General features: G+C 43.4%; 1 protein-coding gene and 2 long non-coding RNA genes across 4 annotated transcripts; all 3 read left to right on the forward strand.

Annotated features, from left to right (window-relative positions):
- The first annotated feature begins 37,535 nt into the window (after positions 1–37,535).
- TMTC1 (transmembrane O-mannosyltransferase targeting cadherins 1) lies at positions 37,536–189,049 on the forward strand. Of its 2 annotated transcripts, none has more exons than XM_042889622.1 (20): positions 37,536–37,852; positions 51,312–51,489; positions 53,260–53,333; positions 54,944–55,120; positions 57,036–57,227; positions 97,401–97,482; positions 98,759–98,862; positions 110,555–110,744; positions 124,911–125,032; positions 138,894–139,058; positions 146,910–147,023; positions 163,710–163,853; positions 172,028–172,136; positions 177,504–177,606; positions 180,562–180,697; positions 181,343–181,487; positions 181,815–181,952; positions 182,303–182,425; positions 183,282–183,359; positions 184,091–189,049. In XM_042889622.1, the coding sequence occupies exons 1-20, from the start codon at positions 37,536–37,538 to the stop codon at positions 184,229–184,231; spliced, it is 2,832 nt and encodes a 943-aa protein (XP_042745556.1). In that variant the 3' UTR covers positions 184,232–189,049. The 2 variants fall into 2 exon arrangements, with proteins under 2 accessions (XP_042745556.1, XP_042745557.1); XM_042889623.1 differs by lacking the exon at positions 37,536–37,852 and adding an exon at positions 40,821–41,307.
- A 15,702-nt stretch (positions 189,050–204,751) lies between these two features.
- On the forward strand, positions 204,752–205,752 carry LOC122189941. Its single transcript, XR_006182031.1, has 3 exons — positions 204,752–204,847; positions 205,168–205,316; positions 205,705–205,752. It is a non-coding gene; the product is annotated as an uncharacterized LOC122189941 (long non-coding RNA).
- Positions 205,753–206,395: 643 nt separating this feature from the next.
- On the forward strand, positions 206,396–215,804 carry LOC122190258. The gene is made up of 3 exons (XR_006182099.1): positions 206,396–206,599; positions 214,961–215,076; positions 215,663–215,804. It is a non-coding gene; the product is annotated as an uncharacterized LOC122190258 (long non-coding RNA).
- The last annotated feature ends 26,968 nt before the right edge of the window (positions 215,805–242,772 follow it).

The following is a 242,772-nucleotide window of genomic DNA, read 5'->3' on the forward strand; positions in this document are numbered from 1 at the left end:
AAAGCTTAGACCAGTCTTCTGGCATGGAATTTGTGAAGAGGATATTATGTCCACACCTCCATAGAAGAAAAGATCAATCCTGCTGAAGCCCTGAGCCTGGTAATTTTTTCCGTGGAGTATTTCCCTCATGGTGAGTTGCTGAAGGAGCTATTTGCTAGATTGCTATGTTTGATAATGCCTTTTTCTATACAGGGCACTTTTGAGAATCCTTCACAGTATCTCTAAGAGCAGTGGCAAGTGGTACGTATTTATAACCAGGAGGCTGAGATAGTGTCGTTTGCCCAAAGCCATAGCAGTGTGTTGCAGCTGGCATGTGAGATTAAAATTCTGGTTCCATAAAAGTACCTGGGAGCTTTGCCATTGGCTCTCGTCAAATCAGGATTTCACCCAAGAAACTCACTAGGTTCTAGTGCTTGGTTCAGTGTTAATTCCTTCCAGAGAAGCTCTGCCAGAACATAGATAATTTATGAAATTGCTTATTAATAGCAAGCTCCTCTATGGAGCTGCAATTTTAATCTATCTAGCAGTGACATTGCTCAATTGTATCCTGTGTGGGTTGCTTGATGTGATGAGGAAAATGGTTCTCAGCTGTGGCATGAATGACATGCCAGCTGTCAGCTACTCCTGAGGCCTTGAAGTGAACCTAAACATATGGGAGCAGAACATCACCACGCATCAGGGTGCTGTGAAGCTCATGGCCTCTCTGCAGGTATTAATAAACATGTTGGATCCATTGCAAAGGTGTAAGTTGCTGCCGCTTTTAACAGGCTCTGAAGAGTGTATTTTTTTACTGAAGTAAATACGTAGTTCTCATGCCTCTTTCTGCCCCCTGACAGAGCGTTGATCTTTAGCCAAAGTTGTATTCGTAAGCTGAATTCTAACTCAGAATCCCTTAAGATAGTAATTTCTTTTAGTCAGTCCCCAGGAAGGGTGAAAGATGATCAGTGTTTGCTTTCTCTTGGTATCAGGTATGTTAAATGCTTAAATGAAATAATTTAATTACCTACTGGATGAAATCGCTGGGACTTCAGTCATTCCCATGCAGTTTCCTATGGAATTTGTTTTTTTCTGGCAGAGTTCAAGCTAAATGGAAATGTGTGTGTATGTACGTCAGAAAAAATCTCCATAGTCATACAAATGAAATTCAGAATTAAAAAATATATATATATATATGTTGTCTGAAAAGGCCATCTCAGAGTATGAATGTCTGTTTTCTCTGTTATTAAAGCTACTGGCCCTTTTATTTCTCAGCACCTTGTAGAACACAGTGTGCAACAGCAACAAATAGGGGTCTTGTGGCTCCATTCGATATAAATTACCCACACAGTCATTTCCAGCAGGACACTCCTTGCACCTGACTCTGCTTCAAGAGATTAGGCAAGGTGCAGTAGTGAAGACAAATGGCTGTACTGTTATGTAGGTATTTGACCACAGCTGTAGAGCTGACATCTGCACCTCAGTAGTGGTTGTGGCTACCTTCTGGAAGAGCTCTGTGAGTATCAAGAAGGCAAACCTTGCCTCATGTTTTCCTCCTGCCATGAGAGTCTTACTGGGTTAAATAAAACCGCACTATAATGTCTGAATGTGTTCAGAGCAGAACCAGCTATCATTTCTATGAATAGAAATCTCCAAAATCCATCAACTGGAAGCGAGATTATACAGCCGCATTGAATCTGGTTCTTCAGATCACGATTGCTGAGTTTTGCCAAAGAAAAATCAATTCAATTTGAGCAAATCATGCTGTTTACCCTATTTTTTTAATTGTTATTTTTTCAAGAAAGACTGACGGTCTTCATTATGGGGGAAAAAAGCAAGCTAGCCTAGGTAGAAACCATTCCCAAGAAGTCCCCAAGCATGGAAAGGCAAGCGTGAAAACTGCCCAAGGAGGAGTTGCTACTTGGGACATTCAGTTGCAGAGTATCCATCCCACAGATCACTGAGTGTCCAGGCAGCCCGAGGTAAGGAGGCTGCTGACTTTCTCCCACTGAGCTCTTCCTACCTGCAAGCACAGCTATGTTCAGAACCCCAGCCTTCTGAGCCAGAAGGAACAAAGGCCTTTCCTGGTTGCCGAAGGCCATTTTGCTGTCTCAGGCTGTCTCAGAGCTTGTGGTTGTTTCCTCCTCACTGTTACATGGGCATATTTGATTGTTTAATGGGATTTTCTATTACTGACTGATCGCATACTGAAAAAACACTGCCACTGCACGACTGAAGTGGCAGCTGTTTGTGGTTGCAAATCTTGTCTTTCTGCCCCTTACAGAGAGGTAGAGGTGACTGCTTGTCTGTCTCCTGTCTGCCCTCACTGGATTTTGTTATCATCTCACTTTTCTCTCTGTTGCAGTGATCTTCAGGGGCATGAAAATCTTGTTGTAGACTTCAGCTTCTGTTTTCTGTAAGCAGACTCATTTAGCTGTGGCTCTGGTTTCCTCCTCTCCCAGGCATTCACGTGCACAGCCTCCTCTCACACGTATGTCTTCCCCCTCTCCCACGCGCTGCCCTTGGGGGTGGCTGCTGTTTGCAGCCACAGAGCATAGATTAGTAACCGTGGGATTCTCTTATTCTGTTACTTGCTGTAGACGAACTATTGTGTTAGAATGTTTTAAAGCAGATCTTGAGCAATTTTTTTTCGGTATTTCAGTGCCTAATTACTGAATAGGGGCCCGACTGAATGAAATTCTGTAACTGTACAGCAGGATGGGGAAGATACAGGCAACATGAGGCAAACAAACCCTAGCTTAAAGACAACAGGAAAAAGAACTGCTTTTATTTATTATTGCTTGATATTCTTGCTCTGTTTCTGAAGAAGGCAGAAAAAAAGTGTTAAATTTTCCTTCACTTTTCATTGGGAAGGGAGTTGCAGTTGACTTTTAACTCCAGATTTTACTTTCTGCCAGTACTGCTGCAGAAAATAAAAGCTACTTAAACATAATGTCAAAGGACATATGCTAGTTTATTTTGCTGCCATCTCTGTGGCTTTCATCCAAGGTCACTCTTATTATGGGAAGCCTCAGCCCAAGATTTATTCTGCTGCAGGAGGTTGCCTAACAGGACACTAACAGAATTTCCGAAGCTGTATGAAAGCACTGGAAAGCATTTTGTCCTTTCCTGGATGGTTTCTATTTCACAAAGTGATTTTTTTTTTTTTTTTTATGTTACCATTTTCTTACTGTTTATTATAGTATCTCCTTTTTGGTTAAAGATAAATAGGGGAAAAAATAACCAGCTATAGGCATGATCTTTGAAGACACGAATTGGCAACTGCTGGTGTGTGTAGCCCAAATGGGGAGATAAAAACAAAAAAAAAGAAAGGGAAAAATAAAAAAAGACACACCACCTGATTTCGGGCACTGAATTTAGGAAGCTTATCTTGTTAGGCCTCTGTAGTAGAGGAGGCAAGAGCCAGAGATGTGCTTCTAAGCCATCGGCTGCTCTAAATCACTCTCTGGGAAAATCTACTTTCTTTTGTTATCAAGAAAGCTCCCGGGAATGAGCCATCCAGGTCAGGTGCGTAAGTGTGCTAATATGAATACAACTCAGGTGGTTTTGTTTGGAGGAGAAAGAGAAACAGGAGGATTATAACCATCTGATTAGAGAAAAGAAAGCCTCCGCTTTTTGTTTGCTGATCTGCAAGTGTGCAGTCAGTTTTGCTGACGTTCATACATGAGACATTCTGAAACATGGGAGTAATTTGATGCATATGCTTTGCTTGCTAAAGTAAATTACAGCCTTTCCTTGCCCAGGAGCTGAGCTATAGTTTTTCTTCTGTTTCACAGTGTGATATGTTGCCTTAATTGCACCATCTATTGTGACGTTTTTGATGCTTTTCATTTTTGTCTTTCATTGTGGGTGCTCCAACACAAGTAAATGGCACTACAGCGTTCAAAAGCTTGTCAGGCTGCATTCAGGTCAGCACTTTGTCAGTGACTGCTGTGAAAAATAGTCAATGAACATCAAAGTTGTAGGACCTTGAAAAGGCAGTCAGGAGGAGCAGCCTGGAAATCTGCAGAATAGAAGCACCTAAAGGAAGGTATGGTTCTGATTAGGGATGATGTGGCAAGCTTCTCTGCATGTGTTGTCCAGATCCTGGACTCTACATTGGCCATTTGCCTATCCTTTAGAATTAGAAGAAAGAAAGAAAATGTAACTCGTGGGGCAGAGTATGCTATGCAGTGGGAGTTTGTGTCAATTTATGTTACTATCCCTGCGTGAAAATTTAGAACCACGGAACACTTAAGGCTGGGAGGGAGTTTGGGAGGACGCTAATCAACCTTCAGCAGAGTCACCTCTGAGATCAGGTAAGATTGCTCAGGATTTCATCTAGCCAGTCTTGCTGCTCTTTCTGTAGGCTGGGCAGTGGGAATTCGGGAATAGCAGAGACAGAATAGCTTGGGTGGGCTGTGTGTGCAGAGATGATTAGGAGGGCAGGTATTCTTGTCTTGTTCAAAATGTCATAATGGCAATAATCTTGAATGAAGTGGCCCTGCTTCAGATAGTCAGAGGATAATTAGAATTTGCATTTGAAAGGAAATGAGCAGAAAAAGTGACAGGCATTAGGCATGAGTCCCACTGCCATGCAATTTCTAACCCTGGAAACTACAGCTTGCTTTGAAGTACCATTAGCTTCAATTGCAAGGGTATATCACTTCCTCTGAGTAGTCCAAGAGCTCGAGCATGAGCTAAAGAGGTCGTGTATGGAAGTGCTCTATTAGAAATGCTGATGTGTGGGAGGTAAGAGTCAGACTGTGAATGGGAGAATCAAATAGCATAATGTTGCAGCAGTGATCATTTTTAAGTCTCTCTATTCATGCACTCATCTGAGCAGGTGTACAGGGGTGGCTTCTCTGCAGACAAGTTTTTGACGGTATTGTATTATATCGACTTCTGACAAGTTACTGATGATGCTGAGGAAGTACAGGAGGAGAAGCTACTTGGGAAATCAGCAGTGAATCTTTGAATTGCAAAGTTTCAGCAGGTGTCTGGTGGACTCTGCTTGCTGAAAGAAGTAGGTTGCTCATTCACAACAGAACATGAGAAGGAGAAATAGCACACTGATGAAGGGTCTAAGCATGAGGGACTCGGAAGAATGAAGTGATTTCTCGAGTTTTCAGGAAAATGGGTTGTGACCTCTGTCTTAAGCTTTTCCAGGACAGCCGAGCCAACTGGTGAAGGCTACCTGGGGAAATACAGGCTTTCAAAGTTTGAGAAATGCACCTGCAATCATTTACTTTGCAGTACTGCAGTGAAAAGGAGAGTTGCACTCATGACCTGCAAAGCCCTAGTGTGGATGATAGATAGCTGCAATAACTGCACCTTCAAATCTAAAGCTCTGACATCGAGTTTTTATTTCTTTGTGATGGTACAGCAATTAAAAGGCACAGTTGCATTGTCTTCTTATAGCTGTAGTGGAAAACCAGGGAGAAGAGAGAAAGCTGCAGGAAGGTCTGAGACCAAAGTGTGGCAGTGAGGCCGAGGGGACACCCAGGTACACACATGTTTAGGGAGAAAATACAGGGCTGTTAATACAGGATCCATGTTTTTGCTTCTTGGCAATTTAGAGTACTGGAATTCTCTTTCAGATTCCTACTGTTACTTTTGAGTCACCAAAGCCAGGTGACTATCACAGAGCCAGAGCCTACCAAGTTGAGGTGCAGCTCTGCCAAAACACACCCAGGCCCAGCGCTTCCCCTGTGGCTCCTCTTCACCTGGGAGCGCGGCCGGCGGGGACACGCGTGGGCAGGGCGGGAGCGGGCGGGCGCTGTCCGCGGTGCTGAACGGCGGCAGGCCGCGTCCTCGTGCAAGGGGGGCAGCTCAGCAAGTGCTGGTGGAAGCGGCGGGGAGACCTGGCCTCCCCTCCTGCTGCTTCTGCTGGGCACTGATCACGGGCTTTCTGTAGGCTTCCTGTTTGATGTTGAGAGGGTTGGCTTTTCTGTAATTTTTTATCCACAGTCTCTGTCATTTCTCAAATAGCATGCCTTTGTATCCCACTGCAATCCACAGATTTTCACAGTCACAGGTAACTGAACATCTCCAGCCAGCCTCAGGACTACCTTTCCTATTTCCTTGCAGAAAGCTGCTGTTACTGAAATAACTATCCACTCAGCTGAGCACAGTGGGGAGTTCTGCAAAAGATCGTGCTTCTGAAAATGACCGTGCTACACCAGAATGGGGAGCAACTACACCTATCCCATCCTAGCACATTAACTAAGAGAGGTGTAAAACCTGAATCTTTAAAATCCTGACTGAACAAATATAGCTGAGCCATGCTCTTGATTACAATACTTGATTGCCTAGAACTGCTTACAGTAGCTAAAAATATCTGACATATTCAAACCACCAACGACACATCCAGAATATAATACTGGATGCCACCCACTGGCTTGAAACATTTTTTCACCATGTGCCTGCCTTGCTACAGGAGCCAGAAAGCAGGGAGAAGGATGGTGAGTGGTAACACTGAAGAAAAGTCTTCCTTATTACTTCTGGCATTTCCCAGGGAAGCTGATAGCAAAAGACATTTCTGTAGGTTTTGTTGATATTTCTGATGCTATAGTTTGGTCTATAGCAACATTTGGGTTCATAAGGTTATATTGGGCTCAACTGTAAACGACTATCATTTATGTACCTAACATTTAGTGAATAATAACAGATTTATTTTTCGCTTTGTTGAAGTGTTCATGAGTTGCTTCTGGCAGAGTATGTATGCCAAGAAGATTTAAGGAAGAAGAAATCTCAGCATCCAGTGTCAGCTTGATTCTCCAGGCCAATTGAGCATCCAAGGAAGCAGTATCTGAGAGAAGAAAATCCTAAGTCTCAGAACACATTTTTTTGATGCTGTAGCCTCCATTAAACATCCTTTTTGGCAATTTTCTGAAAAGCCCTTGTTAGCAATCTAGGTTACTTTTTTTTTTTTTTCCCCTCCTGCTTCTACCTTTATCCTGCATTTGGCCTGATAATTATGTAACTCAGGGAATGATGGAACGCCTTTATTCAATACTCTTGATGCTCAAGAGCTTTTCTTCAATATGTGTCATCACCTTCACTTGCAGAATGGGTATTCAGTTTCATTTACAACAAAATTGCTTTTAGCATAAAGGCCCGTCCTCATGATTATGAGCTTGGGACATTTTCTCAGTATATATTAGAATTCATATAACTCATATAGTGGCTGTAAAAAGAGACAACCTATCTTGCCTGTGCCAGACAGAACTCATTTCTGCAATTGATGTACCATCATCCACTCTTTGCCTGCAGGTCTATATTCTATGCTTGGGAAGTGCCAACCATAGAGAAAAAGCACGAGAAGCAGAGTACAACCATTTATATCCTTCTGCAGTAAAACACAAGAAGTATTTCCAGTTACATGCCAGAAATCATGCCACAGGATTTTTATCATGTATGATTTCAAACCCATGATCCTCAGGAATTATGTAGATTTTTTTTTTCTTAAATAATGAGCATTTCTAGGAAGATCAGGTAGAGCTCAGCTAACTATCAAGTCCCCATCCCTGGAGGTACTTTAGCAATGTGTGGACGTGGCACTAAGAGACATGGTTTAGTGATGGGACTCAGCTCAGGCTGATGGTTGAACTTGAAAGCCAAAAAGGGTCTTTTCCAACCTAGACCATTCTATTATTTTAATTTTGTATGTCACCAATTTTTCCATTTGTCATTCCCAAAAGGGCAGATTTTTTGTTATGTTGCATTGTACGAGCCAAAGCATGCAAAGAGATTTAGGTTTCCTCTCCTTTGCAGTACTCAAAGCTTAATTGATGATGCTTGCAGAGAAGTACCAGATTTAAATCCAGGTGAAAAAATTTGTCATGCCAGCATATTTCTTCCAAGTGGAAGAGATTTTCATTGAAGTAGAGTAATGTATGTTACCTATAATCAGGTCAGAAGACCAATCTTTTGTCTATATAGAGATCTTAGACATGGAGCACACCCAATTGCCCTGCAAACTATCTCAGTGTAACACTCCTTCTCCAGGAACATTCAACTCCTAGTCTCCCTGGTCTCTACTGCAACTAGACCTGAGGGAAACACAAAATGGGCTTTTTTTTTTTTTCTTGTAGAGCAGGAAATTGCTTGATTCTGTATTAGCTAGATTCTGTATTAGCTAGATTCTGTATTAGAAATGACAGATTGATGGAGCCCTCTCTATGCCCCGCTGTAATAAAGAGTTGTAAGGATTGCCAGTGAATTTATCAACGGCTTCTTCTGCCCAAGAGAATCCCAGCCTTAACACTAAGCCACAAATATTCTGGTTTTAGAAACACACATGTAGGTAATGTGTCTGTGTGACCAGAGAGGCAGCGGAGCAGCTGCGGCAGCCTGTGCCTCAGCCCGGTGAATGAGGACAAAGCCCCAAGCAGAAAGTTGGACTAGATGACCTGCAGAGATCTCTTTCAGCCTAAATTATTCCATGACCCCAATATAGCTGCTTGAGCACACAGCTGGACCTAAGGGGTGCTTGTACAGCCAGTGCTGAAGCCAAAGCTGCTGCACCTGCACTTGGGCAGAGACTCCAAGTGGTGATTCTGTTTCCCCTGATGAGGGTGGAAGCACTCAGAGAGGCTGTTCTGGGGGCTGCTTTGTGGTGCGGCAGTCTGAACGCTACATTCAGTGCCTGCCACCCTGACGCACCTCCGCCACCTCCTGTCACCATGGATGTGACTGGATTACTACCTTACAGCAGCACTCGCACCAGAGAAGTCAGACAGATCTCCTTTGGGCAGAGCTGGTGCTTTGAAAAAGGCTCAGGAAGCTCCAGATGTGAAAATTGCAGGTCCTGTGCCAGCCCACCTGGCAATCCCCAACCCTTCACTGCCAGCGATTCGCTGTGTTTCTGTGGGGTCTCTGTCTGCACAAGCCAGTGCCAATTTATTCTGTGGGCTGTCCTCTTTACTGGAATCCAGATTTCACATGCCCCTTTCTACAGCTTCCAAACAAGATAAATCACGCCAGGCTTTTGCCCTTGTCTTTTATTTCTACAAATCGATTTTTTTCAGCGCTGTGTGCCATGAAACCTCGTGTAAACAGGCAGTAACTGAAAGAACAGGAGTTCCTCTCAGTTGTACATAAACCAAGTCTGGACCCAGCCAGTGACAGTTATAGAGGCAGGTGGCTTGTTGAATAATATGCTCAACTGCAAACTGTGGTACTAAATGTCAGTCTAGGAATGCCATAAATCCTATGTAAAAAAGTGCTCAGATTGTTTTGTATTTCAACATGCTAGCCCAAAACTCCACACATAAGAAAAGAATAAACAGTGTGGGTGGCATAATTGTTACATTTTTATATCCCAAACATACGCTCTTAGCAATCAGGACCTCATAAATTTTATGTCTATGCTTGTCAGAGTTGCTTTGGTTTCCAGCAAAGGACTTTGAACTGTGCTGGCCCTTCTCCAGAGCTGTGATGATGCCTGCACGGATGCCTGCAGACTGGGGGGCTGGTAAAATGCTCCTTACAGAATGTTCAGCTTCTATCAGTGAAAGGCAGAACCTGACAGGTAGGAATTGGCTTGCTGCCCTTTCAGCTGAGACCTCCTTCGCTAATCACCGTCTCTTTGTACTTGATTCTTGCCTCAAGCTGTGGCTGTCCTACAGCTTAGTCCAGCCCAGGCAGCCCTTTGCAGCCCGTGCTGCTCCCATATTCATTTCATCTCTCAGTCCCTTGCCTGACTGGCATCTGGAAATCCCACTCCGTATATGAAGAGCCCTTTTGTAGTAGCACCTGTGTGAACAGTGTCACCAGACTTCTAAACTTTGCTTCAGGTTCCCTTCCTGATGTGCAAATAGGACTCTACAAAGCTTCTGACTGTTGTGGGGTGGGGAGGGCTTCTTGCAAGGGAAAGGGTTTCAATTTGTTTTGGTTTAATACAACTTGCTTGTTTGCTTTGCCACATGTCTTTGATTTTTTTAGCCTCCTTGGTACTGTCCAGCTGCCAAAGCCGCTGGACAATAGGCCCTCATCACTGCTCAAAAGATAACTCCATCACGGGCTGCACACTCACTGCTGGCTGGCTTCTCTCCTTCAGCTTAGCCTGGGGAAGTTCCTGTTTCCTTCACAGCAAGCCACTGCCTTGCCTTGGCTTTATGGGAGGTGATTTTCCCTTGCTGAAGCTTAACAAATACGGCACTTGTTTGGTGTATCTCTAATGATAGCGAAATGGGGGGAAATTGGGGGTTGTCGGGCAACCCTACTGGACTTGTTCTGAAATCTTATTTTCCTTCTTTTGCAGAAAGCAGATTTCATATTGATAAATCTCTCCCTTAACTATGGTGGACCCACCACAGGCATGAATGTCATCTTTACAGAGGAAGAGAAATAACAGGAAGAATTACATTGTGCGGCAGTTTTTCATTGCGGTGAATTTAAGGTACTCAATTTACACAATTATAACTCTTCAAAAATGACCGAAAAAAAAATCGCTTCCAAAGCCCAGACTTTTCTTATCTCTCAAGTACAAAGATCAACCTTTTGTGAAATGTTCACGTTAAACCTTGCTGCAATTTGGCAGGAGTTTAGGGAGGAGAGAAGGAAATGGTCTGGAAAGACAATCATGATTTAAGAAGCTGTTCTCAAACAAAGTGGCCTCATTCTTTTATTTGTGTTTATCTAGCCTGTCTTTCAGAGAGCATTTTTTGGCTATCAAAACATATTTATTTAGATCTTTCTTTCATGTACTGAAACCTTGTCAGCCAGTTCCTGAGTTGTAAGTGCTTGATTCTGCAACCATAATATTCTCTTTCCATAGTTTTGTATATAGTTTCCTATGCTTAGTTTTAGGAGCAAATTGAAAAAACAGGTTTCCCACCATATGGAGCCATATGTACTCTCACAGGGTCAGCAAAATGGTTGAGCTATTTAGACTGAGATTTAACAGGGACCTCCACTTGAGCAAAGCGTACAGCACAAGCAAAGAAGAGCTCTTCACGCTGGCAGGGTGGTCTGCAGCTCACAGATGTCAGTGGCCACCATGCGTGGTCAGCAGTGGGTCTGCAGATTTGCATTAAACATCAAAATAACTGTAAGTTAAAGGTGGGATGTTCTATAACAAGACCATTCACTGTGCTGTGGGCAACAAAACAGTGAAGGTTCTGGAGCACAGGTCTTATGAGGAGTGGCTGAAGGAGCTGGGATTATTCAGTCTGGAGAAGAGGAGGCTCAGGGGAGACCTTATCACCCTCTACAGTGACCTGAGAGGAGGTTGTGACAAGGTTGAGATCAGCCTCTTCTCCTGCATAGCTAACAATAACACTAGAGGGAATGGCTTTAAGCTGTGCCAGGGGAGGTTCAGGTTGGATATGAAAAAAACTTTATTCTCCAAAATAGTGAGGTGTTGGAACAGGCTGCCCAGGGACATGATGGAGTCACCGTCCCTGCTTGCGTTCAAGAAATGTGTGGATGTGACACTGAGGTTAGTGGGCACGGTGGGGATGGGTTAGTGGTTGGACTGGATGATCTTAGTGGTCTTTCCAACTTTAATGCTTTTATTTTACTGTGAACCACTGGAATATGGGGTTTGGGAACCTTTGGCCTGTTAGGCCAGCCTCTAGACAAAGGTGGGCCATATTCCCTGCTGGGGAGCTCTTCAAATGAGTGAAAAATTTGGGGTCTGCTTTGAGTCACAGTGGAAGAGTGCACACACAGAAAACCCTCCTGTCTCACCTCCTCTGTCAATCACCTTGTCTCTTGTGAAGGTGGTCTTTTCCTTCTACTCCACCATCTAGGTGTCATCACTGAGAGTGAGGTGACAGGATAGATACTGTCTTGTGCATGGTGCTGTGCTGTCTTACACCACGGAGAGATCCTCCATACCTGAGATAAGCAATTACAGAAAAGCCTTTCTTGGTCCTTGTCTCTCCTTAGAGTAGAAGTGGGGTGATGGCCCTTTTAACTCCAAAGGTGAAGTCCACCCTAAATGATCTACAGACTCTTCACACACTAAGAGAAGCACATCGCTGACTCATAGAATCACCAAAGCCATCTAGTCCAACTATCTGCCTACCACCAGTATTTCCCCACTAAACCATAGGACAGCATTTAAATGTTTCTTGAACACCTCCAGTGACAATGACTCCACCACCTCTCTGGGCAGCCCATTTCACTCAGAGAAAAAAATTTCCTAATATCCAACCTGAAGCTCCTACGGAGCAGCTTGAGGCCATTCCCTCTAGTTATCTTGATAGCTGTGTGGGAGAAGAGGCCAACACCCACCTCAGCACAACCTCCTTTCAGGCAGTTGTAGAGAGTAATAAGGTCTCTCCTGAGTCACCTCCAGACTGAACAATCCCAGTTTCTTTAGCCACTCCCCGTAAGATTTGTGCTCCAGTCCCTTCACATCTTTGTTGCCTTTCTCTGGATGTGCTCCACGGCCTCAGTGTCTTTCTTGCAGTGAGGGGCCCAGAACTGAACACAGCACTTGAGGTGCAGCCTCACCAGAACCAAGTACAGAGGAACAATCACCTCCCTGCTCCTGATGGCTGAGCTAGTTCTGACATAAGCCAGGATGCTATTGGCCTTCTTGGCTACATTGGCAAATCGTTTTGCAATATTTTCTGTACTTGGGTAAGTATCTGAAATGAGTGTAGCCCTGCCTAAGCAAAGGAAGTAGTGGGGATTCTTTTTTTCAGGGCATTGTCAGTAGCTGCTTTTAAATACAATGCAATACAATACAAAGTCAACCTAATTTAGGGCAGCTTTCTTGTCCCCCTTTTCTGCCCTTTTCTGAAGTTTGCCACTCACCCATATTGCTGCCTCTGAGGGCCTCTGAACCCAGCCAGCCTCAGCAGTTGTTGCAATCACAACATGTTGTGTGGCAGAACGCTTGTAGCACCATCAAGCAGTTCCTTACAAATAGATCTGTATGCATGCACAGGGCTTGCTGCATGCCTTGTCTGAGCGCAGAGATGGCCCACTGCAGCAGAACATGCCAGTGCTGGCACAGTTGGGTAACTCAGGGCCAGTGCAAAGCCAACAGCTCAATGTGAGCTGCTGATTTAGGACTGTGGATGGATTTCCAGGGCAGCAGCACATCCATTTCTGGAACACAACATAACACTTCCTTTCAGTGTTCTGAATTCTTGCTTCAAAGCTCTGAATTCTTACTTCAAAGCTTTGAGATACTCTATATAAGGCAGTTGGAGTCTTTGGTTTAAGGGAAACTGGTTTTCCCTAAATTCATCCTAAAAACTCCTGGATTACTTTTGTGGGAACTGTCTGAAAATACACAGCCTGAGGCAAGCACATTAGAGGGAAAATTTCTGCCTGAACATTGAATGTTTGGCAGTTGTGAACAACTGAAATCATAGTCTTATAAAAGGAAAGATGAGGCAAATTTAACTGTTACCATCTGTGCCAGGTGCGTGCCTACACAATGGTTCTGGGTGGGTAGACAAGTAGTATGTGTAAGTTCGTGATACATCCCTTCTCCCCAGGAACCAGCTTTAGTCTGGTAAAAACTCATTGAAGTCCATGGAATTACAAGACCATAAATCTAATTTAACATTGGAAATTGGGCTCTATAGATGTGCTCTGTGTGTGGTATCAGTCTATTTGCAGTGTATATATAAATAAGATTTGTGGTGAAATGAGAAAAACAAGCTGCTTGTACATCATCTAGGAATGAGCTCTGTGTTGTGCTTAATATTTTCCAGAGACAAATGCGGTGACAGACTTATCAGAAACACTGGCTGAAATGAAGCTGTTGATCCAAACATCCTCATCATACTTTATCTTAAAGCCAAAGCAAAAATGAGATGTCCCAGTGGGTGTAGGCCATAGAAACATTGCTTTTTATCATTATTATTATTATATTCAGATGTTGGTTGTGTTTACAATTATAGCGCTGGCAGACAGAACCTATTAGAACTGCCAAAGCTGATCATCTAGCCCCAGATCTGATCATATTACTGAGAGCATGGTCTGGGATTTTACAGTGGCTTGAGACAATTTGACTCTTTCTTCCTCACCAGCTCATCTCGCTGTATCTATTCCAGAGTGGGGCACAACATGTGTTTTAATGAGCCTCCACCTCTTGCTTGGATCCTTCTAGGGGGCTGTCAGGCAGACAGCCTGGTGACTTTCTGCTTGTGGAGGGAACAGCTTGCAGGTAGCCTTACAGATTCAGCAGGTAAATGAGTTCAAGCTCAGCATGTGTGAAAGATAAACAAGGGTATTCTTTCCCATTATAGCATCCTTTTTGTAGCAAAAGGAGTCGTGGAGGAGGGGAAATGGCTGATGAGCCAATATATGTCATTTCTCTGTGGTTAGGCTGATTATTTTTCTGTCCCATGGATAACAAGCCAACAGCAGTTGCATGGTGTATACTGCATCCAAGGGATAAAATAGGCCCACTACTGAACTAGACAAAAGATATCCTTCAGGCAGATGTAGCAGCCAGTACCTCAGTGAGTTTCTACTACACACTCTGTTCCCTGGATTTACCACTCACTGAATGAAAACGTAGAAATGAGCAGGTTAGCTTCCTCTCTGTAAAGAGAGGCACTTTGGAAAGCAAGGTTTCCAGATTATTTCAGATTATTTGCAAGCAGAGCCAAGGAATCAGGAATGCTAAGTAAGTGACCATGTGCAAAAGGATTATTCCAGTGCAATGTCCTAGGATAAAAGCAAAGCAAAGCTACTTGAGCTTAGATCAAGGCTCCCACAGAAAGGCTGTTTTCTACTGTACAAATTAGCCCCAGCAGCTGAACATCAAAGACCATTTAAAAGACAGCCGAAAGCGTCAAGTTCCTGCTTATCACGTGTCAGAACAGGAGCAAACTGGGCTTTGTAAGAGCATCATTCTCCTATCTCACAAAACAGGCAGATCACAAAATCTCCCCCTTTACTTTACAGGACATAGTGTTGGAGCCTGTGGGTCCAGCCTCAGTGCAGGGAAAGATGTTTCCTAGATCCCAGCTGACTCTGCCAAGCACTTGGTCACTAAAGTGATCTGTGAGAGCCTCTTCTTTCCTTGTTGCTGGCAAGAGCTATTGCAAGTAGAGTTCCTCTAAGGGAGTTTATTTTGATGAAGTTGGAATGTAAGTTTATGCTTTTCTTCAGCAGAATCTACTTGAAGACGTCCTGGGGTTTCAAGATAACTGAAATTGCCTTTTTAATGGCTAAACTGTTCACTCAATGTTTGCATTGTTGTTGTGGTTTCATCTGGGATAGAGTTAAATTTCTTCCTAGTAGCTGGTGTGGTGCTGTGTTTTGGATTCAGGATGAGAATAGTGTTGATCACACATCAATATTTCAGTTGTTGCTGAACAGTGTTTACACTAATTCAAGGACTTTTCTATTTTTCACACTGCTCTGTCAGCAAGAGGGCTGGGAGTGGGCACAAGAAGCTGGGAGGGGACAGAATGAGAACAGCTGTTCTAAACTGGCCAAAGGGATATTGCATACCAGATGGTGTCATGCTGAACAACAAAACGGGAAGGAGTTGGCTGGGGATTGGCCACTGCTCAGAGTTTGGGTTGGGCATCAGGCAGTGGGTGGTGGGCACTTGCGATACACATCACTTGCTTTGTTTATAGTTTTATTGTCATTATTATTTCCTCTTCTTTTTCTGTCCTATTAAACTGTCTTTATCTCAGATCACGAGTTATACTGGTACCTGCCATTTCTGGAAGCAAGGTTACCCAATATAGTTGATAGTTCTGCCAGTTCTCTCATAGCTGCAAGTTCATCTACCCAGCTTTGAACTCAGGAAATCTTGGTTTTGGAACATGCAACTCAGCACGAGAGAGAGAAAGCTGTGGAAGAGGAATAGAGGAGGGTGAGAAGAAACAGAGACTGTTCTTAGAATTTTCTGAGTCGAAAGGACACTCAAGGACCATTGAGTCCAACTCCTGTCTCCCTACAGGACCATTCAAAATCCAATCGTATGTCTGAGAGCGGTGACCCAATGCCCCTTGACCTCCAGCACTTGGGGCCGTGCCCGCTGCCCTGGGCAGCCCGTTCCATGCCTACCACCCTGTGCTGCAGACCCTGTCCCTGACCCCCAGCTGCCCTCCCCATGACAGCTCCATGCCGTTCCCTCAGCCCTGTCGCTGTCACACAGAGCAGAGCTCAGCGCTGCCCCTCCGCTCCCTGTGAGGAGCTGCAGCCGCCATCAGGCCTCCCCTCAGCTCCTCTGCTCTGCGCTGAGCAAAACCAGGGCCCTCAGCTGCTCCTCACAAACTTTGCCCCCCATCTTCATTGCCTTCCTTTGGACACTCTCTCACAGTTGTATGTCCTGCCTATATTGGGGCACCCCAAATGCACCCAGTGCCACACAGCACAGAGCAGAGTGGGACAAACCTCACCTAGTGGCAGCGCTGGCCCTGATGCAGCCCAAGGCTCTGTCAGCCTTTCTGGCTCCAGGGCGCTGCTGGCTCAGATTCAACTTGCAGCCAAGCAGAACCCTCAGGTCCCTCTCCTGGGGCTGCTCTCCAGCCTCTCATCCCTCCATCTGTACATTGATCCAAGGTTGTCCCACCCCTGGTGCAGATTCCAGCACTTGCTCTTCTTCATGCAGATGGCAACCAACTTTGAATTTGTCAAGGTTTTGGGGCAATGCCTCTCCACACTGAAGGGAGTCAACACTTCGCCCAGTTCGCATCATCCACAAATTTACTTAGCATGGCTTCCAGATCTTTACTGGAGTAATGGATAAAATCGTTAAAGAAAACCTGTTTCAAAATAAAGCCCTACAGAATCCCACTAGCAGCAAGGAGGGCAACTGTCAGGCCATCGCAACATGGTCCAGCACAGCCATGTTTCCAATGTCATGGGACATGCTGAGGATCACACCCACCGTGGTACTGTGTTATAATGTCACGAGCCAGCTCCCTGCCAACCCTCATCAATACAAGGACCCTGACAACAGAACCCCAGTCAGTAACTGACTTGTGGCCATCTTCTGGCATAAGAAGCAATTTACATTGAGCTCTTTCTGGCCTCTTCTGGCCTCCAGAGGAAGGTAGATCCTCCACCAAAGAAGTTTAGGCTTCAGGGGAGCAGCAATGAACCTGAGCCAAAGCATGCTGATCCTCCTGAAGGCAATGTCGAGCCCATGGAGGTGGATCTGCCTGCAGAGGAAGAACCAATGGAGGTGAATCCATCTCCATCCAGGCAAGGCAAGCACTATACCATCATGCTTGCTAAGAGACATTGCCACATCCGTTGGCAGCACACCAGGGGCTCTCGATTTCCATCCCGGTGTGGAAATGTCATCACCTGCCAGAGTGCCCCAGCACCAGTTGCTGCTCCTTCACCTTTCCTTCCCTGTCCCCAATCCTCATCCTTCCCCAAGCCCTCTCACCTCTTCTTCCCTTAGCTCTGAGGAAAAGGGAAGGACTTGAACTGGGACTGGTGTCCTCTGAGCTGCTATGCTGGGGATAACAGGAAGAGTCCAGCAGATGGCCCTGAGCTCCTTGCAGCTTCCGGACCCCTCGGTTTGTGTGAGCTGAAAGGGAGAGATCTCTGAGGTCCCATTCTCCTAGTTATTAATCCTTGATTATTTATGCTCCCCAGAATCAATTTTTGGCATCTCTTCTGGGGAGACTGTAGGTGAGTGGGAAAGATGTTCATCCTAACTCAGCTGGTGTTGTTCCACCAGTTTTTTTGCCATTGGCAGTTCAGGCACTCTTCTGTTGGCCCTTAATCCAGAAAATCACTGAAGTCATGGGAATGGGAATTGAGTCCCTTTGGCTTACAGAAACTCAAGTCATTCTGAAGGGAGTGCCAGTTGTTGACCATACAGTGACAGCAAGTGTCTCGATCCTCTGTCCAGGCTGCCCACCTACTCTTTCACATGGGAAAGTCCTCACAGTTGCTTTTCCCACCAACCATGTCTGAACATTGGGATGTGCCCCAAGTTCCTCTGTGAGTTGGTGAGCTCCTCCTAATTTTCTTTAAAAATAGCATACACTTGACTCTTTCTAGCAGATTTAGGAATTGATTTGCATCGATTTACTGCATGGTGTTTCAACATGCTGTGCTAGACGAGCAAAACGAGCCAACTGAAAGCTACTGCTGTGTGGGCAAGAGTGAAAACAGGAAGAGCAAGATATAGATATTGCTGTCAGCACAGTTCATGGAGAGGAACCATTTCCCCCTTCACTCTGAGCAATAGGCATTTAGGCTTTGCATGACTAAGAGCATGGCATTATCTTTAATTCTGCTTGTTGTTACCTAGCTGTTGTCTTTTTATTTGAATGACAAAGCAGCACTGATGAGGAAATACAGCTTGCTTTTTTTTTTTTTGTCCTGTGGACAAATGCCTGTGTAGAAGAGCAGTGAAGCTCAGCTTAGTTGTTATTTTAAGCATCTAATTTTTGCTGCTTGACCTGTGTGACTGAGTTAAGGTCACAGGAAAGTTTATCTTCTTTTTTTTCAGCTGAGAAGATGTGCTTTTCGCTGATGCTAATAATTTTGATTTCTGGGACTGGAAATAAAGATAAAAAGGCACCTTAATTCTATCCACTGTCTTCTCAGAGGAATTTTCTTAGCTCCTTCTGTTATAAGCATCATCCTTTGGTTTTCTCTTCAAAAATAAGGACATCAACTATCTCGTGAAGGACAGCAGCACAGGGTGTTTTCTAGTAGAAGGATGAGTACAGCATAGCTGTCAGTCCTGCTGCATTCTTAGTTTATACAATGCCATTAGGCTGACTGTCATCTCTTTTGTGTTGTTACTTGCAGTTATTTTACATACTGGGAGTAGTTGATATGGTACAGGGCAAGGCTGCCATCAACCCAGAAGGAATGAACAAGAATCTGGGTGACAGGAGCATCATGAAGTTCAAGAATTCAAACGTGAAGTCCTGCACCTTGTAAACAGTGACACCATGCAGCAGTACAAACTGGGGACAGGCTGGCTAGAAACTAGCTTTATATAAGAGGACCTAGAGGTCATGATGGACACTGAGCTAAATGTGAGTCAAGAATGTGCCACTGCATGAGTGAGAGCCAAGCACAGAAGACACTGGGCTGCATTAGCAACAGCAGAGGCAGCAGGTTGAGGTAAGTGATTGTTTTCTTCTATTCTATGCTTGTGAAGCCACATCTGGCATAATGTGACCAGTTCTGGCTCACCAGTAGGAAAACAAGTTGATAAACAGAGGCAGTGTTAGTGGGTGGCCACTGATGTGGCCAGGGAGCAGAGGTACAAAATGTACAAGGAAAAGCTGAGGGAGCTGGGTATATTCAGCCTTACAAAGAGAAGGCTGCACAGTAGGGGCTAACAGAGAAAGAGCTTGGAGACTTAATTGCCACTTGATTCTCAGAACTCCCTCAGTAGGCTCCCTCTTCCCATGCCTGGAAAAGCACACATGACTGTGATACAGCTGAGAGGATCAGAAATGGCAGAAAAGGAATAGGCCTGTGGGATTGCTCTGGAAGGTTCCCAGTGAGCCAGTGCACTCCCGCTGCATGCCCCTGAGCCCCTGCAAAATGTTTCCATCTCTTCACCTATGCCAGTGTGGGATAAACTGCTTGTGTGGCCCTGGTCCAACAGACAGGGCCAGCCCCTGTTGAGGGCCAACCATAGGCGGCAGGAGAAGTGGGAACACCTCCAAACTGTCGTAAGAGGGTAAACTGATGACTGCTGTCTGACACAGGAATCAGTGGGTAGGTTGCTGCTGCTTCACAGCTCTGCCTGTACCAGACAATCTGTCACTTACAGAGAGAATTAAAAAATGGTCTGCGTTGCTGACCGAGGGGAGGAGAGCAGGGCCTTTGCAGTGAGTGTGATCAGCAGGTGCTGGTGTGTGTTCCCCCAGTGATGTCATCTGCAGCAGAGTTGCCTGGAGAATATCAGGCTGCTTATCTCAGCCTCAGCTCATCCTTGCTGTAATGCAGGAAAGATCACGCTTGTTGCTACTGCACAAGGCTCCCTCAAAGCCTGCCCAGCAGCTGCAAATGAATATGGAAGGAAAAAGAACTGAAACTCGAAGCCAGTAATGCAAAGAAAAGCAATGCAGCTGCAACGTGTTATCACACTGAGAACATGTACACTTGCCAAATACATTCTGCCCCTTTTCCCTGAGCAGATAATCCACAGGGAAACCAAGGTATTGCTGCTGCTGTCAGCTAATAAGGCTGTTCCTTTAGTTCTCACTGACAGGTCTGGGGCTGGAGTTCCTGGAGTCTGTCCCTGCCTGTGTTCCCATGCAGGGGGATGATGCTCTGTCCCTAAGCTTCCCTTGTTCGTAAAAATAAGAAAGCTTGTCACAAGGAGACAAAAGATATAGTGGAAAAGATGACAACTTTGTCACTTTTGCTTCCCTCATAATGGTGTGTGAGTTTTCTCGGAGGGAGTCAGGCAGCTCTGGGATCCTGAGGGCAAAGCTTCAGGAAGTCCTTCACACTGATGTTGTTATACTCTGTTGCCCTTCTGCAGAGCAAGGACACTGATTTTCAGCTAATGGAGCACTCGAATACTTTGTATTAGCTTACCCAATTGCTTGGTATATTCATAATATACCTGCTCTAATAAACAGATAAAAGGGCTTTATTTTCTCTGTTCCTAGAATTCAGATACTTTCACCAGTGCCTCCTTCAACAAAGCAATTTTTACATAACAGAAAATGCCGCTGGGATTTTATTTCTATTTCTTCTGATAGGAAACGTTCTGACTTCATAATAGCATGGCATAGCCAGTTGCACTTTGAGTACCAGTATAAGCGGTACCTATATTGCATTACCAGTCATCATATGATACCTCTACACGTTTCTGCAAAGCTCATCTGCAATCTCAAGTATTTTCCAGCTCCCTTGTAAGGCCTGAGCAAAAGGACAGCCTGATGGAAACATGTTCTAGGGAAAAATTGTTCTGGATGTTTGCAGGATTCTTTGGTCTGCATTAGAGTACCAGCATACAGTTACACTGGCAGAAGGGTGGAGGCAGCCAACACATCCCAATGACTCTGAAAGGCTTGCAACCAAATTGCAGCACTGCTCCCTGTGTTTTAACTGGGTCACGGAGTGAAAGCCATTTGAATTCTTCATGCTCTGCATCTTTCAAGTAACTGCATTTTAAAGACTCGTTTTCCTGATCATTTTCCCACTTACATGTTTAAAACTTAGTTTGGAGTGATGCAAAAAGAGGCATATCTCAATCAAATCTGAATATGAAACCAAGTGTCAGTATAAAATTGACCCTACATTACAACTTCAGACATTACAGTTTTTTGCATTACGCTTTTAAGGAGGTGAAAAACAAAGGACTCCACCTTATAAACACATCTCTGCCAAAAATGAAAGTTTTCTGATGAAGGGCAGAACAAGATACTGCTTCATGCATCCATGTCTTTGAAACACTGTTTTTTAAACCAAGGCAAAGACTCAGTGCTTACACTGCTTTGTCTGACCCAGATCCCATCCAGCTTCTCTGTCACCCAGCTTTTTGCCATTTTGCCAAAACATGGCTCCTAAGATCAGTCCCGTTCTCTCCAACCACTGGGACTGACGTGACCTTCATTGAAATTAAGTGAGGCTTTGTACTGGAATAAGATTTAAAGCAGAGGGCAGGGGCTACCAAGTTCTTCTCCTGACTGTACCCACAGCCTTTGCTGCACGTGTTTACAGTCAGTCAGTGTTTGACATGTCTGTGCTTCAGTTGGCCTGCATGCCTCAAAGTCCTCTTCCTTAAACCCAATGGAGTGTGAGCATCCACGTGGGTTGGACTAGATGATCTCCAGAGGTCCTTTCCAACCTCTATCATTCTGCGATTCTGTGATCCACCTCAGGTCTTCCTCTCCATCTTCTGCAAGCAAAAATGGGAATTACAGCTAAGCAGAAATTGGGAAAGAGTTGTGTCAGATTCACTTGTTGGCATGGTGGTAGAAGTTGCTCTTGCAGCAATGGGACAGCCTTGCTAAGATGAACTACTGAGAGTGTTTTAATTGGCAGGGACAGTGGCTGTAAGAAAAATGGGGCTGTTGGGTTGGACAGAACAGAGAAGAGGCTCTGAAGATGAGGTCAAGGAAAAAGAAGCTGAACTAGACCAGTGATTCAAAGCAGATGGCACTCTTCAAATGACCAGACAGGAGAGGCAGCTTCAGAAATGAGACAGAAAGATACCTGGGCAGCAAAAAAAAAAAAAAGGCTAATAAATGAATGATATGGATTTTATTGCAGAAAAATGCAGCAAAAGAATTTAATTACAGTCATGATTTATTAAAATGAGCTGGGAAGCGTCCCAGTTCAGAGAGGCTTTTTATAGAGGAGGCAGCCAACATATTGCCTATCAAATTAGCAAGAGAGATTTGTGGACATAAGATGTGGAAAATGGCAGCCACAGGGTGAATGGAAGTGTGTCTGCAAATCACATTTTGACAAATGAGGAAGAAGACTGTCTTGGCTTGTCACAGCCACTCCCCTGTCTGTGTCTGTTTCTTTTTTCCCAACCCAGAGCAGAAGCATTTGTCCCTTCAAACAGCTGTCCTGCATTTGGTTCTTTCCATGCTGTGAAGTTCATCAATATTCATCAGCACTGGAGAGGCAGGGAGACTAATTTTCAGCTGAGGCAGCTGGGTGACTCACTGTCAGCACTGACACCAGCAACAAGGCCAGATTCTTTGCCTCTCAGCATATCCCACCATCCTACTGTGGGAAATCTGCACAGCCACTGCAGTAATGCTAGCAGAAAGGACCCGCAACGGTGGCTGCTCTTTTGTTAGCATGCTTTATGTTGATGCCTGCAGCAAATCCCTTTAGGTTTGAGGGCTGTGACCCAACATGGACTCCAATAGTGTCTGTGTGGGTGGTGGCAGGTCCAGGAGGATGTCCACTTAGTCATGTCTGGAGGGTGACAAATGACATCACCTTTGACAGGTTCGGCTGACTCATGCTGGCTCCGATAGATTAGAAATGATTCCAGTCTAACCACGTATTCTTCTTCATCAGATAGCCAGCAGAGGTGAATATTGCACCCCTCTGAGGAGAAGAAAATCCCACAGGCAAGCAGAGAGCAAGATTGACATTTCTCATTATTTCTGTACTGCAGGTAATATATATATATACATATATAAATATATATAAATATATATATATATATATATATATTTTTTTTTTTCCTGGGAGCCCTTCAAACCAAGTGAATGAAGACATATCTTCTGTACAGTCCGCAACACTCCAAAAGGTCTGATCTGTCCTGCAGAATTTCCACTGATTTTGCTGTAGCCCTCAGGCTGTAACTCGGGTGTGATCTCAGGCACACACTGTGGCTACCCCAAAATCTCAAATTTTGCTTTGACCAAGAATTTACCATACTGAATAGAAACTATTCCTGGAACAACAACATCTTTTCCCACTTGCAAATCTCCATCTAATCTGATCATCCTTATCCATAAGCAGAGAGAAAGAAGAGCAAAGAAATAAAACCCAAAGGTTAAGTATGTATTTTTTGCAACTGCTTAATGTTTAGCATTCTCATGTTGCGAAGAACATGCAAACTTTCTGCATTCTTTCTATTAGGTGCATTTGTCACCAAACCAGACTTGCTGTCAGTTTGGGATGTAAACTGACCCGGTGTCATTGCAATTTGCATGTTTTCATGTGTGAGTTTGGTTTGCTTTTGGCATACAAGCACTTACAGCTGATCCAAAGTAATTCAAAAGCTCAGCAGATGCTTCTGTGAATCTCTTCTATGTTTAGAAATGGAAATGAAGCACAAAACCAGGTGCTGTCCTGAATTATGGATTTTATTCTTCATATAAAAGTGTTTACGTGTCTTCTAGTTTATCATTTTTGAAGAAGAGGTAAAATACGAAGTTCTCCCCAACAAAGGGGGCTCCAGGAACTGCTATTACAGGTCCTTTCCAATTCAACAGCACCTTTTGAACTGACATCAGAAGGGGTGAGTGAGGGCTGTATGGAGTACAAGGAGCCAACACTGCTAATAAAACAGAAATTTCGCCACAGATTTTGAGAAATTCTCTGTATTGCATTATGCAGGAGATCAGAAAAGATTTTCAGGGTCTTTTCCACGAACTCTTGCAACTTACTTTGGGGAACCAGTATTATCAGGTGAGTCTGGACAAGATGATCTCCAGAGGTCTCTTCCAACCCCTACAATTCTGTGATTCTTATTCTAATCTCATGAAGAACGTGGGACTAACATTTCTGAGTTTAAGAATCAGAGGGTTTTTTTTCAAACCATTTTATGAGGAGGCAAGAAACACTTTGATGTAGCTTTCTGGTCTGAAAATACCAATAGTTCGTTGCATTTTTTTGAAAAGAGCCACAGGAATCATAGATCAAAGAACCATAGAATGTCTTGGGTTGGAAGGGACCACAAAGTTCCAACCCTCTGCGGTGAGCAGGGCTGCCCCCCACCACTTCTGACTGCCCAGTGCCCCATCCAGCCTGGCCTTGAAGGCTTCCAGGGCTGGGGCACCACAGCTTCTCTGAGTGCCTCGCCACCTGAGTAAAAAATTTCTGCCTAGCATCTAACCCAAATCTCCCCACTCTTAGTTTAAAGCCATTTTCCCTCATCCTGTCACTCTTAGACTGTGTAAAATGTTGATTCCCCTCCTGTTTATAAACTCCTCTCAAGTACTGGAAAGCCACAGTGAGATGTTCCTGGAGCCTCCTCTTCTCCAGGCTGAGCAAGCCCAGCTCCTTCAGCCTTTCTTCACAGGAGAGGTGCTCCAGCCCTCTGACCATTTCGTGGCCTTTATCTGGACGCTCTCCAACAGCCCCACATCTTTCTTGTGCTGGAGGGCCCAGGTCTGGATGAAGTACTGGGCCTCATGAGGGGAATAATCACCTCCTTCTCCCTGTTGGCCACCCAACTGCTGATGTTGCCTAGGATACTGTTGGCCTTCTGGGCTGCAAGTGCACACTGATGGCACATATCAAGCCTTTTATCTACCAGAGACCCTGGGTCCTCCTCCGCAGGGCTGCCCTCAATGAGTTCTTCTCCCAGCCTGTACACATATCAGGAATTACCCTGACCTGAATGCAACACCTTGGTCAAGCCATTGCTCTCATGGCTACGGGTTTGTTGTTTAGGCACAATAATGTACAGATGGGCTTTGCATTTATCAAGAGTAATTACCAGCTGAGATGCTGAGTGGAGGGAAACTGTTATTGTCACGACTGACCAGAGTCTGGCAGCATTCTTTGTTGTTTGTGGCTTATTCTTGAAACTAGTTTTCAGCAATTAAACTGACCTCTTTGTAAGCTGAGCTCAGAAGATGGATGCCAATAATGGGAAAAGGGACACAGCTCAAGGCAAAAGGTTTAACCCTCTGCCTCTTGGTAAACTGCAGGAAATCCACCATCATTTTATTTGCAGCAATTACAGGTGAACAATATAGCTCTGTGTAGGATTTCTTGCCTTTGAGGCACATTTAGTTAATTATTACCTCTTAATTTATTTTCTACTCTGGAATAGGTCTTGCTGTGGGAAGCAGGGTATAGGAAAAATGAGCTGGTATTTTTCAGTGACAAAGCTTCAAATATGGCATTGTTTTTCATACTTGCAATATTCAGCCACAGTATCCACAAGGGAGGTACCATAATTGCAAAATGCTATTTAAAATAATGGCGTGTTTTATAAGAGCTTCCAATGTCTCTCATAATATTTGCAGATAATCTCAGTTTGTCAATCTGTCAAGTAATTATTCTCCATCTGTGATATCCACTGATAACCAGTTAGACTTTTAAATTCATTTTTAGCAACACTGGTGAGCTCATCACTCGCCTGTTGAAAGAACAGAACACAAACATTAAAACAGTGCAAAGGCAATGTATTTATTATTGTAGCATGCAGCCAAACCTGCGTAATAGCTACTAATTAAAGTGTTAAGGCCTTAATTTTAGAAAGACAGAGAGGCTTTCTGCTTTTGTACAGTACTATACACACATCATTTTTATGCTTTGCTTTCTGTGATTAGTGACCAAGGTCTGGCATGAGACAATTTTACTTAATCAGCTGCATGCATTAAATACCAGCAGCTGCAATTAGACATTCTTTTGTGTCAGGTATTATGCCTCACGCTGCTATTTGCTCCTGACCTCAGATCCCTGAGCGGCAGGCACTTCTGCTGTCTTTGGAGATGAGCACAGTGAAATCTAAAGTTCTTTTTTTCCACAGCCTGGACATTGGCAGATGTGCATTCTCATTTTTGCCCCACAGCCCAAACAGAGCAACTTTAAAAGTGCAGCAGAAGTTCCTTTAAAAAACAGACTGGGAAGGAAAGGCGGGAATGAACAAAATCTCTGCTCCGTGCCTTAACACTTTCGAGTACAGTGTTGGTTTGCGATGCTTAAGTATCACTTTGCATGTTACACATTAGCACTGAGTACCTAAAACAAGAGATCTGAGCTTTCCATTTGCTTTGCGCGTCTATTTTATCGGGTCCTGTGCCCGTAGCATCATTTTTTCCTAACTGCAGTATCACAACCGGACGCTAGAGAGCTCCTTTTACCAAAGACATCTCACCAACGTCAGGGCAGAACCCTGTGAGGTGCGTATGGAGCATTCCTCCTTTTTTTATATCGCACAGTTTTACTCATTTTTCATTTTTATGTTAAAAATTAATATTCTCAAGGGAAAGCTATCTTTGCCAGGAAGAGCAATGGCTGCAGCTGTAGCTCCACGTCTCCTACCCCCAACAACAGAGATTCCATAGGAGTAGTAACTTGGGAACTAATTATACAATTTCAGAGATAAGAAAAAGTAAATCAAATGCTGCCAGCATGGAAATTATAATTAAGTTTTCCTCTGAATAACAAATACACTCCATATGTAATTTATTATGACTATTACTATATTAATAATAGTAATAGCCTATGCCATGCACCTATGGAGAGTACATGTTTTTGTCTAAATTGCTGGGTTATAGTTGTAGATGCAGTATGAATGCCAAACAGCTCTCTGCAGTCATTCTGCTGATAACCTTAAGCCTTACAACACCCAAGCTATTCCTAAACACTACTCTATTAGCAAGTGATATAACAAGATGATGACTGGATCTACTTTCTTTATTAGCTGTGTTTGACCCCGTTCCCCCAATCGCCTTTACCCTATCAATCATTTATTCAAAACCAAAACAAAATCTCCTATGCTGTCACTGTAAGGGCATATGAATTCCTGCTTCTCTGATTTTGGCATAAGCACAGTCTGCTGCAAGATGCTGCAGTGATGTGACATCTTATCATATTGCCCATTAGGGATTTTGCATTAGGGTTGATTTACAGATAGCTGTGTCCTGAGGTCAGCAATGCGAGGGCACAACATTTTGTCTCCAAAGCAAAGCCCTGTCCCTCTCCTACCTCAGAATCTTAGAGTGCAAAGATTGAAAAAGCCCATAGGAAAACTTCAGAAGGGCTGAGGAAAGCCTTGCTCCAGCTCTCCCTGTGCTCCATTGTGGTTCTTGGCAAGGGCAGAGAAGTACCTCCTTCTATGAAGAGCTGTAACAACAGCTTTCACTGCAGTGCTTCCCAGTAGCACCAGCATGCCATCACCTACATCCTTTACTCTTGCCTACTCATCCCAGTATGAACTGGGAACACAAGAACCAGGGAAGTCCAGAGTGTAGAGCCAACCCTCCTCAATCAGTTGTGTGCCTCAGAGGGAGGAGTGGGCCTTGCAGGCGTGCTGTCAGCTGCTGCCTGTGTTCCCTGCCCAAGATAGCTTTGGGCACACCCCCTAACTTTCCTGCACCTCCACTCCTTCAGATTTTTTAAATGGTGGAACTAAAAGTCTTATTTTCTTTCACCATTTCTTTGCCTTGTTCCTCTGCTCAATCTGGGATCTGATTGGTTTTACCTAGAAAGCCAGATAAATGATGTCCTGAATTTTGAGGGAGCCTTTCTTCCAGGACAGCCCAACTGTATTAATGCCAGTGAGCTGAAATGTTCCATTAACATCTCTTTATTTTCTTTCCAAAACCAGCAAGTGACAATAGTAGCTGAGCCAGACTTTAATGGTAGCTTTTCTTTGTTCTTTTCAACCCACAGTCCTTTGAAAATGTAACGGTAAAAAAATAGATGAGATTTTCAGTTTAGAGCAGCTCCAAACAAGCTGGCCAAGGAGGTCAGTGTGGGAGGGGGAGGCTGCCTTTCCATTCATCTGAAAGTCTTTTCTTTTACAAACTGCTCGGTGTGAGCCTTGACCACGACATTATGCAACTCATACAGCAACTGCATCCATGCAGAGCAGAGCTCCGGCATGGCACTCATCAGCTCTCTTCCTAAATGACCTTGCTGCACCTAGAAAATCCTCTCTACCTTTGAGAACAGAGTGCCTCTAATGATAGAAACTGTAACGAAGTCCAACCATAACCTAAACTTGCTAAACTTCAGCTAACAAAATCAAAGGGCGTGGTGAAGACAGGGCTAGCATGTCTCTTACAAAACCCCAATTCTCAGAAAATTTGATTGTTTCCAGCCCTGGGAGCTCATGTTACACACTGGACAAACCTAGCAGAGCCCTGTCATTCATCAGTCAGTTTTATGGCATGACAGCAGCCTGAAAAGTTGAAAACCAGTTTAACAAATTAAAAAATATAATGGGATTCCCATTAAGTTCATCTGAGAAGTTTCATCTTCATCTGGGAGAAGAAAGAAGGAAATACCTTGGGATATATTTTCTTCATGGGGAGGATACATGGTCCCCACAGGCAAGAACAGCAAGGTGCTCACTGGACAGAGAGAAGCTTGCAATATTTCAAGAAGGAAATTAAAATGTGATTCCTGTCAAGTCCCCCTTTATGAGTCCTCCTTTTCTCATTAACATTTTGTACAATCTGATACTCAACAAACAAAGATGCTAATTGTGGTTGTCAGTTACTTTTCTTCCTCAATTTTATTTTGCTTCAGCTGACCAGTGAGCAAAGTTTTTGTAAGGTATCCAAGATCTCAGCATTGGAAGAACTCTTCCTAGAAACTGAATTTAACAGCTCTGCCAACTCAGCTGACAGATGTGTTTATTTCAGTGGCAAATGCCCTGGGACCTTCTAGTCCCCTTTCTCTAAAAAAAAATCCCACTTTTGCTTTATTCATCTCTCCCCAAAATATTTTGGAAGGTGGACTTAGGAAAAACGACTCAACAGAATTTGTATAAATCATTACTTAATGATCATGATCCATAGGCTGTTCTTTTCATCAAGATGTAAGCCACTGTCAGGCCAGACTGATAGGAGTTTATAGACCAGCAGTGGGTGTAAGTGGTCTCGGTGACACGAATACAAACCCAGCAGCTCAGCTTACTGCAGCTTAGAGTGGATTAATGTCCCATGTCTGGCAGACGCCAGCCTCATGCCAAAAAGACTAACCCAGTCTTTATGAACTTCCTGTTCCTCACAATGGTTGAAGTATGTCAATACTGAGATAACTAGAAATAGACCCAAATCACAAGCTGTGGATCTCTGCAGCACTTCTTCAAAGTCGGACTATGCCTGAATTTTCCTTGAGGCTCCTCTACAGCCCTTGCCTATTCAGAGCAAGCTCAGTATGTTCTTTGACTAATTTCACCAACAGGTCCATTTAAGCAGTGGTAACCCTCAGGAAGTTAATTTGTCTTCTCTCCATCTTTTCTCAAGAAAGAATTAAGAGTGGAGAGGAGTACTGTGATTTGATAGAGTGGTTTGTTTGCTATTGTTTTTGTTTCTACTGGGGAGTGTTGGCCTTTTGTACTGAGATGATGATGGGGATCATGGAAATCCTTTTTTTTTTCTTTTTTTTTTCCCCAGGTATTGCAGAGAAACATTCATTATTCTTGAAGCAGAATCTGGGGAAGCTCTGTCTCAGCATACATGACCTCTGTACAAAGAAAAAGGTTGCGTTGTGCCTGAGGAACAAAGCTCTGGAATTAAGTCCGTAACAGCTAAGATATGCTGGGCCACGGAGCATCTCTGCAAGCCTCCAAATAGCCCACAGGAAAATCTCAGAAGGACCCTGTGAGTGGCAGTTATGTAAGACAAAACTTGATCCAAGCCATTGAGTGCCATATCCTAGAGATAGGAGAAAATGGCAAGTGTGATGAACTGGGGCTGGTTGTGTTCATGGAGTTTTTGTGCTGTCTGGAGTTTCCTCACTTGAAAGGCTACATATATTGCTATTTTGCATTGCTCTGGACATGATGAAAAGTAGGAAAGCACAAACAAGTGAACCCAAAGCATCATAAAGCAGCCTAGAATGAAATTCTTGGTGTAGTGGAGGCAACAGAAAACACCACTGAGAGGCACCAGTGAGCAGCTTTAGTGACAGTGAGCACACTGGAAATGCTTGCAGACTGGTTGGGTTTGATGCCTGCTTCTTTGAGGCTGCAAAAGCTGTCCAGAAATTATCTAGAGTTTCCCTGAAGGCACCCTAGGAGTGTTTCAGCTGATTTGCAGATGACTTCTAGCTTTGGTCTGAAGCCATGGGAAATGAGAATTTATGTTATATGTTCCTACCAGCTGAGAAAAAAGCTGGAGTGACATCAGGCTGGAGAATGGAGTGTAGGTGTGCATAAAGAGACATGGGAGAATTCACCTCCTTGGAGAGATGTGATCCCAGTGCCAGGAAGGAGTCCTGTGGCACCCACTAACAGGAGGAGCTGGAATCCTGAGCTTGTATATGCCTGGGGGAAAACAGGAAAAACACTTGCATGTCTCTATAGAGCATTTCAGGAAAGCCAGAAGTTTGCACTCAGGTGGATAAGTAGTCAAGTATCATTAACACATGTAGCTCTTATCCATAACCTTGCCAAACTCATTTTGTAACACAGCCGTAACCATGCAACAAAGCACTATGTGAACTAAAACAGGACAGAGATGATTTTACATGAAACAAAACAGGGTTCACACATTCACATACCCTCATGCTTTCAAACACCAAAACAAATGGGTCCAGTGCTCCAGCCCAGGTGACTTGTGGTGGAGAAGATGGAAAGTGACATCTGTAGGCATCTCAACACGTCTCCTAGGTTCTTCATGGACTGGAAGCCAAGTGCTGCTCTCGGATCTCCTAAGAGTTGACAGTGTGATCTTTTGTTTCTTCATCCTGTTGCACCCCTGGCTTAGTATTTGCTTTTCTGTCCTTATCTGGGTGTTTTATGGCTCCAAGCCTGCTCTTTTCTTCCTTTCATCACTTCTTGAGGGCTCTGGTTTATTAGCCTGTCCTTCATTTTTCTCACTGTGTAAACTGTCTTCAGGGTGAGAAGGTCCTGGTAAGCCTCACACAGATCTGTTGGCACCTTGGTGACCTCCTGGCTGAGGTGCCATCTGCACCTACCATTCCGCTCTTCTCTCCCGTGTTCCCACACTTAGGTAATCACTTTCATTCAGAAAGTTCTTAGTATTTTTATTAAAAATTCCTCACATCTTGCAACATATGTTAACCATCTACAGCAGATTCTCAAGAGTGCAAATGACTACTGAAGTAGCAAGGATCTCTAAGGAGGGTCCATTTTAGCCCACCTCCAGTCGGAGGGTCATTCAGACATATGGAACAACACAGAGAGAAAAGGGAGCACTAAAAAGCTGCTCCTAGCTGCCTCTTCCCCGCTCTATTTTCTCCTGATCCTGATCCTGCCCTTTTCAATTGGCCACTGAACTTGGATTTCAAATTATTTCACTTGAGAAATTGTACAGAGTTTTATTGCTTTGCTTTTAACTGATCTATTGGCTGCCTGTGCATTTCTCAGCCACTTTCTGAAAACAGCAGCTGGTATAGGTGATGTTTGCAGGTGAAAAGTGGAGCTGCTTAATAGCTTTCCAGCTGATATAGCACCAGCATTGGATTAGGTCATTGTAATGGCAGCTGAAAACTTTGCTTTAACACAGCTTTAGCAGCTCAGTACACCTTGGTTTAGTGAGAAGAAGCAGTGTCCAGTGTGGCTCGTTGATGTACTGCTGTATCTCAAGTGTTTGCTCAACATGAGCACCAGAAAGTTGAGCACAGTGAAATAAAACCAGATCTGCTTGCAAAAACAAAATTGAAAAAATTCACCTGAAAGAAAAATCCATGTTCCTTTCTCAGTAGCTTTTATGAAAACTTTTGCCTTCCTCAAATTACAGTGACTCCATGCGGCTTATTCTACAATACAGATTTTAATATTTTTACTAAAATTTATTCCAGCTGTTGCTAATCATAGAGATATGAATAATATTATTATACAGAGAAAAATCTTGACTAGACTTGGTGCAGATTTATTCATTTGTAATTTTTCCATCTTAAATCCAAATATTAAAAGCCAGATGAAAGGAAGGAAAGGTAATTGTAACCACTGGCTTCTACTTCACCATGATGAAATTGAGCTTGCTCAGTAATCAAAGAATAAGTGTAGAGATTTCTATCAGAGTATCTGATTTTATCAAACCATTTTCAGGGATTGCAATTCAATAGAAACCAGGGACGCCAGATCTTTCATATAAATCACTTCTGGGAGAGGACTGCTGCTGAGCTCCAGCTCAGACATGCCCAGAAAAAAATCCACCAACTGAGGCTGAATAGGGAACACGCTTGGGGTCTTCAAACTCTGCCATTATTGCAGCATGTAAACTTCTAGGAGGCAATTACATTGAGAAATGTGCTGCCAGCTCTGAAGGCTGAGTCCAGTCATAGAATCATAGAATGGTTTGTGTTGGAAGGGACCTTAGATCATCCAGTTCCATCCCCCTGCTATAGGCAAGGACACCTCCCTCTAGACCAGGTTGCTCAAAGCCCCATCCAGCCTGGCCTTCAATGTTTCCAGGGACATCCACACCACATCTGGGCAACCTCTGCCAGTGTCTCACCATTACAGGAAAGAACTGGTTCCTGATATCTAGTCTAAGTCTATTGATTCAATTCAGTCCTCGCCCAAAAATGCATCTTTCACCTCACCAAAGTCAGATTGTTCTTCACAATCCAGTGCCTCTGTGCAGTAGTGTTACGAATTCCAGCCACTAAGTATGGATCTGGGTTCTGTGTCCAAATCTATTTCTTATACTGCATTTATTTTCAGTGCCCAACCGTACAGAAATTTACCCACATCTTTGCACAGCAGGAAGCATATGGTGCCTGAGTTACTAATGTCCATTTCTCAGGAAATGCAGTCCTTTAAAAACAACTTCTCTCCATCAAGGTCCTCTCTTCAAACAGCCTCACACTCATGCTGATCTGCTTTTGGTGAGAATCAGTGTTCCAGCTACAGCAAAAATGCAGTTTGCACTGTAAGAGAAGGAAATAACTGTTGGGTCATCTAAGAGTCCTTCATTCATTCAGCCAAAAATGAGACTACCCTGAATTTAATTTTTTTGGTTCTGAGTCATTAGTTGATTTCTCTGGAAAAAAAAAAATAAATCTAAAACTGTCTTGTTAATATTATATAGATGGATACGCGACAGCTCTTATGACTCAGGCCCTTTGGGCTGCATTTATCCCTTGCTCTCATGCTATGAAACACACTCTTCCAAACAAAGGCAAGACTGAGAACTCTCTTTAGCTTTGGGAAAGTTCTGCAGTGCTTCCGGAGAAGGAAAACTGCAGATCCACACTGAATCAGAAAAGAAAAATGCTCTCTTCTCCACTCCCCATCCCACCACGTGGCTCCACACCCAAAGCAAGCACACAAGAATGTTGAGAAGTATTACTATCCTTTGTCAACAACAAGCCCCAGTCACTTTGCACACACTGTTTCACACCTCTCCCCTCTGTCAAACCATGGATGCTGCAGCCACCACGGGGGCTTAAAGAACTTCTGTAATCCTGCCATTAGGCTAAAGCTTAAACCGGGTCTCTCCAAAGGCAGAAAAGGCATTTGTTGTATGAGCTGAAAAAAAGATTCCCTCTAATCCAGTAACAACTATAGCAAGCTTTTTTTCAGCTTGAAATCTCTGGTTTTACACGAGCATATGAAGCAGGTGTCAAATGGATCTAAAAATGGGTCACGGAGGATTCTGTTGCTCACCATCTGTGTCAGTGATGGGGAATGCACATCCACAGGGATCCACCGAGTACCGTGCGGTATCTCCTTGCTGATACAGCTTTGTAGAATGAAGGGCTTGGTGTTTTCAGTAGTGATACGTAGTGTGCTCTGTGTCTGCCCAGGAGAGGTGGTTGATCACAGGGCTGTGGGCTGAACCTCAAGCAGCTACAAACCTACTGAAAATGAAAGGTCTCCCCTGGGGACATCAGGGCACAGACATAGCTTTGTCTCCAGAGGATCACAGGTCCAGAAAAAAGCTGTAGGGTACAGAGGGCAAGAAGTTTCCTCTCCTGTTTGTGATTCTTCTGGCTCATAGCCGCAGTTGAAAGTGAAAGCAAAAACTTGAGAACTTCCACTGGGCTTTAGGAAGACTCTGCCAAGACAAACTTCCTGCAGCCTATACTGACCTAGAGGCAAATCGGTATGGCAATGAGCAAAACAGATCATCAACAGGATTGCTCTAGATCAGCCCAGCAAAGCATTCTGTTTTGTGTTTGTTGCAGTGCTCCCGGTAACTCCAAAGCCCCAATCCTATTCGACTGCACAGAGTGAGGGGCTCTGGGTTGTGCAGATAGCTGCCTCACCACAGCTCCTCCAGCACAATGCCTTAATGCCAAACTCAGCTCCGGGTTTTGCAGCACTCACAGAATCACTGAGGTCAGAAAAGACCGCTAAGATCACCCAGTCCAACCATCAGCCCACCACCACCATGCCCGCTGACCACGTCCCTCAGTGCCACATCCACACAGTTCTTGAATGCAAGATGGCAATTTCCTTTCATAGCTGACAGAACATGGTGGCTGCCTCGGACTTTTTTCTTTTGGCTTTTTTTTTGCTTTTAACGGTATGAATGCAATCTGTACCAACCAAACATTGTATGCATGGCAGATAGAGTTTCATCCTGGGGCTATTGAAATCAATTGCGAAACCGTTCAGTAACTGACTACAAGCAGAAATCAATTGTACCAGTTACCAAATGGCTTAGTTGAAATGTAAAATTATTTGTTCAGAGAGCAAGAAACTATTTACTTGTGCTACTTCTGAAATCTACCTCTAGCTGGGACCAGATGGTAATTTAACTTTTAAATTGTATTTACTGCATTCTTATACTCTAATCAGTCAGTGCAAAGCTGAACTCTTCAGAAGTCCGCGCTTAAGCTTTAAACTTAAAACTTTTGCAGTTTCTCTCTGCCTTTGAGCTGTTGCCATCCTCAGACAGTAACAGATCAATCGGCGCTCGGCCCTTTGATGTGTAACAGTTCAGATGTGCCTGCTGCGTGCGTACCCTGCCGTATGTTCCACTGTGAGTGGAGGCTGAGCCTCCCTACTTCACAAGTAATGAGCTCCGCTCAATTAGCAGAGCGAGTTTTTTGAGCGTTGTGTGTAATTGGTTTCAAGGTCTTCAGTTTTAACGGCCATTTGTTAACAATCTTTTTATACCGCTGGCACAAAACTTGTGATTCAAATACAAGCAAACAGCCAAAAAGTGCTCAGTGAGTGGAGTGCTCAGCTACACACATGATCCTACAGCTCAGATATTCTCTTCTGAGAAGCAGTTTGGCTTTACATTTGAGGAGTGATGACACGGCTGCGTTAGGTAAAAGCCCAAGGCCCGTGGGAGCAGGAGATCTATGATCATAGAGCTATAGAACCATAGAGTGGTTGGGGTTGGAAGGCATGGGCTGCCCATAGAAGCTGTGGTGCCCCATCCCTGGAGGCACTCAGGGCCAGCTTGGATGGGGCCCTGGGCAGCCTGAGCTGCTGGGTGGCAGCCCTGCCCATGGCAGGAGTTGGGGCTGGATGGGCTTCAAGGTCCCTTCCAGCACAACCCGTTCCATGGTTCTGTGATTTCAGCAGACTGTATTCTCTTGGTGAAAGGAGCTCTTCCTTCATGGTTGACTTGAGCATTATTTGTCTATCTTACAAATATTTTCTTGAGAGAAGAAAGTGAATATTGGAAGGATCTTTTCATGCAGCGTGGAGAAATGGTAGCAGTGTTACCTCCCCACAAAGGAAGCTCAACAAATCCATGTTAACCACACTGTCTGTATGACATTTTGATGAGTGCATAGAACAAGTAAGAAAGTACATAGGAGGCTTTCTCCTGTGTAAACTCCAGGTTCCCATACAAACTCAAGGTGCTGGAGCCTGGCTTTGTGTGCCCACACTCACAGGAGTGCTGGGAAGTCAGCAGCAGAACAGCAGCCCAGCACAGTAAGTGGTATCCCGACAGGGACAAGCCCTGGGAAGAGCTCCACTAAGGTCACATCAGCCTCTTGAGGGGAAAGTTTGACTCACAGCCCCACTCCTGCCAGGGTTTCCTTCTGTCCTGGCTGTCCTGGTTGGAGCCAAGTGCTATCTGTAGCTATTACAGAAGCCCAGCTGAAAAGCCTGTTTTCTTTTTGTTGTACTTGGAAACCCCCCAAAGTGCTAAAATATCCTGAGGGTAAAAGCATTCGTGGAGCGGGCTGGCCCTGGACAGCTTGCAAGAACCCTCCACTACTTCTGCTGCACCCTTTTCCCACGCATACACGAGGCAGTGGTAAACTCTATGCAGTGTGACTTAATTCAGGGAGAAATTCGGGATGTGCCCAGGATGTCAGAATCATAGAATCATCAAATGGCCTGGGTTGAAAAGGACCACAACGATCATCCAGTTTCAACCCCCTGCTATGTGCAGGGTCGCCAACCACCAGACCAGGCTGCCCAGAGCCACATCCAGCCTGGCCTTGAATGCCTCCAGGGATGGGGCATCCAAAGCCTCCTTGGGCAACCTGTTCCAGTGTGTCACCACCCTCTGTGTGAAAAACTGCCTCCTAATATCTAACCTAAACCTCCTTTGTCTCAGTTTAAGACCATGCCCCCTTGTCCTATCACTATCCACCCATGTAAACAGCCATTCCCCCTCCTGTTTATATGCTTCCTTCACGTACTGGAAGGCCACAGTGAGGTGTCCCCGGAGCTTTTTCTTCTCCAAGCTAAACAAGCCCAGTTCCCTCAACCTTTCTTCATGTCCATTCACCCTACTTACTCCAAGCTCTTTGCCAAGCAGCGCTAGTTCTTTTTGTGAGTGAACGGGAGTTATCGATAGGCCACGAGTGGGTCGGGTTGGGCAGGACGGGCTCCTACAGCAAAGCCACCACGGTGACGCTTTGATGGAAATTTTGGAAGAGGGGCAGCTTGATCAGAATAGGGAAAACAACCCCCGTGGCACCGCAACGCCTCCCGTCCCGCAGAGGCTGCTCGGCACAGCATGGTTGCGGTGCCCAGGTGGGCTCTCCGGCTGAACGCGGCCCAGGGACCGATGCCACCGCCGCACCGCTCCGCCCGGAGCTCCGCGCCCCGCCCGGGCCGAGCCTCCCCCGCGGCGGGCGGAGGTGACAGCGCGGCAAGGAGCATGCGTGCAGGGGGGTAGGGAGGGGGAGGAGGAGGAGGAGGAGGAGAGGAGGAGGAGGAGGAGAGGAGGAGGGATGGCGCGGGGAGGCGGCCGCTGTTTATTTGCAGCCGGGCAGCCTGCGCCCCGGCAGAGCGCGAGTGGCCGCCGCCGGCGCCGCCGGTGCCGCTGCCCGCCCCGCAGCATGCGGGCGGCGGAGCCGGGGCTCGCAGCGCGGCTCCCCGCGCAAGGTCCCGCGCCATGGTGACGGGCTCGGCGCTGGGAAACCGCAGCCGGGACCGAGCCGCGCCGCCGCCGGCCCCGCGCCCCTCGGTGCCTTCGCCGGGGCGGTGCGGCGGGGCGGCGGCGGCGGTGCTGGCGGGGCTGTGCGCGCTGTGCTACGGCAACTCGCTGCGGGGAGAGTTCGTGCACGACGACGTCTGGGCCATCGTCAACAACCCCGACGTGCGGGCGGCCGCTCCCGTGGCCGCCGCTTTCTCCAACGACTTCTGGGGCAAGCGGATGGCGGAGAACACCAGCCACAAGTCCTACCGGCCCCTCTGCGTCCTCACCTTCAAGTAAGTGCCCGGGGCCGGGTGATGATGCCGCGGGTGCGCCCCGGCCCCGACGGTGCGCGAACAGGTGTCTGCGGGCGGCCGGGGGGGACGGGGCGCTCGGGGAAGCGCCTCCGAGTGAGAGGTGCGCAGAGCGACTTCCCCCGAAGTTCTTCCTGCCGCTCAGCCCTCTGCTTTATCCCCAGTACTTCGCTCCGCGGTTGGGTGAGCGTGCCGGGAAGTTGTGCCGTTCCGAAGCGGAGCCGTGGCAGTCCCCAGATTAGCCGCTCCCCGCGGCCGCCGCGCTCTTCGCGGTCCCCGACCGGAGTCCGGGCTCTACGGGGAGGGAAAGAGAGGTCGGGGAGCAGCACAGAGCTGACGGTTCTTTCGCTAATCCCACAAGGAAGAACGAGATCCTCTCCACCTCCTCCTCCTCTCAGAGGAGAACGTGTAGCAGCTCGGCGCGGTCACCAGTCAGTCGTTTCGTCAGCTTTGGCGTTAGCTTGTTCTCTGTTTGCCGTGTTCTGACGTAACACAAATGATGGTGAATGTTTACTCCGTTTTAGTATTTAAAAATGTTTGAGTGCTAGCGGGGAACTGCGCGGAAGGGCTGATGTAGCGGATGATGCCGAGCACGGGGCTCCCGGTGATCAGCAGTCCGACTCTGTGCATTGCGAACCTCAGGCGGTCCTAAGGAGCAAACTCTATAGGCAGCACGAAGTGTGCCGGGAGGAGGTGGTGGTTAGGACCTGCTGAGTAACTGTCCATTCAAATACCTGGTATTTATAAATAACATCTCACGAACTCTCAGAAAATAGAGCCTTTCTGTAAGGCAAGAACAGTTAGGGGAAATCCAGCATCCTTGTGCCGTAAGGACAAGCTTAGAGCTGAGAGCAGTCGGTACCAGCTATTTGGGAACCGTGGCTGGGTGGAACATCCCCCATGCACAAAACTGAATAGTGCAGATGCCCACGAGCTGAGTTGTTCAGGACAGACTGTATGTGTTCTTGAGGCAGTTCTAAGCAGGTTTCCGCAGAGAACGAAGGGGTAGGAGGCTGCCCTGGGCAGAGCCAGCTCAGTGCACATGGACTGCCTCCTCCGTTAGGTGCTCAGCCAAACTGTTGCACTGCTGGGGAGCCCTCCGGTGGATCCATTACTCCCACAGCACATCAGTGGGTAATTCAAGAGGTGAGCGAGCCTCCATACATCACCATGCGGCTACGCTGCTGGACTCGGCTGCTGGCCTTGGCTGTGTAGATCAGGTTGTGGAGTTGAGGTCAAATTACGCTAATTAACAGAGTCTTAAACTTTAATAATGGAATGGAAACTGAATGCATTAGATCACATTTATATATCTTGACGGAACTGGTTTACCCTTTGCTGTTTGAAGAAAGAAAGAGGAAAAGGGGAAAATAAGAACGAAACACTGTCCCATCTACTCCTTTTTGGAAACCAGTAAGATAGACTTTCTGAGCAAGACTTCATTTTCAAGTGCGTATAATAACCATACAGCCAAAGCCTAGGGTCAAAGGCACAGTCATTTGTTCACTGGTTGGCACTGCATTTAGAATAAGGAGGGGATCATTTATCTTCCCTGGCTGCAGAGGAAGGCTATTTACAGTGTCCCAAATACCCTTCCAGCCCTCTGCCTTTCCTCATTCTTCTCACTCCCTACCTCTCAGTAGGGTGCCAGAGGCAGATGTTAAGATCTGCGTTGGAATGGATCCTCCGTACCCAATGCTCCCAAGCAGGATTGCAGTGAGAGCGTTCTGCCAGATGATGCTGAACTGTGGCTGAGCTGCATGCTGCTTGCTCTGATGTCCTGCCTGGCACCACTTTGCTGGTTTTACTCTGTTCTCCTGCAGGAGGAGAAAGACGCTACCCCACTGGTTGTTAAATGCTCAACAGGAATGGTCTTTTAACAAAATTGAAATGAATGGCAGCATGATTCTTTGCACCTTCCTGTGGTCATTTTCACCTGGAAGACTTGCCTACCTACAGATCCTCAGTACACAGATACTTTGTCTCCATCTCTTTTCTGCGAAAGTGAAAGGACTCATGATGCCCGTGGACTTGTCACTTAATGGAGCACATCTTTCATGTATGCTACATATTCTTGAAACGATCTCAATTAAAAGAATTTATCACTGCTCTGTCAAAAAAAAAAAAAAAAAATCTTGACTAAACACTGCTGAAATCTTGTAACGGTGGCTCAGCATCCCTCACTTATTGGAAATCCTAAATGACAGTCCTAATTCCAGCAGATTAACGCTCTAGAGCCAAACAGTGAAAAGAGCTCAACTATTTGGCGCTATTCGCACTGGGTCTGTCAGAATGAATGATGAGAGGAAAATATGAGTGGCCTGTGCTACTAGAATCACTCAGCAAAACTTAACTTTTCACAGATCTGCTGCGTTTTCTTTTTGTCTGCGTGTGGGTTAACATCAGAGGGAGAAAAAGCCTGCATGTGAACTGTTGAATTAAATATTGTTTACTTTGTGTCTTTGAACTTCTCTCACCTTTTCTTCTGACTTCAGTAAAGGAAAGAAGCATTGAAACTGGTTGGTTCAGAGACATCCCTGCTGTGCTTGGATACCTGTTGGGTGACAGGACTAGCATCTGCAAAGGAGATGACATGATAGGCAGTGATTTTGTGTAGTCCTCAGGAAAACTTGATGCTTTCTTCTCCAAGATGTAATTCAATATACTTATTTTTAAAGAAGGTCACTTTTTGGAGATATTCAATTTCTTGGTGCCTTCCACATAAAATGTTAAGGTGAAGGGGAGGAACAGAAGAACTGCCAGCTCTATAATTCACTCAGGTCTTTATATTGAAACTGAGTGTTTTCTGTCTTGTACCTTGTCTCCGCTAACAGAAGTTTGGTGAGACATTTTTCCTTCTCTAGCACTGACATTATTTCTTGGCTCTAGTGATTTTGCAGAGTATTTCTCAACTGTTGGAGCAGAAGGTGAAATCCTCAGTACCACCTCTCCTCTCTCTTCTTGCTTTTCTAATCTCTGTTTAGATGGGTGTTTCTGCAATGAAAATCTAAGTGGTAGTTTGTTGTAGTCAGCAACACAGTAGACTTTGCCTCAAGGTGTGTGGTAGAAGGAGATGACAAGAACAAATATTTATTTTTTTCTTTTAAACCCAAATGCCAAAATTTAAAGACTCTCAATCACATCAGCCCCCTAGTTCTCCAGGTGTCTGAGCAAAGGCCCAGGAGAAGGAAGCCCACTTGGTCTCTTTGATGAGGAGCAGAAAACAGGTGTCAGTGAGGAAGGTGCCACAAGCCCATGAATAACAGCTCACAGGAGGCAAAAGACTGGCAGAGAAGATACTGGCTGGTTACAGTCATTTAGCTGTTGCAGAGACTCAGGAAGATGAAGCTGGCTGGAGGACTGTGGATGATATCTGGTCTTCCTTGAAGGAGATGGATGTCACAGTTCACTGGAAATGAACTTGGATCCATGAGTGGGTAAGAGTGCTTCCTACAGCTGCTTCTTGGGCTGTTTGGGTCTGGAAAGAGGAGCTGGGAGAGATAAGTCATTGAGAGATACTCAGTTGTCCCACTGGAAAAGACATAGGCACCACAGCTGGAAGGTTGAGCTATCTCACTAGTCCTCTGACAGTAAAAATAGGGAAAAAAAGAAGAACCATCGCATGCTCACTTGCTGACAGCAGAATGGATGGCTCTGCCTGCAGAGGCTGCTGGTCGGTGGTAGCTTGGGCAGCATGAATGCCTTGGGAAAAAATGGGATCCTTCAGCTACAGTTCACATGGTGCAGGCACTGCGAGCCTAGTATGAGACTACCAATGGCTCTAGATCAAACCCTGAAATGATTGTGAGCTTGAGTTAGACGTAAATACAGAGCCAAAAGGAGAATTAATTCAATAAGTCACTGCCAACCTTCTGATCTATCTAGCTGCATACAGCTGATCCTTCTGTTTTTTCAGCTGTATCCGTGGCGTGAATTTCAAGGACAGGCAGCTTAGAAAAAACAACCAGGGAAGAAAAAAAGAAATTTTATTTGTTCTTCCTTAATGGTTTATTACGTTTTGACATCACAGGGTAAGACAGCGAGTTATAATGTGTCAGGTTAAATATGCACCGCACAAGTATTTTCTTCCCTCTGTGTATCTGTATTAAGGCAATATCACAATGCTTAAGATTATGTCAGTATTTCTCCTATGAACCTTGGTCTAGCATTTCTACCCTCACAATGGCAGTCATTCTCCATATACTGATGCTGTGATGCGTGCCATGAAATCAGTACAGCACTGGTGTAGCCACAGTGGGCTAAAGCTGCAAGGGAGGTGAGGTTCCTGAGAAGTGGCAGTGCTTGTATTAGACCAGCTGTGTTGTAGTTGCAGTATATGGGTACATTTCTAGATGTGTGTGCCTTGATTCTGACCAAGGCGGGACCACGTGGCTGCCATTTTAGATTTGGGGGAGGGTGTGTGTGTGCTGCAAAGCTTGTCTTTTTTCCAGCTCTGGAGTTGCTCATATGAAGCTGATTTAGGGAAGACTTTTTCTTTCACCACATTTTTTCACCACATTGAGTGTAATTACTGTTTAGAAACAGAAGGAGTGATCTGGAACCAAACAGGGAATGTAGCAGCGTGTCCGATTTTATTTTTTTCTTTTAGTTGTAGGAGCAGGCTGTGCCCCCCTGGGGGAGTGGAGCTGGCAGGGTTGCTTGGACTTCGCAGGATGAGGCCAGGTGGTTGCTGATGAAGCCCAGTGCTTAGGGAGTGCCTTAAAGCCTGCAGGATGGTAGGAAGGCTGGGAGCTGTAGGGTGCTGCTGGAGCCTGTGGTCTGGCAGCCTTATGAGTGCCTGCATTCTGCTGAGCCAGTGGTCAGGGCGAAAGTGGGAATCTGCCCTCACGTGCATGGGGAGCTGTGGGAACTGTGCATGAGCTGTATTTGATTCCTGTCTGGTTGCAAAATCTTCTCTGTAGCTAAAACTTGTAACAAAGCTTGTTTCTCTCGAGTTGAAAAGGCTTTTATGTTAAGGGGAAGCATTCCCAAAAAAGGCCTGGGCAGGTTCTGCGCAAAGATGTGGCTGAGGTGAATGCAGCCACATCTGTGTTCGCTGCTTTTGTTATTGCTGTTTTGCCTGTATGACACCTACTGATTCCTATTCCTTTTTGCACCAATGTCACTCTTAATTTTCTTTTATCTCCTTTTACCTAAAAGGCTCAGCTCTGAACCTGCCTTCACCCTCACAGGAGCATGCTGTCAGTGCTGTTTAGAGTCTACAAAAATGAAGAGCTCTGGCTGCTGCTGGTTAGCTGAGGGCATTTCTCAGCGTTTGCTTGCTGTGTTTTTGACTTCTTTCCTGGGCTTTCTCATGTATTGTCTTTCAGAGTTAAAAGAAAAGAGTGCTGCTCTGTTTTTATATGTTAAACTTGGTTTTCTGTTCTGTTCAGCATAAATTTGAGTGGCATCTCCTATGGTCTGCAGTTTGAGCTGAAAGATTACCAAACTTGCTTCAAGTCTGATGGGAAAACTTTTGCATTGCATTTGAAATGTGCTCATAATTTCAGACTAGGTTTCCATTAGTGCCATTCTCTCTTCTTGATGTCCTAACTGTGTCCTAACTTTGTTCTGGCATACTTTGTCTTTTATCCTTATGGTACTTGGAAGGGGACTGCTGGTGTTAAAACATCCAAGTTATTCATCCCCACCACTATCAATCCCTGGAATGCATGTTACTGTCTTGCTATACTTTTGGAAAACAGCATGGATGTGCCAGCATTGCAAACTGCTGTGTGTACTGCACTGCTACCTGGTATGGGGTGGTGAAGAGTTTTGTGAGATGTTCATTTCTTTCTGTGTGTTGCCGTTGCAGATATTATGGTGAAGGACAGCTTTTAAGACAAGCACTCATTTGTTCAAAATCTTGATAAAACAACATCTTGTCAGTCTGTAAATTGCCAGATTGGTTTTTTCCTTGACTGTTTGTGGAAATAAATGTAAAGCTAGGTGAATGGTATATTCAGTATTAGCATAGGAATGACTGCCAAACCACACTTTCTAGTGTAGCACTAGGAATTTTTGCTTAGTGTATTTGCTGCTGCAAAGGTGCTGTTGCTTCTCAGTCTGATTGTGATTCCTGTTTTCTTTTGCTAACCCTGCTAGAAAGCAATAACCTGCTTTGAATGCCAGCATTTACCCAATCCTCTTGTAAGTGGTGGCTTTGCTCTAAGGAAACTGATCTCACTTGGGAATTGATATGTCTTTGTCTTTTCACCCATCCTTTTATAGAGGGAAAAAAAAAAAAAAAAAAGGAAAGACATGTAAGCCTTATTGCCTATTTAATTCCAAGGCATTGTACTGTGCTGTGAAAGTTTACCAGCACAAAGTACTGCTGTGCCAGGGAATTCTGCTGCACTTGTGCTGACTGTCCTATGAATGCTGCTGCAAATGGAACTGATGTTCTTTTTTCACTGCTGCAGGTATTTCTTAATCTTTGAGCTGTTTCCACACAGGACTTCAGCCACTGTTGCCACTGATGCAGCTGTGTTGTTTTTGGAGTACAGATGCTCACTTTCCTGGCATGCTGTAGATGCATCTCTGGTGATTATGATACTTCACTCTAAAATTGTGAATTAGTTTACATGAAGTTTGTTATATACATCACACAAATCTAAAAGGAAAGGAAGATCATGAGAAACTTCATCCATTCTTGTCTGCTAGATTAACTCACAAATCTGCATGTGAGCCTTCTTCTGTAAAAACTGTGAGGTTTTTATGAGGTGTGGGATGCTCTGAGGATTTCCATTAAGCGTTATTTGCTACAACAAATTACCATTATTATTCTGTGCATTTCTATTTCATAACATGTTGTGGTTTTTGTTAGTCTGTTGAAAATAATAAAACAGTTTAAACTAAACAAGAGCTGCTCGGGGATAATAACGGAGTCTATAAAAAGAGAAACTCTCCAATTATGGTTTACAGTATTATTAAATCATAAGCAGTCTTAAAAAGGTTGAATGAGTCTTTGTTTGTGCAAGAGGAAGTGCTATATTACAGCCCAAGGCAATTATCTACATAGGTTGCTCTGAAAGTAATGCCTCTTACTTATTTCCACAGAAACTCCCAACAGCTACACGGAACACAATTACGCTATTTGATAGAGCAAATTCTCAGCTACAAAGTACTATTTTTCAACATAGTTACCACCATTAGCTATGCATTTTCACCAGTGATGATCAAGTGTGAATTGCTTTCCCAAGGAGAAGCGTCCTTGCTGACTTCTGTAGGGTACAAATATGTGCCTTGGCTGGAGTGCAGCATGGCAGGCAGTGAACCTTTAATGAGCAGTGCCTGTGGAAGCCTCTTTCTGAGAACACAGCTCTGTAGATCCTTTTCCTGAAGCAGACAGAGGAGGGAAGAAAAAGCTGCCATTGATTGCAAGGCTGGCTGTGCTAGAACCAGCCCACATATGCTGGAACACTTGGATACACAAGATGTTGGGACTATGGTCTTTGCTCAAATACACGCCAGTGTGGTCTGGGTGAGGAGTAGCACTGGGAATTTTGTAGTGAATTTTTTCTCTTGGTGATGTCTTGGTTGATGCTATATTAGAAAATACCTGAGAATGTCATCTGGCTTCCTTGGCATGTGTGCTTCTTTTTCTTTCACTCCCCCTGGGCCTTTTGAGGGCCTTTGCGTTTGAACTGCCTTTCACCACTTCTCAGAAGGATTAGCACACTCTTTGCCCGCAGGAACTCTTCCAGCAGAGATGCTGAGGCAGTGCCAATTTCTTCTTCCATAAGTGTTTCATGGGGAGTTCCCTTTAGGAAAGACCTTGGATGAGACGGTGGTGTTTACGTTTTCAAGTGTGTTCACTTGCTTTACTCAGCCCTGTATCTTTGTAGTCCTATTTGCAAATACCTTTGTGGTCTGATAGATGCAGTCAGCTCACAAAGTTAGGCCAGCTCATCTGGTCTCCCAGCTATGTGCTCTATGAAGGCTGTAGCATGTATCTTAACAATTGTACTTCAGCTGAGGCAGATGTGGTCTTCATGCACATCTTTCAGCCTTTTCAATGCTGCAAGTTAGAAATGATAGTAATATTGGTGAGTTTGGGGCTGGCAAGTTTAAAAATTAAAAAAAATATATATATATAACTTTTTTGGTGTGTGCTGGCTTAAATATGGAAGCGTAAGGGCCATCCCCTCCCATTCCCATGCCCAGGCATTGCTCTGCAGTGGGAGAAACTTGGCTTTCTGCAGTAGGCTGCCTTTTTCCCTGCAACCTGGTGAGTATGCAGGGCAACTTTACAAAGTTTTTGTGGCTTGGATTAGAGCTGTGTGGAGCCCCAAATCTGCTCACTCATTTGATGTGCAATGAAGTCAGCTCCTGCTAACGTTTCAAAATCATTCTGCTGTGATTGTTTAGGGACAAAAGAATGTTTCCTTTATTGCCACGTGGCCTAATTTCTTATGACAAAGAGCTTTGTAACCAAAACACTGGTCTGAATATAGTACCTGCGCACAATTGCATTTGATGTTCATGGGCCACCTAAGATGGCATTCAAAACATACGAGGCATGCTTGCACCCAGATTTTGCTGCTTAATCACAGGCTTAACTGAATAGCATGGTGCCATTATGTTTGTGCTTTGTTCTGCTTCTATGTTTTTGTTTTGTTCTGTTTTTTAATTCTTTAGTAAAGAATATACAAGGGAATAACCAAGATGTGAGGCTGATGCTTTCACATAACTGCTTTCAAGAACTTAGATAGGTAATTTTCAGCTAACTTACTTTTCAGTTTTTATTCGTGCTGTGTGCCCTCAAAAGAGGTAGGTGTAAAGAGCATCCCTGATGTTGGGGTAGGGGATATGATAGGGAGGGAAGAATTGTCCATGGTGAGGTTTTACCTCTCTTGCCAATAGAATTGCTTTACAGGACAGGAGAAATGGTCAAGCAACTTCCATGCAGGCTAGTGAGAGATTTTCCAAGAGCGCTGTTGGATATTGTGTCTTTTCGTAACTGGTCCTTGCATGTTGGCCAAATAAATCATAGAAATTGTTTGAATAGGAAGGGACAATTAAAGGTCATCTAGTCCAACTCCCCTGCAACAGGGACAGTGACAGCTAGAGCTAAATAAGCAGGAATCTTTCATTTTTGGTATGGGGTTTGTCCATATTGCCAGATAACCAGATTCACTTGTCTTCACTGTCCTCACCTGCCCTCATCTACTTTGGCAATTGTATTTCTGGGGAAGGCACAATTTGACATTGTTTTTAAGGGGAGCTGTGGTCCACCTTGCTGATTTACAGCCAGCAATAATTTGAGGGTCTGAAGAACTGGTCCTGAAGGTGGTCCCTGCCATACACATCTGCAGGTGTATGGGTGGGAATGTTGCTTAGGTTGCTGCCTCCATTCTCTCTAGGCAGGCTGGTGGTGGGTTCACATGGCTGCAGTGTATTTGCAGCTAAAACTGCCTGGGTGTCTCTTGCTTCTGTTTGTTGCCATCTTTGTTCTGGCCAACCACTGCCCCCTGTACCAACTGCTGGGTGCCAGGAGCTGCTCCTTTCCCATTGCTTGGTGCCACGCTGCAGTGAGAGGAGGGGACACCCTCGCTGCCCTCCATTTCTCCTCTGTCTTCTGTGCCCAGCACTGAGTGAAAGCAGTGCCTGCAGCCTGCTCCAGGTTGCTGTGTGCCTGGGCCCCTCCCCAGCTTCTCTGCATTAGGGAGAACAGGAGGAGACACAGGAGTCCAGAGGCAGACTCTGAAGTACCAGAAATGAAGAGACACTTAATTGGCTTTACTTTTTCTATTATTATTATTGTTATTTGAAACTGTATTATCCTTTTGAACTGATTATTGTCCTGTCTTGAAAGAAGTCCAATTGGACAACTGGAATGAACCTTCATGCTGAATTTCAGCAATTCTTGCTGACCAAACCAAAGTACTCTGCATCTCCAAAGAAACAGCTGTGTCTGTAGCTTCCATGACACTGCCTGGAGACTGCAAGGAGCTTGGGGCTGTCCACAGAGCAGCTCAGTGGACACCAGTCTCAATCCTGCTCTCTTCCTTAGGGCTTGCCTGGAGGCTGCAGGGAGCTTGGGGCCATTGGCTGCACTCCTCCTGTTGTCCCAGCACAGCAGCTCAGTGGACGCCAGTCTCACTATGGCTCTCTTCCTCCGGGCTTCAGGAAGCTCAGGACTTCTGTAGTTCCCATGCAGCAGCTCAGAGGATACCATTTTCAATCCTGCCCTCTTCCTTAGGGCTTGCTTGGAGGCAACGGGGAGCTGTGAACCATCTGCTGGACTCCTTCTGTTGTCCCAGTGCAGCAGTTCAGTGGATGCCAGTACCAGTCCGGCCCTCTTCCTCCACCTGGAGGCCACAGGGGGCTTAGGGCCATCCTATGGGTTCCTCCTGTGGTGCTCAGCATAGCAGCTCAGAGGACACCAGTCCCAGTTCAAGTCCTTCCCTTTTCCTCAGAGCTAAGGGAAGAAGAGGTGAGAGGGCTTGGGGAAGGATGAGGATTGGGGACAGGGAAGGAAAGGTGAAGGAGCGGCAACTGGCCCTGGGGCACTCTGGCAGGTGATGACATTTCCACACCGGGATGGAAATCGAGAGCCCCTGGTGTGCTGCCAATGGATGTGGCAATGTCTCTTAGCAAGCATGATGGTATAGTGCTTGCCTTGCCTGGATGGAGATGGATTCACCTCCATTGGTTCTTCCTCTGCAGGCAGATCCACCTCCATGGGCTCAACATTGCCTTCAGGAGGATCAGCATGCTTTGGCTCAGGTTCATTGCTGCTCCCCTGAAGCCTGAACTTCTTTGGTGGAGGAAGCAGGAAAAGAATGTCTATGTAAGGTGTTTCTTGTCCCAGAAGATGGCCACAAGTCAGTTACTGACTGGGGTTCTGTTGTCAGGGTCCTTGTATTGATGAGGGTTGGCAGGGAGCTGGCTCGTGACATTATAACACGGTACCACGGTGGGTGTGACCCTCAGCATGTCCCATGACATTGGAAACATGGCTGTGCTGGACCATGTTGCGATGGCCTGACAGTTGCCCTCCTTGCCGCTAGTGGGATTCTGTAGGGCTTTATTTTGAAACAGGTTTTCTTTAACGATTTTATCCATTACTCCAGTAAAGATCTGGAAGCCATGTTAAGTAAATTTGTGGATGATGCGAACTGGGCGAAGTGTTGACTCCCTTCAGTGTGGAGAGGCATTGCCCCAAAACCTTGACAAATTCAAAGTTGGTTGCCATCTGCATGAAGAAGAGCAAGTGCTGGAATCTGCACCAGGGGTGGGACAACCTTGGATCAATGTACAGACAGAGGGATGAGAGGCTGGAGAGCAGCCCCAGGAGAGGGACCTGAGGGTTCTGCTTGGCTGCAAGTTGAATCTGAGCCAGCAGCGCCCTGGAGCCAGAAAGGCCGACAGAGCCTTGGGCTGCATCAGGGCCAGCGCTGCCACTAGGTGAGGTTTGTCCCACTCTGCTCTGTGCTGTGTGGCACTGGGTGCATTTGGGGTGCCCCAATATAGGCAGGACATACAACTGTGAGAGTGTCCAAAGGAAGGCAGTGAAGATGGGGGGCAAAGTTTGTGAGGAGCAGCTGAGGGCCCTGGTTTTGCTCAGCGCAGAGCAGAGGAGCTGAGGGGAGGCCTGATGGCGGCTGCAGCTCCTCACAGGGAGCGGAGGGGCAGCGCTGAGCTCTGCTCTGTGTGACAGCGACAGGGCCGAGGGAACGGCATGGAGCTGCGTCAGGGGAGGGCAGCTGGGGGTCAGGGACAGGGTCTGCAGCACAGGGTGGTGGGCATGGAACGGGCTGCCCAGGGCAGCGGGCACGGCCCCAAGTGCTGGAGGTCAAGGGGCATTTGGACTGTGTTCTTGGTGATAGGCTTTGGGTGATGCTATGTGCAGCCAGGAGTTGGACTTGATGGTCTTTGTGGGTCCCATTCCAACTCTGGATATTCTATGATTTTACAATATGAGGGAAAGGGATGTCTACTGCAGCTCTGTGGTAACAACAGGAGTGCTGGGGGGGAAAAAAAAAAAAAACAAAAAAAAAAACGGACGACCCTGCTCTTTATGTGTATCTGTACCATAGAATGGCAGGGATTGTAATGGAACTCAAGGATCATCAAGTACCAGCTCCCCCTGCTGCAGGTGGGGTTGCCAACCACTAGATCAAGTGCTAGATCATGTTGCTCAGGGCCCCATCCAACCTGGCCTTTAGCACCTCCTGGGATAGGGCATCATGCGGTCTCATGCCTTGTCATGGTGTAGTTGCATCAATCCGTACTTCAATGGGAAAGGTCTCATCCTAGTAAAATCCCACTTTACCCAAACTCTGTGGATTTCAGCTATTGCCTCCACAAATGCTCCAAGGAGAACAGAAGGGAAATGCACAAGTTAGTTGCCTGGTGCATTAAAGTAGAGTTGACCCCAAGAATGCAGCCCAGGACAGATAGCAGCACGCTGCTGCTTCTCAGCAAGGAATGTAGAGAGTATTTATAAAAGCCATGTGTTGTCCGTCCCTCACAGGCATACCACACCTCTGCTGACTTACAAAGAAGGAATGTGTCTGCATGGTAGCAACAGCTTGATAGTGTTGTTATTGGATCATGGATGTCATGAGATGCCCAATAGCTGCTAGTAACAACAGGAGTAGGGATCTGTAGCTAAACCTAAAACGCTTAGATTGATTCATGTTTTCACTGAGTGTTGTCTGTTTTTTTTTCTTTTCTATTTTAAATATTCTTAACATTAATATTTCCAAATTCCTTGTTTTTTATATAGAAACCTCACTGGATGCAGACATTTTGTATGTGTGTATTTGTTCAAATGAGATACAGATGCAGTTACTTGTAAGGAAAATCAAGTTATCTTTAATTGCATGTGAAGCAAATCCTGTCAGCAGCTGTTAAGCAAGTTGACTGTAAGAAAGAATGACCAGAAAAATGCATTAATACACTGTGTCAAACCAATGTCGTAACAGCTAGTTATATGCTTCTTTCATGAGAGACACAACAAACTCTCATTCTATATAAGATGATCTGAGCTAACTTGTCCCAAACATTAGTGTCCTCATAAAAATGATGCTGACTACTATAGCAGCTTCTCAGTGTAGTCCAGTTGTCAGTAAAGCACAGAAATAAGGCAAGTGCTGTATTTCTGATGTGGGACTGTGTAGTGGATTCTGGGAAGCACATCTATTGCTTCAGTGTAGCAAACCTATCTTAATGCAGGGGCATAGTCCTCTCCCATCTCCATATTATGAAGCTTGCCAAATTCAACTGCATATTTTAGGAGGAAAATTGGGGAAGTGGTTTTCTCTTTAATCAGATAAACCAGAAGTTCAGAGCAATTTTCACTAATTAGTTTAATAGCACTTACATTAGCAGACTGCAAATCAGGCAGAAAGCATAATTTAGAGCATTTGCAAGTTGCCCTGCTATCTCAAAGCTGCCCCAGCCTGGTTATGGCTCTTGTTTTTAATTTCAGGTTAAACATCTTGCTGGCTGGAATGAACCCCTTGTATTTCCACGCAGTGAATGTAATTCTACACTGTCTGGTGACTCTCGTGCTGATGTATACATGTGACAAAGCTGTGTTCAAGGACTGTCGACTTGCTTTTGTCACAGCGCTGTTCTTTGCTGTGCATCCCATTCACACCGAGGCTGTAAGTATGTGACACTAAAAAGAAAAAACCAAACCAAAACAAAAAAGCAAACAAAAAAGGTGGCAAAGAATCTAAAAATAGAAGTACACCCTATTTATTTATTTATTTATTTATTTAGTAAGAAACTTCTGAGTCATATGCCATGGGGGGTTGTGATCTTTGCTTTGGGGGATCAAAGATGAGAATACACCATAGTTAACAGAATTTGCAGTTCTTAAGGAAGACGTTCATTCAGACTTGCTGTCTTTCTGCTCTGGTGTTCAATTCTCAGTGAGGGTCCTCAGCACCAGTTCAGCAGTAAATGGGCAGTCAGTCACTCTGTGAAAATGTCAAGCCTTCCATAACCAAAGACCTCATTGAGGCCGCTGTTTCCTGCTGGGACATTGTTCCATGCCTTCACTTGCCTTCTGTAGTCATCAGTGTAAGGGAGAAGCACTGAAGGGAGCATCAGTATGTGTTTGGACCAAGATCACTTGGATAGAGGTCATATGGCCCGTGGATTAATTTGTATTGCTTTGAATTAAAAAATAAGAATACCCTCCTCGAAAAAAGCATTGGCGTAAATACTATGGTAAGTGCACAGAGCAGCAGCCTGTGCTGCACTTTTTTCTGCTTGTTCTATGAAAACAGTTAAAGACTTACTCATTCTGCAGCCACAGTCTAATAGTGTGGGGAGGTACTTCTCCTGTGGGTAAAGTAAGTCTTGCTGTCTTTGCAAAGGAAGTGCAATGTGTAGCTGTCCAGGCTTCAAAAAAAAAAAAAAAAAAAAAAAAAAAGCACTTGTTAGCAGAGATACCATTGACATCATAGACTTGTAAGGAGCCTTTGTAAATCAGTGAGCGAAGCGGCTGCTGCTGCTGAGAACTTTTGAGGAGAGATTACCTTAATAACAAAAAGCCGTGAGCCTTACAGTCACTGCCTGTGCTGCCTTGTGTGTACTAATCAGCCAGGCCCCTTTTGATAATGCAGCTCTGTACGACAGGGAAAGTTCTAAAGAAGCACTCTTTGAATTTATTTTTGTCTGGGTCAGAACTTAAAAAGGTTAAAATAAATGCCAGAGCACTGAATATAGATTAATTATGTAAGCTCAAAAGAGGCAAAATTTCAAAGGGCCTTTTATTTGCTTTATGTTCGACTTTAGATCTTTATGAAATGGAATATTGAAATATTTTGTAAAAAATAGTTGTACATCCTTCTTGAGTATTCCCTTTCTTACAAAAAGATTTTGTTATTTGATATGTGGGAAAACTCTCATAAACCCAGATTGTTCAAAGAGAATAAATTACATACGACTCCATTACTTTTTGGCGATAAAGTTTATTCAAATGTTAATTATTAACTCACTCCTATATAATAAGTCTTCTCCAGAGAGTTGTCCTTTCAATAGTCCTTTTCTTTAACAAATCTCAGTTCTGGGAGTTTGATGTGTTTCTCATTCAACTCTTAGTGTACAGAATTAAAGCAGATTCCTGAAACTGGTATTTTTTTCTGTGAAACTTCATTAATATTTTAAAAAGAACTTAATGACTTCCATACTGGATTACTTGTTTGTTTTGCCATTTGAGAAATGCAGTAGTCAAAACTGAGTATATCCTACACCAGCCAAGTAACATTTTGGTGTGGTGAGGGAGGATAACACTTAAGCTTTTTTTTTTTTAATATTTGAAGTAGTAGTGGTTAGCAGAGATTGTTGAGACAGTCACTGAATGTATGTTGTACATGCCTTTTTATATGCCTGCCATTACATCTGTGCGTTTCTTTTCCTTTTAGGTAACAGGTATAGTAGGCAGAGCGGATGTCCTCGCCTGTCTACTCTTTCTGTTGGCTTTTCTCTCCTATAATAGGTATGGCTCCTTGGTATCAGTTCTTATAATTGGATAAGGTGCTCTGTTTCAGGAAGAAATCTATTGGTTTCTGATCACTGCTGGCAGAGGTCCTTCCTCCAGCATAGTTCTTTGAGGCTGTGCTCTGGGCCATGCTGCAGTTGGAGTGCCCAATAGGTGACACTTCTGAGAAAGCATAAGTGTAAAAAGGGAAGTCAGCATTTCATAGACTTGTAGATTGGTTTGGCTTGGAACAGACCTTAAAGATCATCTAACTCCAACCTTCCATGGGCACAGCTGCCATCCAGGGCCCTATCCAGCCTGGCCTAGAATGTCTAAAGAGACGGAGACAGCTTCTCTGGGCAGCCTGTGCCAGGGCCTTACCACCCTCTGAGTAAAGAATTTCCTCCTAACATCTAACCTAAATTTTCTGTCTTTTAGTTTAAAGCAATTCTTCTTTGTCCTATCGTGATCACCCTGTGTAAAAAGTCACTCCCCCTCCTGTTTATAAGCTCCCCTGAAGTACTGGAAGGCTGCAGTGAGGTGTCCCTGGAGCCTTCTCCAGTGTGAATAAGCCCAGCTCTGTCAGCCTTTCTTCATAGCAGAGGTGCTCCAGCCCTCTGAGCATATTCATGGCCCTCCTCTGGACCCGCTCCAACAGCTCAGCTTCCTTCTTGTGCTTGGGGCTTCAGGCCTGGGCTCAGTACTGCAGCTGGGGCCTCACAAGGACAGAGTATTAAGATACCCTTTTCCATTGACGTTACCAACTACCATACACCAGTAGAGTGTTTGTAAAACTAGACATGAAATTAGAAATAAATGCTTTCTACTAAAGGCATATTATTAGTATGGAGAGTGAAGAATCCAGCCTGTGAGAATTCAGCATTATGGCCAGACCATTAGTTGTCTTTTTCAGATGAAAACTTGACACTATTTGCTGCGTGCTAAAACTGTAACTGAACAAGCACACATGAGAAATAGCTTTGCTTGAATGGAGTTTCTGCCCCTTCACATTGATGTTTCATTTAGGAAAAGCTGCTCGTGTTCTTCTAGGGATGTTTGCTACAAATCTAGATCTGTTTTCATCTAAGGTTTTGAAGGTGTAAATCTGGTAGTGACCCTGTAGGAATTTTTTTGTTTGATTTTGATTTTTTTGTTTGTTTTCTTCTTCTCTCTCATATAGACTTAGACTTAGGATTTTAAGGATTAGGGCATACACTGACCCAGAGGAGTGTGAGTGAGATGGGGGATATTTTGCATGTATGGTGCATTTTGTCACACCAGGAAAACTTAAGCGTATGTGTTCTAAGTGACAGAAAGCAGGTGTTTCTCTAACCTTTGTGTTTGTACTTACTCTGCCTTCCTCTGACTACTTGATGCCTACCTCATCTTTCTGCTCATCTTTTACTCTTCTGCTCAAGTTCCTGGTGCACCTCTCAGTAGTTGTACTTTCCCTTCCTGCCCCAGTGTCTAAGACTTTCTTCATTTGTCAGCAAACAGTGTAGATTGTTCACCTCACTTTTTATCAGGATTTCAAGAAACTAAGGAAAATTGCCTCAATATTTGTGTGAATGTAGTAAATATATTTTAAATTTTCCGCTATTTTCATGCATGTCAAATTTGTTTTTCAGGAGTGTGGACCAGCTTTATGTTGGGGAACATTTCCCTCCCACTGCCTCCCCATTCTTTTTGCTGCTTAGTTTATTCCTTGGGACGTGTGCAATGCTCGTGAAAGAAACTGGAGTCACTGTGTTTGGTGTGTGCTTGGTATATGACTTCTTTTCCCTCTCCTGCAATAGCCTCAAACTGTAAGTAATCTCTATGCTAACTGTGCTTTCCAGTGTTACTGCCTGTATATACAGAATATGTATCATTAGACAGCACTGTCAGAGATGTCTTGCCCTTCTGAATTCAATGGCACTCATTTGACAGATTTGGAAGGCACCAAGTTTTCATTCTGGTGTTGTTTGTTATTCTAGTTGCCTGTTAAATTTTGCTTGACAAATTGACCAAATGTGAAGAACTCGTCTCTGAAGTGCTCAGTTCGCTCTGGCAAGACCAATATTTATTTCTTACAGGGGAGCTCAGGCTGAATTATTAACGTTTTAACATTTCTCTGGTTTAACTCTTTCTGCTAGTGTTATTGCTGAAGTATGTTATGACACTCAGTAGTAAAATCAAGGTTAATCCTTCTTGTCCTTAAAAAAATCAGAAAAGAGGGGAAAATATCGAGCCTGTTCTGGAATGATTGGCATAATTAGCAACTTCTATTAGAGTTATTAGAAAAAAAATCAAATCCTTGAGGACTGTATCTCTCACCCATATTGTTTTCCAGTAACTATATAACTGCATCTCCATTAAAAGGCAGAATTCTTTCAGCTGATAAGAGCTGTCTTTCATTCATTTCTGTCCTATACTATGCTGGGACAGATCTGTCAACAAGTGAGCACGTGTGAGAGCTTGCTGCTGCTGCTGACAGGAGGTCCTGCTCCTGCCATCACCTCCCACGTTCCTACCTGCCTTGTACCCTGGGCCCTGCAGCCCATCACACCCCAGAAGGAATTGCCATGCTTGAGTTGTAGAGCAGGCTGCTGAATTCATGTTCCTGCAGTAGTGCTTTCAGTCACCTCCCAGCAGGATTTGGGGGCTCGTCTTAGGATTTCTCCTGCTTTCATCTGTTGACTAAGTTATAACAGTGTCACTGGTGGGCAAGTAGCCAGTGAGATTTCTGGAAGCTGACAGGCGTCACACTGCTCACTGCAGGCACGCAGTGCCTGTGTTTGCAGGCTGCTGCGTGGTGTTCCAGGAGCTGCCTGGCTAAAGATGACACAAATATAATTGCTGGGAAAACCTATGTCTTCTCTTCCCTCCCTCCCTCCCTTCAGTTTTCAAATTCCCTTAGCTTTGCATCCCAATGCTTAGGTTTTTTCCTGTGCTCCAGTGGCACTCAGTTGCCCAGATGTGGCAGCTGCTTAGCTTGCAGAAAGGAAGCTCTGTGGTTCAGATGTGCTGCATTTTAATATTTGCTCTAGTCGCGTGTCTTGTGTGCTTTGTGACACTCAGGATTTTGTGGTTTATTTTCTTTTCTAAGGGGCAGCAGAAAACCAGTAGCCTTCTTCATACTGCTGAAACTCATAGAAACACAGAATGGCTTAGATTGGAAGGAATCTTGAAACCCACTCAACTGCAGCCCCATGCTGTGGGCAGGGCTGCCACCCAGCAGCAGAGCTGCCCAGGGCCCCATCCAACCTGGTCCTGAACACTCCAGGGATGGGGCACCCACAGCTTCTCTGGGCAGCCTGTGCCAGGGCCTCACCGTCCTCCTCTCCTCCTCCTGTTCTTTCCACCATCCTGTACAAATTGGATCTCTGTTCAAACAAGGCAGAATACAGTTATTTTCTGCACCAAAAAATTGAGGATTGAGGCATATTATTTCTCACTGTGCTTCCCATCATGCTGGAGCTGCAGAGAGCAGTTCTGCATAGGCATGCTTGTCTTGTGCTGCTCTTGGGTGTCTTCCACTAGTTTTAGGTAGGAAGCAGTAAGTCCCGTCCTCCCAATGCACATCACCTTAATCTTAAGTAAATTGTCTGTTGCAGTGAGATGCCGTATTGTGCCACAATATTCGACCTTTTAATAAGCATGGAAAACTGAAACTGACGTCTTATCTTTCCAATTTCCCCTCTTTTCCCCCTTTTCTCTGCTTTTTCAATGCCTGCCTAGGAGGAATGGGGGCACCCATACAAGATCTGTCCGGCAGCCTGCAGCTTCACTCCCTGCCTCGCTGCCAGTCTCAACTCGGGAGAATGGGAAGCATCGCTTCGCTCACAGGACTGCCTGGAGCTCCTGCCACCCCGAGGAGCCACGCAGCGGTGGCCTTCCTGTGCCCAGCAAAGCTATCTGGGCTATTTGCAGGTACTGCATGTTGCCTGACTCTCCCCTTGTAGCTAATCCGACCATATCAGCTCCTCTGCTTTGGTTTAGGTGCTAAGAGCCTGAAATCTGTAATTTTTCTTCCCTTACTGGGGAAGGAGATGAGGAGAAGGGTAGGAAGAAGGGAAGAAACAGGGAAGAGTTAAAAAGTGCGCTTCTACCTGGGAAAGGAGAATATCTGAGGACTGTCCATGTCCTGAGGCCTCCAGTCCTAGGATGATGTTGGTATGCAGTGTGCTCCTTCCCAACATCTTCATGGGTAAAGTCAGAATTGTAATGCTAGCTTGAATGTGAAAAGTAGGAATGTGTGCATGTGTACAGCAGCACTTGCCTCGCTTTGGGTGCTGTGTATCTCTCAGTACACATTTGAGGATATAATTTCTACGTGTTTATAAATGTGTGCATATGAGAGTAATGGTGATGCCCACTCTTGCCTTACACCTGTGAGCTTGCACCTAATGATGAAAGCGGGGCTCAGGCGACAGCAGAGTGATTTTTATAGTCAGTGTGTCTAGCAGTTCTCAACATATTAATTGTGCATCTCACTTGGGAAGAAAGTACTCTCTGAACTCAGGGCCATTCTTTGCCTTGGAGCTGTGCTTGGTGCCCTTGCTCAATTTGAATAGCACTACAGCTACAGTGAGCAAACAGCAGGTTTTAGCTTCAGCATACTTAGCAGCAGCTTTACTGCTGATATTTGGCTTTAGCTACAAAATAGTCACAATATGATTTACTTTTTGGAGACTGTAGTAATGAATTGCCCCACGCTACCTACTTCTTGTAGAAAGTGTTTTATTCCTGGAATAGATGAGAAATTATCTGCTGCAGTTCTGTATTTGTTTAATCTTCTTGCTGCATCAGTATGGATGGTGTACAGGCTGTTACATGCAGTCCTTTCCTTCTCATTGCAGAATCTGTTTGCTCTATATTTAGGTTAAATGGTTCAGCCCACTTGAGAGCTGCTAAGACACAGACTGATCGTCCTGGTGTTTAGTCTGATGGGTCTGACTTATGTGTAGTTGTGTTCTTGGCTTTGTTTTTAACAAGGAGAGAAGTGGGTTTGGCTGTGTTGCCTCTCTGTGTGGGAACCCATGACAGAAGGATGATGAGGAAGTTGTCTTCTCAGGGTGGCTCACTGCCAGCTGCTCCGACACCCAGACTCCTCTGGTACTGGGAACAGCTTCTGAAATGTGTACTGAGTTTTTTTGTTTGTTTTCATTTCTTCTCCTGTATTCCCAAATGAGTAGAACTATTAAATAAACACAGATAACCCCTGTTCATTCTGATAGGCCGGGCCAGAACAGGCAGTCTGAATACCTCTTGGAACATCTTGCCTCCGAAGTTTAGTATGTGATGGGGAAGAGTAATCTGAGCACAGACACTGGGGCAGCTGCTATTCCTGACTTTTGTTCTTTCCCTATTTCTTTAAGTGCATTAATTCTCTTTGTATTTCTTTGTCATTTTCCCTGACAGATACTGTGCTGGAGACTGTCGCTGTAAGAAATACCTCCTGTCTTACTCCGTCATCTTGTTCTTTGTATCTTTTACCACTGTTTCTTTCTTTCCTAGTATTGTTCCTGTCTCCCCATCTTTGCTTTATACCTTTTCCAGACACCGTCCTTCTGCCCTTTTTGGGAGCATTCCTTTCTTGCTCCTGGGAAAAGTCTCTGGTGTTCTGGATTCAGGAGAGGGTTGCGGAAGTTGCACTGTGTGGACAGTGCGTATGGAATGGCTTCAGAGGGTGTTTGCCCATGATGCCAACTGTTGTTTCCTTTTCAGCAGCTGCTTCTTAAAGTGTTGGAAAGGATTTCTGCACGCGGCAAATTGAGCTGTGTGTGTACATAGCTGTTTTCTTTCTCAAAAGAGGCTCTCATGGTAGAAGCCTCTCGGCTCCTCTTTTCAAGTGACAGTGCACAGCACTCTTATGATGACCCATTGCATGACAGCTCGCTGAGGAATGCCTGGAGTGGAGCTGGCTTGGGCCCAGTGGCTGAGAGAGAAGCTGGATGTGGCATGTTTGTGTGATAGCTGCCTGAGAGCTCTGCTAGAAAGCCTGGGGATGCCGCTGTGATGCTGTGTCCCTGGGTTCTAGGTCAGATGTCAGGGGGAAGTTCTTTACCAAGAGAACGGTGAGGTGCCGGAACAGGCTGCCCATAGAAATGGTGGGTGCCTCATCACTGGTAGTGTCCAAGGCCAAGCTGGATGTGGACCTGGGCAGCCTGATCTAGCATTAAATGGGGCAGTTAGTAGCCCTGCATGTGGCAGGAGGATTGGTGCTTCATGATCCTTGAGGTCCCTTCCAACCCAGGCCATTCTGTGATTCTTCTAATATTTGTATGTGCAGAGTTCCAGTTGAGAACTTCTCTGCTCTCAGGCTTACAGGAATGAGGGACTGCTTTGCTCTTGGTTTGGCTGTTCCTGAGAGTTATTATGTTTTCAATTCTCTGAAAGCAGTACTGAGCCAGATAATATTTTCTTGTTGGAATTGCACTGTATGTGCAAAAGGACAGCCTGGACAATCTGACCAGTGCCTGTGTGTCTACTGTCAACGTTTACTAGTTACTCTTAAAAAATAAATGTGCTGCTACAGCATTTGTTCCTTAAATGGATCAAACAGATGCAGTGTTTTCAAGAGATCTTCTCAAGTACTAACCCCGTGGTGTGCACTTGCAGTTGTATGGAACTGCAAAGATTAAATATATTGCAGCTAAGCACCTCAAAATGTCATCCACATCACCTGGAGATCAGGGAACCACTACCTACTCATGCGGCTGTGGTCCTCCCCTTAATTCCATTTGCTGACTTCTGTCACAGGATGGATTAAACTAGTTTAAATACTTACTGTATGCAGTCTTTCTCTAGAGCTATTGGAATATTATATGTTGTGAAATAGGAAGCAGGCAAAGCAATTACTCTGCTAACAGGCAATCCATCTTTGGGGAGTGGAATAGTAAATCAGGAAATCCTTGCTATCACTAAAAAAAAGATAGGAAGGGAAAAAAATTGAAATTGCTGTCAAACATGCAGAATTAATTACACGATTTAGTCTCTGTCATTGATGTTTCCCTGATTTGTGTAGATCTCACAGCAACAGGGAAGGGAAAAGATTTTTAGAAACTCGAGAACTGGAAGACTGATTGGAGGTGGTCAGATTGCTTCAAGTGTCTTACATAGTGCACCAAGCTGCTTGATTGTAAGCTGTTTTCTAGCTTAAGCAGTGTGCAACTATTTTATTCTATTCTTTCAGCTCACTTGTAATGTGGCCAATTAGATTTCTATTTAATAATAATTGACGATGTGTACCCTCCTATTAAAGCTAACTGAAAGATACGGAAAAAGCTAATGGAGGAGTTGAGGCATTCTAATTAGCAGTAACTGGAGTTAGTTATGTAAATTCTTGGTGCAGGGAGATGTCTCTGTGAATGCGTGGGTTGCAGCTCTGGGTACATTCAGAAGTAAGGAATGAGTTAGGCTGGGTGAAACTGCAGGTTTTATCACCATGATTTATTACAATTTAGGGGGTTGTTGGCATGTACTGCTGAAACAGAGTAACTTAAGATCTCTTATCAGTTTGATCAGGCTGCCTGAGTTTCAAGGCCTGAAAGAGGCTAGTGACTACGCATGTCCTCCTGCGTGATGCAAACACAGAACAGATGAGAGGAACTTTCACATCAACCTTCTGTTTAGGATGAAGCCAGAACTTCAGTGCTTTCACTACGGTGAAAGAATATGATTGTATGGCATAGAATCACAGAATGGTTTGGGTTAGTTAGAAAGGATTTTAAAGCCCATCCAATTCCAGCACCCCTTCTGTGGGCAGGAACACCTACCACTAGATCAGGCTGCCCAGGTGCACATCCAGGTTGGCCTTGGACACCTCCAGTGATGGGGTACCCACAGTCTCTATAGCAGCCTGTTGCTGTGCCTCGTCGCAATCTGAGGAAATAATTTCCTCCTAATATCTAATCTAAACCTACCCCTTTTTAGTTTAAACCATTACCCCTTGGGTAAAGATTCTCTTCCCATGATTTTTTTGGCCTCCTTTACAGGCTCAGAGACCTCTGTGAGGTCTCCCCAGAGCCTTTTCCAGGCTAAATAATGCCATATTTCTCAGCATTTCTTCATGGGAGAGATGCTTTAGCAGTTACTGTAGCAGGCCCACGTCTGTCTTAGTTTGCAAGCTCTGGATGCAGTGTTCCAGGTGGGGTCTTACGAGAGCAGAATCCGGTTATCAAACAATATCAGTACCTCATTGCACACCATAGTGTTACTCTGATGCATTTAATGAGACTGGTATGTGTAAAGCAACAAGTTGTCATAGTTCCTTCTGAAAGTTGTGTACATATTTAGTCATTCTTTTTCTTGATTTCTTGAACTCATTGATAAATGAAAACTGGGAATTATTTTTTGACTATTTTTCCCCATTATTATTCCAAAACCATGTAGTATAGTTACAGTTTTGTCACTTCACAGATGCCTCACACTCACCACTGCTAAATGTTTAGTCTGTGACCTCCCTCTCATATCTCTTAGCCACCTTGATGGTTTTGAGCTTTCTGAGTCTGTAGTTGGGCCACAGTCAAAGATATGGGCATTCTTGAAAGATAAGACTTCTCAGTAACTTGCATGCTTTTGAAATAGAAATCTGTGTTTCTCTTTGATCATCTAAAAACTGATCTTTATTGCATATGCTGTTGGTAACTCTTCCCTTAGAATTGACAATAGACCAATTTTTAGTATGTTCATTTTCTGCGTAGTCAAACCATTACATTAGTTTATTTTTTTTGTGTGTGTGTGTCTTTTTTACTTTCTTGCCAAATGACAGAACAAGAAGGGATGTACTTGGAGCTGTGCCCAACAGTGTCACTTCATATCTCTGCATATGTGCAAAAGAGATCGAGGGAGCTCACTGCGTGTTAGCACTGTAGGATCTGGACAGAAAGCCCATTGATGTAAAATTCAATGAAGTCCCTTAAGGCTGTAGCAGGGATAAATGTGACCTGATGACTAAACCATCAGCAATGTTGTTTCCTTTTGCAGGAGTAGGGGAAGGGGAATGGAAACACTGTGCAGAACATGGTGCATTCCAGAGATGGCTTTGCTGGCCTGAAGATTGATATAGTATGAGGGAAAGTATGTTGAGGTCATAATGTATCTTCCCCACGTCCCAGCACAGTGTGCGTGTTCTGTTCTTGAGCTGAAACAGATGCTGTCCACCAACATGAAAGAGTAGAGGGAGAGGCATATGTGACCTGCAACTGGGTAGAAATTGCATGAATTTCGTTTGGCTCTTTCCCCACTGGGTGCTAACAGAATGACTTTTTCTAATTCTTGAGTAGTGATTACTTTTATTATATTTTTAAAGCTACTTTTGTAGTATAGCACATCTCTGCTTTAACATGAAGTCTCTCTTGAAAAAGCAGAAATCTCAGCTGCATTTCTAATGCTTCTCCTTGCAATGCAGTCCTAGATTCATAGCTAATACAGACAGAATAGTGTAGTGGGTTTCACAGATGCATTGATCCTGGGTTTCACAGGATATCTCTCTTGCAAACTTGGAATTTTCTTGAATTTGTTAGAGCTTTATATCAAGCCATGACTTAGAATATGAAATTGCCTGGGGTACAGGAGTGCTAGGAGGACATTTTCTGTTAGATTTCTTACAGCTTTCTTAAACTTTAGAAAGCCGTTCTTGTGCTCGTGTGACCTGAAGGTAGCGATGATTGCACTCATACACAAAGCACAGCAAGTAAAGAGCACTGCATACTTCTTACAAAATGCTAAGACCTAACTATTATTTTTACCTTGTGAACATACAACAAAAGAGGAGGCTGGATACTTGATATGGCCTGACTTTGCAAACACTGCCAGAATAGTTGGTAGAGAACCCTGAAGACGGTGACCTGGTTTAGAATTCAGTCTGTGGTGGTAAGGGCCTGGGAATCTGGCAATCAAAATGATTTTGTTCTCAAGAAAGCATAATGAATAACCTGGAACTTTAAGCCTAGGCTTTTCATTTCTTTCCTGTCTTAGTGGTGATTTCCTGAGGGCTCTGTTTTTTAAAAGAAATGAGTAATCTCACGGTCTGTGATGCTCAGAACAACGTTTGGTGTTAGACTGTCTCTGTGCAAAAGGAGAGAGAAGTGCTGAATGGTCACTGGCCGTGTGTTGAATTTTTTTGGGTGGGAAGGGGTGTGGGGATTGTGGTTTAAAATCAAACTTTACCCCAAAAGACAAGCAGGAGTCCCAAGACCTGAGAAGGCACTGAATGTGCTGAAAGAACAGATTAGATAAGCACCATCGTTACCTTGGTAGCTGGGGGCTGCTTCTTGTATGGTTTGCAAGCTTTTTTTAGTTGTAGGAGGCTTGCTAGTGCTCTGCCATTCTTGCTATTTGGTAAGCTTAAGTTGTGAATGAAATTCAGACCCCTTAGGGGAGGTGTATTGCAGGGGTGGATTTGACCAGCAGTGTGCTTTTCTCTGTACTCATTCCTTTAGAACATTTTTCCATTGTGAGTCTGAGCTGTAGCTACTGCTGTGTCCATGTCCTGTCCTTTCAGGAAATGTTCCCTAACTGTACCATGTGAATCTTGTTCTTCTTCTTTGTTTATAGCCAACAATAATACTGTCATGCTCAAATAGTACCAGAGGCCACTGGAAGTCTTTATTAGAGCCTAGGAGTACATGCAAAGTCAGTGTCTTAAAGCCTTGGATTCAGCCTGGGATTTCAGTGCTCTGATTTGTGACTGTCTTCCACAGAACCCTTGCATAATCTTGGGAAAATTGTTCCCACTGTGAGTGCTAGAAAATGAGGCACAGTGATGCATGTTTCCTTTCTACCTCCATTTATTTGTTTGGTGTGATTGTTGTTTTAAGATGTAAATTTCTTAGGTCAGTCTAAGGAATGTCTCTCTTCTGCATGCTTGTGGCTTTGTGTGTCTTAATCTTGCAAATCTGCAACTGCTACCTCAGTACAAGTAATTGAAGTCATTTATTGCTAACTAAAGTTTACTTCAAAACAGCACTGCCTTGGTGTGATGATCACTAATGCTGCACACACACACACACACACACACACACACACACACACAAGAAGATATATTAAGACATGGGGAAGAATACAAGAGGAATGGTTTTAAACTAAAGGAGGGGAAATTTAGATTAGATGTTGGGGGAAGTTTCTTTACAGAGACAGTGGTGATGTGCTGGAACAGGCTGCCTAGAGAGGCTGTGGATGCCCCATCCCTGGGGGTGTTCAAGGCCAGATTGGATGAGGCCCTGGGCAATCTAATCTAGTGCTTGATCTAGCAGTTGGCAACTCTGCCTGTGGCAGGGGGCTTGCAATTTTGGTAATCCTTGAGGTCCCTTCCAACCTGGGCCATTCTATGACAGTTTTTAATTGCACGATCACGTGCCATTTTTTCTGCATGATCCATCTCTACTGAGTGCCCAGAATGGCTGGTGCTCGCTTAATGAGCAACTGTTCAATATTTTGTTTCTTCCTTGTCCAAAGCATGGCTCCATGCCCTGTTTATATCATATTAAGGCCTGTTCTGAGAAAGATTAACTTCTTTTTGATTATTTCTCTGTGTACAAACTACCAAGTACAATATTTCCTCACCAATTGTTGCTTCAATCTGTAACCTTTAAATTACTCTTGGCATAATTTCTGGATGTCCTGTTTCTTTGCTTTCGGGAAAAAAAACAAGGAAAGTGAGTAAACAGTTTTCAGAGGGTTGCCACAAGGGTATGAACAGTTGGATTGAAAACTATGGATCCACCTCATCGACATCTGCTACTGGAGCAGACAAACTGATGGCAGCAGTAAGTTGTGCTCTATAGGAGGGAGTACTAGAGGAAACAGGGGACTTTTTCCCTCAGATCTTTGTGTCTTTGTTGGCAGAGATCAGACATCATGATGACACGATGTTCCCTTCCCGACTCTAAAGAGGGATAAACCCTGGTACACATGGCTTTTTCTGGCAGCCCCATCCCTCTTCTGTTATTCTGCCCTGTCTATTCCATCCCACTGTCATCTCCCCTTGTTTTCTTCACCTTATCATTTAGTTGCTTCCAGGCTTTGCTGTTTGGATCATGTTGCTTTGCCCCAAAGTTGCTGTGAAAAACCTCCCCTCCTGGGATCCTTCCTGTGTTCCCAGCCTGACTCTTTGCCCAGTTGACTGGAGGATCCTTCCCCATTGCAGATGTCCCTGTACTGTGCGTTGCATCCTACATGTGCTCCCCACTTCTCCCAGCTTGCAGGTTCCTGCTGCTGGAGCTTTGCCCAGCTAAATGATAGGGTCACTCTGGAGCTTTCCTCTTCACAGAATCACAGAATGGCCAGGCTTGGAAGGGACCTCAAGAATCATGAATTTCCAACCCCCTGCCACAGGCAGGGCCACCAACCTCCCCATTTAATACTAGATCAGGCTGCCCAGGGCCCCATCCAACCTGGCCTTGAACACCTCCAGGGACGGGGCATCCACAACCTCTCTGGGCAGCCTGTTCCAGCACCTTCACCACTCTCTGTAAAGAACTTCCCCCTGACATCCAACCTAAATCTTCCCTCCTTCAACTTAAAACCATTTCCCCTCGTCCTGCAGTTATCTACCCTTTCAAAGAGTTGATTCCCTCCTGTTTGTAGGCTCCCTTTAGGTAGTGAAAGGCTGCAATGAGGTCACCCTGCAGCCTTCTTTTCTCCAGGCTGAACAAGCCCAGCTCCCTCAGCCTCTCTTCATATGGGAAGTGCTCCAGTCCCCTGATCATCTTGGGCCCCCGTGTCCAAATGGACACTGTCTCTGTACCTATCTCCTCCCTTTTGCATTTCTGCTCCAGGGGCTGCAAAGCCTGCTTTCTTTTTGACCTCATCTCTTCATCCGTGTGGGTTTGGTTCTCAGCCCTGTATTGAAATCAGGGTATTTTCCTGGGAGAGAGGGAGCACACAGAACCATGCAAAGCCAATAGCAGCTCTGAGGCACTTGCAGTGGCATGGAGCCATAACTAGTTGCACTGCTGGCATTGCTTGTGGAAAGGAGGCACTTTTTGCATGCAGCCAGCAGAATAGAAGAGGCTTGGTTTTAAGTTTTTCTTCCTTCATTAGATCACTTTAGCTGCTATTCTGGATAGAGGATTTTGTCTTGCAGTATGGAATGAAACCTCTCTTCCTTTTTTTAAACCCTTTCAAGAAGGAAGTGAAAAGTAAATAATATTCTTGGGATTATTAGCGTGCAACAGTGCTCAAGAGGCTCTGTTTATTTCAGTGAGCAGAAGTAAACCTAAGTAGTTTGGCTTTGCGTGCATTAAATGTCAGAATGGAGGACAAAACTGAGACGGATGTTAGTTTTTGCAGTTGATGACTTAACATCTGCCAGCTGGTTTATTTATTTATTTTAAGGAAGACTTTTCAGATGGACTTTCATTAAGTCCATGGAAATCCACTTTTATGAATTCAGGAGTGGAAAATTTCCCTGAGACAAAGAACCAGACAGAGCAAGACAGGATCAGGGAGATGAGCTAACAGCCACGTTTCAGTTTGTCTTTTTTCTTCTCTGTCTTCTGAACGATGCTGAGCCCTTGTTTATCCCTGCACAGAGGGAGCAGGCTTTTTTGTCTGGTATTGAAACCCCGCAGTTGAAGTCTCTTAGTGGTGCATCGATGCCTGTTCTGTTCCCTGTGTTGCTAATTGAAAATGCCTAATCTGTGGGTGCAGCCCTTGTGTTCCAGACTGACTCACAGCAGACTCTGTTCATTCTCCCTCCTTACGGGACTGCCTTTCTATTCACAATTGATGGCAGTCTCAATTAAATTAGTGTTTGAAATACTACATGCCCATCTCTGAAAGCCCTGTAAACTGGTGTCAAGGAATTACCAGAGACTTGAGAAACGGAAAAACCTTACTGACTTGCCAGGTCCTTTTTCTTCCAGTAAATCTGGGGTGGCTTGACACAGAATGGTATTCCAGTCAACAGAAAATAATAACAACAAGAAAAGAAACAAAATCCATAAAGATTAGGTGAAATGCAGATTATTGCAGACATTTACCCGGACCTAATATTGCTGTACAGTTTCTCATTTCCATCTTTGACTTCCAGATGCTTGAACATGAAGGAAAACTTTTGGGCTGCTCTCAGGATTAACAGATTCAGTTGTACCTTTCTACATCTTTTATGTCTGGCTCTTTCTGAACCGTTCTATGCCCTCTTCAAGAACCTGATATCATGGCATGTGTTAAGTGAAGAACAGTGGGACTCTGTGGGCTAAGCTTCATGGCTTTAGGTTTTCACAGGCTCTGATATGTGCAGTCATTTGCTCAAAACTGTGAGGATACCAATCCCATCAAATTTGACTTTTGGTGGATGGATTTAGATGTGGCAAGGGTTACTTTGACTTTCAATGTGAAGTAGTTGTTGAGATTTAATGTTTGGTTTAAAAAGACAAAATCTGTTTGCGTGTCTAAAGCTTCTCTCATCTTCCCTGTATGCTTTCCAGGATGAATAGATCCTTCCCTGGCTAGAAACTTAATCTTCATCTCAATCTAAAGAAGAAGAGTAGCAAATCCACTTTCACATTTTAATTCATTTATCCCAATATCTTTTTCCAACTAGTGCATTAGAAACCTTAATCCTATACTTTGAAATGCTGGAGCACAGAATTTCTCTCCTGCCTGCAGACCTTTGAAATGCAGATTATTATTTTTTTTTTTTAAGCTATTCTTTTAAGCAGTTTCCAGAGGGGGAATGTCCAGGAAGCTGTAGGGCAGAAGGGATGCTTGTAAATGCATTCCACATTCCCAAACATCCGTGCTGAAATTCAGATAATGGCTGAAAGGAGCCCTGAAAGACAGCACTTGCGCGCGACGTTACAGGAGCACTGCTGTCCATTGTCTGCCCCCGAGTCAGACAGGTCCGATGGCATCTGGCAGAGCTCTGCTTTGCTTTTTGCACTCATTACCTGCTGCAGCTCATCACGAGAATGCTTAGAAGAAAATCTTCCACTGAAGCGTGTGCTGGGGATTGTTCTTTTTGAAACCTCCTTTCTTAAAATTAGGTTTGGTTGGCTTGAGGTGTCATTCTTTTACCATCTAGATAATGCAGTTGTTCCCTCTGTTTAAAGCTTTCGTGCCTGTGTTTGCTGTAGGCCCTCTGTTTCGTGGCTGGAGACTAAAAGTTTGCTAAAATCTCTCCTTTTATGACCGACAGATCTCTTATTCTTGCAAATCAGCTGTAGAGCGAGGAGAAAATATGAAACTAACTGTGGTTTGCGCTTTGATTGTACTAGTACAGAAACTATGGAATATAATACAATTCCTTCCAGTCTGTGAAAGATGACAACAAGCCTGTTGGGATTTCAGAATAGAAGAGGAAAATTGGAAGAAAAAAACCTATTTTTATGTCTGTTTTCCATGGAGGCAAAGACTGTATTGACTGATGAACATAAAGATCAGGGAAAGAGTAATTATCAGTCAAGGATGGAAGAGAGAGGAAACAGTGCTTGTATTTCTCTCCCACAACATGCAGATTTGTGTGATCATTCACCCCCAATTACATGTATTGTTTTTGTAAGCTGCTAGGAATTTCTACAAAAGCTGCTGTAAAACTATGTACTTTGTTCTCTTGCAATATTTTGACTTTGCTTGATTTAATTGCATTTAACAATAACCTCAGCCTAATCTCATGAAAGCAGTTCATATCACTGCTGTGCTTGTGAGTTATCTGTGAATGTCTGAAGCATTTGTATTTTGGTAATAAGCTCTATTCACCGATTGTTGTTCTCCCTTTTCTCCCCCCTTCTCTTTGGAGTTAATTATGTCGCACATTTATTTCAGCAAATGAATTGCTTAGAGTACAAGCTTTTTTGGTACAAGCATCAGGAATTTTCATCTTCAGAAAGCTGTTACCAGGCCTGAGTCTTGAGTGGCTGTTAATGCCAGCCTAGAATTTCTAGTCTCTCCTTTACAGAACAGCATTCCTTTACTGAGCTTGGCTGGCGTACTGTGGATTCACTGCCATCACCCTGATCCTGACTGGTAACTCCATCATGGAATTGCACAACATGGAATATGAAATTCCTCTGCTCGTTGCCTATGTGTTCTTTTGGAGATGATGAATAACTTTCCATCCAGAAGGCATTTTTTCATTTCCTTGGAAAAAAAATTATTAGAACTCCCTTTACATTCAGATTTGTCTATTGAACTCACATCAATCTATTCGACGTAATAGAAACACCCAGTCTACCTCTAGTATGTATTTTCTGACTGTGATCGTTACTAGAAGCTTACAGAAAAGAAACGAATGGGAAAGAGGCCAGTACAGGGTTATCTTTTCTCACCGTATGCTTTGAAGATGTGCCAGTCAGTGATTTAGACCCTGTGGACATGGAGGCTTTATCTGGAACACTGTTTCAGACTCTCCATAGGTCTGTCCTCCGTGGAATTGCTTAATTCTCTTTTTAGATCTATTTCTCTCCTGACTTTGGTGACATCTCATCAAAAAGAGTTCTGTGATTTGATTGCATGCACTCTGAAAAAGTCTTTCCCTTTGCTTGAAAACTGGTAATTTCATTGGGTTAAGAAGTAAAAAGTAATTCTTCTGGTTCACTATACCTTTTAGTTATTTTATGCTATCCTTACCTTTTCCATGCTGGACAGTCCTGTTCTGTTGCATATCTCCTTTTTGCAAAAGCTACCTCAAAGCCTTATTAGCTTTTTCTGTGTCCCTCTTGATCCTTTGAAAATTGTGCAGAAAAAGAGGGAGATTTCAGAATAACACACAGGGCTCCAGATGCAGGAGCACGTTCTAGTTTTATTGAGTCTGTTATTGCTTGTTGTTTCTGTTCTGTTTCTTTATAAATCTGCTGGATCCTTGTACTATTCACAAGTTGCATTTTCAGTGCTGATTTATGCCACCACCTTTTTTTTTTTATTATTATTATTATTTATTCTTTTGTTCAGACTGCAGGCATGGCAGTCTGTGTAGATAAATGAGATGTACAGTAAAAAACCTGAACGGAAAATATGAGTATCTTTTATGAGCGTGTTTTGAATTCTGTGGCTGGAGAGCATCCAGCCTGTTCCCATTAGAGGGAAAAAGGTGGAGTGAGGCACTGAACTCAGCCTGGCTGCTTTCAGGCCTGGAGGGAACACTGTCAGACTCCATAGCTGCTGCATCTGGGCCTCACTCTCACTCACTCACTGTTCCCCTCCACCTCAATGTGGTTGTGCTCCCACCTCGCTATGCCTAAAGGCAGCAGTTCCCACTGTTCACGCAAATTCATGAAGAATTCGTAAAGCAGAGGCTTAAATCCAGGATTTCCCGAACCTTAAGCACATCTACCTCAGCAAAGCTTTCCTGTTTTGCTAGTAAACCAACAGTTTCTCTCTTGATTTCCTGAAGACAGAGCCTGTTGTGTCCCTTCCTTACCTTTTCGTACAGGCTGAAAGTTTCAGCTTTTGCTGTCTTTGTGTAGGAACATCTCAACAGCCCAAGCTATGATAGCTGCAGTCCTAGGGCCTGCATGTCACTGTTTATCACAGTATTTACTTTGACCTGTTTTGGCCTCTTGACTCCACCAAAAGTACCTTTCAGTGTGAATTAATTAAAGGAACTGTGGGTTTTTTTTCTTTCTGTTGCCTGTAGGAGAGATGCGTTCCCAGATGGCACAAGGAAAGGAGAGAGAGGTTTTTTCTGGGCAAAGCCATGCTTTCGTTGTAGGCTTTCTCTGCCCTTCATTACACTTTGTGAGTCTGCTCCTCCAATGTGCTCAGGGTGCTGTCTCCAGGGAGCTTGCAAATGCCAGAGCCAAGCGAGAACCCCCAGCAGCATCCCAGTCCAAATGAACAGCTTTCTAATAACAGCAGTGACTTTAATATTGCAGCATCTTGTCTCTGCAGAGCAGTCAGTTAATTATGAGGTGTGAATAAGGAATATGTTTCACAGTGCCTTGGCAATTTTCTGAGTTCACTGATCCGTAAACAAGATTATTCCCTAATAGTCCTTCATCTTTGCCATTATTACACGAGGATGTTCAACTTCAAATTAAATTAGAAATGATCATCTTTAAAGTTTGTTGAGCCACGGCTAATCTTTTGAGAGTGTTTCCAGGATTAACTATTTTTAAATTGCTTCGTTATTTAGGGAGAATTTTTTTGCTTTTCCTGCTGTGCCATTTTTATAAAGACCCTGTGGTAGTGACTATCCACCAGGAAATGTGGATTAGAACAATTACTATTATTATTTTTCATTACAAAGTCCCTGACACTGTCAGACAGCTGATGTTTTGAGGGAAAGCTGCCTCTCTGAGGTGTATGAGGACTTTTACAGTTCTTTCAGTTGCTGCCAACCCAGAGGTGAGAGAATAAATTTGGTTCTCAAATGCCATCTGTCCAGCAGGGCTCTTGCCAATGGCCCTCAGACAGTTTGTGTGGGATGAGAATGACACGGGCTACTGGCACGAAAGCACCATGCAGTTTGCAGTCTCTCTGGATTGTGCAGAGCCACAACTGCTTGAAGGCACTTTTACCGTTATTGGAAGTGTCACTGTAAATCTTTAAGGTCAAGAGGGACCCATTTGTGATCATCTAACCTGAGCTGGAGCATGGTGCAAGAGACAGAGCCTCATCTAGGAATTACGGCGTTAGGTCTGAATTTCTCTTTGAGCTGTGTCGCACACGTCAGCGTTAAACACTTGATGTGATGGAGTGTTAGAGGTGTCCTTAGGTGGATGGTTGCAGCAGTGCGTTCTTCTCGCTGTAATAAAGGTGTGCCTGTTTCTAGTCTGATTTATCTAAATTGAGCTTCCAAGTGCTGCATCTCATTATGTCTTTTTCCAGTAGATTAAACAGGGCTCTCCTAGCTGAAAGTTCTGCAGTCTGTGATAGTTGCTTTATTGTTTTGCCAAGCGGACTGAAAGGCTGGGCTTGCTGTACCTACTCAGCAATCATTGCTGTGGGGTTTCTTATGTATTTGGCTATCAATAACTCTCAGATTAAATAGCTAGGGTCCTGCTAGTAACATATCTGCAATGGCAAGGAGACCAGGGTAGGTGAAGCAAGACTTTTAATCATTTACTAACTTCAATAACTTTTTTTTTTTTTAATGTAAAAACTGTGCTAAATTGTTTCAAAACAGAAAAGTAGAGTTAATTTTGTTTTGCAGAGCAAAATTTACATGTCGTAAAAGTACTTTCCTAAAGAAACACAAGTGGATTATAGAAAAAAATAGCATCTCTTTGATGATAAATCCCAATGGGGTAAGAATGAGATCTTCCCATGTGTTTGTGTTTCTAGCACAACAGTATTTCGATCTTAATTGGAAAATTAGTCATATGAGGAGGCACTTGATACTGCATCTGTACACACAGATGACGTTTGGAGAGTGCACTGCTCTTGATCTTGTGAGCATTGCCATGGAAGCCTTAATGAATGCAAGTGTTCAGAGTCTGGATTCGACATTTTGTCTGGAAGGGCTGTGAGTGAAAACGCTATATTTTAAAAAGCTGTACTGAACCTTTGCTCTCAGGAGTAAAGATGGAGAAAACTGTACATAGATCGCTCTTTTTAGCCAGTGTTACCCTCACAATATATGTTCAGGTCAGTTTTTATTTGGTGCGTTTCTGGAAACCAGGAAACATGTAGATTGATGTCTTCATTTCATACTCAGTATGTTCTAAACTCAGAAAATATAATTTCAGAAGGGAAAAATCCCTTCTTTGGAATTGCTGGCAGCCTTATCTAGAAGCATTCAGGAAAGTGGGGACATCTGTTGTTGACCTATCTTGACGTTGCTTCATTTGTGAGATTTAGTCAGATTAAAGCATGAGGTAATATGATTAATTTGGCTTCAGGCTCAGCGTTTAAGAATACACAAGGCAGAACATCAGGATACTTCCTTTATACCAGCTGAGACTGTGGCCCAGCTGGCAGAATGCTCTGTGGGTACCATTATCTCTTACATAACAAGTTTAGTATTCTCACATTTTACTTGTTTAAGCATCTGTCATTACCTCTTTGGAAGCCCCCTACAAATTAGAGATGCATCTTGCATAAGTGAAGAGCAATTATTGTTCCATTACCAAGTAATGAAGTGCACACTTCTATGGAAAGAATGATGACTGCAAATATGATAAAGTTCAGCAAGAAGACCAAGATAATTTTAAAAAGTATTTTCTACCTGCAATCAGTAAGCTTGTATTTTCATAGTCAGTAGATCTTCAATCTTAAAAATAATAATAATTAAAAAAAAAAAATTATCTTTCACATATTTTTTTTGTTTATCTTGAAAAAGGGAGCTGTTTCCCTAACAAATTCAGGGAAGATGTTATGATTAATTGTAAAAGACAGCGTCTCTGGCGTAGGACTGAGCTTGAGGTTGACTTTGATTTTGTGTGGTGATTTGGAGCACACCGTGGCATCACGGCTGCCCTCTGGTCATTCTGTCAGGACATGAAGGAGGCTTCTGGAGTGACAGGAGCCCTGGGATTGCAGCTCACGTTTGGCTGTCGGCCAAGTTACGTTTGAAGAAGACCTCAGTTTTCATCTGGATAAAGTCTCAGGGCTCTTGAGCGAGTCCAGATGGTGCTCTTGGGGCCTGCTTTTGAGCTGTTTGATTCCTGGTGCGTTCACGTGAAGTGGAAATGCTTTCTGCCAATTAGATCTTGACTTGTCTCAAGCTCACAAACGCTGAGGTACTTCAGCAGGAAATTATTTTGAACATCTAGTCCTTGTGTTTAATGCTTTTCTGAGCAGAGAGCTTAGGGTGATAACACGACAGGCTAATCCTTCCAGCAGAGTCCTGGTGTAACTGGGACACATAATCATGAAGATTACTGGGTCATTGGAGCTGAACAGCTGGTGTCATTGCTGTAGCTCTGTTTGTATTAAGTACAGCTGAGTTTCCACATCTCTGGTATCTCCATGACATGAGTTGTGCCCCTACAAGTTTTAGAGTGAGATAACTGACAGTACAGATCTGAACGGCTCTCTAAGCCTGCTTGCAGTAAAGCAATACATACAAGATGATGTCTATGGGAATCTTATTTACTTCTTAAGTAAGAAGTGTTGGAATATTTCTGACCATTTAGTCTTGAGAGCCTTTTCCATTCTGTTAATTCTTATTTCCTTCAATGCTTTGTCTGATGGCAATTGCTGTGCCTTTACTGAGAAGAGATGTATTCTCTCTGCCTTAGTAAAAGAAGAAACGAAACAAACCAACCCAACAGAGGAAAGATGGGCTGTAAGTGATGACTTCTTAAAGTAGTGCCCTTCCTTCTGTCAGAGGAACTGGTAATAGGTTATTTGGCTCATTAGATATAGTCCTCTGTTAGCCAATTTATGTCCATTTACTGTTATCTTGGTATTGTCTTTTAAGATGTATGCATTTCTTTGTCTTTTCTTCTTTGTTTGGAATACCTGTGTATTTTAATATATGTGAAATCCGAAACACAAAACCAAGGAAACTGAGCAAGTTAAAAACAAGTAAAAAGACTGGTGTTAAAAGTGTGAGAATCCAGTGGTGTAATTCTTTATTTCCTGTATATTTCTAAAGAGGGGAAATAGAGGATTGCCATGGGTTGTTACTAAATAATTCAACTATTAATTCAAATTATGAAACCATTAGTTGTAAATGAAACAACTTAAACCCTTTTACTGGCATTGTCTAGGCAAGCTTTGTATTGTGACAATGGCTGAGACTCTCTAGAACAGCTGCCTTCACTCTGACCATGAGAAGGTTATGTTTAGTGTGCTTGTTTTTATTTTTATTTATTTGCTTTGGTCAAGTACCATGACACACTCAGCAAATTACGCTTTTCATTCTGACTTGCAGCCATTCTGAAAAAAACATAGAACAAAAAATATCAGCAACTGAAAATGTGTGGGATAAAAAAACATACCACCAATGTCCCCCTGAAGTTTAAATTTCCTTAATGGGAGAGTGAAGCAGGAGAGAATGTCCTGAGTTATCTTGGCAACTAGAGAAAAAGGAATATGAAGTGGAATTATTTTGGGTAGCGGCTGCTGCTTATACCTTGTTGAGCACTATTACAAAAGTGGTCTAAGTGAGGTGAGCAGTGAAACTTGAGATTTAAAACTTAGATGACTTTCTTTTCATGTTAATCAGGAAACTTGGTTCTTCGTGTGCTCTTCTGGGCTCCTCGAGGTGCTGGCCTTTTGGAGACTTGTGCTCCCTCTTCAAGAGCATGCTGGATGGGGTTCTTTTGCCACGCTTTTGGGATTCTTCTTGCTCTTTGTGTAAAAGTCTGAATGGCTGTGTGAAAGTTGTGTAGATGGTAAGCAAAGACAGTATGATTTAATGAGTATAAGAAAAGGCTGACCATGGCAATGCACTTCCCAGAGGAAGAGCTGCTCTCTTTGCCATGAATTTCCATCCATGAATTTCCACAGAAACAGAAAGAATGCTTTTACTGAACAGGAGTGACTTGCTCTGAGTTAGACAGTTTAAAAAGGCTGCTAGATCATTAAGGGAAGGGCAGATGCTCCCATAGCTCCCATTTCCCTTGGAAGGTGAGTAGGCAGCTTGGCACAGTCCTAGCACAGCCCCGGAGCTGGCTGACCTTTCTTCAGCCTCGAGGTAAAGCTGGATTTTTTTTCTAGGCTACAGCAGGTCTCTATGGACGCATGAGACAATACTGTAGCTGCTGGTAAGTGCATTCAAAGACAGATTGGATGGGGCTTTGAGCAACACTGTCTAGTGGGTGCTGTTCCTGCCTATAGCAGGGGAGTTGGAACTGGATGATCTTAAAGGTCCCCTCCAACCCAAACCATTCTGTGATTGTATGGTTGTTGTTTAGGTCACTGCTAGGTGAAGGAAAGCCTCCATAGGATAGGTTGTTGTGCCTGTCAGCAATGGAGTGATGTCATGGCTCTTCAGCTCTGCACCCATCACTCAGCAGTGTTACCAACTCCTTGCTAGCTAAAGAGGGGGGGGAGGGGGAAAGCAAAAAAAAAAAGCTAAAGAGGAAATAACTGAGAGCTGTATAAATTAATGATCTAAAGTGTTTCTGGTTCAGAGGAGACAAAATAAACCTTCTCATAAGTTCAGACGTGTGGTGCTCTGCTCCCTCACTGTGCTCTGACAGCAGTGTGAGGGGAAGGCATTTGACACCTTTCAATATTGGCATCAGGAAGAAACTGAAGCTTCTTAACACCTCCCTGTTCTTGGGTAACTTTAATTTCCTGAAAGCAGAGGAGGGAATGTTGACCTTCCCCCCCCTCTCTCCTAGCTAGACTCCCAGCTAGACTCTGGGAGATAAATTCCGTTGTTTGAGAAACAAATTTGATCTTAAAATGCTTGTTTCCATGGCAGAAATACACTGTAGAGGGCAGCCTCTTGATCTGATGTGAAGGTTAAACATTTCTATAGTGAAGAGCTGCCCTTAGCATTGGGCATAGGATGGCAATGTGCATGGGAGCCACTGAATTCCACTCTGAATAGCAGCCGTGGTATATCAACTCTGTGCTGGGGTCCAAAGAAGTTCCAAGAGCTGAAAATGTATGAGGGTGAGGGGTTTCAGTTTTCCTTCTTAGGTTTCTATTTGCCTGGTTCAGCAAAATCTTCTTCTTGTGGAGCTATGTGTGTTAAGAAACAGTGCCTAAATGGCCAGGAAGCTAAACAGCTCTTATCCATTTACTCTGCTTTTTTCCTCCCTCCTCTCCCCGTGCTGTCGTAGCTCTGGGTTGCCCAAACCAAAAAGATCTGCTCTGAGCATGTGCTGGCCTTTCAGATAAAACCCTTTTGCACTGCATGCTGAATTGCCACATCCCATTCAAGGGCATCCTGCACTCTCACCTGCTGCCTGCTTGAAATCGTCATCATTTCGCTGTTGAACTGGCAGCTTTTCAGGTTGTTCTTTCTGTCTGCATTGCAGAGATGCTGGTTTTAGTTGTTGTTACTTTTAGTGGAAATAACCATTCCAAAACCTGGAAATAATGTCTGGTGTGACTTCCAGTTGCCTTTATATTTCTTTCTGGCCCTGCCATGTTGACGGGAAATAGTAATGGCTTTGCTTTGATGGAATAGTGTTTGTTTATTCTAAAGTAATAAATATGTGTTACTCAGTAGAAATTAAATTGATGCTTTAGTTCTACTTTTCTTTTTGTCCATAAATTTCTTAAGTAAATGGATACGTGTTTATGAATTGGGTACAAAGTGTAAGAAAATGTTCCCGAAAGACTGAAAAATTAATACATATAGAACATGTTGCAAATGGCTTTTAAATAGCTATTGCCTTCATTTTCCTATATTTGAGTGGGAAATCATGCTACAGAGGGAAATAATAAGTCTGCTAAATCTTCAGAGAAGTACAGATGAGGCATCCTTATAACGAGGTATGATTATTAGCAGCTGCTTTTTTCTGTATGGCACTGTGGTATATTTTGATGCAGCATTTGTGGAGGTGTGGTGAGAAAGCAGGAGAGGGCCAGAATTAAGGGAGCTGGCTCTTAAATCTCAGGTTGGCTGAGATTGAAAAGTAATACTGCATAGTAGAAGCATAGTCTAGTAGAAACACTGACAAGACATGCAGTGAGCCACAGGGCTCTATGCTCATTCACCCACCTCTGTGCCCTCCCAGTTGGTTTTCTTTGTGGTTGGTATGTTGTAAAATATTTTTGTGCCTTTTTTTTTTGTTTTCTGTTTTCCTTGCTGTGAAACAAAAGATCTGTCCTTACTCCTGTCTCCTTGCTGTGTGAGTTTTAATTAACGTTGTTGTGAGGAGCGTTAAGAACCTTGGCTAGCAGTGGGATTTTGGCAGTGGTTCAGTCTCCTGGAGAAAAGCATATGCCTTGGACTCTAGAAGCAGAAAAAAACCACAGGTTTTTAGGGTTAAAAATAGTCAGTGAAGTTATTAAAAAAAAAAAAATAAAATAAAATAGTGGGGTGAAAAAAAAAAATTGCTTTTCTTTGACTCGTGTAGTCTGAAGCTCCGGTCTCATTACAGCTTATTTTTTTTTTTTTTTGGAAATGAGGTGTTTTTTCTCCTGTAGTTGGGAGTCATCCCTGCTGAAATCTTTCAAAGAATGTTCATTTTTGCATTGTCTCTGAAATGTATTTTCTTATGCAGCCTTCCCCTTCCCTCCTCAGGATAAAATTGAAAGGGAAATGTTGAAATTTGTCAGCTGTTCTCTTAAAAAAAAAAAAAAAGAGCAAATCCTTTTTATAAAGCAATCAAAGGAGTAGAAATCACAGGATTGCTGTCAGTTCACAGGGGGCAGAAAGGTCCAGGAGATACGTGCCATGTTCTCACGGCTAGGGCTGTTAGTATCAGCCTTTTCTCAATCATTGATATTAATGCTTTGATGGAAACAGATCTCTGTTTCAGACAGTACCGCAGTTCTAAGTTGAGAAATCAGCAGTGGAACAAAATGGGTGCAGTAACCATCTGTGATGTTTGGTGTTAAACCAAAACATCAGAAAGGAGCATGCAGTGCGTTACTTGAATGGTCCTGCAGTGTCCCAGAGCCTCAGGTGCACTGGGATCCTTCTCAGGAGTGTCAGTGCATTGGAACAGGCTGGCCAGGGAGGTGGTGGAGGTCACCATTCCTGGAGATGGTCAAGAACCATGTGGATGTGGCACTGAGGGATGTGTGCTTATTGGTGGGGATGGGTTGGGGATGGGGTAGATGACCTTAGAGGTCTTTTCCAAACGTTATGATCCTATGCCCCGGCAGCACGGAGCTGCTATTTTTTGTTTGCTTGTGTTTCGTGATTGATTTGAACAGAGTGACCGATTGCAAAATGCACATAGGGAAACCCATGTTTTGTGTTGTTAGGAGTCACATCTGCAGCTCCTGCAATACAGGTAGCTTCATTCTGGGAACAGTTCTTTATTTTCCACATGCTTGCTCCTAAAGCTGGCCACAAAGCAGCATGGGAACATCTGGAAGGTTAGACAACTGGTTCTTCCGAAAACAGCAGGGAATTCATTTGGAGTGGAAAGCTGCACATTGCAGTTCTAAAATTTGAAAAGAAAAAAAAAATTCTTGCTGGCAAAGATGCATTGCGCAAAGTGCAAGCATTCCTTTTTAGATAGAACAAGGAAATCCACATCCCGTGTTCTCCTGTTTCATTTCCAATGGTGGTCACGTTCTAAACTTCTCCATGTTAGGCATTACAATGAATTGTTCCATTGAATTCACTCTGTGGAGATGAAGTCCTTGAAACTAAATTTCTGGAGTGCCAACTGGTAGACTGTGTGCTGGGCACCTTGCATTCATACAGAGAACCACAGATAATGGTTATTTTTGTCCTGAAGAGAAGCCAAGCAGCACGGTGTGCTGGGTTCAGCAGTGGTCACCTTGAGATGGGTTCTGTGGTGGGATGCTGCAGCTGTGGGGCTGTTGGGTGCTCCCCTCTCATACCCAAGGAGGTTGTCTGACCTCAGCGTGTCAGGGACTGTTTGGTCTCTGGATTTTTGCTAAAGCAGGTGTCTGAGGTATGATTGCCTTGGCACAGACAATCTGTAAGCCATAAAGCAGATATCCCCACCTTATTTCTTCAGAGTTGCCTCTGCCAAACTGCTGTAAGACTGGCTGGCATTCAGGGCTCTGGATATGCTCTTCTCCAGCCATCTCATTACTGATTTTAAACATATGTTACCATATCAACTTTATTTTGTAGTCTCCTTTTTTTTTTTTTTTCCCAGTCAAAACCCAGTCTGTCTATGCACTGCTATTGTGAGATGACAAAAGCTTTTCCATTTGTGAGTCTGGCTCCTTAACTGACCTGCAGAGCAGCAAATGAAAAGCTAGCCCCATGCTTTGTGAGGCTCTGCAGCCTGTTTCTCCATCAAAGCTGAGGCCACTTGCTGGGAACTCAAAGGCAGGGTTGCCAAGAGGGTGAAGATATCCTGCACTCTTTAGTGCAATAAGTACTAGATCTAAAATATGTTTTTTCTCCATCAGTAACTCTATTTTTCTTAGGGCCTTGTGGTTAGAGTCTGCTCTGTGTCTGGACTGTTTGGATTTTTGGCGAACTGTGTCTGAGGGAGGTCTACTCTGTCTGCAGCCCAAGGAGAGAAAGAGGGTCCCAAGAGGACAGCTCGAAGGGAAGGGTGGCCCTGCATGCCCCTTCCCTTTCACTGCTGATCAGAGGGATGGCTAGGGAGCATCCTTTCCCTTGACAAAAGTTAGCCTTCATGGATATTCCCCCCCCTGCTCCTCCTACTCTTCTTGCGGAGGTTTCCAGCTGCTTTCATCAGTATTCGGGCATGTGGCTTGATGCCTGTTGTTTCAGGGGTGGAGATCGATCTGTCAGCCTCGCATTGCACGCAATGGTTGCAGGAGATGAGCAAAGAGGGCAGTGGAGGGTGGGAAGGCAATGATGTGCTCACACAAGCATTGTAAATTCTGCACAGTGGGTCAGTGAGCGCCAGGAATGCCAGCAGGACATGGATCAACAGCACCCGGTGGAATTGTCTCATTCTCCATCAAGTGTTGGCCCTGAACCAGAGGTTGTTGTAAAAAATAATAATAAAGAAGTGGAAAGAAGTCATGATTCTTGCCGTGAAATCAGCGAGAGGAGGCCGTTGACAGAAATGAAAGTGGGATGGAGTCCACGGGGTTTCAGCTTCCCTTTCTGTAGCCTGGTGAAGGCTGATATTATTTACATCAGATGTGGCTTTGCAAAGTCAGTAAGAGAGGTCAGCAGGAAAGCAAAAAAAAAAAAAAAGAAATATATGAGGTACCTGACATGGTCAGATTTTAAAGTCAGCTTGTGTACAGTTGGGGAATGGCTGAAGGAGATTCTGTCTAATACAAGTCCCTGTTCTGCAGATGTTATTGCAGAGGCAGCCACAGGATCTGTATGTGCACCTGGTCAAAGACACTGGATTGGGCATTGAGCCTCGCTCTGTGCTCAAGCAGGGAGAGCCTCTGGCAACCAGCAGTGCCACTGTGCATGCTGGATGCAGCTGCTGCTTCCAGCCTGCCCTTCCCATCCCAAGCAGATGAGAAGGCAGTGTGGTGACCTCAGGTTTTCAGTATTCCTGCCAGCACAGGAGCTGCCAACAGCGGTGTGCAGCCTGTGCCAGCAAGGAACCACAGCAGAGCACAGCCTGCTGACCTTGCAGGAAGGAGGGATCAGGCACAGCCCCTGCTAACAGAGTGAAAATTAAATTATTAGATTTTGTTGTAATGGAGGGAAAAAAAAAAAAGATAAAAAGACATCTTGAAAAGCTTAGCTTAAAACAAAGTTGGTTTTTTTGTTAACCCTAAGCATCTGCAACAACAACAAAAAAAGAGAAAAAGCATTTCTCAATGAACAGTATGCTTTGATTCTGTTTTGGACATTTGCTAAATAAGAAATGTTGAAAAAGAGTTAGATTCAACAACAGCTATGGTTTTCCCAGGGGCGGGATAGAAAGAGAAGGCTATTAAGATGCTGCTCCTTATCCTCCCAGCCTAGTTTTTTGAAGACTGGCCATTGCAACTCCACTTCTTTTCCCTGTGGAGCTCATAGATATGCAGTGTGGGGCTGGCAAAGTTACTTGCAATTCTGGATTGCAAGATAGCCAAAGTGTTTCAATTGATGCAAACACTCCTCCTTTCTACAAGCATTTTAGAAATTGTATTGCTTCCTTCAGAAATAGACTGCATGCATTAACAGTGAAGCCCGTGTCATAAAAAGATGAACCAAATTGGATCAGTTCTCTTTAGGAAAAGGTATTCCACTCAACAGTAAAAGCCTCTTCTGAGCCACGGCAGAGCAAGTTCAGAGGCAACTCCATTTTATCACGGATTTGCAGCATCAGTATGTAAAGGAAAAGCAAGAAATGTCATCTGCCTGGACTTGTGTGAAGTGTTTGACACCGTCCCGCATGAGATCCTGGTTGTCAAATTAGAGAAAAATGGATTTGATGGATGGACCACTCACTGGATAAGGAATTGGCTGCATGGTTGCACCCAGAGGCTTGTGGTTAACGGTTCAGTGTCCAAGTGGACACTGGTGATGAGTGGCATTCCTCAGGGATCAGTGCTGGGACCAGTGTTTTTTAACATCTTTGTAGGCAACAAGGACAGTGGGATTGAGCGCAAACTCAGTAAGAGCAGTTAACACACTAGAGGGAAGGGATGCTATCAAGAGGGGTTTGGACAGGTTTGAGAGGTAGGCCCATGCCAACCACATGAAGTTCAACAAGACCAAGTGGAAGGTCCTGCATCTGGGTCAGGGCAATCCCAAGCACAGCTACAGGTTGGGCAGAGTAAGAACAGCCCTGAGGAAAAGGATTTGAGAGTGTTGATCAATGACAGATTCAGCATGAGCCAGCAGTGTGTGCTCGCAGCCCCAAAGGCTAGTTGTATCCTGGGTTGTAGCAAGAGAAGTGTGACCAGCAGGTTGACAGAGGCAATTCTCCTTCTCTGCTCTCTTGAGACCCCACCTGAAGTACTGCACCCAATTCTGAGGCCCCCAACACAGGTCCAGAGGACGGCTATGAAGATGATCAGAGAGCTGGAGCACCTACCCTATGAGGACAGGCTGAGAGAGTTGGGGCTTTTCAGTCTGGAGAAGAAAAGGCTTCAAGGGGACCTTATAGCAGCCTTCCAGTACCTGAAAGTGGCCTACAGGAAAGCTGGGGAGGGAACTTTTTTAAGGGCAGGTAGTGACAGGAGAAGGGGAAATGGCTTTAAACTGGAAGAGCGTAGATTTAGAGTAGATATCAGGAAAAAATTCTTTACTGTGAGAGTAGTGAGACACTGGAGCAAGTTCCCCAGCAAGGTTGTGGATGCCTCCTTACTGGAAGCGTTCAAGGCCAGGCTGAATGGGGCTTTGAGCAACCTGGTCTAGAAGGAGGTGTCTCTGCCTATAGCAGGGGGGTTAGAACAGGATGATCTTAAAGGTCCCTTCCAACACAAACCATTCTATGAAACTGAATTCCCCTCTCATCAGAGCTCCTAGCTGCTGCAACGCAAGGAGCTCCAATTAAGTGATGTTGCTCTTTGCTCCCTCTCCAGATTCTGTTAATTTGTGTAAAATACTGCAGGAGCTGGTCTGCTTCTTTAATCTGTATTTACATAAGGATGTAATAACCTCTGTTCCTTCTCTCTATGCCTCCTGGTCCCCATCTCTGAATTAAACATTTGAGGATAAATTGGGAAGTTCGTTTCATGAGATACCTGCAGCACTACAACTGACCTTCAGGAGTTTTTTTTTCCTTCAGTACTTTTCATAAGGAGGCCAAATCATTTAAACCAGCTGGAAGATCTCTTAGCAGCTACAGTTCTATAATCATTTCCCTCCCAGCTTATAAAACTGGCTTTCTCCAGTTTGCTGCCAGGCTTTCATTGCAGATTGAAAAAATAAAGGTCTCTGAGGACCATGGGCTTCTCAACTCTCCTAGAGATCGATTGGATCAATTTGCCTCTGTGTGTTTCGATGTCTGTGTCCTAATTCTGTAGACAGCTGCTGTGGCGTGTTGTCAGGTGCCTGTTTGCAAAGGGACAGAATCCTGGATCTGATCAGGGGAGTAAAACAAGCCTATTAGAGGTTAAAAGCAACAAAAAATAGGGGAGAAGTGGGTAATGCTCTGTCATAGGTACCAGCGAAGCTGGCAGAACTTTTCTTTTTACCTGAGGCAAGCAGCCTATGGAGTAATACAGTGTGTGTGATTTCGTCAAGACTTAAAGCTCATGCAGATGATTTGTAGTGATTTCATAACACCAGTTTTATTAAGTTGCCTGAAGCACTCTATGTTCATCAGCACTTCGCCTTGGCTCACTCCATCCATCTTGTAAAATTCTTGGTCAAAAGTGCCCTTTCCTCTCTTCTGTGTGCTAGCCCTGAGCTATCAATTCAGGGAAACAAAGCTGAAGTAGATGAAATAGCTTTGCTCAAGTACTTGCAGTTGGACAAGATTCTGCTCTCCAGAGGAGGCTTTGATGGGCAGCAGCTATGTAGGCGACCTCTACCCTGCTGCCTCTGCTCCTCAGGAAGTCCTGCAGCAAAAGAACTCTGCCCTGTGCACGCTTATCAGGACAAACTCAGAAGTAAGGCTGGCACTTGTGGTGTGTGCGCCTCCTACGCCAGCCACTTCAGGTTTGTGTGTTGGCCAAATTCCATAGAAACTGTTGTTTCTCAACAAGCTGGGATTGACAAATTAAGTTTGGTGTGAAAGCTTATGTGCTTGCTAAAAAGACGTGGCTATTCCCTTGCGGGATGCATGGCCCCTTTCTGTGTGGGAGATGGCAACATGTTGGGCTCATCATTGCTATCCTTGGGCCTCTGCGGGGAATGGTGTCCCCCTGGCATGGCTTTTTTCTGCCTCTGGCTGTTCTCAGAGAGCCCAATGGCCTTAGGTGAGGATATTGCTCTCTGGTGAACAAACTGAGACTGCTAAATCAGTAGATTTGTTTGGCATTATTGTTAATCTTGTTCTTCTCAGAATGGCCTTTTTTCCTCCGGGTCTGAGGGCAAGAGTTATGCATAGTTAATTCAAGAATGTTTTTCTTCTCATACTGGTTAAATGAACTTCAAAAGTAAACAAGGCAATATAAAAAAGAAGAAAAAAAAAAGGAAAGAGTATTTTGGAATAAGTAAAGCATTACTATTTCACGAGACTTTTCCTACTGTGATATATTTTGTAAAAAGACCCCTTTCCTTTGTGTTGATAATAGATGTAATTTGACAGTTTTTAGAATGGCTTATAAGCAACAGCCGGTCTTGACACTTCATTTTGAATTATGCTTTAAAATATTGCCTTTGTTTTTGCTCTACAGTTCAGATTTCTGTGATTTGTTTTTGTTTAGCTTGTGGGTATGTTGGGTGCTTTACTCGTTTAATTGCATTTTAACCACAAGATTATATGTGATTGGCACTTGGAACAAGCCTTTGTTTCTCTGGGAATGGTTGTGAAATAGCAATTCTGATTGCTGCTTTACGGATATTACGTTTAATCAATAACTCAAATACAGAAATAATGGCAGCTTTCTGTCCTCAGTTGTGGCTGGCAATATTACTCACGCTTGCTGATACTTCTTTCTTAATTATTCAGTGAGGACCTATTTATTGTGCTTAATAATAGGTTCAAACATATGCACTGCAAATATCAAAGAGTAACAAGAAGAGAAAAAGAGGCAGTTAATGAAAATGTGTGTTTCCTGTGAGCAAATCTATGTAAGAATCTTGGTATCAGCTTTGTTACAGAATTGCTCATCCTGGGAGTTCTTTACCAGTGAATGTGGGAATTCCAGTTCTCCTGTTTTAGCTGGATCAGGCCTGATGCCAAGCTGAGAAGTAGAGGATATGCCTCCATTTTTCCATGGTGACTCTTGTGATAGCATTCGAGGATGAGTTTCTGGCTGCGTCCTTGTTTGTGAGTAGCAGTTGTCCCAAGAGGCTGCTGCGACAGGACTCCAACCACTCTCCCGCCTCAGCACTCAACGCCCTTCCTGCTGGCCTCTTGTCCAAAACCTCCATCCCATCCCACTCCATCTCCACTGGCCAGGCAGCAAGCTGACATGATGGCAACACCTACACCACAGCCTGCCTTGGCTTTTACTGGCTATGTGTCCTCTTTGGCCAAGCACCATGACAAAGGCTCTCCTTCAACCTCTGTGTCATTTTGTCTGGACATCAGCACCATTTTTATGAGATCCCACCACTGGTGTTTGTCTGGACAATCACAGACCACGAGAGTATCCTATGAGGCACCCAGCACTTCTCTCATGATGTGAGCCTTCTTCTCCTTGCCTCTGCCAGCCTGCTTTCTCCTACCAGGGTCCTGTCTGCCTGCACCCTCACTCCATCAGTGGCTGTACTTTAGTTTTTGGGCTCAGTCAGCCCCTCTGTGTGGCTAAGCCACCCGGCAGGAGCTCCCCAGCCAAGTCCTAGCCTTTGAAAATACTGCCAGTGTCATGCCTTGTAGAGGCAAGCATTGCTGTCTCCTTTTGGTTGGCTTTTTTGGGGTGGGTGTGATGCCAAAGTGGGCAACCCTTGGCAGAATGGAGATGTGTTGCACTGGGGGACTATGACGGGATTTTTGTTACAAGATGTTCTTGTTAAAGTGATCTTGGCTGTGGCCTACTTGAGCCGCCCAGACATTGGTGACATCAGAGGCTATGAGCAAACTTCATTATACATTTTCACGCATTTGCCTCGAGCCAAACAGACAACATACCTTCTCTCCTTAGGTTTCTGGGAATGTTTGGTCATCCGTATAAATACACAGCTGAGTATTACTGAGTGTCAGCTCCTGTACCATCCTATGAAAGTTTGATGTGGCTGGATATGCATTACAGGCTGTTGCAAACTCCCCAAGGCAGAAGCTGCTCATATTTTTGGCTGAGTGCAACATCCCGATAGCTTTCTTGTGAGCAACTATGCAGGATCTTCCACGTGAGCCAAGTTTTTAAATATCAGAATGAAAGCCCACTTTTGTGGCAGAAGGAGACTACAAAATGGTGTAGTTTTCTTGCTGTTACTTATTTTTGGAAGTTGCCAGTGCAGTTCAAAGAGATTATCTTAGTGACTTACAGACGGCTGGGATATTTGTGGTCTCATTTTTCTGGCAGTAGATGAGACTGAGTTGCGGTCAGAATAGGATAAAATATAATTATTTTTTTCTAATTCTGCCAAGTTTCAGAATTATTCTTTTATTGATGTGCTTTTAGCTTTTACCATTTATTATCTGTTTAGATGAGATAGAAAGAGGGCTTTGCAAAGAAAATCCATTTAAAGCAAGGCACTAATCTTTACTAGCTATTGCGGAGTTTAATTTGTACTTTTTACAAATGAACCGTATCAGAACAGAGCCATGAGTGTCTGTGATGAAAGAGTGGGTCCATTTTTAATTTGAAGAATTTAAGGATTTGTGTGTAGATGATTGAGTGGAAAAGCGACAGAGATGAAAGTTGCTGGAAGTACATTGTTTGGTATTTCATGCCAACAGTAATAACACAGGCACAATTTACTTACAGGGCTTCTGACAAAAACAGTCATTTGCTGCCAATTTTTGAATTGTTTTCTTTCAGATTCTTTCTGTGTTGCTGTATAACTTTGGCATTGAGTTGCATTTGATTGAGAACATCAAAAAGTTTCACTGAAAGGATACCATCTCTGAAGAATGTTATTTTTCTTCTTCTCTATATTGCTAACAGACTTGTGTCATTCATATTTAAAAAGAACAAGCTATTCTTGAGGTTGTTAAAAATAACAGACGGTTTCCTAACAAGAGGAGAGCGAGGAAGTTGCTTTTTTTTTTTACCATTTATTTTGTATTTAGAGATGGCTTGACATACTCGTGGATTACTTTATTTAATCTGACGGAAGCAAAGGGACACGCTAGATCAAAATGTCAGATTAGGAATTTTCCAGAAAGGAAATATCCTCTTCCTGAAATATTCGTCAGTGACGTCCAGAGAACTGTTCTGTGAGTTGCTGGTACATGGGTTTCATTTTGAAAGAAAAGTTTGTGGAAAACATGCAGAGCTTCTGCTTGCAGATAGTGCAGCTGAATTTAGTGACTCCTCCACTGATGTCTGGTGACAGAAGGTCTGGATCCAAGCATGGGTCACCCCCTTCCATTCCATCATAGGTATCTGGGAGAGTTCTCAGTGTAAACGATTAGCTTATAATCCCTTGTAATTGACAGAGAATCTTCAGGGGAATCCATGTAGGCTTTATTGGTCTTCATCTAATAGCACGTATAAGCAGATTTCCATTAATTGGTTATTGGACATTCAGGCTGATGGACTTCTTCAAAATACTCTCTGGTTTACCGTCCTGAAAATCTACAGTCTCTGCATGACCACAGCAGCGTAATAACTGCTCCTCTTTCCATCTTATCTCAGTATGAAGGACTCAAACTGCAGATATGTGGTTTTTTTCCACCCCCTTCGCCAACTAAGTGAAAAATGTGCATTTAAATTGAACTTGACAGGCAGTTTCTGGATTACAAGTAAATTGTGGAAGTATTAAAGAAATCTCAGAACAAATACGTTATGAAAGAAAACAACACTTTTCAGGCTATATTTAGAAGGGGGGGCATTTATTGTCTCCCCACATTTCTTTTCAAATTCTGCCCAAGTCTCGTTCCAAAACAAAAGCTTTTACTTACAGGCTTACTTGATTTACCAGAAATGCTCAGAACATTATCTGCTTCTCAAAGCAGTGTAAAAATTTCCCATTTGTGCTGACTCCAAATGATAATTTGAAAAATATAACTAATTTCAGCAAATGTATTTAAAAAAAAAAATCAAGCATTCAACCTGATTGAGAGCAGACTCAGCTATAAAACTTTGCTGTCTTCCCCTCCTTGCTCAAATCAAACTCTTTAGCTGTACCAGTGAGTTATTGACATTCCTTAAAGAGCTGCTTCGGGAGCTCTGAGGCTTGGGACCAGATGAACTTTACCTACCCCTACACTTACAATCAGTGCGTGTCACTTTATTTAGGGCTGATGAGCAGATGAGGAGGTGCTGAGCATCTTCTCAGGGAGAGCTCTTTGCAGTTCCTGGCACACATCCATCCCTGCCCAGGGTTGTTCACTGAGTCTCCACACTCCGTGTTCTGGGGCTGGCTGCCTGCATGGTGTCGTCTGATTTTTATTTTGAAAACATTTTTTCCTTTCTCTCTTGATTTTTTCTGGCATTTCATTTGAAGCTGGGATAGCTTGCTGTAGTTAGCAGTAGTATATACAATTTGCTGCATCTTTCCTCTGGCAGACATTGATTTCTGTGCCCTTTCTCTGCTGTGGTTTACTGATGGAAAAGGTTTGTTTCTTCTCTTCTGCTCTGTTGAAGCCTTTTGCTTTAATTTATTAGGTTTACTTACTGGGATTCCAGACAAAGACAGCAGCAAGAAGCAAGAGCCTTAGTTTCCTAATTGCACATGCACAATTTCAAGCCACCAGGGTTCCTTCTGTAGCTCAGCAGACTTCTTGGACCAAAGTTTGTGTTTATTGACATGAAATGCTTTATGGAGAGCATCAAAGCAATGCGGCAGGCCTCCACATCTTTTATGGTTTGTTTGTAAATGTTTACTAGGACACTTGCTTCCCAGGGACACCTCCATAATTTCCACTCACAGTAATGGAGGCTCATGCATGGCTGGAGGATAACCTCCTCCTTTTTCCCATTAAAGGCATTTTTTTGTGATTAGGGATCCTGTTTTAGCTACCTCGCAGCCCACACACTCCATACAGCACACAGTGGGTTTCCATGCAGCCCTGTTACCAAGCCCATGAGCCCGGCTCTTGTGCTGTGCTGTGTTTTGGGGCAGCCTGTATTCACAAGCTGCCAGCTTTCTGCAGAGACGCAGAGGTAGCAGTCGTTCTGCAGGAATCCTGGCTGTCCTCTGTGTTTTCAGGCCATCTGCTTGTGCTAGGTTGGTTAGCTGAAAGCACAGCTGCTTCCTGAAGCAGTGCTGCACTGGGGAGACAGGCTGCTCCCGCTGCTCATGTCACGGCTCAGATCCTCAGTGCTCACTGGAGACACGACAAATTGAGTGGCAGCAGGTTCCTTGGATACTGCCACTGTATCTCTTACAAAAGCAGAGGTCTGAGTTTCTCCCTGTATCTCTGTCCTTTTCTTCCTTTCTCTTCAGTTCTCCTCACAGAATCATGGAGTCATTTGAGTTGGAAGGGATGCTTAAAAGCCATCTTGTCCAACTCACCTACAATGAACAGGAACATCCAGGTAGATCAGGTTGTTCAGAGCCCCTGACCTTGAGTGTTTCCAGGGACGGGGAACACTCCTCCACCTCTGTGGGCAACCTGTGCAAGTGCCTCACCACCCTGACTGTAAAAACTTCTTCCTTATATCCAGTCTAAATCTTCCCTCTTTTAGTTTGAAACCCTTTGTCCTATCACCACAGACTCTGCTAAAGAGTTCGTCCCTTTTTCTTACAGACCCCTTTAGATACGAAAAGGCCTCTCTCAGATCTCTCTGGACCTTCTTTTCTCCAGGCTGAGCAGTCCTCCTTCTGTACTCATTCCTGTCATGCCTCCTTTGCCTTCTTTCTTCTTTATCCCCTCTCATCTTTTTAATACTCAAACGCAGCCTCTTACTCATCTGCATACGTTCAGTTCTCTACATCCAAGCAGGTTGTCTCCTCCACACTGGGCACAGGCAGTGCCAGAGAGATGCTTGAATATCAGTTGCTTTGCAGGAGCAATTGCAAGGAGAGTGATGCTGTTCCTGCTGAGTTGTGTTAAAATCACAGGACCATTAAGGTAACCCCAGCCCATCCCCACCATGCCCACTGACCATGTCCCTCAGTGCCACATCCACATGGTTCTCGAACACTTGCAGGGATGGTGACTCTACCACCCCCTGGGCAGCCTGTTACAATGCATCATTACTCTTTTGGGAGAAAAAGTGTTTCCTAACATCCAACCTGAACCTGCCCTGGTGCAATTTAAGGCTGTTACCTCTCCTCCTATCTCTGTTATCTAGGAGAACAGGCTGACCCCCATCTCGCTATAGCCTCCTTTCAGGTCGTTGAAGGGAGCAACAAGGTCTCCTTTGAGCCTCCTAGGGCTAGAGAACCAGGTGAACTGATAAAAGTCTCTATCTCTCCTAAGCAATGCAGATAGAGATTTTTTTTTCCCCCTAGTGGCTTGTCATGTTCCCAGAAGCAGAGTGAGTTGTTGCTGAAAGCAACAGCAGGAACATCTCTGCAGTTTCTCTTGCTAAATGACGAGACCCTGCTCCAAAGTACACAGCCACAAAAGTTTTCTCCACAAAATGGTTGCATGATTTGTCGATATGGGCAAAGCAATGATTTTTCTTTCTAATTGCTCTTTCAGAAATGGTCTGTTTTACCTGGGACCTTCAGGGAAGAAAATAAATTCAGCTTGACACAAATGCCTGGAATGGAAAACTTTCAGCCTGAATGAATAAAGCTTGTCAAAAGAACAAGCAGAAGAAAAATAGGGGTTTGTAGCTAAGCACATGGAGCAGCTAAAGCCTAGATTCTGTTGTCAGTGCTGCATCTAAAGCAGTTATGTGAATATCTCTATACTGGACTTCAGCTGGCCTAGGACACAGGATATGGCATCTAGTGGTGGATTCAAGGCTTTGTGTGTGAGACACAGAGGAATTAAAATGGCTGAAATCAATGAAAGTTTTAAATGGAAGGCACAGTGCTTTGGTTTCCTGAGATCTGGTGGAAGGTGGTTGTGCTTTGGTGAGGTCTTATTTTTCATGCTAGCCCTGCTCCACCTTGTCTCCTTGTCGAGTCAGAGGAATGTCTGGTATGAGAGGAAGTCCTTTTTCATCTTGGTTACATCTTTGATCAGTTAAGGTTGTTTTGCAATCTTCCTTCTTTTTATTTTCTCTCCCTGTACCACTACTATGCCTTTCCCTCTCCCTTTCCCTCTTTCTCCTAGATTTCTCCCTCCATTTTCACCCCAAAAAGAAAGAGGTACATTAGCGTAACAGCAGAAAAAGGCCACACATGGGGCCACCTTCTCAGCTATATTATGCCAATGTGGTTGTGCCCTGCTCTGTTTTGTTCTGGGTATCAAATAAAAAGCAAGAACTCCAAACTTATGCTCATAACTGAAAACTTACTTGAAGTGTATATTCCATTATCAGTGCAAATGAGTTGAAGCAGTTGTGACTTTCATAAAATCTTTCCATGGCATTTAAAGTCTGTAAAACTGCTTCTCCTTGTGTGTGTTTATGCATCTGGGTCTGCGTGGGTAGTAGTAGCTGGGGTTTAAGGCTCTCCAGGGAGACAAGGAGCAGGGATACTGCTCCTGCACTGCACTGCAGGGAATGTTGAGACTTCTCATAAAAAGGGAAGCAGAAGTGCTTTTCTTTCTTTTCACTTGCAAAAGTTGTAGCTGTGACTGATATTTCCCTGCATTGACAGGTATTTTAAGGAAGTGAAAAATCCAGACATGTTTGAAATAGATTGTTTTTTCTTTTTCGTTTGTATTTTTTATTCCATGACAGATTGGCACTCCTGTTTTCTGACTGGACTATCACATATAGTTGCCCCTTGATGGTCCTCCCAAAGGAGAAATATAGGCCAAGCTAAGCTGAAAAGCTCCTTCTGTAACCTAAGATGTGGCTGGCTGGGCAGACTGGAACGAAGTCATCTCTAAGTAGAAATGGTAAAGACAGACAGAATCTGAATCCTGTAAAACTTCTGCCATGTCAGAAGGGGAGTCTGTCTTACTGACTAGATGTGAATCTACCAATGATCTGAAGCTTCAGCATTCACTTAAAGCAACCCCTTCTGCGTTGAAAAATGCCTTGATTAGAGGTATCTTGCTCTTATCATCAGGAATTAAGATTAAGATTAACAGCCTTGCTTTTATACTTATCCTTCAAATGTTTTCCTGAACACAAAGGTTCCCAAAGTGTTGGTTCAAAATGCTGTTGGTTGCTGTGAGTTAGATCTGCTTTCTGGGGAGGATGGAGGTGAGAGCAACAATCTTCTCACAGCTGAGAGACCTGCCCAAAACAAGCTCTCGGAATACCGTAGAGCTGTTGTACTTTTGTGTCATTATCTTTTAGATGTCCCCAGTGGGGAGCATCCATCGTACTTACATTTGTTCGCTTCTTTTCCTTGAGAAAGCTTTCAAAGAGAACACAAGAGTTTGTTTTACACTGATACTGAGTCAGCTACACTGTGGGATAAATGTGTTGCTGATAGCGGTTTGTGATATCTCCATGTCACGGCAATTAGCTGCAGCTGAGAAGCTGTCCCACTCTCGTCTGTAAACTCTGGATGCCTTCAACAGTAAAGGCAAATTAAAAAGCTGTCTGCTTCTTAGCAAAGTTTGTTTTGATTAACACGAGGTCCATCTGGTACCAGGAAAGTTTACATTTCTGTAAACTGCACGGTATTGAGTTTTACTAGGCCACCTACTCTGCTGTCTTCAATTATGAGCTCTCCGAGTGCTCTGATGATGTAATTGGTTTCAGGATGAGCTGTGCTTTTCAGGAAGCCGGAGCTGCCAGAGAGCTGTCTTGGCCTTTGTTCAAACTGTGCAAAAGAGGTTCCTGCGTTATTAAGCGCTTTTTGGATTTACTGTTTGTTGTGATTCTCGTTGCTTTAGGGAGTGTTCCTGAAAGGCTTTTAAAAGATAGCAAGTAGCCAATTACATGCTGTTCTGCTCTGTGGGAAAGCTGGCACAAAGCAGAGGTAGAACCTCTGTCCAAGCATGCTTGTTTCTCGCCATTCTGTAAACCCGATGGTATGAACTTCCTGCTCTAACTCCATCTTTTCATCATGAAAATCTGAGAGACCCACATCTTGAAATGTTCACCTTGTTTTATGTTCTGGAGGTAGTATTTTGCTGCATGGGGCTACCGTCCATACAGTTTTTCCTACAGACATCCCACGCCTGCTCTCATGTGGAAATGTGTGTGTGTGTTTTGGCATCGGGAGCCACGTTACAATGGTTGGGTGGAGCAGGTGATAGGGAGTGGCTCCCATTAACAGTGGGATATTTGGCAGCCTTGTGTGGTGTGCAAATGCACAGAAATCTGACCTGTAAATGACTTTATTCAAGGCAGCTATTATAAACAGGTATAAAACAGTTAAGCTTTCGTAAGAGTGATTTCTTTGATTGTCCTAGTTAAGGACAAAATCAAGAGCTTTGGCTGATCCTAAGGCTGTCTGAGCAAAGCTCAGTATGATTTGCAGCTTGCAGGCACATCTAGATTTCACATGCCTATGTTGCACATTCTCTGTGTTGCTAACATTTAGCGAACTTCCAAGTGTCATTTGCAGTTCATTTGATTTTAATGCACAAACATGTATTTTTCTTCACTCACACCAGACGTGAGATATTTTCCTAGTTAACTTTCCTGAACCAAAAAGTAAGCTCCATAGTTGTGGAACCACAGAGTCATAAAGATTGGAAAAGACCTCTAAGATCATCTAGTCCAACTGCCAACACATCTGCACCATGCCCACTAACTGTGTTCCTCAGTGCTGTGTCCACATGTTTCTTGGACACCTCCAGGGTTGATGAGTCCACCACCTCCATGGGCAGCCTGTTCCAATGCATCAGCAGCATTCTTTTGGAGGAGAAATTTTTCCTAATATCCAACCTGAAGATTGGATAAGGTGCTCTGGAAAGCCACATGGATTTTGTAGAACACTGATTAATTGAGGGAAATCATATATTTATATCGCTTGTGCAAGTTGATTTAATGGGAAGACAGCTTGGATACCAAACTCTGAGCAGTGTTCTCTGTCATGGTTTCCAGGTAGACTTCAGGATGGCAGCTTTCTGAAAATGAACTTTTTGCTTCTTGGTTGGACTGTCATGGAAAGAAACGTTTTATAATCAAAGCAGTAAAAAGATTTGGAGGACAGATAAAAAAGTTCTGGACTCTCTGAACGCTCTTGCTTCACCCATTCCTCCTTTTTTACTCTGTTTCCTACTGTGTTGCAGTTCACTGTTCTTCAGTGCAGCGTTGTGATTTGCAGATAGTGCCTATGTAAAGATTTCTTCTTATTTTCTTTTTCCTTGCCATTATTGCTCCACAAACACAAATGGTGAGAAGACTCAAGATTTTCTGAAGGCCTGATCTGAAATCCTGGCAGTGGCCAGAGCTACCACAGGATCTGCCTTTAATTCTGTGGAGTGCTTCAGATTTACTTTTACTTGTAGATAAACTCGTGCCTTAAAACTGTTTGGTAGCTTGTGTGGTGTGGTGTTATACTTGCTGCTAGGAAGGTGTGAGTTTCAGGCATCATTTTAGTTATTTACAGGCAGAGAAAAAGGTCAGGCTGGATGGGGCTCTGAGCATCCTAATCTAGCTGTGAGTGTCCCCGTTCACTGCAGGAGAGTTGGACCAGATGGCCTTTATGGGTCCCTTCCAACTCGAAACGATTCTGCGATTCTGTGAGAACCAAGGTATGAAGAGTTGACCATTGCTTCACGGTACTGCCAAAGATGAAAGAGTATACAGGGAAATGTTATCTTAAGTCTCAGATCCCTGCCCTGCATGTGCAAAGTGGTGGGGTCTGCGTGCTCCCTGTAGCTTGCCTGGATGTGGGCGGTGAGCATGCGGCCCAGAGGTGATGGCAGCTTTGCCAGTTTCAAGTCGCTGGTGTGAGGTAATAGGGTTTCTTGAGGACAAAGTTGGCAAACTTCTTAACACCAATAAAAGTGTTCCTCTGTCTCTAACTGGAGTGTCAGAAAAAGGAAGCTGAACTGATCTGGCTGCTCTTTTTTCAGAATAATTCCACCTAAAGCAAATATTTGTAGTGGAAAATCTCTGCCCAAAGTGTTACAGCTAGTTAAGACTTCAAGCAAGTGAAAACAGGTTCTTCATAATGAAAACAGTCAGGCCGTGTGATTAATAGAGTCTCACCTCCCTCCACCTATAAAAAAATACAAACAAAATGCAACCTAACACTTCTATTCTTGCTGCAAATCACAAGGGGGTTACACTTTACATAAAGGGTTCCAATGGGGAACAAAAGACCAGGATTTGATCCAAATGCTATTAAAGTCGCTGAGAGCCATTCCCTTCGGCTGTGGTGGGTTTTGGAGCAGGGCCATGGTGAACACTTGAAGGCCAGCCTGACCTTTCACAGAGAAGGAAAGCTGGAGACTTAGTTTCATCTCACTTGTACTTACTGGAGCCTGATTAAAATCAGTGGGAGCTCAAAAAACTTTGCACTTCGCAGAGTTCAGCCCTTGAAGATTCATCTGACATTTAAGTCAGATTCTGTGCTTAAATGTCAACATTTCTAAGTAAGTAGTCGCCAAAGATGCAAAGTCATTTGACTTTCTTTGCAATGTGTGGTTGGTTTTAGTTTAGTTTTAGGCGTGATACTTAGAGAAAGTTTTCTGAAGATTGGTTATTTTCTAGAAGGCACCCAGATGTTAAATGCTGACTGTTTCTTGCTGGCTTTGTCGCTATTGCTTTTGTCTGTAATGCAGTTTTTTTTCTCCATCCTTCCGTGGTGACCAGGATTGCAAGCTTCCTACTATAGAATATTTGAACAAAAAGCCAGATATTAATGACTCCTACCAGCATTAGGAAATGCTGTAGTCTTGTTTTTTTTTCCTCTGAGACTTGAAGGGTGGAAGCAGTCAGATGATAAATTGTGCTGAGGAATTTGGGAAGGAAATAAGATGCAGTTTATGTGCTGGATGTTCGCGGGAAAAATGTATGATGCTGTCATGCTTGGAAAACTAACTTGTGTGCAGGTGTTGATTCATTCTGTAATTTCTGTAAATCATTTAAATAGAGTATCCTGGTACTGATTTGTTACGCAGAAGAACCCAAAAATGTTTTGGCTCTGAATTTATTTTGTTTACTTCTTATTTATATCTTCTTGAAATTATCTGTCAGATTTCCAATAGTTTTCTAGTTCCTCTCTGCTTAAAATATTCGTATCTCTTCTGTATTTCTTTCTGTTTCTCAATGCTTTATTACAGTGACAAAAACTCTATCAGGTTCTGTAGAAATGGAATTCTCATTGAATTAATGTCTTAGGGATGGCACCATTTGTTACATTAAGAAGACTCCCTGGAATTGGACAAGTGCTTCTACCCTACAGTAAAATAAATATGTAGCTTAGGCTCCAGATAGAGCTTAATTTTATTCATTGAGAAACAGAAGGGTTTTCATGAGCACTCCTAGGACAATAAACCACCCGTGTGTTTGTGCAGTTAATTATCATAACACCTTGTCAGTAGACTTGTCAGTGATGAAGCAAGTGTGCAGAATACCCTTAAAATACAAAAACTTATTCTAAGTTCAGTTCTACTGGACAGTTTTTTCCCATCTCTGGAGACTGAGCAGGGAGCTGGGAGCAAGGAGGTTTTGCATTTTAATTGTAGACTGAAATTGAATTGTTGTGTTGATACATTCCTTTGGGAGACTGAACACAGCAGTCTCAGTGTGACGTGGGTTTTTCTGGGGATTAAGGAGTTAACTGATGATTTAAAAACAAATGAACATACAGAAAACAAGTCAAAAAGCAAAAAAGCTCCACAGAATTTGTGGGGGAAACTTCAGTGTCTTAGGGCTTGTATTATTTCAAGTAACTTCTGTTTTACAATTGTAGTTCTAACCTTGAAAGGGCTTTGAAGTATAAAGGGGTCTCGTTACAGCAAGGTTAAAATAGAGGGAGGGTGGTTAAAATAAAGCATAACTTTCTTCCAGTTTGAAAAATAAGTTACTGTTTCAGAGTGTTTAAAAATTATTTGTTTCCTTATATTTCAGCTACCTGACTGCAAATAACAATGAGAATTTCTTGTACACTGCAAGACCTTTTTTGAAGAGAGCTGCTCTGGTAATAAGCTATGTAAGTACGAATGGACTTGACCACGTGTTTCTGTTTGTGACAAGAATGAGCATTGTGTGGTAGTGTCCCAAAAGAGTCAGAAAGCTGAGGTGGTGGATGTTAAGCAAAGTTAGTGTTGGAAAATGGTCTAGAAAACTTCAGCTGGGCACAAACTATTATTGTGTTTTTGGTTCAGATTTTCTTTTAATTTATAGTGGTTGCCATTATAATTACATAATCATCTGTAAACCTTTCCTGCCCTAACTACGGAGGAATTGGTGGTGCTGGGCTGAGTGGAAAGTCATGACTTTTATGGCATGCTTTTAGTTTCATAGCAGGGCTTGGTTGGTCGCCAGAACAGCTCTGTCTGCAAATACCTTGTTCTTGGTGTGCTCCAAGCAGCACTTGACTTGTTGCTGGGGAGAAACCCACCACCACCATGCAGATCCGCTGGGTGTACAATTCCTTGTGCTTCTTGAGGAGCCAAATCCCCCTGCCTGTCCTGCAGTGACAAGTGGCTCCCAGAGAGGTGGTGAAATGCCAAACCACAGAAGTCCTTCCGAAGATTAGGATTATACAGCATGAAAAACATAGGTGGTTTGTCCTTAGACCGGTGCCAGCATGAGTGAATAATAATAGCTTTTAAGATATGAGTCCTGTATTCTCCTCTGTATTTAGTTAGAGGTCAGTGGCTAACCTCCACTAAGACTGAGCCACAACAGGGTGATGAATTTGTCCTTTGAAATTCTGCCTTTGTTGTGGGAAGCTGTGTTAAGCTGATTCCTCTAAGTAATGCGCATGTGAGCAGGGGCATGGAGGACCAGGCAATATGCTGAGAGCTGCTACATTCAACATATGCATATTCATAGCCCTCTAGCTGATGCCCAGAAGATTAGTGCTCTTCCCTTACTCTGCAAGTTTTTGTGCTGCTAGGCTATGCACTGCAGCAGCCTGCGGTGTGCATGGATGTGGTGGCTGCTGGGCTGGAAGTGGGGGGTAATAGAGCTGGGGATTGCACTGGACTGGGAAGCCAGAGTGGGCTCGACTGTCTTAGACAGGAACATTTTGCCCCTCAGTCACGCAGGGCCTGGACAACTCTTCCCCTGCCTAGCAGCCTCAGATGCTCAGGAAGGTGAACATAACTCAGAGCTGAATTTTGCCACCTGCACAGGATGAGAAAATTGAATTTTGCCTCAACAGCTGAGCTGACTGTCTTCTAAGTACAGCATAGAGCCAAGAGAACTATCAAAACAAATATTTAGCAGCACATTACTAACCTAGATGTTCTTCTTTGAAGGTGATTCTCATTTTGTATTTCCGTCTCTGGATAATGGGAGGATCCATGCCAATGTTTTCAGAACAGGACAATCCAGCTTCATTTTCACCCTATTTGCTGACGAGGTACAACAAAATTAATCAAACAAAAGTTTGCAAAACTGTAGTCATGACATTATTTTTTCTTTGCACTAAAATATATTACAGATGGTAAATGAGAAGACTTGTTTTGTTGCCTTAATTGCTTCTCCTTATTGCTCTGTCTAAAATAGAAAACAATCAGAACCCCAAAACGCGCTCTAGTTCCTGTTAAATTATGTTACATCCTTTCTTACTGAAAGCTCTGGGCTTATTTTTATGCAAAGCGCAAAATGTCATTCAAGTGTCTGAGCATGGGATTGGGAAGCCCAGTGACTGAGGCTTCAGCATTCAAACTGGCTGCTCCCTAGGTATGGGGATGTAAGCGTTCCATTTTGGCATCAACTGAAGTTCATATGGAGGGGCATGACCGCCCCTGTTGGTGAAATATGAGTGGCTGATCAGGACTGTGAAAGTGGAAGTCAGGATCCTACTGGCATCTATGAAGGCATATATGCACCTTCTACTGCACATTCTTAGCTTCAGCACAGGATGAGTTGCTGTGGGTATTAAAAACGTGTGTTAACAAACTTCTGTTATTTTATTTCTATTTTTCAAATGATACATAAATTCTTAAACATAAATATTATACTTAATTATTATACTTAAACATATACTTAAAAGCAAAAATGACCTTTTCCTTGCCTGGGATCTGGTGTATTGTTAGTTTAAGGTGCAGCATCCCTCTGGTTCTGACCATCAGGGAAGTGGCTGCTGTGATATGGCTCTTCCTTCCAGAACTAGCCAGACCAGTGCTCCAAGAAGGTACTAGGAAGTTGACTTCCTCTTAAGGCAGGACCACCTGCATAACTGATTGTTCTGGTTTGCTACTAAACAGGGGAAAGATGCTTTGGAGGCTTCTGGAGGAAATTCCTGATGTCCCACATGAAATGGGAGTGGTCCTTCAGTGTCATTTTCTGACCTCAGTGGCTCTTAATTCCAGCAGCAGAATTTCAGCTGAGCCACCAGTTAAGATCAAGAAATTCTTATTCAACATCTGCTGCAGCGTCAGGCTGGATCTCATTTGGGAGACCTTTATGATAATGTGACAACAGCTCCTATTACCATCAAGGCTGAAAGTGCTTCCAGGAGGAACATTGTCTGATTTGGAAAGCTCTGATCTGTTCACAGTATTTCTGGCAGGGTCATTAATACCAGACTGTGCAGCACAGCATGAAGGATTTGGTGTTGTCCCTTTTTGATACGTTTCTGCTAGGGTGGGAGTCATAACGTCCTAAGTGATCCTGGGCTGACTCCAATTACTTATTTTGTGCTGCAGATGTCTTTTATGTGTTTGTCTCTTTTCATCTTATAATGACAGGGGAAGGTTTTTAAATCCCAAAGCTAAGCTTCTGGGGGTATAAAACAGTGCCTATTTTTGCCACCTGTGCTGTGGATTTTTTTGACAGCCTCTTGAAGGACTATGAGAAGGCTGCTGGCTGAGCTGCTCCCTGGCCTCACATGCAGTCCAGCAACACCTGTCTGCTCCACACATCATGAAAAGTCATGATAGAAGCTCTTCCAAGGGAAGACTATTACTGTTTCTCTGAAGGGATTTTAAAACCTCACAGTTAGCCTGGATCTTCCACATCTGCTGAGGTTGATGCTACCTCTCATTTTAGCCAACTTACTCAGAGGCCTATGCTTTCCACGCAGAAAACTCATTCGTTTTGCAAGCCCATCTGGCAGCTGTTCTATGGCTTTCTAATTTTCTCTGCTGAAATACTACCAACCCCTAAAGTCTGGATGGAGCTATAGAATATGTTTCTGGACAGCGAGGGTGGCAAGTTTTTTGTAAAGCAGGTGGAAGCTTTACAAGGGGCTTTCAAGACCAGTCAGAGTGAGTGAATACTCAGGATCCAGGTAGCTGTTGGTATGCATGGTCATATGGCCAGCTGGTGGATGTCCTGTCACATAGGAGAGATTTTTGTTATGGTCCAGCGTTGGAGAAGCTGCTGAGCAGTTCATGCTCCTGTTGTGGACACCTGGAGCAGTAGGTTATGAGAAGTTGGTGTGAGAAGCTTACGTGAGGTTTTAAAGCAGTCATTAGTTTCTATTTGAAAGCAAAAGTCTTTATTTGCTCTGAGCTGGAAATGTGGTTACTGTGCATGCCTTGCCAGGGTAAATGTTATGGTATTCAGCAGGTTAGTTATTTTAAGACTTTGCCAAATCTGTGGAGCTAGGAGGAAGGCTGATATCAACAAATGGATTAAAAAATGGGAAAAAAACAAACTAGTAGTTTAGAAATATGTGGCAGTCATTGTGAAATGCATGAAATTGGATCTGGAGTTGAGGTCTTGCCTGACATAAGATAAACCCAAAGGAGGATTGTTAACTCTTGCAAGGCTTCTGTGTCAGCTATTTTGCTGTGCAGGTGGATTTGTCCCAAGGCTGCCAAGGGTTATTGGAGGGTGGCAAAGATTAGGGCTGGGCATAAGCTATGGTTGAGTTTGAAAAACCATTGGCTAATGAGGTCAGATTTTGCCAGCTGTTACAGTACTTGTAATATCAATTACATGACTGAGGGTGTGAGGAAGGGCAACCATATCTCAGGCTGCATCCAAAGAAGGGCCAGCAGAGCAGGGGAGGTGATCCTGCCCTTCTACTCTGCAGTAGAGTAGAGTACTCTGAGACCTCACCTGGAGTACTGAGTGCAGGTGTGGAGTCCTCATTGCAAGAGAGATGTGGACTTGTTGGAGCACATCCAGAGGAGGGCCACAAAAGTGATCCCAGGGATGGAACACCCTCCCTCAAGGACAGGCTGAGAGAGTTGAGGCTGTTCAGCCTAGAGAAGAGAAGGCTCCAGGGAGAGCTAAGAGTGGCCTTTCAGTATCTAAAGGGGTCTATAAGAAAGAAGGGGACAGGCTCTTTAGCAGAGTCTGTGGTGATAGGACAAGGGGAAATGGTTTCAAGCTAGAAGAGGGGAGATTCAGACTGGATATGAGGAAGAAGTTTTTACAGTTGCCCAGGTTGCCCAGTTTTTGCAGGTTGCCCAGAGAGGTGGTGGATGCCCCAACTCTGCAGACACCCAAGGCCAGGCTGGATGGGGCTCTGAGCAACCTGATCCACCTGTGGGTGTCCCTGTTCACTGCAGGGTGGTATACTAGGTGGCCTTTAAGGTCCCTTCCAACTCAAATAACCATGTGATTCTATGATTCTGTGTCTGTGAATGTACAGAGTAGGTGAGCATGAAGAAAATACTGTATATGAAATAGAGAGGAGAAGAGAACCGGTTCAAAATAGGCCAAGGAGGTGGTTTGCAACAGGTAATTGAGTTGGGGAGCTGTTTCCACAGAACATAATATGTGTGCTGAATGCTTACATGGGCTCAAAGAGATTCACCAAGTCTTAAGGAAAAACAAAAATACAACCACATACAAAACAGACAAGCAGGCTATTAAATATGCAGAAACCTCATCTAACCTGGGGACATCTTGGTATCTAGAAATGGGGAAAAAGTATCTCCTTGTGCTTTTTTTGTATGTTTTGCTGGGCATTGATTTTTGGTCACTATTGGTGAGAGGATCCTGTTTTGAGCAGAACTTTGTTGCAGTCCAGTTTGGCCCTGGAAAATGACCATATATTCTGGATAACCTATCTCCAGTCTTGAACAGTGTAGAGAACAGAGAACTGATTCAACCTTTGGAAGAAGAAACAGTGTGAAATAGTGACAGCTTTCAGTCTTAAAAAAAAACCTGTTCAGTATGTTCACTAGATTACCATCATTACAATTACATATCAATGGGGATTCAAATAAGTGCTTTGAAAGTCAAAATATGAATGCTTCCATTGCTGCAAGGTACTGGATTTTGTAATACTGACAAATACCGAGATAAATGAAAGCTGCATTCTCTGTCCTCCAGTATGTTGCTTGGCAAAGGTGATATAAAGAAAAATCTGTCCATCACTCCCTCTCTCAGCTGAAGTAGAAATGAAGGTGTTAGGAATCCTGTTACTCCTAAGTGCTGCCATTACAGCCTGTCCACACAATCTGTTGTTTGCTACAGAAGGGAAGTAGCTTCTCAAGTGACCTAATCTAAAGAACACAGGCTTTCATTCACTGTGACTTGCCATCCCAGAATCTGCTATGGGAAAGCTGTTGAATAAAGAAAACAATTCCATACATCTCTTCCACCATTCTTGCTTGAATTAGATGTAAGTTGAAAAAGAATGCAATTAGAAAGGCTTGGAGAGCTACCCAGCTTTGTGCAAACAGTGTACTGGAGTGCAATTAGAGTGTTAGCAGGGCACTGAGTGGTGAGCTGTCATGCTTCAGACATTTAGCACGTCTCTTTATTCTGCTATTCTTGAGGAGGAAAGAAGTAGGAGGCCTTTGAATAAACAGATTGTGTTACTAACACCACGGTAAGACAAGGAAGAACGTCCATTGTACAGCATGTCTTAAGGTGTGTGAAATACTGAATCTTGCTAGTAATTTCAGACTAAGTAAATGTGTTTCTTTCAAACTATATCTCTGGGAGATAGCTCAAGCTTAACAGCTTCTGGCATTTGCCTTGTGATGTTCCTTGGCTGCTCACTGTGGTCATAAAGTAGACTTGTTTGTGTTGTTGTATTAAATAGTTAATGCATTTCTGCCTTGAGATAACATTGTCCTGTGGTTGAACTCTTTAAGCTAGCTTTATGCATTTCTTTGGTATTTAAACAAATAAATGAGAATTCAGTCCCATAGAAAGCTGAAGGAATACATAAAAACTGGCACATACGCCTTTACATACAGGCCTGTGACTGTTTTCTGAGCAAGGTGTGTAATCATCACAGCTGTAACATCCACAGGAATGAACTACAGAGAGGTGTGCGGCAGACCTGTGCTGGGGATGTAGGTCCCGGTGCCGGCCACTCTGCCGAGGCAATAAAGTATAGCAACTCCTCTGGTATGCAATTTGCACTAACCTCGGGCTAGGAGCTGGCATTCAAACAGACCCCTGCAATGTATCAGCCTTTAATTAGCCAGGTTTTCACATGCTTCCTGAGTGGAAAAGGTCTGCCTGTTTTGTCAGAGTTTTTTTCTGTGTGCCCAAAGGTACTTGACATCTTCAGCATAATACATGCAGTATTGATAGGCACCCAGAATTCAGGGCCTGCAGCTAAACAAAGAAGAGAATCATAGAATTGAACCACAAAAATGTTTGAGTTCCAGGGGATCTTTTAAGGCCATTTAGTCCAACTCTCCTGCATTGGACATAGGCACCTACAGCTAGAAGTTGACATCTATCTAGAAGATGATGTTACACAGCAAATGACAACCTACAGTAGCATTAAACTCCGAGAGGAACCTGCCTTCTCAGAGCCATGTGAAAGATTTCATCATTTCTCTTAGTTTTCTTGATTTAAGGAACAAACCCAGGTGTAGATAGTGCTGCTCTGAAAGTTAGCTGGAGAGGCATCATAGTGGGCCATGGCACTCCCTGATGCTTCAGTTCCACCACAGTCCCCTCCTTACTGGAAGCAGGTGTTTGGAAAGAAGGGAGTGCAGCTGAAGCAGAGGCCATCAACTCGTGTAGGTAAAACATGTTTTGTTCTTGGAGAGGAAAAATAGAGTGAGATCATGAGATCTGTCCCAGGTTTTCCAGTACTCCGACTCTCACAGCAGGCTCAGGTTCTAAAGGATATGTGCAAGCTCTTTGAAAGTCTTTCCTTTTGAAGAATTGTAACATTTTTCAGATTCAGCCAAAGAGTTTGAAACAACCTGAGACTGGATCAGAGCTCTTCAGGCAGCGAAGCTTTTGGGAACAATATAATCTGCCTTTCCCCATGTGCCCCTGCTGCATACTGCCCCACCTTCCAGAGAAGTTACCTTGTTGTTCATCAGGCTGCAGCAGTCTGTCAGTACTTTCCTGCTCCCATCCTCTCCTGATTGGCAGCTCTTTTCCCCTAGATGTGAGAGTTTTGATAAAGGAGAATGCACGGGCAGTTTTCCCAGTTAGCAGTATTTTCTGTCTAGCTGATGCTTGGATTTGGATGTCAGATTGGAATTGGTCTGTCTGTTGTTTATGTAGTCTTACTCCACTGTCACAGGATGTGCTGGATAGGCACAGTGTGATATTTTTCTTCTGAGGCTATGCAAAGAAAATGTTTAGGCTAACAATGTACAGATGAGGAAAATAAACTCATGTGGGAAAGTGTGATTGGACTGGCAGCTCCCTAGGGGAAGTGCAAATACATACAATTTTAAGACAGTACTCCTGAATGATACCACCTGCTTGTAATTGCAGCCATGTGTCCTAGGAGGACATTAATGTGAAGTGGCTCATCAAGTACGTTTTCTTTAGGGCTCTGTAGAGAATGAAGAGAGCCTGGAAGTCAGTTCGGCTGTTAATGCAAGTGAGAAGCTCTTTTCCCTAATAAAGGCATTCTTCTCACCCTTACTTGAGCTGAAACTTCTCTGAGCACCTGGCAGTGCACAGGCCTTCTTTAGAAGAATATCATTAACAACATCAGGCATCTTCTTCCTGCTTTTGTTTGAGATCCTCTCTTCTTCATACAACTCATCATTTTCCCAGATACCAGTTTAGTGCATTTCTTCACCTGTTTTCTAGATAGGTCCCTCTTGTTCCCAACTGAGAGAATGTTTTCTCTTGCCTTTGCCTTGCTAAAATTACCAGTGCAGTAAAAACTTCCGTTTGTGAGTGTATACCCTGCTGGGCCTTTGGGAGTAAGGAGGACCCCTGTTACTCATCAGGAATATGATGTCTTGTCCCAGAATGGGCAAGGCGGTAGGTTGCACCACTGTATGTACCTGCAGCAAGCAGTGTCACTGGCATCTGCACTCTCATGCAGCCTTGACAGGGAATGGTCTGCATCTTGTAATCAGTCATCATGTAGCACAGATTTGCAAGGAAATCTATAGATCAGACCCTGGGAACTGAGGGGAAAAAAGCTTAAAATGTTCCAAAATCAAATAGCAGATGAAGCTCCTCACAGATTTCTGTAAATCTCTTTGTGTATTTAACTAGTCTCCCAGTTTGACAGAGCTGAAACTAGAGCTTTTCCAAGCTTGTTAGTCTCTGTTACAGCTAAGGGTAACAGACAATACCTCAACTATTTTTATCTTATTTATGGCTTTAAGTAGCACTGTTAATTTCATTTTGCAGCAATAGCAATCGGTTGAGATGGTGGTTTTCTGCTACAGGTTCTCGATACGAGTCATCCTGTATTTATGTTAAATAAAATATGCAACAATACGTTTAAAATGAAAAAATTAAAGCTAAACACACTGGATTGCCATGACAACACCTGCTACCTACAGGAGAAGTTGTGGTTTTCTGTATATGCCAGAGATTCTGGAAGGAAAAGAATGCCTGCTGAAACTTGGATTTTTGTGTTCAATTTGCAAATAAGAAATGACTCTGCTGTAATGTAAATGCTGTTAACCAGCCTGGGGGAAAACTGGTTGACAATTAAGAGTCAGATTCTACCAATCACTGGTAATACTCTGTCTTGTCTGGGATTAGCTGATAGATAGGTAGATGTTAAAGCAGGGATTTTCTCCCCTGGAATTCTGGGAGATATGAAAAGCAATATAGAGAAGATCATTAATTTAAAAGATAATTCACTTAGTCAACTAATTAAAAGAAAATACTTCTGTTACCATTCGCAGGTAGGTTGCAGAAACATAATTAGCTTCTGAAATCATCCCATGAATCTTCAAGTCTTCAAAATTTGCAGACTCTCTCCTTGCAGTTTCAGCTTTGGAGAGAATGTTCTTCAAACATTTCTCCTGCATTTAGATTTCTCCCTAGTTAGCTTTGTGAGAGGAGAGACAAGTGGAGGTAGAGAAATACCATGTGCTTTAGAGATCCATAAGTAAAAGCAGCACAGAATTGTCAGTATCTATTATTAGCATCCTGTTATTTTTCTATTTCTAGTACCTAGAATAGCGATCGTTTCTACAGCTTTATTTTCTACAGCCATCAATCACGTTCAAGGATGGGTTACCAAAGCTGAAAGCATATCCAGACTTTTATACTCGAGGCTTTCTTGCAGCTTAAGAAGTCATGCTAAAGTCGCTCAGCAGCCTCTTGGGACTTGCTTTCCATGTCTGCTTTTGGCACATAGAAGTTCAGAGAGAGCGTTGAGGCTTGGCAGTCAAGAGAGCTAGCCAAGGGTTCTCACTAGAATGTCTGGAGATGAGAACCAGTTGGCTGTGTGTAGACAGTAATGACTGTCACAGGCTTTAAAATAGTTCACTGCTGTTGGCAGAGTGCATTTAAGATGCTAATTATTGCTGTAATGGAATAGGGCAGTTGTCCATCTCCTTTGGGAGCTACCTCTAGCTGTGAGCTGATGCACATGGCTTCTGAGGAGCATGAAAATACTGCAGGCACAGGGAAGTGATTTGGTTACAAACCTACGCTGGTCAGTGCTTGTCCTGGAGTCTTCTTCTCATCTCCCATGGCAATTTGACCATCAGAAATGCTTTAACACTCGCTGATCTGGCTATCCTGAATTCCTTTTAAAATCTGCTAAATGACTTGATTTGCTGTGGCAGCAAAACTGTTTATTTCTTCTGTACTGCATAATAACTTATCAGCTCCTGTCTAATCAGTGAAGATGCAGAAAAACGACTGGTCTGCCTTTATGTGAAATGCTGTAATTTGCAAGGGTCCAAAATACCTTCTCACTTCTTCCTGCCTGGAATCACAGAATGGCTGAGGTGGGAAGGGACCTCTGGAGGTTATATGGTCCAAGACTCCTCCTTAGACAAGAAGGAACAGGTTGCCTAGGCTCATTCACGTCCAGGTGACCTTTCGAGATCTCCAGGGAAGAGACTCACAACTTCTCTGGGCAACCTGCACCAGTGCTCCATCACTCACACAACACAGAAATGCTGCCTGCTATTTGGGAGGAACCTCCAGTGTTCCAGTTTGTGCTCACTGCCTCTTGTCCACTGGGCACTACTGAAAACAACGTGGCTTGGTCCTTTTTGCACTCAGCCTTCAAATCTTTATAGACACTGAGATCCCCCTGGGCCTCCTGTCCTCCAGGTTGAATAGTCCCAGCTCTTAAGCTCCCATCATGGCAGAGGTGCTCCAGGCCCTTTGTAATCCTTATGGCCTTCCACTGGACTCTTTCCAGTTTGTCCACTTCTCTCTTACACTGGAACACCCAGAACCGGACTCAATACTCCAGAAGTGGCCTCACAGCTGTTGAGTAGAAGGAACACCTCTTGACCTGCTGGTGGTACTTTGCCTAATGCAACCAAGAATACCATTAGCCTCCTGAGCAGCAGAAGCACATTGCTCAACTTGGTGTTGAACCCCCAGATCCTCTCTGCAGAGCTGTTTTCCATCTGGGTTGCACCCAGCATGTCCTAGTGCCTGGGGCTGTTCCTCCGCACGTGCAGGACTCAGCATTTCTTGCTGAACTTCATGAGGTTTTTTGTCATCCCACCTCTCCAGACTGTCAGGGTCCCTCTGGATGGCTGTGTGGCTTTTGGGTGAGTCTGACACTCCCTCCAGTTTTGTGTCATCAGCAGATTTACTGAGAGTGCACTCTACCCCACTGTCCAGACAGCTACTGAAGAATTTAAATGGGACTGAGCCCAGTATTGACCCCTGAGGCACTCTGCTTGTTATTGGGCCACAACAAGACTTTGCACCACTGAATGCTACCCTGTTGATCTGGCCATTCAGCCAGTGTTCAGTCCACCTCACTGTATGGAAACATGGTCTGAGAAAGCAAGAGAAGATTTCTGGTGTGTATTGTGACTTGTTAAACAAATTCCATGGCTATCATCGTGATTATTGAAAAGTGCTAACATGCAGAGCATGAAAGGAACGTGCTCCAAAAACTTGCCTCTCCGTAGGCATCAAATAGAAACCTCACTCAGTGCTTCTGAAAATCCTAAAATACACACTTGTAAAAATATTATATGCCGTGACATTATTCAGATTGATGTAAATGGATATGCACTGGATCTTAGTTTGGCTTTTAAGTAGCTGTAAATAGATGTTGGCAGCCTTTTCTGGACTGTTTTCTTAAGGTTGATGCAGAATCCTGCTGGATTTTCCAGCCAAGCAGAGGTTTGGGCACACCATGTATAACTTCTCTGAGAGCACCGAAGTGTGATTAAGCTACGTCAGGTTTTGAGTTGCTGGGTTTCTCAGTAATGCAGACCAGAAAGGATTGGTTTGGGGACTTAAAAAGAAATAAATAAGTGAAAGGACATATTTGTTTCTTTAGAAATAGCGAACAGTCAAAATTTAAAGAGGAGTTTGAGTAGAATTATATTGCTTTTTTGAGGAATGCTTTCTTAAATAGAAACCGTCCTTTTAATCGCTAGTTCTGCTAAGAGAGAAAATGAATTTTGTCTCGCTTTTTTCCTTGTTTATTACCTTGGGGAGGAAAATGAAGGAATGGAAGAGAAGTGTGCTGAGCTGTTGAAAACCTTTAAAAATGTAGGAATATGTCATTTTCCATCAGAACTGTGAACTTAGAAAGATCTGGGTGGAAATGGGCATTTTCCACTTTTTACAATTACACTTTATTTCAGCTATTGAAACCTTGTTGCTTTTGGGTTGCTGTGCTGCTGGATATGTTCATTTCTTAGATGAGAAGGGAAAGTGGTATCCTAACTGTTGGAAAATTCTTCTGCAGAAATGTAGGCATGTTCCATCCCCATACCATGGCCCAGCACCCACCTGAGAAATTCCATCCCAATTCCCCAAAGTCACATTCTGCTTCCATATCTTACCCCTTCTGCAGCAAATAAAGTATAATGCTTTTGGAAAGGCTGCATTTTGACCCCAAAGAAGCGGCCTTGTAAGTGAAGCAGTTCTGTTTGCATGGCTCTACATCTCTTGGGGATCCTTTGTTATCATTTTAATAAACCTGCTAAGGTACCATGGCAACTGGGTGTGATAACAACAGCCGAAGCAGGCTCAGATGGAAGAAATCCCATGCAGGATCTATTTGTTTATTTATTTGTTTGTTCATTAATTTCTTTTCAGTATTTCCTTTTTTTTTTATTTTTTCTTTTTTGTGCTTTGCACAATGTGAACTTTTTCATTTGCAGACTAAGGAAGGCTCTTGCAGTTCTGCTTGCTAGACTTTGTGATTAAGGGAATAAGCTCCAGCCTTTTGAGTACGTACGTAGTTGAAATTCTGTAGATGTGGTTTGAGGGAGACACTTTTTGGGGCAAGTAGTGGCCAAGCAGAAGGCTGGAGAGAGGGGACACTTTATCCTTTGTTTTTTAATTTTTTTCTTTAACCTGATTGCACGCGTGCTGTTCTTGTTCAGACTTCTGAAGGTCCTGCATACTTGCCATGGGGTAGTGTTGTTCCTTATTTCCATTCTCTGTTAGTTTTCTCTGTATTGGGAATATCAATTAACAAAGATTACAACAATTTAAAAGACTCCCTACTTCTCACTTCTGTGGCTGTTCCCCACCTTACTAAGCTCACATGGGATTGGCTGAATATCCAGTATTGATCTTAATCATCTGTTGAAGTTCCTCCCACCTATGTTAGCATGTCTTTATTATCAGAGAGATATGGTGTTACCTGTGTGTGCACAGCTGTTTTATTTGCTTCGTTCCAGCAAGTAGTAAATATCAAAGTCTCAATCAGCATGAATTCAGCTCTGTTTTTGGTATAAGGAAAATATTTCGTGGTTTTGGTGGTCATCCCATGTATTACATTACCTTTTTTTTCTTTGCAGGTTTCTGACTTACTCTTACCTCCTGGCCTTCAACGCGTGGCTTCTGCTGGCACCCATTACCCTGTGCTATGACTGGCAAGTCGGCAGTATCCCTCTGGTCGAGTCTGTCTGGGATGTGAGGAACTTGGCCACTGTCTTCCTGGTGCTGGTGCTGGTGTTACTTAGCCTTCACTGCCTAGCTGCATTCAAGGTAGCACAGAAAGAGATGCAATTCAGCATTTTGTTTAAAACTTTTTGTTTCCTAAGCTTCAGCTGAAATTTTAAGCAATTTTCCTCCCAAATAAATTGGGTTGAGATGGAAAAACATACCACATCTGACTATTTGAATGTGTCAGTCTCTAATTGGTTTGATTTGAGGACAAAACTTGGCCCTGAATCCTGCATACAGTGACTGATCCAAACCCCAGTGAAGTTTCAGCCTGCCCCACAGTTGGTAGTCTCTTTACCACTTGCTGTGAACAGGACTGGGGACTGATATCTGCAGAGCCATTTGAAAATGAAATTTATTATTGTACCAGTAACTTAGCTGTGCTTTTAGAACACGTCTTGGTTACATCTTGATGAGAAGGTTCCCAATCAGCAAAGTAACAGAATATAGGAAGTTTGAAATGATCTGGAAAATGTTATTTAGCATAAATGATCTAGTTGGTAAGCCGAAATTCGAATTCCAGCATTTCAGATCCACTGTTAATTTTATTACAGAAATGAAAGTGAGGGTGTAGCAGGTTCGAGAAGGGCCAGAGATCAGATATGGTCTGGCATAGAAGAGTGTCTTTGTAGTGGGGAGTTTCTAACTATTCCCTGTGCAGTTCTGTTGTGGAAGTTTCGTTGGGAAAAAAATAGCAGAGGTGTAACAAGTTTAATATCTTTATTATCCTAAGATGTGCAGGTCGTACATATGCTTCAGTCTACTCCAACAGTCTTCTCTGTGCTCCTGATAAGAGCACAAAATGAGCCAAATGGTTTGAGGCTGCAGTGTCATTAATTTAGATTATACACTGACAGGTGCTGTATGGGAAATGCTGGAAAATACTCTGTTAGGTATTCACTTTTTCTACCTGCAGGTTGTACATCATCTTGTATTCCTTCTTCTTTCATTACTCACTGCTAGAGATACCCAGAAGTGTTTGTATTAGACCTAATCCTGTTTCCAGGGAAGTTAATGATAAAATTCTCATTACCCCGGCACCAAACACTTCTGAAAAAACTTATCCCACTTCTTTGAAGTTTCGGGTGCTTTTTATTTCTTCACCTGTTGTTGGAATTGGTACTGTGTGCAAGATTAATGTCACTGGTTTGCTGGGAAAAAGTATTTCAGAATCATTCAAAGACATTTGTGTGGGTAAAATGGCAATCCAACAGAATTCCTTTGAGTAGCTAAATCATTTGTCTTTTGTCAAAATCTAAAATGAAGTATTTCAAAACACTTTGTGCTTTAAATGTCTAGATTTTATTCATTTTTACTCCTTTTTTAAAGGCAAAATAATTCTGTATGGGTTTATGAATATGACTATTTGATTTGAAACTAAAAGTTTTGGGTTTTTTTTTTTGGCAAGGATGATTTTAACGTTTTAACCACTGTTGACATTTCCTTAAGCAAAGTGAATTTCACTCTCCAGGCATCTACTTATTGAACACCTTGAAATTCATGATGTGGGTTCTCTTCTGCTTGCTGTTGAAAACCGCAGACGTGGAATGAATTGGATCTGAAACAGTCTACTTTTGTATCTAATGCAAGTAGAATAATCACATATTCTTGACAAAGTTCTTCAGCCTCAACTCACCAGTTTCCCAGCAAAACTACTGTGAACATGGAGCCATTAACGGTTCCTGGATGTCAACTGGGACATGCTATGCCCACCCCTAGAAGCATCTGAAGCATTCTGCTTTTAGGAAGATTCTAAAATTCTGAATTTCCACTTTAGTTTTAGTTACACTCGTAACGACCCAGCTAGGGGGTTAGGTGGTGTGAAAATGACTGTGAAATACTGAGCAAGATGAGAGACATTTCCTAGAAATAAATTGCTTGGAACACTCAGGAATGTCTTCTGCAGTGAAGTTTAGGATGCATGAACTGCGGGTACAATGCGTGATATTTAGGCTCTTAAGAAAACTTCTTTCCAGCTGTAACAGAGTGGCTTTTATTACAACATTGCTTACCCAAGAAGACTGTCCTTCTATCAAGCCCTCCTCAAACTACATTGCACTGTTGCAGTTTGTGGGTAGCAGGAGATGTGTCAGTTGGTTTTTCACATTTCATAAAGTTTAAGAAGTCCTTCTTTCTTCCTGGGGCGGACTCATTGAACTGTCTTAACAGCCATTTTCTTTCCTTTTTCATTGTAAAATCCAACCTGGAAGTAACAGCTTGAAGTTTTCACAGGAATGGTTTTAGAGTGAGCCAGGAAATAGTTTGTGCATCTTTTCTTTGCGTGTGTAGGTGTGAATAGGCAAGAGAGGACAAAACCTCATATTCTTTTCTCATTGGCACTAACTCTTTCTGTGGCATGGAGGATGGAAATGGTAGAAGTGGTTTTATTGGAACTGAAGACGTGTGGAGTGAACACTGAATTAATTTCCAGTGGCGAGTGGTGGTGTGTGTATCCACAAAACAAGTTCATAGGAGACTGTCAGAATATATTACATGGAATGTAATTAGAGAATGCATGTATTGGATTTCTGCCTTTTGTTGCCACTGAATTTTAAACAGGGCTAATTTGTTGTGGACTTTTGTGACTAGGGTAATAACCCTGTTGGCATGTATGTGGGATGCTGATAAAGGACATCTAAGGCATGGAGCTGTCTTGTTCCATTTCACTTTGTGAATGTTGTTTTACCTCATAAAGGGAAATAAATAGTGCAAGATTTCCACCCATAAGTGCTTGGCTTTGTATATGTCTGTTTCTAGATTGGATAGAGTTCTTATGTTGGAAAAGCAGAAATGGAAGGCAGACATCGAGTTTGTCAGCTTGGAGAGAGAAACCTCTCCCCTTGTATTTGTGTGTTTTACTGTTGATTTCCTTCTTACACAATGAGGAAGCCACTTTAAAAATTTCTTTATGAATTTCTTATATACAACTTTCATTCACTGGGTTGTTTCGTATCTGTAGTGCTAATCTCTTGTGTGTTGGCCAAAGAGTATGGAAAGAGCTCTCCTATGAGCAGTTCCCTAAGAAAGACATGCTGCTTTTCAGTGTTCAGGTGTGCAGCTGTGCTCATGTCTTACTGTAATTGTCCCTGTCACAGATGACAATCTTTAGGAAGTCTGATGCACTAAAGGGAAGGCTTGCTCCTTGACATACTGCAGCAGTCTCCTGTGTGAGTAAAGGACATTGATGTCATCTCCAGTGTGACAAAGCAGGGGGCATTACAGCAAATGCCCACATCCCAGAGAAATAGTTGGGGGAAAAAAGATGATGAATTTTGATTATTGTTCATTTTCAAAGCCAGCCCCAGCCTGAAGGAGCTGAGTTGGTATGGTTCCAGCTTTGTATCTAATTAGTATGTTTTCCAGCTAAGGTCACTGGAATGGCTGAACCACTGTCTCGTTCTGGTTGCCAAGCAAGCTGGTTGCAAAGCCAAAGGAATAATCCATGGAATGCATCAAATGGCCACTAACATAACCAGGGGCCCATAGCACTGCCTTTCTATACTGGAAGAAATGGTGAGCACCTAGTGAACTAGAGAGGACAATTTTTGGCATATCGTCGGGATGGCAATTATTTCTTTGACATGTCATAATAAGTCAATGAGCATGAAAGGAAAACCCTTCAGATGTTTGAAATGCCACTGTGCACGGCATTTTGAGGTTGCTGCTTAATTAGCAGTGTGATTAAAATGCAGTTTGTCCTGCTGTGGCTTTGAGTGTATGTGCAGAGCACACAGTGGATTGGATTGTACATTCTATATGGTACCAGCAGTCAACCAGGGGCAGCCATGGGGAGGGCTGAAAGAGGGAACACTTGGGTGTGTCTAATGGGCTAATTTTGACCAAGGTGATCTGAAAAACTCAAAGTAGTGACTAATGTACCCAACCAGTGTGGGGCAATTTATTTGCCTTGTACAGTTTGGCCCTCATCTTGCATTAGACCAGTGCTACTAGGTACGTAATGGTGGCCAACCACTCCTTCCCCTTGTTCAGCAGAACAGTCATGTGCAACAGTTTGTTCATATCTTAGGAGGGAGTGCTTCTTATGTTTCACATCAGTAATAAAAAGTAATCTCTATATCCTGTAGGAACATATTGTTCTGAAGAATGTGCTTTGCTGCTGTGTAATGACATTGCTATGTATGGCACAGGAAGTTGTGCTGATTTTTGGTTTATATTCATTACACGCAACTGAGATATATATTATTATTCTGTTCTTTTATATGCTACAGTTCATTATTTTTTTACTCAGAGATAATTTTAGTTTTAAGGTAATGCTGCCTCTACATTTCTCTGCATAGTGCTCCTTAGCCAAGGCAAGGCATTTTATACCAAATTATTATGACTTTAATTCTTGCCATAATTGACATCCTATTATCATTTATCCAGAGCTTTATATGTATGAATATCTTCCGAGCATATTCTTGAGCCTCTCACAGGCTATATTTCCTAGCTGTCAACATTCGATAACATCAGGGAGGGGAATGCATTTGTGTCTTCTCCTCGTGTGCATGTTTCTGTTGCTTTTGCAAGCACTCGTTATGTGTATTCTCTCGTGCTATTTACTTTACCCTGCACTCCCGAGACCTTTGCCTGGTTTCCCAGATTTGGCATTTCATTAATAAATCACAGCTTATGGACCTTTCTGGGGAACAATCGCCTTTTGTAATATTCTGCAGTAGTAACAGCACGGTTGCAAAGTACGCCTTGCAAAATTCGTATTCCACAACACTTCCAGAACAATACCTGCTTCAAAGACACTGCAAGGTGAATAAGGCTATTTATTGACTGAGTCTATCTGACGAGTTGGAAACCACAGTCATTTTCATAAAAGGTCCATTTAAAATAAATCCTGCTTTCATTTTCCTGAGGGCCCACTTGAATTCCTTCCACACAGAGAAGGTCAGGACTGATGTTCTTAATCCTTAGCAGCGCGGTTTTTTTCTGTGCTGCTTCTCTTGTTAATGTTTGCTTCAGGGAGAGAGTAATAAGCCAGAAAGACTGTGCTTGGCGAGAGCTGCAGGAAACGGGGAGCCCTGTGCTGGCTCTCAGCATGCCTCGTGCGCTGCCTCTGCTCTGCAGGATGCTGTGAGAGGATCAGCTGCGGGGCTGCAGGCGCACAGAAGCCTTCCAGGGTGCTCCCCAACAAACTGAGCAAAAGAAACCTTCATCTGTTAGTATGTTATTGCTGTCCTGAATTAAAAAAGCAAACGCAGGAACTGCCAAAATAGCTTTTCTATCAGATTTTTCTTCTTGGTAAATGGTTGGGATGAAAGGTTTGGAGTGGAGCAGTCTGATTAAGTACAGCCATAGCTGAGGCAGCTCTCATTTTGCTCACCATGAAGATGCTCAGGATCTCACCAAATGGGCTTTTAACTCCTGCAGGGCTTTGTCACGCTAGGTGGATACTTTGTGTAGGGGTGATTAGTTCTGCCATGTTCAGCTTATTAGCATGAATTACTGTATTTTCAGAAATGGTCTTTTTGTTTGCTACCATTTTCTTCTTCTGGTTTCAGTTAGCATTTCAAGGCCCGCTCAGAGCTGAAAGGTTCTGGAGTGGCACAATAGCAGGGTTGAGAAGGAAAGAGAGAATGGAATGAGTACCAAGAAATACATAGGTGGGGCTGATAACAACACTCATTGCTTGTAGTTGATCTGGTTAAATATTATGGAGCCAAACTATTGTGTGATTTTGTTTCGATCTTCTTGTTCAGCGTTACCTCTCAAGGGCAAACCCACCACAAGCATTTTATTTTGCAGTGATTATGCTTGTACATATCACAAGCAATGTGTGCATGTTTGAATTTTACCTTTTTCTTTTTTCCATGTAGAGAAGCAGATTGCAGTCACCGAATAAAAGGGAGAGGAAAAAACAACCACAAGGTCAAAAGCATTTTTCTGGTTCCTGGAGCACTTTGTTGACTTTCCTATTTCCTTTTGGAATGTTCCACTTCTGTTTTAAAGATGTGTGCTCCTGTATCCTGCAGTTCATGAAATGGAATTAGGGGCTGCACAGATTAAGGACTGGGAAAATGAGCTTATTTCTTCAAGGAATTTTAGCAGTCTGGGAAAGAAAGACTGTAAACAGACATCCAAATGGATGGGTAGCTGAGGTGAATGGGGAAAAAGGAAATAGTTTATATCAAAATTTTACTATAATATCAAAATATCTATAGAAGACAGTTCTGTGCCCTACTGTGGGTTATGGGATGAGGAAAGGACTACTTTCTGCTTTTATTACATAGCTGAGAGCCTGATCTCCAGAGCTGCTGAGTATCCGCAGTTTCCTCTGATGTAAATGGAATTTTTAGGTACTTTCAGCATTCTCGACAAAGAGGCTTTGTTTTACGTACTGATAAAGACCAGGACTTGCTTCTTCCTGAAAACTGAAAGTCACCAGTCTCATCAGGATAATCTGAGATATCTGACAAGGATTTCTCTTCAGCTAATCCATGATTAGGGAGCCAGTGATGCTTCCAGAGGCTTTGGATCTGTTTCTCACTGGTTTCTGTTCGCTTGTGCACCAGCTCCTGCATAGGTATTGTGGCTGCTGAACTGCAGAGTACATTTTGGTTCTGCCACCGAATGACAGAAATGGAACCAGCATGTCAGGTGGTTAATAGGCAGTCAGCAGAAGTGGTCAAAATGACAGTGGAGGTCTCCGTGGCTTTGGACTACCTATGAAGTATAGAATTTGCTTGATTCTAGTCAGTACTAACTGCATATGATTTTACCAGAGCTAGATGATCACTAAAGAAAAACCAAGCTATTTTAGGAAGACAGTGATTTGCTAAGCCTGGCATTCAAGCAGCTGGCACTACTGAAGATGCTTGTTTTTTTTCTGTTTGGTTGTATTTTTTTCTGATGAGATGAAAGAATACAACTCCTGATAAATTGCAGTGATTACAGAAATTACAGTCCCTTTTTGTAGGAGCAAGAAAATTAAGCTCAGTGCCAGAGCTAACTTTGAAGCTGGGCATTTGCCTTACCAAATGTTTGTATTTTTCAGACCATCCTGTGTATTTTCAGATACCTAACATTTTGCAAAAAGCAGTTGTAGCTCTCTAGTGCTCTCCTGTTTGGCCACAGAAGATAGACTATGCATCCCATCCTGATTTTTGCTGTTGTCCTAAAGGAGACTGTGCTGATGGCACAGTGGACCCAGTTCAGCTCTGCCATCCATCACCTCTCTGTGTCTGCAGCAGTGATGTGGGACTAGGGAGCACCTGATGCTTGGTTCTACTGGCTTTCCATCAACAGAGATTTCTTCCTGTGAAGGAGTAAATCCCTAGGGTTCAATCCTGATTAGAATCATACAATCATGTTTGAGTTGGAAGGGACCCCTCAAGCCCATCCAGTCTAACTCCTCAACAATGAATAGGAACACCTACACCTAGATCAGGTTGCTCTGAGCCCCATCCAGCCTGATCTTGAGTATCTCCAAGGAAGGGCTATCCACCACATTTCTGGGCAACCTGATCCTGTGCTTCACCACACAATTAGCTTATTAGATTTGCTTTTTACCATTACTCATGAATATGCTGTGAATTTGATATGCTTCTAACACAGTCCTTTTATCTTTAATACCATTTACATGGAAAGTGCAAGACTAGAAGTCTGCAAATCTTGACCACATGCCATGTGAGATGCTGCTGGTGGCTGGATGCAGGCTGATGAGGCATCACATTGCGGAGCGGTTGTGGCTTCATGAGCAGCTGATCCAAAAGGAACAAATGGATTAAGTTTGTGCATGGTCTACACTAAGCACTTCCCACTAATTTAGGAGTAAACTGAAGAATTATAATCTGTGATTTACAGAGTCTTGGAGTTTCTTTGAATCTTTGTCTTGTTTGTTGGAATGCTTACCTTACCAGCCTTTGAAAATGCGTAATAGCATTTATTACTATTTTACACAGCCACGCAACTACTAATTTTCCTGTATGCTAGCTTCTTTGCACTTACAGTCCAATGTTCCAAACACAACATATGTGCAGTGGACCATCCAGAGCTCATTCGAAGAGGGTGATTTATGCTTTTGATGGGAAGTGCTTACTCCATGGTGCAGTTATATCTTAATGGTGGAGAAGTACTTGTCTGATTCTCAAAGTAAACATAGAGAAGGACCCATTAAACCCATTTGTCTGTCAACGAACAGGCAAGCATTTATAAACACCTTCAGAAATACTTCAAGGTGTAACAGAACTGAGATCCAGGTCTGTAAGTATCTAAGGTGTGGGGGGCAGAATGGCGAGGACGGACTCTTTTCAGTGGTGAGTGGAGACAGGACAAGGGGAAACGGCCATAAACTGCAGCATAGGAAGTTCCGCACAAACATGCGCAAGAACTTCTTTACAGTGAGGTGACGGAGCACTGGAACAGGCTGCCCAGGGAGGTGGTGGAGTCTCCTTCTCTGGAGATGTTCAAGACCTGCCTGGATGCCGACCTGTGCGACCTGCTGTAGGGAACCTGCTTTGGCAGGGGGGTTGGACTCAATGAGCTCTGGAGGTCCCTTCCAACCCCTACAATTCTGTGATTCTGTGAAGTTGTTTGCCCAGCTGCTACCTGCCCTGAGACACGAGGGAGGTTGTCCTTGTAGCTCTGCTCCATGGTGCCTCAGCTCTTGGAGGTGCTGGAGATGTGAATACGTGTCTCACCATCGTGACATCAGATTTAATGGATCTGGCACCTCAGGCAGCACTTTACTATTGGGGAAGATAGAAAATTTACAGGTGGCTTTATGCAACTCCTGAATTAGACAGATATATCAAAGTAATTTGTGTAAATCCTATACTTGTACTTCATGGGCAGTGGCTTGCAAAAAGCTTGTGATCTAGCAGTAGTCAGCAGATGTTTATTTGCAGCTCAGGCATGTCTTACATGTAATACTGTGGAACCTCTCTTTCAGTTGTAAACTTGAGTCTTTCCTCCTTTTTCCTCCCAATTGCAAAGGAAACAATTTTTCAGATTTATTGCTGTGTTGATGTCTTTTGACCTGGGAGTGATTCTTTGCTATTCTGTCTGAGACAGTGTAATAGTATTTTCTCTTCCCTTTGGGAAATGGCACAGCGGTGTTCAGTTCTTCAATATGTGTAGGAAAAGTAACAGGTTTAAAAATTCTCCTTTATTGATTGTGGTTACAATATAAGCAATGCCTAATCATAATTACAGATGTGAAACCTCACCAACCTAACTGCTGTAAGGAATGCTATTCTGTTGTAAAGCTGCTTTGTCTTTAACAAAAGGAATAATTTAAGGTTAATTCAAGGGTATTTTTTTTCCTTCCAGGGAACTCTGTGATAGGTAGGAAGAAAAGCTTAATATTTCCAAGAGAAAGTAAGGTTTTTAAGAAGAAAGGAGATGTCTCTCTGTGAAATGAATGAAGCGTTCTCTAATTTTAGTCCTAGATGTCTCATTTTAAAGAAAAAAAGAAATACAAAATTGCCTCTTTAAGAGCTTTTACTATTGCTCTGGGCATTTGTAAGATGCTGGCTATCCCATGTTTTGCTCAGCTGTCTCATAAGTGGCTTAGATGACCTGAGTGTTCATACAGTAAGTCTGCAACCAAATAAAAGGTCCTGATATTTCTTTTCCATTCTTTTCTTTTTCTTTCTTTATTTTTTTCCACGACAAAGCATTGTAAAAAATGTAGCACTACGAGTTGTTTTTGTTATCTTAACAAAATGTGGAGGATATCGCCTAGTGGCTTGTGTTCAGTTGAAGGTCCTCCTGCTGTCTCTTCCTAATGCCTTAACAGTACCAGTCTCTGCCATTTCTGTGCCACCCAGCCTTGCATGTCTCCTTGTGTATAAATCTTCAGCCTCTCTTAGAGAAGGGCGAGTAAAAGGGGAATCTGCTGAGTAAATTTTGATAGGGAAAAGAATAAAGGAGAAAACAGTACCCTATGAGACTTCTTGCCATTAGCTTCAGCTCTCTAATGCTATCATTTGTGTTACGCAAGATCCTTTCAACATGTCATGGTCACATTTCTGTCCTTTTCTTCTATTTCCCAGTGCTGCCTAGGTGAGTAGGTGTGCAGGAACACATGCCATACATCTAATCTTCACAAGGCTGGAAGAGGAGAACTGGCAGTTCTTGAGTTTGAGCAAGGGCTTAATGTCTTGATCCATCAGTAGGCACTAAGTTTCTACACCAGTACAAGCTGTTTAGGGTAGTGGGGAATAAGATCCGGCTGTCATTAAGGTAACTATTTATCCAGTATAAATTCCAAATTAATGGCCACAGATGAGTTTCAGATGACCTGCAACCCCACCTTCTGTTTCTGCCCAGGTTCTCTGTATGGCCAGTCCTCCCTGGCGAGACACGGCAGGTGTGCTTACATGTTAAGGAAAAGTCAATGGCCAGGTAGAGGAGAGAACTCCAAACTGAGCTGTATGGGATGAGCTCAGCAGTTTGACCCACTGGCTCATCAGCATGACCACGCATGGCAAAGAAGCAGCAAAAGCCTGGCTGGGGCCTTCAGCATGGAGCACCTAGGATGATATGTGGGGTAGGAATGGTAAGGGATGTAACAGGAATGGAAGTCACAGAACCACTGGATTTCATTTATTTTGTTTTGTGCATTCGTCTTAGAATAACAGAGGCAACTTATGTTGTTTATTGCCTCAAATATGTAGTGACCTCTTTGTTATTTTTGCTGGGGTACCATTTTGACACACAGTTAGAGCAGCTCCTTAAAAGGATGTAAAAATATTGACTTCACATTCCTATGATGGGAAAGTTGAAACGCAGCCAAGCAACACTGAGTCCCACATGCTTAAACTTAAAGGCCTTCGAGGACCATTTCTTAACAAACCCTCTGCCTGAACCAAATGCTTTAACAAGGGCACTGCTGGGTACCAGATATGTCTTGTTTCAGAAATCAGTGCTACTACAGAGGACTCTGCCTTTCCATGAAGCTGGCTTGTAGCACTGGGCTCCTGTCTCTTAGCCCTGCCATGGGGATTGAGCTGGCAGCCCTCAATGGCATTAGTCTAAGAGCTGTGACTTGTGCAGGGAGAAAAGGCACACAGTAACATTTTCTCCTTTGGTCTAGCTAACACTTTCTCCTTTCTCCCATTGGATGTGCAGGTTTTATTTGTCTTTTTCCAACATTAGGTTTCCTTTGCTTATCTGCAGCACTGCAGCCTTGGATAACAGTGTGTCCTTCCTAGAGAGGTTAACTAGAGGTTGCTCTCCCAATTACTGATTCAACAAACAACAACTGAGGAACTATTTGATAGCGGGTTCATTTTGAAGCAGGAGTGTATTAGGGAATATTCTATGCATTAGCCCAGTATAGCTTCTCATGCCTGTGGATCTTTGTTGTCACACTCAGAGTGTAGTGATGGCAGCAAATGTCCCCATAATTAGGCCAGACAAGATGGGAAAGGAAGGTGGTGGTAAGAGGCAGGAGAGAAATGGGAGTACATGTCCTGAGCTTGTTTTGAGGAAGGACTGATAATTTGCATGTAGAGTTGAAGAATAATTTTTAATCCCTTATTTTTTCTATCCAATTTTCTGTTGTAATTAAAAGCCTAAATGACCATTGCTGGGCATCTCTGCTCATCAGCTTAATGGAATAGTATCTGCTTCAGATAATAAGATATTTCAGGTTCTGCTGTGGCTTCAGGAAGGCTGTACTATCTGTGTTTTTAAACATACTGAAAAAGTAGACAATAGACACAGGTAATTGCGCTTTATTAATAAAGAAGTCTGAAGACTTGAATTAAGCTCTTCTCCCTGTCTTCTGTTTCCTCTGACGCAGAGGAAGTCAGTGCCCTTTTTGAACCTGCCGTTCAGTCAGGGTATAAAAGACTCTCTTATAAAGCAACATCAGGTCTTTTTTTAACTTGAGGATTTCCAAACGCTCTGCTCACTAGGATACCAGTACTGAGTGGGAGAGTCTGTTGGTCCCCTTCGTTTCTGTGGCAAATGCTCAGTGTGTAGAACTGTGGAAACCTTTATAGAAACTGGTGCTGGTTGAAAACTTGTATTCAAAAGGTGTTTTTATTTTTCCTAAAACATTTTTTCAACTTTGTTTTCTCTCTGTGACATTCAGGATTAATTTTTATCATAGAATCATAGAATTATAGAATGATTTGGGTTGGAAGGGACCTTTAAGGTCATCCAGTTTCAACCCCCGTTGTACAGTCAGGGACACCTTCCTCCAGACCAGGTTGCTCAAATCACTGTCCATCCTGGCCTTGAATGCTTCCAGGGAGGGGGCATCCGTAACATATCTGGGCAGATTTATCTAGATGAAAGTCCATCTAAGCATTTTTTCTTTTCTCCTTCTAAATGGTCTCAGTTACTATTAATGCTTATGTGGCGGTATGTGTTCCTCAGAGGGCATAAACCAAACATGTTGGTGATACAAACTGGTAAGTAGAATCTGTGTGAAAAAAAAATATTGTTTAGTGGCTGTGAGAAGTAACACAGTGTTGGTGTGTCTAAGAAGATACGAGAGTGCTGCTTGTCATTTGTGCTTGTGTGAAAGCTGAGATATCACTCTGGTCCACATTTGGGCAGCCTGGATAGTGTTGCACACTGAGTAGATGTAATCTGACCCACCTAAAACCAATTCCTCAGCACCTGGATAAAAGAACACCCTACAGAGTATTATGTCACACCATTGTAGTACTTTAGGATGCTTAGTCATTTGCTATGTGAGCTTTTTGCCTCCCACCGACTAATGGGGTGGATTAGATATTAAGTCTAGCCTGAATGGCTAACCTTTAGGTGTCCAACGGTAGAAAAGATAGATCCTGTCCTCATAAACATACTTAGTACGCATCATGGTTCAATCCTGTAGCTGTCATAGGTTACTATGTGTCTGTGTGCCAGGTTAGCCTTCTAACATATAACATAATGTTTTGTACCTGTAGAGAATGTTCATGGTCTTTTCCACAGGATAGCATTTTAATACTGAGGTTTCTGAATTTCAGCCATCAATTAAGCCTGCAGTAACTAGCATCACAGTCTGTGGTTGTGCAGCAGCAAGAGGTTGTACTGTGTGGCCCCACATCGCTGACTGGGCTCGCCTCCTCTACTAGAAAATCTCATTCGACATGTCTGGATTTAGGTTCCCACAGCTAAAGCTTTGGAATTCAATTTGCTCTGCGAAGTTGAGAAATTGCCCAAAACAATTAGATAGCACTGCAACCATTAAGCTATTCTGCTTGCATCTGTTTCCAAATGTGACAAAGTTTGACTTTTTTGAATGGATGCAGAACAGCGCTGCTGCAGCTGATGACACAGTGGTATGGCAGGGTAGGAAAGCACGAATTTTTGGCTGGGTGGTTTTACAGACCTAATACTGCACTTCTTTTAGCTTGATTTTATCCCTTGACATCACCAGCAGAAAGTGTGAAATGAGTTGATAGTTGGGGTGCAGGTAATGGTAGAGCTAAACTTGCCGAAAGAGGCTTTGTTCTCTTGGTAGTGGGAATGCTGTGGGTTTCAGCACCCTGAGATTTTTGTGTCAGCCCTGTGAATCACAGTTGTTTCAAACTGCATGTGGCAATTGGATTTCTCCTCAAAGAGGAACATTAAAATGAACTCAGTGAAGGATGTTAACTCAGCTCAAGTGAAAGATATAGTATATATATATATATAGTATAAGTACATCTCATATTTCCATCTCTGTGTGAGTATAGAGACTTGTGAGAGACAGTATCATTTCAAGTTCAGGCATCGTCTTGAAAGAGATAAAATGGCTACATTAATATGCCATTTGGGGCGAATTTATTCACACAAAATGTAGCTGATTGAACAGCTTCTCCTCCCTTACAGACACTTAGGATTGCACACAGGCAGTCTGTGCACTTGTGTATTTACATACAAATGTACTGTGATGGACATGTTAATTTATACATTCACACCATTGTGAACTTAACCTATTACTAGAATGGAGTGCATCTTAGGTGCAATTTGTGGTATATCAAGAGAGCTGCATAGAAAGAATTTACTTTACAAGAGTAATACATCCTGTGTACTGTGCACATTGTGCACTTTTTGGGCATACCAGATGCACAGACTTTATATAAATATGAAAAAACAGTATATTGCAATAATTTCTTTAAATGCAAAACATATAAACATGAATTTGAGTTGCTTATTTTACTAATAAGAATCTCAGAAGATAAGGCTAAGCAGCGTTGAATGAAATTGGACTTTTTTAGTTGATATTTGTTTAATTTTGTGTTATTGCAGAAACTGGAACACAAAGAAGTTTTGGTTGGCTTGTTGTTCCTGGTTTTCCCCTTCATCCCAGCCAGCAACCTCTTCTTCAGGGTGGGATTTGTGGTGGCAGAGCGAGTCCTTTACATGCCGAGGTAACTATTGCAATTGAATTCCTTTCTAATGAGACTGCCATCCCATTTTCTAAAAACAGGCACGATTACTTTTACAATTCAGATGTTTATATTGATAGTATGCTTTCTGCCGTTGAGTTGGTGTGATTGTATGAGGGATTTTGTCTTCCGTTGAGAGCAGATCACTCGGCAGGAGCAAAGCTAGCCAAATTCCTTTTCACTTTTCAACACAGATTTTGATGTGTGTGAAACAGCTGAATACAGTGATGAGGTGTTATTTCTTGAGGATTGTTCCCACAGACACTTTCTCCTGATAGCATTCTCAACTGAAATCATCAGTGACTTTACTCTAAGGATGGTATCTGAAGAGTTAACTTATCGTTCTTGTTGTGTACTGCTCAGCTTTTGTGCTACAAAGGTGCTCAGTGAAAACAAAGGTGACAGTGTTAGGCTGCTAACTTGAGTAGCTGAATATTTTCATGACATATCTGTATAATATTGATTACAAACACATCTATGAGTGGAGGATTTGCAGTTGTAGAAGAGGATCTGTCAGCTTCTGCCTCAAAATTTCCCTCAGTTTCCAGCCTCTTAATAAATGTTGCTTCAGTGGTCTGAGTGCTTCCTATTTCTTTTAATCAGTGACAGATTTGAGATGTTACTTCTTACATATCCATAGTATCCAGGCTGGAGCCTACAGTGGCATTCAGGGGTTATTTATCCAAAGTGCACCACCCTATGGAGGCCATGTGGTTGACCTTCCAGCTCAAGTGAAGGCACTTGGAGAAGGTTGCTCAGGAACGTGTTTTCCAGCCATAAGCATAAATTATTATTCCTCAGTGGTACAAGTCAGGACTAATACTATTTGCTGGTGAAGTGGATCAGTTCTTGTTATCTCTAATGGGAGCCACTCTTGTGGAGCTGTCAACAAAGCACAGTCCTCACAAAATGTGGTTTAAAAAATCCTAGGAAAACAAACTTCTAGGACTTTTTTTTTTTTTTTTTTTGCAAAGCATTACACGTATTTGTTAATCTTTTGTGTAAGTAATATCACAAAAGGACTCCTCATTGGTGTAAAACTTGAGCTGCTACTTTTATTTCATTTATATAAGCCTCCTATGCAGTTGGTCCATCTCTCCATGCTGTACTGTAATCTGAATTGCTTCTTGGGCCAAGTCCTACTGATTTTATTCACATCACTAGCCTTGCTTTTGTCTGATGGGAGCATAGCTGAAAGTACAGTGAGTGAAAGTTGTTCCTGAGTTATTTTGCAAATGATACCTTCAACTAATGGATCTTGCATCATTTCAAATTAACTTGAAAATCAGATTGCTTTAAATTCATGTAACAGAAAATGAGGCAACACATGAAAGCGCAAAGCTATTAAGGAAACAGTCAGCTGAACACAAGGCTGTGTCGAGTGGTTGCATTTCTGAATCTCAAAAGAACAACTGCGGAAAATTCTTCAGCTGTCAGCAGTTCCTTGTCCTCCTCCAGATGAGACTGCTGATATAATGAGAGGAGGAGCAATGAAGAAGAAAAAAGGAGATGTTTGCACAGACAAAATTAATCAGCGTTAACATGTGTGCATATAGTTTGTATAATGCTTTTCATCTCCCTGCGGGCTTTGCAGATATATGACCTATAGTGAAGGGAATTGATAGTTGACCTTTTTTATTTTTTTCAGGCAGGAAAATGGAGGCAGGAGGATTACATGGTTTCTCCAGAGTTAGCCTGTGTCAGTCCGTGGTTCTCTTACGTCCTACTTTGCAATGTGTGGTGTTTGCTTTTAGCCCAGGCAGCTGACAGGAAAGGGAATGAAAGCTCCAGCAGCTAATGGGAGAGGAGGACCGGCATTGTGAAGGCTGCTGAAGGAGACATTTTCCAGCAAAGCAATCTTGAGAACTGATTTCTTGGCTCAATTACTAAGAAACGAACTCTCTTTTCATCCTCTGGGTTCAAACAACACGAGTGGTGAGGAGGGCTTCTGTGTGCATTCCTGACTGTGGCAGAACCAAAATGATGATGTTTTTTCCCTTCCTCAGGAGCACAGCAGTTTAATAGTGATGGCTCTTGCAAGGCGCGTGTTCTTTATTTAGAACAGCCTGTAGCAGTTTGCTTCTGTTGAAAAGCGCTTTTCCTTTGCTTTGCCGTTTCTTCTCTGAAATTCAGTTAACCAGTCAGAGGTGGTAATTCAGCTTTATTTAGACAGAAGTACTGAATCACATGCTGAAGACTTGCTGACCTATGTTTTCGAGGTTATACAAGAAGGTGCTTTTCTATCTCCATTTCAAGTAATAGCCTATTATTAGTTGTTACAGGTTTTACAGGTGTACGCACTGCCTGTATGTATCACAGCCTCAAGTCCTAATTCAGTGTCGTTCAGCAGTTACCTGGGCAAAAAGTCAAGCATTTTGTTGTCAGTAAAAGTTGAGTAAGGACCCAAGGATTTATGTAAAAGATGTAAATGCAAAGGCAGGAGGAATAGGCTTTCTACTTAATGGCTAATTATACAGCTGGGCCTTCCTTTCTGGAGGCGGATGGCTGTTTTGAACAATTCCTCTTCTGTCTGAGCTGTGCCTCAGGGAAGAGGGATACAAAACAAGTCAACCTGGTTGAATGTTGTTTTTTTTGTTTTGTTTTTAATTAGCCTTAGCAAAACAGAAGTATTTGGCGAAAATATCTCTTATACTTAGTTTTCATTTGAGGATTACAAGTGCTTTTTTTTCGTTTAAATCAGAACTTTTTAAAAGTAGCACTGCTTAAACCTGAAAATTTTCATAGGAAATCAATTTATTTTCTTTAAACTTCAAATTGAATTCTTGTTGTTGTTGTTTTCTTATCCTGAAGGGGTGAAAGCGTGTTTTCAGGAGAGCTGAAAGTGTGAAATATTCCAGAAAATGTGGGCAGGATACAATTCCAGAGGATGCAGTTTTCAAGAGAGGCATCAAAATAAATAACTGGATCAGTGAAAGACTCAAATCACAGCAGGTTTTCCATTGCAGGTTTTAAAATGCAGATGTAATTATCCATAATACCTATCCACCAGTGTTGCTCAGAACACTGCAAACAACATGTTTTAAAATTGGGAACAACTTTGTGCATCCAGTCATTCTGAACCATGTGCCATTTGTCTGTATACTTGAATGCGAGCACTCACTCCTACCATGTGTTGCCCTTCACATGAAGATACAGGAGAGGCAGAGAACTCTCTGGAGTTTTCCATTCAGGAGTTTTCTGCTCTATTGACTTTGCAGCAGAACTGTAGTTGCTCTTTGCCTCATAGGATCAGACCTATCCTAGGGGAACAATTTCTGCCTTTTCCTCATCTTTTACTGCTGCTTTACTAGCTCCTGGCTGGGCTGCTGTGTTGTAACTGGATGTCTGAAGCTTTTTTTGCAAGTTTGTAACAACCAACAAATCAACCCAAGTGTTGCTATATGGCTTATTTCTGACTTGTAGAGCAACTCAAGCTGAAAGCAGTAGGCAACCTAGCAGTACCTACACAGCTACCCTGGCAGCTCATTTGAGGTGCATACTGTAAGGAGTCGGTCACAGAGTGCACCATTACTCTTTCCCAATTGGGACAATTGTAACTTGATGCCATTTTTTTCACCAACTCTTCAGTTTGTTAATAGTTGATGCTGCAACCCTAATTGTCAGTACTGCTGCTATAGTCATCGTGGCATTTGTCTATCTAAAAATCTACAGTTAAGACAACTAACAGAAAAAAAAGTGTGATTGCACTTTTCAGGAATTCAGTGTATCATGGCTTTCCCTAAGCCATAGCAAAGCAGAGGCTCAATGGAATTTCTGCCTTTGCACAGGGGACGCTTTTGGTTCTTTGTGCTAATGCATTCATTCAAATTAGTGTAATTATGTACACTGTTAAGTGGTGTAATTGGGAAGAGGAATAAAAAGAAAAAAAAGAACCTGATGGGTAATGGGTTAATTTGTAATTTCTATAAACATGAATACTCCTGAGTAGAAGTCCTCATTGCTTGCAGCCTCTTGAGGATGGGACTTACTGGTGCTTGTCTTTTCTGGGAGCATGTCATGCTCTCCACTTTACTTTCTTCAAGGCAGCTACATAACGTGGTAGTGGTGGTGGTGGTGTACTTTCTGTTTCCATTGCCATCCCATTATTTAAAGTTACCTGAAGTGGAAAGTTCTCCAAGACTGAGGAGCCAAATTCCCAATTACCTGTTCAGCATTCCCTCAGTAATACATCAGATCCTGTAAGTAGTTAATCTGGCTTCTGGTAATCTAGCTGAAGGAGCTTCAGTTTTCAATTGGAACCAAGTACTGACACAGCAAAGTCAGCTATGAAAGTCCCACTGACTCCATGCAGTCAGTTTATCTTTCTGCTCCTCCATCTTGATTCCTTTGGGATCTGGAATCCAAGTCACACCTTCTCCATTTACTTAAAGTCCCGCAGTTTTAATGCAGTGCTATTGCTGCTGCTCCTGCCAGGGCCTGGCAGCTGAAACAGCGTGGTCAGAGTGAGTCATGCTATATGGCCCATAGAGAAGCAGAGGCCTGGAGGCTCTGCAGGGCATACAGGGCACTGGGAGCGCCTTACTGGTGGCAGCAGGCCAGCCCTCAGCCCCAGCCCGCCTCACCATGAGGCTGGAGGCTGCACAGTAGCCAACAGCTGAGGTCAATGTGGCATTGAGCCCTCTGCAGCCCACTGGGGCCTATGCAGAGGCAGGCACTCTGCTTCTGCTTCGCTCTGTGTTGAAAAACAGCTCCACCCCATTGCTTTAGAAGGGGCTGTGGGGATTTACTGCTTGTAGGAAGGCTAAGCCCTGTAAGCATCTACCTTTCAGATGCGTTTCCAAAGCTAAGCCCCTGCTTTTGAAGGCTTGCCTACCCCTATTAAACACTTCAAGGAGAAATCAAAGCAGCCATCCTCTGCTAATGCAGGCAAGAAATGCTGAGATGCTAGTGCCAGATATTTTGGCGAAAGGCAATAAAGATGAGGGAATAAAAGCCAAAATGATTCTGCAAAGCTGAAAACGATTAGCTCATGGTGCGCTTGGTCTAGACTGCAGTCTTTAGTTGTTTTAACTAAATTTAAAACATGCTTTTGAGAAGCACGTTGTATTTTGGCCATGTAGAATTGATTCAGGAAAAGGCTGTATTTGTGTTGAGCATGAGCATTAATGGCTGTTCTGGAAAGATTTTTCATTTTATTGTGCTGTATTAGGTTAAAGGGAAACCTTCAGACATGTTTATTTTGCTCTTGAAGATAAGACATATGTGAGAAATAACTCACAATTTCTGAGAAATAACACTAAATTACATTCACGTCATCTTGTAGAAATAATCTGTTTGGTTGCGCTGATTAAAAGAGGAATTCTTATTTACAGTGGAATATAGTCCCCTTAAGAAAATATATTGTGAGATTTAATAGAAATAGTTTCTTATGTGACACTTTCGAAGATTTGAGGTGAGACTGAATGGAAAATTATATATCTGCCACAGAATTTTGGAAATAATTACAATATTTTAATTAAAGCTACAGCATATAGGCTCTGCCTCACTAAAGAATATAAGATTTTAGGGGACTGTCTGTGGAATCCCCATGGAGTCATATAGGAATTTTCATTTATAAGCTGTTCTCTTTCTGTATTCAAAACCATGAAAACATTCTGTATTACCTGGAAATATTTCAGACAGGAATCTGTTGGAAGTTAATTCAGTCTTGGACTCAAGCACTCTAATGAAGTGAATTTGTTTATCATGTGACTTTCATTGGAAGAGAGGGAAGGGAAATGTGTGCAAATGTTAAATAGCCATTCAAAGGCTATTTCATTCATTTCTACTTCATATTTCCCTTCTAATAAGGAAAATAGGAGTTCCTAGATTTTCTGTAATTATGTTGTGCTCTAAATAGAGGATGGCGTTGCTCATGGAGGTAAATCATACTGATGACTTAACCAATCATGTCTAAGTGTCTTTAGTACAGGTCTATAGATTTATCTTAGAGCTAGAAGGAAAGCCTAATACTATCTCATAGGGTATGCTCCCAAATTACATGTATGCTGCCAGTGTTTATTGTTCTCTGTCTCTTTGTATTATGTATGACTTGCAGACCTTATTCCAGGAAAAGGCCTCTTAATTAGTAGTAAGTTAAACACACTAGTGTTACTTTGTTATCATAGTAACTGTACTGAGTTGTGAGGTTTGCTTTTTTTTCCCAACAACATCTATTGTTTTACAATACATGGTGGTGGGTGTCACATCTTTAAAAAGCCTTAGTGTCCAAGAATTGGCGATAAATAAATAAACTGTATCCGTTCCATATGATCATGGAGACAATTCAAACAATGCTTTTCCTTTTGTTTCCAAAGTTTGATGCCACCAAGTAAGCATGGATGCATAGGGAATAATGTTGGCTAGCTGCAGGTAACAGGCACATCCCACATCCTGCTTGCCTTTGAACATTTAGTGCAAAAAAGTGACTGTTCCAATAGGCTTTTCCCTCACAGTCCTGGCTGGTTGAGAAAGTAAGGTTTGATACAAAATTTTCCCATGAAAAATGGGACATTTTAGTTAGTGCAAAACTTTTTGCCAGGGTGTGCTGACTACCCAAGATGGACCTTATGGTCAAAAGGACATGGATGACAGAAATGGACAATAGGATGCATGTGGTCTGGCATTGCTTATATCAGGGCAATGCTGATTCTCATGCGAGCATTGGATAGCATACTCCACCTGCTGCACACCTTCAGTTTCTCAGGATCGTTAACACTGGATCTACACTCTTTCAGTTCAGTGTGAGAGCAGTTTGATTTAGTCCTGCTCCAGGCCCATGCTTGCACTTGTGCCAAGTGCCAAGTGAGCCAGCCTATTGCTCACTGAGTTTAATCTAGCCTTGAACCAGCTGCAAGAAGAAACTTCATCCAGCACTAAATTTGGCCATACAAAGTTAACTTTTCAAAACTTCTCAAATATGTTTGTCTTGGTACAGTAAGGTTATTCTGGGTCAGCAGGTAAGGTTTGGTGACTGGAGAGTTTTGGGGACCCCGGCTTGAAGCCCTACAGCTGAACTCTGTTTCATATCCCCACTTCGAACCCTGACCTAGCACCGAGATGTGAGCCTGAGTGGTCCAGGTCACAAGGAGAGCCCCTAAATTTTGATTCTCTGTTTCTTCTGGGTGACCCAGATGCAAGCTAATGTGCACATATACTATTCTTGCAGACAAAAACATTTTTTAAAAGTCCTGATCCTAAACAGCTCCACCCTTGAAAACCTCGACATTTTTCATTTAATAGCATCTTGACTACCTGCCAGCACCAGTCGCACTGGACCTCCATGCCTGTGGGCACTGCTCTGGGGCAGAATGAGCCACATTGAGCTATGCCTGTTTTGCCAATGCTCCCTTCTGCATCAGACTGCGTGACTGAGAGGCAGGAGTGGCCCAAATGGTGTGCAGAGTATGCTTTTTGCAATCAATGACTCCCCATTAGAGAAGTGTGAGTGCAACCATTTTGTTTAATGGGCATGAACTGCCTTTCCAGCTTTTTCCCCTGCAGCAACAGCCCTGTCTGTGCAGCTTGGATGGCTTTGGCATGTATCCTCAGCTCATGCTATGGAGCTGGAGCAGCTTTGGCTGGGAGCATGAAAAGCGTGTTGTGCCTAGGAATGTCTGCATGAGTCTGGACTGGGAAATGTGAGTGACTTTAAGAGAGTCCAGTGTTTGCTTTCAGCATTTGGATCGGGCAGCAGAGAACATCGTCCTCCTGGCTGCACCTCCCTGACAGCAGCAAAGTATACACTTAATTTAAGCGATGTATGCAAGGGTTAAACTTGCTTCAGAATGGCTCAAAAGTGAGGGTTAGTTTTTATGGAGAGAAAGGGAGCCATCTGAACTAAGTGCTGGAAATCAAGAAGGAGGTTTGCAGCCCAGAAAGAGCCTCCGGGGCGAAATGTCAAAGCCGAGTGCACTTTCTGTTCTCAGTATAGTTTTGGGATAATCCCTTTTGTTGCATTAACAGCCCCTGAATGGGGCGGTATTTCTTCCATGCTTTGACAGGCTGCTTCCAGGCAGCGCTTTTCATAACTGCTCTGTATGTATGCATCTACTTGGACTCTTATCTGGGCTGAGATCTGGAGTAACTGCTTTGAGATCAGTGGATTTACTTCAGGCTTACATGCATGTGGCTGAGATTAAGTCTGTTCCAAAAATCCCAACCACCAAACAATGACTTCACAAGATCTGACATCCCCAAAATAACCATTAAGGAGTGTGAGGAAGGCATCCTTTGGGCACAGTTTCTCCCACTCGAGTTTACAGCCACACCTGCTGCTGCCCTGCAGCCACGGGGCAGGGACTTAGTGCATCCCTTCTGCAGCACCCACCCTTCTCCTCTTCGCAGTGGAAGGCTGTACCTTGCAAAGTTGCAGGTCAGAAAATACAGTAAAACACGTCAGTAAAACACACCTCTGCTTTTGGGAGTGCTTTGTAGAAGCAGGGCTTCACGCACCTCCCAGAGGAGGTGAGATGGTTTCCAGTACGGACAGATTGCTGCAGTGGAACATGCCAATAATCTCAGGCTGCAGTGCTCAGATAGCTGCAGTGCTAACCACGTTGTGTCTGCAGTGAGGCAGCATGGCCAGCAAACAAGTGCAGCAAGGCACTCTTGACTTCTTGATGAAGGTGTCTGATCCAAACTGGGAGAGAGGAACAGGGGGTAAGCAAATCAAATCAGCAACAGCTCTGGCTGGGAAAAGGAGCCTTAGTGGCTAAAGAAAAGGTTGAATTTGTGATCTAATTATGGTTTGCGAATATTAAGTGTCTGCTGTTTTGGCTCTTATGTTAATCAGGCGGTATTTGTAGCGCTCCATGGGATACAGGGTCTGCGCGCCACCTCGTTCCCATCTGTTTGTGCCTCTTATCACTTCACTTCATGCAGGTGGAATGATATTAACAAACCACAGAAACTACAGATGAAAATCTGTCATTGCATAGCTCCCTGCATGCAGTCTGCCAGAAACGTGTAAACGGCGCACAGTGTTTGCCTACCAAGTGCAGTTCTGCCCTCACTGTAAAACACGACCCCACTAAGGTGTCACTGGTACTGTAGGAGTCCAAAACATGAGGCTGGTGGGTCTGTGTGCCAAGCAAGAATCCCTTGTGCGAGCCCTCATGTAGTGGTAGTGACATTCTGAAGCTGCACGTTCCCCCGTTGTAAGGGTTCTCATTGTGAGCCCAAGCAAAAACTGCTACCACGTTACCTGTTCCTTAGGTTCTGCTTCACATCTGACCCAGGGCTAAGCTGTCACAGACTTTTCACAGTGGGGAAGGTTGCTGTAGCAAGCTGTTGCCTATCCTACAGAAGAAGCAAAAAAAAAAAAAAAAAAAAAGATTAGCAGTTTTACTATAATCCAGTGGAAAATGGACTTAAAAAATAATAGTAGTTTGGGGATTTGGCTTGTTTTCCATTATTTTGCTTTGGCTACAAAGTATGTTAGAAAAATGCTTGAATGACATGGGAGGCCAATGCCAGGACAAAAGTCTTACAAGAGAACTGGCTCTCTCTCAATAAGAAATGCTACAACTAATACAAAAATAAATCATACAACCATAGGTACACATAAAGGTGACTATGAAGATGCTTAGAATTTAGTACTTAAGCGTATTAATTTTTTCAGGTGGGAAATAGGTTTTTGATAGAGGCCTTTTCATTTTTTTTCTTTAAAAGCATGTGAGTAAAGTCTGATTTCCCACTGAGCTAATTTTTGATACGGAATTGAGTCCCCTGGCACTCTGAGAAGAAAAGCTGGTGTATTTGTGCTTTGTGTGCTTGTAGGTGATTGCAGTGTCATGGCAGCATTAACCATAGAATCACAGAATGGGCTGGGTTGGAAGGGACCTTAAATATCATCTAGTTCCAACCCTCTGCCATGAGCAAGGTTGTCACTCTCCAGATTAGGCTGCCCAGGGGCACAAACCATGCAGGAAGTGTCTCAGAGTCACTTGTCAAGTTAGCTGAAGTAGATGAGCGCAGTGTCACCATACGTGGTCTTTTAGCCACCTCTGCCTGGACTGCTGCCCATTGCTAAAACCCTCACAATGAGTGAGCCTGGGCTGCTCAGATCCAGCAGCCATTAGGCCATATTGCTGTGCAGCAGCTCTGTCATAGCAAGCTTGACGTTGCCAGATGTTATGTCTCTGTATGAAAGCTAATTTCAATACCAGGATTTTTTAGTCTGTTATGAAAGAAATGGGTTGTAGAGTAAGAGGAAGCCTACATTTGTGGAGAAATGAAGCAGCAGTATTTTTTTTTCTATTTATTTATTTATTTATTTATTTATTTTTATTTTGAGGGATGCTGATATGGATGGTTTTTTTGTTTGTAGTGGTTCAGTGGATGTGGAGGAGAAGGGTCTGGTTTTTTCGTGATTTCACCATCATGATTTGATCTTAAGTTAGAAAGGTAAAGAGAGGTGCAAAAAAAAGTAAAGGATCGTAGTATGAATCTTGGAATGGTTTGGGTTAGAAGGGGCGTAAAAGTCCATCCAGCCCCAATGCCCTGCCATGGGCAGGGCTGCCACCCAGCAGCTCAGGCTGCCCAGAGTCCCATCCCTCTTGGCCCTGAGTACCTCCAGGGATGGGGCACCCACAGTTTCTCTGGGCAGCTGTGCCAGGGCCTCACCACCCTCTCAGTGTAAAATTTCCCCCTGACATCTAATATAAATCTCACCCTCTTTTAGATTAAAATCATTTCCCCTTGTCCTTTAACCACCTACCCATGAAAAAAGTTAATTCCTCTCCTGTTTATAAGCTCTAAGTATTGGAACGCTGCAATGATATCTCCCCTGACCCTTTTCCAGACTGAACAAGACCAGCTCTCTCAGCCTGTCTTTATAGGAGATGTGCTTCAGCCCTTTGATCATCTCCATGGCCCTCTTCTGGACCCACTCCAACAGCTCCATGTCCCCCTTGTGCTGGGGGCCCCAGTTCTGGACACAGTACTGTGGCTGGGGCCTCAGGAGGGCAGAGCAGGGGGAGACAATCCCCTCCTTCACCCTGCTTGCCACCCCTCTTTTGATGTAGCCCAAGATACTGTTGGATAATAGGTTTAGAGATGTTGCAGACAGTTTTTTTGCACACAATTTTTGGCACAGAAATCACAAATGCACCTGCTTTCCTGGCAGCAAGGACATGTGAGTGCTTTATAGTCCTTGCTCTGCAAAACCTTTTAGCCAGGACATTTCCAACCACTCTCAGCCACAGGTTGGGACTGAAAAATAGATGTAATAGGAAAAACTGTGCAGAGATGCGGCTCTGCTGACTTGCACTGAAGCGTCCCTGGCAAAGCAATGAAGTAGATCTTCCCCACCCTTCCCCTATTGATTTGAGACAGGGAATTGTCTGAAGTTTAAAGACAAACTTACCAGATTCACACTTTCTGATCCTTTTCCTTTTCCCTTTTGTTGAATATGCGTGCATTTTATAATACAGATACATTAACTTTAGACTAATTAGACTGTAATTGTGGCACAACTACAGCCCTGTCCTAACTTTATTGGAGCAGTTTTGCAGTTTTGGGTTCCTATGATTTGGCTCCATGATTGCCTTCTGGCAGCCACTTGGGAAACCATTCTCCTCACTGTCCATACTGAATCCTTGCTGAATGTGGAAGAAGAGACTGGAAAGGGCTGCCCAGGGAGGTGATGGAGTCACTGTCCTTGGAGGTGTTCAAGAACCGCATGGATGTGGCACTGAGGGATGCGGTCGGTAGGCACAGTGGTGTTGGATTGGGCTTGGACTAGATGATCTTAGTGGTCTTTTGCTACCTTAATGATTCTGTGATTCTATGATTGCCTTTGGGTTACTGACTGTTAGTCTCTAAGGGGGCCCTGAAAAGCACAGAGACAAATCACAGCTAAGATGGACCCTTACCCTCACCCCTCTGCTGCCTCAGTGTGCAGCTGTCACAGATGCTGGAAAATCTCCCCTGGACGGGAAGCAGCAGCCTTGCAGTGCCTGTGCAGCCACAGTGCAGAGCTGGCCGTGCTGCTGGGCCAACATCACTAGCAGCTAGGGCAGGGTTTGATAGAAATACCAAGACATTGACGTTTGCATATTTTATTTTCTGGAAGCATTCACCATTCTGTTTGAAAAGGCCCGTTCTCAAAAATGTGAAGGTGTAGGGAACGTCTTTTGAAAACAGCTTTGTGCTAAAGCAATTAAGTAACGTTTATGTCAGATAATTGATTTCAAGGGAAGGATTAAATTGCTGAAAGGCTAAATAACAGAATGAAAACAATCTGCAGGTTTTCGAGGCATTTCTCATTGGGAGGGGAGGGCTTATTACTGAGATTAGCTTTTCAGAGTTGTAAAGGAAGGTTCAGCAGCTATAAAGGCTGGGTTGTTTGGCACCAGCATCTCGGTTTGTGGCTCTAAGTGTCTGCTTGCAATTAATGTAGGTACAATAAACATATGTGTGCAAAAGAGTTTGTGGAAAAAAAACAACAGAGTGAGTGCTGTAAGAAATGTGTTTCAGCCAAATGCAAGTGTAGTTAAGTGAAAATAAATATTGATAAACGCATCTGAGAAATGGGAAAACTCTAACCTAATGCCAAAGTTCAGAACGATCTCTGGAACTGATGTTTTTTCTGTATTTGTCTCCTATGTCTGTGCCTCTCTCAGTGCCCTACATGACACTAATACCCTGCCAGAGGCGGCACCTGGTGCAGATCAGTACACAGCAGGGGTGGCAACTTCTGATCAGCATATAAAAGCTTCCTCAGTAAGAATGATTGTCCCTCTCTGGATAGCATTTTAGCACTATCCTCATCCTTTCATGGGGCAGAGAAACTGAGGGGTAACATGTTCACAGTTCCTCAAAGATGGGGCATTTTTCTGTTTTCCAGATAGCCTTACACTGTATTGCATACTTATTTGCAATGTTACCTCTGTCCAGGGAGTTATGTTTCTAGTTTTTCTTCCCTTGTAGCAGTCTCACTGGGACTCCTCTCTAGGTAGAGCCCACATAGTGATATAGTCACAGTGCATCCATTATCCCCAAGTGTTGTTTCAGTTCCTTCTGCTCCCTCTTTTGTTTGGGGAGAGCTGCCAGGGCTAAGATAGACTTTAAGTCTGAAGCTAAATTTTTATCTAGTGAGAGCTGTGGCTCAATGTGTAGTATTTTGGGTTAAATAGTTACAGATAAGCTAATGAAGTGCCTCAAGCAATAGCAATTGAAGTTCCCTCGTAAAAATGCTGAGCAAAATTAGCGGTATGCTAAGTACAGCAACTGAAAGCCCTGAATTTCCAGCTCGGAGGGAGTCACTGGAAGGATGGGCAACATTTGCATGAAGTAATTCATAATTACTGACTTAGTTTAAAGCTATACAGAAGCAAACCTCCGTTCAAAACGTGATTCCCTCCAGAACCTTTTGGAGAGGCCTCTGACCCCCCTCCAGCTGTGCCTTACTCCTCTCCGGGTTCCATGCTGCGCAGACCGGCACTAATAGCAACCACCACTGGGGCTGTTTGCTCGAGCCGTAATGCTTTTCCCTTTGGTAGCACTCAGTATTACTGTTATTACATGATGCTTTGCTAGCTTGCTGTTGGGAAAGGCAGCTGCCTTGCACAGAGTGGTGCAGGCTACCATTACGCTGTGTGGGATTATGCACGCTACTATACTTCTGGCATCTGGGTCTGTCATTTAGATTAATTTGGAAATTATACAGTGACTTGAGAAAAAATGCTGCTGAATTCGTGTTTGTTATCTTGGACAATATAATTAGTTAAAAAAAAAACCAACAGTAACTGTGTAAGAAATGCGATACTGAATGGTGTTGCATGTAAACTGGAGTACTACAATGTAACTGTACCTTTTCCATTTTTCACTTTTTTTCCAGTATGGGGTACTGCATCCTTTTTGTCCATGGTCTGAAAAAGCTGACTACGTGGTTAAATAAGTGGCGAATTACTGTTCTGACTCTCTTTGCTTTACTGCTGCTGCTGTTCTCTTGGAAGACCGTGAAACAGAATGAAATCTGGCTCTCCAGAGAGTCCCTGTTCAGGTATGGGCAGCCATGGGAGAATACTTGTGTTTTCATATTGTTTAAAGTAAGTTGTGCCTGTTTGCTACATGGAATAAACGGTTTGCTATGTCACAAGGACTAGTCCAGCTATTAATGCAGTGGTGCAATTAACATTTTGATTATTATACATAAAAAAAAAGTTACCACCACCACCTACTTTCTGTTTTCTGACAGCTGTGCAAAAACTGGTGTCAGCAATTTATGTGCATATACACAAACTTTTGTTCTGGCAATAGCATTTTTAAGACACTGTTTTTAAATAACTTCAGTGCTGTAGATTTACCAATAATGTAATGCTTTCCTTTTTAAAGACATAGCAGAATTTTGTTGCAGCCCTACAAAACACCATAGTAACGCTATTGAATATATTGAATTTTCTTTAGCAATATTCTTAATGACAAAAATGAAATGCAACAAAGTGCCAAGCTTAATGTACCATATTTCATTTTATTTGATTACTCTTTGCCAAACAGCTCTCTTTATAACCTCATTTATATATTTTTCTGCATCAGAGCAGACTGTTTCATTTTGTGTTTTGCTAGAAAATGTATTGCATTTGCCTCCAGCTGCTTTCAGCAGTTGTCTAATTGTGAGGTAATTGTAGAAACACAGGTGATTTGCACACTGGTTGCTTAGCTTTATTTTCTAACTTATTGGCCAGAGCAAAGTTTAATTTACTCGGCACTGAAGAGTATGAAATCACTTTTTATGTGTACCTTTCAGACTTCAGGAGACACTCTTGAAGTGGTTGGAGCGCTGTTAGCGGAATTTTGTTTTAAATGTAGAGTAAGGGTTTCTTTACTCCAACACAATTCGTTGCCTGTCTCTCTAAACCTCTGTTTGCTGTTCAGACAGCAGCAGCCATGGTGACCAGTCTGGGCTCTCACAGCTCTGCGTTAATTGTGGTTCCAGTCCAAGCCATTCAAGTTGGTGGTGGCCACTTGCAGGAAAGCCAGACAGCTTCCCAAATTGGGTGACTCTCTTGTTGAAAGGGGGGGGAAGATGGCAATTCCATATGTTGTGCATTAGGCATCACCTGTGTATCATTGCATACTGCTGTGGTCACCTGTGTGGTCAATTGTGTTTAAGAGAGAAGAAGTCAAACCAGAGTGGATGAGAGGAAGGTATCTCTCACTCCTCTCTTCCAGGAGAACCCCTCTTGGGATGATTCAGTGTGCCAGAGGGTCTACCACAAAGGAGACATAACCCATAGTTACTTTGGCTTAGTTGGATGCAAATAGAATCATAGAATCATTAAGGTTGGAAAAGACCACTAAGACCATCTAGTGCAACTGTCAGTCCATCACCACCGTGCCCACTAACCACTTCCCTCAGTGCCACATCTACACTTGAAATAGACCTGTATCTATCCTGCCTCCATTCAAAGCAAGGTGGCCTTCCACAAACCAGATCAAATTCAGAAGCCATAGAACTGTTAGTGCAGCACTGAGCCAGAGCTTGGACACAGTGCCCCAAGGTAGGGATTTGCATTATGCTGGAGTAGGTAGGACACTTAGTGGCTTGGGTTAGGCTGGCCAGCTTGGGACTTTTGGGGACAAGTCCAGGAAAGATATCTGCCCTAGGCTTTTGAGAAGAAGGCAAGAGTGTTGGTGTGCTCATGTTGGGTTACCTGGTATTGCCTCAAGAAGCAATTGGCAGCAGATGCCTATAAAAGCAATTTAAGAACCAGACAAGCAGCAGTGATGCTTCTCTCAGTCTTTTCCTAGCTTGCACTGATCTCCAGTTTAAAGACTTCCTGAGTCAGGATTCATTTTCTCTTTTTTTTTTTTTTTTTTCCGCTTAGCAGCTGCTGATGGACTTTTCTTCCATTAATGTCTCTGGCTGCGTTTTCAAATTTATTTATAGTTTTGGCTTCCACAGCATCCTGTGCACTGGGCTCCATCATTAAATTACACAGTGTGCAACAAAACGACTTCCTTTTTGTATGTCATGAATGTTCTGCCTGATCATCTTTCTTGCTTTCCACTAGTCCTGGTGTTTTGAGTGAGTAGGGAGCAACCCATCAACTGATCACTTTTCATGTGCCTTTCGTGCCTATACAACCCAGCCTCTCCCCAGAGCTGTTATGCTTCCATATTGGTGGTTTCTGATCCCTCTTGTCACTGTTTTTAGGTGTTTTCCAATTCTAACCTATCCTTTTGTGATGGAGACCAGAACAACATACTCCATTCAGATTTGCAGCTTAGTACTATTGGGCTGTTTTCTGGTTGTTGTTCTCTATTCCTTTCCTATTTATGTCTAATCTGTCCATACAAGCTCCAGGATACCTGTTATGAGTGGAAATGTCTAATGTGTAGACACCAATCTAAAACTTGTGCCTGTAACAGAATTCCATTTCATTTGCCACTTTCTTGCTCAGTCTTCAATACTGCGAGATTCTTCTGCAACATTTTTTAGTTAGCTTTAATTCCTGCGATGTGATTCATGTTGTCATTTGTAAATGTGCTGTCTCCCTGTTTGATCCCATATTCAGATCTTTTGTGAACACATGAAGTAGCCTAAGTGCCAGTGCATGGCTCTTGGAACCCTGCTTGTAGTCTTCTCCATTTAGGAAAACTTTTCAGCTACCTGTTCTCTTGCTGTATTTCAAGCAGACAGTGATTCACAAGGGGACCTTCCTTCTTATTCCATGATGCCTTCAAGAAATGGGAAAACTTCAGCGAGGGATTTTATCAAAAGCCTTTTTGAGCATCCAGGTGCACAACATTGAGATGATTGAAACTGACAGGGCTTTCATAAAAGCTTTCAATGGCTTTAGTACCACATGCCTGTTGAGTTTATCAAAGAACGACGGATCTGTTCACCTAACTTCTTTCTGCAAAATACAAGGTCAAATTCCCTTTTGGATTGTAGCTATCCAGAAGTTTGCTAGATCTAGTTTTATTGCTGTTTCTCCTAATTACTTGAACATGAAATCAGTCTTGCTGCTCTGTCACTCCCCATATCCTTTGGGTGGAGGCAACTGACATCATGTTCATCATCTCCCATTTCTCCTATATTAAGGGTCATTTAAATGATAGGTTACATACTGCAGCTAATAGCAGCTTCACATTTGATTTCCTTTGGAAAAGTTTTATGCTACCAGGCCCTGTGGATTTTTAGGTGTTCTTGGTGTTGGTTTGTTTTAATGCTTCTCTTAGTACCACTTTAGTTTGAGACACTGCTTTGGACTTGCCTCTCTAAGGAAAGGTTGTAGTGTGGGAATATCCTTCAGCTCCCCTGAGTGAGCTCTTCTGTTGTGGCCTTTTCATCTTCAAGCATTACTTTTAGAACCTCGGTCAGATATTTCCCTTAGTGGGAATTTCTTTGGCTGATTTTCTATATCTGATGCATTGCATTCTTAGCTTTGATATCTTTAGCAAGTTTTTCTTTATATCTCTTTTGGTCTGCCTAATTATGGTTTATGTTGAACTGGATAAAGTTTATACACTTAACTTTTTTTTACCTCTTCAGCTGCAAAGTTTACTTCTTAAATGAGTGTTTTCCATTTCTCATAGCCTTCTTTATTATGCTGTTTAACCAAGTTGGCATTCTGTTGGCCGTCAAGATCTTTTTTCATAGATGTTACACGTGTTGGGAGTCTACAATATGGTAGGATAGGAAAGAAATACAACAGTAGAAGACTGGAAGAAGAAGATAATTTCATTATCTAAGGAGCGTAGAGGCTGTACATGGAATGATGTTGAGAGGACTGAAGGAGGGAGAAGTGGATGGAGGCATGTTAGACAGCAATAAATTAAAAAGGATGGAGAAGGAGGAGAAGATAAGGAACAGTAAAGCAGTTTGAGAGAAAATAATAAGGAAACAGAGCAAATCTATATATGGGGAAAGGAGACATAAATCAACCTACTTGGTAGTCTGTCTGTGCGTTGATTTTTTTTTTAAAGAAGTATGTGCTGAGAGGATCTTTATTCCCATTCTTAGTTCTCTATTCTTCTTCCTCCACTTGCTGCTTTAATTAATTACTGATTCTTCCCTCCTCTCGTTCTTCCCCTTCACCTCTCCTTTCAATTCCTCCATTTGATTAGATGTGTTTCTTCAGTGTCAGTCTGTCTCACTTCCCTCAGTTCTGTTATACATGCTTTGTCTGCACTATTTTTTCCCCAGGAGATGTAGATGTATTCTCAGCATGTTATCAGTTTTGTACTTTGCACCCCATCTTTTTTCATTCTCAAGGTTTGCCCTGCTTTGACACGATGCTGCCAGTGTCAGCACCATCACACTCCCTGCTAATGGCTGCCACAACTCTTGGGCTCCAGTACAGGGTCCAAATCTGGAGGAACCAGAAATCCCTCTGAGTCTGGCTACCTCAGTGTGGAAGAGAATGATACCACCTGAGCAGAGGATGCATCTACATATTTGTGCATAAGTGTGTGTGCAAGGGCTAAAAGTGAGAAGCAAATGACCCATAAGCATAAAAAGTGACTAGATGTATAGATATAGCTATTTGAAGCATAAATTTCTAGAAGCCTCAAATTTGCCTGACTGTGTTAGCAGGTGTACAAGGAGGGCTTGTTTGAGGCTCACGCTCCAGCCAGAGAGAGCGAAATGAGGGCTGTGGGCTGACCCCTGCATCCGCTGTATCAACCTTCTCAAGGTTGATGAAGCTGTCACGTTTCCTTTTGCTCCTGGAAAGCTTTGCATGCACAGCTCACATTTGTGACAGTGTCTGGAAGTAAGGCTGTAGCCAGTAGAGGAACTATATAAAAGTGGCTCTCTCTTAGTTGGCAGTTCTCCCTCCCTAGTCAGGTCTGCTGACCTCAGTAATGTGCAAAAAAAACCCAGTCAAAAACAAAAAAAAGAAACAGGAGAAAAATAACCAACCCACCCCAAAGGAGACATTTACTACTGTGTGCTTTTGTTAATTCTGAGAGTCAACTCAGCTAAGAAGAGCAATTTCCCTTGCATTTTGTGCATCTTCTTTAGAATGGTTCGGAGTCCCGTGTTGATATCTGTGAAAATCAATACGAGGATATGAGGCCAGGGACAGCAGCTGTTGGGGTCATCCAGGGAACATTTTGCCATAGAGAATCTTTATTGGTGATAATGGTTCCCAAAGCAGAACATATCACTTCAGTGTCCCAAGGTTCCTGCTGAGACAGGAGCAGTCTCATTTCCTTGCAAACTGAATGCTTTTCATATGAAAATCACAGAAAATCAATGTACTTTCTGCTCCAAACTTTGCAGAGTGGAACATGCACTGAGGAAAACAATACCATGGTAGACTTTTGCTGGCTAAATGGGGTTTGGGTTTGAGGTTGGAAGTGCCAATGGCGTTTTGTTTCTCTGCATTATGACTAAAAGGCTGCCTCCTTTCCATGGGCAGGAAGCACTACGTAAGATGGCTTTCCTATTGCTTATTTTCCATTTATGTTATTTAGTGCTGTCGTGGAAATCAGAAAGGAAGGAAATGCTCCTGATGAATGACATTGAATGTCAGCTGACTTGTTTCTGACTGGCTGGACAGTGGGTCCTTAGGTTTTCAGAAGGGCACATGTGCTGGGTTGGGGAGGAGGGAGACGGGAGAATTTGGAAAAGAAGTTGGAAAAAGAGATTGAAACTGAGAGAGATTGTGGGCTTGCGGGAAGCAGAAATGGAAAGCCATTGTGTTCTGCTTTGTTATTTATACTCCACCCTTTCCCACTTGGCTTTCATTTGTGGACATTATTGTTTCCCCTGTCAATGAGCAAACAGTGTTCTCAGCTGGTCAAGAATCAATTAGCAGAAGTGTTTGCCTAAACTCTCCAAAAAATCCACTCTGCCTCCAGCCGGGTGTTTGCTGTGCTGCTGACAGTGCGGAGTCCACAAGCAGTTTGCCTCAGTCATTGCTGTGTGCATTTGCAAAACCAAACACCCCCCTCCCCACCCATGCAAGGAGAATAAATAGGTCAGGGAATGTGAGTGGTGTGATGCAGAAGCCAGCATCATAATGACTCGAACTCAAGCCAGTTTCTGTTTCCTATGTCACCCCCACCCCCAGCAGAATCAGCAGATGAAAGAGCTTTATCGGTGACGTTTTAATAAATGGGACCAGCAGGATTAGTAATAAATTCTATTTAAAGAGAAACAGCCCAGAATTAAAATATTTAAACATATGCATCTTACTGTTAAAACTGTATCTCATTAGAACTGCAGTACTTGTGCATATGTAATATACTTCCCACCATTAACTCGGTGTGCTGTGTTTCAGCGGGGGCTATAACGGAGCCAACAACTCATTGCACATAGCTCTGAGATGGTAACAGCTTTGAGTCTGCAACTCTGCCTGTAACGCTGTCAGTGATGTAATTCAACTCTCTCTGTATAAGAATTAATATTCCGGTAATGCCCAGAGGTTGTAAGTGTGTAGTTAATAGCTCCCAAGGCCAATGGAAATTAACACAGCCATAGCAGTCACACATTACTTGCTGCTGGTGCAGTATATCTTTGTGAAAACTAATATAGAAAATCATTCTCTTAAGAATAGCATCAATTAACTGATTTAATTCAGCGATTAGTCACAAAATGTCTTATTCCTGTAGTGCTCCCAGTAAGTAATTTGGAAGTACCTGATGATTAGGAAGCCAACTGCAAGGTCTATTTTTGATTTCTGTAGGCAAACTGTGGCTGTGTTGTGCTGAACTCCGTAAGGCAGCTGTGGGCGAAGCTTTGGAAGCTCTCACAAGAAGGCATTAGTGACACGTGATGCCACTGGCTGCAGATAACCAAAAAGGCAGCAGTTTTGCCACCAGGATTCTCCAGAGTGCCATTTAGAATGAAATTCCTAGCAGAGGGCTTGGGCACCTGTGGGTGCCTGCTCCCCACTGTAGAAACTGTCTGGAACTTTTCATGGTTAACTTCTCTGCCCACCCTGGTTAAACAACAGAGACATTGTAGGCAGGGTAAGGCTTGGAATGACTTTACTCTTGAGTTTCTTACCTGGAGTGGGAAGCATAGAGCTGATGGGGAGGAAGGAAGACAGCAGCTGGCAGGGATCTGCTTGTGAGTGAGAAACAGTGTTTTTTCTGCTTTTACATGAACAGTTTAATCCATTTTTATTTCCCATTACCTCAGAGAGTCCCTATTTATGTGCTGGAAAAAATTTCCCTGTTAAACAGCATTCCGACTTCTCTGGGTTCTTGCAGGGGAAATGTTTCCGTGGTGTACGTGCTCTTGAGATTTCTTTCTAACTATAACCTCGAAGCAGCATTTCCTCCAGCTGTGCAAGGTGTACCTTGTTTTGGGCGCTGTCAATTAAGTAAATAAGCACATGCCTGCTCTTCTCCTTTTGTCTTTGCACCCTCATTATTAATTCTAAACATTCAGTCCAATCTGCATAGCAAGGAGGATGAAGGGGAGGGATGGGTTGGCTGTGCGGTCACACATCCATGGTCATATGTTATAATGTGAGAGCATATTACTTGTCAGCTCAGGGCAAGAGTCCTTTTAGCCCTCCCCTCCTGGTCCTACTCTGCTCAGTGCTGTGCTGTGTATAAATGTGTGCTGGCTGGGTGCTCAGAGTGTGCTGTGAATCCCCTCTAGTGGCTGATGCCTATGGAAAGCATACTTCTTTCTGGTGCCTGCAGCTGACAGATTGAAATCAAGGTTTTCATAAGGTGCCTTCGTGACACTCAAGTTTAAGCAGGGCTGGAGATGAGGGAGCCTGTTACAGCTGTATTACAGAAAGTACTGCGTGCTTTCCCGCTGAATATTAGGCTTTTTAGAGTCTTTCAATTTAACACATTGTATTTCGAATTACCACAGTGCATCACCACAGGGAAGGCTGCCATGCTGGTGCTTACGCCATCCTGTTTCTGTTCCTCTTCGCAGCTCAGGAGTGAGGACTCTACCCCACAACGCCAAGGTGCACTACAACTATGCCAATTTTCTGAAAGACCAAGGCCGTAACGTGGAAGCGATCTACCACTACAAAACTGCTCTCAAGTAAGTTCCCTGAAGCCCCAGCTAGGCTCGCACTGTGTGGTGCAGCCCACCAGTAGCGCGTCCCTTCCTGCCAAGGGCTGCCTGCTCCTCACCCCCCAGCTCCTTCCCTGGGGACAGCTCAGTTTTCAGAGGTTAGGAAAGTTCCTTGGCTCAATGTTGCGTGTGTCATTAAAAGAGGGATCCTGGCTTCCCTCCAGTTCCGTGTGTGTTTGTGTGTATACTTCAATATGAGATATAAATGTTACCATAGCTACACATTGAGCAATGAGGTGTCACTTACTTGGCTGAATGTGTGCTGGTAAGCAGGAGGTAGTTGTCATAAATGCATTTTCAGGTTCCTGGGCCATTTATCTTAGTAAATTGTTAATGGTGCATGCCTGGAAAATGCCAGTGCTGTAGCCATCTGAAGTAAGCAATAATAATAGTACTTACGGCTTGTATTGAGGCTACTGTCTGCAAAGCTTTGCATGAACACTAAACTAATTGGTGCTGACAATGCTCCTGTGCAGTAGCAGGTAAATACAATTACCGCAGTTCTGCAAAAGGGGAGGCTGAAGCAGGAAGGTGAACTGTATTGCTTATAGATGCATGGTAAATCTGGGCCAAGGGCATGGCTTAATATGCAGGATCACCTGACCCAGACTGTGCACATAGCAGATCCTGGGTGACACATCTCCTGACCCCACATGGAATAGGGGCAGCTCCCTGCATGCAGAGTTCTTCCATTTGCCCCCCCACAGTGGATGCTTGCCCAGGACTTTGGATGCTCCCTGCTGCCCTCCAGTCCTGAGAGAAGGGACTAGCCCTGTAGAAAGGTGTGCAGGTAAAATGGAAGTGGCAAGGGAGAGCCAGCATATAGGGTGCAGACAGTGCTGCCAGGAAAAAAGGCACGTGTGGAAAGGGCAGACAACATGAGGGGTGGCTCTAGTAGCAAAAACATACCTCAGCACAAAAGGGCACGTCAGGAGGTGCAAGAAATATTCTTTCCTGACATGTGGTGTGGGAGGAAACTCCTATGTTTTATCTTCTTGCCAACTGACAGGGTTATGCCAGAGAATCTCAAGGGCTCTTATCCCACCCATGAGCTGGGAGGGCAGGATGGTATTTTGTCAGTAAGGATTGAGTTAAACTAGGTGAAGGTGATTTTTAGATTTTGTGTACCTTTTCTCTTTTACCATGCTCAGGATTTAGGAAGTCATTTAGAAAAGCCTCCATCCTATTTTTCAACATTTCCAGGAATGGAAAATCCAGTACAGCCATCAATAAGTTGGACTGAAGGTTAATTACCTTGGCTGTTGAAAATGTCCTCCTTTATTTTTAGTCTGTTTTGTTTAACGTCAGCTTCCTGTTCATTGTATTTGTTTACACCTTTAAATGCCACGCTGAAGAGCTCATTATCAGAAGACAGTTTTCTATACAGTGATCAGTTTCTCCTCTAATCTGCTGCTGGATACAATAGATGAATGTATGTAGCTTGCTCTGAAAGTACGGCCTCCTATTTATTTCCCTGGAAACGACGACAGCTACAAAGACCACAATAACACTGTTTGATAGAGCAAATTCTCAGCTACAAAGCACTATTTTTCAACATAGTCACCACCATTAGCTATGCATTTTCACCAGCCTGCATACTGTGTTTGTATAAATCTGTATGGCCATCTGGAACATGGCTTGTCTTTCACCTTGCTGTCACCACTGCTGGAATGCACCATCCACCGCCTCACTGTGTTCACATCTACTGTTTGGTCTTTGTAAACATTCAGCAAATGTCAGTGAATATAAATGGCTGACATATTTTCTGTGTGGAGGAATCCATTTCTACACTTTCACTTCACGTGTACTTCTATGTCAGATGCCATTTTGTCACTCTCCCTCTGCTGGCATGTGTCACATGGCAACAAAATCAAATAGGCCAACATAATCAAATAGGAGGCATTACTTTCGGAGCAGCCCTCCTAGATGCTGTCACTTTCACTGTTATGCAAGTTTTTGTGATCACTAATAATTCCCATAGCTCTTCTCCAGGCTCTCTCCAATTTACCAGAAAAGTCCATTGAAAGAAAGGAGAGGGACTAACAAATATATTCCAAACCCCACATAGAGTGTGGAGTGTAACATCACTTGCTGCTTTCTGCTCCTACTGACATCACCTCTGCCTGCCTAAATGGGATTTACTGGCAAAACATTTTTTTCTCCTCTGACTCAGCAGCACTCATTTATTATAATTATAACGCTGTCTTCTGCTCAGCAGTATTTCAGTTATAAGAGATTCTAATTTCAAACGTTTCCTCAATGGCATTAGATGGCATAGATTGTGCTGCTCGTATTGTTTATAGAGCATCCAAGGCCTGGTCAGGGCTCAAGTCCACATGGAAGCATTTCCCAGGTACCCAGTGTCTCAGTGGCTCTGGCTCGTGCTCTGATTGCTTCAGTTATTTAGGTATTAGTTCACATTTCTGAAAAACCATTCTCTGCCCCCACTTTGCATGCTTACTATCTGTCCTCACAAGGCCTGCACTGCATGCACGCCAGGAGTCACTGGGGAGCTGCACTCCTTACTTCCACCACCTCAGCAATCTGCACTTAGAGTGGCAGATTTGTGAGGGATCTGGAGCACAGGCCTTATAGGGAGCAGCTGAGGGAACTGGGATTGTTCTGTCTGCAGAAGAGGAGGCAGGGAAGGGATTGGCCTCTTCCCCTATGTAACAGCAATAGGATGAGGGGGAATGGCCTCAGGTTGTGCCAGAGGAGGTTCAAATTGGATATTAGGAAAAAATTCTCCAAAAGAGTGGTGGTGCACTGGAACAGGCTGCCTGGGGAAATGCTGGAGTCACTGTCCCTGGAAGTATCCAAGAAACATGGATGTGGCACTGAGTGACATGGTTAGTAGGCATGGTGGTAGGTGGACAATTGGACTAGATGATCTTAGTGGACTTTTCCAACCTTTATGATTCTATGATTCAGTGATTCACTTAAACGTTCCTTATTTTTACTCTCTCACTCAAGCCCTGTTGCTGAGTTTTTGAGGCTGTACAGTAAGCAATAGTGTGATGTAATTAAAAAGAGTTATATATTTGCCTGTGGAGAATAACATTCCATGTTTTCCCCTCCGACATTCCCATCTGAAATGTGGAGGCCTCACAGAGGTGGCTGGGTACCTATGCTATTGGCTACAATGGAGAGATGGAGAAGGGGATGAATATGGGACATATAACGTGATGGTGGATATTCTAGATAGGTGTTGCAGAATAGCACAGTTTTCATGTTCACGTTGTTTTATGCATCCTCACAGACTCCAGCTTTGCAAATCACTGCCCCTGGTTGTAGACCAATTCTCAACAATTAGAAAGAAGGAAATTAGTAGTTATACTGTCCTTCTGATGATTCAGAATATTTTTGGCTACTGGCCTGACGTGAAAATGGACAAGAAGCTGGGAAGCTGAGGCAGCACTCAGAATCACAGAGTGGTTTGGGTTGAAAGGGACCTTAAAGCCTCTGCCAAATTCCAATCCCCCTGTCATGGGCAGGGACACCTTCCACTAGATCAGGCTGCCCAGGACCCAATCCAACCTGGCCTTGAACGTTAACAACACCAACTTCTGTGACATTCCCCCAGGTGTCCCTCACTATGTGTTTGGTCTCCAGGTGAGTTCAGATTAATCCACACTCTCCATATGACATAAAATACAGATTTAGTCAAGGGGTTTAGCAATCCAGCTGCAGCTCTGTCAGAAGGATGGGAGATCAAAATATCACGTCTGCCTAGTGTGATGAGGAGCAGTGGGCATATTAATAGGGAATTAATAAGGAAAACAGAGTCAGTAGGGAAGCAGACTGCTGCTACCACCACCCTGCAGCTTCTGGGAGGTAGGAGAGAGAGCAGCACTGCTGTAGCAGCTCTCTCTGAAGCACGTGGCTGATGGCTCATTAATCATTCCAGCTCCCTCCCAAAGCTTGTGCCAAACTGCAGTGTAGGTTTGCCTGATCTCTGGTGAGTGAGTTTAACTGTTTGCTAAACAAAAGTGATCTTGTCAGTCCATGCTTGGCTCTTTTAACTGCTTGCAATTACCATTCCACCAACGCAACAATGCATTTCCATTTGCTGCTTCTCTGCCAGAAGTGTCAGCTGCCATGTCACTGTTCAGTGAAAGTGACCTATTGCTCCTGTGGTGTAGGCAGGTGGTGTAGCTATGGCTGTGTGAAAAGATGTTGACGTGCACATAGTCGGAAATAATAGCGTTTGGGACTAAATCCCAGGAAACTCAACCCCATTCCTACTTTTGAAGGCATTTGTAGGCAGGATCCTCCACTGCCATGTGTTGGTTTATCTCTTCAGCTAAATCGTGGAGCAGAAGAACGTGTTTTCTCTGACGCTGAAATTGCAGGGCAGGTTTCTAAGGCCAACTCCATAACTGATACCATCAGCCAGCTTCTGATATGCTGCTTATGTTTGAGACTCTTTGCAGGTGGCCCCTCAAAAGGCTTACCCCAGCCAACTAGCTAGTGATGCAGTATCCTGATGAAGCCTGATTTAGGTAATTAGTGCAATCCAATTATGCTGCCCAAGAGTGAAGGAAATGAAAACTGAGATGATATGCAGAAATAGAGAACAGCAGCATAATTTGAATTGGAGAGAAGGAGAATGAAAAGGGAAAAAAAAAAAAAAGTTCTATGTATATGGGAAAAGCTCCACCTGTAAGTCAGGTTGAGGAAAAGCAAATGGAGGCATAACCCTTTGGAGCTGCAAAATGACTTATCCATAATGCAGATTTTATCAACAGCTGGCATTCTGCGGTTGTAGCAACGGCTTACAAAGCTTTTAGCTTACCTTCAGTAAAACAATAAAAACACACTGCTGGGTTTCATTGCTTTGGTGGTTTGCCTGACATATGGTAGTGACCGCAGGAGATGCTTGTTTTTTGCTTCTGCAAAAAGTGAAGACCAGAAGTGTTCTGCCTGAGATGGAATTGACCATGGCTACTCTGAAAGCCAGCCTGAAAACTCTTGGTGCTGTTGTTAGGAATTCTGGAGACCTCCTGTAGCTGGAGATTAAAAAGTTTTATATAAAATAAAGTGCAAATGTAAAATTTCACTTTCATTTGCACTTTCTGTGACTGAATATACAAGGCTGTGCAACCTTATGCTAGTATGAGGAATATCTGTGATGTGCTAATGAAGATATTTTTGTTGTTGTTGATAGCTAACAAGCATTTGTCCTTCTTTAATGGCCTCATTTGCTTGATATTGCTTGAGACTTTATCCTCAGAAACTCATATGAACTGACATAGCCAAAAAGCTTAAAACCAGTCTGACCACCATTTCTTTTGTCTTTAATAACTCCTCAAACAACAAAGGGAGGAGAGAAAGATTCACTTTCCCTGCTACTTTTGAGCTCATTCAAAATCTAATTCCCAAAGCAGCTCCATTTTACAGTCTGCATTTCCATAGCCAGCATCTCAGAGTACACTTTGTAGGCATGCTGTGTTTGCTGCCAGGGTCCTGCTTCCCATGGATCTCTTATCAGTGTGAGCAGCAGCAGGTGGTGCTGAAGGAAGTAATAATGGTAATAATAATTTGACAGTATGCAAACTACATCACTGTGTCCAGCAAAAAGTTGACGCCTGAAATTTTACATTTGCACTTTCAAACATAAAAGCACATAGGTTTGCCCTTAATAAAATATCAGTACAATAATGAGTTTAATAGTGCAGGAAAAAGAGCTATGTGTGATTGAAGTCAGGTACTGTGATCATCAAATGGTACAAAATGGTAGCATCAACAGAATTATTTCTATCGAAAGATGAAAGTTGCAGAAATGAATTGAGGTTGGGGCAGCTGAGAAAGGAAAAGTGCTGGAAAGAAAGATAAAAAGTGTGTATGGAGAAAGACAGACTGATCTGGCTCTCCTCACATCAGGCATCCCTAGGGCAACCTGGACCTGCCTTTCGGGCTACTGCTCAAGGGAGGCAAGTGCTCATTGTGAACTGTCTCTTACCACCAGTGTAATATCTGATGGTGCAAAGTCCTGCAGAATGTATTCACTGTATAGGTAATCCTGTGAGTTCTGTACATCAATGTCCCAGTGTATGTGTGGGCACTATACATGCTTTTGCATATCTGTGCATGGACATGACCATCAGCAGGCTCATTGCCACACGTTTCCTTTGTGCTTCTGGCCAAACAGAGTGAGTGGAAGGGGGATCAGCCTGCTGTCAGCAGATGAGTGCAGAAACCCCCTTTCTCCCTGGTGGGACTCTTCAGAAAAGGGGGTTGCAAGGCAGCAAGCAGGAATCCTCAGGCTGGCTCTCTTTCTGGCTCAGCCCTGAGGGAAGGGAGACTGCTGGGCCAGGAGGCAGAGCAGACAATAGGAAAGTACTTGGGCAGACTGTCTTTTGAGAATAATGGAGTTAAGGGCACTTTCTGCAGCAGGGAAACTGGGAAGGCTGGTTTGTGGCAAGGGAAGCATCATGAGATCCTGACTAGATGCAAGAGGAGGAAGCAATGTGAGTACCGAAGCCATATCCCTCACTGAGGGAATAAATTGGTGCATAATGCTGCTGGAACGAGTAGAAAAGGAACAAGCTAGGCTGCCTTTTCTCCCCACTCCACTTTAGAAGTAAAACTCTAACTCTATAAGGGAGACTCAGGTTTCTTGCTAAGCTTTCCCCCACGTCTACCCACTGGCTTTTCATATATCTTACATCAGCACTGTCTGGGGTTGTTTAAATTTGGTTAAATTGCACTCTCCATGCAGTAAGAAAACAGTGTTCGTATGGTCCTTGATGCATGCGTGTGCCTTGGAAATGCCTCTCAGTGTCGACTGCAGGTGGCCTTGGATACCATCTGTGATTTATTTCTGGAAAGAATTAAAATACCAGCACCATTTGTTAGCCTGTTTTTACAGGGAGTCAAAAATGTGCAGTGCTGCTTTGCTGTGATTGCCGGAGCTGTGTTTGCTCCCAAAGCATCGGGTGCTCTTCTGACACTTGGATTCCTTAGGTCAGGCCCTTGAAGCAAGCCCTCTGGTTAGGCCTTGGTGGAACATCTTCAGAGAGAGTTAACACAATGCCCTCCTTTAATGGATTTTATAGGCCTGAGACAGGTCACGTCCAAGCTGTCAGGAGCATCTTTGTGTAGTATTCTTCTAAATCATGCCTCATCAAGATGTGCTTTTGGGGTATTGGTGCTCTTGTATATGTATGTGGCGGCTGTCCTGAAGCGAGACAAAGCTGTCGAGTGATTTAATAATAATTGACAATTAAAAGGCTGCCTGGTAATTTGAATCAGAGCATAATGGCCTTTGTAACAGTGCATGAGATGATGGCCAAATTACTTCAGCCACTGTAATTTATTTTTTAACCTGTTTAACACTACTCCATGCCTATTTTGGGGTGTACCCTGTGTTTGCTCAAGTGTTCTGCCTTTTGTTGATGAAATGCTAATCAGGGTGTATTTGCTCAAAACCAGAGTAGTGTAAGTGTGACCATGAGGCCTCAAGCACAGGCATTACGTGTATCACTGCACTGGCAGCAATGGAAGCTGGTTGTTCCTTCTGGAATGGGAGCTGAATGGCTCTGCCTCATCATAGGCATCTGCATTCTGAGTCACTTCCTAAGCTGTGGCTTCTGTCATGGGTACAAGCCCTTCTACACTGTAATACAAGGACTTGCTATCTTCTCAATAGCATCTCCTCAGAGAAGAGCTCCCGTCATCTGTGACCATGGCTGTGGAACATTCCTCATACATGGTGTGTAGCTCAGACTGTTTCCAGGGAAGCAAATGCACTTGATATTGAGGCTAAAAATCTGGAGAATGGAAAACACTTTCCTAATGAAGCTGCAAAGCTTTTGACTTATTGAGATATGTTTCCGTTTTTACGTGAACTATGCAGTTTCTGCTGCACTTTTTACTTTTTGCAAACAAGAATGTCAAATCCAAGGGCTAATTACTCTTAGTTCCTGCACTGTTTCTTTTCTGCTAGCCAGCTGCCTTTGCCCTTATTGAAACTTTGAGACCACATTTGTCTCAGAGAACAGCCAAATAGCTGTACAGCAGTGGTTATTGCTGTACAAATCATGAGAGATTTGGCTTCTCTGGTCTTTATCAATGGGCAGCAGGAAAATTGGTTCCCAGCAAGTGTCTACTGGGATAGTCTTGAGGCTTTTTGTGAAGCCCTGGTAGGTAAGAGTGAAGTGCTCTCCTCATCATCACGAATTTGACCCTTTAAGCAATGTGGGAAATGCTGGAATGAGGCTGCTCCAGTTTACATCAATGGCTGAGGCAATCCCCAGCCATTTCAGAGCTAGCATAGGGCGCGCTTTGGGGAACCACTGGAGATCAAAGCATGACAGAATGATGTGGATTGGAAGGGCCCTCAAAGCCCACCCAGCCCCAGTCCCTTGCTGTGTGCAAGGCTGCCACCCAGCAGTTCAGGCTGCCCAGGGCATCCCATCCAACCTGGCCTAAGTTCCTCCAGAGATGGAGCACGAGCAGCTTCTCTGGGCAGCTGTGCCAAGGCCTCACCGCCGTCTGAGTAAAGAATTTCTGCCTAACGTCCAATCTAAAGTTGGACAGGTTTAAACAGATGACAGGTGTGATTCTGTCCCATCTGCTTAGGTACAATGTATGTTGTTCTGTACCCTCATGTAAATGCTTGGTTGAAGAATTTATCCGAACTTGCTGTCTCCTGTTTGCTGTGATGTTGTTCTGGTTTCTGTGGGGTCTTTGAAGAAGACTGTACTGTTTACTCTCTCTATAAGGCAGGCATGTCTTGAATTATTAGTCCTTTGCTGGCCTTGAGTGGTTTCTGGGATTTTAAGGACTTACATGGATCCTACATAAATTCTTTATATGAAAGCAGAAGCAGGCAGCCCTATTTGATAACCTTTCATTGGCTCAAATCACAGGAAAGATGTGAGTTTAGCAGGGGGGCTTTTATTTACTTATTCATGTTTAGCTGTGACATTGACATAAAATCCTTTCTTTCCTCCTCAGCTCTAAATTTCAGCTTCCATCCCCACCCAAGTTTGAAAATTTAATGACATACTCTCTTAAGTGCTACAGGCTTGGTTTTAAAATGTCATGCTTCTGAATGTGATGTTTTAAAATAAGTGCTGGGGTCAAAGAATACATGTGGATTTTATCAGTTTAAAGATTATATCCATTCCTCTTGTTTTGATGCCTGTGTCCTGTCGAGTTTTCCCTCGATGATGGAGCATTCTGCAGGCAAGGAAAACAGGGCAGGCTGGCTGGCCAGCCTGCCCTTCCTTGAGCCTTGGCTGCCATTCAGCACTTGCTATTTATACCAAGTTGGCATCTGGAGGTCCCAGCTGAGATTGAGGCCCTGTTTTACCCATTTCTGAACAGAGCTGGGGATTGCCTTCACTGCAGAAAGCTGGTACTCTGAGCAGGGAGGCAGCAATACAGGAAAATGGCATTTGGTTGCTATTGCTTTAGTGACAAAGCATGAGGACCTATGAGGCAGATTTGTCTAAGGCCATGTGGGAAACCATGGTAGAGATGAGTACCATCTCTCCAAGTATGTTTATAGATGCTTAGTGCTGCTTGTTAGGTGGGCTGGGAGAGCAAAGGCACCTGTGGGGGGACCCTTGCCCTTCAGCAATGGTGAGTGGGACAAACCAATGGGTGTCTGAAATAGCTGTAGGCATTCCACATACCCCCATTGCTAACTGCATGCAGCATCACTTCTGAAACCAGTTGTCACAGAATCGTAAAATATCCTGAGTTGGAAAGGACCCATAAGGATCAAGTTATGATCTTGGTGTTTCCATCAGGGCCTGAGCCGGTCCACGTAATGCCAGTGAAGACCCTGGTGGGACCCACAGGACTACTCATGGGGTGGAGCACACCGGTGAGGTTCAGAGATGCTCTGAGAACTGCATGAGCTTAACCCCATGAGGTTAGGATTGTTCCCTGCCTCATTCCTAGCATTGTGTGATGTGCTTGTCCAGCCCGCCTCATCACTGAGTAGTATAGAAATGGGTGAGGTGTAATAGCAGCAATCAGGGCTGTGCGTGTACAGTGACTGCTTTGTCATGCTTTCAGTGAAGGAGATTATGCCTGAGGCTTTCAAAGGAACCAAAAAGCCTTAGATCTCTCACTTGCCTGACTTTCAACAGGATTTCCAGGTTTAAAAAAAAAATCTGCCTGCCTGCCACAAATCTGCCAAGCTGAAGGGTGTTAACTTTGAGGAAATATTGATGCAACTATTAAAACTCTTCAAGAGAAAACAAGCTGCTGCTTAATATTGCAAAATTGTCTCTGTCTATAAAAGGAATTCAGATGTTGCAAATTGAAGGTCTTTTGAAGGATGACATAAGGTCTGGCTCTGTGACCTACATCACATAGAGCTTTCAGACCAAGATGCCATGATGTCATGAGGCCATGGCCTGACTTGTTGCCAGTGTAGGGTTATTCCCTGCAGGATGGCTGCTCTCTGTATTGCATCAGCTTTTAAATCAACCTTACACAGAGCTTTATGGAGAACCTAAGTAAACACGTGAAAATGAGCGTGATGTAATATTCAAATTGGAAAATTGGGTGTATAGGAGTAAATATTAAGTGAGTGGTATAAAAATTTGAGGCAGATGTAATATTATTGATGTAACCTTCTTCTGTTGGCAAAATGATGCCAATAAAATATATTGCTATAAATATTAAAATGGGGCAAAACGTGTCATAAAAACAAGTTGCCGTGCTGCCAGCAGTAGGGGTGGGGTAATTAAAGCCTGATTGCTCCCTTAGTTTGGCTACAGCCAGTCTGTGCCAGTGACCCAGCACTGTGGCAGGGTCATATAGGCACTGGAAGGATGATGAGTGGCAGCCAGACAGTGTCCAGCATCTTGAAGAACGGGTGAGAAAACACAGCATCCTCTGGCCAAGATGAGGTAACACCAGTGGTTTGCCCGGAGTGGCACATCAGTGATATTGGATCACAGCTGCTCCAAAGGTAGAGCATGCTCTGTGTGCTTGACATGAACACAAGAGGGTTGGCCTTTTCTCCTAGATAACTAATGATAGGATGAGAGTTTATGGCCTTAAATTGAGCCAAGGGAGGTTCAGGTTGGATATATGGAAAAAAATTGTCTCAAAAAGAGTGGTGATGCATTGGAACAGGCCGACCAGAGGGGTGGTGGAGTCACCATCCCTGGAGGTGTTTGAGAACCACGTTGGTGTGGCACTGAGGGACGTGGTTTAGTGTCATGATGGGGATAGTTGTGGTTGGCCTTGATGATTTTAGTGATCTCTTGCGACTTCAATGATTCTATGATTATTTAGTTAAAAGATATGGTAACAAAAACAGGCATGCTATATCTCTCCAGTTCAACCAGTTGCTCATTTTTTTTCTCTAGCAGAAAAGAATATGTGCAGAGCCTCTTCAAGTATCATACAAGGAGATGCAGGTGGATTTTTCTTTTCTGCTGCTGTTAGGGCATGGCTATTAGGTTAGTTATGTCCCATGTTGTTTATGGCTTTTATAACAGTCTGACTCATGTCCCAACTCACTGGGAGGTTTTGACATGCTTGTCTTAGGTACTTGGGGCATCAGGGAAAGCCACCAAGAAATGGTGACATCCCATGGGTGTCCCAGCTCTAAGAGATGGCTCTGGATGGCTTTCAGCAGCCCACTTTGTGCTGCTAGACCCTCAGAGCTGTCAGTGGAACCTATTCTGTGCTGTTTGTGGTCATTTCCCTGAAGAACTTAGAGTGGCTTAGAGTGCCTTAGAGTGGCTCCATCCCTTTTGCTTTCTACTCCTGTCTAGTGTTGGCTGTGCAAAAGCCCTGTAACACTCCAAGAGTGAGTGGGGAATTGTCAGGCTAATGCTTTTTGCCCCCTTAATACTCTGGCACCAGACCAAGGGCTGTATAAGGCAGATCTGTGAGCAGAGCTTGCCAAGGCTTTAAGTGGTCTCTCTACATCTGAACTAAAAGAATTAAAATTCTTAGTGGATTATAGGTTGTATCCATGACAACAAACTCGCTCCCTTTCTCTTTTTGGGGGGGATCTCTTGTAGTATAAATATATTGCCAAACAAAACCCTTCAGTTTATTTTTTTTAGCAAACGTTTACATAATAACAGCATTAATTAAAAAGCAAAAGCGGTCGTCAGCATTTTGATGATTGTATATTTTTTATGCCTGGTATCATCTTATGAGACTAGAAGTCTCTTGACTGTGCAAGTCAATAATGCTTTTGTTCCATAGTATTAGAGGGAATTCTGCTAGCCTAAAAGAAGTAAGGATAATTATTAACAGGAGTTCTTGTGCACTGTATACCTGTAGTAGTTAAAGGAGAAGCTGCTTAAATTTATTCTGACAATTGCAGATGCAGCGCTGGAGGAATCATTTGAATTATTCATTCTGCAACAAGGAAACATCCCACTTGTCTTCTCTTCAGAATTGAAATCCCAGTCTGATTTAAAATATGCTTTAAAATATATGGGGTTGATTTCTTTTTCTTTTTTTTTTTTTCAAAGTAACTGCTGTTTCAAGACTTCTATTATAATTACCTATGAATGCAAGTTTTCTGGAGAAAATAACTCTGATTTCTAAAAGAAAGGAGAAATTGATTTTTTTACATGAACTGCTTCTTGTAGAATAGATTTAATGAAATTCAGCTTTCTCTCATAAATAATGCAGCACTTGCATTTGATTAGGTGAAGCCTAGAGGAATTTCTACCTAATCAGATGCATAGCAAGAAGAATATTGCCTACAGACTGTTACTATTATCAATGGTGGTGGCAATGAAAACACAGCACTGTGTGTGTCCGAGCAGAATGCTTTGTTTTCTGAAGAGAAGTTATAAAACACCACATACATTATAACAGCTGATTTTTTTTGCTGGTGTCCCAGCTATTTGTAAAACAAGGTCTAAGTTCTGGGTCCTGCTATTATTGTGGAATGAAGAGACACCACGTTACCATGATATCACATTGTAAGGTATTTCTTACTCTTCCAACAAACAGACACACATGCAGAAGAGACAATCTTTGCATCAGAAAATTTTCAGTTGAGGTAAACAAGGTAGCTATCAGAAATCATTGCCAATATGGAAAATCTTGAAAAACAGCACAGCCCTTGCAAGAGCATAAAAATGAAAGAAAAGAAGTCTATCTCCCTTCTTTCACGAAGATAATAGATCATGTGCAGCAAAAAGCAAAACAGTTTGAAAATGGAATATCTGCAGATTTTGCAGAAACCTTTTGAGAGTTCTTCAGCAAACGTTGCTTTAATTAGTTATCTCTGGTCAAGTTTTATGATGTTCTGTGAATCCAGCCACAAGGCTTTGTTCTGCTCTGTTTTATCCCTAGGAAGCTGCTATTAGAAGCAGTGGGTGCATGAAGAGGACAGGGTAGACCATTAGTCCTTAAGTCAACGTCCATATTAATACGTGGAAAAGGCTCTGGGACTCATTCTGTAGCCCTGAGGTCAGCTGGTATGAATTGGCCTGCGAGTATTTGAGAGATTGTAGCTGAGCCCAAGCTGACTTTTGGGATCAGACCCTGGTCTGGGCTTAGTGCTGGGCCCCTCCTGGGAACTGTTTCCAGGTGGGCCATGCAGTGGCTCTGATTGCTTTGCTCTAGGTGATGCTGTCTTATGGCTTGGTTATGCTCTCTGCTGAGCTCAGTTGAGCATCGTGCAGTATCACCATCTAAAATAATATTCCAATAAAAACTTAAAGAACTGAACCTTAGTGGAAAAGCCCAGCACCACTGCCTTATCTCCCCACGCTCAGATTTTTTTCTCCCAACATTTGTTCGGATATGTAAAATTGCAACTGTCATAACTTCTTCAGGCCAGATGCTAAGCTGGCTTAAGCTGACAATTTGTGCTGGTTGAGGTTCTGTTTTTTCACTTACATTTCTTGGAAAGGGCAGTGAGATGTAATGAATAAATGTAAAACATAAGAAATAGAGCCCAGGATACATGGAGTTGTGTCTGCATCCTATGATTTGCTGTCAAGAGGCTTTAGCGCTGAGCTCAGAAATGTATTTATGGAACCGTTGGTCAGAACTGTACTGTTTAGAGGTGAAATCAGTGCTGTTTTTTAATCTTGAATTTTCATTCCTCTGCAAATTGTTGCAAGCAAATCTCCTGGGCCTAAAATGTCATGCGGAGCAGTAGAGGCCTAGAGTAGAATTAATTTCCGAAAGTTTGAGGACAAAACCATCAGTTTTTGTAGAATGTTCATCTGTTTCTGGATTTCCCGAGAATTGTCTGAAATACCTCTGGCCGCTTATGTGTCAAGGGACTTCATGTCAGATATAAGAGCTCTTTTTATATGAGTACTGGCAACAGAGGTGCTTGGCTTTTATCATAGCCAAATGGAAAACAAGAATCAAATATAAGTACCAAAACTTTTTAGTTGAAAGCAATGTTAAAATCATGTGGGAAAGGCAGGAAGCAAGACTGAACCTTTCGTTATTTGCCAAAAGGCAGATAGAACATTCTTTACTCAAGATGGTGTCTGAGGTATCACACAGAACTGCATCCCACGTGGTGAAAAGCAAGCAAGTATGATCCTGTCCATTGCTCCACGGCCATTCCTGTGGAAATTTTCCCCCAGTCTTCTTCATCCAGGGAGGCTTAACCTTGCTGGCCAGTGGAGTTTAGGGCTAGGGTAACATTCAGCCCCTGCCCACTGATCACTTTGTCTTTTACTGACTCTTCGCCAAGTACAGGCAGCCTCTCACATCCACAAGTGCTGCATACTGGCTGGGTAGCTTCAGTGATGGAAAGTGATGCTATTTTTTGGCTAACCTTCTCTTTGTTTCTCTGTAACAAGACCAATTAAGGACCTCTTCCAAAATCATTTAAGCCATGAATGGAGGTAGTGTGGATGAATGTTGTGCAGATAGTGCAGATGGTGGCTTGTACATGAAAACTGCACCTGAAGGCTTGCATCAGGAGAAGTGATTACTTCTGACAGACAAGATACTTATCTGTACAGGAGGAATGTTGACAGAGCCTGCAGTCATTAGATATGAGTGATGGTTATTACACTTACGCTTTGTCTGTATAATACTCTGAGTTCATATAAAACGTACACAGCTCCATCCTTGGGTGCTCTGTCCTCAATGATGTGGCTGTGCGATGTTTGTCTGCCAGGCTCAGTGATGGGTGGAAAAAGAGTTTTAGGGCTTTTTTCTTGTTTAGCTGTAGGAAACATCCCGAATTTGTTCCTGGTGCACGTCCTCTTTGATTCTCAGAGTTTCCTCATGTGTTTCTGGCTTCACCCCCAAATAAGGCCCTGCCAGAATCACTTATATGCTGTGGAATGAAAATATGACTGATACAAATGTTGCAGCAGTGTATAAAATGCTAAATTATTCATGGTACTTAAGTACAGAAAATCCCAGGGCTGAACTGACAAAATGAGGAACTCCAGGCAAGAAAAAAACCAACATGGAAAGTCTTAGATTAAAAACATTCTCAAAATTTAGAGTTAGACCACATTATAATCTTAATCTCTGCTTCCTTTAAATGCCCTTCCTCGTGCCTGAGCTGTCACAGCTAACCATTTTTAATGTCATTATCCACATCTCTTTCCCATGAATTACAAAGCTATTATCCACACTTTACAAACAGGGACCTAAGGCAAAGAAATGCCAAATGACTTGTCCTGGCTTGAAATAGAAAATGTGCACTGGCAGCAGGATTTGAGGCTAGGTCTCCTCAAACCAAAGCCTTGGCCATCTTAATCTGCTTCCTCCCTATCATGAATAAAACGAGCATCAAGATGGGGTCTGTGGGCACCTTCCTTTCCAGCTATTCTCCCAGCTTGTGCGGGATCTCTGTGGACATCTCTCTCATATTTCTTCATTATCGTCATGAACCTCAGTTTTCATCCATCTGTGATACAAATGGCCCTGGATCACTTTAACCTCTGGAGTTTTCCATTGAAAAACTTACAAGCAGCTGAGTGGACCACAATGTGCTTTTTTATTCATAGGGAATTTTAACAGAGATACATTGGGCCCAATGTGAAATGTTTTAACTGAAGCAGATTTAAGTTTTTGTTTTGAACAGTTAAAAGAAAGAAGAGCCAAGTGGTAAAAAAAAATAAAATAAAATACAGCTAGAAGCTCAGGGAATTCATATTATAATGCAGTCTGTTTACAGATTTTTTTGATCATTTTGCTTCATCCTGAGAACATGGTTCAGCAGCTGATTTCAGGCTTCACTTTGCCCTTTATTAATGTCACTTTTATTGTGGGAAACAGATATTTTTTAAAAAGCCACGGATCAGTTTAGCTGTGTTGTGTTGGTTTCTGTATATGTCAAAACATATTTCCATTGGAAACATATTTGTGACTGAGGGTTCTTGCTTGTTTGAGAAGCGTTTTGAATAAAAACATCCAGGCTGCTCTGATCACTCTGCCTTTTGCTTGGAGGGTAAAACAGCATTTCAAAGCTGTTCAGTGCTCCCTTCTGCCCTGGAAGCATAAGGGAGCTGTAGGAGAAGATCTGATTTACAATCTCTCTGGGAGTTGTAAAGGTTCCTCGTGATGCCATCAGGACCTGCAGCAAATGAAAGGAAGATGTTATTTTCCAGCTTTCCATCCCATTACCGAGTGCCGAACAGCAGTGGTGGCTGGACAAGTGACTTGAGCTTTGTGTGTCACTTAATGAGCATGTGTAACTTGATATTTCCTTTTCCCCAGACTGTACCCTCGCCATGCAAGTGCTCTCAACAACCTGGGGACACTGACCAAAGACGTGGTGGAGGCAAAGGACTACTATAGACGGGCCCTTCAGTTAAACCCTCAGCACAATCGAGCTCTCTTCAATCTCGGCAATCTGCTCAAGTAAGTTGTACACAGACCTGGGAAATCCAGATTCTCTCTGTGCACATCACCACAGTGGGTTTTCTGCTGACTGGTGAAGGAATGGCATTAGTTCTTACTGCTGGCACGGGGACAAGGCTTAGTCTGGATGTCCTTATGCTGTCTGCCAGGTCACTTCAGGTGCTGTTTACAGCGATGCTTCAGCTGGAGGGCATTTACTTGTTCCAAATTAGGCATCAAAAAAGGAGGGGTGCAAATCCAAACCAGTCACCTGAGATTTCCATCTCAATGAAGAGGTGTAAACCTTTCCAGTGAAGCAAGCCCTGTTATTCAAAGGCAGGCATTTGATGCAAATCTAATGAATAACACATACCCAGCAGATCCCTCAGAGCAAGTTCCCCTTCTTGTTAGTTAGCTGTAACTGGAAGATCTGCTGTGTAGTTTCAATATAAGCACCTAACTTTTGAGGTGCTTGATGAGGCAAAAGAGGAGGTTCATCCAATTCCAGGGGTGGTGTGGGTCTGGGTTTGAGGGGAAAGCTGGCTTACATCCCTGTATGGTTTCTCTAATGAGCAAGAAAATGAGTTGATCAGCTCCTAATTTGATACGTTGTCATTTAGAGCATTAGCTTTTAACAAGGAGAATAGCAGTCATAATCTTGCAAATTAATTTGACTAACCATTTCTAAAGACTAAACTTAGATTTACAAGAAAAGCTTTGCTACTATGTTAAAAACTTCTAGAGGTGCAGTTAAATAAAAATAATCTCTGTTAACCCACTGCTGTTTTTTTTGACATGATAGTGTTGTGGGTTTTTCCCTTGCCTTGCCTTGCCTTGCCTTCCATCACTTTGAGTGTGAAGTTTATGTGAAGGATATTAAATAGATTGCTGAAGCTCTGCCTGGTACATTTGGTAATGGAGAAGTGGTCAGACTAATACTGCTGATGGTTTGGGGTTAGACTATGGCAGATAAGTAGTTATGTAGAAGGCAGGTTAGTGCTTTACTGGAAATACAAGAAAGGTAAAGATGGCCTTACTGCAAGATAAATGAAAAGTCTATATTATTTGTGATATTTGGCTGATTGAAATTAGCCTTAGCTGGCAATGCTGTTTAAAAATATATAGTCTTCTTAATCCATCTCACTTACTTTAGTTACTATTCTCTGTGATTTTTTTCTAAATATAAAATATTAATACAAAAAGACAAAAGGCAGAAGCAGCATTGGGATATTTTCTGTCAATAACACTTAAATCTGGCAAGCTGATGGGCTCTTATGACCCAGCAGATGGGCAGAAACTGGATTTGTTGCGCTGGCAGAGCATAAAGGAGGCCTGTGGGAAATTGTCTTAGAACTGCTGTTTGTTTTGTGTGCAATATGTCATGTTTCTTCCTGATGTGATATTTAAGACACTGTGTGATACATCAGGTTGTGTGTACTCTGCATCCTTCTGTGGTGCCACATACTGCGATATGTTAAAGGTGTATGATATTTCTGCTGATCTCTTTAAAACAAAGCTCTCACGTTCCCTCTCCCCTTTTCCCATACCTATTTACTTCTATTTTCTAAACTTTTTTAGGCTTCCAAAGCAGCCCTATTGCATCTGAACGCACTGAAGGTATTAATTATAACAGAAAATGGCTGTATGTTATGCTTAGGTAGAATTCCTGGCGAGGGATTAGCACATATACGTGTAACGCAGAAGCACCAGCACTTCTGCATAAGGTTTACTAATCCTGAAGGAAGTACACGGAGGCAAGTTATCATTCATCAGTTTAATAGAGAGGTTCTCATGTTACTAGGGGTGGCCAGTCAGTTCATCTCCTCCAAGTTCTCAGTACTGGTGGCTGCTTACTGGTACAGTGTCTGCCCTGGCATTACCCCCAGTGGATACCAGTGGTGGCTGGCTGGCAAGATGCCCATGCCACCCCTTAGTACTGTGGCCATATATGTAACAGCAGGAGACAATAAGGCATCACGTATCAGGATAAGAAGTGGAGTCATTCACAGAGAGCAAGGAGATTGATTTAGCAGTTTCTACAAGCAAGTTTCTTTTAGCCACATGCAGAAGCTAGAGGTGGTTTACTTGTGTTCCCAAGCTAACACGAGCCCTTTCTAACAGGCTAGTTGCCTACTCAGGCTGTGATTTGTATTTTTCCACAACATGTAAAGCAGATGCTGTGTAAGAAGCAGGTAATGGTGATAGGATAAGAAGGAATGGCCTTTAATTGTGTCAAGGGAGGTTCATGTTGGATATTAGGAAACACTTCCTCTCAGAAAGATTGATACTGTATTGCAGCAGGATGCCCAGGGAGGTGCTGGAGTCACCAGGTGTTCAAGAACCGTGTGGATGTGGCACTAGGGACATGGTCAGTGAGCATGGTGGGGATGGGTTGGACTAGATGATCTTGGTGGTCTTTTCCAACCTTAGTGATTCTGTGACTCTGTGACTTTCTACCAAGTTATCCTTTTATTCAGCCTGATCTGGAGAATGCACTGAGACACTGTGTTCTACTGGGAAGAAACCAGTGCTGTGCTGTGGGTATAAGGCGAGCAGAATTATGCAGACACTAAATGCTATTATAATGTAGGTAATGAGTTGAAATGAATTTCTGTGATTCTGTAATGTGTATGTTTGGTGGCCCTGCTAGGCAGGGGGGTTGGAACTACATGATCCTTGAGGTCCCTTCCAACCCGTGTGATTCTGTGATTCTGTGATTCTGTGAAATTTGCAGAATATTACAGGCGGATATTGCGTTCTGGCTGTGACATGAGACGTTAGAAAGGGTGTTTTGATATTTAAACTGATGGCAGTGAGAAGATAAAAGGTCAGGACATAGAAAGGATTTTCTGTTCTCTTAACAGAGGCCATGGTGATAGCCAGATATACTATTCCAGATACAGAGCAGAAAGAGTTTGCAGCATCCAAATCTTGTCTAGTAACTGTGTTTTGTATAATGGGACATGTAACAAAATGGTCTGGCATGAAATTTCCAGTCAAATTCTGCTGCATTCCTTACACCCACTCAAATCTGATTGCAGATTCAAGATTTCACCTCTGCGGTGCTGGGAAAGGGGAACTCCAGGGCTTTGGAAAGATGGGATTGCTGTTCCCATCCAGGAATCTGCTGCTCATTACTGCCTGGATATAAGCTGTCTGTTCAAGCATCTGTTCCTGTGATTTAAGCTTGAGTAAAAATTTGTTTGGAGAAAAACAAGATGGAAATTTTTCATTATTATTATTTTGTTTTCTCTGGATACCCTTGATTAGAAAGAGGTTCCATTTTCTGTTTGCATATGATGAAGAAAACTGCATGCCAGAAGATGAATGTTCTCAGGAATCATTGCAGGACAAAGGCTGAATAGACCACTGGTTTTTTTTACATATTCTAAAATAAAGTTGTATGTCATCCTTTTCTTGCCTACCATAAATATTGGACAGTGGATAATTAAACAACACAGACAGATATCTTAGTTAAAATAGCCCCAGAAGGTGGCCTGCCTAAAAGTGAGAAATCTCTTTTTCCACTTTCATGTTCCAAAGCAGCTCAATGCTTTCGTTTTCTTTCAAAGTTTCCTGCTACATAAATACTTAACTCCTCTATATAGATTCAGCTTTGTTTACTTGCAGCTTGAAAAACTGAGATAAATATCTATCATTCAGAATACCTCACATAAATTTATAGCCCGTGGGATATTCTGTAAAGACACAAGAAATAAAATATTATGAACATTTGAAGTGAATATTTAGGATCTCAGCTTTCTTTTGCAGAATGGGAGAGAACTTACTCTTTGCTGTACTCTCTCCATACGTAAAGCACTCTAATATTCAGTGCAGCATTTCTGATGAAGAAATGCCTCATAACTCTTATGTGCTTTCAGAGTCTTTTGGCTGAATTTTCAATGAAGAGGTGAAGTGCCTAGAAACAGTCTCCCATGAGATCTTGAGTTTATTCAAAGGGATGATTCTGTTCTGCATGTAGAGTCACAAAAATGCCTTTTTTACTCTTATTTGTTCCAAGTTTAGTGAACCCATCTAGTCAGAGTAAGGATTGCCTGCCTCCCTAAAACAGGCTTCTGGGTATGTATGTATTTGAATGTGCTAACATGGGCTTCTCTAAATGTCCGAAAATACTGGAAAGCATCAGGTAGATGTTATGTGTATTGAGGATCAAGATCTTTCAGAAAGTGAAATGTTCCTTCCTTCTTTTCGAAGAATCAAACTGAACAACAGTGTTCAGTGATGCTACATCTGGTTTTCTGGATGATTTCTGGTTAGAATACTCTCTATTGCTTGAAGTGCTGAAGTTGTACCACAGCATCACATACATATTTTAGCTCACTTAAAAAAAAACAAACAAACAAAAACAAAAGCAAAACAAAAACAAACCACAAAAAACACTGGCAGCATCAAGTTTACTATAGATTCAATGAGTAAATCAGATTGAAATGAACCTCTTGGAGATCATTCAGTCAGTCCCACAGCTCAAAGTGAGTCAGATTGGATCATGTTGCTCAGGGCTTTGTCCAGGTGAATCTTGAACATCTCCAAGGACAACCTAGACCTCTCTGCTGGCCTTCCTCCAGTATGATCATGCCTTTCTTCCATGAGAGTGCCCAACACTAGGCATTGCTCCAGTCTCATAAATACTGTAAAAAAAGAGAAGGATCATCTCCCTGGGCTCACTAACCTGGGACACTGTTGTCCTATTTCACCATCAAGGGCCAATGGCCAACATGTTGTCCGCCAGGACCTCCAGAGCCTTTCCTGCAGAGCTGCTTTCCAGCCTGTTGTCCCTCAGCATGTGCTGGTGCATGGAGTTATTCATCTCTGGGCACAGGACATAAACTTGGTTTTGTTCAACTTCTTGACTTTCCTTTCAGACCTGGTCCTTCTGAAAAGGCGCCCTTCCTTGCACTGTATTGCCCACTGCCCTGGTTTGGTGTCATCCATCCACATAGCATAGAAGAAAACCGAAGGAGTGCATCTCAATTATCTGAATTGGCTTAAACCCAGGGAGTTGAACAAGCTTAGGAGTTTCCTTTCAGACAGTTACACGCTACAAGCTTCCCTTGGATTATGGTGTAAAACTGAGGTGAGATGTTTAGAACTGCTGCGGAGTCCTTACTAAGTTCTGTGTTTCTGGCTTTAAAGCAGTCAAACTAACTTCAAATTGTAAAGCAGATCTTGAAAATTAAAAAGTCCCCTAGAGCACTAATTCCTAGGTTACTTTTCTGTTGTGAAAGAAATTTGCTTCAGTGCTAATAATAGCCCACACAGCCCTCTGGATCCCCAGGCTTCTGGGGGGTAGTTTAAGCTGATGCTTCTCAAACTACTGGGCACTTGCAAAAATATGTAAGTGATGCTCCAAGGGGAAGAAGCTACTCTTTGCATTCATCTATACCATGCTGGTTGTGGAGGGCTGGAGACTCAAGTGGAAGAGGGAATTAGGAGAGGGCATTGGAAACCAAGGTAATTTGGGGAGAAACAGGATTAAGTGATCGTAGGCTCCTTGTGTCAGTTGAGTTTGTTCTTCTCTCTGTCATGTTGAAAGTATATATTACCTAGCTTTTTCTGCCACAGATCCCCAGTTTGTGGTAAATCTTTGGTGTATTTGGTGTTAGTGTTGTATTGGACTGTTCTCCCAACACTCAGTGTTCTCCCAGATTGCATGAGATTTGTAAAAACTACAGCCATGATTCTGAAAAGTGCTGAATATGTTGGCCTTGGTCCAGGAAAGCACTTCAGCCAGTAATTAATTTTCAGCTTGCATACATAAAAGTTAAGTATGTGTTTAAGTGCTTGGCCAGAGCAGTCAGTATCTTGCAGGATTGAGCTCTCTGAGAAACTATTGAATCTGCTTTTTGTAATATAACTCAGGCTGTCACATAAAAAGATGCCATAATCTTTCCCTCTCTACCCCCACTTTCAGGAGACAAACATTGTTCTTGGATCAAACGAAGAAAAGACCATTTAGGAAAAAAAAGAGTAATTAGGAGGACTGCCCTATATTCCTAGAGCATGCTTGTGGTTAATGGGAACTTTTACTGCTGCTGAGCGGATCACTTAATCCTTTTATTTCTGTAGCTGGCATTTCCTACATTTTTGCCAAACATCAATACCTTTATGAAGCAGTCATCTGGTTTTGATTTATGAAAATGTGTCATGAAACTCCAGCCAAGGAATCAAAAAGTTTTATAAATTGACAAGCTAGCTGGTCTCTAATTAGTGCAGGGGAAAAGTGGTTCTTTATTTGTTTTTGATGCATTCGTGTAATTTATATGGAGCACCAGTGGTAGAAGAAAAAGAGTAGCACAACTGTTTTCACTTAGCATAATGGACAGGCAAAATGTTCCTACAGTTATATAACTAGAAAAGGGAAAAATTCTGCAAAGCCACATATATTATCAGCTGAAATTTGCACCTTATAAACAAGATCTGGTTACTTGACCCTGTCACTCAGATGAAATCTAAGCCCCAAGCGGCAAGGTGTTCACATACTTTCTCTGTTCCAGGGTCCTTTGTTTCTTTTTGTAAGCCTTGCTATTCATATTCCTTGTACACCCAGCACAAAGAAAATGTTGTTCCAGTCCAGCTAAGCATCCTTAGATGTTTGCTCAGGAAATCTTCTCGTTTTTCCAAGGGAAGGAATACAGAGTGGTACTGGTGAAATTGTAGCTTGAATAATAAAACATCCTTAGATTTTTGTTGAGGAAGGCTTGTCCTTTTTCCAGGGCAGTAAGTGTAAAGTAACTAGAAAAAATAATCTAGCTCATTAACAGAACCATTTTTCAATATTCTCTGCTCATAATCCATAGGATCTGAAGAATAGAATCCTCTAGCCTAATAATTGACATGGTTAGGAATTATTTAATGAGATCCAATACTTTTTATTTAAAACATTAATGTAATGAACTATAAGCCTGGATATGTAACAGCACTAGCAGTCTAGCAACTTGCAAAGATTCCACATTGTTTTTAGGAAGTGAAAATGCTCTGCACCTCTGCCCTGCAGCTGTGGGAGCCAGGTTGCTGGCAGATATCCTATTCCCAGGTTACTTGGTGCCTCAGTGGCACAACTGGGGCCACATTAGCTGACTGCAGACCCACTGTTACCCCTGCCAGCATCCCCTCCTGGCATGCAAGTGACTTTCCAGGGACTCATACCTGAGAATGCTTTTGCTGTCCTTCGTGTATCTAAAGATCCTGATTGGATGGATTAGGTAGAATTTGGTTTATTTTCCAAAAGGAGAAATACTGAGAGTACAATAGGGCTGGAGAAGTTAACAAATCTAAAGGTTGTGACCTAACAGAGCATGTGGCCTGTGCTGATTACAGAACAGTCAAAATAAATTACTCTTTGCTCTTCACAGTGTGGAGTATTGAGGAATTCACCATTTGGAGAAGTTTTGTCTTCACTCTGTGCACTGCATAATGCTCAGTATGAACAGTCATCAAAGGAGTAGACCAAACAGCAGATTCATTAAAACCTGTGTGTTCCCAGCTGCTGAGATTAAAAAACATATGGGTGCAAAAAGCACAAAGTCTCCAAATCGGTTGAGGAATTGCCCTGGTGAGCACGTTTCCCACTCTGGTATGAGGTAGAATGTGTTCCTTCATCTCTGCCAACGTGATACAGATACCTGTGTTGCTTCTTTCCTCAACAAGTGATCCACTTGCTCCTCTCTGGCTCCTTCCAGACACGTCTGACATTCATCTTCTTTCCTTTCGTAGCTTTCTGGGAAGGGAGAGGCATTTTTACAGCAGGGATGGGAGAAAGAGCCCACATTTGCTCAAACAGTGTGCTCTGCTTGTGAGCACCAGAGCTGAAGCAGGCAGCGCCTGTGCTACTGTTCTTGGTGTGCCTGCCATTCCAGTGACATACAGAAGTCATATCAGGGACATCTGCATCACCTATGGGAAAGAGTATGTGCCAGCAAGCAAAACTGAGCACGTATGGTATGCAGTGACCAGAGAGCCCACCCTCTTTCACAAGGTGGGCAGAATAGTTAAGTATGATGCAGGTGGTGCTGGGTGTGTGCATTGTGGAGAGGAGGCACAGGTGAATTATTTAGCCTTTGCTGAAAAGAACAAGACAGAGTCTTTCACATCTCTTTCAATGAGCTGTTCAGTGGGTGATCTGCTGCTAAAGAGCTTCTCTTTCTTTTTTTCCCCCCTCCCTCCTTGGCCTGCAGGTCTCAAGGGAAGAAGGAGGAGGCTGTAATCTTACTGAGGGACTCCATCAAATATGGCCCAGACTTCGCAGATGCCTACTCAAGCCTGGCCTCACTGCTGGCTGAACAGGTAACAGGCCTTATTTGGGGCTCCTGCTCCTCCTGAGGGCTGATGCACCAGTGCTGCAGTTGCAAAGTGGAAACACTCACTCTTCCTTTGCAGAGTGGAAACACTCTCACTTCACACATGTGCAGCAAGTGCACAAACCTGGAGCTATCTGGTGAGATCTGTTGGGCTGCTGCTTTAGAGATGACTTGTTCAGTATGGAAGACAACTCGGTCTCAATGAGTAATTACACCCACGTGGTGTGATTCTGAACTAAATCGCTGTTAAAGTTGTGAATTCATGCACTTTCTTCTCCTCCCTACATCTTTAGCAAAGTCTTTATCTGCACCTTGAATGCTGACGGCAGAATAGGTGAGTGCCCCCCCCCTCCCCCATGCACACCTACAGAGGTAACCTTGGGGTTTTATAAGAAAGCCCTCCAAAAGTAGGAAAAGCCAGAAACAAGATTTCTGAATTTCTGCTTTTCGGTTCTGCCCCTTGCATCTAACCCATCAGGATACAGCCCTTAATTACCACAGTCAGTGATCACATACAGTGGGTGGAGAGGCTCACTGGCTTTATGTTGCTCTTAATGAGCAGCTGTTCAATATTTGATTTAACCTCATTGTTCAATATGTGCCCTAGACCTTATTTACTGCACAGGGCCCAGATTGTGCTCCGGAGGCAGGATTACTCATTTCTTCATGGGCTTTTTCACCACGCTCATTGCTCAGGGCTCTCACTGCTTGCTGTGGTGAGGTAATTTCCTTCTAAAGGTCTCTGTGAGGTGAAATACTGTCTCCACATAGGAAAAGGGAAATTGAGGCATAAAAAAAAGTGTGGGTGCCCACACTGAGACCACCACACCCTTCTTTCCTGCAAGCAGGCAGCAGCACATATGAGGGATGCTGTTTTGGGCACTGCTCCCATGGTCTGCAGCCACAACCAATAGCCCTAGTCTGGCCCTGTAATGGTGAGTGGTAAGGTCCTTGCACAGCAAACACAAGATTCTACACAGCTTTTGGAAACTGATTTTTTCTCCCTAGAATTTCAGATCTTACCGTTCTATAGCATGGGATGCTAAAGCTTTCTAAATAAAAGCTTGCCAAAATGCAAATACAGACACAACAATGGAATACCATCTTTCACTATTTTCTATTAGTCTGGTTAATTAAATTTTCTCTCTGCAAGTGGATAAATTTCAGCTGAACTGTGGCTTTGACTTCTTTAATGATGTAGACACTGCAAAATTCATCTATGATGTATACAGGTTACTTAAAGACATGCTATTTTATTTTCCATTTTAAATGACTTTCAAGTGCTTGAATATTATCGATATCAGCTGCAGGAATCTAGAAATATAGTACATGAATTGAAAGAAGAACCTTGTTGAATGGGAACTCTCCTTTGAATGAGCCCCTCTATGAGTCTCCTGCAAGTATAGGAAATGAGTTGTCTGCAGTAATACCTGGTTTTAATATTAATTGAATTTATTAATTAGAACCATCAGTTGTAAGGTCAACAGAGCAATAAAACGACTATAGACCTGAGGTCTTTTGCCCAAAGGAAATGTCATTAGTAAGGCCTGCAATAATTCATCTGCTTTTATGTATAGATCGTTCATCCTCTTGTGACTTGAGTAATTGCTGAGGAAGAAAAGATAGTTTGTAAAGTTTCTTTAGAAAATAACAACTTCCTGCAAGCTTTTAACACATTCTCATGTTCAGCCACAGCTGATGAGTGCCTGATTGAGCACCTCCTTCCTCACACACCCGTCCTAGTGACCTTGGCAGGGATCCTACCTCAAATGTTTGAGAGAGGGGCTGACGAGCTAAAAGCTGCACATTTAAGTAACGCTCATGAAGTGATCACTTCTGTGACCAGCTTCTGCTCTTTCAGCTTTGCATTAAGGCTGAGAAAGAGGAAAAACCAGCTGAAGTGATACAGTAAAACAGTATCGGAACTGTAAAAAATACTGCAAGAGAAAAGTCTCCTGCAACATTCACCTGCTACATGCCATGATTGCCCTTTTCTCTCCTTGCTAGTTGATCCAGAAATCAGAGCCCACCTTCACACTGTATAGAAATTTATGTTGTTTGTTCCTTTTATAAGTGCATGCTCTCACTATTGCTCTCTGCTTGATAGCATAACTCACTCACAACATATTGCTGCTTTCCCCAGTCGTTTCAGTGGTACTAGAATAAGAAATCAAACATCTTTTGCCACTGTCGTGACCCTGTACAGTGGTTCCCCTCTGAACCAATGCAGCTACATTGTACTCAGAGGGCGGTGAGGCCCTGGCACAGCTGCCCATAGAAGCTGTGGTGCCCCATCCCTGGGGGCACTCAGGGCCAGGTTGGATGGGGCCCTGGGCAGCTGGAGCTGCTGGGTGGCAGCCCTGCCTATGGCAGGGGGTTAGGACTGCATAGGCTTGTAAGTCCCTTCCAGCCCAAGCTGTTTCATGATTCTGTGAACACCTTCTTTCTAGCTTTTTCAGATTTGTCAATCATCTCAGACTACTGGATGGTTCTTTTCAAGCTCTAGTTTCTGGATCCAAAGGTTTCCTAGTATTTTTTCTTTTTTTCTGTTTTTCCTTTTTCTTTTTTGAAAGAATATTAGCCTACACTAGGAAAAAGAAACTTTTTAACCCACTTAGTTGCAGAAGAGAGCCTGCTCAGGCATATCCGCACCGAAAATTCAAGTCATAAGGAAAAAAAAAGCAACAGAAATGTAGGCTTAAAAACCCTACAGTTTAACTGAGAGATCCTTATGTGCATAATTTTTCTAATATCATAAAAATCTCATACATTTTTAAGCCTGTCTTATGAATTTTGTGAGCTTGATGAATGTTTCATGGAGGGCTGGGAAGTGGCGTTATTAAGTGTTAATGAGAATCAAGCCTTGATGAACTTAGAGCATTTCTCCTCGAAAGAGGAGCGGCTGTGAGGGGGAAATCTCTGGCAGAAAGAGGTGGGCCCACCCTTCCCCACTTCTGACTGCTCTCAGTACAAATGCTTTGTTAGAGAAATCATTCCAGACTCTGCACTGAGCCTGAGGCATGCAGGGTTAGGATGTTAGATGCCAAAAAAGCATTGTACAAATGCGTGTGCAATGCAACCGTGACAAAAATGCTAAAAGTGCTTAGAATCAGGCAGTGGGAATGCTTTGAGATGGCACTCTGCTGCTAATCCAGATTAGCACAGCCCTGTCTTGCTTCAAGATCGGGTTTATGGTCGATAAATAACACAAAGGAAACTGACATCCATGCATACAAAGCCATACTCGTCTGCTGCAAATTAAAATTAGAGGAAAAGAAATCAATACAGAAGAACTTCAAAATATACCTGTTAATGCATGTCTAACATACACACTTTCTCAAGAAGTTACTGTTCATTTCAGTCAGTTCTGATGGTTGCTTCACTTTTCCTGACCCTGCAGGATAATGACATCAAATTCACATAAATACATGCACGATGTCCAAACTTAAGCACTTTTAAAAAATGTGTTTCTGTGTTTTATTCCACCCTATCTTTCTGCTGGCTGACCTTCATCACGTAAATGTGAAAGCACTTAACCATGACAAACCATTTGCTTTCATCAAGCCATGGTCTTCCAGTGCTATTAATTCCAGCTTTCCAGTTCTGAAATAGGAGGTGAGAAAGGAGTCTGTTCATTTGAACAGCTACAGACCCAATGCTGCTCTCAGGTTCACCCTTTAAATCCAGAGGAAGCCCGGTACGCTCTGGGATTTGCAGGACTGGAGGAGAGTTCACAGCTGGACTGAACAGCAAAACCAGCTCTGCTTCACACAGAGAAGTGGACCAGGATCCCAAAACCAGTACTTTTTCAGGGACCGCCTTGACAGCCAGACATTGAGCCAAGAAGACACTGTGCTCTTGACACCAGGCTGTCGGATGCCAATCACAGAGAGCATTGGTGGGACAGGGAGTGAATGGATCCATCTCATTTCAGCTCCTCCGCATACGGTCTGCTGTGGTGTTGCCAGGCTTTCCTTATAGGGCTTTGAATGGTTGATTTTGCCTGGGAGCTTTGTTAGGAGATTGTGAGGTTTGTCACCATAGGGCTGCTCCACAGAAGCGGAAAAATTGGGAAAAAAAAGTCTTTGCCTCAGGAGTTTTACCTGGCATCCCTCCATACTGCTGTTTTCCATTGCGAGCAACCTTCCTGCCCTAAGTACACCCAACAGCAAAACTCTGAGCTTAGGTGGGAGGAAAACCTTAATAAGTGGTGCTAGTGAGCATGTGGGCAGCTGGCACGTACTGTCTGGCTGGAGGGAAATGGAAACCTTATTAAGTTGCTATTTGATCCAAACTAGATGCCTTGTTTCTGTTTCAGGACCTGCTGCCTATAGCTCAGGCTAGACGGGTCACAGCTGGTGGGACACTTCCATAAGCAGGGTGTTCCCAAAGGAAAGATGTGCATTTTTCAGAAATGCTCTGCACCTACAAGTCTCCTTGAAATCTATGCAAAATGTAAGAGCTCAGCCTATTGGAGAATCAGCAATAGCACATCCCATCAGTCCCAGGGAGGTACATCTCACACATTGATAACACCTGTTTTTCATCTGAATCTGTCAGGTTTTCCCCACTCTTCCATCACCCCCAGTCCTCCTCCTGCTTCCCTCATTGCCTTGTGCAAGCTCCCTATCCCTCAGCTGTCATGCACACCGAGCTTTCATTTCTTATTTTCCCTGCTGCTCAGGGAATGAAGAGCAGAGCTCCTGAGGGGGAATGTTAGCCAGCAAGATGCTCATTAAACAAATAAATTAAAACATATCAGCTCCCAAATGACAGATTGGTAACAGAACCAACATGACCCCTGTCGCTATGTGTTTCCCAGCTGGGTGCATGCTAGCTGAGGCTCACTGGCATTGCACACAAATTGCCCAACCTTTTCCAACTGATGTTTTTGTTTCACAGGTAGCTCCAGTTGTGAATGCATGGGGGGAAAGCTGTTAGGATTGCTCTGGCATACCAGAGTGCAGATATATTATGTCTTTGTCATAGGGTAAAATGTTGGCTGCTCAGAAGCCGGAGGCCATGTTCCCCTGCTAAGGGGCTTAGAGGGGGAGGGCTGGTGCCTGAGCTCCCTGTATGGCAAGGGGAGCACACTGGTGGTGCCAGCATGGGCACTGCCTCAATCTCCTTTTCCTTTGGAAAAATATTCTCAGAAGGATTAATGCTGCAGTGGCACAGGCTGCCCGGGGTGGTGGTGGAGTCACCATCCCTGGAGGTGTTCCAGAACTGTGAGGTGTGGCACTGATGGACGTGGTTATTGGGCATGGTGGGGATAGGGGGATGATTGGACTGGATGATCTTACTGGTCTTTTCCAATCTTAATGATTCTGTGATTTTGTGATCCTGTTTCAAGGAACGGCTGAAGGAAGCAGAGGAGGTCTACAAGACTGGCATAGAGAATTGTCCAGAGAGCTCCGATCTGCACAACAACTATGGTGTTTTCTTGGTTGATACTGGTAAGTGAGATGGAACAAAGAATTTTCTCTCTCGGGATGATTTGCTTTGATTATTTTATTCAGCACTATACTTCTAAAAGAGTTTCAAAAGGTACTGCAGAGCAGTAGCTGTGCCTCTACTGTAGCTTAGAAATAAATATCCCTGCTCTCTTGAGTTGGCAGTGTTCTGAAATGTGTAGTCAGTGCACTCACTGTGCAGCAAAGGCATTCAGCCTGCATGTTTCCTCCACTGTTTCTCACCATCTTTGCACAGGCAGTTCTCTCTTCAATTCGAGCTGGGCAGCACCCTAACAATTCTGCAATTTCTCTGGGATAGCAGGCAGCATCAAGTAAAACCTCAGTTTAAAACCCTAGGCACACAAGTGGATCATTATTGTCTTTGAAGCACTTGCAGCTCTTTAGTGACAAAGCAGCTCTTTGACTAAAGGTTGAGTGCCACTGCTATAAAAACAAATATGGCTTTTAAACCACAATCCTTTGTGAAAACAAAATGTAAGATACTATGGGGTGAATTGATTTCTCAGGGGCTCCATAATGACATAGAAAGCCTTTCTTTTTCTGAGTTCCTGGTTCCCATCCAACTTCCATGGACTCAGGCACTTCCTGGCATCCACATAAAATGCATCTGCAGTTGCCACCTCTTACTGACAGCTTTATAAGCTTCCAAATCTGAGCTGACAAAGAGCTAGTGGAAACCAAGCTATTCCCTGAAGTCTCTCCAGAACAGAGCTCTGACTCAGTGGAGAAGCACCATAGACTTGCAGTGTATTGCTGCTCCTGGTTCAGTCCCTTTCACACTGTGCACAGCTCTGGTGGTGCTTGGGAAGCAAGGACAATGGCAAAGGGCCATGCCCTTCCGTGTGCAGCTGGCTGTCCTCCCTCTGAGCTGACACTCAGCCATCACTCTCCTATGGTACCAATGTAAAATAAATATGAAGCCAACAGGAATATTCATCACTGAAAAATGCCTTGCAGCAATCATGACAGGCACTGAGATCCTGAATTTGCGCACTGGCAAAATTCAAACTTGCAAATGATAAAAACTCCAGCATTGTACTCCTGTCTCTTTCACGACCCAGATGAACGGCCCTATGCCTGCCAAAAATTTTGGTTCAAATGCAGTGCAGCACTCTTTCTTTTTTGCACTTGGGTGTTCTGCCAAAGTCCAAACTAACTTTTTCTGTTTTATTACTACACTTCCCTACACACAAACAATAGGAAAAAAAAAAAAACAAAAAAACATTGAATTTCAAAACTGAAATCCTGACAAGTAAATTACCTCTAGGGAGACCTGGTAAAGTGTGAAGGAGCCGTGAGGGACTCAGCCTGTGTTCCCCCCAATGGACACTGGAGAATGGCTGTGATGCACCATCCTGGGAACCTGCAGGTTTTGTGCAAGGACCTCCAGCAAGTGTCAGCTCTGGAGATATGTATCTCTAGGCGACTCTGCAGTGAATAGGGATGCTCAATGTATCTCCCTTCCTGATTTGTGTAGTAATTTACTTTGAACAGGACAGGCATTGGTTGACCTTGAGGACTTCAGTGCTCGCCTAGCTGCTTTCCTGGCCTGTTTTGTAGATGTGGTTTTCACAAACCTCCATCTCCTCAGCAGTGGAAGCAGAGTGAGACTGCTGCTGGATGCTTTAAGAAATCTTACCCTGAAGGATAAGCAGTTGGTCTTTGATGAATCTTAAGTGCTTCTAAATCTCCCGATAGACTTCTCCAGATCTCCTATAGAGGAAATAACCGAGAAGTGTTAATGGTACTTTTATGTTGCGTAGATAATCTCAAGAAAACCAAACTTTGTCTGGAAAGCTGTGAAAATAAAATTCCCACAGCAGCTTATGTTCAGTGCTCGAACACACACAGGCTGTTTCAAGTTCTGTTTTCCAGCTAGAAATTGAATTAAATTATTTTTGAGAGATTTGGCTTAAAAATGCCAATTCTGTAACGTAGGGATGTCCAATCATTTGGCTTGCCTGAGCAGCACTGAATGAGGAGGAATTGTTTTGGGCCTCATATAAAGTATATCCTATAGTTAATGTGCAAAAGTAACAAAACTTCTTTTGCTTTTACGTATTTAATTAAAACATAAAAAGAAAGTGGGTTGGAAGTGTAGGCAGACTAATGCTTTGCTGATGGACACAGATCTGTGAGTATCAGTTTTCACCACCGGATTAGTTTTTCTAGACTATACGAACCAATTAAACCCACACTGTAGCTCAATTTACAGTATTTGCATTATTGAAATATTGAGACTTTTTACTGTGCCCCGTTCATTTCTTCAGTAGCTGCGTAATGGGTTCTGCACTGCAGGGTCCCTCTTGAGGACAGACATTGTTTAGATAAATAAAAATATACTACAAGAAATCGCACTGAAGTTGATGAATGAGTGGTCTGACACCTTTCTTCCATTCAAGTTGAGCATTGGCATTTCCTAAAAATACAGCACACCGGTGAATTATTTTGGGCTTTCGGAGGCGTTTGCAGTCTTATATTGTGGTGATGATGATGTCATGGCCTGCGGGACCTTTCCCAGGTAGAGCGTTTCTCACAGTGAAGCAGTGCCACCCAATGGCACTGAAGCACAGAGACAGAGCCAATGTGCTCCAGAGTAGGCATCCAGACACCTGTGGGCTCAGATTTATTGCACCGAGCTGGGAATGAGCTACTGGCAGTTACTCCCATGCACAATGCGTAAAGACTGAGCAGGACCAACCAAAAGGTGGTAAGGAATAGTCTCTGGTTTGAAACGGCCTAAACGATTTGCAATGTTGGGGCTGCAAGGAACGTTGGTGGCTTGTTCTCTGTGCCTCTGTGGACCGCTCTCTCAGAGCCAGTGGATTACAGGTACGAGGGTGCTTTCATGGGAGGTGGGACACACACAGGGGTTACAACCCTTCGAGTGGGATAGGATGGGCTGAAGCACTGGTGTAAAAGTGTTTTCTTCTCCAGGGGCTCCTGAAAGAGCCGTGTCCCACTACAGACAGGCCATCCACCTGAGCCCCACGCACCATGTCGCCATGGTCAACTTGGGCAGGCTTCACCGCTCCCTAGGTCAGAACAAAGAGGCTGAGGCATGGTACAAGCGGTAAGGAACTGAAGTGGGAGGAGAAAGTTTCCCTTGACCCTCCATATGGCTCATTTCTGCTGAAATGCCTGTGATACTTGAAACTGTCAGTGCATGCTTGGATTCTCCATCCATTCAAAATCAGATTTATTTGGCTACTTCTTGTGAGAAGTGCTAGACAGCACTGACTGAGGCCTCCAGGCTGAGCACACTGCTGCTTTTAGGTTGGGTTTTTTCCAGAGGGATGTTCTAACAACAAGGTCAGAGGTGTTTTCAATAGTTTGAACAGATTTTTAGTGCTATTCCCACTGTGCTGAGAGTTGCTGTGTGAGTGATGTGCCAGTAACAGCTATGAGTCCTACATAGCCCCGCCTCCCTTTTGGCATCCCAACCTGTGCTTGTACTCCCTGCCCCTGCCAGCTATCCCAGCACCCGCTGTATGCTCATATGCACTTCGGATTTGGCCTCTCCCTCTTGGATGGCTGGAGAAATTGCTGCTGTGGGCACACTTATCCCTCCCCATGACCTTAAAATCAAGCTTCCCACGGTGGGATGAGAATGCCATGCAGAGTGGAGGGCTTTACTGCTCCATCTCAGTGCAAGCCACAGCTCACTCTTCTTTGATTCCCACATCACCTGGAAACATCTCTTCTTCTCAAATTCCAGGGCACTGAAGGTATCCCGCAAGGCTGAAATCCTGTCTCCACTGGGGGCTCTGTACTACAACACGGGGAGATATGAAGAAGCTTTGCAAGTTTACAGAGAAGCAGCATCACTGCAGCCTTCAAACAAAGAGACCCGACTGGCTTTGGTGAGTATGGGGTGGGCATGGCCAAGCCAAGGCCACCTGTGGAGCCCGCTGCCCACATTAGTGTGGCCAGAGCCTCAGAGCTTGGTGCTATCTCCATGCCAGCCATCCAGTGACCATCTCTCCCACTCTATTTGTTTCCTCCTCATTTCCTGTCAACCTCAGAACATGTGTCTCAGCCACTATCTTTCCTGGCTGTGTTTGGCCCTTCCATCCTTCCTAGAGGTGCTGCCTCTTAACACCAACTCCTGCCTCAATGGAGCCTAGCACCAGCACTATATATTAGTTAGCTGAGCTTTTAAAATCATAAGTCTTAATATGACTCCACAGGCCCAGGTGTTAGCAATGATGGGGCGGACGAAAGATGCAGAGAAGATGACAAACCATATACTTGATGAAGATGTGGAGTGCCTGGAGTGCTACCGCCTTCTGTCAGCCATCTACAGCAAGCAGGAGCACTATGCTAAGGTACCGTGGTTGCAAGATACCCTTGTCTAGAGGGCTCACATATAGAATTCCATCTCTCCAGAGATGTCATGTCCCACAGCGCACAGGAGATTTTTTTTTTCCTGCTGTGCATCATGATTTTTGAAGTTTATGAGCACTTCCTGCTTGTGTTGCACTCAGCCCCGTTGCCCATCAGCCATAGGCGTCTAAAAAACCTATTTCCACATGCAATAACTGTGGGGCAAACAAGGGAAGGAAAATGACTTGTTGCTTTTCTGGCTCATGTTCTTAGAGGCCTTAGTAGTGGTGAGACCATCAGAAGGGGAAGGGCATAGAATACAGTGATTCAGTGTCCTCTTGCTTTTTCACAGGCGCTTGAAGCTATAGATAAAGCTCTTCAGCTAAAGCCAAAGGACCCAAAAATCATATCAGAGCTCTTCTTCACTAAAGGAAACCAGCTGAGAGAACAGAATCTCCTTGATGAGGCTTTTGAGGTATGACTGCTCTAAACCCCCTGTTTAGTTGTATAGGTTAAAATGCTAAGTTAACTCTTTGTGTCTAATACTCCATGATGCATATACCTTGGCTGTTGGCTTTGGTTATGTATCAGTTCATCAGTAGTACAGCTAAAGATAAGGAGCAGCCAACTTCACTAGTTAGTTAGAACTTTTCTCCTCAACAGAGGGCTGCTTTCTACCCTTCACATCTATCTTTTTTATTTCAGTGTGAAAATACAGCTTCTTGCCTTGAGAGATTAATTATGGAGTCATGGTGGGACCATAGTAGAGCTCAGGCACTGACCAGACCCTGGATCTATCCTGCCCCAGCCCTTCTCACTGGCAGTGGCAACTCCAGGTGGCTCAGCTGAAAGCTCAGGGACCTGTGAGAGCTCGCAATGTCGTTATATCTCACCTCATTAACTAATAGCTGATAGACTGGCTTATCCTGTAGAACAGAAGGCTTGACAGCTCAGAAATTATGTTAATGCTGAATAATAGCACAGACAATTATGTTACTGGGACGGATCAGACTATTCTCAGTATCCCTAGAGACATGTAATCCTAGTTTGAATTCTCTTCTGTTCTGAAACGGTAAAAACAGTGCTGACAGAGTCCACAAAGTCTTTTTTGCTTGTCCAGAGTACAGTGGCAGAAGCAATGGGGAGGAATAGAGCTGTGCTCAGGTGCTTGTGGAACTCACGTGGAGGTGGCTTTACCATAGTCTGCAGTCAGCTCCCAATTAAAGCCTTGCAGAGGGAGTGCACCCTTCATTATTTTTGTGTGTTGTTCCAGTGCTGCTTTTGTTCAAAGACCCAGGCTCCTAACCTAAAAATGTTTCATATTTATGTAGAACTATAAACGGGCTGTGGAGCTCAATTCTGACCAAGCTCAGGCCTGGATGAATATGGGAGGCATTGAGCACATCAAGGTATGTTAATTTTGCTTTTCTTTAAGCTGTCAGCTGCAGGGACTACTTGGGACAGAAAGCTAAATTTGCTTCAGATTGCCAAGAGTTGCACATTTATGCACCTGTATGGATCAGTAATCGTCCTTGACATATTCTATCCAAAAAACAGGAAAGTCTATACAATCCCAGCTAGATTTTCCCAACCAGATTGCTTAGAAATATTTAATATAAATCCCGTGTTTTTAAGAGGACAGGCTGCAAGGATCAACCTGCCCATCTCTTATGTTTCTGTGCCCGAATTATTGACCTACCTTAGAAAAATTTCACAGTGAGCCAACTTCCAAAATTCCTTTCTACCTAATAAGTTTAGTAAAGATGTCTAATGCAGAATACTGACATGAAATTATGGAAATAGCCAGCTTTCTTATCTTTGTGAATTCTTTAACATATAACTATGATTTGGGTCTTAAGGATTCACACTGTGTGACATCCTCCAGGTATTCTCCAAGTAAAATTAACTCTTCTGTCACAGTATAATGGGAAAAATGTAAATCCACTTTTTGCCATGTGTTAGTTTGAATTTAAGTCCACAGCACTCGGTGATCCGTTTCACAATGAAATATTCCAGCTACATAATAATATTCTGTTTTATAAACACTTTTCTCTTGGTATTACAGTTTTCACTTTTCCCAAGCAATGAACTTTCTATGCCAGGGAATACAAATGCAACCTGTCACTCATTTTCTTTGTAGGGAAACTACATCACTGCCCGTGGCTACTATGAGAAAGCTTTGCAGCTGGTACCAAACAGCAAGTTGCTAAAGGAGAATCTGGCCAAGCTCGATCGCTTGGAGAAACGGTTTCAGGAAGTCCAGGAGAAAGATCAGACATAGCATTCAGTCACACCAGTGGAAAGAAACTCGTACCCCTTGGAGAAGAATGCGGTGGAAGCCTATTGCTCAAAGTGACACTGAAGGAATTTTGGCAGGACTCAGAGTTACGGAAGGCAATTTTTGAATGCATGCTTACGTTTGATCAAATAACAGGAGGCACTCTGCTCCTGTGGGACATGCTGGAGAGTTACTTAAAACCTTCCTTTAATCCAGATTTATGTTTAGGCTGAACCCATTTTAATCACACTGTGAGTGGTTGGACATATAACTCCAATATCATGGTTATCACTAGGGAAGCCATGGGGACAAAGCACTCATTCATTGAAGCAGGGGTGAAGTAGCACCTCCTGTTCCTCAACACAGGCTGACCTTGTCCACAGAGAGCACCACTGATGAGCTTTGTTGCAAGTGCTGCCAGGTCCATCTGGGCCAGGAAGGATGGTCCTATAGGTCACATAAAAAGGTTTCAAAGGGTTGATGGTGAGGAAATGGTGGCCACTGATACAGCTCTAAATGTGACTTGAAGATGATTCTAAAGAAAGGGAAAGCAGTATCTGAATACCACCCTAGAAGGATAATTGAACAACAGGGCCAAATGACCCTTTGAGGAAAAACCTCAGTGGAATGTTTTATGCATATGATAGTCATTTTGTAATAATTTGGGTACATGATATCAGTATTGTTAAATACCATGTAGCTTTACCCTTTGCTCTCTCCCTGCAGGACAAATAAATACTATCCTGCAAAAGTGTGGAAGTATTCAAATGCAGTAAGAAACTCTAGGATTACTTGTCTTCCTGTCCAGTCCCCAGCAAAAACAAAACAAAACAAAACAACAACAAAACAAAAGACAATAAAACTGATTGGTGTAGGAGGTAAAATAAAGCCACAGAATGATTAGGGAAATTTTGGCAGGCTGGGAAGGTACTGAGGAGGCTTTTTATGGGTGTGCAGGGACAAAGCCCATTCATCATGGTGATAACACTGACAAAACACTTTGTCAGAGTGTTCTCACCCCCTCCCCTAAGAGATGCAGAAAATAAGCTATAGCTAATCAGTCATAAATCTCTATTTTTAAATGCTGAAATGGAAAAACAAGTTCTCTGCAGAATTGGGGTTTTTATTTTTTAGCTTTATTTATTTAACTTATACTCAAATGATTAATATATTTTCTCTGTTTTATATCAATTGGGCAGTGTCATTCACAGCTGGGCACGTGGCTGGGCTTTGTCTCTTGTATCGTCTGAAGTCAGAAAAATGCAGCACCACTGGAGTGTGCTTGAATTATTCCCCCTGATGATAATTCTAGAGTAAATGGCTGTGGAGCACATTGGGCCAAACTTCATCACAGTAACAGCACTGCTGCTCGTTCTGTTCGTACCAGTTTAGAGAAAGCATGAATGGTTGGTGGTGTTGCACTTGGTGGTCCTGCCTTTGGATGTTGACATCAGGGTAGGTCACCAATTTGTTCTTCTTGTTGCAGAAAACTGCTCTAAAACATGTATTGAAGCTTGGTTGTGCCCAGTCCCTGCAGAGTGGCAGCCCAGGATTTGGCATTGATGCATGTCTTGTCAGGAAGAGCCTGTGTGGCAGTATGTTGCCCAGGTTTACTTAGTGGTGGTCACGACAGCCCTGTGCTGGCTTCACTGGCTTAATTTACAAAACCCGGTGTCTTGCTGCTGCTGTTGGCCAAATTATTGATGTAAAGCAGCTGCATTTGATGCTGAGAGGGAATCCAGAGCAGCATAAACATCTGCTCTGCTATAGCCTGGGGAGCAGCTAGAGTCATGGAGAGGCTGGAGTTGTGAGGTGCCAGGCCCTGCAGCCCAGTAAGGCCAAGAGCAAGGAGATCAGCCGGTGCTTGCAGTTGGGCAGAGGCCAGCTCCTCAGGTTGGTGGGAGGAAGAGGTCATTGGTGGGAGAAGGTGCTGACCTATTTCTGGGCTTTCTTCCTTCAAACTAGCTTTGTTAATCCCAAAGGAGCAGCTGGGACCAAGAGCAAGCCTCTCCCTGGTGGATTATTCCTCCTCCTTGCCTTTAGAGGGTGAGGCTGGGTTCGAGGGCTTGGGGATAGATCAGCAACAGCTCTTGTCTAGTTGCACAACTTTTATAGCCATAGACTTATTGACCTAACATTTCTGCAAGTTCCCCGTGCCAGTGCTGCACTTGATGCCTTGCATGGAGTAGCTTTGCACAGCCCAGGCACTGCCAGGGATCCTACTAGCAGAATCCTGTGGGATGCTGCGTGGGGAAAATAGCACACAGATGGCCTCTGAGAGCTATTGGTCTCCACCATGCATAGCAGAGCTGTAGAGGGTTCATAACCAAGATATTCAGAGGTACCGACACCCAGTGAAGCAGGGAATGGGCCAGGGCAGATGTGTATCACCCATAAAGTTTGTCTCATAAAGATATATTAGATAAATACTATATATTCTACAAGCTGCACAATGGTGTTGCTTTAAATTGTGGCCAATCAAACATATTTTTTCAAATAATAAAAAAAAAAGTTTTATTTTTTATAACAGGGCTTTGTGAAGGGATGATTCGGTTTTGTGTTTATAACTTTAGCTAAAAACTTCGTTTGTCTTTCTTGAGAGACCTGGTACAAATGTCTTGTTCTCCTAGAATCCAATCAAAGCCATCTTGGCCTCCTAAAGCTGCTGCACATGTGTAAGTACGATAAGGCTTTGGATGCCCCCTCCCAGGTCCTGGGAAAGGATTACCATTTTGGTAATGCTGTCTTCCTTGCAGAATAATCTAGAAAGATCAGATTCTCCTTCCAGTGGAGGAGGCAGGTTGGCTGGAAGGCATCTCATGTTCATCCAGTCTCTTGAAAGAGGCTGTAGCATGTTCATGTAGAATAATCCCAGCTGAACTGGTTATGTTTCTGTGACTGTGTTTATGGTAGTTACTGAGAGAAGAAGGGTGGTTAATGACACCCAGATTCCCAAAGCAGCACTTTATACCCCATCTATGCAGGGTGATGGTCTGCAAATTGGCAGAATATCTGGAGAGTGATTCAGGCCATGAGCTACCAAAGCAGTTAAACGCTTGCGAAGTTTTGAGCTGACTCCCTGTCTCATTGGCTCCCATCTACGATGCTGTGTTTATTCAGGACATTAATCTTGTAAAAGATTTACTGCAGGTAAAGAAGAGCAATGGAATATAATATGAAATGGGTTACCTCCACCAAAAGAGAGTACGATTGTGAAAGATAAATAGAGCGACTTACTTTGTGATAAAGTGGGTATTATCCAAACCTATCATAGGAAATGTCCTCTTCTTCTAGCTCTGCATGGCTCATAAAATAATGAATTATAAATACACTGTTTTCTGCCAACTGCAGTGCTCAGCATGGTTAGCAGAGATTACAAATTAATAAATGGCTGAAGCTCCATGTAGTGGAAGGGAGTTTGTGTAAGTTGCGTTGGCTAAACCTCAATGCTCACCAGTATTAAAGTGGAGAATTAACTCAAAGCTGGTGAGACGGCTCCTGTCTAACGCTCACTGTGCATTTTAATCCTAAATGGAAAACATAATTGTGTTGCTTTTTCCTTTCTCCGTGAATAACATTTTCAGCTAATGGATTTTGTTTTACTTTATTGCTTATTTAAGGTCCAACATTCTTTGCTTCCATTCCTTTTCCATCCCTCAGGATAAATGATGCAATGGAGGAGATATTTTATCTCTCTCATAGATTGCTTGGACTTGACTTTCCTAAAAATGTGCAGGCAACCTAATTTTGGCCACACAGTACGTGAATGCAACAGTGAAAATAGCCTTTGTTCCAGAGGTCTCCATGAGGATGGAGGGTGTGTGCATGCAAGCAGGCACGTGAGTGTGAAAAGTCAAAGTTGAATAATTCAAAACAAAGAGCCTAACTTGGAGGGGAAACTGGACACTCCTTGAACTATCTGAACAAGCATGTCAAGCAGTTACAAAACCAAGCCAAAGATGGTGTACAGTATTTGGTGACGGAAGGTAATAGTCATTTTAATTTTAATGATTAGGCCTTTTGGAATGCAATTGTATGATTTTTTTGCACTGTTTGCCCTCCAAACTGGTGAAGCAGTTGGCATGTGCTTAAGTCTCCAAAAAGTATACGTGCATTGAATTGGGCAAGTACTGGATTGCTGTTACTCATGTATGAGATTATGTACAATCTTTGGAAAAACTGAGCCCTTGGAGGCTTTTTCTCCCCAAACTTCACTTTCTTGCAGCAGTTTCAAAATGCACCGTTTTACTTTCACATCCATTTTAAACACAGCAACAACAACAAAAAGGAAAAAATAGAGCTCGGCATTCACTCGTGTTTCATTGTGGCCAAGTTGCTTCAGATAATCTTGATAACTCTGTGCAGAAGTTCATTGCCATGTTTGTACTGACTTGCTGAAGTTTTTCTTTTGGAAAATACCCACGGTGATATCCTATGTAAAAGTTACAGCTTCTACAACCGTATTGCTGTAGAAATCTCTGCCCAGAGTGGATGTCACACACGCTGCGTGTTCCTCTGTGTGGGAGTTGTTTGCGTTGGCTGTTGTTCATATGGTTCTTATTTCTGTATCTAATTTTTTGAGATCAGTTATGCATATCTTTTCAAAAGAAAACAAGAGAACAGCCCATGGATTAGAAGTCTTTTACAAATCAATTCACTCTCAGCAGCTGGATGTATGTCAGTGGTACAGGAATCTGCAAGTCTTTGCTTTTCTCACTGTGGACATACAGCTAGATTTCACACACAGGAGTTATGCTCAAATTTCTTTGCGAAAGAAAATGTATGTAAATGTCTATTTTATATAAAAAGTAAGAAAAGCGAGTGGTGTGTCTGGCTTTGTTCTGTTGGCTGTGAGGTCAGTCTGTTCCTCAGGAGCAGCCACAGGTAAGTTCTCCTGGAGGTGGAAAGGTGTCTGTTTCCTATTCCAGTTGCTTCCCATTTTACTGCCCAAGGAGTCAAACTGATTGCTCACAGAGGAGCGGCTTTGCAGCACATATATGTGCATCTGGTCATATAAAAATATTTCAGCAGGCATTTTTTGGAACTGGAACATGGGAAAAGTCGAGGGCTGGCGCTTATGCAATGCCTTAGTGGTTTGGACACATTATGCTGACATAAGCTCTTCATGTCAGGCTTTACACATCTGTCAGAAATGTATCAAACAAAGCGAAGCCTGGAGGGCATAAAGAGAAGAAATAGAAAGGAAGAAAAAATTCCCTTTGTTCTCATTCCCTACTCTCTGGAGGATGTCCTCAGGTACTCCCCCGTGCTCCCCTGGGGCCAGAGTTCTCTCAGGGGATTTATGATGGTGACAAATGGCACTGCTGGAACTGGAAGAAAATCAAAAGCCCTGAAAACAAACCGTAGTGTTTTCTGCCATCTAGGTGTGAGCACAACCCTCTGTAGCGCAAAGGGGAATAGCATGCTTATTTTGAAGACATCCTGTATGTCCTGGGATTCTCCCAGATCTGGACAGTGCATTATTTCATAATGGAGCTTGCTACCCAGCACTCCCTGCCCAGGTCCTCACTTGCACTGATGGAGTACTTACGGCACGCACTTACAGCCTCTCTGTAATCCCTGTATGGGAGGAAAATGCAAACACCACCATGCCTTACAAACACATCTGCCAGCCCACATCTCCTCCTACCCCCACTCTGCTCTCCTGCCCCAACAGGAGTGTTCCTCCTCGCTGGCCTGGGAGGGGAGGCAGGGGGCTCGTGAAGTAAGGAACACAGCTGCATCACCTTTTCCTGCACTATCAAGAGAGTTTTGCTTCTACAGGCAAAGACTGAGGTGACTTCAGGGCTGGTGGTGGTGGTGTGGGAGCTGTTAAACCCTGCTTGTGTCTCTGATGGTACAGCACTAACAGGAGAGACCAGGGAGCCAGCGGTCTCCTGCAAGATGTAGCTAAGAGAGCCTCCAGTCCTACCTGATTTGCAGCCCTGCAGCCTCACCTTCCAAAGCTAATTGCCATTCATCCCATCCTGGTTCACTCTGATGTTGGTTCTTCCGCTGTTGCTAATGCAGTTTTTCTTCCCCGCCCAAGGGTATGGTGTTTTCTCCATTATTTACCACCTTAATAAACTCTATTTTCTACTCCAGCAGTAGGTTTGCTGCTATAGCAATAATCACCGCGCTCTCTTGCCAGAAGAGCCAGTCAGCAGCAGAGGCTGGGGAGAGCTCGGTCCAGGTCAGTGGCTTAGAAAATTGTGTCTGGTGTTGTGACTGAGCTTTCTGTGGTAGTCAAATACTTTGAGGCCAACAGTGGATGCCTGAGAGTGACACAGCAAGGTAATCAAATGCTGTATGGGAAGGGAGGGAGGGAGAGGCTCAGAGCCCCTCTGTAGCCACGATGCTGTGTAGGGATCCCCATAGCCTTGTGATGAGGGTTGGTGGTTGCTGCTGAGTCTTGGAGCACTGGCCGTGCAGTAGGATGTGGGCTCCTCAGCTCACTGGCACTCGAGTACAGCAGTGCAATTGCCCGTGGGGCTCTTTTGTGCCACTGTCCTGATGGAAAGGTAAGTGTGAGCATTCAAGGCTGTGCAGAGGATGTGGCCCAAAGCCAAAGGAGAGCAGATGGGCGATGCTGTTGGTGACATTTTCTCTCCTGGCGACTCCAGTGAGTTATTTCAGGCTCTTGCTTGGGCAAACACGATGAGTGCCTCCCAGTTACATTGTTTGAAGGGCAGAGAAATGAACCATAGAATTGCTCAGGTTGGAAAGATCATCAAGTCCAACCACAACCTAACCAAACTACCCTACCTTTAACAACCCACCACTAAATCATGTCCCTGAGCACCACATCCAAACGGATTTTAAACACATCCAGGGATGGTGACTCAACCACCTCCCTGGTGAGCCTACTCCAGTGCTTAACCACCCTTTCTGTAAAGAAGTTTTTCCTGATATCCAACCTAAACCTCCCCTGGTGCAACTTGAAGCCATTTCCCCTCATTCTGTCACCTGTCACCAGTGAGAAGAGACCAACCCTGCTCTCACTCAATCACCTTTCAGATACTGGAAGAGAGCAATGGGGTCTCCCTTCAGCCTCTTCTTCCCCAGATTAAACAGCCGCAATTCCTTCAGTTGCTATGAACTTTTGTCCTGGTCTTCCACCTTGAGACAGGCAGGTGACCCCTCCCCTTGGCTTCATACCATGAGAAACATAGGATCCAAAGTGATTAACAGACTGACTGGCTGGTGCACACACAGTCCAGCTAAGGGAATGCAGGAAGAGCTGCTGTTCCTCTCTCCTCCGAGGAGAGAGAAACCTGAAGCTGGGGCTCTCTGAAACCACCCAGCCTGCAGCAGCAGGCCCCTGGTGTGAGTGCTTACAGTTGGCTCCTTGCTTTTGTGGCCCTCCAGGTGGAATTTGTGCTCCCACATTGTGCAGCTAGCGGTTTTGAACACCCTGCCTCTGTGCTGGTCAGTGCACCTTACACCCTGCTGGGTGAGGATGGCTGGGCTTTTCCCTTTACACTTCTTTCCAGGAAATTGGATCACCATGCATCTATCTCTCGCTGCACAGTTCAATGAAGCATCTAAAGCTTTATCAGCTCCAGCATGCCTGGCTGGCCTCGCTCTCAGTCAAACTTCTCCCATGCTTGTTGCTCACAATTTTAAGGCACAGTTGATGCCAAAAGCAATGTGAGAAAGCTTTGTCTCCTTGCAGTGCATTTCAGACCAAGCCAAGACTGAGTGCTAGGTCAGCCTGATTCAGAGATGAGCTCTTTCAGAATGACTTTAGCTGCTCTGGTTAAGCGCCGCAGGGCGCTGCTTAGATAAGGAAGCTTTGAAATAATGTGCTTTGAATAAAGTCAGGCAGCACCATTATAATCTGTTGCACTTGTTACTAAATTTTCCTAAGTTTCAGTTGCATTCTGTTAAGGGTAACTAGTCTGCTGGATGAAACCTGAAATTTATCTTATGACTGTGCATGCACACACACTGTGAAAGTACCTCACAGGAGAACTCACTTTTCTGTACATCAGCTTCTCATCAAGAAATGTAATTTCTGTGCATTTTCATTTACCTACATATCACTTGAAGTTCAGGCTGGAGTCAGGAGACCCATGATAGCTGGGAGCTGTTCTGTTAATTCCCTATCTGCAGAGGTGACGCAGTTGAGCATGTGAGATCTGCCTCACAGCAGCACTCTTCTTTCTATCCTCTAAGTAATCCTCAGAAGTGGACTTTGTCCCATTTACCTGAAGAGCCCGGAGAATGTTCTGCTGCTGGGATTCTACTCTCGGATTGTTGGAGGGGGAAAGACAGTTCCCAGGGGGCAGCTCCAGCAGGTCTGTGGAGCACTGCACTGACTCTGTCCCGGGGGAGCAGTACTTCTGTTTTGCACATTGCCAGATCAGACTCTGGCAAACAGTTTTTACCACCTCCTTCTACCCAAAAACCAATCTCTACACGTGTAGCAGCTTGGAAACGTGTGCAGGTGGTAGCATGAAGGGCAGGAAGGCCTTTTAGGAGGGAAGAGAGGGCAGGGTGCTGGGTTCAAGTGGGTTCCTCTGGATGCCTGGTAGTGTTGAGCTCCAGGAATGCTCTTGCAGCCATAAGAAAGATGAGTGGGATCTGTGTGAAGTCCCCTCTGTTTTGGGGTCTTCTAGAGTTTCATTCCCTTCAAATACCTACGGGGGCTGAAGGTGGAGGCTACAGGTCATCCATACACAGCTTTTCTATTCCAGGCAGATCTTTGATGCCTCATTTTGGGAGCAAATGGGAGTTACCTCATCTCAAAATATATCCGACCCTTCCTTTGAAGGGCCTGCATTTCTGAGAAAGAAGGAGCAGCAGTGAAGCTTCCTGGTAAAAGCAGCCCTGGCATCTGTCCTATTACCCATAGCAATCACTTTGGTTTCTGCACTTTTAATGCAAGACCAGCTTTGCTAAAGACCTCTTAATGGGCAGGGGCAATGATATAAGCGACGCCTTTGCCAGCCCTTTTACAATCCATTATGCTGTAATTGCAGGCCAGTCCGCTTCACATCTGCTTCTTCCTCAACTTGAGTGACACCTCTGAGAACTGATGTTGAGGAATGACAACAATAAAAACTGTAATGTGCAAGATGAACCTTGATGGCAAAGCACATCACTGTTTCTATTGCCAGTGCTTCTGCTCTCAGCTGTTGTGCTGCCACAGTTCATTTCTGTGTTCTCCAGAGGAAAGGTTTCCCTAAATGAAGAAAGTTGTTAATTTACTGAAAAAAGTTTAAACAAAAACTTACAGTGAACCCCCTCTGCAGCTTTTTGGGGCACTTGTTGGAGGCCCCACTTGTCAATTTTCTATGTGTTGGGTAATGCTTCTCTGACAGCATAGCTGCCTAATTGCTGAAAGACATACTGAATGGCACCTTGACTCTGCTGGAGCTGATTGCTCTCAGTTGAACTGTGATGTCATATTGCTTATGAAATATGCAGAAAAAGCATAAAAGGCATACTCTTGTTTAGCATTACATGGATCTATATAGTGTAGCTGCCCAAAAAACTTGCTAAAGCTGTTCAGTGTCTGCCTCTGCTTATCTCCTTAATGCACCGACAACAAACAGAGAAGGATTTATGGGGCCAGAATGACTGTGATGCTCAGTTCCCATTGCTTTTAAAGTTTTGCATGTGGTTATGTCCTGAGGGATGGTTAGTGGGCATGGTGGTGATGTGTTGACTGTTGGATTAGATGTTCTTTTCCAAATTTAGTGATTCTTAATGATGGTAAGATCCTGGACTGCAGGTAACAAGGTCTGAGCTTGGTGTTTCAGGGCGGAAACCAGCACTGAAGTTGGCGAGGCCCAAGACAATAGCCACTGTGCCCCTCCCCATCCAGGCTGGCTGTAGGGGAATCTGCTGGGACATTTTCTGGCAGCTCTATGTGGCTGTGCATGAGCAGTGGCTCGATGGGCAGCAGATGAAACAAGACTGTTCATCAGTTTAAAGCGAAGTGCAGCTTTTCCACTGAGATCAGTGGATTCTCTGCATGGCTGCTGAAGTGAAGTCAGCCCAGCTGGGAGTCCTGTGACTGAGGGCCAAAACCAGTTCCCAGCATAGGAGCTTGTTTCAGGGTTGCAGCATCTGTGCCTTCATGGGAACTGGCAGGAAATATTTTGCATTGTGGCAGCAACTCCTTCCCACGTAGTGTTGGTCTTATTTTTCAGTTAGAAGACTTCAGAAGAGCCTGATGGTGACTGTGGGGATGTGTCACCTGCAATGGGTGGACAGGCAGGAGTGTCCCCATCTCATGTGTCATCGTGCACCTCTGGTTTAATTGGCTGTACTGTATGAGCTGTGATGTGGCTGTGCTACGCCTTCAGCTCCTTAAAGCCTGCTTGCTTCAAGCGCTTCTGCATGCAAAGTCTCTGGAGGTGATTTTGGGCCCTCAGTGTTAGGGAAGTGATGTGAGCTTCAACTCCCATGTTTTTTAATAGCAGTTCCCTGAGCTATATAAAGCCATGCCAAGATGCAGTCAACTGGTCATGCCTGATCGTAGCCATTAGGTGACAGACCAGCCAACATAAAATAACCATCTGTCACTTCTCATGCTGGCTAGGTAGTCTGAGCTGAGGTAGTTTGACTTGGTGGTGGCAGCCTTGCTTTTTGCCTGTAATGGTAGGAACCTAGGAAGTAAGACCCAAGAAATAGTTTTTTCAGAACTGTCTCGATCCAATTATTGGAGAGATGGTTCAACATATATATACCTGGAGGAACATTAAGGCAGCAAGAGGCCAAGTGCTGTCAATGGATATATTACAAATTCTGAGCAGCTAAGGAATGCGGGGAGGATGGAGAAGTGAGCAGTAGTAAAGGGGAAAATCCTAGCAAAAGGTTTATAAAGCAGGGGATTGTCAAGAGCAGGGATCCAGCAGTGCCTCGTTGGTCTGCAGGGTGGCAGTAAGTTGGTCAGCAACATCCTGCACTGGTCCTCTGGGAGGAGAATGATGCATAGAATTTCCCAAATGCCGTGCTGTTCCCACACTGTGTGAGATTGATACAGTGGCTATGTGCTTTCCTGATCTATCATGCTGTTCCCTACCTTCCTCTTGTCCCCTTCCCAAGTATTCTTCTGCTGAAGTCAGCATTCAGAGGCAGCTAACTGTCTTCCTGATCCCTCTGTGAATTTGCCATGCCTCAGTGCAAAACTTATGACACGTGACTAACTTCAGTTTGTACTTTTAATTCTTAAGTACCTACGTATTGCTGCAATGTTCTGGGAAGAGACATAGAATCCCAGACTGGCTTGGGTTGGAAGGGACCTCAAAGCTCATCTAGTTCCATCTCCTGCTGCAAGCAGGGCTGCCAAAGAAAGAGAAAATGGGAAAGTATGGAGCAGTGCGACCAAAGGATGTTGTTTGTACCTGTAAATCAGATGTCCTCCTGGAAGTACCGAGTCAATCTGTGTGCCCTTCTTTCTGCAGTGGATGAAGTACAGCCTGTCTGCCTCCCCCACATGGATGAAGGCTTCGAGTCTGGGATGCTGTACATGGCCAGTGGCTGGGGCAAGATGTCTGAGGGGGAGTGGACTTGAAGGGCCTCTGGTCACTCCAGGGAGAAAGGGTAGTGCATAAAGGAGAGGAGGCATTTTGTTTCAGAAGCAGAAATACAAGAAAAGCAGCAGTTTGATTCTCCACCTGATGGGATACGCCTCTCTTGTCAGAGATCCTCTGTTTGTGAGAGGACTGTTCCCGGGATGAGACGTACAGATCAGCATTTTCCTGCAGCATGGGACCTTGGAGCTCATTAGCAAAGGTTGTGCTCTGCAGTACTACTGTGCATATTCATGTATGGATAGCTGAGCCTAGAGCTGTCCCTACAAGGTTCCCTTCTACTTAAGAATGAATGATAGACTCTAATGGAGATGAAAATGCCTGAATTTGCACTTTCAAGGGCTACTCTTGATGATTCCTTCTCTAAACCCCTTCTCTTGATCCCAGGGCGCAGTGAAGCAGTTGGGGCAAGTGACTGCTGCTGTCCCTCCCTGGCTCAGCAGCATTTCCACATCCCCTGTGCTTTGGGGCTCATCCAAACATGCCTGTCACACCTATTCCCTAGCAGCCTTCCCAGGGGACAGCATATATCTGTGGGAAGTGATGGGGGAGTGTGGCACGGGCAGTGCTACCAAGAGGCTGGAAGGAATGAGATACCCTGTGTACATACAACAGGGTGGCTCTGGAGGGCCCCTTGCCTGTCTGAGGACCGGTGGCACCTGGCCACAAGCTGGTGTGGTGTCCAGAAGTGCTTTTTTCTCTCCTGTTTGTTCAGCAAAACAGGAACTAGTGTTGTCCTGCTGCTCCACCCACAGCACTAGTTTCAAGTTGATGCATCAGCAGCAAAGCATTTTTATTATTTCTTTACCTTCATTTTGCAGTGGTAGAACCAAAAGTCGAGGTAGACATGTTCCCACATGGAAATCCCATGTTAATAGCAGGTCTGACCTGCAGCAGGGCGAGGGGGATGATCCTGCCCCTCTGCTCTGCACTGGTGAGGTCTCAGCTGAAGCAGTGCATCCAGGTGTGGAGTCCTCAACATAGGAGGGATGTGGAAATGTCAGAGAGCATCCAGAGGAGGGCCACAAAAACAATCCAAAGGGATTCAAGGGATGGAACATTTTCCCTATGAGGACAGGCTGTGAGCCAAAGCTATTCAGCCTTGAGAAGAGAAGGCACTGGGGAGATCTGAGAGCAGCCTTTTAGTGTCTGAAGGAGGCTATAAGAAGGAAGGAGACAGATTCTTTAGCAGACTGTGTTATGATAGGACAAGGGTGTATGGGAACTGCAGAGTCACGGCCTGAACCTCTGATTGATCACCTGAGGCGAGCCATGAGTCAGCCAGAGGAGCACAGGTGGAGGCAATTCACTGTGCTGCCGGAAGGGATGGAGCCTGGCTGCACCCCTCCTAGAGCTATTGAAGAGCTGGCTACCAGTGGGGAAGGATCTCTTCTGGAGATCTGCTCTGCTGGTGTTTTGTGGGTGAGCCTAGGATAGGGGTAAGCCTTCTATCTATTCTCTTTTGTTATCATTGTCTGCTTTGCCTAACTCTCTTGTTTTGTGATTATAACATCCTACTCTTCTTTGATTATACAAATGGAAAACAGTTTCAATCTAAAAGAGGGGAGATTTAGGTTGGATTTAAAGAAGAAGTATTTTATAATAAGGCTGATGAGGTACTGGGGCAGGTTGCCAGGAGAGGTGGTGGATGCCCCATCTTTGGGAACACCCAAGGTCAGGCTGGATGGGCGTCTGAGCAGCCTGATCTACCTGTGGGTGTCCCTGTTCGCTGCAGAGGGTTGGATCAGTTGGCCTTTAGGGATCCCATTCAACTCAAACAATCCTTCCTACTTTGAGGAAGAGCAGAAGGCTACTCAAGTTATATGTTCCTGGATGGATGCAGCCCTTCCAGTTGGGAGAAGAAACTCAGAGTGCTGCGTATCGCTTCTGCCCTAACAAAACTCCCTTTGAGTGCTAGCCAGCTCCAGAACCAAGCTGTGGTTGTGCTCCTATAACAGCATGCAGGATTGATGGGGGTTATCTCCTAATCAAACACAACTTTGATCACATGTGGGAAGAGGTGTGCAGTAGTTGTAATGACTTATCACAAGTGCTTTTTATAGCTGGGCACAGGTCTGGGGGCTCACTGCAGGCCACTTGAATTTTTCTGTACAGATGATTACAGTGCTAATGCAAGTTATTAAGGAGATGGCGATATTTCTGTCATAGACATCAAAGTTGAGGTATTAAATAATACCCAGCCCATTATGGTTTTGCTAGAGCCCCATAATGGTTTCTGTTTGAAAAGGTTTCTGTCTGCAGCTGAGTACGGGTCTGATAATGGGGAAAAAATAACTGCAATGAGTAGGAGCTGTGTGGGTACAAAGTGACTGCTTTCACCTGTGTGAAGCAGAGCTATTGGCATCCATGTGGATCAAATGCCCATAGAAGATCAAGGACAGAAAGTTATAAAAATTGTGCTGAAAAATAAGCTTGGAACAGCCACGTCAGCTCTTAGTAGGCTGAGTGAACACAGGCCTGCTGTATTGGCAAGACAAATCCCGAAATGCTGGGGATTTTTAAGTAGGACTTTAGGGAAGAAATTGTGTGTGACCTTTAGAGTCTTCTCTCAACTTTATCAGGCACTTCTGGTTTGACAGGACAGTGCCTGCATTGGAATACCCTGTTCAATGCTTTTCTCTCCCTAGCTGCTGTTCAAAGCCCCTTTCCTGTGCTGGAGCTGTGCAGTCCCCAGTGCTTGCTGGTCTTTGGAGAAAGTGGCCACGTTCAGGAGAACAGCTACCCTGACAACAGGTATCTGCCCAAGTAGCCAACTGCTGCCTTTCCCCTGAGCACCCACCAAAGTTTTTCCCAGGGCTCAGAAGCATCAACTGCTGCTGGCAGTGTCCAGATTACAGCAGCAATGCAAATTCCCCTGTGCTTGCTGGGCAGGGTAATGGGAATCCTCTCCACAAGGAAAGGATGACACAAAGTCTATTTGTAATGCAGGTTGTGTCTGGGCTGCACACACAAAATGGCTGTGGCTGGCTTGAGATCTGTTGTGCCCTTTGTGGCTCAGCCATGTCCGTGTCAGCTTGCACAAAGAAGCTTTCAGTTCTTGCAAGAGGCACAGAAATGAGATAACTGGGCTGGCAGTGTCAGTAGCACAGCACTAAGCTATTGCTGCTGTAAGGAAACATTGGTCCCTACTTAGTGCTGGGCAAATTCACAGTACTCCTCTGCACTTCTCAGATGATAAAGAGTGTAGTTGGAAATACCAGCTGTTGGCTTCTGGTACTTGCTTGGAGGAAAGTAATTACTGGAGGTTCCCAGCCCAAGGTGGGACCACTCATGTACAAGCTCAGCCATTCAGATTCATGTCTTTGCTATTGTTTGCTTCTAGCCCATGCATGTGGAATATAATAGTACTGAAGGAGAAAATGATCCTGATCTACTTCACCAAATTAGATGTAGAGTACCATGTTGGATGTGACTGTGACTATGTGTGCCTCTATTCAAGCAGAAGAGAGCTGATCAGTAAGTCTGGGTGCTTTGGAGAAGTGAGAGGCATGGGTTCTGATTTTTTTTTTTTTTTTTTTTTTTTTAATTCATCATCATGAAGAATAGCAAATATAGTTGGCTTTGAGAAGCCCTTTTTATTGCATGCTATGAATCTGACAAGCTGGAGGTGATGCCCAGGTGGGGCTGAGGGACATAGAATCATAGAATCAAAGAGTCACCAAGGTTGGAAAATCCCTCCAAGATCATCCAGTCCAACCTATCACCAGTATTTCCTCACTAGACCGTGTCCCTTAGTACAACATCTAAACATTTCTTGAACGCCTCCAGGAGCAGCGACTCTACCACCTCCTTGGGCAGCTCATATTTGTCCTGGCATCTAGTGTAGTGTGGTGGCCTGAAGTGTCTCAACAGTGTCTTTCAACTGTATATAATTCACCATGCCCAAGATTTCCTTGTCTCTCCCATACCTCTTTTATTCTTAAGGACTATGGATAGCAGGGTAAGCTGAGTGCTTATTCTTGCTTAACTGGTGCATAGCCAGGTGACTTTCTGATGTGTTAAGCATTGCCAGAAGGCATATTGGAGAAGCAGCTCAGAAAGGATGGTTATTTGTTGGTTCTAAACTGTTTACATGGCCCAGGAAATGTACAGATTACTGAGTAACTAGTAACTACTGAGTAAAGGTGAGGCCAAAAGAAACAGCCTTTTCCCCCTCTCTAAGGCACTCTTAATACTGAACTGATAGAGAATAAATATTTCAAGCAAATACTAATTACTTCTCTCCTCTCAGTACTAGTGGCAGTGTGCTGTAATAACCCATCATCCATAGTCCACAATTCATCCTCTAGGAGCACTCAGTTCTTCATATGGTTGTTTTGGATGAAGTCCCTTCTCCAGTTTTTCTCTACAGCCTCTAAATATTTTATAGGTAGAGAAAGCTGAACAGTGTCTCCATTTAGCATGAGCTGACAGCTTCACAGAGGGATCTACCTTAATGAATCACTGTGATATTTGCCTGAATAAATGCATGCTATGACCACCTAAGCCACGAAATCCTTGTCTCCCTCAGATAAGGTCTGTGGAGGCATATTCCCAGCCCCCTGCTGATAGTCAGACTGGGCCAACGTTATGTTTGTTTCTAATGGGGATGATGCTAGCTGTGTCCAAGCTTGCCATCGCAGCTGTCCATAAGGACTCTGAAGCAGGTGAACATACCTACACTGTAGAAACTCCTACCCTTTCCTTTTTGACCCCCTTAAAATAAATAACAAAAACCCCCTGACTTCAGTGTTGGTGTGGGTTTATTAAAAAGCACTGTGTAATGTTGGTCATTAAATTGTCTCTGTTCTCTCTCTCTGTACTGTAGGTTCGGGCTGTGGGAGTGTTGCAATACTGGTGGAAAAGAGAAAGATTGATACTGCTAATTACCCTGGCTTGTATCCCAGGAACACGAAGTGCCACTGGCTCATAGAGGCTCCAGCAGAGTATGCTGTAAAGGTAATAAAGGAGAAACTGCACTTAAACCTCTGCACTGAAAGCCATTCAGGGGAGTGATTCAATAAAATCCTGCCAGAAACATCTGTGACACACAAGAACATAAATTGTAAGGTTTCTAGGTCGCTGACTTTTTACAGGGCATATTTTGTCAATTAAACACACTCTGAATCAGTGTGCAGGGCTGCTGTGACTGTTCTAAGTGCTTTAAGTCTGGTGGCACCAATCTCATCGCTACGTAGCTTTATCTTGAAAACCAGAGCATTTGAAGGTAAAGAGGTAGAGACCATGTTGTGAACAGCCAGCTTTTTCCTTGTGGCAGTGTTAATAACCCCAGGCTGTTCCTTAGCACCATACCAAGGTGTTTATTCTTGTGTGTGAGTAGTGTAGTGATGGTTCCCACACACAGTACCAGCATCTCTCTTTAGTTTTACTGCACATCTCTGTTAGAGTGCAGCAGGCATCCAAATGGTGCTGTTCTGTGTTGTCATCTTATGTTGTTTGGAGCATCTTTTCTCCCCTGCTGCCTTGGTTAAGAGATGGAAAAGCAGTGTTAAACCTAGGGATGCCCAAGGGTATGGAAACCTATTCTTTTGGTTACCACTGCTCTGTTGGCATTAGATGTTTTGGTCTGGGTTAAAACCAAACCACCAAAGGAAAAGCTCTTGAAAGAGCATTCCATGAGAGATATCCTTCTAAAGTATAAGGCACAGAGTGTCCCAGTAGAGATAGCAGGAGAAATCTCTTCAGGTGAGACTTAAGTCGGATCCATCCTCTGCAGCTGTCTGTAGCTCCACACAGAGGAGCAGTCCACACTATTAGGCCAAGACTGCCCACAGACTGCTCTAATGCAAAATGTGACTTGCCAAGGAAAGCCACACTGGCAATCCTAAAAGTGACTTTTCTCTAGCCCATGGTTAAGAAGGGCAAGAGCTTCAATCACTACTCTGCTCTTGATGATTCCCTCTTGCTTGTTCTCTTCACAGCTGGAGTTTGAGAACTTTGCAGTTGAACTTAGCCCAGGCTGCACTTACAGTTCAGTTGCTGTTTACAGTGATGAAGATGAAAATCAGCTGGGTGAGTATTAATACTTTCAAAATGGAAATCCCTGTGGAAACAGGTGCCACATCACCAAAATATGTTCTGTTAATGTGATATCACAGGAAAAGTGGTGTAAGCACTTCTATCTTGCCTATCACGGCCAAGTGTACCATTGGCACAGGAGATCCCACGTCCTAGCTGTGACCTTGCTTTTCCATGGTGCTGGATGGCGTTGAGGGGCTTTGTACAGGACCGTGGTCGTGTTCTGCCGCAGAGCACACTACTGCTCTGCACCTCTATCAAAGAAGAGAGCAAGTGCATCACTGCTCTGAGTTTCATTAAGAAGACAAATGTTTAAAGTAAGGCAGAGGAAAAGCACAGTTGTCAGTTGGTGTCTAATTCCACTGCAATGGATGTGAATTCTTTATGAATTCAGCTAATTTGGTGGGGATTTCATTAATGAAAAAAATTGCTAACCTGAGGCACCTCTTTCCAATGCTTTCAGAAGGAAATATTTTCTTAATTCTGTACTTTATATCTGCTTCAGTTTTATCAACATAACAATCTTTAGTGAGATAAACGTTCTTAATTTTCTTGAATATATATTTCCAGATGTTCCTCCTGCTTGGACAAAAGGAAAGCATGCTGTAACACCACAGCTTCTTTCAAAAACAGTTTCCAGGCAAAACATTTAGCAGAGCTTGATATCTATTTTTAAGGTGAAAAGCAATCTGGCACTCAGAAGTGAAGACTGAGTTGAATTCTGGCTACATCTTTACAAGTCTATATGTGAACCAAAAAAACAGAGTAGGGTGATGAGATATCCAGCTTTTTTGGTATAAAGAAATGGACAAGAGGCCCAAACTGTCCTGTATTTACTGGTGACAAATGGTCTTTGGCTTCTACTTTTTTCCCCATCTGTTTTGCAGTGGTAATTTAGTTGCATATGTTTACCAAGTGCTGAATGAATATTAACATTACAACCCCCTTGAAAAGAAGTCTGGTTTCCATTGGAAATGAGGGTGTACTTACACAGGAAGGGAGAAGGCTGACGAAATCAAACTTGTAATCTTCTAGGGAAGAATGTCAGCATTTCACTCGATGCTTTCCAGTTCAGTTTTGCTGTAGGAAATTCACATTCTTACAGGAAAGCTGCTTGGGAATAAAGTACAAGCTTCCTGTCCAGCTGCAGGGATGGGAATTCCAGATGCTATGCAAAAATGGTATGTTCTCCAAGGGAAGAAGAAACCTCCAGTAGATGTAAAGCTGATGTGCCTACAGCGCAAGTAGATCATTCAGGAGAAATTCTGCAGGTACCATCACCGTGGCAAATAGTCCTCAAGCAAAGGTTCTTTGTGCAGTGGAAAGCATTCACACTATCTGTTGTAATTCCACCATTAGAAAGCTGGGATTGTTTTTGCATGCCTGTAATATGATTGCAGGGGATAAATTCTGTCTGCTATTGCTTGCTGATGTCACTGACTACCGTTGTCATGCAAGTTTTTCTTCTCAGCAAAACAAGAACTTTTTCAAGAAGTGACCAAGTCCAAAAGTTTTGTGTGTTTTTTTTAGAAACCTAGATTAGCTAAAAACACAACTGCTTAAGGGATATCAATTCTCATCTTAAAAATACATCTTGTTCCTTCCTGCAGCTAATCTCTGTGGATTCTCAGCTCCCAAACCAGTGCTGAGTCCAGGAAATACTATGCTGGTGCATTTTGGAAGTGATGGGGAGAACAGCTTCAGAGGATTCAGAGCCCATCTCACTTTTATTCATTCAGGTGAGTAGAGAGATGCCTGCTGTGTCTAACAATGTCTGCACCATTTGCATCTGTTCTTAGACAGCCAAGCCTATTTTTTAACCTAATCCTGCTGCATTATGTCAAGATAATTTTAAAACAGAGTAGCTGCTTGTGGCAGAGCTGTCAGTCCCGAATAAAGGAGAAGATTTAAGGTTGTTTTTTTCTTATGTCTCTCAGGGAAATGAGATGACTAACTTCTAATACCTGAAACAAACAGCCTTGTTAATGTTATTATTCTGATAACCCCCACCAGTACGAGCTGAGGGGTGTAAGGATGGTGCACAGCCCTGCTCAAAAGAACCTGGCAGTACTGGTGGATAGCAAGCTGGGCATCAGCCAGCAATGTACCCCCACAGCCTGGAAAGCCAACCGTATCCTGGGTTGCATCAAAAGAAATGTGGACAGCAGATGAGGGAGGTGATCCTGCCCCTCTGCTCTGCAGTGGTGAGACCTCACCTGCAGTACTGCATCCAGGTGTGGAGTCCGCAGTACAGGAGAAACATAGACTTGTAGGAGTGCATCCAGAGGAGGACCACAAAAATGATCCAAAGGATGGAACACCTCTCCTACAAGGACAGGCTGAGAGAGCTGGGGCTGTTCTGCCTGGAGCAGAGAAGGCTCCAGGGAGATCTGAGAGCGGCCTTTTGGTATCTGAAGGGGGACTGAAAGAAGGAAGGGGACAGACTCTTTAGCAGGGTCTGTGGTTACAGGACAATGGGGAATGGTTTCAAGCTAAAAGAGGGGAGATTTAGATTGGATATGAAGTAGTATTTTACAATCAGGGTAGTGAGGCACTGGAGCAGGTTGCCCAGGGAGGTGGTCCCATCCCTGGAGACACTCAAGATCAGGCTGGATGGGCATTTGAGCAACCTGATCTACCTGTGGGTGTCCCTGTTCATTGCAGGGGATTTGTCCAGATGGCCTTTAAGGGTCCCTTCCAACTCAGACAATTCTGTGATTCTGCAGTCCCTTTGAAAATCTAGTTACAGAAGAGAGCCACGAACCTGGGACCTAGTCTGCTGTCACTGCTTTCTATTTTCATGACTGTGTGCCAGCTGCTGCTTGGGGAGATGAATAACATCTCTCTTTGAGTGGCTGTTTTTGAGGGGATAGCACAGCTCTATTGATCTGATTAAGAGCAAACTCTTATTTTCCCTCTTGCAGGTCTGAAAGTCTTTCCCCAAGTGTGTAAGAGGGATTTTGCAGCGAGGCGGGTTCTTGTTGATCTCAAATCCTTTTGTGCACTATTTCTATGGACAAAAAGTAATAAGGAGGTACCCAATCTTTGATTCCCCATGCATGTGATATGTTCTCTTTATTCTGGCTGCATGCTCTTCCTGCTGAGACTGGGGCCACAGAGGTAGAGAGTGGGAGAGACCTTCTTGCAGTTCCTGAGCCTTGTTTTCTCTTTTAAGTGCTAAACTCCTTAAGATTCAAGCTTTCAAGTGTCTGTTTTTCCTTCCTACATCACTTTCAGATGGGGCAAATTTGGTGTCTTCTACATCTTTGACCTACCTATATCCACTGTGCAAGGTTACCTAGAAAAACAAGAAACTTGCCTGCAAAAGTGCAACCATTTTTCTGTATCTTGCAGACATCTGTGGCCTTCCCACAGTGGTGTTACTAGGGCTGAATAGGCCTTTCCTCACAGCTGGCCACAGCGTGCTGCTCTGAACCTCCTTTGAGACTACCAGTTGTCATCAGCCCCATATGGATCCTGACAGCTGCCCACTGTGCTCCATCGTGAGTGTGTCCAACTGTTGCCTTTGCTCCTCTCCTCACGCTGTGTGTTCCTCTGGGCTGGAGAGAAAGCAGCCAGAGAGCTACAGATTGTATTCATACCTCTGAAACTTCCCTTCTGCCCTTCTTCCTGTGAACAGTGTTTTGGGAGATAGCAACGACTTTGTCTTGCCTCTGAGATCTGTTAAAGTTAATTGGACTATCTGTGATCAGAGCTGTAACAAAGCCAGAACTGATGCAATGCATTTGTTGTGTCGAGAAGCTCTTGCTCGGCAGTTCTGGGAATAAGTGACTAATTAGAGAAGAGCCAGAAGGGATGTATGGCTGCTGAATAAGGAAGCTTGAGCAATCGACTATAAGTAGTTCCAATAAGTTTGCTCTCATTATATAGATCCAAGAAACCCTGACTCTGAACTGTGACAGCAGACCATGGTAGAGCCCTGAGAGATTCAACAGAACAGGTAAAAAACAAGCAAGAACATGAGAAATATTGTCTGTGATACATTTGTCCTTACCATATTTCTCAAAACAGATCTGTGTACACAAAGAAAACTGTCTTGGCAGCAAGGCAAAATGACCGGTGGGTAGCACAGCTTCAGGAATTAGAAAGGAAGTCCAGTGATTTGGTCTCACTGAGGTAACTTACAGCTTCTGGAAGTGCATTTTATACCTGGTTCTTATTACTTGTGGTAAAGACTTAAAAATCTGGCAGATGACTGAGTGTCCTCGATATCTTACTCTCTTGGTGCTGAGCAATATATCTGTCTATAAAAAGGTTGCTGACTTTTCTCTTCTAGTGGGGAGGAGGAAAAAATACATGTGGAAAAGAGGTGACTCACTCTAAAAAAATTATTGGTTTGTATTTGCACAGCTTATTAGCTTGTATTTGCACAGTGCTGCAGTCAGCCATCTCTGTAGGCTCAGGAGATCTAAATAATGTGTCCTGGCAATATTCTCAACTGGAAAGTGAGGGATTTCCATTTGAAGTCCTTGCAACTTATTTGCTTCGTTTTAATGAGTTTGGTCATTCTTTGTGGTTTTGCCCTCCTCCTTTATAGGTACGTGTTTGGGATGCACTTACAGGGGAACTTGTCCCTTCTTTGTCCTGACCCTCCAACGTGCTGCCTCTCCATTTGACATGGTGAGCTGTGACTCTGACATTGCCCCGATGCAGCTGGATGTCCCACTGGAGTACACCACTGCTGTGAGACTGCTGTTTCTGCCCAACAGCCCTGTGTCTTCCTCTTCCCTCTGCATTGCATCTGGATGGAAGATCACTGAAGAAGGTAGGTCTTCTGATTTTTGCATGTTGCTCGTTATCATTGGAATATACACTTCCATCTCTATTCTATTCTTGTGCCCAGACCTAACCTAGAATTATTCCCCAAGCTGGTGGGAGCTGAGCTAAGCAATTTCAGCAGACAGAAATGTTAGAGGGGAGTGCTCCTGAAGTTGTCTGCATACAAGCATTGGTAGGTCTCCTGGGGGAAGGAGCTGGTCAGGGCAGAGAACAGCAAGTAGCAAATGACAGCTAAAGCTCCAACAACCTGCCATCCCTGAAATGGACACTGCTTACATGAGCAGTCAATCTGTACTGCAGATGCAATGTGCGGTGATGCTAGGATGTGAGATCATTAATTGTAGTGTTGTTTCTCTGGACAATAATGTCTGTGATGCCTGTGGAGAAGGGGATGTTCTTCACTTGCACATTGAGTCCTATCTCTTCCTAGTGAAATAATTGTAGCTGGCTTGGAACCTCTTTCAAGGCATGCTCTTCAAGATCATCTGTGAAGACTTGAATTGTTTTTATAAGACTTATATTACAGCAGTGTCCAAGACTACTCTGTGAAATAATGAGGCAAGCTGGTAAGAACAGCTGAGTAAATAAAAGGCAAAGTAATTTTTATTGAGGTGCTGCCAAGCTAAAATGCAGGTTCTGCTCAATATCACAATCTTATGGTAGGGTGCTATTTCACATGTACAATAAAACATGATTGACTAGTGCCTTTTGATTTTCAGCCCACGCTCAGTCTCCATCTATACTCATAAGCAAACCTTCAAATCAGTCTCTTGGTTCCAGATCTAGGTTGAGTTTCACCATTAGCTGTGCCCTGTTCTTGCACAGAGGATTTCTTGGGCAAATCTGAGCTGTGACAACTCTCCTCTCAGGTACAGCAGTGCAGAGGCCAGATGAGCAAACTTCAAGATCCCAGTCTCTTGGTTCCTATGGTGGTTCTGGTGGCCCCTTGACTATAACCCCTTTGTGGAAAATATTCCACGCGTGTTGAGGTTTTTTCTGGTAGAAAGCAAAATCCAGGAGGCTTCAGTGATTTCCAGCAGAAAGTCCCTTTTTCTTTCTCTTCCTCATGGCTTCCCCCTTTAAAAAAAGATAAAGTCTAGTAGAAATTGAAATAAGAATTTCAGAAGGATAACTCTTGTATTTAACACTTCTGTCTCTTAAATGGAATATTACATTTGGACAAATACCTTTCTCAGTAAAACCAGCTGCTGCTGAAAATTCCTGCCAGACCCATGCTTTGATAGACAGGGCAGTCTGGGACAACACTAAACTGAACTGGTGGATGTAAATATCCCACAGACTTGAGCATCTAGATAAATTTCTCCACAGAAAGTACTAGGGAAACCATAATTTATAATATGCATTGGTGAATAAGGACTTATTTCATGAAAGGGGGGAGTTTATTACAAATACAGAGGCCCTTGTTCTCAAACAGGATGCTCTCTCTCACAACAGAAATGAGGAGATCAAAACTTCATAAAGTGCTTTATGTGATCCCAGTGCTGTCATACCACTTTCCTGCCCCAACCCACTCTGCTCCTCTTTCCCAACAGTTTCTTTCCTCCTTAGGTCAAGATGAACATGGCTTCATAGTTTTGTTGGCAAATGGGGAAATCAGCTCCTCCACCACATTTAATCTGACACGATTCAAGACACTTCAAAGAGCCATCAGATAGCTTCAAGTTCCCTCCCCTCTGTGTTAAATAAACGGGTTTGTCATTTTAGAGAAATGTTTCCACTTTGGCCTTTGGCTCAAGGTAGCTGCACTGGGAAACTGCTGATGCAAAACACTTGTCTTTCAAGGCTCTGTCCCTCTTCTTTCCCTGTCTGTGCACACATACAGCCAAAAATGTAATTCTCCACTTGGTGAATAGTTGGGATTGTCCCACAACTTTTCTTGGGAGACATCTATTGCTGGACAGTTTTCATGTTTCTATTCTCCCTGTGTTTTATTATATTACAGAAAATGGAAGACTTAACTCTTTTTTCTTTTTCCCCTGTAGTGCGCTGTAGTTATGAACAGGAAATTAAAGTCTATGTGAAAGAAAAGTGTGGATAATGCTCCACTCTCGGGTCAGATGAGCAGTTGGACTCCTACTCTGTGCTGCAGCTGCCTGTATCTCTCCCTCATAGTGCCATTCACAGTCCCACATAGACCTATGAAAAATGTTAGTACAGGTGCTGACTAGGGAAGAACTCTCATCTGAGTTAAAACCAGTCACCAAAACCACCAAAACTGAGTTAAAAACAGTCACATGAACGATAGCCAGACCATTCCCAGAGGTAAGCTGGGAGCTGGCTGGAGAGCTTCCAACCCCTGGGATTTGACACAACTGGCTGCTGACCCTGGTGCTCCATAGAATGTAATGACTTTTGTGGATTTACTGGAGGTCAGGCAGTTCATACAGGGGACTGCTCAGCTCCGTAGCTATAAATCTTGGAGATAGATGCTTTAGCATTGCATACAGCTTTTGCATATGGTTTTGTACAAAATGTTCAGAGCCCCGAGGGCTCTTTGAGCTGGATGCCGACCACTGACTCCTTTATCTGACACTCATACAAGCATATTTGCTTCTTACTGCAAGAAGTGCTTGGCCACGGTAACAGTTACTGAGCTGTATGTTAAACTGAATACTCTGATGCTGCACAGAGCATGCCATGGGGAAGCAGCACTGCACCTGGGACTTTGGCAAAGGAGCAGCCAGATAAGCTGTCCACAAACCTATGGTAAGAGGCATCCACACACAATAACTGCGTGGCTCTGGGGGGTGGCTGAGGGCAAGAGGCCACAGCACATTGCCTGCAGAAGGTGGTGGAGCTGTTCAATCTGGGGAGCAGCTCTGCGTGATTCTCCTGAGACTCATCTTCTGTGTTTCAGACTGAGTTCTCTCCAGGTAGAGGTGACTATGTACACTCATATGCATGTACCTGAGCACTCATTGTGTGAGAAGCTCTATCACCCTGTTGTTGCTTTTCAAGTACAACAAGCAGCCTTGCCCTACTGATGCCCTCCTACCACCAATAATGCATTTAATTTTCTCTGCATCTGATGCTGTAACAGTGCTAGAGGAAAGGCTTGAGGCATCTTCAAGTTACTGGGTGCCAGTGGCTCTGGCAACAAATCAGAGAGTTCTATTGCTCACAGCTTCAAAAAACGGTATGTTCTGGAGGGAAGTTGTTACCAGCTCTGTTTGAGGACTTGTGCTATAGCCAGGGTGTTGGCATGCAGCGTGCGCTTTGCTTTTCTCATTGGCATCCTTGCTGGTGCTGCAAAACATCACACTACTGAGATAAAAATAGGCTCCCTGAAGTGAAAAGCAGCAGGAGGTGCGATTGCTTTCCTTGCATCAGCCCAGCAGCTCCAGTTCTGGTTAGCTGGAAATTCATATGAGGTTCCTGTCTGCCCTGAAGCAAGCTTGTCTCAAATGCACTGCTTGTTGCTGGGCGAGCTCAAAGTCATGGCAGGTCCATGGTGCTGCCATGAGTTGAATGCGGGGCTTACTCTGAATGCAAAACAATTTTAAAACTAACTTAGAGACAAGTTCCTATGGCTCACCTCAATAGCCTCTACCTGCCAGATGGCTGCATGCGCACTCATGCTGCCATTGCCTGCTGGAATCACAAGGACTGTGTCCTCCAGCAGTGCTGCTTACAGATAGGAGCCTTTGTCTTGCTCTTTTGCAAAGCTGTATGATTAGCTCATCAATTTTCAACCTGAGGTGCTCAGTCTTTTGCTTTCCCTCTCCCTCTTGGTGCTGTTAGTATCCCATGCAGGAACACAGAGATACGGTGTGTTGTATGCATCTGTTCTGAGCAGAAAGCTCGTAAATGTTGGGGTAGAAGAAATCACGCTTAAACAGAATCAAAGCTGTTCTATAGAGGGCATGACTTCAAAAATTGCTGCCTTGGGAGGCAAACAACCCTATTTTACTTGCACTAAAGGGACATAGCGTTCTCATTAGTGATCTTGTTTTCTCTCATCCTGCTCTATCATAACTACTGAGATGCTTCCAAATATTTCCCTGTTGAGCTGATCTCTTATTTAACAAGTGTTGAGCCTAACTGCACTGCATGCGTGTGTAGCTGCAGGCTAATCCTGCTCTCCTGCTGTGTTTCTGGAGAACTGGAGAATGCACAGACCAAAATGTAAGTTTTCATAACTCTTATCAAAGGTTGGTAGCAAGGTTAAGGGAAAAAAATAAATTATGCTTCTTCCTAAGCACTGAGTGAACACTGAGTTGGGATAGAGTGGGCCCTTGACCAACCTGTACCTGGAAAAAACAGATAAACAGACATCAGATTTATAACACCGCTCAACACTAATTTGCAAGCAAGTCAGCTTTCCTCTGTGACCTGGAGTCTCAACCCTTTGTTGTCCTCCTTGTGTCTGCTACCTGAGTCTCTGAGGCTAAGGCAACAGGACTACATCATGACCCTGCATGCAGAAAAGTAAGAAATTATCAAACTGTGTAGACAGGCACGTTATTTTTATATATGCACTGGCCAGAATGAATGCATCTTAATCCTATGCTTTTTATTTGCGTGTGCCTTTCCTGTGTATGTAGTAGGGAAGTGTGCTTTTGCCCATGATATTGGACTTACTGGAAATTTCAGTATTATGATAACTATGAATATTATGGTTGGACTAGATGATCTTAGAGGTCTTTTTCAACCTTAATGATTTTGTGATTCTGTGATTATACCTGAGGGGGTAGAGAGGAAGGAACTGGTTTCCAATCTGCATGCATATTTACCTCACTGGAAAACCATTTCCTACTACATTTATTGACCTGCTAGACTATTTTCAATCACAGGTAGAAGTGGCAGGTTTCATATAAAGCTGACTGTTTCTTCTTAATGCTTTTATTCATCCACAGAATGTGCAGCAGAAGTGAAGCTAGAAGAGCCTCGGGAGGTTATCTCTGTTCCTTCCTCATCATCGGGGTATGCGGGAAGCACAGAGGAAGAACATCTCTGAAGAATATGGTGAAGATTATAGTGAAACGTCTGTCAATAACAACAGCAAACTTCCAAGAGCCATCTGTAGGATTTATGATGAGAGTTGAAGAGGAAGTAAAGTGCTAGCTAACAACAAATGATACAACTGAGGGCACTCAGTCCTAGAAACTTCTCAGTTTCACTTGGGCCAATTTCAGAATGGGTTTTCATCTCTGATTGCATGACTCTGATGTGTGGTACAGGCTTTAGTTCCAAAGCCTGAATTGTAAACTTGGCTGCAGCCCTTAAACAATGTGTGAGTGCTGCATTGACCCTGTAGGAGAGCTGCCTATCAATCCACTAGGGAATGATAAAACAAACTGTATAGCAATGAGCTGTGGAATTTGGGCAAGTTGTAATGAAAGAAACTTGTGATGCTGTGGTAGTGGCAGCTCCTGATTCAAAGTTGATCTCACTTTCTTCATGCGCTGCAAAATCTGTGAGATAATGAAGTGAAATGTCACAGCAGTAGCATAGAATCCTAGAATGGGTTGCGTTGGAAGGGACCTCGGAAATCAAGTCCCAACCCCATGCCGTGGGCAGGGCTGCCACCCAGCAGATCAGGCTGCCCAGGGCCTCATCCAACCTGGCTGTGAGTCCCTCTGGGGATGGGGCACCCACAGCTTCTGTGACAGAATGCATTATAGGGAGAGGCAATGAAGGATACCGAAGCTTTAGGTTCTGGGGAGAAGGATCAAAATGATCTAGAAATACAGGGAAGTGTGACAGGTATCTAAGGGTAAGTCTGGCACTCTGCAGGGAGAGACTACAGGGAGAGAGATTCAGCAGGCTGGAAAAGGTAACTGAGGAGAAAGGCAGTGGCTTTATGGGCTGCCATAAAGGGCACAGAAAAGTTAAGAAGGAACTAATTTTTGCAACATAAGCAATAGGGATATCAAAGGGAAGTATCGCACGTCGACTTGAAAGCAAAAGTATTTAGTCGGAAACTGTTGATACAAAGTGTAGATGGGGAGGGGAAGGTAAGGGGAAAGGAACAGAGGGAAAACTTATGAAGGCTAGATCTTGTAGAGGTTATTTCAGTTGTGCTGATTTGAGATGATGTTCCTTCTCCTAGCTCTTCAGTGAATTTTTCTTTCTCTCCCCCTCAACCTCTCCCCTTAATTTATTCTGCCTTATACGTTAAACTTTTATTGTGATTACGGGAGTTAGAAATGAATTATATAGAAGGATCCACACTGACACCTAGATGAAGGGTGGTGGAGAAATCCACCATCAGCCTTTAGGAACTCTTTGGGTGAATTCGAATGTATGGAGCTTTCACTCTCCATGTATTTTCATAATGAAGTAATGCCTCTGGAGAAAGTCTTTAGATGATATTCTGTATAGACCCTTGTTGTCTTACATCACACCAGTGATAAGAAAAAAAGTTCCCAATGTAGCATGTCAGGGAACTCTGAGGTGGAAGGGAAAGGACAGATAAGAGAGGGAATGTCTAAGGAGTACTTAGTACACTCCACAGCTATCTTCCTCTGAGAGCTCATTTATAAAAGCACACAGAAAATCTCTAAAATTATGCCTATTACAGCTGAGAATAGCAGTTTAACTGTTACAACTATTTATATGCAGGACAGAGGAAAATACTATCAGAAATGGGGCCATCAGTCAAACTTTTGCCTTAACAGGAGTCTAATAGATGTCTCCCTAGAGCATCCTCCAGCACACAGACTCACTACTATGTAATAGCATTTGTTATGGCTGGCAGTTTTTCAAGGCTGGGTATATTAAACTAGATTCCTATGTCTATTTATATGCCAACATACTGAAACAGTATGAAATCAACTGAAATCTTATTTTTTTTCTCCACTCCTCCAGAACCAATGAGCAACAGAAGTCAGTGTGTGCCTGTCTCTAAACCAAATAGTTTCTATTGAGAAATCTAAAACATAGATTTGGTCTTTCATGCTGACATGCCAAATTTTAGGATGATGGTATGATGGGGGAGAAACAGGTTGGAAAATTCAGAGAGCCAAAAAAGAAAATCCCAAAATATTTTAGTCTCCTTTACAACTGGAAATACTTAACAATGGAGGTGGAATAATGACAATGCTCTAGCCCATTTCATTTTCAATTTATTAATTTTTAAGTACTTCAGCAACTTTTCAGAATAGACAAAGAAAACAAAATGTCTACACTTCTAGGCAGACTTCAGACAGTTGATGGTAAGCAATGAACTGCACAAATTCCTACTGGCCAGAAGTAGGACAGTTCTTGCAGAACAAGAGATGGAGGCTTTGCTTGCTGCCTTATCAGGACTTGATCCCATTGCAGCTGCATTACTGCCATTGAGCCTCTCTAAAATGTGAGCAGTTGCCCTCTTTTCTGCCTTTCCATAGAGTAACTTGTACGAGATTTGCCTACATATGAGATGTTTCTCAAATGTGTTTTTACAGTGTTGTGCTTGGATTTGCTTCTAGATGTGCTGTGAAGTACCCTGAGGTCTCCTGTGGTTTCTCCAGAGCTTTGGGCCTGTGGTGAAAGTGTTGCTTTGTTCCATCAGCCATGGTATTTCTTAAATGATAGAATTAAATACTTCTTAAATGATAGAATCTGGAATCTGGTTGGAAAACTCTGCTAAGGTCTACTTCAGCCATCAACACAGCACCATCATATCACTAAAGCCCTCAGTGCCACATCTATGCAATTCTTCCATGGGCAGTAACTCCAGTACCTCTCTGGGAAGCCATTGCATTAATAATCTTTCTGAGAAAAAATGTTTCCTACATATCCAACCTGAATCTCCCCTGGTGCAACTTAGAGCCATTTTCTCTAGTACTATAGCTAATACTTGGGAGAAGAAGCCAACTCGCACCTCACACAATCTCCTTTCAAGTCATTGAAGAAAGCTATAAGGTCTCCCCAGAGCCTTCTCCAGAAAAAAAAAACAATAGGCTAAACTTGATGCCCAAAGTCCAAGGTACAGTCAAGCTGCACGCTGCTTCCCTCTAAAGAAGATGAACTGAGCTGTTTGATTTTGATTGAAGCTTCAAGAATGTCCTCGTTTACAAGATATCTTCATGGGCATTCTGGAGGCTTTCCATATAGATGTTCTCCAAACATATGTAAAAGCAGAACTCTCTTAAGCTTCAGCTTGGTAAAACTGACTGATATGCAAAATGCTGAAGCTTTAAATGAGGCTGAAATGAAACTGAGTTTTATGAGATTATGATGAACAAGATCTGGCCTAGTGGAATAGGAATGTACTTTCACGATTGGCTCATCGTCATATGAGAATTGTCCTAGTCCATTGTGAAAGCCCCTATAAAACCTAGTATTAAAGATGAATTTCATACTTCACTTTCTTATTCTGCTGTGACTTGACAATATCCAGAAAAATCCCAAGGAGATGAGTTCAGAGCTGTCGCGATACAAGGATGCCACCCTTACAGACTGGGAAGGAAAGATGGGACATCCTGGTGACGGGACGAGACGCAGAAACACCACCAGGTGAGTACCCAAGTTCAGACTCTTGGAACTCCAGCATTAGAATCTGCAAATACTGAGATGTCTTTGGATGAATCTGTAGGTATTACGGATTATGTTAAAAAAAAAAAACAAACGGGTCAAGTTCCTCAAAAGCTGTCAGGAAAACTGGGGTTACCAATGCCTTCTCTCCAGCATCAGACAAATCTGATGTCTCTGGGCAAAGTTATCATCATAAAATTTGTAAGACTCCTGAATGTGGTACAACTGAGGGGTTAAAAATGGTAGTGTTTAACTGTGCTACTAAAAAGCTTTTGGCACTTTCATCTATTTCCTTTTCTACCTCCTTTATTAGGCTTAGGATAAGAGATAATTTTCCATTCACTGGGCAATAGCACAGACTTTTGAACTGTTTGATAGCTTAACTTCAGAAGTAACAAATAATATGCCTGAAATAGATTCAGACCAGTATCCTGTCTTTGACTTTTTCTTTTTAATGGGCATTACAATCCCATTTTCCCTTGGCTCACATTTTGATAGCTATCCCTAGGAAATAAGAGCCAATTGTAAAATGTGCCAGCATTGTGACTTTGTTCTTTGCTTTCTGCAGCAGCTGCCACTGGAGAGTTATAGCCCCATTAAAATCCATTTTTTGAGTTGAAGTCCTGGACTTATGAACTGAAAGAAATCTCTCTAATTGTCATGACCAGCTGATGGTGTATGAAGGATTTGGACTAACCAAAGAGTTAATATGTGAGAGAGCACTTACCTTAATGCTGGGGTAGGTGAAACAGTGGAACTGTTCTGAGTTTCTTTGCAGACAGATGGGGATTTCTACATGGCATGTTTCCATGCTCCAGGAGAGATTTCTGATAATACTTGGAGCTCCTGGCTCGGTATCTTTCCCTTCCCAGGAATGCTGTTGCAATCAAATGTATTGGATGTGAGATCTTAATCATGGCAGATCTGTGCCTGGGAACAATGCAAGTCTGTCTTGGCTGCTTTTCCTAGGCCCGAATGTGTAGCATGGCATCTATCTTCTAGACTTGTGCTGTAGTCCAGTGCACGAATTCAAACCTGAATGGCACCAAGAGTTTGACACTAAAACACTTTCAGAAAGGGAAATATTTTCTAACACCACACTTTTGGAGGTTCTGCTTTACAGGACTTGAGGAAAGGGAGAAAGGCTTACATCCCAGCCTGGCCTATTTTTCAGGCAACCTCTATTTCATGCTGTTTTTTTTCCCCCCACATTAAATGATGTACTAAGTATTTAGCGTGTCAGATCTACCTTCTTTGGAGAGAAATGATCATTAAGAATTAAAGGTCTAGTAGTATTTTTGATTGCAAATGATTAAACGTGTAAGTAGTGGTTGAAATCTTGTGCTCATTCTTTACTACAAACTTGTAGAAAGGAGGCATTAGCTTAGGTGTTGACTTATATGTCCCATTCCATTCTGCTCTAGCAAACCAATGCTCTCACAGTCTGAACTCTTCAGAGTTCCAGTTGTTTCTCAAGTCAACCTTTTTCTGGTTGATCACATCTGTGTAAACTCCATGTAGAATTTGTGCTTAAGAAGCCAAGCAAGCTTAATTTCAAACAGCAGAACTTAAATCTTCATTACAGTCTGGGCTTTCTCCAGTATCAACAGGCCTGCTTAAGGAAATTCATGCAGAAAAAGGTTTAAGCAAGTGATATGATTGTTTTATTTTGTATTGTTTTGACAGTGCCCGGGATATAAACCGAAGGCTATTAGAGACTATAACTAAGGATGCAAGGATCTGCATTTGGAATTTAGTGTTTATGATGGACCACATCTCCCTCAGGCAAGAGTCAAGTGGCAGCAGGCTTCCCAAGAGACATGAAGAGAAGGTTTGTCATCAAGGGCCTCTTAGGTGGAAGAGACCTGCACGCAGTCCATCCTGACTTCCATCATCATGGATACGTGGGAGGATACTTACATCAGTTCATTTTTTACACCCCTTTTTTCTTGCTACTCATCTCGCTGTCTGAAATGCAGTTTGAGCGGGTACTGCTGTGAGTACCAAAGCTGCCTTGTGCCATAAAGATAACAGGATCTTTGGTTACAGAAGTATTTACTGAAATGGTTTTTCTTGTTCTCCCACTGCCTCCATCCTTTCTCCTCCCACATACGTAGACATTTAGAGAGCTGTTTGTTGAAGTAATCTCACTGGAGTATGAGATACACGTTCATACAGAGCGTGGGAGCAATTTGGCCGTTGCAGTAGGCTCCACTTCTATATTCTGGGTAGGAAGTGATGTTGCATAGGCAACTGGAGACACACCTCTTGAAAGATCTCAGAGCTCTCTTAGCATCCCTAGCATCTGCAAGTATCAAGTGTTTTAGATTAAAAATACGTCACTGGAAATAATAAGTATAGGTGCTGAGTGTCAAATTGTACTTTGCAATGACTACAACTACAGTATTTTATTTTCAGCAAACTTATGTGGCCGGAAAAAAATCTTTTAGCATGTTATCTAGTAGCAGCTCCTCATCCTTCATTTCAAAACTGATAAATCTGTGGGATAACGAGGCTTCAAAATCCTTCTTGAGGGGCTGTATCAGCAGCCAACACAAAGTGAGGTGGAAGGCAGCAGCCAATGTAAGTAATGATCTGGATCTTTCCCTGTCTGCTTTGCAAAGAAGACCTATTGCTAAAGTAGTATTGAAGATTACAGGCAGGTAAAATTGTAATTTTTTCTGCTTTTCCCCTAAAGCTATTGCCCTAAGATAGTGTCAGGGTAGCCTTCTCTGCTCTCATGTATCTAAAACTATAGCAAGTTAATTCACTGCTCACTCCAAGCACTTCTCATTAGGCAGTAGTCTGCATATCTCTGCAGTTCTCACCATCACTAAGCCAAATATAGAAATGTTCCTGAGGGATGACTGTTGCTCTAAGCAAAAGCCTAACCAAAAAACTAGTTTAAGATAAATGTATATCAGGAAGAACAATTGGTCTCACCATGTAAATGACCTCTGATTAATTAATAATTATTTTCTGGAACTGGACGCTTATATACAGGAAGCAGAAAGCCAAACAGTTCAGTCTATCTATGCTAACATTTGCTTGAGAGCTTGGCTCCTATTACTAGAGAGTCATGCCTTTTCCTGGGGCACAGAAAAAGGATAAAAGGAGCCAGTTATAAAAAGTTTAGCTCTCATCACATGATCCAGAAGCCCTGCTGTGAATGAAAGGGAAATAGGGGATGTGTCATACATCAGCCCTTAAAGTTCTCTATAGGTTTCTCCAAGCCAGCTCTGCCAATTTCAAGTATTTCATGGACTTCTTTTGTTAAGCGTTTTTTTTTGTTGCCTAGACTCATCCTCTGTATTACTGACATCTGAGGAAAGTAAATACTGCTCACTTGCAGTTTTCTTTCTCATGCTAACACTTCTTGTGAGCAGTGAAAGCTGATGATGGTTGTATTGCAGTTATTTATGCCCTGTTTAATTTGCTCTTACTGGAGCTGGTTGAGAACACCTAACAACCTAATTTTGGAAAATGGAAACTTAGTATTAGGGAACTGATTCAAAAATAACAGCTTTGACATAAAATTAATAAATAAATCAAAGAATGCTTCTTACCTGAGAAATGCCACTTTCTGAAAAGCATGTAGGAGAACACCACTTATACACAACTTAGTGCCCAGCCTCTACGCATCTAAGATGTCAAGATTCACGTCCTTCCTAAATTGGTATTAGCTCATGTCCTTATTTTTTAGTACAGAATATATGGATATCTGCTGTTCTTTTGAAGAAAAAAATGCTTCCAACTCTCTAATGCAGACATGTCAATCCTACCAGAGGGCTGTTTCAGAAAAAATTAATGCTAACAGTATGGAAATAACTCTAAAGAATGCACATTTCCAGTAGTGGATCCATTCCGTATGCTGGAGCCTGAAATGAGTGCAGAACTGGGGAAACCATGTGGGAAGTCTGAGTGCAACTGAGCAGCCCTGATGTCCTGGACCTGGCTGGCCAACTTGTAGTATAAGAGCCAGCAGTTCTATGGAAGCTTTCTGGCTGATGGGAAAAATGAATTCTGACAGCTGCACACTGCAAAATCAGGTGGGTAATGTCCTCTCACCCCAGAACACTGAGGGCCTTGTTAGCATGAAAAACTGGACAAGCTCTAAGCCATCTTGTCAGTCCTGGCAAAAATTAGGTAAGCTTGGTGTTCCCCACATGTCTACGTACATCCAGAGCTTTCCAACAGTAGCATGTTGCGAGTGTGGGCAGTGGTGTCAGTAAGATAGGTTTTGGTGTGTACCTGGTAATTCGTGTGCAGGCAGTCATGGAAGAGCTTGTCATCTGCCTGCCAAAGCTGCTGGCACGTTGATGCCTGTGGCTTCTACTGTGTCCTTAATAGCCCTTGTAAAGCTGTGGCACCACATGATATTGCTAAATCTTCAACTTCGTTATACTTAGATGTTATACTTAGTGGTGTCTTGGTCTTGAATGTTTCATTTAAGCTATAATACGGCCCAAATCTGTAGCTTTGATATAAGTTCAGTCCACTTTGTTTTCTGATTCCTGAGAAGATGAGTGACTGACCCACCTCTGGATTTTGTGTTAATCATAACAGCAGCAAACCTTTGGAGATGGAAGTCTAGGTTCTGTCAGCACAGAAAGCAGTGGTACCCCAACTGGGACTCCCAAACTGTCCCCATGATGGAAGGTTCTAAGTCCTGGAACATGGACATTGCTGGCAGCAAATGTTACTTGTGATCTTTGGGCTCCCCCTGAGAAACCATGGAGTACTTTAGACTGAAAAGGATTTTCATTTTCCTTACTCAGTGCTCAGAACAGGGTAGTCCTGGGAGAGATATGCTTGTTGCCAAACGTGAAGGGTAACAACTGTATGCTTGTGAAAGCTGTGCACCTGTAGTATGTCTTAAGTGGGTATCCTTCCAGAAACAATCTGGCACTCCTGAAGCTGCAAAAACTTATCATTTACCAGGTAAATGGGCAGCTAGCCTTTGGGACAGTTTGCTTCCTATCTGACTAAAATGCAGCATAAGGATTAGGAATGCTTCTGCTATTCTCCACAGGTTTTGAAGCAAGCTCTTCTGAGCAGGCTTCCCTCTGACTTTAGGGTGTAAGTGTAAGCTGTATGTGGTCAGGAGAATAGCAGTGACCATCTATTCTATGTGTCTCAGCTGTACTATGATCATCCAAACTAATGAGCCAAAATTAAGCAGACATGTCCCATGGGAGCAGTTCTACAGCCCACCACTGCTGTCCATGTGCACAGTGCTAATGATACACACCTCTGCACTGGTAGCAAAGTAATGTACTTGAGGTAGCAGAGGCTGGGATTTGAAGGAAAAAAATTCTATTTTGCCTAAAATGCCCAGATTCTTGTTAAAGGAATATCTTGTTGCAGTATAGAACCTAGGTTTTATACAACTAAATGCAGTGCTTGGATAGAGCTGAGAGGTTATTTTTCTGGCTAATATATGTAGCTCAGAGCAGGACTTGGGGGAAAGAAAATGGGAAGAGCAATAAGCAGTGAAGGAATGAGATCTAGACAGAGATGGGGCATGAAAACAGAGCATTGAATAAGGAGGATAAATGGATCTCACTGTACCATGGTGAGAGTACCCACAAAGAAAGACAATCAGTCTTCCTAAGAACTGCTTAACTACATGAATGAGTAATGGGATTTCTGCCCTCAAGAAGAGAAATCCTGGGTCAAACCAGCCTGAGGTAAAGCAGCTGCCCCGTCCCCCTGGCTCCCTGACTTTTTGCAGGGTTTACCTCTCGCCTTCCCACAAACTGCCTTCAAAAAATGTTCAGTTTGAGTGTGCTGTGGCCTCAGACAGCAGTACTGATAAAAAGGCAGACTCGACTCATTAAAACAGCGCTCTCAGGCATTCGGCATGTACAGCAAGGGAACACATGCATTATTAAAGCCCTGCTTTGCAGTTATGGGATACTGGAGGGAAAGGGGGATGAAGCAATGAGTTAAGAGACAAGAAAAGCAGGGGGATGACTGAGGTAAGAGCAAGGAATCTGCTCTTGGCGCTGGCAGGAACTTGCTTTCCGGCACAGTGGCTCGCTTACAGACAGTGAGAGGAAAGCAGGCACTAATGCATGGTGCTGAGCAGCAGGACAGTGAGATGGGAGCTGGCAGTAAGTGTGCCTTGCTTTGACATGGAAGAGCGCCTACGGCCCATCAAGGGCAGTGACAGTTCAGAGTGGGGGCAACACCAGAGACAATCCCCCACATCTCCTCCCCAGATGTTGCCTACAGCATGTGAAACATTTTTCTAGGTAGGAGCTAGGCTGCTTTCTCTGTCAGAGATCAGGAGCTTCCAGAAAGTCAAAGCCAAAGTAGCTTTAACAGAGCTAATGAGAGGATGAGCAGAAATGGCCTCAAGTTGTGCCAGGGGAGGTTCAGGTTGGATATTGGAAAAAATTTCTTCTCTGAAAGAGCTATCAGGCACTGGAATAGGCTGCCCAGGGAGGTGATTGAGTCACTGTCCATGGAGGTGTTCAAGAAGCATTTAGATGTGGTACAAAGGGACATGGTTTGCGAGGAAATATTGGTGGTAGGTGGATGGTTGGACTGGATGACCTTGGAGGTCTTTACCAACCTTGGTAATTCTTTGGATGGCCACTGATCTGTTGGACCTATGGGCACTATAGACTGGTTGGTATTTCAAACTGGATCAGTGAAAACTACTATCTAGAGTCACCAACACTCTATATCTTCAGCCCATTGAGGCTGGACTTCATCAGTCACAAACCAAAATACCTGAAGTTGAACTGGAGATTTTCAGGTTTTGGTGCATTTTTCCTCCATTAAGAAATTGTGGAGTACATTCGGTAAAATGTGTGTGATTCAAGTCATCTTTCTGTAGACTTTTTCTGGTTTGGAATTTCAAACCTGAGCAGTCAGTTTTAGAAATCTTGTTAGTGCGGCACATCTTGTGGTGCTGCAGTTCTGAAGATTCAGAGATGTGCATAGGAAATACATGGTTCCTCAGGAGTTAGGTTCATCTTTAATGTCAAGTCCTTTCCACAACTGACACTTATTTGTCAAAATAAAATTGGTAACTCCAGTTCATCTTAAATGATCTGATTTTACCAGAGGTAATTTGTTTTTTAAATGCCACTGCCACAGCACGGATATCAAAGATGAAGTTCTTTAGCAACAGTGGTACTTTGCTTCCTTTTTAGCAACCTGGAATTTGGCATGATAACTCATCCATTGTAAATATGCCTTCAAGTGTTGGAGAGATTTATTTATGACAAGCTGTTAGCCTCATCTCATATTAGAAAGGCCATGCTGTCACAATTCAGTTTGCCAGGAGTTTGGGAGCCCTTTTTTTTGTCTTTTTTTTTTAATGGGAGGCTTCAAGTATACTTTTGAATAGACACAGAATATTTGAGGAAGGAAAAGTGGTGGCTGAGTTCTCTACCGGTTCCTAAGAAGCTTTAGATAAATACTAGACTTGGAAGTGAGTGTATTTGTGAATAATGCCTAAACAAGCAAATACGTGCATACACAAGCCAAGAAACACCTACTGCCTGCTCTCTTCCAATCTGCTGTATGTTGCAGTCCACTTAAGTATGGAAATATGAATATAAGAGTGCTTGTGATGAGGAAACCTCATGGCTGTTTTCTGGCCAAGAGACCTTGACCACTATCTGCTGCCAAAATGGCTTAAGTGCTACAGACTACCTTTACATTGTCTGCCATTCAGGTACAACAGTTTAATAAATTAGGAGTTACACGTGACCTTTTGACTTGCCAAATGCTAGTCTCTCTGTTGCTTAAAGAAACCATTCTCTCTTCAGTCGCTGTCCCATGCTAATTCTTGAAGAAAGCCTCGAGTATGCTAGCACAAGTCAGAAAACATCAGTCAATCCTTATAAAAATAATAGTTCTCCTGAACTAGTGAAGCTGTAAATTGCAGTATTTATCAAGCTGCTGTTACTGATGACTGACTTGTGTTATAACTAACTTAAAAAAAATTGCTCTTCCACCATGACAGCAGCCATGGTGTGGGTTTTGGCTCAAAGATATGATTTCCCCAATGCATCTTCAGCTGTGAAAATAGAGCAGCTTAGTGTTTTTAATTCAGTGCTGTATCATAGGCTGCTGAGACTTTATTCAGTGAAAACGTGTACGGCATTGAGTGAATAATCTACTTGCTGAAACCTCCGAAGTTGCAGGGATAGGATGGGCCACCCATCCACTGCTCTTGGTGGCAGTTAGATAGGGAGAAGGAAACCTGTCACTGACCATCTGACGTCCCAAAAGAATCCCAGGCACACTGGGCAGTGCTATGAAGTGAGACCAGGTTGTGGGCCCCATTTGTGGAACAAGCAGGACCTCCAGCCTGTTTTGGGGGCTTTTTAGCTTACACTTTCCTCCCACTGAAATTTAAGGAAAACTTATGGTAAAGCTCAAGAGAAGCAATAAACATTCATCTGAACATTTTTTCTTTACTAATCTGTTATTGGACAGCCCAAGTACTAAGGGGAGTTAACTACTTGCCTTGTAAGGAAGCTGTCATTCTATAAAATATTTTGGAATTCTAGTTTAGAGTTATAATTAAAATGAATATGTAAGGCATCTGCTGTTTACACTGTCCTCCAGGATCTGCTGTGTGCTCTCCTTCTGGACCATCTGTTAGAAACAGGGATGTCTGGTAAGAGAAGAGAGAGCCTCCAGTCCAATGTGCTATGCAGTACTTCCTACAGATGAAGCCTTCCAGGCTGCAAACACAAACTGCTGGTTTGTGTCTGGCTTTTTGTCCATCAGGACCCCTTTTCCACAGGGCTGCTCTCAAAGAGCTCTTTTCCAAATCTGTACATATATCTGGAATTGCCTTGACCCCAGTGCAACACCTTGCTTTTGGCCTTGTTGAACCTCACTAGATTCTCATGTGCCCAGTTTTCAAGCCTGTCCAGGTCCCTCTGGATTGCATCCCTTCTATTGTATCAACTGCATCTCTCAGCCTGGTGTCATTGGCAAACTTGCCGAGAGTACACTCAATCCCACTGCCTATGTTGTTGGTAAAGGTGTTGAAGAGCATTGGTCTCAAGATGAAACCGTGGGGGACGCCACTTGTCACCAACCACCCTCTGGACATGGAGCCATTGACCACAACACTCTGGCTGTGACCATCCAACCAATTCCTTATCCACTGAACAATTCCCCCTTCAAATACGTATCTTTTCAATTCAGAGTAAGAATATGTTGTGGACCACGTCAAAGGCCTTGCAGAAGATCAGGTAGATGACACCAGCTGCACTTGCTTTGTCCATCAACACCATCACTCCACTGTAGGAGGCTACCAGATTGGTCAGACATGATCTGCTCTTGGTGAAACTGTGTTGTCTTGGACCACTTCCTCATCTTGTATGTGACTTTACATTACTTCTGGAAATATCTGCGTGATCTTCCCAGGCACAAAGGTGAGGCTCATTGGTCTGCAGTTCTCCAGGTCTTCCTTCCTTTCCTTTTTAAAAATGGGAGTGATGTTTCCATTTTTCATTTACTCATAGGGGGAAAGAGGATGTCAGAACCAAGAACTGTTTGCACTTTTTGAAAGAAGTGATTGAGATACTAAATAGAGGAGATGGGTAACTGGGGAAGGGTGGAATTGTATAACTAGAGTGAAAAATATTTCCTGAAAGTATAGACCCTAGCAAGCTCTTCTCTTCAGTTCTAAACTTGTTTGATACAAGAGAAAATCATAAATTAATCCATACATCATTGCTTTTGAGGAATATCTGTGCTCTTCAGTACTATGGCTTTACCATGCTGCAGGTGTTATTCCTGAGTCAGCCCATTCGAAACACATCTCTGTGCAGAAATCCCACAGTACTGATGTTTTTCCACATAAAGAGGGAAGATAAGTGTACTGAACCAGCTGTAACTTTTGTATGTGCTTTGTCTGTGCTGCCAGCAGAGATGTTCAAAATCAGAAGGCAATATCTCCTGGCTGCCAACTGTTCCATAGGCCCAAAGATAACGACTGAAGCTAACTTGGCTTTCTTGTTTTGTGAACTCTGGAGTTTGTATCCTAAAGTGTAGAGAGAGAGGGAGGGCTCTTGTTTGGTATTAGATGGATGCGCTTGAGTGCTCTGTGCAAGTTCTTCACGGTACAAGAAGTGAGAATATGAAATCCCAAATAGGCTTCAGTAGGCAGGAACGCAGTGTGTCCTGGTGCTTCTAGAATGTTGAGCAGTTACTGCATGAAGTTCATTCTCCTATCACAGAGGCATGTTCTGCTTAATTGCAGTGGAGATGTTATCCTGTTTCATGCTTCTTTCTTTGTAGATTTTTTTTCTCTTTACTTGCATGTAGTTCAGCTACATTTAAGTGAAACTACAAGCTGCCAATTGAATAAACATTTTATTTTCATATGAACTAGTGCTGGCTTAAGATGAGTGGCATGACATTTCTTCAAATGGAAGAAAAACTAAAAAAAAACTATAGAGAAAATCCAGAGTTTTAATTACTTTTCTCCCAGAATACCTTGTCCTTAATGTTGGGCCTCAGGTTTCTTCTTAATGCTCTAAGTATACATATACTGAAAGGCCTGTGAGAAGAATTTGAAACATTTGACATAGCTAAAACTTACAAGCTCAAAAGCAGATCAGCATGTCCTTGAAGCAGAGTAGATGAGATGCCACTTTTTCCCTCCCCCAAACTGGCTGGAAGCTGCTTTAGCATCTACATTTCCTTGCAAGAGCAAGCCAGCTCTTTGTGTGTAAGTTTTCTTTGGATACAGAATGAATGCACCCACACACAAATAAGAATCAGTTGCTCTTTTTCTTCTCAAAGAAAAATTTAATCTATGCTTGCTGTACTCCTTGCTCTCCTTCCACTTAGTGGCACCATTTATATAATTGCTGCCTTTAATTAAAGTGCTGAGTACAAACTGCAAGTTTGATATAAGACAGCCAACACTCTTTAATTGCCTTTAGTTCAACTCTGGCTGTGGCATATCTCTTTGAATGCAGCTGACTTGCGAGAAAGTCTGGGAAAGAAGTGATGCACTTTTTATTTATGCTTTTTCTCTGGCAAAATTGCTCTGTGAATTTTTATCGCCTAATGGTTTCTCTGACACATTTTAAAACTGTTTATCTCTCACCAAGAGACTATTTTATGTGAGACTTGGGCCTGTATACTATTTCTCTGATCTGGGATGTGCTGTCCTTCCTTCACAGAGCAATCTGTTTGGAAATTAGCTGGGCCTGGCTGCTTAGGAAGAACTTACAGTTGCTTGGCTGCTATTCCTGAATGGACCCATTAAATGTCCTATTTCAGTAAAAAGCTGCAAAAATCTATTGCTGACTAGCAGGTCCTGAAATTCATGTGTATCAAGGGTAGAATAAATAGTTTGTGTGTGTGATACTTGTGCGAATAGTGGTCTCTAGCTTAGTAAATACTAACTTCTACCTGGTCTATTAAAAACATGATTATATAAGCTGGAAATAAGTTGAAACTTGAGTAGAGCTGATGGAACTGGCTTCTCCTGTTTTCAGAATGCCTTTTGAAAGTGGCAGTGCATAGTGATATGATTAATTAACCTCTTCTGTTTAAGGTATGGCCATTCTTGCTGTCCTTCTCCCACATGGTTACAGAACATGACCTTAGTCCCCAAGGCCCCAAGATCCTGCCTTCCTTGTCCAAAGTATTTGGTTGAAGTGCTGTCACTTGTATTACCCCCACTACTGTACAAGGAGGGCACAATCTATGTTAGTAGGGGGACAGTGTATCATAGGGTATGTGAATAACCACAGAGAAGATAATTGAGAGTGTGAGCCATGGGCTGAGAAGGGGAAGTGCATTGTGTGTATGATGTCAAGAGCACAACATGCCTTAAAATCAATCACAAGTCTCCGTGTTTAGACTTGTAAATGGGAGCAGAAGAGGAGGTCACACATTTGGAAGTGACAGCTCACTAGCAATAGGCTAGGGAGTAGAAATGGATCCTGAATGAAGAAGTGCAGTTGGTGATTTGTGAAGGTAGTCAGCTACAGGTGCCCCAAATCACTGCTACTTCCTTCCTTTCTTGCACTGACCATGGAGTGGATTCTTAGTTGCTGGGAGGAGTGATCCTCCCCCTCTACTCTGCCCTGGTGAGGCCACATTCAGAATACTGTGTCCAGTTATGGGCTTCCCAGTTCAATAAAGAAGGGGATCTCCTAGAAGGAGTCCAGTGAAGGGCCACAAAGATGATAAAGGGCCTGGAGCATCTCTCGTATGAAGAAAGGCTGAGTAACCTGGGTCTGTTCACCTGGGGAAAAGAAGACTGAGAGGGATTCTGATTGATGTTTAGAAATATGTAAAAGGAGATGGGAGGCAAATGGATGAAGTCAGGATCTTTTTGGTGGTATGTAGCAATACAACAAGGAGTATTGGCCTAAAATTTGAACGTAGGAAATTTCATATAACCACGTAGAAGAACTTCTTCACCATAAGAGAGTCAGAGCACTGGAAAAGGTTGCCTAGAGAGGTTGTGGAGTTTCCTTCTATGGAGATATTTAAGACTCATCTGGACGCCTACTTGTGTGACCTGTTGTAGTTTACCTGCATTGGCAGGAGGGTTGGTCTCAATAATCTCCTTCCAAACCCTGCAGTTCTGTGTCCACAGAACACACTGAAATGGTTTGAGATCTCCATAATACAGAGCTACCTGAGCAATAATGCCAGCAGCCAGCTGACACCGTTAGGGAGAACTGCATTTGTATTGTTTCCCAGTAGACACATATTCCATCATATGTGATGGTACCTTCCTGCGGAGCTGGAAGTGCTCAGCAGATATCTACTCAGGCCTTTCCTTTGGTGTTCGTTTACTGGTGGCATTATGTGGGTCAGAAAAGGAGCTTACTTCTCTGGGAGCACAGCACTGCTGGAGATACCTGGTTCTGAAACCAGCTGTGAGGTGTCTATTCTCCCTTTGTGTTCAAGAAGGGAAAACAAACAGGGATAAATTGAGTTGAATTTCTTTGCAGTTGTCCCCTTCCTCATCCCAGTAATTTCTGAGAAAATACAATTCCTACAAAAAGTAAGAGGAGTACCCTTCACTACAATTCTCTACCTCTGCAGGAATTGATATATTATTTGTACAGAACTATAAGCACAAACAAACAAACAAAAAAACAATAACAGAGGCTGTGGGCTGCTCCTCACCTGTTGCACTCTTGGAAATACAAGCAGGAGTGACCTCACTTGAATTGCCCCTTCAGTCCTGCTGGAGAGGTGTCTGGGTACTGTCAGGTGCCTTATTTTGCCATTGGAGCCTTCCATGGCCATGGGACAGAAGAAGGGTGCACCGACCTGCCTTTCAAGAGGCAAAGATCACCACAAGAGCTGCAACAGACTCAATTATACCAGGTATTTCTGAGAGTAGAAAACCTCAGTTGCTTGAAGGTTTTCCTTGTCTGCCTCTGCTTTTATTAAGCTCATTTCTCTTTATCCTTGATCTGTGACAGCTGAATCAGTCTTCCCAGAAGAGAGATGTGTATGCAAGCAGGGGGTTGGGGAATACCTCTAGGCCAGCTTGTTGTGTGAAGGATGCCACACAGTTTGGGTTCAATGTGATCATCCTGTCCTGGGCTTCCTGCAGAGAGTGCCAAGTGACAAAGTGTCGCTGAGCTGCTGCGCGGTCATCTGTCTTCTGCTTGGATTTGAGTAGCTGCAGGCAGATGCTCAGTGTACGATTCCTGGGAGGGTCATACCTAGTTGTGATGCAGCAACATGCGTTCAACTAAGGAATACTGCAGCTCAGGTCACTAACGTTTATCTTCAGGCTTCCTCTGGATGATTTCTCACTTTCCTCCTCTGCTGCCACCACGTGGACACGCCACTCTGTTCCTTTAGGTTCAGATGAAACTTAAGAGAAGGATGTGTTCCATCTTTGACTGTATCACGGTTTTTAACTCTACAACACGTTTCTTCGTTTGCTGTCAAATATAGCTGGGAGGAACTTCTGACACATTTAAATAACAAAGCAAGGAGAGAGGCTCTTCATCAATTTTTTTTCTCTGCCATTTTTCTGTTGAAAGATTTCCAACGGCTATGCATTTTTCAACACTCTGGAAAAGGTTATGTAGAGTAACTGAGTTTGCATACCAGGTTACAAATCTCAGACAGAAGTTTTGCAGACATCTCAATCAAGCGCCAGGCTCGAGCCTGAGTAAAAATTTTTCCAAAGGGCCATTTATGAGGCAATTATGTGCAGAAGAAATCGTGTCACTGAAGGTTGATTGACTGACTGGCTTCTACGTGCCATACATTCAGCTCTGAACATTGCACTTGGGACTCTACACCATTTGTGTGCTCCTGGAAATACAGTTTTGTGAGCAGAACTCCATTAACACTGCCAGCATGGACTTCTGGAGAAGGAGAGGGATTAATGAAGATGTCTTGTGCAACTCGTAGTTTTGTTTCAGAAGAGTATTGGTACAGTAGTGCAATCTCTGTCCTATTCACCTTGGGGCCAAAGCTAATAACAGCATTTGGAATTGGACATATGGATGATGTAATTTTAGATCAAACTATAGCTTCTTTTCTTTTTGTTTGTTCCTTTGTTTTTCCAGCTATAACTTTAATTGTTAAATATGTCATTTATTGCCTTTTGCTACATAGGCATGGTAAAAAAAAAATACAGTATATAAATGCAGCTGTTAGAACTGATGGGGACAGGTCCTGCAACCTTAATTTTTCTGAGGTTAAAATTACTTGGTTTAGCGTTACATGTGAACAAAACGCTTAGTGAGTCCTTACTTTGCCTAGCAATAGGGGAGCATAAGGGGAAAGAACAGCAGCCCTTCCCTTGACAGTAAGGGACTGAAAGCAACGAGCAGGTTGGGGCACGGGGGCATCTTGTCCCCCACCCTTCTATTCAGTTCTGAGGTGGTTCAAGGGTAGCTGTTGGAAGAAAACACCCAGGAGTGCTCTCTTCTCTCTTTGTGTCAGACAACACCCTTGTGAATGGCTAGGGGGTCTCATTTTTTCACTTTACAGCCTTGCTAGGGGACAAAAAATAAATGAGACAGACTTTAAGACATCAAATGCGATTCTAAGTGTATGAAAACCCGTGCTGAGTCCAGTTGTCAGCAATGATGTGTCAGCTGCCAGCAAAAGTTACAGCTGGATTCACTTCTTGATATTAGCTACATAGCAGGATGCTCAGTGTGTTCAAGTACCTAAAGAATAATTAAATCTCATGTGGTTTCATCCATTATCACAGCTCTGACAAGCAAGAGTTTGGCCCTGAGGCAGTGAAGTCCTGGTGTCAATATAAAAGAGAATTGCTATTCAGCCTCAGAAAATCACAAATGACTTTTTTCCATTTTCTTTCTCTTTCCTCCCTCTGCTGGCCAACAGAATAAAATCATAAAGTGCTTAGATTTTAATTTGGATCTTCAGAGACCTAATCTAGAATTCAGCAAAGCTTCCAACTCTGACTCATCTTGAGCGTAGAATGATCATTACAACAGGTTCATTGATGACCTAGTAGAGGTTTACTTGCTGTTCCTGTGCTAACCTTAGTTCTAGGTCTGGGTTAGCATGTCACAAAAATGCTCTAACAAGGTCTATGTCCTGCCCTAGGCAGAAATTGCCCTAGAATGGGTTGCCAGGGGTGATGTCTTGTCAGGTTTTTGGTATCTCTAAGGATGGAAACTCTACGACTCCTCTGGGCAGTCTGACCACCTTCATAATAATATATGTATATATTATATATGTATGTATACATATATATGTATGTATTTCTGATGTTTAACCGGAATTTCTTGTACTTCAGTTTGTGCCCACCGTTTCTTACCCTTCCATTCTGTGAAGAGCCTGGCTCTGTCTTCCTTGCTCCCTCTTGTCAAGTGTTTGACGCATGGATAGGAGCCTGTTGAGCTCTCTTTTTCCCAGCACGTACTGTTGCATGATGTCATTCCTCTCCAAGTGCAAGACTTTGCACTTTGCCTTGTTGAACTTGATCAGGTTCCTGCCAGTTCATTTCTCCAGCCTGCTGATGTCCCTCTGGGTGGCAGCAGAACCCTCTGATGTATCAATCTCTCAGTATCTCCTCATCCAGGTTGTTAAAGAAAATGTCAAACAGTACTGGCCCCACTATCCACCCCCGGGATATGCTGCTGCAGACCAGCCTCTAGCTGGAGGGGAAACAAACCCAAAACATTTCTGTTTTAGAAGCTGTGTGTTGTCCTGTGTAGCGCTCAGATCAAGGAAAAGAAAATAAGTTTGCTGCTGGTGTCCAGGTGTGAGAATGAGGTGCTTTTCCAGACCTGTGTGATAGGGATGGAGCCTGCTGAGGGACAAACAGTTGTCTTGCTTCCCATCTGGGAGAAAACTTAGGCCAAAGGATAAAGCTTCCAACCCAGCTAGTGTGGGAGATGCTGATGAGCTCTTTCTCTAGCTGTTTTCCTCAGACTTTGAGATCTCATTATGCAGTGCATTCATGATAACACTGCTGGTTCACTTGGAAACACGCAGCAGCCTGTACTAGAAGAGTCACTGTTCAGGGGAATATAACCTGCGTCATTCTGTTCCTTCTAGAAGCTTTTGAGGATGCTAACTGCAAACCTTGCAAATATGCAGTACTGGAGTTGAATGCTTTTACACCCCAGAGTTTTAGATTCAGGGTTGACTTTCCTTCTATATTGCCTACTACTTTATATTTTCTAAAAAGCAATTTCTGAGTATAAAATGAGATGATACAGCAACAAACACTTTTTAAATTTACTCCTGCTGGGGAAAAAAACCCAAAAAAACGTATCCAGGCACATTTAAAGAAATATGACCCTCTTAAAACTGCTCATCCCCTCTAACAGAAGAAAGCCATATTCTGCTCCGCCTTAGAGAATTTAGTAGCAGCTATTTCAAAAACAGCTTTCAGCATCTTAAAAGGAAACATGCTTTTGTCAAAGCCCCTAAAAAAATAAAGGACCCTCATAAAAAGCATGTGTAATGAAAGATACTCTCTAAAAAACACCAGTGAAATAATACTGAGCTAAAGTTAAATTTTGCTATCTTTTTTATTACTGGGACCTCTACGCATAGTTTTTTTCTCTCTCTGCTGCTGTGTAAGGGAATTACTTGGAACAGGTCTGGTTTAGATTTAGTACACTCTTTAGACCTACATTGAGAGAAGACATCTTTAACCATCTCTTTTACCCTCAGGAGACATCTTCATTTTTATACACCGCTTCTTCTAAGTTTTTCATCTATGGCAGATAGATATTTCACAGCCTGTCTTCTGAGATGCTTAGAAATGTCCAGTGTGTGGGAATGTGTTTCTTACAAGACTTCTTCAAATCCTCTGTATATCGAGTTCACTTCCTCATTGAAAATCCTTGGGAATGTTTTTTTAAGGTTGTTTTAATCTAGCATTTAGTGGTCTCCACCTCTACCTTCCCAAGTGCAGTTTCTCAAAAACAGCTCTGTCTCAATAGATCACAAGGAATCCCATACTTTAAGGAGAAATATTCCCTCCAGACTACAAAACTGGTTGGGATCTCCACAATTTTCACCCTTGCAATACTTATTGGTCTGAGTATTGGTGTGAGTCACAAGCAGCAGTAACAAACATGTTGGCTTTTTTGTCCTTGATAAGTAGGCAATGCAGCCACAACAAAAATGGCCACTCAAACACGTGCTCTGTAGGGTCTGCTTATGGCTACAAAACATTGCATCCCTTGGAAATGCCTGCAGAAAGAGGAATAAAAAGGATTTTGCAGTGTACTGGTGTTCATTGGATAACCTGGTAAAAAATGCTTGAATGCTGTCCAAAACTTTGGGGTTAGTTTGTGTCCAAGCACGTCATCCATTAGGGCTAGCTCAGAAATTATAGGCTGCCATGATAGAATGCGTAGCAGTAACACCCAGGGGACCAAAGAAAAGCACAGTGTGTCTATTTCTTACCCAAATAAGAGCTTTTGAGAAATAGTTTTCCAGCCATTAGGCTGGTGCGTTTCCATTACCCTTGCTTCCCAAGTGACCCAAGGGTGTAACTAGCTGTACTGGTACAGCAGATTTGGTCTTTTGTTGAAATATCCAGGTGTTCTGCTGGGAAGAGTGATAGAAACCTCTTGTTCTTTTACGTATTCTTTTGGAAAGCATCACATCCAAACATGCAGACATGAGAACCATCCTCCCATGTGTGGGAGTTAAGAAACCATCCCCATCAATTCAGGAACAACCACTTTCTTCTTCCTCCTCTGTTTTTTGAGGTGTAGCTCTTTCGGTCCATCAAACATACAGCTGGGACAAGTGCTCTGTGATTCTCCAGGGGAAAAATAATGAAAAATCACCCCTCCCTTATAGTCTTTTCTTTGATCAGTGATTCTCTGTGACAGGTTAATGATTTCAGCCACTGTAAAAATGTCATCGGTGAACAACCATCCATAAGCTTACTTGATAGCCCCTTGGATGTAGATGCTTTTAGAGGGTCCCATTTTGAAAAAAGATGGAGGGTCTCTTTTTAAGAAAAACTCCCTATAAATAGTTTTGCAAGCCCTCTGTGAGTATGAGGTAGTCACAGTGCTGTAGTATGCATTTCTGTGAGAGATGCATTGATGTACAGAGTGGTGGGTTTTAACATACCTCTGCATTTTAGATTCTAAAGCGCTCTTAAATTGCTTTACAACATCAGCTTTGACTTCATTACTGTTAGCAGAGTGGTGAAGAATGTGTTTGAGGACTTATTTCATTGTGTGTTTTTTGTCCTAATGGAGCCATAATTTACAGACATGCAAAAATGAGGCCTGCTTAAATAGTAGCAACTGAGTCTTCCATCTTCTCATTTAAGTAAAGATCTCATCTCAGGCATACTCAGACAGAACTGCCAGCAAGTCCATGTTCTGAGAACAGCCCAGCCCAGCTGGCTGCATCAGAAGCAGTAATTCTGTTTTCCTTCAAATTTATTTCTGCTGTCTAGGAGCAGAGCACGTACATCTTGCTGTGAGAGCTCAGCTCCTGCCTGTCATTTTTCAAGACCTTAGCTTGTTTTTGGTTTCAGGGAAAAGAGCACTTGCCTTTCCAGCAGTAGCAGGTTTGTAATACATTTTGTTCAGTAGTGCACATTTAACCTTTCAGAGAACCATTCTATTATAAACGTATGGCACTTTTCAAATATACAGTAAAAATCACCCTATAAAACAGGATTTATTAACCATGTGTAGAAGCCCAGTAGTTTACAGATCTTTTACTCTCTAGTTATCCAGAACTCTTCTTATCTCGGCAAGATTTGCACTAGGTTGCTTACAACACGTTTAGGGACATTCAGTGACTAACATGCATTATGAAAGGCTCCAATGACATCTCACTGCTGAGATCTAAGTGATTTGGAAGGAACCTTTTCTTTGGCTCTGGCTTCTCTGTATCTTCTAACCAGATAGGAGCAGATGCCACTTGTAGCACAATCAAGGAAACAGCACCAACAGCACGCTCATGAGCCACCTTGTCACAGAAAAGTCATATTGGTTAGATATGGTCAGACACTGGTAAGCCAGCTAATCACCTGAAGGTAATGACTGTATCTATCATGTGCTGGGATCTGCTTCATGACCTCCCCAGAATGGAAAGCTAACCTATCTGTCCCTGGATCCCCCTTCCTGTCTGTAAGGTAAGTGGGACACTTGACTTTTTCAGGCACCAGGAACCTCCCTGAGCTCCAAGATTTGATGATTACAGAGTGGCTTCATGAGGATATGGACCGCTTCCCTTCTTGCCATGAGAAGCTGATGCTCCTTTTCTGCTCTTTTGCCTGTATGCTGCCTCAATTTTTAGCTGTTTTCTATCCGAAACACTTTCTTCTTTTTCCCCAGTTCACTTTATGCCTGCGTCTTCACATATTCCTCTGTAATTCCAGTCATTTCCCCTCTCCCTCTTCCTCACCCTCTCCCTCTCCCCTCCTCCTTTCCCTTAGGAGGAAGATTACATCCAACCATTCAAAAAAGAAATTTTGCAGAGACATTAGATTTTAAGATTTCAAACAGGATTTTTCCTCACACTGGCCGCTACACTCAAATAAGTTGCTCTTATTTTTAAACACGGCCCCTCTACTATAAGACCTATAAGATGAAAAGATGTTTAAGCAAACAGGTATCCATCTGAGTACCACTAACCTGAGCTTCTCTCCCCACATCATACTTCTTTTTTAATAGAAACCTACTGGCTGCTTCAAAATATGCTGTCTAAACAAGGACTGAACAGCCCTTCTGAGAGCCAGTCTCTTCAGTTTTGTACATGCAAATTCATTACTGAATCATATTTTGAAGAAAAGAGTTTTTCTATGCTTCCCTCATCTGCATAGCACTCTTCCCATAGATAAGTTTTAAATTTTCATTGAAAAAAATAGCAACCATAAAACTTAAGTAATAAGATGAAATGATCTTGATTTAATATGTTAAGGGGCATATTCAAATTCCATTGGAAGTCTAACCATGGTGTGAACATTTAAGGAGATCCTTTGAAGGCAGATGAACCAAGAATGCTGAAAGCAGATGTGTGTCTAGAAAGTCTGGGAAACACCATTCCAAAGAGATACCAGCTTATCCATACTGCTCCCAGTCTGAATGGATTATGGGTTTCCTTGAGACTGAACGCTGTCAAGTTCAGTTTTGGGGATCTTCTCACAACTGCAGTATTCTTGCTGTATTATTCCCTACCCAAACAAAGGCAGCGTGGCCTCTGAGGCACATTAAGGACCAGTAAGCGTTTGAGCTTCTTCCATTATCTTGCCCAAATGGTGCTTAGATGAAAAGTCAGGATTAAATCTTTTCTCACTGTTAAGCCAGTTCACTTATTTGTTATCTCAGGACACAGGCATCTTTATGGCTGGCCAGGAAAAACAATAGAGAATATAAACTTATCTGTACTTCTAAGCCTTATCAGCCATTCCCCATACTTTATTACAATAAGTTCCTGATGGAGGAAAAGAGTAGGATTTACCTGCATACACATAAACAATATTTCTTCTACTATCTTTTTCAGACCTCCAAAGATTTGTTTTTTTTTCCTCTCTGTTTCTCCCCATCCATCATGTGAAATCAGTCTCTCTCTGCACTGCAATTGGAGTCTAGACTCCCTCTTCTATATTTCTTTACAACAGCAATGTTTTCACTCACACTCCAGTTATTTCTTTTAACTTCCCTACCACAGAAAAGAAAGCAGCTTTCAGGTGGAAGGAACTCCAGCACTGAGACATCCAGGAGCTACCAATCTTTATTAAAACTTAGGTTTTTAGGTTTTCTTTCTGCTCCATCTAAAGACTTGCACTCTCAAAACTAACCACTGGTCTTACATGGGTGCAGCTCATGCAAATGTCATACGACACTGCTCCACACAACTGAGAGTCCATAGGTAAGTTAGAGCCTACATGTATATTTGTTACCTACCTTCACTAGGATTCAGTGACAGACATACACACACGTCCAGAAGGTTTGGAGATGTCCTCGCTGCATGAGGAGGATGCATGCCTCTGTGTTGACCCTTTCCCCATAGCCTGTGTTTTGTTTTGTGGTTTTCCTTCTTGTTGGGTGTTGCTGCAAGAGGTGTCAGACTCATGAATTTTGGTAGAAGTTGTCTCTTTGGAAAGCACGTGGCTCCATAACGTCAAAGTGGACCCCAAGGCAATACTGCATGAAAGGATTTCTCTCCACCTTTCACTGCTCCCCTGCAAAGGCAGAGTAGGAACAACTTAATTTTGGTCATAGTAAGATACTGGAAAAACACTACGGGCTTATCATGTTGTGTGTGAATGCAGACTTGGGCTGCTTGAAACACAGAACTGAGCCCCAGAGTTATTTGGGATGATGCCCCATCCCTGGAGATTTCCAAGGCAAGGCTGGATCAGGCCCGGGGCAACCTGATGTAGCTGTGGTGTCCCTGTTCATTGCAGGGGAGTTGGGCTAGATGGTCTTCAGAGGTCCCTTCCAACTCTAAGGAGTCTATGTAGCAATTGTGAACTGAATCACAGGTAGTGACAAAGCGCCTTGGCCAGGCTCTCCAACAAGCTGAATGTGTTGTGTGTGTGTGTGTGTGTGTGTGTGTGTGTGTGTGTGTGTGTGTGTTTAGGACCAAGATGAACATGGCACAAGCTCTAAGTGGGATTCCAGGAATGAATTTCAAGAGTCTATCCACCCACAGCCAGGAGGACTGAGGCAAAAGTGAAATTGATTTTGGTTTAAAAGGGCTGTGAAGGAAGATATGAGTAAATGTGGAGAAAAATAATCTGAAATTGATTAGAAAGGAACCATTACCCAGCAGGCAGTAAACCATTGTATATAGTCCATTGGATAACTATTACAGGAAAATGAGACTGCTCTGGTATATACAAATAAGAATCAGAACATTGCACTCCTGCCACAGTATATTTTGCTTCAGTCTACGTGTCATTTTTTTCTGGTTTAAGATTATAAACTGCTATGAAATACTATAAACACACCCTATGACTTTGAAAAAACTCTTAAATTTTACATTCCAGACTATCAAGTGACGCTTCAAGTAATAAGATACTCAGTAAAGGAATGACAGTGCTATGTGCTAGGAAAACACTTCATGTGTGGAGGAAAAGACATCTTGTATTATGCATGTGAAATAATCTGCAGTGCTCCCAGCAATGCTTGTGTGGGAGATATGGAGGACCTTATTAAACCTCCTGTAATACCCAATACTAAAATAATTGCAATAATTGAATGAAGAGTAATGTAAGCCTTCTGTGACTGCATGGTCCCAGAAGAAACCTTAATTCCTCTATTACATTTGAAAAGATCTATAGTAAAAGTAGAGAAAATCATCATACTAACAGCTTAAGATCTAGCTCAATAAAATTGGAGTAAACCATACCGAAAGTCTTAACAAGACAATTTCTCACTATTGTAGGAAAAGACTTTGTTCTGTTAAGGAATCCTACCAGCACTGCCTTTAAACAGTGCAGAGTTAGCTTGTATCCCAGCTCAGAGAGGAAGTTGTAGGATGCTCCCTAAGGAAGCAATAGCTTTTGCTTTACATAATCCCTGAGCAGTACAGTCACAACCTGGGATCCATCTGGTCCCTAGCAGGTCTCTGACATCCAGTTGTGTCTTGTTCTGCAAAAGCAAAAATTTGGATTGCAATTGGAAACTACCAGAAGAATTCATACCAAGGCTCACTTTAGAAACCCAGTAGAGGGGGTGCATGCAAACATGACGCATTAAATTATGTCACGGTTACCAAACTGAAAGAAAAAAGACGGATTTCACGCTTGATGTTGATATGGAAAAGGAAAATCTGGCCTTATGCTTGCGCTATCAGGAATGTGAAACCACAGCAGTCTTTAGTTACTTAGGTGGGACTTACTGAACCTGTCAGTTTGGAGACTGTTGAGAGACAACCCAAATTCCTGGGTAAACCATACAACATATTTACAACCGTACAATGGCCTTTGAACCTCTACTTGTGTGTTCAGAGCAGTTCTAGTTCCTGCCTAAATATCCGTTCGGCCTGGATTTGATGGACGAACAGAGACTTGTTGATAGGCAGAGCTAACATGTTAGAGAGAAAATAAATGATTCATTCCACTTTGTTCTTGGGAATTCATAGGGGCTGTGTTTCAAAATATATCTGCAAACTGCTTAGACATGTGGATTAGTTCCGAGACAGTGAAATAATTAATGTCACCAAGCTATACATGGGACTAAATTAAAATTTTCTGGAACAAGAGCCTAACTGCTGGTTTAACCAGCCAATTGGATAAAAGTTCAGATTGAGAATATCACGTAAAATCTTTCAAAATCCACAGAATGGATGTGTTTCTAGGATGGTCCCCCTCACAAGCAGGACATAAGGTTTAATTTTTCTCCCAGCTGCAATAATGCCTATGTTTCAAATAACTGTGTTGATAACAACAGCAGCTTATGCAAGTTATATTATAAACCTGCAAAGACATTTAGAAAATGTTGTGGGGAAAATGACTTTGCTCCCTTGGAGGAGCAGTGAGAGCAAGTCAGGCACAGATGCATATTTGTCCTGCTCTTATATTCTTCGTTACATATTTAGTTTGTTACAGCTGCTGGGAAAAAAAAAAAAAAAAAAAAAAAAAAAAGAGCCAGTATTAGGTTTGAAAACATGACTTACACAAGATAAAGAAACCCAGAAATATAATGCATATAAATATGAGAAAAGGGAATTGCTTGCTCTCAGAAATACGGAATAAATTTGCAGAGGCACAGTAAAAGATGAGAGATTATAAAAAGGCATTAAGGCTGTCACTGTAAAGTAGTCAGGGAATTACACAGCAAGCTTGCATTACCAATTCAGACTGGAGTTTGCTGTGAAGAATGGCCTGGTCTTTGGAGGGAACAGAATGGCTAAGCAAAGTGCACTGCAATTTGATATTCTTTGGAGAATTCAACAGGCTCATGTGGGTATAGAGCAACGCAAATGGAAAGCATAGGTTACGTACGCGCAGCAGCCTCCTAAAAGACTCAAATTTTAGCAGAAACAATCTAAGAATGAGCTGTTTGTTCAAAATATCTACCTAGAATAGAATAGAATCCATGCAGCTAGATAAGGGTGAATAACTGCCACAGTTTGATACATTTACACATTGTTTTTCTGGCAGAGACTACACTGTGGCATCGCATCATTATTTGCATTTCCCCGTAACAGTACTATGGGAAATGTAGCGTTAGCACATCTGCTGTGCCAGGCAGCAGCACAGAGTGGGCTGAGCAAGGAGCTGCAGCTCAGGCCAGGATTTCCAACCATTTACAAGGGCTGACAAGGAGGACCCCAACCTCTGACTTCTAAAAAGTCAGAAAAAAAAAGTCTAGAAAAGTCTACTGAAAAATTGAATTAAAATATTTGAGGTTCCTGTAAAAAGCTACTGGGTCTGAAAGAGACCCTTCTGCTGCTGAGCTTAAGAGATTGCCCTTAAAACATGGTCAGTCTCCCTTTATTTCAAGAGGCAGCTGAGAAGCAAACTTTCCAGAATAGAATTAATCTTGGTGCCTAATAAATACAGAGGAAGCTATGCAAGAGTCACACTATTTAATGGGGAACAAGGATACTAAAGTATAGGGAGAGGCAGTCTGCACGTGGGATGAAGCTTCATGGACTCACAGCTCTGCCTGCCAAGGAGGTCACTTCTGGCACCTTTGGAATGCACACTCCCCAAGCAGAGGCTCTGGAGAGACAATAACAATATGGAAATGAAGCCTGCAAATCATAGAATCATAGAATATCTTGAGTTGGAAGGGACCCATAAAGATAATTGAGTCCAAATCCTGGCTCCACACAGCACCACTCAAAAATCAGACCAGATGTAGAGTCTGAAAAGACACTGAGGTTGAGCAGAATAAGTAGAAGCTCTTGGGAGGCATTTTATCTGCTTTTAAGACAGCTAATGCCATTTTATCTTATTTTATTTATTTATTTATTTATTTATTTATTTATTTATTTTTGTAAGAACCATGACGGCAAAGAAAAGGAAAAAAAAAGAAAGGAGATGTAACATATGCTACTATTAAGAGGATTAAGGTGAGAATTGGCCTGAGAGGACAAGAGAATCAGACTTGAGAAGAACTGGGGTTGATTGGCCCTTTTCTTCTCTGGCCTCAGTAGCTCAAGCCAGCTCTCTGGAGAAGAGCAGGCCCTCCTGAGGCTGCTGAAGCCAGAGGCACAGGGGTTGTCCATGGGCAGCCTCTGGATTGGGCTGGGTTGTGTACAGCATAGGTGTGTCATCGTGGCAAAAGCATCAGTGTTCTGGATTCTGTGGCAAGGTATTATGGTACAAAAGCCTTCATGAAGACTGTGCTTACTGTAATGCTGGGAAAACATTTAAATGTAGCCTGATTATAATGTCTCCTCTTTGGCTGTGGCTGAATGGTGGCTTTGTTTATAGCCACAGTTTTCATGCACCACCATTAAAGCAGCTCATGCAGAAGTGATGCTCAGGTCGGAAGAGATGAGCCTTTATTGTTGTGGGGGTGAGGGAATCTCATGGGGACATTCATTGCCAAAATACTGAGTGCCAGGTGTCTACTGAATCTGGTGACACTTCAACAGCACTTTCAGATCTTACTTCACTTTGGAGAAAAGAAATGAAGTCCCTTTGAACCAGGCTGTATTTCCAGGAAATATACTTGGAGAATACTGTTGATATTGCTGCCAGATGAACTCTGTGGCCATAGAGCAATATGGGGATAAATAGGGTGTTTGTTGTGTTACATACAAAGCTCCAGTAGAGCATCCAACAGTCTGTCCCATCTTGTACCACCTCTTCCTTTCTTTGAAGTGGCAATGTTCCAGTGATGAAGGCACTCATTTCACTGCCATTTGGGGCTCTAGGATTCCTGCCCTGCCAGCTTGTGGTCTGTTTGTAAGGTATTTTTATTTTTTCAGCACCATCTTCTTCCAGTTGCATCACTTCCATGCTGTGCATCTTGGTGTTCTGCAGGAGCAACTGCTGCTCTTGGCTGCTGACACCTGAATAACCAGAGATTCTGAATGCCTCATAGCTAAGTCAGAGATTTACTTTCCTACTACCTGCAAAAATAATGAGACTCCTCATCTGTACACATGGTAGTGAGGAAAAACAAGCTTGGCTTTTTATGCTTATGGAAAAATAAACCTGACTTTCTTCCAGTCCTGAAACCATTGCAGTAGGAGCAGAGAAATGTTTCTGAGAAACTTTTCACTGTGTCTTTCAGAATATTTTAGTGCTCTTTTCTTTGAAGGTTACCTGCAAAGAAAGCAGAACTCCTTGTTGATACATCTACACATCTCTTAGTTTTCTGATAATCTCTAAAGCCACATACCTGTAAACAACAAAGTCAGATGTTGTCTGTTTTGAAAGATTATTGCTAATGGGCAAAGAAGTAATTAAGATTTCCAGCCACCTATAGCAATATTGAGACACAAAAACATTCATTTCAGAAGGAGCTGGAATAATTGGCTCCATTCTAGTGAGCTTTGAAAAACTCAAGAAGTAGTTGCAAAATACTAAGCATAAAGTGCTAATTAACTTGGATTCACTGAATTGTTGATTTTGTTTTCATGTTTGGGTTTTCAGGATACTTAAGTGGGCTGGACTTCTTTTTTTTCTTCTAATTAACAGAGTTTTTTTGAAGACTTGAATCCTTGAATGAAGAACAGTACTCTTAGGACCTGTGAGAGTGCCAAACCAAGCAAACTAGGAAATACTGATTCTATTACTGCTGAGTTTTGGGGGGAAGAAAAAAAGTGGGGTGAGAACATATACTGATGAGCATTTGTGCAGTACAGTCTGAGGAGATGGAGTGTCCAAAAGAGGGCTACAAAGATGGAGAAAAGTCTGGAGGGCAAGGTGTGTGAGGAGCAGCTGAGGCCCTGGGTTTGCTCAGCGCAGAGAGAGGAGCTGAGGGGAGGCCTGATGGCGGCTGCAGCTCCTCACAGGGAGCGGAGGGGCAGCGCTGAGCTCTGCTGTGTGACAGCGACAGGGCCGAGGGAACGGCATGGAGCTGTCAGGGGAGGGCAGCTGGGGGTCAGGACAGGGTCTGCAGCACAGGGCGGTGGGCGTGGAACTGAATGCCCAGGGCTGTGGGCATGGCCTTGAGTGCAGGAGTTCAAGGGGCATTGGGATGCTGCTCTCAGACATAGGATTTGGATTTTGTGTGTTGTATTTTGTATTGTGTGGAGCCGAGATTTGGACTTCTGTCCTTATGGGTCTCTTCTAAGTTGGAACCATTC

Source organism: Lagopus leucura, unplaced genomic scaffold (genome assembly GCF_019238085.1).
Source record: "Lagopus leucura isolate 7727_CA_CO unplaced genomic scaffold, USGS_WTPT01 Super-Scaffold_100159, whole genome shotgun sequence".
NCBI classification, from domain to species: Eukaryota; Metazoa; Chordata; class Aves; order Galliformes; family Phasianidae; genus Lagopus; species Lagopus leucura.

What these genes read in the sequence shown, in the direction of transcription:
- TMTC1 (XM_042889622.1), top strand. Translation starts at nt 37,536, where the DNA reads ATGGTGACGGGCTCGGCGCTGGGAAACCGCAGCCGGGACCGAGCCGCG. An exon ending in TCCTGCAATAGCCTCAAACT is followed by an intron (nt 55,121 to 57,035) that starts GTAAGTAATCTC and finishes ATGCCTGCCTAG; the next exon opens with GAGGAATGGGGGCACCCATA. An exon ending in GCTGAGGCATGGTACAAGCG is followed by an intron (nt 180,698 to 181,342) that starts GTAAGGAACTGA and finishes CTCAAATTCCAG; the next exon opens with GGCACTGAAGGTATCCCGCA.